This window comes from Sitophilus oryzae, unplaced genomic scaffold (genome assembly GCF_002938485.1).
Source record: "Sitophilus oryzae breed Bouriz unplaced genomic scaffold, Soryzae_2.0 scaffold_1693_pilon_pilon, whole genome shotgun sequence".
NCBI classification, from domain to species: domain Eukaryota; kingdom Metazoa; phylum Arthropoda; class Insecta; order Coleoptera; family Curculionidae; genus Sitophilus; species Sitophilus oryzae.
This window is the reverse complement of record NW_022146383.1, coordinates 2351989-2640346: the sequence shown is the minus strand read 5'-3', so window position 1 is coordinate 2640346 and position 288358 is coordinate 2351989. Positions and strand designations below refer to the sequence as shown.

The 288358-nt window shown below is 32.3% G+C and overlaps 10 protein-coding genes and 2 long non-coding RNA genes across 18 annotated transcripts in view; 2 read left to right on the top strand and 10 right to left on the bottom strand.

Moving 5' to 3' along the window:
- Positions 1–1633: 1633 nt before the first annotated feature.
- Positions 1634–33595, bottom strand: LOC115881008. The gene is made up of 13 exons (XM_030898358.1): positions 33439–33595; positions 30610–30794; positions 29770–30018; positions 20454–20745; positions 17819–18112; positions 17409–17647; positions 14870–15011; positions 11523–11707; positions 9988–10236; positions 9631–9922; positions 9174–9467; positions 3592–3830; positions 1634–1816 (listed from the first exon to the last, which is right to left on the bottom strand). Exons 1-13 carry the CDS (start codon positions 33470–33472, stop codon positions 1658–1660), a joined length of 2853 nt encoding a protein of 950 aa, XP_030754218.1. The 5' UTR covers positions 33473–33595; the 3' UTR covers positions 1634–1657.
- LOC115881013 lies at positions 7533–8568 on the bottom strand. Its single transcript, XR_004049966.1, has 2 exons — positions 8324–8568; positions 7533–8269 (listed from the first exon to the last, which is right to left on the bottom strand). It is a non-coding gene; the product is annotated as an uncharacterized LOC115881013 (long non-coding RNA).
- A 4055-nt stretch (positions 33596–37650) lies between the features above and the next one.
- Positions 37651–49572, bottom strand: LOC115881078 (sialin-like). Its single transcript, XM_030898440.1, has 7 exons — positions 49407–49572; positions 49112–49296; positions 47728–47976; positions 44962–45253; positions 44365–44658; positions 41090–41328; positions 37651–37852 (listed from the first exon to the last, which is right to left on the bottom strand). Exons 1-7 carry the CDS (start codon positions 49438–49440, stop codon positions 37712–37714), a joined length of 1434 nt encoding a protein of 477 aa, XP_030754300.1. The 5' UTR covers positions 49441–49572; the 3' UTR covers positions 37651–37711.
- Positions 49573–52318: 2746 nt separating this feature from the next.
- Positions 52319–70711, bottom strand: LOC115881040 (putative inorganic phosphate cotransporter). 2 transcript variants are annotated; one of them, XM_030898400.1, is made up of 8 exons: positions 70334–70711; positions 67534–67724; positions 64623–64871; positions 64450–64549; positions 62508–62696; positions 56234–56533; positions 53762–54000; positions 52319–52636 (listed from the first exon to the last, which is right to left on the bottom strand). In XM_030898400.1, the coding sequence occupies exons 1-8, from the start codon at positions 70365–70367 to the stop codon at positions 52436–52438; spliced, it is 1503 nt and encodes a 500-aa protein (XP_030754260.1). In that variant the 5' UTR covers positions 70368–70711; the 3' UTR covers positions 52319–52435. The 2 variants fall into 2 exon arrangements, with proteins under 2 accessions (XP_030754260.1, XP_030754261.1); XM_030898401.1 differs by lacking the exon at positions 70334–70711 and adding an exon at positions 67817–67935.
- Positions 70712–77910: 7199 nt separating this feature from the next.
- On the bottom strand, positions 77911–102998 carry LOC115881091 (putative inorganic phosphate cotransporter). Its single transcript, XM_030898460.1, has 8 exons — positions 102684–102998; positions 92878–93065; positions 88616–88864; positions 88381–88480; positions 81842–82030; positions 81116–81415; positions 80083–80321; positions 77911–78505 (listed from the first exon to the last, which is right to left on the bottom strand). Exons 1-8 carry the CDS (start codon positions 102715–102717, stop codon positions 78314–78316), a joined length of 1491 nt encoding a protein of 496 aa, XP_030754320.1. The 5' UTR covers positions 102718–102998; the 3' UTR covers positions 77911–78313.
- A 14209-nt stretch (positions 102999–117207) lies between these two features.
- Positions 117208–177103, bottom strand: LOC115881090 (sialin-like). 2 transcript variants are annotated; one of them, XM_030898458.1, is made up of 8 exons: positions 176896–177103; positions 130734–130924; positions 121913–122161; positions 121160–121259; positions 119526–119714; positions 119099–119398; positions 118156–118394; positions 117208–118065 (listed from the first exon to the last, which is right to left on the bottom strand). In XM_030898458.1, the coding sequence occupies exons 1-8, from the start codon at positions 177044–177046 to the stop codon at positions 117877–117879; spliced, it is 1608 nt and encodes a 535-aa protein (XP_030754318.1). In that variant the 5' UTR covers positions 177047–177103; the 3' UTR covers positions 117208–117876. The 2 variants fall into 2 exon arrangements, with proteins under 2 accessions (XP_030754318.1, XP_030754319.1); XM_030898459.1 differs by lacking the exon at positions 176896–177103 and adding an exon at positions 144329–144690.
- Positions 174148–198897, top strand: LOC115881092. Of its 3 annotated transcripts, none has more exons than XM_030898462.1 (4): positions 174148–174257; positions 183282–183743; positions 188472–188932; positions 197874–198897. In XM_030898462.1, exons 2-4 carry the CDS (start codon positions 183286–183288, stop codon positions 198290–198292), a joined length of 1338 nt encoding a protein of 445 aa, XP_030754322.1. In that variant the 5' UTR covers positions 174148–174257; positions 183282–183285; the 3' UTR covers positions 198293–198897. The 3 variants fall into 3 exon arrangements, with proteins under 3 accessions (XP_030754322.1, XP_030754324.1, XP_030754321.1); XM_030898464.1 differs by lacking the exon at positions 174148–174257 and adding an exon at positions 178610–178630; XM_030898461.1 differs by lacking the exon at positions 174148–174257 and adding an exon at positions 178706–178832.
- Positions 191561–192316, bottom strand: LOC115881093. The gene is made up of 3 exons (XR_004049988.1): positions 192275–192316; positions 192118–192223; positions 191561–192065 (listed from the first exon to the last, which is right to left on the bottom strand). It is a non-coding gene; the product is annotated as an uncharacterized LOC115881093 (long non-coding RNA).
- A 3688-nt stretch (positions 198898–202585) lies between the features above and the next one.
- On the bottom strand, positions 202586–255206 carry LOC115881037 (coiled-coil domain-containing protein 96-like). Of its 3 annotated transcripts, XM_030898395.1 has the most exons (15): positions 254979–255206; positions 251786–251860; positions 247205–247276; positions 243055–243159; positions 240341–240407; positions 236946–236985; positions 228344–228420; positions 225109–225141; positions 224257–224394; positions 221137–221309; positions 217146–217406; positions 213454–213708; positions 210140–210235; positions 206287–206424; positions 202586–203001 (listed from the first exon to the last, which is right to left on the bottom strand). In XM_030898395.1, the coding sequence occupies exons 1-15, from the start codon at positions 255120–255122 to the stop codon at positions 202651–202653; spliced, it is 2025 nt and encodes a 674-aa protein (XP_030754255.1). In that variant the 5' UTR covers positions 255123–255206; the 3' UTR covers positions 202586–202650. The 3 variants fall into 3 exon arrangements, with proteins under 3 accessions (XP_030754255.1, XP_030754256.1, XP_030754258.1); XM_030898396.1 differs by lacking the exon at positions 247205–247276; XM_030898398.1 differs by lacking the exon at positions 202586–203001 and having other exon boundaries at positions 206327–206463.
- Positions 255207–257310: 2104 nt separating this feature from the next.
- On the top strand, positions 257311–258436 carry LOC115881061 (partner of Y14 and mago). Its single transcript, XM_030898420.1, has 3 exons — positions 257311–257525; positions 257585–257830; positions 257890–258436. Exons 1-3 carry the CDS (start codon positions 257489–257491, stop codon positions 258177–258179), a joined length of 573 nt encoding a protein of 190 aa, XP_030754280.1. The 5' UTR covers positions 257311–257488; the 3' UTR covers positions 258180–258436.
- A 2868-nt stretch (positions 258437–261304) lies between these two features.
- On the bottom strand, positions 261305–270223 carry LOC115881057 (endothelin-converting enzyme homolog). Its single transcript, XM_030898417.1, has 10 exons — positions 270075–270223; positions 269578–270017; positions 267504–267897; positions 267039–267430; positions 266695–266795; positions 266577–266635; positions 266465–266516; positions 265891–265958; positions 264778–265043; positions 261305–262600 (listed from the first exon to the last, which is right to left on the bottom strand). Exons 1-10 carry the CDS (start codon positions 270163–270165, stop codon positions 262448–262450), a joined length of 2016 nt encoding a protein of 671 aa, XP_030754277.1. The 5' UTR covers positions 270166–270223; the 3' UTR covers positions 261305–262447.
- A 9935-nt stretch (positions 270224–280158) lies between these two features.
- Positions 280159–288358, bottom strand: part of LOC115881024 (ATP-dependent RNA helicase DDX42) — an 11572-nt gene continuing 3372 nt past the window's right edge. The window contains exons 9-15 of the mRNA XM_030898377.1: positions 287412–287455; positions 287186–287340; positions 284448–284564; positions 284272–284392; positions 283479–283626; positions 283210–283414; positions 280159–280501 (exon numbers count right to left, since the gene is read on the bottom strand). Coding sequence (XP_030754237.1) covers positions 280430–280501; positions 283210–283414; positions 283479–283626; positions 284272–284392; positions 284448–284564; positions 287186–287340; positions 287412–287455 — 862 coding nt within the window. The 3' untranslated portion in view covers positions 280159–280429. The remainder of the gene's footprint in view (positions 280502–283209; positions 283415–283478; positions 283627–284271; positions 284393–284447; positions 284565–287185; positions 287341–287411; positions 287456–288358) is intronic.

Sequence of the window (288358 nt, the reverse complement as noted above, 5' to 3'; positions counted from 1 at the left end):
TACATAATTATGAAGAAAAACATTTCTTATATACAAAAAATTGATAACTTTGTTTATAGTTTTGACCACAAAGCATTAATTTAACCTAGACATGGTGTGGCATTTAATTTTGGCCATCATCATTTTCAGCTTATTCAGCCATTTCCAATTATGGTGTAGCCTCCCTTTTGTCCCTAACAAGGGGCCGTCCTCTGCCGGAAACACTGCGACCTGTGAGGCCTATTGTGTTTGTTCCCTTTCTATATCTACACCCATTCTCCTATCCCTGTGCCCTGCACTAGCTTATGCAGGTCCCTGATAGGATGGGAGCATAGTTCCTCCGGTTCTAACCTAGTTTTCCCAAATAAAAAGTATCGCTTGCGATCCAGAGCCTGGCAATGACATATTATGTGCTCCGCTCTTTCAGGATCTTTATCGCAGAGTCTGCAGCAAAGACTTCCTTGATACTTCCTTGATTGGTTGAGCTTGTTCAGGTAACACTTGACAGCCATGTGTCCTCTCAAGAGGCCTGTTGTAATCCGCACTTTATTCCTGCGAAGCATTAGCAGTTCTTTTGCGGTTTTAGAGCTAGGCCCTTGGATATTTCCAGTATTGTGTTATTTACTAGAATGTCTTTTCTTTCCATTAATTCATTGTACATTACTTTAGTTTTTGCTAAATTCATTTTGAAACCCATTTTATTACTGCCTGTATATAGTTCATTAATTTGTGCTTGTAATTCTTCAGGTCTATCAGCGAATCTAAGATGTTTAAGATATGTGGGGTACTTGCTGCGCGATAAAATTTGATCGTATTTTCAAACTTCAAAAGAGAGCAGTTCGATACTTATTGGGACTAAACAGTAGAACTCACTGCCAGAATTTCTTTAAAAATTTCAAAATACTGACTCCTCCTTCCTTATTCATTTTTGAATCCGTTTGCTTAATCCGCAAGCACATATTCTCTATTTTTTAGTCTCTATTTTTATTATTCTCTATTTCTCAGGAAAGGCCTTCTCACAACTATCCACTTAGGAATGCGGAGCACGATATTTATCTGCCAACCCCGAGCTCAGAACTAGTTAAGGGCTCAATACTGTATAATGCCAAGAAAATGTACAATCATTTGCCTTCGAATATCAAGTCACTTTCATTCTTTCCCGCATTTCGCAAAGCTCTGAAATCATACTTACTGGAGAGAGGGTACTATATGCGGTAAACGACTTTTTTGTTGATGTTTAATCATGAACAATTTAGAATTTTAATTTTAATATTTTGATCATCTCACACACTGGTTAAAGGTCTAGTATTTAATATTTTATAACTCTTGATTTTATGTTATTATAACATGATTTTATCAATTTACAGTTTTCCTTTTGTAAAATTTTCTAGATACATCTGTGTTCTGCAATGTCCATATATGTTTTATTTGTAATTTTATGACGTAATTTTTTTTTTAATTGATTTGTATTGTATGACATTTTTTGTATTATTTGTTTTGTGCTTTTTTTGTTTTGCTTTGTCGATGAAGCTGTTTTGGCTTTTTGCACAATAAAGCGTTGTTTTCTTTTTTTTTATGTATGTATATGATATTAGTATTTATTGTTAATATTTTGTCTGCAAAGACATTAAATAAAACAACTATATTAGTAGAACTAAAAATATATTTTCTGACTCTTCTATTTCGCCGTTGAAGCTCCAGGCTCTTCGCGGGCCTCCCCTTCCCAGTAGTCCCACTCCTGCCTGTCAGCTTTGGCAAAAAACAAATAGACAAGCGACGTAGCTACGGCTATAACCATCATAATCCAGAATACCACGCGCCATTGCTGCAGCGTTCCCTAAAATAAGAAGGAAAAATATGCTTAGTCTTCGTCCATTATTAAAGGTACGTCCAGACCTGACGAGACGAGTGCGAGACAAGTGTGTACGGGTCTCGCGAGAGCCTTGCGAGACAACCCACGGAGCCTCGTTGTTATCCGTCCTCTGTCGGTTTTGCGACGGCCGATCAAAGAAAGCTCGCGGCACAGTCTGGACGTGTTTTTGGTTGGCTCGTTCGACTGCGAGATATTAGACTATTCAAAATTAAATAATCTCAAATTTTTTAAACGGTACACCGCAATGACTAAAGAATATAAGGACATGAAACGCCCCTCGGGCTGCAGCAGAATTTGTGACCTTTTTTTTCGTTTTGGTGGCAAACCATGAGTCATTATTTGGTCACCAGCGACAATTTTAGCGATTTTTAATAGTTTGTGGGTAGTAAACTTTGTATAAACTTTATTACAATAGTGATTAGTTTCAAGTGTAAAAGCAGCAGCGATAAGAAAGAGCCAGTAGTTACGTTTCATAGGTAAATAAACAGTCCACTCCAACTTTTTAGCGATTTCTTATTGAATTCGATAATTATTCTTCAATTTCAATTAACATCTATATGTACTTGATATGTGCTATACGTCGATACTAGTTTTGTACCTTTTGTTAACATTTTAATACGTTTTTTTCGTAATTAATTAGGATGATACACCATAGGCGTAGTTAAAACAATTATCAAAAAATATAAATATTGCTTCAAACAGCTAGGTTAAGAAAAATATGTGCCACGGCACTGTTTGGTGACAGCGTCACAATTTGCTCTCGGGTGTTATTTGTCCTTGGATTCTTTAGTCATTGGTGCACCGTATGTATTATTATTTTTTTTTTGATAGAATATCAAAAAAGTCAGTCAGTCACTGATAATTTTTTACCGTACCGAGAGAGAGAAATCTAAGCTTTCTTTAAACAAATTGAATTATTACAAAATCTATTAATTTTAGATATACAGGGTGTCCCAGAAATAAGTGCAAATATTTTAAGGGGTGGTAGATCTCGATAAAAGAAACATATTTTCTGTTTATCGTTTTTCAATGAAGTCCAAAATAACAGAGTTATTTTACTTTGAAAATTTCCAAAAAAAAACGATTTTTTGCTAGAATTTTGAGAACCACTGGATCTTTTCTGGATTTTCTTTCTTGTAAATTTAATCTAATACCTATGTTGCCATATTATCAAGAAATTATGTTTTTTAACTAAAAACTAAAAAAAAATTCCGAAAAATTTTTCAAAAAATTTCGAATTTTCAATAAAACCTCAGGCGTGTTTCTGTGGTTGAACTATAATACCAGTTAAAATATTTGCACTTATTTCTGGGACACCCTGTATAATATCAGATGCAAAAAAGTTACCGAATTGTAGATACGTAGAATCTAATAATAAAATAAAAAGTAGATTAATTCATTAAAAAATATATGTTATATCCGCACACTTTTTTGAAGCACCTTGTATATTATATACTCTACAGTAATTTTAAAATGTGCTTCTTAATCTTCCTTATAACTTTTCTATTTAACATTTTGTTCTAAAAACGTATTTTGTAACGAAAGAAATGTAGTACTGTATGCGTTATTATTTGGTCATCTTTTGTTATATTTAATTACAATTTAATATGTGTTTGGGTTTCTTTCACTATGATCCAACTTCCTTGTCTCGTGGCAAGCCTGCCTCAAAAAATGGATAGAAGATGTCTCGCTCTCGTCTCGTCAGGTCTGGACGCACCTTAATGAGAACCTTTTCTTACGTCCGGCGTGAAGTATCCAGTAATCCACGGAGCCAGTACTCCGGCCCAGGCTCCGATACCGTTGATGATGGCCATCAGGATACCACCGTAGTGCCTGCTGAGGTCGTTGACGTTAACTTTAAGGGCTGGCCAGAAGGGACCCATCCAGAACATGCCGAACGTGCAAAGGAAGACGACCCATATGCGGGAACATCCGATGTAGACTGCGGCAACATTGCACATTGCCGGTCCTATAATAGCTAGAAAATAATAACTATATTCTATAGGTACAGGGTGGCTCGAATTCGACGCCCATCATTGGGATTTCGGAAACCGTAAGAAATACGGGATCGGTTAAATGGAGGCAACGTTGCACAATGTGATGTTCAATAAAATGCCGTATTGGATTTTTATTTTTTTTGCATAAAATATTTTGGTGGTGGAATTTTCTGTACGAAACGTCGGCAAATATCAAAGTGACTATATTATAGTGTTTTAAGAGTGATGAAAGGACTTAATTAAATTGAAAAAAAATCAGGTCCGTATTTAAAAAAAATAACTTGATGATGGTCGCCAGAAGCCGAAACGTCAGAGTCAATATTTAATCACACAGAGTTATAGAGCAAAAAAAGTGGCCATGAAAATGTGTTTTTCATTTTAAGTTATCTTAACAAATAAAGCCAGGAAACAATAGAAAACAAAATTGAAAATTCCGTTTTTTTTTCGAATCTATTCGGAAGTATTCGGAATTTTTCAAAATGCAATACGGAATTTTATTGAGCATCAAATTGCGTAACTTTGCCTCTATTTAACCCTTAGACAAGGAAAGAGAGGGGACAGGTAACACGGCAGCTAAAAGCGAGGCCATTTGTCACCAGGCGAAAGTTTCCAATGGCGTAGCATAAGATATTAGCTTGTAACTAGACGATAAAAAATATTTATTAAAACGTTAACTAATATATCGTTTATTTTTGAGTAATGCATATACAATTTTGTATTTTATATATCTCACCTTTATAATATTAGAATATCTAAGCCGATAATGCAAAATTTATTTAACAGTCACATTGAAGTGATCATCAAGACAATTATTTATTTATTAACGTGTGTATAATGTATAATCAAATAAAAAATAATGTTAATATACAGGGTGTTTCAAAACAAATGCGAAAAACTTCAGGGGGTGATTCCTTGTTCAAAATAAAGGGTAGTTTGCTTTATAAACGTTGGGTCAAAAGTCAACCATTAGGGAGATATCGCGGTACAAAGATGGCGGAAAAATAATGTTTTTATTTTTTATCTTGAAAACGAAAAGAGACAGACCACCAGGCTTTACGGAGCACACGCGAAAACACATTTCGGTAATTTTTCACTTTAAAATGAAAGGGTTGAAGTCATTGGCCTCCCTATCATTCTGTTAATAATTTCTGAAAAATTCAGTTACATGCAAAAAATAATTTTGATAGTTTGTTTATTTAGAAATTTTTGTCTCTCGGTGTTTTGATAAAACTCACCGATTTGAAATTAAAAAATAAATGTAAAGTACATGTCAGACAAAAAACATTTTTGATAAAGAATTTAGTGGGTAGCTGTAATTTTTAGGAAAAAAATCTAGGTTTGGCCACTGTCACTTTTTTAGATGTTTCTAATATTGTTTTATTTCGGATATTACCCTACTGCAAAATACGTTATTATCTAGATTATTATTATTATCATTATTATTACTAGATTCTTAAATTCAAAAATACTTTTAGTCCTGACATGTATTGTTTTATATTTTATTTTTTAATTTCAAATCGGTGAGTTTTATAAAAAATACAAGAGATAAAAAGTTTCCAAACAAACCAAACTATCCAAATTACCTGCATGTGTTTGATAAGATTTTTCTTAAATCGTTACCAAGAATGATAGGGGTAGTTTATTTCAACCCCCTTCCACTCATTTTAAAAAAAAAGTGAAAAATTACCAGAAAGTGTGTTTTCATAACAGCAATGCCTTTGGCTAAATTGCATTAGTCTATCTCTTTGTTTTCAAGATAAAAAATAAGAACATTATTTTTCCGCCATCTTTGTATTTTATAGTCTCACCTTTATAATATTAGAATATCTAAGCCGATAATGCAAAATTTATTTAACAGTCACATTGAAGTGATCATCAAGACAATTATTTATTTATTAACGTGTGTATAATGTATAATTAAATAAAAATAATGTTAATATATATGTTTTTAACGTGTATATACATATATACCGTATGATCGAAAAATAACGGCATCCTGTTTGTTTGGAAATGACGATCGATAATGACATTCCCCATACATATAAAATGACATAAAAACTATATAAAATGACGTCGAAAAAAGACTGGGAGGAATGTCATCGACAGTCATTTACAAGTCAACTGGACGCCGTTTTTTTTCGATCATACGGTATAATAATGAATCTAGGCAATCCCCTTCACACTTGCCTACGGATTCAATAAATAATGTAATTTTTAATATTTCTTATGATTCAATCATTTTTGATATTCTTATGATTCAATCATGAGAATATCCGAATTTTCCGCAAAAAAAAACAATTCTAAAACCTTTGTGTTATTTTATTGATTTATTTTTAAATTTTTATTAATTACTCACTGAAACTATTATTATACACCTAAACTAGCAATTTTTTTGAAAGGATATTTAAAAAAATATTGTAACAAGTACCCCACCACAAGTTTGTCCACCCCCAGCAAATCTTGGCAGGCAAATTTAAGTTTTATGGAACAACTATACATATAGATTTTTATATCCAAAATTTTTCATGTTTTTTTTTATAGTTTACAATTATTATCTTACATATTTGATAACAATACTTTATACATTTTTTTACATGTAAAAAAAATAGAAAAATGTTTATTGCAGAAATTGTATTTCTCTGATTATAATTTCCTACGCCACTGGAGAAATCCATGCTGAGTAGCATTATTTATAGTTTCAAATATTAATTATAATACAGGATATTGAAAATACTACTTGAAATTACTAAAAATAGTTTTGTTTGGATGTGGTACAAAACATATTAAAAGCATTTTACATATTTTTACTGCTATAATGAAAAAAATGTACATTTTATGACTACATAGCACAAGTTGTGTATCAACTTTTACCTTTAAAATGTAATTCCAGTAATTTTTTTCTCGCTTCAGCTTTTGCAGCCATACGCCGAACATCTCACCATACTAAACAACACAGTTTATAAATTTAAAACAAAACAGTATTTACAAAAAACTTAAAAATTCGCTTGGGGTCACCTCGAAATCTTGTCACCAAAGAATGGCCGCCGATCAAATTTTGGCCTCAAAATTTTTCACTGGCGAATATGCGTGTTAGCTTTCCCTCTCTTTCCTTGTCTAAGATTTAACCCACGGGGGAGTCACTTGTATGGGAAAACAGGCAACAGTCAAATTTAATCGTGCCAGGACCAACGACAAAGAAAGCAACATCTGCCAGGCATTGGCTTTCTTTGTCACTCACATTGCTTAAATCATGATACCGCGGCCATTTTGCCAACAAAGAAGCTGGCCGGGCTGTCCTGGCAAATGATTTAAAACAATTTTGCTTTTTACAATATTAAATTACCATTTGGATGTATTTAATGCGATTATTCAGTTAACTGGTAAGAAGCTTACTATCTGTTTTGCATTTTCAGTTTTTGATCAGACATTTCATTTTATTTGTGATATGCCCACAAAAAGCTTCCCATGATTCAACATCAGTGTGTTTGCTGCATAATGGATCATTGCTGCTGAATTTTTAGATCATTTGAAGACTACACGGAAAAAACCAGATAATATGTTACATTTACATAGAAATTGATAGCGAGACAATTTTATAGGCAAGTGTTAGCATTATTCGAGGCACCATCAAAGAAAAATAATAATATGCTTAGTCCCAGAGATGTTACAGCTTAGTTATTTTGCCCTACAGGAGAAAAACCAGAGTAGTTCACTCGTAATTGCATTTTCTCGGCTCCAGTTAAAATGAACAAAGCTGGTTTTTCCTGTGGTCTTCATTTGAAATAACGTAAATAAATGTTTATACATATGTATGTGATGATTAAATTGGTGTTAAGGAAATAAAAATGTTTTTCGATATTAATATATACCTATATATGTATATTTATTTTGAAATAAATTACACTTTTAACAGTTTAATGGAGTTTTTAAAGCCAGTTATAATATTTATATTTTAAAAACTTGAAATCATGTGGATGTAATCACGCATTAAACCACAGACTAACTTATATAAGTCAAAAAGTAGATTTTAGTGTTAACTTTATATAACTTGTAAGTAAAATAATAAATAAAACAAATATGAAAAAACCAACAATTCTAATGTATATATTAAAATACAGTACAATAATAGGTATCTGATACCCTCACTTAACGTAGAATAATATTCTACCCAACTCAATACTATGTCCAACATGAGTTTCAAATATATCGGGCCCTAATCGTTCCTGAAAATAATATTTTTTTACATTGTTATACCATATTCTAAACTATTTAATATTTCAGTCACTTAAAAAGTTAATTTGTATTGAATAATTGTCTACCATTAAAGCAAATTTGGACTAGTATTTTTAATGGGCATATTCTGTGTATGGATATAGGTACTTCCTCCAGATTTTGGGTTCAACCAATTTATTCTTAAAACCTGAAACATCTACGTATAAAAAATAGACAGGTTACTAATTATAATAAAATTTACCCTTAGAATTATACTTCTTTAACAAATAATTTCCATTGGTATACTTTTCCATGACAAGTAATCAACTTCCTAACATTTTTTAATTGATGTAATACTTCCTCATGATGCGAAAAGAAAATCTTTTCTTTAGCACACAAAGGACAAACGATATGTTGGCTTACTTTCAGATTAGTTACTTTTCCATAGATATCCTCATGTCAATTCAAAGACGATGAACATGAAAATGATCATCAATGAAACATCACAAACTAAAAACCTAATAAGTTTATATCGAATATAGAAATAAACTTGGTGTTCTTACCTATTGTCGTCCAAATCCACGTTAATAGATAATTAAATTTTTGGATTTTTATCTTTTATTTTTAAATATATCTTTTCCGAACTACTGGTTTTAGTAATTATTAAATTAAACGAACTAAAAAGTCAAAAATAATAAACAATTCTCTTGTCAATTGTCAATTTTCTCCAGGCACCGAACATTATCGATAACGCACGATCTACGACGATTACTCCTTTGATCTGATTGGACGGTTCAATGACGGTTGGTTGCGTATTTTAATGTATCCTCAAATTTTGGCCTCAAAAATTTTTCACTGGCGAATATGCGTGTTAGCTGTCCCCTCTCTTTCCTTGTCTAAGATTTAACCGATTCTGTATCTCTTACGGTTAGGTTAGGTTAATCTCCGTTGCCATTTTTTTTGCATCAGCATTCTCCATGATAACTCCTTGATTAATCTTTTTATTTACTTGTCTTGTCAAAATACATATTCCTAGTTTGGTAGTGTTTACAAAATATTAAACTTATTTTTTATTACCAGTATTTTTTTTTAATTTACCTACATTTACTTACAGATAATGGTCAGCAATTTCCTCATTGTCAGGATACTCATTAAATTCCGATTCGTTATACAGTCAGCAACAAAACCGCTGCCTATAGCCGAAATCCAGCAAAATATAAAGGGCAGCGCGCTGACTATCCCGTTGTTCTTGATGTTCATCTTCAGATAGTCTTTGACAAACTTGGGCAAGTCCGTGTTCATAGCGAACAGTACGTAGTTGTGACCGAATTGTGCAGCCAAAATGGCCCAAATCGGACAACATTTGGCTATTTGAAGCCAAGGCACTTTGAAATTGGTAGCTTTTTCTGAAATTTAATATAATTTTATCAATAAACATCAAACTTTAGGTAAATAAAATAAATAGAAAAAATTTAGAACTTCCATCCAATATGTCATCGATATTCATTTCCAAGCCAACTGGACGCCGTTTTTTTTTCATCATACAAACTATTGAAAATAAAGCCTTACTAGCTAGATTCTCTTGCAAAAATTCCTTTTCCCCGTCACTAATAAACGGATGGGTTTCTGGATACGAAAAACTGGTGAATAGAAACAGGATGTACCAAAGAATGGTCAGCAATCCCCACAAGTAGAACGGACTGGACCAACTTCTGGTATAGTAGATTATAACCCCGGTGAAGATAATACCCACGATGTTGCCCAGGTTTCCTCCTCCGTAAGCTATGCCACCCAACATGGCTCTTTCTTTTTTGGGTGCCCACGAGCTCATGAACGTCGCTATGGTTGGTACTATTGAACCCTATAATATATACATTCTACATTCCTTTAATACGTTTTATATTTAACAAGTATATTAAATTTCACCTGAAATACACCGATCATGAATCGAATAGCCACGCAATACATGAATCCCCAATATTCTCCTCCGGTACTGATGGAAAAGGGTAGAATTAAATTAAATATGGCGGCTAAGAGGAGAGAGGTGCCAGTCACGTGTCGGGCACCGATTTTATCCCCCAGCCAGCCTCCAGGAAGATGCCCCAAGAAATACCCCACGAAGAAAATGTACTTGATCAGGGCTTGATCGTTGGAGTTCCAGTTATACTGTCCATCCTAAAAGAGAAATAACATTTAGAGCAAGAAAGTCATTGTTAAGTGTATTAATAATATTTAAAATTCAGTAAAACTTTTATTACACTCACTTAGTAGAAGAGTTATAATAATCAAGCCACGTTTCAGTAGAATAACGGTGGTTCCTTAATGAGTACATACACATGTGCACATTAATCCCAAAATGTAAAGCCTTTTTTGAAAAAAAATCCATTAATCCTATTTAGAATACACAGAATTATGTAAGACAATAAGAAAGAAGATTGCAGAAAACATCAAAAACTACAATGAAAAATTTGTACAAACCGAACACAATAGAAAAAGCTATAAGAACGCTAAGAAATCCCTCAAGATAGGAAAGAAGCAGCTATAATAATAATAAATAACGATTTATTGTACTAAAAGCCAAAATAGCTTTATCGACAAAGCATTTACAAAACAAACAAAAGCACAAAAAATATACAAATAATAAAAAAAAGGCATATCAATAACATTTTACAATAGGAAAATTGTAAATGGATATAATCATTTAAGTGTTATAAATATTAAATACTAGATTTTTAACCAGTGTGTGAGATGATCAAAATTTTAAAATTCAAAATTGTTCATGATTAAACATAAACAAAAAAGTCGTTTACCCCATATAGGGCTCTCTCCAATAAATATGATTTCAGAGCTTTGCGAAATGAGGGAAAAAATGAAAGCGACTTGATATTCAAAGGCAGATGATTGTACATTTTTTTGGCATTCTACAGTGTTGAGTCTTTAACTAGTTCTGAGCTCGGGGTTGGCAGATAAAGATCCTGCTCCGCATTCCTAAGTGGATGATTGTGAGATGGCCTTTCGGGAATAGCAGATATGTGCTTGCGGATTAAGCAAACGGATTCAAAAATGAATAAAGAAGGGAGAGTCAGTATTTTGAAATTTTTAAAGAAATTCTGGCAGTGAGTTCTACTGTTCAGTCCCAATAAATATCGAACTGCCCTCTTTTGAAGTATGAAAATACGATCAAATTTTGTTGCGCAACGTCTGATGTTCTCAAGTTTATGACGAATTGTTTTTGGAAGAAATGGAATTATTGCAAAAATGATAAAATTAAAATTAGATTTCTTCTTAAGCTTAAGAACAGACAATGCACATGATTGTGATAAAGACGGGCAGACTACCTACAGCAAAAGGTTTAGTATTGATTATGACATTTCAATTGCGCAAAGGTTCCTCTAGTTACAATGTGGAGTCTCTATTTCCAGAACCACCCTTTTTTCTAAAATACAAATACTAATGCTAACCTTGATCGATGGATTTTCTTCTGCTTTCAAATTGGGACAGTCGTCTATAATTTTGGTCGAGTTTTTTATACCAGGTTTGACCATCTCCGTAATGGCTATGTTGATGACCACCCTCAGATTATAAGCGTTCTGCATGGCCAGATGGAGGACCACAGCCAAAACTACTCTCTGGGGGATCACGAAACCTTCAAATTAGAAAAAAAATTATCTACGCATCTTAAAGTTAACAAAATCATTTCAGTATGTCTAAACAAAAAAGTGCATAAAGAAAGTGAAAAATACTTATGGTAATGTGAGTTTTCTAAAAGTTTTGAATACTTACTTCCATATATACAATGAAGAGGTTTGAACGGCATCTTGATGGAGCTTGGCCATAAATTTAGTTGTTATAATATAACTGTATAATTTAAATAATTTCTAATAAATCCTATAAATAAAAGAACCACCCTATTCTATGAAACCATTATAAAAAAACTTGAAGCTGTCATTTTGATTAAAAAATGTACCAGATTTTATCCAAAAAATTTATAAAAATATGACGGTTATATACAGTTTTTATGGAAAAGTTGTTGATAAAAATAAATTGTAAAATTTATGTTTTTCTTGGTTTTAAAGATAAAAAATTATATATAAGCCCATACTAAAATATGTTAATAAAAAGTTGGTAGGCAGTTCTTTTAGTTTCAAAGTAAAGGAATTTTTCCAATTTTTTTTATTTCAAAAACTGCGACTTTGACTGATTTTGATGTTATTACAAATTTTGTTGCAAATATTATTCCTAATCTTAAATTGAAAACCGCGTTTCGCTAGCTACTGTAATTTTGGAGTTACGATTTTTTTAAATTTTTAACCCCCTTCCATACCCCCTTACTAACCCCCCACCCCCACCAAAAACTAATGGCCAGATTCTCGGATGCCACAGTATTTTTGTGCCATATTTGGTTAAAATCGGTACACCCTCTACATAAACTACATTACATGTAGTTTATGTAGAGGGTGTACTTTATGTAACCTATGTAACTTTCAAATATCAAAGGTTTGAGGTGAGGTTATAATAAGTTGAAGCTTTAAAAACGCATAATGTATTTAAGAAAACAGAAGAAATATGGCTTTAAATATAATATTTACATCAAATTATCTCTTTTACACCTCATACAAAGGAAAATGATTCATAATATCAATACATAGTTTATTACGTAGTTTTTATGTACACCCACCGGAAAAGTCTTGGGATATTACAATTTTATCCAGCCATCGTCAGTAATTTTATTATTTGCATTTCTGATACAATAAAATTAAAATAAACAAATAGTTTACAGGACGTATTGGAAATAAAAATGCGAAATTTACCGAATTTTTCAAATTTACCTTGATTTTTATTGAACTCAAAAAAATACACACATTTTTTTTTATTCTAAACTAGGAACAAAAAAAAAAGATAAAACCATTTTTACTTAATAAAGGGTATGGTCTCCTCTACTGTTCATTACAGCCCTACATCGTCTCTCCATGCTCCTGATCAGGTTGTCGATCTCTTCTTGAGGTACAGCCTGCCACGCTGCATTCACGGCCCGAACCAGATACCTACGAGTTTCACGAGGCATACCCATTCTCAAAATTCTTCTTTAGATCGCGTCCCATACGTGCTCGATGGGATTGAGGTCAGGAGATTGTGCCAGCCAGGGTAAGATGTTTAATTGATGAGCATTGATAAACTCACTTACCACTCTGGTTGTATGAGGCCGCGCATTGTCATGCATGAGAATGAAGTTTCCCCCAAAATCATTGGCATATGGTAACACGACAGGCTCAAGAATTAAATCACAATATGTGATTCCTGTTAGAAACCTTTCAAGAAAAACGAGATCGGGTTTTCGGCCTAACTGGACTTCTCCCCAGACCATAACTGTTCCACCTTGATAAGGGTGCACTTCCTGAACATGATCCAACCGAATAAGATTTCCCGGTTCTCTCCATACCGTAAGCCTTTCTCGAATCCGGATGAATTCCAAAGCGTGACTCATCCGTGAAGAGAACACTGGCCCATTGTTCATTCGACCACTGAACATGATCTTGAGCCCACAAATATCGTACCTCTCGATTTCCTCTCGTTAAGGGTTGACCTCTCCAGAGGCGTCTGCTTCTTAAGTTGACCTCTCTTAATCTATTGCGAACAAGGCGTGTCAGGACTAACGGTTACATTATGTGTTTCCTGGAGAATTAAACTAAGCTCTGGTGTTGTAAGAGTCGGTCGGCGTCGATCATTTAATTGTAAAAAATGATCTTGCTGAGGGGTAGTAATGCGATGTCGCCCTGTGTGCCTTTCAGCAACATCACCACTTTCACGGTAGCGTGCACTTAATCGCGATATTACACTTTGCGTTGTATTTAATGCTCTAGCTACGTCGATTTGGCGCGTTCCAGCTTCGAGCATAACCATAGTCGTTAGCATTTCGTCTCCGTTAAGATGTCTACACTCCGTAATGTCGTTTAATACTAAACAGAGTTATTTGAATGAATTCTGGCCAGTTATCATAAAAACATAGCCAGTACATGTTAAATTCGAACAATTGATGCTAGGTGCTTTTTATACATTTGACAAAAAATGCAGAAACACTTCTGCAAATATGCCAAATTTAGAAATAACTAGTGTGACTACTTCGTTTCAATCGAAGTAGAAAGAATCGGCCTACAAATATGTGGTTGTTTATTCAAAACAATTATTTTTAACTTTAATAAAATTATATCCCTAGATTTTTCCGGTGTGTGTAGTTAATGAACGGGAAAAGACGTAGTTTTTGAAGAACACGTAGTTAATCAAGTAAATTACGTCTTAATTAACTACTTCCGTACCCTGAGACAGACAGACAGACAGACACCATGAAAATATTTTGTATTTAGGTCATTTATGACCCAAATAACTATTTTGAGTGAAATTAAAAAAAAAATTTGCCGATCTTAACAGCCTACCATACCTATTGGTATGGTCGGCTAAAAAAAAATATTTGGGGTTTTTAACAAATTACAAGTATAAACAGCCTATGAATTTACAGAATTTTGTAATATAGAGCATATAGAGCATAGATATAGAGATCTATGTGAATAAAATTACTTTTCGGGCTTTAAAATATCCCATCAAAAGTCCAGGGTCTTCTTTATACTACAGAGTATTTCAAAAAACATGTGCCATCTTTCGTGGGGATAAAAAAACATGTGGCATCTTTGAAATAGCAGAGTTAGTAATAGTGCCTTCATATTAACCTCCTTCAAGGAATTAATAGTAATAAAACAAACATAGGATTAATAAAAAGATATATTGGTTAGTTATGAATTAATAACTGAAGATTAATCTTCATCTCCTGGAAATTCTCCTTCCCAGTAGTCCCACTCTTGTCTATCGGCTTTCGCAAAGAATAGATAGGCAGCTGAAGTGAGCACAGCGATGAGCATCATGACCCAGAACACGAAACGCCATTGTTCCAGAGTCCCCTAAAAAATACGATGATATACAGGGTGTAAAAAAGTGTACTAAACTTCAGTGGATGACACTACTCAAAAAAAAATAAAAGAAAAAGTTTGTACATTTCATGTAATTTGAGAGATCATATCTTGTGTACTAGTTAATATTACTGTCTTTTTTAACCAGGATATAGTTTCGTATTTCGTATACAGAGTGGTCCGAACTGTATTCCGGAAACTTCGGCAGCATATTCAGCAGATAGAAATAAGTAAAAAAGTTCGTTTCGGTTTCGGAGATACAGGGTGTAGAAATTTCATTTTTATTTCGATTTTCTCCAAGCATTATCTAAATTAATGTTAATATTTGGATAAAAAATGGTATCTCGGAGTTTTTTGACATGAGAAATTTGAATTTGTAAATATTTAACAAATTTTTCACCTAAATATTTTTTAACTGGTTTGAAGAGTAATAACTTTTTGTCCGTACCTGTATAAGATTACTCAGTAAAAAAATATACATTTACGACGCTTTTTAGGTAAAAAAGGTCTCTTGGTAACAATCGCTACGAGTAATGGTTCTAGAGAAATTATCAACACCTGTCATCGTTGACATAGATTAAATATGTTGACTAAATAGTTATTAGACTGAAATCATAAATTTGAAATATTTTTGTGTCAAAAGTTCAACAGAAACTGTTTTATCATCTTTTCCCAAAGAAAAAATTATGATTAATTTAAAAAAAATAGAAATTTCCCAAATTGATTATTTCAGTCAAATAACTATCTCTCAACGTGTTTATATTTTGTCAATAATGTTGCGGGCCCGTGTGGACTCGACCTAACCTAACTATATGTCCCGCCCTCAGATGACCTTAACATCGCATTAAAGAATAGACACCGTAATGATTCATTCGTTCGAGAACAATCGAGTCCCACTGGAATGGACTAGTACATACGAGAACATTTGAAACCTTCTCTATGCACCTAACGATCTATGAACTATTCTAGAAATCTTCAGCTGTAGGTATAAAAGCCAGCGGCTGGGGCCTACAGAGGGCAGTTATAAATAGACGAGTAGAGTTGACGCGCTAAAATTAAAAAAATAAATTCTCAGTTATAAATCGTTTGTAAATAGTTCTTTAAGTCTTTTATCGTTATTGTTTTTGTTAATTAGTGCTAAATAAATAGTGTTTAAATTAATTGTGACTTTCTATCCATACGGAACCGACGAAAAACGTAACAATAATGACATGTATTGGCTATTTCCATTGTAAATATCTTGAGAACGGGTACTCGTAGCGATTTTTACCAAGAGATATTTTTTACGTAAAAAATTTTCCCTAGGAGATGCAAGACCTTGTCGTTGGTGGGGAAGCTCCTGGTCAGGTGCTGGGAGGAATCCCCCCTAGCACTTGGCTTGGTCTAAGAAGCATCTCACTCATCGTCTTGTCCCTGACTGTAGTGTCGTGGCCAGGGAATTGCACCAAGACATATAACGATACCGGGCGGGGCTACGGACAGCCTCAACCTTGGGGCATCGGGGGGCACCCCATTGTATTTTACTCCTTACTTCTACATGCGGGGCTCTGTAGAAGTGGACCGACTGTCCCTAGCGACTCATGGGAACACTATGAGCTGTGGGGAAACCCCCTAGCAATACTGGGAACAGTAACAATGAAAGTTCCAAGGGGCCAAACCCAAAGAGAACTACAGGAGAGGTGGCTGACACTTGCGTGAGACCATCCTCCGCAAGTGGCATACAAGTTACCACCTCCTCCAAGTGTCGGGAGCCTACCTCCTACCTCTAAACCCAACAGGCGACACAAGCTACCGTTTCGTCTACCCGGCCTGGGTCGTAGCTCCTCGACTGTGAAGGACACGGGTCTCCGTAGGAAGTCCTGGGACTGTATGATGAGTTATAACTCAAGAAAGGGGGACACAATAGATCTCTAAGGTCGCAGAGATTAACCCCCCTCCCACTTATTCTAAATTCTAAAAATTCTACGTAAAAAATGATGGAAATGTTATTTTTTCACTCAGTAGTGTTATACAGGTTCAGACAAAAAGTTGTTAGTCTTCAAAACAGTTAAAACACATGTAGGTGGCACCCCCTACAAATAAGAGTCATATTGACATCAAAATCAAATTTCTTATGTCAAAAAACTCCCAGAAGTCAATTTTCATCCAAATATTGACGTTCCTTCAGAAATTATTTGGAAAAAATCGAAATAAAAATGAAACTTCTACACCCTGTATCTCCAAAACTAAGCATTTTAGGACATACATTTATACGAACTTTTTTACTTATTTCAAGTTTCCGGAATACAGTTCGGACCACCCTGTATATAGTTTCGGTAATAGTTTCGATATCTCTGATAACATGAACGCCAAATTTTACTGATTTCTCTATGTGTGCAATATTATTACGTCTGGCGTAAAGTATCCTGTAATCCAGGGTCCTAGAATTCCAGCCCAGGCACCGATCCCATTGATAATAGCCATCAGGATACCACCGTAATGTCTGCTGAGGTCGTTGACGTTGACTTTTGAAGCCGACCAGAAAGGACCCATCCAGAACATGCCGAACGTGCAGAGAAAAACGACCCATAATCGGGAACACCCTATGTAGACTGCGAGAATGTTGCAAGAGGCTGGTCCCATAATAGCTGTCAAATATACAACAGGATTAAAATTAACACCTATGAGTTTGGCGTTGGAAAATTAATTGGGGTATAAAACTACCCCAATTAAATAACTTGGGGGTATTAAAATACCCCAGTTAAGCAATTTGGGGTACTAAAATACCCCACGCGAGTATTTACTTAAAAAATACTTACAAATAATCGTCAGCCATTTTCTCATCGCCAAAAGGCTCATCAGTTTCTTGTTGACGATGTAATCGGCCAGAAAGCCGCTGGCAATGGCCGAAATCCAGCTGAGCACGAACGGCATGGCGCTTACTATCCCGTTGTTTCTCACGTTCATTTTCAGGTAGTCCTTGATGAACTTGGGCAGATCGGTGTTCATGGCGTACAAAACGTAATCGTGGCCGAATTGCGCTGCCAAAATTGCCCAGATGGGGATACATTTGATTATCTTCACCCAGGGCACTGTGAAGTCTTTAGGCATTTCTAAAACAAAAAACACCTGGTTAAAACAAACAGGTTAATTGTTAGATTTCTTTCTTGCGTGCCTATAAGTGAAGAAAAGCGTTTAACTAGTACTTGTGAACAATTACGTCAAATAAACTGCCGGACATAATTATCGGGACAAGCAAAATTTTAGGGTAAATTTAAAGTTGAATATTTCTTGAAATAAAAAAGATTTTGGGATGCGGTTTGGCCAAGGTTTTAGATGCATCTATTGTGCGTAAGATACTATGTGGTTTTCGAAAATATGAAAATATATTTAGCGAATTCTCATATACCCTGTATACGAATATCCGTTTTATAAGAGTGAAAATTTGGTCAAGAATCTTTTTTACTGTATTGAAATTAGAAAAAAACAATTTCATCGGTTTTTTATTTTTTTTTGTTTTAAGGAAAATACGACGTTTTTTATACGATGGTCCTAATTGGTACAAAAAGCTTTGTACATTCTACATGTGCCAAAAAATTATTGATATAAAGTGTATCTGAAAGCAGATAACTAACACAAGTTAAAAAAAAACTTCAACATCAGAATAATATTTTTATTTATAAAATAAGTAGATAAATTATAATAAAATTTAAGTTTATTTAATATTAAATATATTTTTTGAACACCCTGTATACATCGGTCCAAATTTCTGTACAGATAGTTTAAGATACACGCTATATCAATATATTGCGGGCCTATGCAAAATGTACAATGCCTTTTGTACCATTTAGGACCAAATATATGACTATAAATGCATATTTTTCGAAAAAAAAATCGTATTTTCCTTAAAACAAAAAATTAAAAAAAAACACCAAATTGTTTTTTTCTAATTTCAATACAGATTTGTCGTACATAGTTAAAATTTCGATTTTTCAAAAATTGTAAATTTTCGGTAAAAAAGATTCTTTACCAAATTTGTACACTATTATAAAACACCCTGTATACGAGAATTCGCTAAATATATTTTCGAAAATCACATAGCATCTTAATCACAATAGATGCGTCTAAAAACCTGGTCCAAACCGCCTCCCAAAATCGGAGAGAGAAAAGAAAATCATTTATTGTTTACAATCCCGCAATTTTGTGGATCCGCGGGATTGATTGCTTTAATCCCGCGGGTTTGCGGGATTGAGATTTTGGTGGGGTAAATTGTGTGCAATTAACTTATTTTGATTCAAAAATACGTAGTATTTTTTGAATCGGAAATATTGGAAATCCCGGTATATTTTGTCGGTCTGCTGTGTAAAAAAAAATCTACAATTTCGTTTCTCAAAAACTATGCGATGTGGCTTTTTTTGCATGAGACAATAGTAAACCTTTAGTAGGACCATTTTAAGAAAAAAAATCAGTCGTCGGTGGAGTTGTATGGAAAATATTTATATAGTAATCGCAAAACATTTTCCGATGCACGTCATCAATCAATATCGTCGATATCGACATTGACACTAAAGTCTATAAACCTGACTAAATGAAATTTTGGCAAAAATGTTTAAATTTGTTGTATAATTTAAGATACCGAACAGCTCTTCATTTTACTTTATAGAGCAAATGATTGTAACAGATATTTTATTTAGATTAAAGCAGCAAAAAAATAACAAAATTATCCCATCACCTACTACTTAACTGCAAAATAAACTATAAAAACACTACTAAACTATTTTTGGTAGTCTACACTAACATGTTACACTAAACAGTCTAAACACTATAATTAAACTTAATAAATTAATCTAATTTTACACTATACCTTCAAGGAAAAAAGAAATATGAACATTTTCTAAAACTAGAAGAAACAGAACTTCCATACGTGCAACCAGGATAATAGGAATAGGTCAAGGGGACAAAGAATATAAAATATTTTAAAATGTGCATTCAGAAAGAAAAAATACCTCGAAAATTATCTAAACAAACATTTTTATTTCTTATCAGTGAGAAGCATCGGCCTTGTCGGCCTTGAAGAATTTGTCGGGTATTTACAATGGTCGAATTGTATAATTGCCAGCTTTTATAGCATATCTACTAGACAAAAAGTATCTGGTCGATTAGTAACCAATCGGCACAGTCCGAAAATTATCGATTTTTATTTTCTCTGTTTTTATTGGTAGCTTCAAAATTCAGAGTAACAAAAAATATTTTTCTGTAGGGAAACCGGTCCTGCCATCTAGTAGTCTTAGTCCATAAACGTCTTAGGTTGATCTACTTTAAAAATATATATACAAGGATATTAGGTAAATAGAGTTCATAATGAACTTATTTGGATTTTTCAGAAATTCAGTAAGAAATAAACGTTGAAATAAACGTATTATTTTCATTATTTTTATATGAATGATATCTTACTAGAGAGGTTCTCCTTCAAATACGCCAGTTCCTTTTCAGTAATAAAGGGATGAGTCTCTGGATACGAGAATGCGGTGAAAAGGAACAGGAAGTACCACATTATAGCCATCAGTCCCCATACGTAAAAGGCGTTAGCCCAACTGTTCGTATAGTAGATTATGACACCGGTAAATACGATTCCCATAATGTTGCCCAGGTTGCCGCCACCATAGGCCACACCACCCAGCATGGCTCTCTCTTTCCTGGGTGCCCACGAGCTCATGAACGTCGCTATAGTTGGTACTATACAACCCTATAAATGTAACGCATTTTAAAGTAGAGTCTGAGCAACACAAGATTTATTTGCTCTGCCATATCTTAATTGAGTCATATACTCTGTAATTCTAGTTTGTCCAACACATTTACACTATCGGACAAAAGTAGAGCAACACCTCGAGAAATATTTGTAAATCGCGATTTTTTAATTATACATGCATGATAATGTATACAAATACAATAAATTTAAAAACTACGAAGTAGGCTATGAGTATCCATGACAGCAAGAATTTTTATTAACAAAACAAATGAATTTATTTTGACATTTAGTTATAAATGCTTAATAGTAACGCGTCAAAAGTAGAGCAACCTTCAAACAATTCATTCCAAAGAAGGGTTTTAGCAAAAGTAAAGGCCAAAATAATTGTGCGAAGTTTATTTTATGTTTTTTAAACATTTCTATGCTGGATTAGTCATGCCAAGAGGAATTCCAATTTCAAAAGACTTGAAACAAAGAGTTGTGAATGCATTCATGGAAGGTAAAAAACCAGCCGACACACAGTGCTTCGTCCCATGGACAAAAATAAAAATATAAGTTAAAATTTACTAATATCTGAATATATAATTTTATACTTATAGCAATGTTCAACCATCCTGTATATTATTTCTCATAAACAGCGTTTTTGTTAGCAAATATTTTCACTAAAAATAAATTTTGCGATCATTATCTCATCAGTGAAAAGAATAACATTCATAGTAGTTCTGTATATTATGGAGTTAAACCGGTACGTACTTAGTTGAAAGCCACTATGTATATTGTTAAACAAGGTATGTACTTTAAATTTATTTCTAAACAAGTTCGTGATTGTTTAGTTTTTATTTATTTTTTAAGATGATTCTTAAATGGGTATAAAAATTTTACGTTTGCGAACTTCAAAAAGGCATTTAAAAAAAACATATCGTATTTATTGAATATTTTTGTTGCCATATTCATACACTTTTAATTTTTGTATAGTTCACCTGCGTCTGCTTGCGACGAACTTTATTTTATAATACTTTTCAGATGGAGTAAAATTGATAAGCAATGCCGATCTGGCTAATACTTGGCTTGATCATAAGGATAAGAACTCAAAATTATTTGTATTTCAAAAAATATGTTCTTATTAGATATTGATGAATCTTCCAGTCAAATGAGACACCACTTGTGCCTGAAAAAGTCCACTATGTTGGAGCGAAACGTCGAATAAAAAAAGTGTCCATCTTTCAGTTTATTATAAAATCTCATACCCAAGAAAAGGAAAAAATAATATATGGATATGGTCTATTAAAGAGATAACTATTAACATCCGAACCCCTCATACCGACAAAATGAACAGAAACAACGCGAAAAAGTAACATATTAGAAAATGATGTACAGAAATATCTTATATGTGAGGATACTTCATCTACCTGTGATTTGGATACTATAAATTTGGAAGATTCTGTCAGCAGTGATTCTCCTGAATCAGAGTAGTTACGATCTATGCATTTTGTTGTCCTAAAGTAAATTTATAGTATCTTATTTTTTTTTTTTAATTAAATATAACATTAATGTTTCTTTTTCATTAAAGAAAAACATTTTTATCTTATATTAGGCTTATATTGTAGGAATCATGTTCTAATGTTATTTCAATTCTTTTTTATCACAGGAATTTATTTAATACTTACACCGTTTTCATACTATAACTTTTATTTGCTTAGATGGAACACAGCTCCAAACATTATTATTATTTATAAGATTTTTTTTTCATAAACGTGGGACTAAGAACATCATCATTTAGTACAATGAGAGTACTCATCATTTGTGTCAAATAAACCTAGTTTGAATAAATTGCTTACAACAAAAGAGAAGTTTTGGATTTTTGTCCTCTAGAGCCATATGTTCGAAGCACTGTGCGACATTTCAAAACAGTTTGTGTTACCCCGGTACAGTGTATCTAAAATAATTTCATCGTATAATGACAGGGGACACTTAGAAAAATTGCCAAAATCGGGAGGGCCAAATAAAACAACAGTAATGACCGACAGACGCATCAAAAGAATTGCTCAAAATCCTTGGAAGTCTACACCTAGAATTATTGCCGAAATTCTAAAAATAACGGTTAGTATGCGAACAGTACAAAGAAGATTTGTAGATGCAAAGTTATTTAGTAGACGTCCAGCTAAAAGCCGTTAGTTTCGGAAAGAAATAGAGCAGCAAGGTTGGCATTCGCACGTCGGCATTTAAACTGGACAGTCAATGACTGGAAAAAAGTTGGAGAAGCAGTCATTTTAGATATGTTGTTTTTCAACCTGTTACGAGCATAACAGGGCGGCGGTCGAGATAATCGGTGTGGGAAAGGAACGCTGCTGCATCGGTCGATTGTCGATGGAGGTTCGAAACAGGTTGGGGAATAACGCCATCAGTTGTTTTAGATACATTCTCTTTCAACCTGTTACGAGCATAACGGACGGAGGTCGGGATATTATGGCACTGTATGTTTCAGTACTTACTTATTAAGTTTCAATATTTAGGTAAATTACAGTTGAGGGTTGGAACCTTTGGTGTTACACAGCAAAATAAAAACACTAAATCACCACAATACACCAAAACACTTTACTTTTACACTAGACGCGCGTTTCGCTAACCATGTTAGCATCATCAGCAGATGATTATAAACTCAAACTTACTTACTTAAGACTACAGTTTATAATCATCTGCTGATGATGCTAACATGGTTAGCGAAACGCGCGTCCAGTGTAAAAGTAAAGTGTTTTGGTGTATTGTGGTGATTTAGTGTTTTTATTTTGCAATATTTAGGTATTTATTTATTCTGAAAAATTTTCAGAATAATATTTTAAGATTTTTTAAAAATGTATACAGAGTGTTTTGAAAAATCTGGTCATTGATTAATCACGATCCTGCTTAAAGCCCTTGACGTAAAAAGCTGATTTTTGGAAAACGGATTGACTTTAGTGTGTAGAGGTTCGATAAGAAGGGATTTTTCGAAACTCGAATTCTAAGGGCGTGAAACTACTCGGAAATATTAGAATATTTTTTATTTAAAAACCGGTGAGTTTTTCGGAAAAACTCTTAAAACACGTATATTTTATTATGTTGTTTTACATATTTTAAGATTTTTTAAAAATATATACAGGGTGTTTTATAAAATATGACCATTGAGTAATCACTATTCTGCTTAAACTGCTGGACGTTTAAAGCTGATTTTTTGCAAACGGATTGACTGTGGGGTTGAGGTTCGATAAGGAGGGGTTTCTCGAATCTCAAATTCCAACAGGGTGAAAACGCCCCTCAAATATTACAATATTTGTTATTTAAAAACGGTTAGTCTTTCGGGAAAACGCCGGACACGCATAATTTATTTTGTTTTTTTACATATTTTGAAATTTTTTAAAAACATACAGGGTGTTCCAAAAAGTTGAGTAATTGATTAACCACGATTCTGCTTAAACTGCTCGACGTTAGAAAGCTTATTTTTGGCAAATGTGAGAAAATTTTATCCAGTTTGTATGTTAATGGAAATTCTTGTTTTGCTTTATCATCACCATTAGAAATTATTAATTCGACGCGAACGAAGTCGCTGGTACACGCTAGTTTAAGTGTAAAATTAATTCGAACTCTAGTGTGTAGTTGGTTTACTTATGAAGAATATACTCCACATTTTCTTATATGGCTATTTTTTGACCGCAAATGGTAAAATCATAACTAAGAGCTTCTCGCCCGTCGAGTGAGATGCACCCTGTACACTGCTACGCAATTCAGGATCTACGCGGATCGAGGGGCAGGGCGTAGGTAAATCGCAATGTGTAGGTATAGACGAGTGGCGGAATTTTGGCTTTTTTTATATCGCAATTTGTAAACAGCGCTTATTTGGAGCGGTTTTTACCACCGTTTTTAGAGAGGTATTTTAGATAACAATCGATATTTAGAAATGTTTTGACAAAATACTACCTTTGGAAATACTACCACCGAGCACGTCATTTTTGCAACTTGCAACTGCGTTAATACGCCTGGCGATGACCGTCTCATACTCTTTCAGATATTTAGCAGTAAAATAAAGAAACCTGTTATTTTTAGCTGTTATTTTAAGCTGTTTTTTATAAATAACTATAACAGTTTCAACTGTTATCTAAAAATAACAGTTTTGCCCATCACTAAATGGGATAGACCCTATATACTTTATTAATGACACGATGTTGGACCGATTTGTTTATAGGAATATCATGCAGAAAGTTACGCTTCCTTATGCAGAATGGGAAATGCCACTCCGTTTTATTTTCACAACAGGACAACGATCCAAAACACTCTCCACAAGTTGTTCAACAGTGGTTTAGGGAAAATGATGTTCGAGTTTTGCAATGGCCAGAACAATCCCCAGACCTAAACCCTATTGAAAATCTCTCGGAAGAAGTAGAACGTCGTATTCGTACCCAAATGTTTCCAAATAAACAATCCTTGATAGATGAAATTAATGAAGTTTGGATAAATCTTTGATGAAACATGAATAAAAATGAACTCTGTTGCTCTACTTTTGTCCAATAGTGTATATAACAAAAATATAGCAAAATAAAACACTAATATTGCACCTATAATTGCATCAAGACGTATACCTTCGGTCAAAATATACTACCCCTAAAATATTTATATTTACTTAAGACTATAGAAGGCTAAGTATATACAGGGTGGCGCACCTCATTCGCCTCAGTTGATTATACGAAAACGGAAAGATGTAGAAACAAAATATTTAATGGATATATTATGTGGGAAGGCAATGTGCATAATTTAAAATTATTTTGAAATGTACAGGGTATATACCTATTTTTTCTTATGGAACACCCGGTATTTTATTTCATATTTAAATCCTTGGACACGAAATAAATAAATATGTTTACAAGCTTTGGTTTTTGAGATATTTAAAGATATTTAAATATGCATGCTATAATAAAAAAATTTGTCAACACTCTGTACATTGCTTTTCAGAATTAATGCTTGTGCGGACTTTTAAGTCAAAGAAATAAACTTTACTGAAAAATCTGATTGCTTCGTTTAATACAGGGGTATCAAAAATTGCTGGTCTATTTTAAATATTTATTTTACATAAAACTTCTCGTTATTTCAAATACGCAATATAACCTAAAACCATAGTATAAGGAAACTAGTAGTTTTACTCATTGTCAAATCCTTTGTTCTTTTTCTGCCACTTTATATGACCTTGTTCTCGCCTCCGTAGCCGACGACGTAGCTGTATAGTCGTGGTCTATTAACTAGGCAAAGTATAGACGTGGCACTCGCCATAGTTTCACAGATATGTATTTAGGAAAATATGAGTTCACAATAAAATAAAATAAAAAAAATGATCATCGAGTAAAAACTTCCTTGAAAACAGAATATTTTCACATCTCGTGTAGGTAACAATTCTTCTGTATCTGAAAATCTTCTGATGGGAAGAAATGCGGAAAAAATATATAATGACATATTTTTATATTATTATCTATTTCAGAGATTTTCTACGACTTTTTTATATTTAAAGCAAGTTTAATTTTCTATAGATAACTGGATTCGGCATAAAATTATGCTATAGTACACTGTCTTTATTTAAAGCACACTGCGGTGTTGCCAATCTATTTCTTATTTACTAAAAAACTTTGGTTAAAAACATTATATACGAAAAGTGGTAAAAAACTAGAGTGAATATAACTTTATTAATACTTTGCTATGTTTTCTTAAACATGAAGGATATCGGAATAAATTCGTGTAGAAAAATTTACTTTATCGTATACAGGATATTGTTTATGGCGTCACCAAAATCGTAACATTTAAAAAATGTTGTATCACACTTTTTTTAAATGCAACACCTTGTATATTATTTTTCTTTCAGATGTAGAATTAAAAGGTGAACATTTTTTGACAAGACAAGATAGACAAAGATCATATTAGGTGGCTTTGAAAAAAATTTACTGTTGAAAGAGCCATATGTAATATAATACTGCGAATATCTGCGACAGCGGTAAAAATTTAGAAACACTTTAAATTAATAAAAAAATGTTCAATTTTTAATTCTGTATCTGACAGAAAAATAATATACAGAATGTCGCATTTAAAAGTTGAGATATACCATTTTAAATATTGCGATTTTGGTGACGCCATAAAAAATACCCAATATAGAATAATGTATATAGAATGATGTAAAAATAAAAAAAAATCAAACTAACTTTACCATAACTTTTTTTGTGACACCCTGTATATAACAAAATATTTTAGGATACACCCCTTTATAAACCTTGAAACATATGAATAAAACTTTTTTCACACCTTCGACAACGACGACGATATTGAACTTCCTCGCACTAATGGGCCACCCTGTATATTTACGGTGGTTTAAAGCTAGGTGTGGCACTTTTCTTCCCTCAAATATAAACTCAATATTTTGTCTATAATATTTTGAATATTGTTATATTACGACCACTTATAATAAAAAATAAATAAAAAAATATAAAAAAATACAGTTCACTAAATTTATAAGAGATTATGCTATTATAAAATTCTTTCAATTAAAAAATATGAATAATTTGCGGAGACTTTAGATGTACAAAATATTTACTGTAAAATTGTTTCAAAAACCAATTTATATAAATTATCTCGTAAATTATTATTGGAATGAAAATTTTATGGAAAATCCCCTGACCAAAAAATATTTTCATGCGCATATTTGAGACAACCTGTATATCTAAAAAACTATTTTTAAATTTGCACACATGCTAAAAAAAATAATAACATTTAACTAATTACATAATATCTCAGCTTCTAAAATAAACAAATATAATTAAATGTTAATTGATAATTACTATCAGCTTGCCGATTTACATCCGATGGAAATCTAAAAAGACTCAAAGAACAATTTTTTGAATTATTTCCACAATTAATAGCAGCGCACAGTAAGGCACTCATTTTTTGTCAATCCGTCCCTGTGCTCGGACGCAGCCCTAGAACCTCTCAGCTCGACGGACCGAATTCAACTGAAACCACAAAACACATACACAAGAAGTGCGAGCGCCTTGCTAAATATTGGAAAGTGAAATTGACGTTTAAATTTGACACTGTTGACAACTCTACTGCTACTAGCGCCCCCAATTTCGCTTGTAGGAACTACGGACTAAATTGTCACGCATGGCGGGAAGTTTAAAAAAATAAAAATTTTTATTTCTTCATTTATTTTTTAATTATACATACACAAAAACACAAAAAATACACCATTTTTTAAAAATATGTTTAATATCAATATCAAATATACAACAGAAATTAATTTCACCACAATAAATTAATAAAATTAAAAGAATAATGTTACAAGTAGATCAAGAGACAAAATTAATTATAACAAAACTGAAAAAAATGGCGTCATAGATGGCTTAGAAATAAAAGATATATCATAATTTTGAAAGTAAAATTATATGGGAAATGTCTTCGATCATCATTTTTAAGCCAACTGGACGATTATTTCAAACATACAAGCTGAGTTCGTTCATAGTGCTCTGAGAAATCTAGATAAACAAAGAATAATAAATTAAAAGTATTCCAGGGGAAAAGAGAGGAAAAACCTGTATCGTCTCTGATATCTGTCAGGGTATTGTTGAAAGTGTCATCTTTTTGCTCGAAGTTTTCAGGTCGATCAAAAAGATGACATTTACAACAATACTTTGCTGTAACTTTCACAAATATCAGAGAGAGTACATACAGGTATTGCCTCTCTTTTCCTCTGGGATGCTTTATATCTGTTGTTCTTTGTTTATCTATATTTCTCAGAGCATAATGCCGAACACGACTACAGTATATAATAATTTCAATATCCGAAGTGGAAAGAAAAAAGATCACCTTTCTGTTTTGTACTATGGTCCCTTTCTTCCGATGGCTCATCTCGTTGATATTTAGGAAGGATAAATAGGAAGGAAAATATAAAATTCAATTTGATTTGATGATCCTTTTCTGTCACCTAAAATCAGGAGAACGACAATGAGCATGTTAAGATGAAAAAAAAATTATCAACACTTACCTACACGTTAGTCCGAGGAGTTTTATTAAAAACCTATATATTTGCCTAAATAATTTATGTATTAAATTTGCAAAGCAAAATGCAGCGTGTAAACAAAAGAAATAAAATGGCGACAAGTCAACGTCAACGACCCGACAAGGAGAAAAGTGGTATTCGAATAACAAATTATGGGTCACCAAAAATTGTTTTTGTCTCCTTTCAACGCACACTTTAGAAAGAAAAAGAGATGAACTGGAATACTGAAAGAACGTCAAGGCTTTATCTGTCACTCTTGTCAATAATTTATCGGTAAGGAAGATTTCTAGAAAATCGCTTGTAGTCAAGTTTTCAACCATTGCCAGTTCTCCCATAAGAAGTGTCATCCACCTGACTGAAACGCTTTGCAACCTGCCAGCTTGCAAAAACTGGCAGAAAATATTTGCGAGAGTGCAACTACTCTTTTCCTTAAACTATGCTAAAACCCTGTATTTTTTAAAATAAATCGAAGCAGATTCAAATGCTCTTTCGAACTATATTAGGGTTTCTTATGCCTATCTAGCTCAGATCTTAAATAAAGAGTAATTTTTCGATAAAATGGCAAACAAGAGCGCTAGTGTCATCATGGCAAATTTCTAGTGGCAGTTAGTAGCTATTATCAAAATCGAAATTAGTTTATGGACTTTATTTAAATTTATACCAATTTATTATACGCTTTTATCTTTAAATATGTCAAAAACCAAAGATAAATAATATAATATTTTCTTGCCTTTAGCTGTGTATTTTTTCTAATTTCGAAAAATCGAAAGTAGAGAAAAAAAATAAAAAGTAAAAAGAAAATTGTTTTGCTTGTCGTAAAGGGGGGAACCAAGCTCCACTCCCACAACCGGTTTTTGGGCCTACCCTTCATCAGGTGGGCTGCCCAGGGAGTTTAATTGGTATCAAATATAGGTGCTTAGACGATACTCGGTATAGTTATAAATTATAAATAACTCCACCTGAAAAAATCCCATGAGAGAGCGTATTATCACGCAGAAAATGAAGCCCCAGTATTCGCCACCTTTAGTAATTGATAAGGGCAGTATTAAGTTCAAAATGGCGGATACAAGTACGCCAGTGCCCAAGACGTGTCTGGCACCGATCTTGTCTGCCAGCCAACCTCCAGGAAGGTGGCCTACGAAGTACCCCACGAAGAAAATGTACTTGATGAGGGCCTGGTCGTTTGTATCCCAGTTGTACTGTCCTTCCTGCAAAAACACAGAAAAATCTGTTAAATATCTGTTACAAACGATTAAAAAACGAATTAAAAGAAATAAATTTCATTGTATTAATGATACGGTTCATTAATACAATGAAATTATTTCATTGTATTAATGATATCTGTTCATTGTACCAATGAATGTGTTCTTCAAATTAATGAACACTGTTCATTGATTTAATGAACTTAAAGTTCATAGAGTTAATGAATTACTTTTCATTGTGCCAATGAAATCGTTCATCTGCTCAAAATTAATGATTTAATTCATTATATTAATGAACTTTTTCATTGTATTGATGTCGACTTTTGGTTCAGTGAATATGAATAAGTTTGTAAAAATAACTGTTTTTCCCAGGTTTTCTTTTTTTGTAAATTTAATTTACTCCTTATATTGCCATATTATCAAGATATCATGTTTTCTCCATAAGAATTAAAAAAAATCAAAAATATTTCCGAAAAATACCAGATTTTCAATTTTTTTGGGGTCGAAATATACCACACCTAAAAATATTTGTCCTTATTTAAGACTCATCCTGTGTATTACATAGATCCTTAGAATGTATTATTAACCCTTTCTAACCTTGACTTCCAGAACTTCCTCAGCTTTCAAATTGGGACAATCATCTCTGGCAGTTGTCGCGTTTTTGATTATCGGTTTCACCATTTCAGTGATGGCGATATTTATCACCACTCTCACGTTGTAGGCATTTTGCAAAGCGAAATGCAGGATCAGAGAGAGGATCACTCGTTGAGGAATTGTATACTCTGTAGAATAAACATATTATTAGTCTTATTTATTATACCGGGTGTTGCATCGTCGAACGGTACATAGGAAATCCCATGTAAATTTTAATGGGGTCAATTATTGGCTTCCCTAATTATTTTAGAGAATAATTCTATTTAGGTTTATTCAAGAGCACTGAAACCCACATTCAAAAGAATAACTTAATAGATATTTTTGATTAGCTCGTTTACGAGTTATCGCCGATTTCTTTTTAAATATTTCTCCTTTCTTATGGCCCTGTATTTACATATGTGCACCAGTCAAGGTAAAAGATAACTGTCAAATGAAGTTGTCATTTCAGAAATTTACCTATTTAGTGCTTTATTATTATTGAAAACTCATTCCTACATCGGAAATCTTAAAGATGTATTTATAAATACAAATTAATATGAATAAGTAAAATAAAGTAAAATAAAGTAATCAATTACAAGGTTAATTATAGTATTATTACAATATTCAATAACTTATTAATTTAGGTACTATTAAATTGTTAGAACTGAAATTCTATTGCATTCGGCAGAAATAGCATTTTTTAACTCGGCTAGATTTGGGTATTTTTTATCCTTGTATATCCTGTTTTTTAAATGGCCCCAGAGAAAGAAATCATTTTCGTCCACATCTCGTAGCTCTTGGTGCTTTTCATATTTGAAGGAATAGTATTTATGTCGTTTCAAAATTCGAAACGCTGTAGTGTGATCTATTCCTATTTCATCCTCAAGTTTCCTTGTGCTGATCTTTCCATCGTTCTCTTCCACGCGCAATAAAACTTCCAAGTCGGTATCATTTCTTGCATCTTCTCTTTGTTCCTGCCTTGCTTCACATCTGCAGTTATTTATTAGGGTACCTTTGGTCTCAAATCTCTGGTTATTTCTTGCGATTGTAGATTTTCCAGGTATCGGTCTATTTGGATACAGAGCAGCAAACATGTCCGACACCTTTTGATAACTATTTCCTTGATAATACCCTTGTTTATTAATACCATTTAATCATCAATACTTTTTCTTCGGTAGTGTAGTCATGGGAAATATTTTCGATGTAGGTATGAGTTTTTAACAATAATAATAAAGCACTAAATAGATAAATTTCTGAAATGACAACTTCATTTGACAGTTATCTTTTACCTTGACTGGTGCTCATAAGTAAATACAGGCCCATAAGAAAGGAGAAATATTTAAAAAGAAATCGGCGATAACTCGTAAACGGGCTAATCAAAAATATCTAAAGTTATTCTTTTGAATGTGGGGTTTATAAATTATATTATCTTAATTTTATAAATTATAATTATTACCAATCTTCAATAAACCTTCTTAAATAAATTTAAGCGTTTACATTATTAGGCATTTGCATAAAAGTGTGTATTTTGTGTGGTATTCCACAAAATTTTCAGGCTATTACGGAAACAGAAAATGTACAGATTCTTCTTCTTCTTCCTGTGCCTTGTGCTTAGCCGCACGTTGGCGATTCTCTGTACTCTTCATACAATGTGTAGAGTGCCGTTTTCGGCTCCTCGAAATATGGTGGCTGCGTCGCTGATGTTACGCCAATCCCGTATGTTTCTTAGTTTAATGTTCTTTTCTTCCTGGGCCTCGCCGTCCCTCTATTTTTCCTTGTAGAATTAGCTCAGGAATGTAATATTTGTCTCCTCTAAGGATATGGCCTAGGTATGAAACTTTTATTTCTTTGACTATATTAAGCATTTATCGTTCATAGTCTGCAGTTCTTAAAACTTCTTCCTTGGTGGCATGTGCGGACGATGACACACGAGCCTCCGGAGAGTGCACATTTCGAAAGGAAGCCTAGATGCGGTTCAGGGTTCTAGCCTTGAGAGACCACGTTTCTGCGGCGTATAGTAGGATGGGCCATATGTAGCATTTTACTACCCGTAGTCTAAGTGCTAGCGGGAGACTGCGTGCTAATAGGAAGTTTTTAAGTTTAAAAAATGTTGATTTTGCATAATTCGTTCTAAGTTTAACTTCCTCATTGCAGTCCCATCGTTCATTGATCATGACATCTAGATATCTAAATCGTGGTACTCGCTCTATAATATTTCCATCCACCGTCAATGCGGTGTTGATTATAGGCTGGCGTCCTATTACCATAAGTTTGGTCTTGGTAGCGTTGATTTTAAGACCGAAACGATTTCCCATGTCCTCCATCTTATTTATTATTTGCTGGAAATCCTCTAAAGTTGGTGCTAGGATTGCTGTATCATCTGCATATCTTATATTGTTAATTGGAACTTCGTTAATCTTAATTCCTCCACTTTCTTCTTCCAGGGCTATTTGAAATGTCTTTTCGACGTACACAATGAAGGTGTCTGTGGATAAGTTTTTGTTAACTCTTATCTCCGCGATTTGGGTCCAATATAGTTCCTGTATGATTTTAATGTCTTTGGCGTCTATTCCTATCTCGAGCAGTCTACCAGACTTAATGTACAGATTACCGAAATAAATTGAAAATAACATTTATATTAAAACAGCATTATGTGTCACTTTTTCAAACATATCTTTCAAGCTTTTCAATTTAATAGCTGTTAGCAAGAAGTTTCACTTTTTTTTTAATGCGCAATAATGATAAAAATAATTATTTATACAATATTGAAATAATTAAAGTAAAGGTACTTACTTCCATATATGCAGTACAGAGGTTTGAACGGCATTTTGATATTCCTTCGATGTCTCCATACAGTTAGATATTATTATTTCATTTTTAAAAAAGAAATTAATTTTAAAATAAAACAAAAATAATATTAAGTCATTGTGTGAAAAGTCACGATAAATATGTCATTTTAATTAAACCACCGATGCCACTTTTATTTAGCATACCTGGTGATTTCTAAATAACCATACAATACAGGGTGTCAAATAAATAGTGTAGGTATCCACCTCGGTGCGTGATTTTACAGATAACAATAAAACAAAAATTCCTATGAACTTATTCTAAAGATGCCGTGCAGATTCCTGCGTAGGCCTTTAATCTTTTTCTTCCTCATCAGATGGTTCTACTAATTGCAGCGACTTGTAGTGCTTGGAAGTCCTGTATGCCTGTCCAATGACGAATATTTCTCAGACAGGATAGCTTCCTTCGGCCTATTCCCCTTTTGCCCCCCTCTATTTTACCATGGAGAATCAGACGGTGAAAGTGATAGCGTTCTCCACGTAGTATGTGTCCCAAATAGGCTATTTTCCTCTTCTTGATGATTTCGAAGAGTTCACGTAGTTCTAGACCAGCTCTTCTGAGAATGGCTTCATTCTCCACACGGTCGACCCAGGGCACTCTTAGTATTCGTCGTAGGGTCCACATTTCGAAGGCTTCAATTCGGTTTATTGTTGCTACCTTCAGTGTCCATGCTTCCAGACCATATAACAAAACAGATCAGACATATCACTTCACCATTCTGTATCTAATGCCGAAGTTCAAGTTCCTATCTGTGAGAAACCTTCGAAGTTTCGGAAAAGTAGATCTTGCTTGTTCGATCCTGTATCTGATCTTCTGATCTCGATCCCACGTTTCGTTAACCATGTAATAATATTTAAATTGTTTGGCCTGCTTGATGACCTCTCAATTTAAGTAAATTCTGGTGTTCGGAATGTTGTTTCTGCTAACAGCCATAAATTTAGTTTTTCTAGTATTTATGTTTAAACTCAGACTTTGGCTTTCATTGTTAACCTTATTTAGAAGGATTTGGAGATCATTTGCATTGTCTGCCAATATCACTGTGTCATCTTCATATCGGATATTATTAATTGGAATGCCGTTTATTTTCAAACCAATGGGACTGTCGGAGATTTACTCAGTGAATGATCTTTCCACATATAAATTAAACAACATTGGAAACAGAATACACCCTTGCCTTCCCCCATTTTTTATTTCAAAATCTTCTGATACTCTTGCGCTATGTATACTGATGAGCCCAGAATGAGTCTCATATCTTTTCCATCATGTCCCAAGTCTCTGAGGTATGATATAAGAAGGTTATGTTTAACATTATCGAACGCCTTTTCATAGTCTATAAAGCACATGAAGACATTTTTTCTCTGATCTTGACACTATGGCCAAGGATATTTTTAAAAACATTGGTACACTTTTTTTCTTGAAATTTGGTATTCTTACAGACATTGTAACGAAAATATTTTCGTTACATTTTTCCTTTTATATCGTTTATCCGTTTTTTTTTATATATTATCGATTTTTTGCGGAACCTCGATAGTGGTACACATCACTAGCGATGGTTGTTAGTTTAAATTGTTTAAATATTTTATATATTTTCTGGTTGCCTATGGGTTACCGATAATAATTTGTTTATTTTTAATGAAAACGAAGGTTTATTATTAATATTTTGTTTAGTGTTAAATAATTAATATGCAATTGTTACACACATTTTTTTGAAGGTATGTAGGAAATTTTATCGTATTTATTATTTTTACTATTAATTATAAATTTTTATATTGACATTTGGTACTTAACGCATGTCTAAATGAATGGGAGAATTCTATAAAGGGACTTTTTTGTTTTGCCGAAAATCGCTCTCTCTCATCTCGATCTTCTTTGCTTAAATACCTAGTTTTTTTTTCCAGACACCGGCACGAGATACGACTTGGAAATTATTTATTAGTTTTATTTTTTTAAAACATTTCTTACTATCTAATAAGATTTAATTATTTGATTTAATTATTTAATTAGCTTGTAACTTTAATTTCCTTTTTCTATTTTATCTTTTTATCTCACAGTTCATTTTTTTATCATTTCTTTATCTTCTTAGTAGCACGTGTATGGTAGTTTTGTAAAATTTTTTCTAATACCTTTAACTTTTATTTAGTACTAATTATTTTTATCTTTCTTATTTATGTACTGAGACGCAAGCTGTTGAACAGGAACCCGCAGAGGTGTTCGATTTAGCAATCTCAGGGGCCATGAATAGAATCAATCACTGCAGGAGTACTCTCAGAGACGAACCAGGAGGGACTCTGGTAAGTAAGGATTTTTATAATATTTTTATTATACGACTTATGTCACCTTTAACGAATCCTTGCTTGCCAGAAGGCAACTCTTGTTTTATCTGGACCCTGTAGTGGTGGTGTCTATTGGCAGGCCATTCGACAGATAGATTTTTGTTTTTTGTTGTTTTTGGGTCACTCTAGGGAACGTATCTTTACCTCGTATCTGCCAAATTTACCTTACCTTATCTTTATCTTATTTGGCGGATGCATTATCTTTGTTCCTGGAGTGACATCTCTTTTCTTTTAGTTTTTTATCTGTCGAATTGCCGCATTTATCGTTTTTCGTATCTTATCTCTATCTTTCTATTTACCTTTATCTTTCTATCTAGTTTTTCAATTTATCTTTTAATATCGCATTTTAGTATTAATTTTTGTTCTAATTTAAATTTTCATATATTTCTAGTTTTTTAATCTTACATATTTTTTTATTCTTTTTACACGTGTCTACAAATTAAATCAAATAATTTACTGTAACAATATATTTTTTTTTCAAGTCGTACCGAAGTGATTGTGGCGGTCTGGAATTTTCTAGAGAGAGAATGCAAAATATTTTTCTTTTATATTTTTTTTATAATTCTATATTTATATTCTTTATATTCTTTAAATAATTTGGACAATCTTTTCAATTATAACTAATTTAAACTGTCATTGCCTATCTTCTTTTTTAAATTTTAATTATAATTTTTACTATAATAATTAGTAGTTGGATTTAGATATTGATTATTGTTTATTTGAATCACCAATATGTTGTTTAATCATAAGTTATTTTTATTGTACCTTCATTGGCAACCAACAGACAGTTCAATTGGTAATTTAGAACACCACCACAAAACTGGGTACTTATCAATTGTGTTGAGTAGAATACTGCTGTTTGTTATCTTCTAGTAAGATACGAGAATTGACCCTCCCCATAAGTAGCTCACGCACTGAGACTGGTGGAGTCTCACAAGCTCTCCAACGTTAGTCGGACAATCACGCTACCCACCAGCGGACGAGTGCAGCGAAGAGGGTGAGGCCTTTCTCCCAACCAACCGAAGCAGAAACACTTAAGTATTCCAGTTGCATATCTAATCTCATATAATCGAGACTGTCACAGCCAATTACATTGATTGTTTATAATTGTTAATTAAATATAAGTCATTAATGAAATTTTCTATTGTCTTATTTAATTCCAAAGCATACTTCCACAAACCAGTAACTTTTAGAATTTTGTGGGTTATAACATTTTAATTCCCAAGCGAATGACGATAGTGTAAAATTCCGTAACAGCCCTGAAAGGGTATTTTCCATTAGAGTAGAGAGTACTCCTGGTGGTACTTCTTTTATCTTTATAAATACAGTAATTTCAACAAATGACATAAATGATCAGTATATGTATACATACATTATTTAAAGTTGCAAATATATAGCCCGTCTAGAAAGTATCCGGAAAAAAAAGCAAGATTGCAATTATCGATATATATTTTTATACTATTTGTGCCATTTATTATCCTCTGTATTGTCTCATATACTACACTTTTTCTGAGTTCAGTCAATTGCACTAATTTTTTAACGTTTCGAACACTTTTTCTATACAAATATTCCACCATTCTCTTTTTTTTACTTGCGACATTATTTCTCAAATCTTAAGCCGGTTTATAATCAACGATATTTGACAGATGGTGTTGCCATGCGATTTTGGTCATAGCCTACTATCGGCACAACCTACGTGATGGATTACTGTTGTCTGTATTACAGAAAAAAAAAATAGATCAAAATTAGAAAAAATATAAAATTCCGGATACTTTCTAGACGAACTATACTTTTAAATCTCACACAATTAATAATACGTACAATAGAAAATAAATAGTATATTTCTTTATCTTATTTATTGACAATATATTGTCATACTAGATATTTTAGTCCTCTTCACGCGTTTCACCTTCCCAATAATCCCAATCTTGCCTTTCTGCTTGCGCGAAAAACAAGTAAATGCATGACGTGCACAAAGCAATCAGCATCATAATCCAAAACACGAACCTCCATTGCTGTAACGTTCCCTAAAAAACAAATTAAAAGAAATTACGAACAATTTTAGTTTCAAAAAAATATACTGTGTGACGTAGAAATCACGACACCTAGTATATGCTCAGCTATATTTATAACGCTTTGTCGGTTGATTGCCTGCATAAAGTGTAGTAAACATAGATTTAGTAAGAACAGATATCACATTGTGCATTTTAACCCGATCAAACAACCGGAGGTTGACTACGTACTGTAAAAACCAACTGAGATAGAGAAGGCGACATTGCCACATCTCAAATTTGCGCCTATCTACTTAGTTTGATTTGCAGAAAAGGTGACTTTAAAACCTTCACCGGATATTAATAAATCTCAATTTCTTAATTAAATTAATAGTTTATCTTTAAAGAAGCATGCGTAATAATATGTTATTAACCAGAGGATCTATGCGTTACTATTAAAGGACATGTTTGCTGTTTAATATGCTGAAACGTCTAGAACTATTGGCAACGTCGCTGCTAGTCTTCCAGAATGAAATGAGCCGTCCGTCCCACCACCCCCCGCGACGGCCCTTGGTCCGTTATAGCGTACTACGTTTAGCTTACGGTGTGTTTGAAGTCGGAATCAAGGCTGATGTGAACTTTTCAGTGATTTTCAGTAGTTTTTGTTTTTGTTTAACGTACTTTTGAATCTGCGAATTTTCAGGTAGGACAGTGTCATGGTAGGAGAGTGTCAAATATGTGGAAAAATAAGCTCAAATTACCCGAATTTGTCTTTTCACAGGTAGGTATTGTTTCCGCCGTAATCGTACATAGGCGTCCTACAAGGGAGCCTCTCAAAATTAAAATAATTTCTAATTATATTTGTTGAAATTTGATCTATTAAAACAAGAACGTAGTAGCCGGTAATTGAAATCTCAATTACTACCTAACTGTTGTAGATCATAACAAATTTGAATATAAACGTTGCATTTGAAACTTTATTATAGAAAGTGACATTTTTTTAAATTGCGTCATATTTTGGTCATTATATACGATATTCTAAAGGAATTTTGCTCAACAAATAAACAAAGGTGTTTACCCGACCTTTTTACATTTTATTGCTTAATTATATCTTGTATCTGCCCCTTCGGTCTTGTTTAGACAAGTTTTTACCACCGTACAATACAAATACCTCTTCCTTGAGTTATTTGTACGGTGTGTTTACCTTTTTTTAGAATGGGACGAACTATAAATAATTCTTAGGCTACTAGTTTTATACATACCTATATAGAGAGTGACCCAGGCCTTCAAAAAAGCTTTTTACCTATTACGTTCTTGGTTTGTGATTTTTATTTGAATCTTTACATAAGATCGGGGCCATTGTAACGCACATTTTCAAAATATTTTTGTCAACATACATGGTGATTCAATACATATGCTTAATACAGTTCATGAAGATTGGGACGTTTAACTAAAATTTGATTGTCTGATTAAGCTACCTAAGTAATGGATTTGTAAATAAACGTAATATTCATTATTATGCGACAGAAATCCCATACTGTAGCACACAGATTTGATACTTTTAATGATAAATGCCCTTTATTGAGAGACTAAAAGGATTAAAATAAATATTGATTTTAGGTATAGGAAGTTATTAATAATACAAGATTAATCAACTATTACACAGTACTTCACAGGAAGCTATCGATTGCGAACCAACTAAATCGTTACTAATTACTAATTTTGAAAAGTTCTTTTTAAGATCATAAAAGGTAAAACTAAAACCTAAACTATGATTTGAGATTAAACGGGAAATTCTAATCATATTCGAATAATGTTGCCTATTCTAAACAAGAAAAATTTACTTATAAGTTTTATAACATCTCTAATTAAATTTGGACGAAAAGAATATTTCTGTTTGCTGTAGGTAATTTTGTCAGAGATTAAACGGGAAGTTCTAAGTTATCTTCTTCTCTCAGGGAAAATACGTAAATAAAAATGACTTTTTAAGTCAAAAGGACAAGTTATTCCAAAAACGGACTGTCCTTTTCAAAAAAGGACAGGTGGCAACCCTAGGTATTTCTGGAATGGAAATTTAATGGCAAATCTACAACTTTAGTTTGAAAATATGTTCCGGCACCTATGATTACAAAAATGTCTAAAACGTGCTTTACCATTGCCTCCATATTCTAAAAAAAATTGAAAGAAAAGTCACTAACCACAAACCTAATATAGAACTGTTTCGGAAGCCTGAGTCACCCTGTAAGTATTCAAAAGTAACTGAGTGTTTATATAGAAGTAACCGAAAGTTTATATTGAATATCGACGTTGGGGCGATTTTCGAAAACTATCTACTAACGTTTCAACATAAGTATATGTGGGATATTAATTATATTATTATATTAGACCTTATAACAAAAAAAAAGTGTTAATGTAGTATATTAGTATGGAGTAAAAATTTTACTAATTACTTTACTTTTTACTTTACTAATTAAATTCGTTCCAAAAAACGATACGCCACTGGCCATTAGAACAATCCAAATGCGCCTAGTTGCCGGGGTCGGAAATTTTAGACTTCTCTGTCTCTTCTGTCCTTGTTTGACACATTGGAATGTTTGATACACTACCAACGAGTATTTATGAATGAGATGTTCGGTCTATCTTTATAATGTCTTTGGTAGTAAACGATAACATTTTTATACCAGTCTGTTTACAAATTACTTTATTTAATGCGAGCCGGATTCGCACGCGAAAGGTTCCGTACCATTCATTATCTATACAACATTAGATACTATATTATTATAAACTTTTTTTCGGATTTAGCTGAAATTTTGAATGCGCGTATAAGTAATTTAAAAAAAATGAAGAAACACATTACTAAAAATTGTATTAATCAATAATAAATATGTAAAAATATGTAAAAATTAAAAAAACAACGATTAAAAATAAGTCGCCTTGACTAGGATTCGAACCTGCCTTACTACGGCTCCAACGTCATAACAGCGTAAAGTCCTAACGCTTTAACCACGCGGCCATCGAGGACTTGAAAGATTCCATGTAAAATTCTTACTTAAAAGCTAATGTTTAGTGAAAGTACTTTTTTATTTATAAACATTTATTTAATTCTGTTTTTAGTATTTGTTCTTATAGCGACAACATAGATACATTATCTGTAAAAATTTCAACTGTCTAGCTATAACGGTTCATAAGATAAAGCTTTGTGATGGACGGACGGACAGCGAAGTCTTAGTAACCTAACCCTAAAAATGACCATTTTAACAGTATATTTCTTACATCTGTGGTAAAGTATCCGGTGATCCAAGAGCCGATGAATCCAGCCCAGACACCCATCCCATTGATGATGGCCATCAAGATGCCACCGTAATGTCTGGTGAGGTCATTAACGTTCACCTTGGAAGCTGACCAGAAAGGACCCTTGAAGAACATCCCTACGGTGCAGAGTATGATCACTCCAATACGGGAACACCCCACATACGTTGACAGGACGTTGCAGAATGCCGGTACAATGATAGCTAGAAGAAGGTACACCGAATGAGTTTTTAAGAGTCTACTATGCTGTACTTTCGGGTCGCTCTCAGGGGTCGGGTAAAGCGGGTGTGTCGCTGAAGAAAATATATATTATATTTCAGAAATATAAATAAATAAATAAATAAATAAATGCCTTTATTGTCAAAATTTTTTTTAATTTGTAGACAAAGGTAAACTAACAAACAAAGTAAAAAAACAAGGTACACAAACAAACAAACAAAAGATAATACAAAACATTATACAAATAATATTGTCAGTCTTATTGTTAAAATAAACATTTATAAATGTTTATAATGTCAAAGAACAAAAAAAAATGTAAAAAATCTGCCTAAAGCTTAACCCGATCCTGTCGTGTTAAGTCACACCTAAAATTCCAAACAGACCGGCTTTGATTAAGGCTTGATTAAGGTTTGCAACTATGGTTTGCACAATGTACCGTTTGTGTCGGGAAAGGGATCATGGTTTCACCGTTGTCGATTTTCGAAAGAAATCAGTACATGTATATTATTTCGTATATTTTTTATTTTATTGATTTTATGGCCAGCACTGTTCATTAAAATGTTGTATCCTATGTTATAGGGCTTGTTTCTCTCAACAACTGCCTGTCCCACAATGTACCGTTTGTGTCGGAGAGGGTATCATAGTTTCATAGTTGTCGATTTTCGAAAGAAATCAGTACATGTATATTATTTCGTATATTTTTCATTTTATTGATTTTGTGGAAAGCACTGTTCAAAGCAAAGTGGAGTCGACGTTCGAAACAAGAGAAGTGCTTTTAGGGGCATTCCTCGACATAGAAGGGGCGTTTGATAACACCTCATTTCAGTCACTGACGAGAGCTACAAAGAACCTCGGATTAGAGGAGACTGGCTGCAGGTGGATAGACTGCATGCTCAAAAGTCGAGTGGCATATACCACCCTACTAAATGAGACTGTTGCAGTCCGGGTGGCGGGAGGATGCCCGCAGGGTGGAGTTCTCTCCCCTCTGCTGTGGAATCTCGTTATGGACGGACTGCTTGATAGTATCAACTGGGCTGGTTTGGGATACGCAGACGATTTGGTCGTGTTAGTCAGAGGCAAGTTTAACACAACAGTAAGGGAGCAAATGCAAAGGGCCCTGAAGATTGTGGAATCATGGGTGACACGGGAGGGACTAAATATCAGTCCTACAAAGACCGTAATAATCCCCTTCACCAAACGAAGAATTTTGGAGGGACAAGGACTTCTAAGACTCTGCGGTGATGAGATTCCTCTCTCGGGGGAGGTCAAGTATCTAGGAATCATGCTGGATACCAAACTGACTTGTAACCGACATTTGGAAAATGTCACAAGGAGGGCGGTGACTACACTAGCGGTAGTCAGACCACTTCATGGAAAAATCTGGGGCCTCAGACCACAGATGGTGCACTGGCTGTACACTGGAATGGTGAGGCCTTCAGTAACATATGCATCCTTGGTATGGTGGCCTAAGGTAATGCAACAAACAACAATGCTCAGTCTTAGTAAGGTGCAAAGACTTGCTTGTCTGAGCATAAAGGGGCAATGAAATCAACGCGCACTGCATCAATGGAGGCGCTTCTGGACCTTCCGCCTCTTCACATAGTGATCCAGGCGGAGGCAAGAATGGGACTCTATCGACAACAAAGTGTCTTGTCCCCGGGAAATAGGACAGAAACAGGACACTTAAAGATGGGAGATTCTATCGGAGGATCTCTACTCCAAATGAGATCGGACCAAATGACCCCTCTTTATCACTACCACAAACCATTCGAGGTGAACAAAATGGATCGAGGAATGTGGACAGATATAACATTTCTTCAGGATGGACTAACCTGGTATACAGACGGGTCAAAGACCGCTGAAGGAACAGGAGCTGGAGTATTTGGGGAAAGACCAAGGGCAAGCTTATCCTTTTCCTTGGGTAAACACTCAACCGTATTCCAGACAGAAATCTTCGCCATTCTACAATGTGCAAGAGAAAACAATAGAAGAGCTTATTTAGGTAAGCTCATCAATATATGCTCAGACAGTCAGGCGGCACTTGGGGCGCTTGTGAACCCAAAGGTATCGTCAAAACTCGTCTGGGAATGCCTGGGTGAACTGGGAGCTCTGGCACGAAGGAACAGAATTAAATTATTCTGGGTGCCGCATGCCGGACCACAGCGGCATCCAAGGCAACGAAAAAGCCGATGAGCTAGCTAGACAGGGATCATCGGCATCCAGAGCCAGTACTGGGAATACTTGGTCCAGAGCCAGTACTGGGAATATCCAAATGTAGTGCACTAAAACTCTGGATCAAGGAAAAGCACAATGTCCACTGGAGAAACAGACAGGAGCACAGGCACAGCAAGGCTTTTATCTAAGGACCTAGCTCTAAAACCGCAAAAGATCTGCTAATGCTTAGCAGGAATAAAGTGCGGACTACAACAGGCCTTTTGACAGGACACATGGCTGTCAAGTGTTACCTGAACAAGCTCAACCTGTATCAAGGAAGTCTTTGCTGCAGACTTTGCGATAAAGATCCTGAAACAGCGGAGCACATAATATGTCATTGCGAGGCTCTGGATCGCAAGCGACACTCTTTATTTGGGAAAGCTAGGCTAGAATCGGAGGAACTATGGTCCCATCCTATCAAGGTCCTGCATAAGTTAGTGCAGGGCACAGGGATAGGAGAATGGGTGCAGATATAGAAGGGGGACAAACACAATAGGCCTCACAGGTCGCAGTATTTCCGGCAGAGGACGGCCCCTTGTTATGGAAAAAAAATCACAAAACTTCAATCTATTTCCGAATTTTAACGGAATTTTAAATTATGTCTTTATTTTCGAGAAAATTTAGTCCAAACATAAGGACTATTTTGTTGATGATTGACCGTTCAATGCAACCAAATTAATAAAAAAAAATTAAAAAAAAATAAAAAAAATAATAAACTTGTTGCACTGTATCTTTTTGTATGGTTCTGAATTTTGAAATTTTACAGAAGGTTTCAGTCTCTTCAGAATTATTAATAAAAAACTCACCAATAATAGTCATCATTTTCCTCATTGCCAGCAAACTCATCAGTTCCCTGTTGGTTATACTATCCACGAAGAATCCACAACCGATAGCCGATATCCAGCAGAACACGAAAGGCATAGCGCTGGCTATACCATTACTTCTTATGTTCATTTTCAAGTAATCCTTGACGAATTTTGGCATATCGGTGTTCATGGCGTAAAGGACGTAGTCATGGCCAAACTGGGCAGCCATGAATGCCAACACCGGGCATGATCTTAGTATATCCAACCAAGGTACTTTAAAACTACCTCCCTTTTCTGAAATTAGACAGTTTAAGGAGTTACATACGAATAATTATACTGTGACATAAACATTGCAACAATCAGTTGTAGTTAAGGTTCAGAACCGGGAATTTCCCGAAGTTCCGAAAAACAGCGCCGGTTCCGAAGACCCTAGTTGTAGAACCCAGGGTCGCTCAACAAAGTTGAAGAGGTAAGATTTTGGCCAGCTGTATTTGTATTTTGATGCATGGAAGACGTGTATCTGTGATATCCATTTCATGAAACGGACAATTACACTAAGTGGGTGTAATTAAAAATCACTAATAATTAAAGTCTTACTTGGAATATTCTTCTGCAAATATTCTTTCTCCTTGTCGGTAATAAACGGATGCGTGCTTGGATACGAGAAGGCCGTGAGCAAAAACAAAACGTACCACAATATGGTCAGTATGCCCCACACGTAAAACGGACTGGACCAACTATTCGTATGGTAAATTATTACGCCGGTGAATAACATGCCCACTATATTACCCAGGTTCATTCCGCTGTAAGCCACGCCGCCCAACATGGCCATTTCCGATTTGGGTGCCCAGGAACTTAAAAACGTCGATATGTTCGGCATTATAGTACCCTGTAAACGATACAAAGCCTAGTACCTCATTCAGAACCTCTAAATTAGAGGAGGGTGTAGAGGTTCGATAAGAAGGGATTTTTCGAAATTCCAGTTCTAAGAGGGTGAAACCACCCCTCAAATATTACAATATTTTTTAGGATGTACTTAAACAGCCGTTAAACGGTAGCCTACTAAAATGCCGTTAATAGATATTGTGACGTCGTTCATGTCGGCGGAAAGTAATGCCTTGCCATAAGTATATTGCAAGAGCACCTGTGGCTCCGTGGCTGAGGCTATCGGTTCGTGAGCGAATGGTCCGGGGTTCAAATCTCACGCTGACCAACACTTTTTTATATTTTTTTTTTGCTTATAGCGTGATCTTATTGCATTGGTTTCACTCTTTTTGGTTGGATTGGTTTAGTTATTTGGCGGGTTGGTTAGCGTGGTTATTTGGAGGATGTTAATTCATTGGTTATTTGGTTATTTGGTGGGGTTGGTTGGTTTTTACTAATTTATATTTGTTTTTTAATTTTTTTTATCAGTGTCGAGGTTAGTTGTGTTGGTTAAGTTGGTTATTTGGTGGGGTGGATAGCTTTGGTTAGCCCTTATATAATTCCTATATTTCATAAAGCCGTCAAGTGCGTCACATCAACGACGTCATACCTATTAACGGCATTTTAGTAAGCTACCGTTTAACGGCAGTTTAAGTACAGCCTATTTTTTATTTAAAAAACGGTCAAGTTTCCGAAAAAACGCTTAAACGCGTATATTTTATTTTATTTTTTTACATATTTTAAGATTTTTAAAAATGTATATCATTGTCATTGATTAATCACGATCCTGCTTAAAGCGCTTGACGTAAAAAGCTGATTTTTGGAAAACATTGACTTTAGGGTGTAGAGCAGGGTTTCTTAAACTTTTTGCAGTCACGGACCACTTTCGCAATTTGTACAATTCCACGGACCCCTATCAGAAAAAATAAAGAAAAATAAAAAAGCCTTATTATTTACATAAAAAGAAAACGTTTATTGGTAAATTTATTACACGTACACTAGTAAATTAGTGAGAAGGATGTTTAGCCTCAATGACAACGTTAAATTGTGTGGTTATCTTCGACAAGGCAAGGCGCATATCATCTCCGACGTTCAATCGGTTGCGACTATTTTTTTATTATTGAGACCATTACAGTTGAGGTTGAGTTGTTTTTTTGTTTTTGTTATTGAGACCACATTGAGACCAGAACCGAGAACTCTGCCCCGCAAAGGTACGTAGTAGCAAATGGTATCAGAACGGTTAGGTATAGCTCGCTTGACAAGAAGAGGGTAAGCTTGACATAAAGAACACCAAAACTCGCCAAGATCTTTTGCATAAAGTTCAGCTTTCAAAACTTCTTTTGATCTCATGTCAATTAAGTCATCTTTACGGAGATCTTCATCCAGAGTTTACAATTCTTTTCCATTGCATTCTATTGTGTGCTGCTTTCTCCCACTGATTTTGCATGCTTATCGCTTTTAAGTTTTCGTGGAAAATATCCTTGGACCTGTTGAGATGTCCACCTGGTTTCCCCTTACCGTCTACCAGCTCACCGTAAAGAAGAGATTTTGGTATGCGGTTTTCTTGACTTCTGCATACGTGAACAGCCCGTTAAGCGGGACTTTGTAATCATGACTTCAATACTCTCGCAGTTAGCTTTTTCAAGGACCGATACGTTTGTGACATGATGAAACCCTTTGATTCTTAGGAGTTGTCTAAGATGTCTCTGTTGCAACTTGTTTAATGCGTTCGTGTGTCGGCGGTATGGAATTATTATTGCTCGGTACACTGCGAGTTTCGTTTTTGTGCTCAAGTCATGATTGTAGAAAACCCTGTCTTTTAATTTCTAGAACGCTCTTGAGGCGCTGCTAATCCTGTGCGGAATATCAGAGTTGATATTGACCTTTCTGAAATCAAACTGCCGAGGTAATTGAATTCCGCTACATATTCGAATAGTTTTTCTCCGATTTTTATAGCATTGTTGTGATCTTCCGGGGGAGTGCACATGATTTTAGTTCAATCAATGTTCAGCTTAAGGCTCACAGCCTCGTATATGCCCGGGTATTTGTGTTCAGCATTTCTTGTAATTGCTGTAACGTTTTTGCAACTAGAGCGCAGTCATCAGCGTATTGAAGTTCTGTGATGCATTTTATACGTCTCTTTTTTGTCCTGAGTCTTTTTATGTTGAACAGACCACCATCGTATTTGTATCCTGATGACAATCAAAGGCCAAAATTACATTACTGGCAAATTTTTAAATATAATTAATGGCAAAAGTCAAAAGTTTGTTTGCTTTTTCGAGTAATTGAAAACTAATTTTGACGCTCTGAATACATTTAAATTAGATAAATTTAAACAAAAACAAACTAATTGAAACCGCTAATTCGTTCCACTAATTTCGAGGTTCTGAAGGAAGATTTATATAAATTTTTTATTTGTGTCCCAATATATGTTTTTACCTGGAATAATCCCATGAAAAAGCGTATAACCACGCAGTAAATGAAGCCCCAGTATTCGCCACCTTTAGTAATGATGGTAGGCAGTACCAATGTCAATAATGCCGATAAAAGAATACCGGTACCCATTACATGCCTGGCACCAATCCTGTCTGCTAGCCATCCTCCAGGAAAATGCCCTACGAAGTAGCCAATGAAGAAAATGTACTTTATCATAGCTTGGTCTTTGGAGTCCCAATTATACTGTCCCTCCTAAAACCAAAAATAGACAGCTAAAGCACGAAATAAAAGTTATACCATAGAATAATTTTGGATTTACAATAATTAAATCGTATTCCATATACTTATGGTTACTTTTCTCTATTCTCTCTGTTACAATGTAAGTAAGTAAATAATGTAATGTAAGAGAAAAAATTCAGATTTTACATTTTACTAAAATATTATCTAAATAAGCGCCTTTCTACAACAACGCCACTGACTCCCAATGGGTAAATTGAGAGTTGCCTACCGGTCGAAAGTCGTTTCAAGACTTAAATGGATTATTTAAGTCAAATTTCTTGCAAATTTGGCACTGGCGAACCATATTTTATAGTTCTTGAACAGAAAATGTCAATAAAATAAACACTTAAGGACTACAAGCTAAGAAAATGCGTTAATACAGCCGGGGACATAGCGGCAACAAAGCTTTACCGCACACGTGCGACGCGTACTACAAGGTAATAAATGAATGAATAGGCTCCCTCGCCTCTAATCGGTGTTGTCATATTGTAAAGAACTTATCCTTTTTAAACAGTATCCGACTTATATTTTAGTAGTATAAGGACTATTTAATACATCTATGGAATATTAAAACCTACTTTATTAATCTGTAGTATTAATATCTCAATATATGTGTGTAAGAAGAAAAAAAATATTGATAATATTAAAGACGTGACAACATAGGCTGGATGAGGAAGGCTCGGTCGACTGTACCCAGAATTAAACATGTATACAAAAAAGATTGTTTGACCGCGTTGAGATGTAAATAGTGTAGTCTATATTTTATTTTAAGTCTATGATACCTTACCTTGTTGGCGTTACGAGCCGCGGCATTGGAGTTTAATACGTGCAAAACATAGCGGGAACGAAGGACAAAATGAAATTTTGACCGGCAGTAGTGAAAATGAGTAAAACAAAACGTTTTCAAGGGAAAATTGGACAAATTGAAGATTTTTGGGAGTAGTTTTGAATATCTTAGGATGAAAAAAGTGATTTACAAAAAGTATAATTTAAATAGGTTTTCTCTAATTTTCTTCTGATTTTTTTTTGGGGGTGGGGGGGACCCCCATTGACCATTTGACCTTATGGTTATTAAGCTGCCACTGAAATTTATAAGTATTCTTTTAACCTTTATATCCAGACCTTCCTCTTGTATCATACCAGGACAGTCCTGAGTAACTTGAGTAGAATTTTCGATGATCGGTTTCACCATTTCTGTGAGCGCTATGTTGATGACCACCCTCAAGTTATAGGCGTTGTGCATGGCAAGATGGAGTATTATGGCTAAAACTACCCTCTGAGGTATCACAAAACCTAAAAGAAAATAAAATAATCTACCCAGTGTTGGTCAAATATAAGAAACAACTTTTAATTAATAAATTTAATAACTTTGTTATCAATTTTTAAGAAATTATTGTACTTACTTCCATACATGCAGGAAAGAGGCTTGCAAGGCATCTTGCTGTTTTATATCCATGGATTCAGATAGAGAGATTGTACATATTTTATGTAAGGATCAAATTTAAAATACAGAATTTCATTACAGAAGAGTTTAAAAATTATTAATCGAAGTCATAGCCAAAGTGTCATTAATTTTTTAAATTTGGTTATTTTTTTAATAAAATAATGTCACTGTCAAGATTTCTATTTTTAAGTTAGGTTTACAGGTTTACACAAATAATAGAAATAGACAAATTTCTATTATTTATAGGTCGAATTTTTTAAAATCAACTGAAATGAACCAATCCTATAACATACAGTTGAGGGTTGGAACCTTTGGTGTTACACAGCAAAATAAAAACACTAAGTCACGACAATACACTAAAACACTTTTACTTTTACACTGGACGCGCGTTTCGCTAACCATGTTAGCATCATCAGCAGATGATTATAAACTAAAGTACAATCTACAAGTTGAGCGTTTATATACTCGCAAGTATCCAATCCCTCATTACCAGAATTGTATGCTTTGCCAAAAATTCATAAGCCGGACAAGTCTATGCGCCCAATTGTTTCGGCTGTAGGTTCTCCGACTTATAATTTGACAAAATGGTTATCAGGGGAGTTCGAAAATTTACCTGATCATGAACCTTCTTTCTCAGTTAAAAATAATATTGAATTCATTAACAAAATTAAAGATATAACATTGCATGAAGGTGAAATTTTGGTCTCCTTTGATGTATCTTCGTTGTTCCCAAGTGTTCCAATCCCACATATTTTAGGCTACTTGAAGGAATTACTGAACGCAAATGGTCTCGACAACAAAACTGTGATTGAATATATTGAGCTTACATCGTTATGTATGAAACCAAATTGTTTTCAATTTAATAACAACTTTTATGAACAGCGGGAAGGTACAGCAATGGGTAATCCATTGTCTTCATTTTTGGCTAATTTATTCATGAGCAGGTTTGAAGTGGAGGCTAAGAATCAGTTTAAGTATTTTCCAAGAGTATAGTTTAGGTATGTGGATGATATTTTTGCTGTTTTTGACACACATTCAGACACCATAGATAATTTTATTTCTAAGTGAAATAATCGTTTTCCTTCCATTAAATTTACGCATGAAGTTGAGTACAACGACAGATTGCCATTTTTAGATGTATTAGTTACTAGAAATGCTAATAATTGCCTGGGATTTGATATATATAGGAAAAATACGACCACACGCAGATATATTCCTAATAAATCACATCATAGTGTTGAACATAAAATGGCTAGTTTAAATTTCTTAGTTCATAGATTACTTAGTTTCCCACTTTCCAACGAAAGATATGGAATAGACAGAGATTACATTAGGAATGTAGCTGAGTGTAATGGATATTCTCCTTCACTAGTTGATAAATTAATTAGAAAACGTAGGTATAGGTTAATGATTTCTGAAAATTCGACTTTTCAAGTGGAGAAAGATGCGTCTAAATATTTTTCGATACCGTTTGATAGAGAGTTATCCCGTGGTCTAAAAGGATTTTTTAAGAATGTCAATTATAAACTTGTGTATAGTGCTAATAATAAATTACAACAATTATTAGGTAATCCAAAGGATAAAACACCTCCACTGGAAAGGTCGGGTATTTATGAAATTTCTTGTAAAGATTGTAATCAGAAATATGTTGGGCAAACTAGAAGATCAATATTAACTAGATTTAAAGAACATCTAGCTCAGATAAGATATGGTAGACCGGATACATCTTGCGTTGCCGAACATATTGTTGATAAAGAACATTGTATAGATCTTAATAATTTAAAATTAATTAAACAAGTCTCAAATTACAGGCAATTAGATGCATATGAAAGCATCAGAATTAATAAATGTAAAGATAGTATGAACAGAGACAACGGTCCAATTTCTTCAAGTTCTTTGTTCCTACTACTCTAGTGGCGGAAATCTAACTGTTACGCTCAGTAGGTTCTGACTCGGTTGGCTAGATTTTGCCACGCCCCCTCGGTGCCCACTGGGCGAGTATACAAACGCTCAACTTGTAGATTGTACTTTAGTTTATAATCATCTGCTGATGATGCTAACATGGTTAGCGAAACGCGCGTCCAGTGTAAAAGTAAAAGTGTTTTGGTGTATTGTGGTGATTTAGCGTTTTTATTTTGCAATCCTATAACTATTGTAGGATACTGTAATAGGACTGTAATTCATAAAAGTAATAAAACTGAAGGTTTATAATAGATATTTACGATACAAGCTATGGATACAAGTGAGTTAACAGCAAAAATCAATTACCTGAATACCTTTGTTCAAATAACACTATGCATGGCAATGTCAATATGACAGTAAATAATATTGATGTCACTAGTTTAAAAAATGAGTGATTCAGAAAGTATTCTCTCTGACATTGAAGAAGAGGCATTCAGAGCCATTTCTGGATTGCTTCCAGCATGATCGAAACCGAAGTATGAATATACATACTCAAGTATGAAAAAAAAGTACACAACTATGGAAATGAAAAGGTACTCATAACATATTTTTCCAATTTATCCGCTACTTATAAGCCTTCGTCTCTTTGGGCTTTCTATTCAATGATACGTACTATGGTATCTATTAAAATGAATATATATGCTTCATCAGGCATTTAATGAAAGATTGTTGAAACTGTATCATTAACATTTATAATAAATAAGGTTTCATGTTTTTATAATTATTATCAATAGAACAGTTTATTTGTATTTAGTAGGTATTTAGTGCAAAATAAATGTTTTACAAAATATTTTTTTCTCTTTGGTAGTCATCTAAAAAAGGAGTGCGGTAATGAAAATGCGTGAGTTAAGAAGCTTTTAACTCACTCAAAATGCGTGAGTTAAGAGCTTCTTAACTCACTGATGTAGATAAATATATTTATTTCTTAAATAAAATCAACATGATTTTTTAAAGTTTAACAAAAGTCGCCTTAACAATATATTTTAGTTATTCTTAAATATATAAAGTACATGTTTAAAAAAGCAGTCATCTATTCTCGTTCTTTTCCTTAGTATCTTCTGAATGCCTTATTGACTCCAGATTGATAGTTTTTGTTTTCCCATCAAAATTGCTCGAGTCGTTCCACCATTGCTCTTCTCCACTTCCATAGAACATATAAACTATGCTGCTGGTGATGAAAATAACGAAAGATATCCAGAAAACTATTCTCCATTCTGTGATTGTATGCTGCCACAAGAAAAAACCAAATATTAACTTGTTGTCTTCGGTTATTAGCAAATAACAATAAATTTAAATTGTAATATATATATATATATATATATATATATATATATATATATATATATATATATATATATATATATATATATATATATATATATATATATATATATATAGATATATACAGGGTGTCCCACTTAAGATGGATACAAGCCAGTATCTTGGTTGTTTGTTGAGCGATCTTTTTCATTTTTGGCAGGAGGCTGTATGGCTATAAGACGTAAATTTTCTTCCTTACCTAAGATACTTAAGTTCAAATTTTGATAAATATTGATATAGGGTGCGTTATTAAAATAAGACATTTTTATTTTTATTATTATTTTTTTAAGTACTTACGACGCCACTGGATGAACAACAGGTTTATTATCAATAACCAGTTATAAACAATTATCAATTAATAATCGATTTAAGTTTTCAGATAGCTTCGATAATAATTAAGATATTATATATATTATTGAGGAATATTTTAAAAAAATCCAAATAGTTAGATATTTAAAACAATCACTATTAACTTTGAAAAGTATGCTCTAAACAAAGATTCATAAACCAATAACGAACTAAAAGTCAACATCTTCGACCAAACCACCATAAAAAAAACGATTATTAATTGATAATTGGTTATAATTGGTTATTGATACCAAACCAGTTGTTTATCCAGTGGCGTCGTAAGTACTTAAAAAAATAATAATAAAAATAAAAATATCTTATTTTAATGACACACCCTGTATCAATATTTATCAAAATTAGAACTTAAGTATCTTAGGTAAGGAGGATTCAATATAATTTATCAGATTTGAAATAAATACTGTCCTAAAAGTAGTTTACTCTTGACTCGAAAAATATTAAACCCCATTAAAACGTACGTCTATGAGGTATCGCATTTCTTACCCTGGGCAAAATGTACGTCTTATAGCCATACAGCCTCCTGCCAAAAATGAAAAAGACCGCTCAACAAACAATCAAGATATTGGCTTGTATCCATCTTAAGTGGGACACCCTGTATCAATGGGCATTGGTTTTTAAAATATGCATCGGTTTTTAAAATTCCCTGTATAATATACAGGGTAGTACCTCTTCTGTCAGTGCTCCTGTCAAATATGGCGTTATTATACCAGCTCCTGCCCCAATCCCATTGGTAATAGCCATAATAATGCCGGCAAAATTCGGGCTCAAGTCCAAAGCGTTGACTTTCATGCCACAGTAGAAGGTGCCCATGAAACCCATGGCTACGGTAAACATCCATACTGCCAGGGTAGTGTTGCATCCAGCGTAGGAAGCGGCCATAATGAATATGGCTGGACCAACAGCAGCTAGGGAAAAACAATATGCTTTTAATAGTTAAAAAATAGAACAATAATTTTGACACATCCTGTGCAATAATTTCGTTTGTAAATTTTCCTAAAATATAATTTTGCGGTAAGAACCATGTCTCCTGAGCATTTTATTTTTTGGATCATGACAATACATGCTTTGGTTAATTTTTTAATGCGAAATGATCTGATCACGATCAATTTGCAATTTTTTCAATTATCATTACTTTGGTGTAATTTTTTAATATGGCGAGATGGTTTTGGTTATTGTCGTAACGTCATATTACGTCGCATCGGATATTCTATACTAAATTAAAAAAAAAAAAAAACATTAAGACTAACGATACAGTCCTGGTTTTAATAAAGATTAATAACGATAACAGAACTAACGATATTAAAAGAAACATCTGAAATAGTGAAGTATACAAACAGAAAAAATTTTGTAAAAAATACCCTAATACCACAGATTATAAACTTTGTTTTTTCTTTATTGTTTTTCGTGGTTCCAATTTTCGGAATCGGGCACTAGTTAGGCTTACGCCCACTTATGGCCTCTAAAATTGTGCACAGCGCCTGACCGGCACAGTTATTAGAGAGATATCGGAAAACCAAATAGCGTCATGCAGTTACGCGTACCTTATCATGGTTACGATATGCGCGAGTCAATTTTTAACAACAACCCCCGCTAATAACATTACCGCCTGACGTAATTTGCGGATCAATTACACCAAGCGCTATTTCTAAATAACGTTTAAAAATTGCTTAAATGGGCATGTGCGGGTATTTTACCACCGGGGCCGGCCGGCGAGATCTTTTATTTTAGGTTATGTTTGAATTGTTTTGAATTATTACTTTAGTTTTATTAGGTAATTTGATATTTAAATAGCTGGGATTAGTTTTAATTAAATAAATACGGCCCAAAATATGGATTCCACCTCTTCCAATATTAAAGAACCTATAAAGAGGCTTAGGTTTACAGCAGATGACGACTTAGCCCTTCTAAGAGAATTTGTTGCTTGTTGCCCTAAACCCACTGGCAGACGTTGAATAATAAAGCACTGGAAATTAGCACTTTAGCCCTTTAGTTTTAAAATACCTAGTAAACAAAACAATTTCAAAGTTTTAAATTCAAAGTTAGGTTAAGTTTAAATAGCGGACGCGACGCGAACAGAGTTTTTTCCGATCCGGTAACTATAAATGAAGAGAGTTAATACCACCTCACGTAAAGGAAATAACACCTGACCTTATTAACGTCCACGCACGCTATTCGGTTTAGCGATATCTCTCTATTACGCTGTTTTTTGTTATTTTACGCGAGTTTATTTTTGCGCACAGGAAATTTTACTCGTTTGCACATCGTCATAAAAAACAATTTTCGTACAACGAATTAGGGATAAGATATTTATCTGTATACATATAGTATACCTAATCTGTGCTAATACTGTGTATTGTCTCCCCTGGCTGCTATAACTGCCTGTTTACATACGTTCATACTGTCATTGAGACTGCATATATCATATTGCGTTATGCTCTCCCATTCTTCTTTAAGGACCAAGCGAATTTCATTTAACGAAGCTGGCACCGCTTCGTGGCCTCTACTCCTCCTGCCAAGCATTTCTTAAACGTCGAACACGATGGGCAGTTTATAGTAGTATATACTTCATAATAATCACCTATTGAAAAAAAACTTCAAAAATAAATTATAATTGAAAAAATTGCAAATTATTCGTGGCAAGTTCATTTCGCTCTTAAAAATTAACCAAGGCATGTATTGACATGATCCAAAAAACGAAATGCTCAGGAGACATGGTTCTGACCGTAAAATTATATTTTAGGAAAATTTATACACGAAATTATTGCACAGGGTGTGTCAAAGTTATGGTAAAAAAACTCCTTGATTAACCCTGTATAATATGCCAATTACTAAAGTTTATTAAAAAACTGAGTTTACCGAACTAAAGTTGATATAATTATATACAGTTTGCTAAAAAAATCATGAAAATACGGATAAAAATAACAAAAATATAACACTTTTTGTGTAAAAATATAACACATTTTAACAAAAATATAACACAAATTTTACCAAAAATGTCTCTATTGTGTTTTTTTGCATTTGAGTGTATTAATAAAAGCCTTGAGCACTTTTTTAATACAGTTTTATTTGAGGCATTTTCCACATTTCATAAAGAATATTTTAAGCAACTTAATGCAAATGAAACTTTAAATGTCTTACCAAAACAAGTAAAGAATCGTCTAGCTCCAGTTACAGTCATGTAACCCTTCAAAATCAACCAATCACATATCCAACCTCCTGCCATGGATACCACCCACATGGCAGCGTAGGGAACAGAGTTCCAAATGCCGTTATCGGCAACGTTAAATCTTAGGACTTCTTTCATGTACTTGGGCAAGTCGGAGACCATGGTGTAGAAGCCCCAATCGTGGCCTATTTGGGCTGCTATCAAGGCCCATAAGGGTACAGAAGTGGCGAGAGCTTTCCATGGGATGGGTAGACGGTCCGAAGATATTGAACCTATAAAATATTAGGAAAAAATTGTAATATTAATACAAAAACTATTTTAATCTACGACAATGTCATTATGACACATTTAACATTGTCATTTGGATGTCATTATGGCTTTCATAATAGCACGCAAATTTTAAAATAAGAAACAAGCAAAAAAGGTACCTAAATACGTTTATTTATTGTAAACATTAATTATAATATCAGTACAATTGGTTAAATTAATTCCAGACGATGACAGGTGAGTTGAATTTTTAGATAGTAAATTTATTTCCTGAGTGCTTGAACTTGTTGAAGACCCATCATTGCCAGAAATGTTACCCAAAATATTACATGACACTTTTTTCTTATTTTCTTTGGAATTTTCTGTATAGCTGTCTGCCACTGTGTTAGAGCGCCAACCACCATGTCCTTTAACAGTTAATAAATCACTCCTGAATCTGCAAGTAACGACGCAGACGATCTACGGAAACAATGTCCAGTGTATTGTTGTGGATTTGGAAGACTTAGGAACAATGCTATTTTATACGGCATTTTCCCTAAAGTATTAATGCCAACGAGTTGCTTGATACATTTTCCATTTCTGTACCTCACAAAAAATCGAGTATGCTCTGTGTTGCTTGGCCGCATAGCTATATATCTTCGAACCATTTCCACCATATTTATTCCTTCAACATTCCCTTTCGTTATAAAAAAAATCTCATGATATCTTTGTTTTCGTAAATTGAATAATGACATGAATGCATTGTCCTTCATCTTTAACATTTTGCAGCTGCAGATTTGTCAACTCGATACGCCGGCAGGCTCCCGTAAGTCCCACTATCAATGAAACTTTTGTCAGGAAATAAGTTTTATCATCGGCTTCCAACAAAAAACGAGTTATGTCTTCTTTTCTTAAAATTCTCGATTTTTTTGACCGAAATCCTTCCAATTTTCTTTTTAGAAATACAATTAGATGGACGTACTTACTAATATCTGTATTTTTCTTCACTGATATAACTGAACGTAGCATGGAATAATATATCCAAAGTGATGAAGCCTTCCTATGTTTTGAAAGATGTTCAAAATATGCCAGGAGAACCTTTTCGTTACTACTGTTCTTGATTCCTTTCCCTTTACACCAATCTTCAAGTTTTACATAGGCTTGCTCGTAAGTTTGTCTTGATTTTTCGGGAAGTGGGGAATCGACAACGTTTTGCGCAATGCCTGCAATATCCGAAGGGACACTTTCAGAATCAGAATCACCCATATTAATATTATTTTTTGCTTTTTGCTAACACTGAACGTTTAACACAAAATTGAACATCAATAATTGAGTTGTCAAAGTCAAAATAGAAACAATCAACAAGCACGGTTACCACGGCGTCGACTAATATGGGCACCTGATAATTTTGAATTTTAATTTTTATGAGGATATCTCTGATATTTTAAATTAAATCAAATCTCTTTGGATCGTCCCTCGTGTCGCGTCGTAGATTAAATTTTGAATGATACACGTTCGATACGAACTTTTTAATGAAATTTGTGTAACGTTACACGCGTTTCATTATGATGTTCGTATCGAACTTGTATCATTAATAACTATAAGAATAAATGCACTTACCATGAAAGTATCAAAATTAATAAATATTTAGGGTGGTCATAACTGCATTCCGTAAACTTCGGAATCATATTCTGCAAATAAAAATAAGTAAAAAAGTTTGTATAAATGTGTGTTCTAAAATGCTTAGTTTCGGAAATACAGGGTGTAAAAGTTTCATTTTTATTTCGAGTTTTTCTAAATAATTTAAAGTTTTTTTTTAATTTAAAATAAGTAACGTCAATATTTGGATGAAAATTGGTGTCTGGGAATTTTGTGACATGAGAAATTTGATTTTGATGTCAATATGACTTCAATTTGTAGGGGGCGCCACCTACATGTGTTTTAACTGTTTTGAAGAGTAATAACTTTTCGTTAGTACCTGTATAAAACTACTGAGTGAAGAAATATTCATTTTCGTGATTTTTTATGTAAAAAATGTCTTTTGGTAAAAATTGCTACAAGCAACCGTTCTCAAGCTATTTAGAATGGAAATAGTCAATACATGTCATTATTGACAAAAAAGACTAAAATGATAAATATATGAACTTTTTTATGAATTAATAAATTAAAAACTTAATAAAACAGTTTTTGTTATAGCTTTGGCACAAAAATATTTCAAATTTATGATTTCAGTCTAGTAACTAAACTGCCCGACAAATTAAATACCACAGCGATTTTTTTACTCATTTTCAACGAGTTGTAACTTTGAAAAAAATGGACCGATTTTATTGATTTTTTTAGCATATTAAAGATCGTTTTTCGTAGATTAATCTGATTTTTCTAAATTTTGTATGAGATTTAGTTTTCTATGATATACAGGGTGTGAAAAAAGGAATGTAATTTTTGTAATTTTTGTGTTGCTGCCATTTTGCCAAAAAAAATTAACTAAAATTATAAGTTCTGGGTATAGCTAAGACTAATATCTCGGGACGTATTTGGAATTTTTACGATAACTCATCTGGAATAAAAAATAATCAATTTTTACTCTAACTTGTATTTTTTCTACCTTTCTTAAGAGATATGCTAACAAAACTGAAATTAACTTTAAAATTGTAGGATATTCGTTACCTTTACAATGTGAAATTAAAAAAAAAAACTGATTTAACTAACGCAGTTTAATACAGGATCCCTTAAAAATACGACCAGCGAAAAAGTAAAATTATTTTTTTAATATTCAGAACTTAACAGCCCATAAGGTTAAAAAAATAATTTTACTTTTTTGCTGGTCGTATTTTTAAGAGATCCTGTATTAAACTGCGTTAGATAAATCATTTTCTTTTAATTTCACATTGTAAAAGTAACGAATATCCTACAATTTTAAAGTTAATTTCAGTTTTGTTAGCATATCTCTTAAGAAACATAGAAAAAAATTAGACTAAAAATTGATTATCTTTTATTCCAGATGAGTTATCGTAAAAATTCCAAATACGTCCCGAGATATTAGTCTTAGCTATACCCAAAAACTATAATTCCAGTTAATTTTTTTTTTGGAAAAATGGCAGCAACACAAAAATTACAAAAATTACATTCCTTTTTTCACACCCTGTATATCATAGAAAACTAAATCTCATACAAAATTTAGAAAAATCAGATCAATCTACGAAAACCGATCTTTAATATACTAAAAAAAATCAACAAAATCGGTCCATTTTTTTCAAAGTTACAACTCGTTGAAAATGAGTAAAAAAATCGCTGTGGTGATTAATTTGACGGGCAGTTTATTTAGTCAAAATGTTTAATTTGTGTCAATAATGACAGTTATTGAAAATTTCAGCTCCAAATATCTCGAGAACCATTACTCGTAACGATTTTTACCAAGAGACCTTCTTTACGTAAAAAACGTCGTAAATGTATATTTCTTTACTCAGTAGTTCTATACAGGTACGGACGAAAAGTTATTACTCTTCAAACGAGTTAAAAGTATATAGGTGGCGCCCTCTACAAGCAGGAAGCATATTGACATCTAAATCAAATTTCTCAAGTCAAAAAACTCGCAGACAATAATTTTTATCGAAATATTGACGTTACTTCAGAAATTATTTGGAAAAAGTCGAAATAAAAATGAAACTTCTACACCCTGTATCTCTGAAACTAAGCATTTTTAAAGATACATTTATACGAACTTTTTTACTTATTTTTATATGCAGATTATGCTGCCGAAGTTTCCGGAATACAGTTCGGATCACCCTGTATAATAAAGGTAAAGACAATATAAATAGAGATAATGGCCCAATTATTTACATATATTTACATATTCTCCAAAAAAAATCTTCTTAATGAATTAGTGATGGGCAAAACTGTTATTTTTAGATAACAGTTGAAACTTATCGTTATTTATAAAAAACAGCTTAAAATAACAGCTTAAAAATAACAGGTTTCTTTATTTTACTGCTAAATATCTGAAAGAGTATGAGACGGTCACCGCCAGGCGTATTAACGCAGTTGCAAGTTGCAACAATGACGTGCTCGGTGGTAGTATTTCCAGGGTGTCAAAACATTTCTAAATATCGATTGTTATTTAAAATACCTCTCTAAAAACGGTGGTTGTTTACAAATAAGCGCTGTTTACAAATTGCGATATAAAAAAAGCCAAAATTCCGCCACTCGTCTATACCTACACATTGCGATCTACCTACGCCCTGCCCCTCGATCCGCGTAGATCCTGAATTGCGTAGCAGTGTACAGGGTGCATCTCACTCGACGGGCGAGAAGCTCTTAGTTATGATTTTACCATTTGCGGTCAAAAAATAGCAATATAAGAAAATGTGTAGTACCTATAATTCTTCATAAGTAAACCAACTACACACTAGAGTTCGAATTAATTTTACACTTAAACTAGCGTGTACCCGCGACTTCGTTCGCGTCGAATTAATAATTTCTAATGGTGATGATAAAGCAAAACAAGAATTTCCATTAACATACAAACTGGATAAAATTTTCTCACATTTGCCAAAAATAAGCTTTCTAACGTCGAGCAGTTTAAGCAGAATCGTGGTTAATCAATTACTCAACTTTTGGAACACCCTGTATGATTTTTTAAAAATTTCAAAATATGTAAAAAAACAAAATAAATTATGCGTGTCCAGGCGTTTTCTCGAAAGACTAACCGTTTTTAAATAACAAATATTGTAATATTTGAGGGGCGTTTTCACCCTGTTGGAATTTGAGATTCGAGAAACCCCTCCTTATCGAACCTCAACCCCACAGTCAATCCGTTTGCAAAAAATCAGCTTTAAACGTCCAGCAGTTTAAGCAGAATAGTGATTACTCAATGGTCATATTTTATGAAACACCCTGTATATATTTTTAAAAAATCTTAAAATATGTAAAACAACATAATAAAATATACGTGTTTTAAGAGTTTTTCCGAAAAACTCACCGGTTTTAAATAAAAAATATTCTAATATTTCAGAGTAGTTTCACCCCCTTAGAATTCGAGTTTCGAAAAATCCCTTCTTATCGAACCTCTACACACTAAAGTCAATCCGTTTTCCAAAAATCAGCTTTTTACGTCAAGGGCTTTAAGCAGGATCGTGATTAATCAATGACCATATTTTTCAAAACACCCTGTATGCATTTTAAAAAAATCTTAAAACATTATTCTGAAAATTTTTTAGAATATATAAATACCTAAATATTGAAACTTAATAAGTAAGTACTGAAACATACAGCGCCATAATATCTCGACCTCCGTCCGTTATGCTCGTAACAGTTTGAAACAGAATGTATCTAAAACAACTGATGCATTATTCCCCAACCTGTTTCGAACCTCCATCGACAATCGACCGATGCAACAGCTTTCCTTTCCCACACCGATTATCTCGACCGCCGCCCTGTTATGCTCGTAACAGGTTGAAAAACAACATATCTAAAATGACTGCTTCTCCAACCCGTTGCGAGCCTCCATCGACAATCGACCGATGCAGCAGCGTTCCTTTCCCACTCCTGTTATCTCCACCGCCAGGCGTTATGCCCGCAACTGTTTCAAAAAACCTGCTTCTTTTATATCCTATTATTTTTAAGCTGTTGTAAATACGACCATCGACGGTATCGACCGAAGCAGCTACGTTCGCCGTAGCGCTTTCCCCACTCCGTTGTCCGTTGTCTCGCCGCCTGTATAGATGGTTGACGAAATAACATGTTTTCCATCCATACTAGTTGTTTTTTGGAATTGCTTCGAGCAGCATAGAATTTTGTGGTGATGCAGAGCGCCGACTTCGTTTTTCGTTTCACGAGCGGCCGATCTCTACGTGTCGTTATTTTATATCTGTTATTTTTTAGAAGTAGTAACGGTTGCGTTATGTTATTTATAAATAATTGTTATAAAATAACAGATAGTTAAATAACAACCCATCACTATAATGAATGCGATTTGAAGTGATTAAACTAAACATTCTTTACCTAATTCTTTTTCTAAAAATATTTTCTCCTTGTCGCTGATGAAAGGATGGTCTTCCGGGGCCGAGTAGCAAAGTACTTGGAAAAACAAGAACCACAGAATCCCGAGTCCCCCAAAAAGGTAAAATACTGATGCCCATTCTTGCGTGGCTTTGATCAATTGACCGCTGATCAGATTGCAGACAATGGTACCTAAAAACAAATAAAAATAACACGTAATAGTACTTATTTAATTGGATTGTGATGCTAGACGCATGAATACACAAATTCTGTATTATAAAAATTGGTTCCAAGTTAAATCATTTTTTTAATTGAAATGAATAATATTTAGATGCAAACATAGAGATGAATTACTATTTTTTGTGTATTTTGGTTGAGTACTAGAAGTAATAATATTCTGATGATTTAACACAAATATCTAATATTTGATAGTCAATATAGAAAGTAAATGACCCTAAATTCATTGTTATCTACAAAAAAAACGAGGAAATTCTTAGATAAGTCCATTATAATGTTTGCAATTGTGTCTACCTTTATATTTAGTACACATCGTATTGTTAGCAATGATTGAATTGCTTGAAATAGTTAGTGATACCAATGTTGCCAGAAATTTTCGAGGGAATTTCTTCAATGGAGCTTTAAAAAACTTTCTTATTCCTTCAACTTCACAAAAAAATCCAGATTTCGTGAATCCAGATCACCAAATTTCGTGTATTTTAGATGAATATGTATCTATTAATGTTTTTACAGTTGAGGGTTGGAACCTTTGGTGTTACACAGCAAAATAAAAACACTAAATCACCACAACACACCAAAACACTTTTACTTTTACACTGGACGCGCGTTTTGCTAACCATGTTAGCATCATCAGCAGATAATTATAAACTATATGCTCAGTGGGCACCGAGTGGGCGTGGCAAAATCTAGCCAACCGAGTCAGAGCCCACCGAGCGTAACAGTTAGATTTCCGCCACTAGAGTAGTAGAAACAAAGAACTTGAAGGAATTGGACCGTTGTCTCTGTTCATACTATCTTTACATTTATTAATTCTGATGCTTTCATATGCATCTAATTGCCTGTAATTTGAGACTTGTTTAATTAATTTTAAATTATTAAGATCTATACAATGTTCTTTATCAACAATATGTTCGGCAACGCAAGATTTATCCAGTCTACCATATCTTATCTGAGCTAAATGTTCTTTAAATCTAGTTAATATTGATCTTCTAGTTTGCCCAACATATTTCTGATTACAATCTTTACAAGAAATTTCATAAATACCCGACCTTTCCAGTGGAGGTGTTTTATCCTTTGGTTTACCTAATAATTGTTGTAATTTATTATTAGCACTATACACAAGTTTATAATTGACATTCTTAAAAATTCCTTTTAGACCACGGGATAACTCTCCATCAAACGGTATCGAAAAATATTTAGACGTATCTTTCTCCACTTGAAAAGTCGAATTTTCAGAAATCATTAACCTATACCTACGTTTTCTAATTAATTTATGAACTAGTGAAGGAGAATATCCATTACACTCAGCTACATTCCTAATGGAAAGGGGGAAACTAAGTAATCTATGAACTAAGAAATTTAAACTAGCCATTTTATGTTCAACACTATGATGTGATTCATTAGGAATATATCTGCGTGTGGTCGTATTTTTCCTATAGATATCAAATTCCAGGCAATTATTAGTATTTCTAATAACTAATACATCTAGAAATGGTAATCTGTCGTTGTTCTCAATTTCATGCGTAAATTTAATGGAAGGAAAACGATTATTTAACTTAGAAATAAAATTATCTATGGTGTCTGAATGTGTGTCAAAAACAGCAAAAATATCATCCACATACCTAAACCATACTTTGAAAAAGTTTCGAAGACTTTTTGACAGCAATATTGCTTTCCACAAATAAGACACTCTGTGTATTTAACCTACCTATTTGACCTCCAGCGTAGACCAGCGACCCAATCTTTGACCTCTCCCCCAAAGGTACCCATTGTGCCAGCATGGTATTCAAGGCAGGGTAAGTCGTACCCTACACACAAACACAAACCAACTGCTAAGTTTTTCTTTAAAAACGATGTCATTTTTAATTATCTAAAACTTACTTCGCCCAAGCCTTCGACTACCCTCAAGGCCACCACCCATTTCCAGTCCCCTTTGGTGATGTGGATCACCCATGGAGTGATGACTGTGAAGATTCCAGTGGAGAGTATGCCCAGTCCCAGGGTGTATTTACCGCCGAACTTGCTGGCTATTATACCACCCGGAAGGTGGGTGATCAGATATCCCCAGTAGAAGGAGCTAAGGATGATTCCTTGGGTTTTTTCGTCCCAATCATATAAAAGATCTGGGTTCTGAAAGTATTTGTGTCTTAGTAAAATTACGCTTGGTTAAGACATTAAGCAAAATATAAAGGAATATCGACAATGAACCAACAAGAATGGTCATCATTGTCTTTGAGGCATATTTCTGGTATTGATATAGTATACCGCATGAGCGAAAAAAAAAAAAACGGCGTCCAGTTGGCTGGGAAATGACTGTCAATAAAATTTCCCATATAATCTATACAGGCTAATACATATATTATAAATTCCTTAAGTGACTGACTCACTGATTAATCACGATCCTGCTCAAACCACTCAACGTAAGAAGCTCAATTTTGGCATACAGGTTGACTCTAGGGTGTAGAGGTTCGATAAGAAGGGATTTTTCGAAATTCCAGTTCCAAGGGGGTGAAAGCACCCCTCAAATATTACAATAATTTTTAATTAAAAAACGGTCAAGTTTCCGAAAAAACGCTTTTTTTTATATTTTTTAAGATTTTTAAAAAATGTATACAGGTTGTTTCGAAAAATCTGGTCATTGAGTAATCACGATCCTGCTTAAAGCGTTTGACGTAAAAAGCTGATTTTTGGAAAACGGATTGACTTTAAGGTGTAGAGGTTCGATAAGAAGGGATTTTTCGAAACTCGAATTCTAAGGGGGTGAAACCACCCCTCAAATATTAGAATATTTTTTATTTAAAAACCGGTGAGTTTTTCTGAAAAACTCTTAGACGCGTATATTTTATTTTGTTGTTTTACATATTTTTAGATTTTTTAAAAATTTATACAGGGTGTTTCATAAAATATGACCACTGAGTAATCACGATTCTGCTTAAACTGCTTGACGTTTAAAGCTGATTTTTAGCAAACGGATTGACTGTGGGTTGTAGAGGTTCGATAAGAAGGGGTTCTCGAATCTCAAATACCAAGAGGGTGAAAACGCCCCTCAAATATTACAATATTTGTTATTGAAAAAACGGTTAGTCTTTCGGGAAAACGCTTGGACACGCATAATTTATTTTGTTTTTTTACATATTTTGAAATTTTTTGAAAAATTATACAGGATGTTCCAAAACGTTGGGTAATTGATTAACCACGATTCTGCTTAAACTGCTTGATGTAAAAATATGTTAATAAAAATTCTTGCTTTGCTTTATCATCACCATTACAAATGATTAATTCCACGCGAACGAAGTCGCGGGTACACGCTAGTTTTCACATAAAATACCATCGATCTTCATTTCATCGCTGACGCCGTTTTTTTTTCGATCATACAACTAAACTTTTTTTTGGTATAGACAAAAAATACATCCATGTAATTCAATTGATAGAAAAAAATCTAAAATAATTCCTAAATGAGGTATGTATAAAAGATAAACTCGAAATCCAGAGACCTAAATAAGGAAAAGATACTTTTTTGGATTGTAATATGCTTATGGATCAAAATATAAATTAAATTTATTGCGATTATTTTGCAATCAACAAAAATTACAACTAATAATAAATCATAAATAACTAAACGCCTGAAGAGAGAAAACCAAGAATTGCATAAAATTTTATATTTCGTATTAATACCTAACTGAAACAGGTTACGAAATTAGATGATTTCTTTAAGAAGAAAATTTTCCGCTGTTTACATTATATACTGCTTCTTACCGGTATTCTTCAAGTTCTTTTTCTTCAAAAAATGTCTGGTAAAATTATAAAAATATCTTCGTAAGGTATTTAGCATACAAACAAACCCGATGATATAGCAATTTATTTGTCTAGCCTCTACCGCGAAGGACTTTTTTATTTAAAGAAAGGTAAGTTAACCTTATGATTGGCAAGAGTTTTGTTTAATAAATGCAGACACGTTAACAATAATTCCTGTTAAGCACCGCCTATACAGAACATTTTACCTGACTGTCTTACCTGTTCAGTGTTCAGTAAAAAAGTAAAATTTTCTTTTAAAAAAAGTTTTTTCTTTTAAACTGCACTAAACGCAATGATAAGATCATAGTTTCATAGTTCTACAATTTCCTGTCTCACAATGTACCGTTTGTGTCGGGGAAGAGATCATAGTTTCATAGTTGTCGATTTTCGAAAGAAATCACTACATGTATATTATTTCGTATATTTTTCATTTTATTGATTTTATGGAAATCACTGTTCATTAAAATGTTGTATCCTATATTATAGGGCTTGTTTCTCTCTATAAATTCCTGTCTCACAATGTACCGTTTGTGTCGGGGAAGGGATCATTGATAATTGATAAAACTGCATGTAAAACTTTCAGTGTGTACTCGAACTAAAGAAAACAATAACTATAATAATAACTATTTTCAGCTCCAGTTCTAAAATATTATTCTTAAATTGGGTTTATTCAGGGTTTATTCATTTTTTTATCTATAATTTAGTATCTTATCTAAAATTGCATATGTTATTGCAATTTTTTGTTTTGACAATGATTTTTTTTTAAATCGTTCAAAGATAAAAAACTACTTGTTTTTATTTAATTATCTGAATTTCTGTAATCTAATTCAATTATTGATTATTTTCTAATTATTATTTAGATATAAAAAATAAATATTACCTGATGCTTCTTAAATAAGCGCAACTTGCTTGCAAATGCTTACTTGATCTCAAGTTCAAGATTTTCACTATATGTATATGTTGTTAAAGAAACTTTAAACTAAAATGGTTTTCTTACCGTAACAACGTTGGTATCTGAAGAATTACTAACTCCAACATTACAGTAATCTTCGTATGTGTTGTTGGACGAATGGGTGCTATTGGTCATCTCAGTGATTGCAATGGATAGTGTCACTCTCATTGCGTAGGCATTTACAATGGCTAGGAACCCCATCAGACCCAAGACATACCTCTGAGGAATGAGAAAACCTAGAAACAAATTGTTAGAAGAAAAGTATTTAGAAGTTTTTCTTATCAGGCTATAGAAAAAGAAAAACAAATTATCAAGGCAAAAAACTAACAAAAAATGTTGCAAAACTCATTGACATCTGTTTTAGCTCAACGGTTCTTCACATAAAACAAATTTTCTTTTAATAGCCTTATAGTTTAGTGGCTTTACTAAGAACCAGTAGTAAACCCCTTATGGAAAAATACAGTATATTAATAAAAAAGGTAAACAGTTTGATTTAATTAAAGAACAATTAAAAATCTATTTTCTTATCATATTTCCACGCAACAGGTAATCTTTGTAGCGTTTGTTTTTATTTGATCAAGATATATCTAATTGGTTTTTAACCAGTGACACACATACTCACCCTAGATAGATATTAACAGTAAAAAAATTATTTATCTGGTTAAATCATGAAAACTCCAGTGATTTGACGTAGTTCCGAATATTTTCTATAAAATTTAATACCTTTTTTTGATTTCAGTTTTTATATATATTTTTTTAAAATATAGTTAATAATTATTTTTTTATAAAATATCGTTAATAATTATTTTTTTAAATATAATATTTAAATAATACGTAGTTCTTCTATGTCCACGGGCTGTTCGAACTCCCTGTATATTTTGTAGATCCGCTTTGGAGAAAAAATATCTCATTTTTTTTAAAAACTATACCGGGTGCGTCTCGAAAGGGGCTCACTCCTATAATTTTTTTTATTTTTTCAGATAAAAAAACGAGATTTAGTATGTTAGTATATGACATAAATTAGGATTGATTGACGTATTCAATTGTTTTCGGTCACTTCCTGTTTCACCGGAAATGACTACAACTGTTGATTTTTAAATGGCACTCTCGTTTTTTTTTACTTTATTCGATAGAAAATGACACTCTGAATAAAATGACGTATCATATGTCAACTTTTGACATTTTTGCTATAAAAAAAAGTTTCAATCTAGAGTGCCATGACTGTGTTAAAAACACTAATTTTTAATCAAGGAGCTTTGCAAAATTAGATTTGATCGTCTACTGTTTTTCGTATCTTGTCCTGGCCTGTTAAAAGATGCCCAAATCGTATTTTTAATCATATCTCAATTTTTTTTTAAATAGAATAAGGGTGGCTCATTAGCACAATGACGTATCATATGTCAACTTTTGACATTTTTGCTTTAAAAAAAGTTTCAATCTAGAGTGCCATGACTGTATTAAAAACACTAATTTTTAATCAAGGAGCTTTGCAAAATTAGATTTGATCGTCTACTGTTTTTCGTATCTTGTCCTGGCCGGTTAAAAGATGCCCAAATCGTATTTTTAATCATATCTCAATTTTTTTTAAATAGAATAAGGGTGGCTCATTAGCACATTAGGAAAAAGCATTTATTTATGAATAATTATTTATTAATTTTTATTTAGGAATATGTCCCAGGATGGAGCGACGAGATGGAACAGCTCTATCAGGAATTTCAGAACAACGGAGACTCTGAGATAGCAGACGAGCTCCTTAATCGTCTTGATATAGAACGCTGTAAAAAATGGGAAGAAACGACAGGTAGAATGGATTTCAAAAAATCTAGCAGGAGGCTTGGAGCCTTCTGAGGAAACTGGGTAGCTCTAGGTGTTACTTTTTATCACACTGTCTAATGCCCATACAAAATTCAGTTTTTTAGTATTTGGAGCAATTATTATTAATCAACGCAAACAGTCAGTTAATGTAGTTTGAAAACTGGAATCATATTAATTGGTCCTCTTTAACAAATATTTAAACAGTTTTTTTTATTTTTTAATGAAATAAACAAATTATATCAACAATATTAGTATCTGTACTCTTTAAAAATTTGGTACATTTTTAAAAATAATCTAAAATGTCAATAGTCCCTGGGTATATTGATAAATTAGTTCTAAATTACTAAAATGCATTTTCTACGGAAACTTAAAGAGATAGGTAAAAAATGGTATAATATAATTTGATAGACAATTAAACTGTGCATCTGATTCTCGTAAAATATACAGGGTGTTCCATTTAAATTAAACAAGTTATTGCCGTTTGAAGCTAATAATTATTTAAAATAAATTTTTAGACACTCTGTATAAGGTAGTATTATTTTTATTATTGCAACACAATAACTGATCAGTAAATAAACTTCAGTAAATATTTAGTATTAAAAACTTTGATACCCTTGGAGAAATGAAGACATTAAAATTTTTACTGCAATTTCACAAAATTGAAAATATTTCAAAATTGGAGTTTAAGTATAATAAACCTTAATCAAATTTACCTTTATTTTAATCGTAGAAACTAAAAAATGTAATAATATACAGGGTGTTCCATTTAAAAAAATACAACTTTGATATTTTTTACTTATTTGGGACACTCTGTATCTTGTAAAATTATTTTTAAATTGTACCTCTAATAGTCCTTCATCGAACCCAAAACTTACAATTTGTAAAAATCTCATCGTTTAGCTACAATACTCCGTGTCGTATGTGGTAAACCACCCTGTATACTTATATTTTTTCAGTGCAGGTAAAACGACAGTTTTGTTGTAAAACTGAATTATCAAAAGATAGGAGCTTTAAGAAAGTAGGTACTTACATTCGGATACTGTCAATCTCCATCCTGTGAGCATTCTAATTATCACCAATATCCTTTGATCACACTCACAATACCACCGAAATTCAAAAAAATAAACCAAAACAACCGCTATCAAAAAATAATTACTTTTTTTCAAAAATATACAGCTCAAGACATAAACGTTTATAAATCTGTATAAACCATTAAGTTTTTGAACAAATATAGTCTAAAAAAAGAGCCGTTTTGGTACCGTTTAAGTTTGTTTAAAGATTTTTTTTCAAGAGAAATGAGCGCTGAAAAGTACGTAAAGTTGAAATTCCATTCGGTGCGAGATTATCTGAACTAGTAGTACCGAAGACAAACCGATACCGATTGATTACTTAAGTGGTGGTACTCGTATGACCGAGATTCCTTTCTACCAAGCGTTATCGGAGTAAGTAATTTATTATCAGGTACGCCATTTAGCTCACTTAGTCTAGTGAAAACAATCAAAGGATTAAGATTTAGAGTCATTTTTTTGAGTGAGATTGATGAAGAATTCTCTAAACAATATAAACATTGTTAAAACAAAATTGATTGTTCCTTATCGAATCAAGAAAACCTTAAAAACGATTTATTTTAGGTATAGGTACATGTATAGTCAAAAAGTAACAAATTGAACAACATTTTTACTAGTGAAATCAAAAAAGTAGGTTTCCATTTGAAAAAAAAATTGATTTATGATAATATTTTAATGGCTCAATTCCGGTACAGCTATGGCCAATATTATATGTCATTCGAACAATTTAATTTTTAAAATAGATAGCCAGGGCAGTCGTTAGACTGTTGGCCGCCTGGAGCAAGCTCGAAAAAATGCGTCCATTTTTCTGTTGATAACTCTTAAATTATTAATTTGAAAAAAATTATACTAAAACAATTAAATTCTACGTAAAAAGGTGCTTTGGAAATGTTTTCATAGAAATACAAAATTTTCCATAGCAAAAAAGTTACAGCGATTTGTTAAAAACGCACATTTTTGAAAAACACCTGGAGAGCCTCATGGATTGTATCCAGGACAACAAAGAAAAAATCGATTTTAAACTTTTCCTGTGGATCTAAAATTGGCTCATCCACTGATTCATACAAAAACTGTCTAGTTATGTTTCTGGTACGAGCTCTAATGTCATTAGTAAAAACTGCTTCAATTTCGAGCTCTTCTGCCAGTTCTGCAGCATCCACTAATATTTCTCTAAAATGGTCGTCAGTCCTTATTTTGACAAAATAGTCGTCAATAGCTTTTAGAGCTTTTGTGGACTCAATGATGTCGAGTTTCTCATTCTGAAGCAGTTTACTAGTTGCATTTATACTGTGGAAATTTCGTACCGAAAATTACCATTTTTCCAAAATGTAGTACTGACGCATGACGTACCGAATTTGGTCAAGGTGTACCGAATTCAGTACAATTGTACCGAAACGGCCGCCCTCAAATTTGGTTTGGTTTGGTTTGTAACGGTTAATGGTATAGAGTGTTTAATATCAAAATTCATAAAATTTTACAGAAAATTAAGTAAGAAAATTATTGTCAACATCCGGTATTTTCGGAAGTGCCGCCTTATTGAAAATATTTTTAATCGATAGATCTTATTATGAAACAATGACAAAGAGTAGATAAGATAAGGGACGATAGTGAACAAAGAAGTCGAATTTCGCGAGAGAGACGCAGATATATTAAAAATTAAAGGTCCCATCAAGTCCCATTTTGTCTGTTGCCAAGTATATTTCTTTGAAAAATAAACAAGATTTTCTGAAAATAAATTAATAATATAAGAAGGATATATAAGTAACGTATGTTAATACGGAAATGTAAATTTTTAGTTTAGGTTGGTTTAGGTTCTTTTTTCGCAATGTACTGATAATATCAAAGAAACAGAATGACTAAGTTGATCGATTTCAAAGATAAACAGATAAAATCTGAAAATCTGACAACGGCGTATTTTATTTATTCTAACCTATGATTTTAGGACGCTATATAATCAGCTGTGCTAATGAGGCTTAAATATAAACAAATCTGATTAGTTGTTTTCTTGTATTTTTACCTTTTTAAAGTGTGTTTTCAGAGTTTTTCGAAATATTATCGTTTTGATAGTTTTTAAGGTTTCGTTTTAGTATCGTTCTTGTTGCGTACTAATTTGTAATTATTGTTAAATATGAATACTGAACAGGACACGAGTAGCAGGAAAAGACGAGATGGTGGCAATGTGTGTGCTTATAAAGACTGCAAAAATAGGTCTTATTCTTCGACAAACATAATATTTCACTCTTTTCCAAAGGATCATAGAAAGTATTTTTATAGAAATATACTATATAATTATGTTATTAAACTAAATGTAATCCATAGACCGAAAACCTGGCTAGAAGCTTGTAATATATTTTTACAAAAAAAATTGAGCAACTCTATTTTTTGTACATAAACTCCACATTGTGATATTACACTTGTTCAAAAGTCCATATGTAAAAAAAATACACGTAAATAAAACATTTTTTACAAATTGACTTGGTCACTTTATCTTGTTTACCAACGATATACAAAATATTGTTTTTATTATCTTTATTCCCCGACAAATATGTTTCTAATTATAATTTATTTTATATAATATTTAGAAAAGTCATTTTTTTTTCGTTTCTATCTATTTCTTTACCCATACAGTAACTATTTGTAAGCTATAAAGGCAAGTTTTAATAATAGTCTATTTCAAATTTCCCGCGAAAAAATTACGAAAATTTAAAGGGACAAGCGAGACGAGGTCACTCTCCCCACCACTCAAACATGAAAGGTACCGCGCGAACTGTCGTCTCTTGTCTTATCTACTCTTTGACAATGATATGCTGGTCACTCTGTATTTTAGGATTGTTTATACTTAACAACGTCTAAAAATTCATTTATTGCCAGAACTAGGTTTTGTCATCAATTGCAATACCTAGAAATCAAAAGAAATTTTAAAAATCAACAAAAAATAATTACAAAATCACTCCTAAACTCATCAAAAATCTTAAGTACCTACTTAATTTATCTTGTTCTACAATCTCAATGATGGATTTAGAAAGAATTTTAGAAAACGAAATCGAAAACAATTACATATCTACTGAAACTTGGATGCCTTAGATAAAATAAAAAGCTACATTTGAAATAGTAAAGTACTTTTGCTTAATAATGTTTGAAGTGTTTATTAGATGTTTTTTAGAAAGGTGTTTAGTTCTTTTTAACCTCTAACTGTTGATATGGAGTCTAAGAGACTCTGCTGCCATTTTGACACATGATTACTCTCGAGGAGCACCTTCCTGATTTTTACCATAACAAATAAATAAATAAATGCCTTTATTGTCAAAAAAATTTTCAGTTTGTAGACAAAGGTAAACTAACAAACAAAGTAAAAAAACAAGGTACACAAACAAACAAACAAAAGATAATACAAAACATTATACAAATAATATTGTCAGTCTTATTGTTTAAAATAAACATTTATAAATGTTTACAATGTCAAAGAACAAAAAAATTAAAATAATATTCAAAAATATTTAGTTAGTTTATAGTAAAATATCAATGACCTCTAAATAAATTTATTTCGATGTCATTAGTAGATATAGCAATAGCAAACATTAGACCAGTGTTTACAAGATCAAATTCGATTTTCAAAATATAATTCATTTACGGCGTAGAAAGCCTTGTCCAGTAAATAAGAGTTCAATGCTTTGCGAAATGAAAAAAATGATGTTATGGATTTGATTTCAAATGGCAGGTGATTGTGCATTTTTTTCGAGTTGTATAATATTGAACTTTTAACTAACTCTGAGCGTGGGGTAGGTAGATAAAGATCTTGCTCCGCGTTCCTGAGTGGATAAGTGTGAGATGGCCTTTCTGAAGCTGATATATGTTTACGTATTAGGCAAACGGATTCAAATATAAATAAGGAAGAAAGAGTCAATATTTTTAATTCTTTAAAAAAGTCCCGGCAATGAGTTCTGCTGTTTAGTCCCAGTGAATATCGAACAGCTCTCTTCTGGAGCTTGAAAATGCGGTCAAATTGAGTCGCACAACACGTACCCCAGAATGGAAGGGCATACATGAGGTGCGACTCAAAAAGTGCATAATAAACAGCTCTAGCCACTGACAAGTTAAGCTCCTTAGAAACAGACCTTAATGCAAAACAGGCAGAGCTCAATATTTTCGACAAAGCTTCGATATGTATGTCCCATTTCAGAGAATTGTCCACAACAAGCCCTAAGAATTTTACAGATTTTACGACGTTAATGGTGATGTTGTTAAGTACAAAAGGCTACAACGAGTTTTTATACGACAAAGCTTTAGTTTTAGAAATGTTGAGACTCAGGAGGTTCGAATCGCACCAAGATTTAATGGTGATTAAGTCATTTGATATAATCCTATGAAGTGCCGTGATGTCCTTGTTGCTCCAAGTGCAGCTAGTGTCGTCCGCAAAAAGACATATTTTGCCACTGATGTTTATGTTAGCCATGTCGTTAATAAAAAGAAGAAACAAAATAGGGCCTAGTACTGAGCCTTGTGGTACTCCACATTCTATTGGCTTGCTAGAAGATAACGTGGTATCCACCCTCACAAGTCGACTTCTTTTGCTCAGTGCTGAACCCATAGTGCTGCAGTTTATTAATTAGGATCTTATGATTTACACAATCAAACGCCTTAGAAAAATCACAGAAAATTGTTGCTGTAGAATGATGGTTGTTTAGGCTGGAGTAAACTTTATTAAGGAGGGAAAACATAGCGTCATTTGTGGACTTGTTGCTTAGAAATCCAAATTGATATTCAGTAAGTATTTTGTACTTAAACAGAAAAGATACCAGCCTTCTTTTAACCAACCTTTCTATGATCTTAGATAGAGTTGGAAGGAGTGCAATTGGGCGATAGTTAGAAGCTTCATCTTTGTCTCCTCCTTTATGCAGAGGAATGATTACAGCCGTCTTAAGACATTTTGGAAAAATACCATTTTGGAACGACATGTTTATTAAAGTTGTTAGGTGGTTCAGAGTGCTTTCTGGCAGATTCGAAAACATTTTTAAAGTTAGCCCGTCGGTCCCAGAAGAGGATTTATTTTTGATGGTATTAATTGTACTGCGAAGCTTTTCTAAAACTACGGGCGAAAAAAAGGAACTGTGTAAGTTTACATTATCATTAGAGAGATAAGAAAGTGGATCATGAGAAGGACATATGGTATTAGTTAAGTTTTTCGCTACATTTACAAAGTAATCGTTAAGGTTCTCAGGTGAGGTAGAGATATTGCTAGACGAAGAAGCTTTGTTTCTCAATTCATTCACAATAGACCATGTTTCTTTAGCAACATTACCAGAATTGACTATTTTCCTATTATAATAAAGGTCCCTAGCGGCTCTTATAGTCTTATGATAAATTTTTCTGTATAGTTTTACGTAATTGTGGAAGAAGACACTATCTGAGAATTTTTTTAAGTGAGGTAATGAACGCATGTTTTTAGAAGATATACATAGACCTTTAGTGGTCCAAGGTTTATTATGCTGACGTAGCTGTATAGGCGTCGTCTGTAACTAGACAAAGTATAGTCGTGGCACTCGCCATAGTTTCACAGAGATGTATTTAGGAAAATATTAATTCACAATAAAATAAAATAAAAAAATTGACCATCGAGTAAAAATTTGCTTGAAAACAAAATACTTTCTCATTTCATGTAAGTAACAATTTTTCTGTATCTGAAAATCTTCTGATGGGAAGAAATGCGGAAAAAATATATAATGACATATTTTTATGTTATTATCTATTTCAAAGATTTTCTACAACTTTTAATTTAAAACAAGTTTAATTTTAACATTAATGGTTTTGTTTTGTAGTAATATATTGGTTAGGTGATTTTCATTGGATAACTAATACATACATTGAACAACACATTGTACTAAATAATAAAATAACATATTTAAACTTCAATAATTGCTAATAAATACTAGACACAGACATTTCAAAGGAGAAAAGAAGCAAGAACAATGAGAAATAAATGGAAAATAAATAAAAAGAATAATTTTTTAATTATTGTTACCGAGTCCCGAAGGTACCGAAAGAACCGGGAATTAATAATTTCGAGTCCAGGTTCTTTGATATCTCAAAAGAACCGGGAATTTTCGGTTCTGAACCCTAGTTATCATATTATCAAGAAATTATGTTTTTTAACTAAAAACTAAAAAAATTCCAGATTAAAAAAAAATGCGCAGAAAAATCCCCATACTTCTGGGGCCAAAATATACTATCCTTAAAAATATTTGTACTTCTTTAAGACTCACCCTGTATAGGGCGATTCACGGTTATGGTACGTTGTAGCGTTTCCGAACAATGAGAAATAAATGGAAAATAAATAAAAAGAATAATTTTTTAATTATTGTTACCGAGTCCCGAAGGTACCGAAAGAACCGGGAATTAATAATTTCGAGTCCAGGTTCTTTGATATCTCAAAAGAACCGCGAATTTTCGGTTCTGAACCCTAGTTATCATATTATCAAGAAATTATGTTTTTTAACTAAAAACTAAAAAAATTCCAGATTAAAAAAAAAATGCGCAGAAAAATCCCCATACTTCTGGGGCCAAAATATACTATCCTTAAAAATATTTGTACTTATTAAAGACTCACCCTGTATAGGGCGATTCACGGTTTCCGGAACCGGAGCTGTTTTTCGGAACCGGTAATTTCGGTACCATGCCTCTAAGGAACCGGGATTTTCAGTTTTTTCCGTACTAGCAATTTTTTGTTCAATGATGGTGCAGTTCGTTAAACAGCAAAGCACGGCAGGGATGTTCGTCAAAAGTAAAATCGATAAAAAATTGAGGTTTAAATGAAAATAATATCAAATTATTAAGTAGTAATCAGTCATGAGAAAATTGTCCTGAACATAAACATGATCACAAATGGCTCTCAAAAAAAAACTCAAAGCATAATTTTTTGAATTATTACTACAACCAATAGCAACACACTGTAAGGCACTCATTTTTTGTCAATCCGTCCCTGTGCTGGGACACAACGCTCGTACCTCGCAGGTCGACGGACGGAACTCAACTAAAACGCTCTGCAATCTGCCGATATTCGACAGATTGTAAAAACTGGCAGAAAATATTTGGGAGAGTGCAACTACTCTTTTCCTTTTACTATGTTTTTACTATACTCTATCTAAAATATAAAATGTAAAAAAATGCTGCAACGCAGTTCTTCCACTACAAAAAGCTGTGAAATCTTATGTAAAGTAATAAAAGAAGAGGTAATATATTTAAGAAAAAATGTCATTTATTTGGATGATTCTAATTTTAAATAACTTTCAAGGTTCTTTATTCTTCTTCTAATGATATACTATTTATTTAACAGTATAGATTTTTACATTAATTCTTTTTTAAATTAACTATGAAGGTTCTTTTTGGTTTTTATTTATTTTTGTTTCGCGCCAAAAAAAATGCCAATATGCAGATTTATCCAATTGTTAATAACAATATACCCATGCATAGCGTTACAAGTTACAACAAATTCGAAAGATTGTGTGTAAAGAACCTTGACTCTCCATTTAACCAAAGAAAACACTTACTAATCTTACGCAAAAACTGTTTATTTTATTGATTATATCACAGCAATATATAATATACAGATTGTTTCGATTTTTAACTAATTTTTTTCAATAAAAAAAACATATAGTATAATCGAATGAAAACGACGTAATAGTAGGCGTAGAATAATAACTGTACCTATATTATTGCACCGAAATAAAAAGCCACACATACATCTTTAGTAAACCACAAACTAAAATATTATTTTGCACCTACTATGACACCATTTTTATTGAATCCAACGGTATATTTTCTTCAAGATTCCTCTGTACATTCCTCTTTATAAATAAAGGAACAAGATAGATTTAATAAAAAATCTGTGAGTACTATTTACTATTGTCACATCTCCACATAGGTCAAGTCAATAACATAAAATTAATTTAAAATTTCTGGTCTTCGTAGCGTGTTCCATTCTCTATTTTCTGTTCCTTTCCGTCTTTCTTGTTTTTATTATATTCTGGATCGTTCCATTTCTGAACATTTCCAGTGCCGAATATTAGGTAGATCAGATTGGTGACTGCAAAAACTCCAAAAGTTATCCAGAAAACCAGTCTCCATTGTTTTAAGGTGTGCTAAAATTATTATTTAATATTACTTAATAAGACAAACTTTTAAAACATGAATATTTTGTTTTCTTAACAATAAATATAAATGGCAAATAGTGATGAGGAAACGCTAATCCAAGACCAAAACTTCCTTGTTCTTTATCTTGGAGTTGCAGTCTAATAATAAGTAGGTAGTCTTGGTCTTGATCTTGCTGCAAGACTCTTACAAGTCTTATGCTAGAATTTAAAAAAAAATAATGCAAATAAAACTTTAAAGAAAAAAACAATATTTGCCTGATGAAAATTTTTATTTTTCAATATACAGGGTGATTATTAAATAAGGGCAAATATTTTCAGGGCTGGTAGATCACGATAAAAGAAACATATTTTCTCTTTACTGTTTTTCAAATAAGTCCAAAATAACCGAATTATTTTACTTTGAAAATTTCCAAAAAAAAATATTTTTTGCTTAAATTTTGAGAACCACTGGATCTTTTCTGGGGTTTCTTTCTTGTGAATTTAATCTACTAGCTTTCTATATTTCTAGCATTTTATAGCACTAAACGCGATCAACTCAGTAACCATCAATTCGGGTGAAAGAATGCCTAGAGAAGCTCAACAAATTAGACAAAGAAACTAAAGTCCTCCTACTCTGGGTCCAGACTGGTGTGACCACTGGGTGTGACTACTTTGCTCACCAAGGGATAGAAGGGAATGAAAAAGCAAATGATCTAACTAGAAAAGGAGCGAACACTCCACGTTTTCCAAGCGGGAACCAACTGAAGAATCTTGAAGACTCCATTCGTAACCTGGAACGGTCTAAGACACTCGAAAAAGTTCCTCAGAACTTACGACCGAGAAAAATCAAGGGTTTTCCTTGATTTAAGTAAAAACAATCTTCGGATTGTCACGGGGTTTCTAACAGGACACTGTCTCCTCAACGAACACCACATAGTAGGCTGAAGCTGAGAAACAACGACGAATGCCGATTCTGTGGGGAAAATGGGGAAACACCAGAATAACTTATCACTGAGTGCGCCGAGACGTTCGTGCCATAAATTTTGGTACGGCTGATGTCGAAATTTCGGTACGGCTGATGGAGAGCTGGCCTCTGTGGAGCCGTCTCAAATACTGGCTTTTGTTAAAGGCCTGGGACTGTATGATGAGTTATAACTCGTTATAACTCAAGAAAGGGGAACACACAATAGATCTGTAAGGTCGCGGTGATTAACTCCCCTCCTAAACATTCTACATTCTGCATAGCTTATTCTTGACAGCTACCATAAATAACATATGCTTAGCGATAGTTTCTGAGATTTTTTCGACGGTAAGTAAAAGAAAATTCCGTTTTTTAATCATTATATATAAAAAAATATGAGATGTAAATAAAAAACGTAGAAAAGTAAGACTGCAAGAGTCTTCTATACTGGGTCTTGCGCTGTCTTGCACTTCTTGGTCTTAATTTTGCAGATCTAACACTTGGCCTTGCTCTTGCTTTTTATGCAAGACCAAAGCTAAGAATACAAGACCAAGACCAGTCTAGCTCATAACTAATAGCAATGTTTCTAGAGGTTTCTAAGAAATAACAGTATGATTATTCTTACGTCTTCTGTTAATGCTCCTGCCAAATAAGGCGTCACAATACCACTTGTAGCTCCCAAACCGTTTATTATAGCCATCAGAGTCCCTGCAAAATTGGGACTTAAATCTAAGGCATTCACTTTCATTCCGCAGTAGTAGCAACCCATGAAACCCATAGCGATGGTAAACATCCATACTGCCAGCATTCTGTCACAACCTACGTATGATGCTACTAAGATAAAGACAGCGGGACCCATGGATGCTGAAAACAAAGTAAAAAGCTTTAAAAAATATAAAACTACTTTCTCTATAGATCTATTGTGGTCATCTCCTATAGATCGCGAAGTTACATTGTCCAGTCGTATCCATTAGAAAAAGTTTAATAACTTGGACATTGAACAATTTTTTGTGGCAATTTTTGTAGCATTTGGAGCACAGCAGAATTATTCTTATGCATAGCAGTTTATGATTGCCCTTGTTGGGTCATTTTATCTGCCTTATTGATTCATTTATTCTTTTAGACAATGTTTTACTTACTTTAAAGATGAAACAATAAGTTTCGTGAATAACTACGTTTTCTTTTAAAGCAAAAAATAAAAAAAAAACATATCTTGGTTAAAAAAACTGTAAAAATAGTAATATTATCTTCAATATCAGGTAAAGAAGGTATTTTAATTGATAAATTTAAGTAAAATAATTAAGAAACAACGGCAAATGTAGATTCTGTGGGGAAAATGGGGAAACATCAGAACATCTCATCAGTGAGTGCGCCTAGACGACAACCATTCGTGCCAGAAGCTTTGGTATGACTGATATTGGAGATGGAGAGCTAACCTCTGTGAAACAAGCTCAGATACTGGCTTTTCTCAAAGCCCTGAGACTTATAACTCAAGAAAGGGGGACACAATAGATTTATAAGGTTGCTGTTATTAACTTCATCGCTTCCATACAATCTACAATTTCATAAAATTAATGTAGGTGCATACATTTAAATGCAAACTGAATATAACTGCACAATCTATAGAAAATAACGAAAAATAAATAAAAAGCTCTTACCTATGCTAGTGAAGAATTTCCTAGAGAACGTCAAACTCATAATATTCTTCCTCACAAGCAAATCACAAAGCCATCCAGAACCAAGTGAAGTGAACCACATCACAATGTACGGAACTGAAGACCACATTCCATTTTGAGACACGTTAAATTTGAGGACGTCTTTCATGTATTTGGGCAGGTCAGTGACCATGGTGAAGAATCCCCAATCGTGGCCAACTTGAGTGATCACCAATGCCCATACTGGGACCGATGTGAAGATATCTTTCCATGGTATTGGTGGTTTTTCTGTAGAAACGCTTGCTGCAAAAATGTTAATTGTGTAGAACCTTAAAATCCTTTTTCGAAAAGAGAAACACCTCTATGAGGTTTTCTCGTGAAAAAAGATTTTGAAAATTTAGAATTTTTTGGGATTTTTGTTAACTGTTAGTTAAAAAACATATCTTGACAATTACCCGGCAACATAAATATTAAATTAAATTTACAAGAAAGAAAACCCAGAAAAGATCAAGTAGTTCTCAAAATTTATCCAAAAAATAATATTTTTTTTATTTTCGAAGTAAAACAACTCGGTTATTTTGGACTTATTAAAAATGGCGAAGAGAAAAATGTGTTTCTTTTGTGGAGATCTACCAATATTTGCAATTATTTTTAAATTAAAATAGTTTGGGCTGTTATGATCAAATGGCAATATCTATATTAAATAATCAAAATTTACCCTTTCTGTACCTAATTCTTTTTGTAAGTACTCCCTCTCGTTGTCGCTCATGTAGGGATGACTCTCCGGATCAGAATAACACAAGAATACCCAAAAAATGAACCAAACGACACCAAGGCCTCCAAAAAAGTAAAATACTGAAGCCCAATCTTCGGTGTAGCGTATCAGTTCACCGCTGATCAAATTACTTAAAATTGTTCCTGAAACCAAAGATAAAATTATATTACAAATAAAAATATTGCAATTCATATTTTCACTTAAGTTCTATTTTTTTCCCAACCAATATAGTCCATAGGTATTTCTGGGAAGTATTCTAAAGGGCATTTAATTATTTGGTAACAATTAAACTAACTAATGCCCTAGAGAAGCTGAACAAATTAATCAAAGACCAGTGCAAACCAACTTAAAGCAGAACTCTGGAAGAATCTGGAAGACTCCATCCGTAACCTGGAATGGGAATCGTCCAATAGTTTAAGACACTCGAAAGAATACAGATTCTGTGGGGAAAATGGGGAAACATCAAAACACCTCATTACTGAGTGCGCCGAGACGACAACCATTCTTGCGATAAAGTTTCGTACGACTGATATCGAAGATGGAGAACTACTCTCTCTAAAACCCATTCAAATATTGGCGTTTATCAAAGTCCTGAGACTGTACGGTGGTGTCTTATAACACAAGAAAGAGGGACACAATAGATCTTTAATGTCGCGTAATGTCGGGAAACATCAAAACACATCATTACTGAGTGCGCCGAGACGACAACCATTCTTGCGATAAAGTTTCGTACGACTGATATCGAAGATGGAGAACTAACCTCTCTAAAACCCATTCAAATATTGGCGTTTATCAAAGCCCTGAGACTGTATGGTGGTGTCTTATAACACAAGAAAGAGGGACACAATAGATCTGTAATGTCGCAATGATTACCCCCCCCGCTCCATACAGTCTACAATCTACAACCAGTGAAGTAGACATAAAATTTTATATACATACATACTAGTTTATTACTTAAAAATTGTATATTGGTGCGTTTAGACCAGAGATATGGAAGTGGGAGAATGAGCTTCGACGAGTGCGCATCCAAATTTTTGTCGACGGCAAGATGGCAGACATCTTCCAGGTCTCGCTGTCACTTCCCCTCTTTAATTGACATCTGTTTGTTTTGTTTTTTTTTTCGTTTGTGTTGTTATCTAGTTAAAATTTATTATTATCTCAATTATTCTAAACACTAATTCAAAAAGGATTGTTGTATATTCATAGTCATTCTAAGAAAGCTAATACGCCGGGAATAATGATTAGTTTTCATGTGTAAGTTTATACAACATAATTGTGTTTACAGATGATTCAAAACTGTTTATTTTTAGTTTTCCTAAAGGCGATTTGTAAAAATCGTGATTGTAATTGGGAATGGTCAAAAATAAGTGTATGATGTGGCCATTTAAAGAGGATGTTTTTATTACGTGTGGAGGAAGAAGATACTTGGAATCAGTGTTCGTGCTTCTGTAAAACAGTGCACTCTTATAGTGTCCATGAAAGCACAAGTTCAAGTGTACCAGAAATATATCAAATAAGATTGGTCCTTACTTGACAAGAAGATTATTTGGAGGAAAAGAAAACATAAGATAGGGTATTTTAATCGAACAGCGAAAATTTAACACTTTTATTGTAAAGTTTGTTGTAGGTAGTTGTAGTTTTGTGCTAAATATTTCTAACATTAGCAGCAGCCGTGTTCAGAGTGTCAAGAGGAGGAGAATTCAGTTAATTAGATTTATGCACAGTTACAGGTATGAAGGTTTTTTCAAACATAGTATCGAGTTCTATAGTCAACATTTTTAGTATTCCTACAACTGTAAAAACAAGGAACATTGGACTGAAAAAATGGCAAGATTTATATAGGAAGAAAGGGTATTATGCCAATAAGAAAATTAAATCTGTAGGCAGAAGTTCTTATTTAAAAACTGTTATGGGGCATATATTAATTTGTATCAGTGCCACAAATCACTAAGAAAAATCATATAATATTCATAATTGTTAACGAGATGATATTTAAAAAGTGTTAAAAATGAGACTATTAGTCATGAAGCTTACAATGTTACTTTGTTTCAATATTACACTTTTATTCTTGTAAAATCTATAATGAAGTTCAAAAGCATTTTGCAATGGCCTTAAATTGTGAGCCAGGATTTATAGCAAAGGTATTTGATGCAATGAAACTTAATCAGTACCTTCCAGTATGTATTTTAGTAAGGGGATTGTCAAACCCATGATTTTAAATAGATAAAATACAGGCCAAAGTTGACAATATTACAGTTGAGAAGAAACTATTTTATCTTAAAAAATTTTTCTTAAAATTCTGAGATCATATAATCTAATTTTCTTAATAATAAATTAGGTATATGTATGTTGTACATACAGAATTTTGTTATGGACAAATAAGGATCAACAAGCTTCTTTTGTGCAAAAAATAAATGATTTTTTCTAGTATTAAGACAAAGCATAATGTGTTTTACAAACTTACCGGTAACAGTTTTTTTTTATAATAAAATATTTAGGAATTATTTGGGTTGTTTATCAATATATTAATGACTTGAATTTTGACAAATTGAATTTGTATCAAAATAATTTTACGAAATATAAAATTGATGTTCTATTACAAGATTGAGTTTTTATTGTCGACAAAAACCAGGATAATTACTAATAATAATACCCTTAATAAAATCAATGATGTTTATGTATTATGAAAATATTTGTTAGAGGACATGTTATGTAACAGTTTTTGTAACACAATTTGAAGGGACGAATAAAAAAAATAAAACAAAAACATATTTTTTCTAGGTTTATATTAAAAATACTAGGTAGGTAATCATCAAAAATAATTATGAACAAAAAGTTGTTTAGAACAATTTTTACCAAATTTGCAAAAATTTTAAATTGAAACGCGTAATTCAGTACAAGTAAACATGAAATATTGTAAATACTTATTTAATATCATTTCGAGTGTTTAACGACGAAAAGGTCATCTGTCCGTAGCGTCTTTTGTCAGAATATTCGTATATTTAGTGTATTATATACCAATATTGTACGCAGTTTTGAAACTGATAATTAAATAAATCATATTAATGTTAACTAACCATAATAAATGATAGAATTTCACTAAATTTAAATTGCCCCCCGTATGGTTGAAAACAGCAAATTGATATTTGATTACTTATAGATTACCACCTATATACAAAATGACAGGAAGACCTGGAATATGGCGTCCAACTTGATTAGACTTTCTGCGCATGTTGACGCTCATTCTCTATCCCTTCTATTTCTCTGGTTTAGACTTGAGCACGCACGCACTGATCCTCCGCGAATGCTCAAGTGTAAACGGCTGTGCGCGCACGCTCACTCTGAATCTCTCTGTACGCCAGCAACCGCGAACGTGAGCCGTCTGGTGTCGGTTTTTGGTCCGTGCTCAAAGGGATTTTATGTGTGCACGAACAATCAGTTTGCACCGGCAATTTGTTTTGTCTGCGTTCGTGCGTGCGTGTGTGATTTTTTTTTGTTTTATTTATTAAAATTATGGAGTGGATCAAGAAATCTTCGTTATTATTAATTGAAGAATATGAAAAGTTGCCTATATTATGGGATGTTAAACATTCTTTGTAGTATTAAAAAATTAAAAAAACGCATGGTAAGATCTTGTAAATAAAATTAATATTGAATATGTCGATATTAATGAAATTGCTATTCTAAAATTTGTATCTTTTGTTCGTAATTTTTGGTGTTATTAAATTTTGTAAATATTCAAAGTCGGGTCTGGTCATTCTTGTAAAGTTTTTGAACTGATCATAGCCCTCCTCAGACACGAAGTTGTTGCAGTAAATTATATCGATTTCTAAAAATTTGGGTTTGCCACCAGCGACGATGTTTCCGATTTTTCTCCTTTTTACTAATTAAGCTGTGCATAACAATGACTGCAGCCTCGACTATTTCTTGGTCGTCCATTATTTTCGCTAACACAACTCTGCTGTGCGCGCACAAATGGATCACTTCATTCGTCGAAAAAAGTTTTTAATTTGAACGGAGCCGAGAGCGCGAACGAATGGCGTGCGCGCACGCTCAGCTCGTGCGTGCTCAAGTATAAACGCACCATAATATATTGCACCATAGACTTAAAATAAAATATAGACTACACTATTTACATCTCAACGCGGTCAAACAATCTTTTTTATACATATGTTTACTTCTGGGTACAGTCGACCGAGCCTTCCTCATCCAGCCTATGTTGTCACGTCTTTAATATTATCAATATTTTTTTTTCTTGTTATACACATATATTGAGATATTAATACTACAGTTTAATAAAGTAGGTTTTAATATTCCATAGATGTATTAAATAGTCCTTATACTACTAAATTATAAGTCGGATACTGTTTAAAAAGGATAAGTTCTTTACAATATGACAACACCGATTAGAGGCGAGGGAGCCTATTCATTCATTTATTACCTTGTAGTACGTGTCGCACGTGTGCGGTAAAGCTTTGTTGCCGCTATCTCCCCGGCTGTATTAACGCATTTTCTTAGCTTGTAGTGCTTAAGTGTTTATTTTATTGACTTTTTCTGTTCAAGAACTATAAAATATGGTTCGCCAGTGCCAAATTTGCAAGAAATTTGACTTAAATAATCCATTTAAGTCTTGAAACGACTTTTGACCGGTAGGCAACTCTCAATTTACCCATTGGGAGTCAGTGGCGTTGTTGTAGAAAGGCGCTTATTTAGATAATATTTTAGTAAAATGTAAAATCTGAATTTTTTCTCTTATATTACATTATTTACTTACTTACATTGTAACAAAATCATAATTATAACCCTGTTAATAATTAATAATGTTTTTATTAAAAATATATTCCGGTTTATTCTAAAATTATCTTCAGAATCTAAAATAACATACAAGAATTTTAATATGATATTACATTATGAGACAATATTTTTTAATATACCGGGTCGTCTCAAAAGTGGTTCACCGCTATAACTTTTTTATTTTTTCAGATAAAAAAACAGATTTGTATGTTAGTAGGTATATGACATAAATTAGGATTTATTGACGTATTCAATTGTTTTTGGTCTCTTTCTGTTTCACCGAAATGATTACATCTTTTGATTTTTAAAGGCACCCTCGGTATATTTCTACTTTATTCGATAGAAAATGATAATAGAATTCTGAATAGAATGACATATCATATGTCAACTTTTGACATTGTCGCTTAAAAACAAATCGTATTATAAATTTCAATCCAGGGTGCCATGGTGTTGTTAAAAACACTAAGTTTTAATCAAGGAGCCTTGGAAAAATAGTTTTGATCGTCTAATGGGTTTCGTGTCTTGTCTAGGCCGATTAAAAGATGTACAAATCATATTTTTAATCATACATATGTCAATTTTTTCAAATGGAACAAGGGTGACTCGTTAGCATATTTGGAAAAAGCATTTTTTTATGAATATATTGATACCACACACTTGGTATTTCGAGTCAAATTGTCGTTATGAACCACGTGTTACAATTACAATTAAACCATATGCGAAAGTGTCAAAAGTTGACATATGATATGTCATTCTATTCAGAGTGTCATTTTCTATCAAATAAAGTAGAAATATACCGAGGGTGCCGTTTAAAAATTAAAAGTTATAGTCATTTCCGGTGAAACAGGAAGTGACCAAAAACAATTGAATGCGTCAATCAATCCTAATTTATGTCATATACTAACATACTAAATCTTGTTTTTTTATTTGAAAATATAACAAAATTATGGGGATGAGCCACTTTTGGGACGCACCCGGTATAATAAAGACAGTACCGAGTTAAATAAATGTAGTTTTCATTTTATCCACTTCCTATCACCTTCTTTGCTTTAATGGAACAGATTTATGTTTTCTCTAATTTACATAATAAGACATCACTTAACCAGAAAAAAAATTACAACAATCATATTTTTTTTCTCCCCCTGTCGCCGATTCTATTATATCTGTGGAATAGATCCTGTTTTGATTAATATTAGCGGTTGCAATTGTTTGACTAAAATTAATAATTTATTATTAATTTCAAAAATTACGTAATTTCGATTATAAAATTTCTTCTATAACATGTATTTTATTATTTTTATCCTTTTTGGACTCTAAGACGTTTTTTCTAAACTTTTATTTAAAAAACCTGTCCTAAATCTTAATAAAATATAAAAAAGTTTAAATACGATATATTTTTAATTTAATTATAGCTTCATTAAAATAAAAAAAAAATTACCCGGCTATGATACGGAGAGTTCAGATATACTTGAGAAACGAAAGACAGTGTTGTGTTTCTCGGCAGAGTCGTCAGGGAACGACCGTTACGACAGAGACAACCTATCTATCGCTCGTGTCGCACTCGTTATAACCCAAAACAATAACACAACAATAACAAGACATTGTCTGACCGCATGTTCCACCTATTTATGAATGAGATGTTCAGTCTATATTTTATTTTAAGTCTATGTATTGCACAAATATATGATTTTGTACCTACCAAACTGACTGCCCGCGTATACTAGGCTTCCTATTGTTGCTCTTTCCCTGAGTGGTACCCATTTTGCTAACAGAGCTGTCAAAGCTGGATATGTAGTGCCCTAATTATAGCAAAACATTATTGCGAATTTTATTTATTGATTGCATCAGACAAACAATAAAATATAAAAAAATATTTATATATGAAATAATTGGCTTTTCATTAAACCTATGTAATTCTATGATGTTCTAAATACCTCTCCAAATCCTTCTATCACCCTTAAAGCTACCAATGCTTTCCAATTTCCACCAGTGGCAACAATAACAAAAGGTGTAATAAGGGTAAATATAGCTGTAGATAATATTCCTAGTCCCAAGGAATACTTTCCACCAAACTTTTCCGCCAGGATTCCTCCAGGAAGATGCGTTATGACATATCCCCAATAAAAGGAACTTAGGATCAGTCCCTGTGTTTTTTCATCCCATTCATACAGCGTAGTTTGGTCCTAGAGAAAATTGAAAATAAACAAATAGAAAATATAAATTTATTGGCAACACCTACAACTCTCAAAAAAAAATATATGTTTGATAGAAAATACAAGCGATACCAATTAAATTTTTAGTTACGTAATCAAGGGCGCGATTTTTAAATTCATATTTGCCAACCATGGACATATTCTGTGTTGGGCTGACTAACTGGAATTTAAATTTCCCGCTGGGGATTCAGGTGGTAATTCTGCCGTAAAAAATGCCAAGTTGCCATATATATTTATTTATTTCCGGACATTGTCATTCGTTTTGGCACTTTAATTTTGTTTTATGAGTTTTTGGTTTAAATGGTTGGTGTTGTGATAATTTAAGCTTTTTTTTTAAAATGTTCACTAGCAGACCTTGCAGTCGAACATTGTTCTTTTTAGAACCTCTTTTAGTGCAAAGCGTACAATATAGTTTAATAGTCAATGCAAAAATTCATCGCAATCTTATTAGAATATTTTGAACGGAAATGCGGTAGTAATGTCCCTTAAGTGCTATTAAGGAGGTGAGTTTTGTTGATATAAATAATAACTGTTTATGTATTTACTAGTTGAAGCCTGGCGCATCCGCCACGATATCAGGAAAAAAAATACTTATTTTTTGTTTAATTAAATGAAAAACAAAAAATCCGACGACGACAGTTTTTAGAAGAGTCAATTAGCTATCTTTTAGTAAAAAAAGAAACTTTCTAGAGCAAGTCGTTACTTCAGTAGAGACGACACAGATAAACATTAGCATTTTATATATGTAGATAATTAATTTATTTTTGTTTCCTAAGATATTTTGATTAAAAGAAAATACCTAAAAGTGGGCAACGCTGAGCCGGTCAAGCTTCATCACGTGTCTAAAAGTTTAATTGGTGTGAACTATATACCGGGTGCGTCTCAAAAGTGGCTCACCCCCTATAGCTTTTTTATTTTTTCAGATAAAAGAAAAACGAGATTTGGTATGTTAGTATATGACATAAATTAGGATTGATTGACGTATTCAATTGTTTTCGGTCATTTCCTGTTTCACCGGAAATGACTATAACTTAAATGACTGACACCCTAATTTATGTCATATACTAACATACCAAATATCGTTGTTCTATCTGAAAAAATAAAAAAGTTATAGAGGTGAGCCACTTTTGAGACGCACCCGGTATAAAGTGCATAATTATGTTCAATTTCACCCATACTCATATCGTTTAACTTGATATACAGGGTGTCCCACTTAAGATGGATACAAGCCAATATCTTGGTTGTTTGTTGAGCGATCTTTTTCATTTTTGGTAGGAGGCTGTATGGCTATAAGACGTACATTTTGCTCAGGGTAAGAAATGGGATACCTCATAGACGTACGTTTTAATGGGGTTTGATATTTTTCGAGTCAAGAGTAAACTACCCTTAGGACAGTATTTATTTCAAATCTGATAAATTATATTGAATCCTCCTTACCTAAGATACTTAAGTTCTAATTTTGATAAATATTGATACAGGGTGTGTCATTAATATAAGACATTTTTATTTTTATTATTGTTTTCTTAAGTACTTACGACGCCACTGGATAAACAACTGGATTATTACCAATAACCAATTATATCCAATTGGATAAATATGATTCTTGTTGACTTTTAGTTCGTTATAGTTTTATAAATCTTTGTTTAGAGCATATATTTTTCAAAGTTAATAGTGATTGTTTTAAATAACTATTTGAATTTTTTAAAATATTCCTCAGTAAAACGAATAAAAATCATATTTCAGATTCCATTGAAAACTGGGTTTCTATTTGTATTAGCAAACTTAAAAAACAATTTTTTAAAGTAAACAAAATAAATTAAAAATATTTAGTTTTTTTGTACCGTATCTTAATTATTATGGAAGCTATCTGAAAACTTAAATCGATTATTAATTGATAATTGGTTATTGATAATAAACCAGTTGTCTATCCAGTGGCGTCATAAGTACTTAAAAAATAATAAAAATAAAAATGTCTTATTTTAATGACACACTCTGTATCAATATTTATCAAAATTAGAACTTAAGTATCTTAGGTAAGGGGGACTCAATATAATTTATCAGATTTGAAATAAATACTGTCCTGAGGGTAGTTTACCCGTGATTCGAAAAATATCAAACCCTACTAAAACGTACGTCTATGAGGTATCGCATTTCTTACCCAGGGCAAAATGTACGTCTTATAGCCATACAGCCTCCTGCCAAAAATGAAAAAGATCGCTCAACAAACGACGAAGATATTGGCTTGTATCCATCTTATTCCTTTGCATAAAGGAGGTGATAAAGAGCAAGCTTCCAACTATCGTCCAATTGCACTCCTTCCCACGTTATCGAAGATCATGGAGAGACTGGTTAAAAAGAGGCTTGTATCATTTCTTCTAAAATACAAAATACTCACCCCCTTTCAGTTTGGGTTCTTGAGTAACAAATGTACAAATGACGCTATGTTTTCGCTGTTTAATAATGTATACTCCAGTCTGAACAACCGTCTCGTTACAGCAACAATTTTCTGTGATTTCTCGAAAGCTTTCGATTGTGTTAATCATAACATCCTAACTAACAAATTGCAATACTATGGTATCAGGGGAACGCCTCTTGAATGTTTTAAGTCCTACCTTAACAACAGAAACCAGCGTGTGAGGGTTGATAAGACTGTGTCTTCTTGCAAGCCAATAGAATGCGGAGTACCTCAGGGCTCAGTGCTAGGTCCTATTTTGTTTCTGTTGTTTATCAACGATATTGCTAGTCTGGACATCAGTGGTAAAATCTGTCTCTTCGCGGATGATACTTGTTTCACATGGAGCAGCCCGGACACCACGGCACTTCATAGAACCATTTCCAGTGACTTAATCAACATAAAAACATGGTGCGATTCTAATTATCTGTGTCTCAACGTCTCTAAAACTAAAGTCTTATCATATAAAAGTACGTTGCTACCTTTTCAACTTGATAATACCACCATTGACGTCGTTGATTCTGTGAAATTTTTAGGCCTTGTTGTGGACAACTATTTAAAATGGGATTTGCAATCGATGCTTTAGCTAAAAAATTAAGTTCTGCCTGTTTCGCACTTAGATCAGTTGCTAATGTGCTTAATTTGTCAACATCTAGGACAGTCTATTATGCCCTTTATGAGTCGCATCTCCGATACGCACTTCCATTCTGGGGTGCGTGTTGTGCGACTCAATTTGAGCGTATCTTCAAATTACAAAAGAGAGCTGTGCGATATTCACTGAGGCTAACCAGTTGTGCTCACTGCCGGGACTTGTTTAGAAGATATAAAATATTAACTCTTCCTTCCCTATTCATACTCGAATCCGTCTGCCTAGTTCGCAAGCACGTATCGAGTATTTCTCTAGAGCCAGTTCATGGCTATCCAATTAGGAACGCAGAGCATAACATGTATCTGCCAACCCCTCACTCTGAGTTAGTAAAGAGTTCCCAATTGTACAATGCAAAAAAAAATGCACTATCATCTGCCATCTGAAATTAATTCCATTTCATCCTTTCCTGCATTTCGCAGAGCCTTGAGATCATACTTACTGGAGAAAGCCTTTTACGCGGTTAACGATTTTTTTATTAATATCTAGGGTTCTAAATTTAACACACATTCACTAAATTTAAGAAATGATTTTGTTTTCTATCCATTTAAATTTAGTATTGACATTATATACAGTTGTTTATTTACATGATGTTTATATTTTATTTATATTTAATTAAATAAATTTTTGACAATGTACAATTTCTATAATTGTATAAAGTATTGTTTTAGTTTTGTATGTTTGCTGTTAGTTTTATATGTTTTTTTATTGTTAAGTGAAGTTTTGTATGTTTTTTATATTCTTTTTTTTTAAGCTTTGTCAACAAAATTGTAAAATTTTTTTATGACAATAAAGCAATTTCTTTCTTTCTTTCTTAAGTGGGACACCCTGTATATGTATATTTCTTAGTATTTTTTACAACGAGGACATAGTAATGATACTAACTTTAATGGCGCTGTTATTTCTGCTGTTCTCCTCTGGGATGCACGCGTCTGGATCGTAGTACTCTGCGGTTTTTATCGGTACGACCATTTCGGTGATAGCCAAGGACAGCGACACTCTCATCGTGTAAGCGTTGACAATAGCGAAAAACCCCATGATACCCAGAACGTACCTTTGAGGTATTATGAAACCTGAAACAAAAATAAAGACATATACAACTTAACAAGCATAGCTAGAGACGTGAGAAATAAAAAATAAGAGACGCCCCTCGATGCGCAGTGAACACACACATTTGCTTTAATCAGATTTGTCGTAGCGTAACTGCATCAGGGCCAGTCAACTGAGATATACGACCTTGAACGATCTTTTTTTGGGGTAGTAATTTCCTGGGGCGCTAGATGGCGTATTTTTATTTTAATTTTTCTAGTTGCCTAACAATTGCGTACAAAATTGTTTTTATAGTTGCCTAAATAGGCCTATTAATTATGTTCTGTCATTGTTCTGTATGTCAAATCAGTTTTCCGTTTCCGGCTTCCTCCTTCTTCTTCAGTTGTGTTTTGCAATTGAACGGAGATGTGCGTTTCGCTGTTTGCTGGTTGTTTGGCTGTGTTTTTTGCAATCTTCATTTTAAAATCGTGATTTTGTATTTTTGAATTTTTTTGAACTTTGTTTTGTGTTTGATTTTTAAGATCTCTATTAAAGGTAAGGTTTAAGTTAAAGGTTTTTGATTTATCTAACAATTTTATTTAATAATCCGAGAAAGCGAGGTGAGGTAACCTAACCAAGTCCAAATGTTCGTGAATTTTATTTTTTAACAATGTAATATTTACAACGCCATATATTTTTACAAAAAAAATTGATCAACTCCATATTTTTGTACATAAACTTCACAATATGATATTACACAATTGTTCAAGTCCATATGTAAAAAATACACATAAATAAAACATTGTTTCTAATGGACGTCACTTTCTCTTGTATTCCAACGATATTTGTTATGTGTTCTTAAATCTGGTACTATAATAAATATTATACTTTTAATCTGTTGTTTTATTTGTTTGTAAAATGTTTCATGGTATAATTTTTGTGTAAATTAAAATAAATTATTTATTGTAGGTTTTTATGCACATAAAATGATATAAGCAAACCATTTAACACTTTACAATAGTTTAACCTGGTTTAACCTTTATATATAAATCCTTGTTTTTTACCATTTGACTTGTTTGTCAACCAATCAGATGACTACACATTATTTTGTAGAAATCTGATTGGCTCTAACTGGCGAACAAGTCAATACGTCTTGCTTAAAAATAAATTGCATCTATTTAAATTTGCCGCCACATTTGTTACTTTCCTGGGTGGCTAGATGGCGCCACTTCAACATACAGATTACAGATTTCTTTACAAATTTGAAACCGTTTTGAAACTAAAAAATGCATGGGAGTTAGCGTTCTTCTTTAGTGTGTTCTGTGAACTACATCTCTGCCGAATGCGTTCTCTCTCTATCGTGTGCGCGACCGGTGCTATCCCCAAGTCTCTTCCTATATTTGTCAAACTGTATGTTACTGCTTTAAACATTTTTTGCATATTTGGTTCGGTAAAAGGGTTATTCAATAATATCGTTCAATTTTATTTACTTGCATACACCTGGAAAAATAAAATATTTATACACATGATTATTCACAAAAAATATTAATCAGTTTAGACTATATTCAGTAAGTAAGTTCAATTACGCAAGAATTAGCAAGGATTGTCAGAATCATATCTTGGTTCAGAGCCAGTATACTAGGATTACCCAAACGATATTTTTATTTTATTTTTTACCTAATATGATTTTTTTTATATTTTTGGATATATTGGCTTACTACACGACTAACTAATATAAAAATAAAAATCTAACTGCAACTAGGCTGTTATTATAATTTTATTTCATAATGAGTGGAAATCAACAAAAAACAAATTTCATTTTAAACAGAAAATATTGAAAACAATTTTAATTATTTCTTATAACTAATAGCACAGAATATCTAGCTACGCAACAGAAAAATACTCGAAATGAAAGAGCTAAAATTGCACAAATAGAATACTAGATGGCGCGACAATGTCATAATCAGAATATAATTAGAAATTTTGAACTTTCGGTTTCTTTGAACTTTCTGAACTTTCGGTTTCAAACCAAACCAAATACCGGTGATACCGAAAAAAACGGCGTCTAGTTGGCTGGAAAAGGACGATCGATGACATTTCCCATATAAATTTATATATAAAATGACAGTGATATTCATTTCATAGCCATTGCTAACGCCGTTTTTTCCTGATTATACGATATGAACTTGGTATGAACACAATCGAACGTCAGGAAGTGGTATCATAATAGTAGAACAATACTTATTATATTGTCGCCGAATTACAATGAAAATTCAGGATTCAATTATACAATCAAACGTCAGGAAGTGATTGTAATTTGGCTCATAAGATTTAATTCCAACTAACATGGCAACTTGAAAAAAACAGCTCTGATCTATTTTAATATGTTTAAATGATGTAGAAAAATTGAAGGTAGGCTTTATCAGGAAGTATTACGATATGAATTACACAATGGCAACACTGCACAAAATTCTTTTAAATTTTGTTTGTAGAAAACTGTTTTCTTTTAAATTTATTGCCCTCTATTATGTAGTAGCGAAACTATCGCATCAAAATATCTGATTTGGAGACAGGCTTTAAAAGCCTGTCTCCTTTTGCTACCTACAATTTTATACATGTAACGAGGCTTCTGTTGCGTAGCTAGATATTCTGTGCTAATAGTCTGTATTGCCTCCTTGAGCCTCAATGCAAGCTGTGAGGCGACGTGGCATGCTCTCAATTAAGTTGTCCAGAAGATGTTGAGGAATGGCTTCCCATGTTTCGCGCGCAGCAATTTTCAATTCATTTAAGGTACAGTGGGGATCATTGCTTTTGGCAGTATGGCGTTTAAGCATGTCCCAAGCATGCTCGATCACATTCATATCTGGAGACATCGGTGGCCACCACAGTTTTCTTATACCCTCTTCCTTACAAAATTCGCGAACCGCTAAAGTGCGATGGGGAGGAGCATTATCGTCCATGTAAACAAATTCATCCCCCACTGCACTTTTGGGACTATGCTGTGGACTGTCTCTTAATAGCAGAAACCAAAATAAAAGTTATATATTTATGGTTCAAAATAACAAGACTTTTAAACATTAAGTGCTTAGAGTTTTTTTTGGAAGATCGGGTGACCCTGCTTCAATTTGACACACCCTGTATTTTCTTTATAATGCTGATAAATGCAAATAGTTAAGAAGTATTGACAAAGAAAATTCCATCTTTTCGAATAATGCTTAGGAACGTACCCAGTTAACCTGTATATCAAATATTTGCTCTTCTTTGATATATGATTATGCAAATTTATTAATATAACAAATGAGCTTTAAACAAAGAAAAATAATATACTATTGTAGTGGTTTGACAAAAACATTTTTGGTATCTCTTGTCATAATATTTACTAAAAATAATACACCATTTTAGTTCTGTATCTCATTTTAAATGTACAGTATGTCCCTGTATTGTTTTTACAGGAGGAAAAACTTTTCTTCCTCGTCTTGTAAAGACAATCTGGGGACATACTGTATAAATTAGCCCTCTAGACATATAAAAATATTTACATTTTTGTATAATATAATTAATTAGACAATCTATATATTTAACACTAGATATTTTTTTAAAATAAAAATGTCAGTATTCTGTATCATTAAATATGTATGTGTGTTTTTTTTTACCATTGGATCTTTTTATTGCGTACCTATATTGCTTTTATATTTTGGTTTTGTAGTTTCAATTTTAATGAATTCATTTATGAACTTGTATAATAGTGGTACTTTTTTTGTATAATATGTACTAAACTCAGTTTCTGAGTATAATTTATGTATGCCTATAATATATGAAATATGATTTATTTTGATTTGTTTTCTAACATTTATGAATAATCAAAAATATCATCCTTTATTTAACATGAGATTCATTCATACAGAGTGGTTATTTATAAGAGGACTAAGAGGGCTAGGGCAAATCTGTGTAGCATCTTTAGTTTTATAAAAAAGTAGCGATGTAGCTTCCAGAGCAACGAGCCGCTACTGGATAATAATTAATGTTCAGGGCAATCAAACTAACATGACTTTTCTAATATTTCAAAAAACTAATCCTTATTCCAGCTAAGCAAATTTTTCAATTCGATTTCAAGATTTTTATTGTTTTATTACATTTTTATACCATGTCCTTGTTTGAAGATGGATTTACTAAGCTTAATATGTATTTCATTTTATTGAAGTTTTGTCTATTGTGAAAAAGCGGGCGAAGGACCATAATATAAAACAATTTATTATTTTAGTGATAGTTGCTTTTAACGAGCTGCGAGATTTTTACAGATTATTTTTTAGAACTTTTTTAATACTAAAATCCTACTTTACATAATAAAAATCTTTTAAAAGTACCCTGTATTTTTCCAAGAGTTCTTTTGGATTTAGTAATATAAATAAATGTGAGAAACATTTTTTTAAATATTTTTCCACATTTAATTTTGTGTATTCTTTCTGCAGTTATTATTCTTGTTATTTAAAAGCGATCAACTCTGTAACAATCAAACAAACAAACAAACAATGCTTTATTGTAAAAAAAGTTAAAACATCTTCATCGACAAAGCACTCACAAACAACAAAATCACAAAAAAATACAAACAACAAAAAATACACAATACAAATAATATAATTAAAAAAAATTTAAGTCTTTAAAATTACAAAAAGAATATACATGGACAATTTTAGAACAGTACGCAGTAAATAGATATAATTTTAGAGTTATAAAATATTAAATACTTGACCTTTGACTAGTGTGTGAGATGATCAAAATTTTAAAATTCAAAATTGTTCATAATTAAACATCAACAAAAGAGTCGTTAACCCATATAGGGCTCTCTCCAGTAGGTACGATTTTAGAGCTTTGCGAAATGCGGAAAGAATGAAAGCGACTTGATATTCAAAGGCAGATGATTGTACATTTTTTGGCATTGTACAGTATTGAACCTTTAACTAGTTCTGAGCTCGGGGTTGGCAGATAAAGATCGTGCTCTGCATTCCTAAGTAGATAGTTATGAGATGGCCTTTCGGGAATAGCAGATATGTGCTTGCGGATTAAGCAAACGGATTCAAAAATGAATAAAGAAGGAAGAGTCAGTATTTTCAAATTTTTAAAGAAATTCTGGCAGTGAGTTCCACTGTTCAGTCCCAATAAATATCGAACTGCTCTCATTTGAAGTCTGAAAACACGATCAAATTTTGTTGCGCAGCAAGTACCCCAGAATGGAAGGGCATAACGAAGATGTGACAAAAAGGGCATAATAGGCTATTCTAGAGGTTGAGAAGTTAAGTTCCTTACAAACTGATCTTAGCGCAAAACAGGCAGCGCTTAGTTTCCTTGATAGAGCTTCGATGTGAAAGTCCCATTTTAACGAGTTGTCTACAACAAGTCCTAAGAATCTCACGACGTCAATAGTGGTGTTATTAAGTACAAAAGGTTGTATAGTACTTTTATATGACAAAACTTTAGTTTTTGATAGGTTGAGGCATAGGAGATTAGAATCACACCAAGACTTAATGGTGCGTAAGTCACTGGATATAGTATCATATAGTGCCGCAACATCTGGGCTAAAAGTGAAACTAGTATCGTCCGCAAAGAGGCAGATTTTACCGCTAATGTCTAGATTTGCAATGTCGTTGATAAACACCAGAAACAAAATAGGGCCAATTACTGAACCCTGAGGGACACCACATTCTATATGCTTACAAGAAGACATAGACGTATCAATCCTCACAAGTTGCCTTCTGTTGCCAAGATATGACTTAAGCCATTCGAGCGGCACTCAATCAGTTCAAAATTGATCAAAGAATGCTTAGAGAAGCTGAACAAATTAGGCAAAGAAGATAAAGTCCTTCCTACTCTGGGTGTCAGCTCACCAAGGGATAGAAGCCAACATAAAAGAAAATGATCTAGCTAGAAAAGGGGCAACACGCTACTACCTGGGCCAGAGCCGTTCTGCTCCCATTTGGAAACCAACTTAAAGCGGAACTCAAGACCCTGGAAGACCCCATTCGTAACCTGGAATGAGAATCCTCTAACGGTCTAAGACACTCGAAGAAATTTCTCAGAAATTAAGACCGAGAATAATCAAAGATTTTCCTTGATTTAAGTAAGAACAATCTTTGTATTGTCACGGGGTTTTTAACAGGACTCTCCTCAATGAACACCTCAGTCGATTGAAGGTAAAAACAACGGCAAATGCAGATTCTGTGGTGAAAATGGGGAAACACCTCATCACTCCGTGCGCCGAGACGACAACCATTAATACTATTAACTTTGGTATGACTGATATCGGAGATGGAAAACTAACCTCTGTAAAAACGTCTCAAATAATGGCTTTTGTCAAAGTCCGGAGACAGTATGATGAGTTATAAGCCAAGAAAGGTGGACACAATAGATCTGTAAGGTCGCGATGATTAGCTACACCCCCCCTTTCAAATATTCTATATTCTACATCCTTGTTATTTTAAGGTTTACCTAGTTTTCAGATTAACTGGTACCAGTAAACTTGCAAGAGAAGGGTCATCGAAATCATATTTTGGTCTAGAGCCAGTACTAGGAATACCGAAACGTACATACATACTGCCATTACTCGCTGAGAGATTTTGTAACCACGACTTCAATACTCTCGCAGTTAGCTTTTTCAAGGACCGATACGTTTGAGACATGATGGAACCACCGGATTCTTAAGAGTTGTCTAAGGTGTCTCTGTTGCAACTTGTTTAAAGCGTTCATGTGTCGGCGGTATGGCATCCAGGTTTCGCTCCCATATAACATGGTCAGGATTATAATTGCTCGGTACACTGCAAGTTTCGTTTTTGTACTCAAGTCATGATTGTAGAAAACCCTGTCTTTTAATTTCCAGAATACTCTTGAGGCGCTGCTAATCCTGTGCTGAATTTCAGAGTCTATTTTGGCCTTTTCCGAAATCAAACTGCCGAGGTAATTAAATTCCGCTACATATTCCAGTAGCTCTTCTCCGATTTTTATAGCATTGTTATGATCTTGCGGGGGAGTGCATATGATTTTGGTTTTGTCGATGTTTAGCTTAAGATCCAAAGCCTCGTATGCCCAGGTATATGTGTTCAACATTTCTTGTAATTGTTGTAACGTGTTTGCAACTAGAGCGCAGTCATCAGCGTATTGAAGTTCTGTGATGAATTTTGTACGTGCTTTTGCCCTGAGTCTTTTTATATTGAACAGACCGCCATCATATCTGTATCTAATGCCCAACCTTCTCTCCTGCAGTTTGCTGTCCACTATAATGGAGAGCGCTGCCATGAACATGTTGAATAGGAGAGGCGCTAAGACGCATCCCTGCCTCCTTCAAAAACTCCTGTATTTGTCAGGAAGGGATCGCTCAGTGATCCATGATATGACACTCTTGACTGGTTGTTGTTATGGAGGCTTTTACATACTGTAAGAAATTTGTTGGGTACTCCGAACTTTTTCATAATTGCCCAAAGTGCATCTCTGTTCACAGAGTCGAAGGCTTTTGTTAGATCGATGAATGCAACATAAAGTTTAGACTGCTGCTCTTTTACTTTTTCCTGTAGTTGGCGGAGGGAAAATATGGAATCGACAGGTGCCACGGTTGGTGCGAAAACTCGTTTGCGATTCTGGAAGGATTTTTTCTATATGTGGGTGCAGGCGATTTGACATCATTTTTGCATACCCAAACGTATAACCTGTAATGCAGTAAAATTTTGGAACAGCGAATAGCAGACTGTTGGCGAGGTTCAGGCATAGCAAGTCCTTTATGAAAGGAACTAATTCCAAAACTATAAAGAAACTACTAATGATCAACAGGAATAAAGTGCGGATTGCAAGAAGCCTCTTGACAGGGCATATGGTTCTCAAGTGCTACCTGAACAAGCTCAGTCTGTATCAAGGTAGTTTTTGCTGAATACTCTGCGATAAAGATCTTGAAACAGCACAGCATATAATAACACTGCGAGACTTTGGATCGCAAGAGACATTTTCTATTTTGGAAAGCCATTACTAGAAACGGAGAAACTATGCTCGAATCTTTCAAGAATCGGCACAAGCTGGTGCAGGGCCCAGTGATAGGAGAATAGGTACAGACATAGAAAAGGTACAATCGCAATGGCAGTGCTTCCTCAGCATTAGCTTATTATTATTATCTTACAGCTTCTAACATGTTGCTCCAGTTTGCAACTCTTGTTTAGTTCGTTCACTTTGAATAAAATAAAAATTATGAGCAATGTACCACTTATCACTTTGGATGATTCCTCGAAATTGGTTTTTATTTTATTAAAAATGTCAAATGTAAACGAGCCTTAAGGTAATAAAGTGATTATAGAGGTGTTAATAATTGAATATATAAACCATTGACATGTATTAAGTATTATTTAAATTTTAAAACAAATATGCCATCGCTAATTCAAAAGAATTTGTAAAATTTTTTTGAAAAATAATTATGCTATGCATATTAGATAATTTTAGATTTTTTTTTTGTTTTAACAGCATTGTTTAGTGAATATACCATACCATAGACATTATGTAGTAATAATAGACATTTTATTTTTAGATGCTTTTTTGTTCTACATACAGGGTGACAATTTGAAAACGAACAGTATTTAATATTACCTCTACCGATGATAGTATGAAAATTTGGCGAAATACGTCAATTATCAAGGGGGGCAATTTTTGAGGCATTTGTTGTCGTGTTACTTTCAACCCTTTGACCCCCAGGGAACCTACCCTTAAAATTTTAAATGGCAACCCCTATTTCTTTTACCATTTTTGTGTTCCTTATAAAAATCTCAAAAAAATAATGCAGTTTATGTAGAATTCTATAAGAAACACAAAAATGCTAAAAGAAATAGGGGTTGCTATTTAGAATTTTAAGTGTAGCTGCCCTGGGGGTCAAGGGGTTGAAAGTAACACGACAACAAATGCCTCAAAAATTGACCCCCTTGATATGTAAATTCACGTATTTCGCCAAATTTTCATCGGTAGAGGGAATATTAAATACTGTTCGTTTTCAAATTGTCACCCTGTATGTGATGTTCGACAAGTTAAATAAAGCCATTTGTCAGGGTACTCCAATATATTATTATACTCGTAATATACCGGATGTAGATAAATAAGTGCACAAATCAGGAGGTGATTTCTTTTTTTAAACAAAGTATTTTTCTATACATATTTTTGATTTTATATAAAAAAAAAACTATATTTGGATATTATACAGGGTGAGTGTTAAAAAAGTGCAAATATTTTCAGGGGTGGTACATTTCGACCCCAGAAATACGATTATGAGTTTTTTTCGCGAAAAAAAAAATTGAAAATTTGCATTTTTTTGAAAAAAAAATTTGATTTTTTTTTGGTTTTTAGTTAAAAACATAACTTGTTCATAATATGGCAATATAGGTAGTAGATTAAATTTACAAGAAAGAAAATCTAGAAAAGATCCAGTCGTTCTCAAAATTTAAAAAAAATTTTTTTTTTTTTTGGAAATTTTCAACGTAAAATAACTCGGTTATTTTGGATTTATTTGAAAATCAGTAAAGAGAAAATATGTTTCTTTTATCGAGATCTACCAGCCCTGAAAATATTTGCACTTTTTTAAGACTCACCCTGTATAAATATTATACCCCTATGTTTGAAAAGAAATATAAAGAACTTTTACTCACATCGTGATATTTGTAGTCTCCAGCCTTGCAACATTTTTCCAGTAAAATTTGAATATTTCTAGCAGAGGTAAAGAACTAAATAATGAAGAAAATAATCTTGACTATCTTGAATAAAAACACCGTTTTGCACAATTTAGAAAAATAAATCAGTAAGTCATCTTCATTCTTCTTTTTTCTTTCAAAAATCACTTTTCCTTCACAAGACGTTGATTATCTTACTCATTACCCACACGATGTTATCTGAATCAAAATCTTAAAGACACTGATCAAAGCTTCATAGTAAGCGACATGACAATAGTAAAAATGTACATAAAACCCGGAATTTACAATACTATTATTATTTAAAACTTTTATACAGTGGAAATTGTTTTTTTGTGCCAACAGTTACAACGCGCTTTTTCGCATTATTGACAATTCAATTTGTTTTTTTCTATTGCTTCTTGATGGAGTTCTTTGGTTTGTGTTATTATTTTATGTGATTTATTGCTAGAATTCTATTAACCAAACTTAAAAAATTCACCATAAAAAACTCTTCGTTCCGTGAGTGTTTTATTTAAATGACTGGTACAAGTACAAAAGATCTGTAGATTGTTTCTATTCCTATGCAGCAGGATTATTACTTAATATACAGGGTGCTTTCGAAGTTGAGTAATTTAGTTTAACAAATATACCGGGTGAGTCTCAAAAGTGGTTCACCCCTATACCTTTTTTTATTTTTTCGGATAAAAAACAAGATTTGGTATGTTAGTATATGACATAAATTAGGATTGATTGACGTATTCAATTGTTTTTGGTCACTTCCTGTTTCACCGGAAATGACTACAACTTTTGATTTTTAAATGGCACCCTCGGTATTTTTTTATTTTATTCGATAGAACATGACATTCTGAATAGAATGACATATCATATGTCAACTTTTGATATTCTCGCTTAAAACAAAATTAAATTTTAAAATTCAATCTAGAGTGCCATGGTTATGTTAAAAATACTAATTCTTAATCAAGGAGCCTTGGAAAAATAGATTTGATTGTCTAATGTTTTTAGTGTCTTGTCCTGGCACCTGCCCTTGAAGCGACACCAGGGGCCCGGGGCGCCGCACAGTGATGCAGAAGTTCCCAAAAGCGGCAGAAAATCAAAATATCAAAAGTATTTTTTCTTAATTATAATTTCACTCGTATAGTTCCTAATAGACCATATTTTCAGAATCGTGAAGATTTTTGAATGAAAACGGGCCCGTTATTAATCCCTGATAAGAAATGTTCGAGCTTATAAAATTATTAGGTGAAGCTAAAATATTTTGATTAAATTTTGATTAAACAAAATTAGTGCGTTTAACGTTGGTGATAAATTAGTTAAAAACTGATGGTACTCTGAGAAAGTACAATGTTTTCAACTATTTTTCCTCATGGTAATTCTAGTTTTAACTTCCCTGTGGTACCATAAAAAATCAATAAAGACCTTGATGTAATTAAGAACTGCTTAATCTAAAATCACATTTTATGTAAGCTAATACAAAATGCTCCAAATTGCTCCAAAAAAATATAACGTAGGTTACAATTATTAGCCTTTTTTCTTCATAACTACGAAGTTTCATGACCAACATTAGCCCACAAATACCCTTTAGGTTGCCTACCTCTCCAGAAAACCATGGTTTAGTTAATAAATTACGTATGACAGTAATATTACTGGGTGTTTCTTAGGTGCTGTAAAATATTTTTGTTGGTTATTTTTAATTAGTTTTAGAAAGAAAACTGTAATACATTTTCTCTTATTCAATTTAATTTTCGATATACAAAGTATTCAAATTTGAAAATACTTTTTATTGTGTAATTTTAACTAACTTTTCCCTGTTAAGCCTAAGTTTTTATTCGTTTTGTGCTTATATGACATTAAATTTAATATTATTAGAAATCTTATTAATTTTGAATAATTATTGTTAATATAAACTAAAAAGACGTGTCAATGTGTCTATCATGCGTCAATATTCATTCAACAACTTTTATCAAGAATGTCATGCACCTTCTAGATACTAATTTTCTCGGATATAGTAAGAGATCACCAAGACTTCTCCTGTCAAGTAAAATAGAACAGCATCCTGAGGCTCCAAAACTTATTATAGGTTAAATTATTCTATTTTTTTTATCCATTTGCTAAATCCATCTTAAATATATTATCCATCTTATCTAGAAGCTTTAGGATAATTTTTAGTTTCTTTTTCTTGCGTATTAAATTCTTGTAACTAAGTTCTAATTATCATCTAAGTATAATATTTTTACCACAGGTAATTACAGATATTTCTAAATTATAGAACATTTAAAAATATCACGAAAATTAAATGGTTGTAAGTGAACAACTGGTTACATCTAATGCGAAAAGAGCGCTCAGTCTTTTAGATGTTTTGGTGTTACCCTTAATCAAGAGTGTTACTTTCATTAATATCAGCTACATAAAATATACAAATGTATTTACTTTCTTTTTTTTTTCTTTTTTTTCTCATGGAAATGAATGTCATGGAAATGAATGCCAATCAAATGATTTTTTAAACTTTACAAAGAATAGAGTATTAAATTAATATGCTATTGAAGACAAAATAATATAATTAAATTTTTTACAACCCATTTTTTTTTTACAGCCAATTTAAGTACACACTGTATACATAATTCAATTTTCTGAATTCCAAACATCACTTATACACTTAGAAAACCACATTTAATACAAATAATTTTAAAAAATGTAGCAGTAAGTTGGGAAATGATTTTTTGCCACTTTTCGCGTTTTCGGCATCACTGTGCGCCGCATGTATGTTAGTAGTTTCTGCAAATACCATACCTACAAGTAAAATTTCGGCACATGGGCGGAAAAATGTCCGAAACCAGTAGTAAAATCTCTAATCAGCATGCCAACATCATACAATAAAATAGTAAAATTTAGATAGAAGACGCTACCTAGAGCGTGCGGCAGGCACTTCGCTCATCAGCGAATTTTCAACAAGAAAAGTAAAAAGAGTTTTCGATGAAAACGCTGATGACGAAATTGGTACATTAACCGAAGAACAACAACTCACAATTCAAATTTTTAAATCATTGGATAATAAATGGGCAATTTTCCTGGAGGTTTAATGTTATGAAAGGTGTTGTCGGAGATTTTTATTTTCTTTCTGGAAAGTCACTGGCATCATTACCACTAGAAGAAATAAATAAAAAAACAGCTGCAGATTTAGCAATTAAATATGCTAACGACTTGGATGCAATAGAGCTGTATCTTGAACTGGAAAATTTCAAGAATCACGCGAGCTTGTTGCTTCCAAACTTGGAAGCCACAAGTCAAATTTTAAGCGCAATTTCGTGCAATATTTTGTAGTAAACTGGTATTTTCGTGATCTTTGCAGGGGGGGGGGGGCGTCTACACATTTTTTGAATTGTGGGGGCGCTAAATTTTGTCTTTACCCACGACGTATTTTACTCTAGATCCGCCACTAGGGACAGCAACTGGAGGCATACAAGGTTTTACAATTTCTGAATCTACAAAAAAATAATTTTCATTTAATGTTAATGTTAATTTAAATAAATAATTGAATTAGAAATTTACGATGCATGGTATACATATGTGAGTAATGTCTGTATAGGTAGTAACTTTTATATTTATTTTTTTAGACAACTGTTTCAGTAGCAAAATACCCAATTTTTTTTTAAGATAGATAAAAAAATATTACCAATCCTTTAATTTTTTTAATTCGTATGCAAATAATATAATCCAAGAATCTTCAACCACAATCTGTAAAATCCAGAATTGACGTAATATACTAAGTAATATTTCGTTCGATTCGAGAGGAGTGGAAAATTGAAGATCGTTAGAAAATTAATTAAAAAATATGGGACTAAGAAACCTTATCAAGCGTAAAGCCTTGACAAATACAGAAAACTATTTCGGTTAATAACTTCCTAGATACCAGAGAAAAAACACACGTTAACAGTTCTTAGAACGCATGATACAATTTAAATTTTTCAAAAATCTGTTTATTAGAGTATTATAATATTTATAATTTCAGTCGTTACTTGGTGGAAATCCGTAATAATTATTGACTTATAAAAAAATAAACGTGTTTATTTTTACTTTCACCCTTATAACTTTTCATTTTTTCAGATAAAAAAAAACAAGATTTGGTATGTTAGTATATGACATAAATTAGGATCGATTGACGTATTCAAATAGTTTCGGAAATTACCGGAAATGACTAGAATTTTTAATTTTTGAATGGTACCCTGGGTATTGTTTTACTTTATTTGATAGAACATGACATTCTGATTAGAATGACATATCATATGTCAACTTTTGATAAAAAAAAATAAAAAGTTATAGGGGTTTAGGTTAGAGCACTTTTGAGAAACACCTGGTAATCTGATATTATTTTAATTATATTATCACTATAAATATTTTGTAACAAATAATTTTTATAATTTCAACAGCAATTAGATTATTTTGTATTGCCACAAAAATAAAACAAAAGTTATTTAAAAAATATATACCTATATTTTTCAAGCAAAAATGTAACAATCATTTACAAAAAATAAGTTGAATAAAGTTATATAAATATTATTAAATTATATACAAAAAAAAATATTGCAATTTGCAAAAATTGCACTTATTAATATATAAAAAAATGTAAAATTTTTGATTATAAATGGTTTTAAAAAGCTCTAAAAGGAACTCTTTTTTTGAATTCGTAAAGTCCTCTTAAAATGTCACCTATGTGGCCCATATACTCCTGTCTGCTCCTGCTTTTCTGGAATATTTCTTTTTCAACATCTGTTGCGCTTCCCAAATGTGTCAGTTCCATCTGGATCATAGCTGTTTCTCTGAAAAAAGGAACAAAAACCATGAAACCTAAATTTTTGAAGGAAATAATGCTTAAAAAACCTAAACTAACTAGTAATAATTCCTAACAAAACAAAAACAAAAATAGCATCAGTATAAAAGTAAGTTTAAAACAGAAAATAAAACAAATATAGCAATATTAATAATTAAAGATATACAGGGTTGTTCACCACATACGACACGGAGTATGGTAGCTAAACGATTAGATTTTTACAAATTGTAAGTTTTGAGTTCGTTGAAGGACTATTAGAGCTACAATTTAAAAATATTTTTACAAGATACAGAGTGTCCCAAATAAATAAAAAATTTCAAAGTTGTATTTTTTTAAATGGAACACCCTGTATATTATTGCATTTTTAGTTTGTACGATTAAAATAAAGGTAAATTTGATTAAGGTTTATTACACTTAAACCTTACCGTTTTTGAAATATTTTCAATTTTGTGAAATTGCAGTCTAAATTTTAAGGCTTCATTTCTCCGAGGGTATCAAAGTTTTTAATACTAAATATTTACTGAAGTTTATTTATTGATCAGTTATTGTGTTGCAATAATAAAAATTATACTACCTTATACAGAGTGTCTAAAAATTTATTTTCAATAATTACTAGCTTTAAACGGCAATAACTTGTTTAATTTAAATAGAACACCCTGTATATTTTATGAGAATCAAATGCACAATTTAATTGTCTATCAAATTGTATTATACCACTTTTTACCTATCCCTTCAAGTTTTCGTAGAAAATGCATTTTCTTATAATTTAGACCTCATTTATCAACATACCCATGGAATATTGACATTTTATTAGACTGGTTTTAAAACAACAAATGTACAAAATGTACAGGCTAGTAATATTATCGCTTTTAGTAAAACGATAATATTACTAGCCAATTTGTATGCAAAAAGAAAACTATTTAAATCTTTATAAAAGAATATACCATTAATTAAATATACCACCAGTATTTTCGACCTAATACTAATTAATTGCATACTAATTGTGTTCGTTAATAAATTATTCTAAATAAATATGGATTTGAATCAGAAATCAATATAATAATAAGTTATGAAAATGAACGTTTCTGTTGTTATAAATAAGCATTTGTCAAAAAATGAAATATAATTTTTAACGTGTTAGTTTTTTTTACCACACTGTCTAATACACATACATAACTCAGTTTTTTAGTATTTGGAGCAATTATTATTAATCAACGCAAACAGTCAATTAATGTAGTTTGAATACTTGAATCATATTAATTGGTCCTCTTTAACAAATATTTAAACAATTTTTATATTGTTTATTCAAATAAACGAACTATATCGACAATATTAGTATCTGTACTAAAAATTTGGTACCTCTTTAAAAATAATCTAAAATGTCAGTATTTCATGGGTATATTGATAAATGAGTTCTAAATTACAAGAAAATGCATTTTTTACGGAAACTTGAAGAGATAGGTAAAAAATGGTATAATGCAATTTTATAGACAATTAAATTGTGCATCCGATTCTCATAAAATATACAGGGTGTTCCATTTAAATTAAACAAGTTATTGCCGTTTATAGCTAATAAATATTTAAAATTAATATTTAAACACTCTGTATAAGGCAGTAAGTAGTATCGTTTAGCTACAATATTCCGTGTCGTATGTGGTGAACAACCCCGTATAAAAAGGAAAACTCATTCCTCCAGAATACCTAGTAATTTTATTATAAAAATGTATTTATTACTGATTTGCTTATTCCAATATTTAAAGAATGCGGTACAAATTAATGCCAAAAAATTATTATTTAGAATTAAATTTAAAAAAAATAAAAATAAAAGTAAAATTAAAAAAATTCGAAACAAAAAATTAATAAAAATTAAAATAAATTAAATGATAGAACTTACATAGTGTCAACTATTTTCCTTCTCTTGTCATCGCACATCCATGGTTCAAACTCCCTAGTGTAACCTCCCATATTGTTTTAGGAAAAATGAAAACTAACAAAATATTAACAGCAAATCAACAGGAACAACTTCCAGATGTTAACACTTTGGGAAAAGACTTTAAGATAAACTGTTGTACCCGAAATTTTTCTATTTATAGGGGATGAATAAATATTGGAAAGCCCTAATTTCATTTTTATTAAATGGGGGTAGTACAGATGATCAGAGATCTACCTGGATGGATAAATATCTCCCAGTTTTTCGCCTATTGTATTCAGGATAAAAAATAAAGGCTAAATTACTTTATTGGGGGTTAATTCTAAATATTGAATTATATTTAACACTATTATAAATAGTATGTTTAATGTTTTATATAAATTTAGAGCAGTTAGGTTTATTGGTATATTTAGAACCAATTTTCAATATGAATAAGATGAGTTTATTTACACACTTATGTGTGGTTGGTTTTTAGAATAATTTAATTTAAATAAACATCTAAATTTCACATATAATTAATAAAATTTAAGAAGACCATTCTTAATTGTACAGGGTGTCCCACTAGGAATAGCTCTCGGCTGTATCTCGGAAAGTATTAGCCGTTGGAAATTATTTTCAAGTTTGTAAAACGGCCGCTAGAGGGGCAACTGCTATGGAAAATAAGAAAATAGGATTTTTACATAATTTTGCCTAGATAATGGGTACTATAAATAATAGCTTCATAATCTTCAGTAAATTTTGGATTTTTTTTGTTAGAACCATTTTCCCCTATCTGCTAAAATAAAGTGGTGGTGGAATCTGTCTTTATTTAAATGTTAATAACTAGCGATGGGAACTATCGAATGAATTAGACTATCGAATGGTTAATAAATGAATGATTTCAACTATCGAATGGTTTTATTCGAATAAAATCATTCATTCATTTGTATACTAAAGCATATGTGACAACCTCGCCGTGCGACTAAATGGTTATCGTTGAGCCCTTGTTGAGCCACGACTATCGAATGCTTTTGATAAATGAAATTTAGTATTCGTTTGATTTTTGTATGCGTCAGTGCATTATTAGTTCTTCCAAATTTTTATAACTTCGCCGTATAAATACTGTGCTATTTTTGCGTTTATTAAAATAGTTAAAATACTAAAATAGTAGTTATTTTTTAATTTTATTTATTGACGATGGTGTGCATGTGCAGGTGGTCATAATTTTTCCGAAAATTTGTGTGGTTTTCCGTAATCCGATCTTTCAATTATTTAATTTTATATGGTATATGGTCTATTTTTTAATGGGAAATTTTGAGAAGTAGCAATTTTTAAGAGAGATGAGATGAACTTACAATTAATTTTAAAAATACATATTTGTATTTTAGATGTTTTAATAATATGAATTAGTTGGAACTTAATAATCATATTTAAGTAATGTGGTTAAGTAAATGGTTATCGAACTCAAACTATGGGGTGAGAAAATTAAAATGAAAGTTTTACACGTGCCAATTTAAAAAAAAAGTTAACAATGTTTGTATTTTGTTTATGCTAATTCTCTTACATGTAGTTTTTTGCGAAGAAATATTTCATTTATTTTTTAAAGTAAATGCCAGTAAAAGTAAATATAATTTTTAAATAGTAATATAAAGCACCTAATATAAATAATTTTGATTTTTAATTTTTTATTTATATTTTCGTTCCATTACACTGCATGCTTAGAAAATTAATAAATGTTTATATTTCATGATTTTAAAATTTGTTGTTAATATAACAAATTAGTTCTGTAATTATTATTATTTAATAAACCAACGTTGCCAAAAAATTTAGAGACTATATTATTTTTAAATAGTATCTAATATAAATAATTTTGACATCTAATTTGTTGTTTATATTTTGCTACTACTTAAAAAAAATATTTATATTAAATGGTTTTAAATTTTGTTGTTAATAGGTATAACAAATTATTACTGTTATTATTATTTATTAAACCAGTCTTTGCTTAAAAACATTAAAAATAATTTTCCTACATCCAAAACAACAAGTATTATTGCAGTGTAACAACAGAATATTAATAAAAAAATGCAGAATATATAGACATGCCTACTATCCCTAACTAACTAAAGCCAAACAATAATATTCTTTGATAATATCAACTAATACCAAAATATGACAACAGCGCCCTTCATAATGTATTTTCTGTGTAAATACTAGCACCTTAATAAAAAAAATAATGTGTCCTTATCTATATCTGACTCCGCAAAAAATCAAAGATGCCGGCTTCTTTCATAGCATTGCCACCGACCGCTGTCGGGTTTCTCGGAAAGAAACCTACGTCGCGTCGCCGGGCGACAACTAAAATTCAGTTAATATTTTATTATAATCGATCCTGACGAATAAATGAATTTCATAAATGAATGGTTTTTGCTGCCGAATTACTAAAATACAATATTTCAAGGCAGATGACGGATCTATTCGATAATTTTTATTCGAATAGTTTTCAACGAATGTTTTCTTACTAACTATCGAATTATTCGAATGAATTGCAACTATCGAATGTTTCGATAGTATTCATTCGATAGTTCCCACTACTATTAATAACTCCGGACTGGGGATGATCAGAATCCAATAAACAAGGCTTCGTTTAAAAGAGCGTTTCTTACTCTATATTATACCAGAAAAATAATAATAATAAGGTTTTGAACGTAAACGCTAGGGGGCGCTTTCTTGCAATTTAACAAACATAGCGCGTTTTTTTCAAAAAAATTAAATACGATAGTATATTTATGTAGCTGATTGTAAAGAGTAGTGAAAGCTTAAAAATTCAGCGAAAACTGCATCTTGATATCTTCTTTCAAACCGAAGATATTAGCTAAATTATAATAACTACCAAAAAATAAGCCCTTAATTACCTTAATTTTACCACACGGTATCAGTAGCCCTTTTAATTATGCCCATTCTAATAAAAAAATAAGATAGAAACAGTTAGTTTATTTTAAAATCGATGATATACCAAAATACCATAATACCAGATGTATTAATAACAGTGAACAAGAAACGATGATTCAGTGAAGTCATGGTAGGCTTTGGAAAAAAATTGCTTTTGACGTAATAGTATAAACGTCAAATTGTTATTAGATCAACATTTTGATAGTCTTAGCCAAGGATACTATAGAGATAAGGATAGTTCGATTCCTATCTTCCTGCACTATCAGTTTTTTTACGTCATCTACTGACCGAGTTGAAGTTGGCGCTAAAGATTTTAGACAGTGACAGTTATTTTTTCATTTGACGGACGAGCGCACAGTGCGTTGGAAGATAAATTTAGCGGTACTAAAGCGTTTGGTTAGAAATAAGCCAAAAAATGTGTACTGATAAGAATAAATAGTAGACATTCCAATTGATACAAAAATGCATGAATATTCTTTGTATTTCGATACATTTTTATCAACCAAATTTGGTCGTTTTCTGCTCAGCAGGGCAGAGATCATACGAAAACAAAATATTTACTAGTGCTTATACATTTTATTAGAAAGCCAAATTATGTTGAAGATTGCCAAAGGTATGTACTTTTCTACTGTACGTATATTATTTGTTAAAATCCTTCGTGCCTTTGTTCTGCAGATATCAAACTTTCATTTTTTTTCAAATATCGATATATTGAATGATGTAGATCTTTTGAGTTACCAATAGTTACCAACACAGGTAGTCACAGTCACAGGGAGTTCAAGCTTAACAGGTGAATGCCCAAAAAGATTAATTTCAATCAGATAGAATAAAAACAAAACAACTCCATCAAAAGGCACTGAGTTTAAAAAATTGTCTTAGATACTTACTATTTATGAATTTACAATTGCCGAGTGTTAAAATTAAAATTAAAATATCTGTCTTATTTATTATTTTCAAAATAAAATATATTTATTTTTTTAAATAAATTATAGAGGGTTTCACAAGATTACAAATTAATTAAAAAAAAACTGCTAAAGAGTTTTTTGATATCATAATTTTATGTATTTGGCAATAGTTTACAATACGGTTTTTGTGTGTCATGTACGAATAATATCATAGTTTTATTATCTTGTATTTATTTATTAATAAATTAAGTTGTTAATAAATAAATAAATTTAACCATATAGTTGCTATATATTAGACCATTTGCTACGTTCTTAGATTTTAAGTCCCAAATATTGCTCTTGAAATTTTGTCCCGCTAGAATAACCATCCGCCGCACTGTGGAGCGCTGGTCAGCGCGTGACGTAGCATTCCACGGCGACTCCGACAGCGGCGATTTGACGCGATCGAACAGTCCTTTAGAATATATACAGTCCTTGAGGGTGCAGTCAAATTCATCTGTCAAAAATTTCAGCCAATAGAATTACTGGAAATCGATTCAAGGTCGTTACGCCGTTACCCCGATACGCCGTTTTTAGGATAGTGTGGCTGCACCCTGAGTCTTAGCAGCGTTTTTTATCTTTTAATTGCTTTTTCAAAATGCCTTTATTATTTGAAGTTGTTGGTTCGAAACATCGCACAGTGGGTCGAGGTATACGGAAATATGGACATTTGCTTTTGTTTTAGGACTATTAGTCTGATTTCGATAATTTTCAATTTTTTTGACCATTAAATATTTCATTTTAGTCTCATCCCAGATTTTTCTAAGAATTCAAGATGGCAGCTTATACAAGGTGGTCCAAACCGTATTCCGGTACTTCGACAGCATATTCTGCAGATAAAAATAAGTAAAAAAGTTCTTATAAATGTATGCCCTTAAATGCTTAGTTTCGGAGATACAGGGTGTAGAAGTTTCATTTTTATTTCGATTTTTTCTAAATAATTTCTGAAGTAACGCCAATATTTGAATGAAAATTGGTGCCTGGGAGTTTTTTGACATAAAAAATTTGATTTTGATGTCAATACGACGCCTATTTGTAGGGGACATAAGTAATAACTTTTCGTCCGTACCTGTATAAAACGACTGAGTAAAAAATTATATATTTCCGTGACTTTTTACATAAAAAATGTCTCTTGGCAAAAATCGCTACGGACAACCGTTCTGGAGATATTTAGAACGGTAATAGTCAATATATTATGTCATTACTGACAAAAAATAAGCACGTCGAGTAGATATGGCGCCGAAGTTTCCGGAATACAGTTCGGACCACCCTGTATATTATACTAAATACAGTATTTTCTAATTGCATGGCGATTTTTACCGACTTACTTGTGATATATTTTCTATACTATTAATTTTGACCATTAACTAACAAAACTTCAATAGTCATATTTATTTTTTAGTAGAAAAATTGCCTGACATTAGCTATCACTTAACAAATATACAGAGGGTTGTACACCCTATACAACACGAAGTATTGTAGCCAAATGATTAGATTTGTGGAAATTATAGGTGATGGAATTGTTGAAGGACTACTAAAGCTACACTTTAAAATTATTTGCAAAAACTACATGTCCCAAATAAATCAAATATAACAAAGTTGTATTTTTTTAAATGGTATACCCTGTATATTATTACATTTTTAGTCTGTACGATTAAAATAATGAGAAATTCGATTAAGGTTTACTGCACTTTAATCTATCCGTTTTTGAAATATTTACGATTTTGTGAAAAAGCAGTAAGAATAATTCTAATGCTTTATTTCTCTACGCATATTTATGTTTTTAAAACCACAAATATTGTACTAAAATACCCTGTATAGGATACAAGACCAAGGCCAAGGAAGCTTTGGTTAGCACACTATCTGAGACAAAATAGAATCAAACCATCTGATGCTATTTTATTTGTCAGTAAATTCTTTCTTTTGCTGTCATACATTTTTTTTGCGATAATAATAAAATTTAAATTTATTGAATTAATAGAGATTTAAGAAGTAAAATCTATACTAATATACAGGATGTCTCAGAAATAAGTGCAAATATTTTAAGGGGTGGTAAATCTCGATAAAAGAAACATATTTTCTCTTTATCGTTTTTCAAATAAGTCCGAATTAACGGAGCTATTTTACTTTGAAAATTTCCAAAAAAATGATTTCTTGCTAAAATTTTGAGAGCCACTGTATCTTTTTTGGATTTTCTTTCTTGTAAATTTAATCTAATACCTATGTTGCCATATTATCAAGAAATTATGTTTTTTAACTAAAAACTAAAAAAAAAATCCAAAAATTTTTTTAAAAAATTTCAAATTTTCAAAATTTTTTTTCGCGAAAAAAACTTCATAGGCGTGTTTCTGTGGTTGAATTATACTACCAGTTAAAATATTTGCACTTATTTCTGGTTTGGTTGTATTTCTGGGACACCCTGTATAAAATCCTTAAGTGACTGACATACTGATAATCACGATCCTGCTCAAACCACTGAACGTAAGAAGCTCAATTTTGGCATACAGGATGATACCTAGGGTGTAGGGGTTCGATAAGAAGGGATTTTTCGAAATTTCAGTTCTAAGAGGGTGAAACCACCCCTCAAATATTACAATATTTTTTATTTAAAAAACGGTCAAGTTTCCGAAAAAACGCTTAAATACGTATATTTTATTTTGTTTTTTTACATATTTTAAGATTTCTTAAAAATGTATACAGGGTGGTTCGAAAAATCTGGTCATTGATTAATCACGATCCTGCTTAAAGCGCTTGACGTAAAAAGCTGATTTTTGGAAAACAGATTGAATTTAGGGTGTAGAGGTTCGATAAGAAGGGATTTTTCGAAACTGGAATTCTAAGGGGGTGAAACTATCCTTCAAATATTAAAACATTTTTTTTTAAGTTTTTCGGAAAAACTCTTAAACACGTATATTTTATTTTGTTGTTATACATATTTTTAGATCTTTTATAAATTTATACAGGGTGTTTCATGAAATATGACCATTGAGTAATCACGATTCTGCTTAAACTGCTTGACGTTTAAAGCTGATTTTTGGCAAACGGATTGACTGTGGGGTGTAGAGGTTCGATGAGGAGGGGTTTCTCGAATCTCAAATTCCAATAGGGTGAAAACGCCCCTCAAATATTACAATATTTGTTATTTAAAAAACGGTTAGTCTGTCGGGAAAACGCTTGGACAAGCATAATTTATTTGGGTTTTTTACATATTTTGAAATTTTTTAAAAAATCATACAGGGTGTTCCAAAAAGTTGGGTAATTTCTTAACCACGATTCTGCTTAAACTGCTTGACGTAAAAAGTTTATTTTTGGCAAACGGATTTTTCGAAAGTCAAATTCCAACGAGATGAAACGAGATATAATAATATCGCCATATTGTTTTTTCTCATATTGACATAAATGTGAGAAAATTTTATCCAGTTTGTATGTTAATGGAAATTCTTGCTTTGCTTTATCATCACCATTACACATGATTAATTCGACGCGAACGAACTAGTCTATGCAGAATAAGACTTTGACGTTTAATATTTTACCAAAAATTTTATTCATCAAAATGTTTTGCAGAAATTTCACAACTGTCTAAAATTTTAGAAGAATATGCTCGAATTTAGCAACTTTGTTTATTATAAAATTTCCACAAAATTTTGATATTTGCATATGAATATTGTCATCATAATGACAACGATATAAATATATTCCATTTGTGATTCAAATTGATGTAATATTTACAATAGTATTTCTACTTTATTGTACTATTGTGTTTGCGAGCTTGCGATAAAAACGATTTTTCTTAAGTTATTTTTCGCTTTTCTATAGGTTGTATTTCCATAAAATCTATTATAAAAACAACACACGTTTTATAAAATAGATTTATTTAAACAAATTACAAAATCACTTAGTACAAACAGTGTATAAATTTAATTGTTTTACTTAAAACAGCAAAAATTTTATTTAATACAATAAATAAATAATACAATAATCTAACAAATCAATAACATTATTAATTTAACAAAAAATTGTAGCAAGAAATTTCACTACAAAATTATATTTATAGTTTTAAATTAAAAAAAAAATCCTGAAATATCTATAATATTCTTCTTCTTCTCTAGATGGTTTTCGTCCACACGCAGAGTTTTACTGGATACGTTTTGACTGAACAGGGAAGACTGACAGGTAAAATGTTACGTGTAGACAAAGCGTGCTGGTATAGTTTTTCTCGTATAAATTTTCTCGCCATACAAGAACACGATTTTTCAAAGCTGTCAAAATTTGTATTTTGTTAAATTTGGTAAAAGATAGGTGTACCTTTAGACTATTCGAAATGGGTACCTGATACATTTTACTTAATTATAATAATTTAATATCATTTAATATATATGTGATATGTCAAAGACAGTTAAGATAGATTTTTATTTCGTGTTTGTTTATCATGAGAAAAAATAAGATTTCTTTCAGAAATCTCAGTCAAATAATACCATTTTGTGTCTCAGTCTCAGTGTTATAAAATTTGTTCCTTTACATATCTTAACATTTAGTTTTCATTGCTAGGTTTTCTGGGTTCTTTATATGGGCAGATTCCAATGGTTTCTCATTTAGTTCTGTAGCATTCCAATTTTGAACTTCTCCACTTCCGAAGATCATGAAAACGAAGTTTGTGACAAGAAAAACACCAAAAGCTATCCAGAATACCAACTGCCATTCAGCTGCAGTGTGCTAAAAAATTATATAATAAAATTAATAAATTAAAAATTAAAGTAATATTTTGATGTCAATTTTTCTTTTAATTTCAGAGAAAAAACTTACATTTTCTGTCAAGGCTCCGACCAAATAAGGTACTATAATCCCAGTGAGCCCTCCAATTCCGTTTACTATAGCCATAATAGTACCAGCATAGTTTGGACTTAGATCCAAAGCATTTACTTTCATGCCACAGTAGAATGTACCCATGAATCCCATTGCAAGCGTGAACATGCCCACTGCCATCATCCTATCACACCCTGCATAGGCTGCAGCCATTATGAAGATCGCTGGACCCATAGATGCTGAAAAGAATAAAGAATATTGAAAACATCTATTGTTAATTTATCTCATTTTGTTTCCTAGTCCACTACTATAATTTTTAGACCTTATAATCCTAGGCGACAGCCTAATATGATTTATTTTCTTAATATCTCCGGTTAGAGACTAGATAGAAAGTTGATGCGCTGATATTTTGGAAATGTTTTATCTATTTTGTTATCTATTTAATTTTTTTATAGAAAAGCGCAATATCTGTTATGATGTCAAACAGCGCCCTCTAGTTACCACGAAAAAATATATGGAAACAAAATTTATACTGGATATCATTAAGGAAGAAAAGCTCTTTTAAACGAGCCCCAGTTTGTTTAAATCGGCTAACCTAAATCAGAGTTATCCTTATTTTAATAAAAGCAAGTTTAACCTTCCCCCACCACTTTATTTTATGAGATAGAGCAAAATACTCTATTAAAAAAATTACAAATTTCTCGATGATTGCAATAGTATTATTTAAAATACCTGTCCACCTGCATATTTTTGAGAAAAACCCTGCTTTCTGATTGGCTATCAGAGAAGGCTAGCTGACATTTTTCAAACTTGAAAATAATTTCCAGCGATTTCTTTTGGTCGATTTACTTATTAGAATTTTTTCCCCAAAGTTGTTTTTTAGATACAGCCAGCGTCCATTCTTAGTTGGCCACCTGGTACAAGGGTAATCTGTGTTCTTTACCTAAAGTAGTGAAAAACTTCCTGGCAAACGAGATCCTCATGTGCTCCTTGTGTATCAACCAATCGCATAGCCATCCAGAACTCATGGACACCACCCACATCAAAATATATGGTACTGACGACCAGAGACCGTTCTCCTTTACGTTGAAATGAAGAACATCTTTCATGTATTTCGGAAGATCGGTTACCATGGTGAAGAAGCCCCAGTCGTGCCCAATCTGGGCAATCACCAGTGCCCAAATGGGTGCAGAAGTCAAAATTGATCTCCATGGGATCACTTTTTCTCTACTGGATATGTTACCTGGAAAAAATATATTACAGAAATATAGAAAAATACAGTTTTTTATTCTTTAAAGTTTCCAAAATACCAAGACCAAGAGAGTCTTTTGAATTTGTTCTTCACTAAAAGTAATATTTTATTTCCTTACTTATGTGCTCAGCTAAGTACATTTTCTCTTTGTCACTGATGAAGGGATGAGATTCTGGTTTGGGATAACAGAGAACGGTCCACAAAATGAACCAAATTATACCCATAGCTCCAAAGAAGTAGAACACAATAGCCCAGTCGTCTGTAGCTGAAATAAGGGCTCCACTAACAGAATTTCCAACTACTGTACCTAAAATGACAAACAGAAAATTAAGAAAAAAACAATATAGGTGTCTATAAATAATGTCATATTATACAGTATGTCCCCGGATTGTCTTTACAAAATGAAAAACCTTTTTATTATTGACATTTTGAGAAAAATGTTTGCTTGTTCTAAAATGGTTAATCCCGTTTAAACTTTTCCGTTTTATACTTTTTTAACACCAGCAAAAAATTTATCGTTAATCTAAATTAATAACAACCATTTATCAAAGAATGAAATCGAAATTATATTGCTATAGAAATGCCGTATGATTTTTAGGATTTCTAGGAAAAAAATCAACTATATATTTATACTCTTTTTTAATTTTCTCTAAAACGGTATTGAAATTTGGCAATTTACAAATGGGATTAACCATTTTAGAACAAGCAAAATGCTTTATGAAGAATGCATTTTCCTAAATTTTAATAATAAAATAGTTTTTTTTTCCATAGCAACTGTTAAAATTGCCTTATATCTGTCAAAAATAGTATATAAAATAGTACTTTAACCATGGTACAAAGAAAACAAGGTATGATCGATAGCGGCTCCAATTTCGTTAAGTTTGCGCATACCACCTGTGACGTCATAAGCCATACAAAAAAAATATTCATATTGTCCAATTGCCACTAATAAAAAAAGACATAAAATAGGGAAGAATTAGGACATAACCCCAAAAGTTATGTCAAATTATCGAACTTGACATTTGAAAAATTATTTTCACATTTATTATGTCATCTGTTTGGTTTGGTTTGACGACCAATGGTGCCGTTTATCACCTGTGACGTAGTGACCAACCTGCGCAATATCATACCTTGTATTCTTTGTATCATGTACTTTAACCACAAGGGTACATTAAATGATACTTTAACAGCGAGGATAGGTTAAAAACTTTATTTCTTCTTGCACGTTTTTTAATTGGTTCCATTTTTGAAAATATTTGTATTCCTTTTCATAAGTTATTCGGGATTTAAATGGAGGTAGTTTGGATATGGCGTTTGTCGCCTCAGCCTGAATATCTGTTGGTAATTTACTTATTTCCTTTTGAGCCATTTCTGGATCCAATTCAATCAGCAATCGACACGAAAGAGAATTAAAAAATATTGACTCAAAACTGACAACTAAAGAGACAGCTTTATTTGTTTGTCAAATTACATAGAAACCAACGCCAACCCAGCACAATATTTTTTCTACTCGTAATAAATCCCTTGAAATAATAATTTCTGAATATTTTTTAAAACGTAACTCGCTATGAAAAAAAATATTGTTTTATACACGACGATAAAATTGCATTGTCTCCCCAATTTAATTCTTTATTTATTAATCTTTTCATTCGACGGCGACGATAAAATACCATTTTATCGTCTTGTTTTAGATACTTTATATGTAGGTATACTAAAATATCATAACTAACATTATATTTATTAAAAACTTACCAATTTGGCTTCCTGCATATACCAGAGTACCAATTTTAGATCGTTCTTTTAAGGGTACCCAATTTGCTAGTAATGTGGTTAAGGCTGGAAAAGTTGTACCCTAAAAACATAACCACCTTTGAAAATTGTATAAAAAAAATTAGAATTTCTTTTGGTAATTTTATGAAGCTTCTAGAAATGAAGTAATTGTTTCACTTCTTCGTATTTTTCCTTTACAGATACTTAATTTTATTTGCATAATTTCAATATTTTGTTGATATTTCGAGCAAAATCTTTGCAAATACAGATTGTCTCAATAATCCGTGTACACAGAACAACTACGTATTTTTGGAATCAAAATATGTTAGTTGGGCACAATTTTTCTCTATACAAAAATGCATCGTTTGTTTGTTAGAGGGCGTCAATCAAAAATAAACTTGAACCTCGAACGTTAATTAATTTACGTTAGCTAATAAAAAAATGTCTTCCTCTAGGAGATGCGAAACCTTGTCGTCAGGTGCTAGGGAGGAATCCCCTCTGGCACTTTAGCTAGGTCTAAGAAGCATCTCACTTTATTGTCTCTGTCTCCTGTCTGTATAGTGTCGTGACCAGGGACTTGCACCCAGACGTATAACGATGCCAGATGGGACTACCTATTAACTTATTTTGACTTAAAAATACGTAGTAGTTCTATGTCCAGATATTTTTAATTTTATTTCCCATTTGGGTTTCCTTTTAAACTCATAAGAAACATCAAAATTACAAATTACTTACTTCTCCCAATCCTTCCAGGAGCCTGACTATAACCACCCATATCCAGTTGCCATCGGTGGCATAGATCACAAAAGGGGTGATAAATGTGAACACTGCCGTGCACAGCATCCCCAATCCCAAGGAGTACTTTCCTCCGAACCTTTCGGCTATCATACCGCCTGGAATATGCGTTATTACGTACCCCCAATAGAAGGAACTTAGAATGAGACCTTGCTGTCTGCTGGTCCAGGGGTATAAATTGGAAGATCTCTACAAAAGAAGTAGTGTTTTTTAAGTTTTAGTAGAAACATTTCGAAAATATTGCAAAAATTATTAAATTGTGAAAAAAAATGAAATTTCAAGTTATTTTTATCAACATTTATAGTGACCGTATAAATATTAGATATCTTTATTTCTATAATCAAATCACTAAAATAAGTGACTTGATGTTACGTAAGTGTGTTGCAAGACTTTTTGAAGTTAAACTTCTTTACGCACGTTGGGAGTGAAAATACAAGGCCGTGACACACGCATATTCATTGAAGGACACTGTCATATTTATTTCAAACCAATATAAGCAACGAGAATATTCGTATAATTTAATAAAATTACTGTAAATCACTATAAATAATGAATTGTTTCTAACTGAACTGTAATTTCGGTATTATTAATCCGGTAAATGAGGGAGATAAACAATTGTGATTGATTCAAATTTTATTTTATGATGAAACTTTTGTTAACAACATTCTGAGAATTCGAATAATGAATTGAATAATGACACGACAAGTGACATCTGCCTAAAAAAGACAGCGATTTAGAGTGACAATTTGGTTATGTAAAGAGTGACAATTTGGTTTTGCAAAAGAAATACTGGTTGCAATTAACATTATTTTAAAAATAAATCCCCAACATGAATAATGAACAAAACATTTAAACAAAAACAGACCACACAAAACAAATTGTTGGTTAGTAGCAGTTAGTAGTAAGCACTAAGGGCTGGCAAAGGTTAGTCTTGGGTCGAGATTTTCGTATGTAAGAAGAGTACAATGGGCGTTTATAATGTACTGAACAAAGAGAGGACAGTAAACACGTTGCCAAACGTATGAAATATACCGAGAAACTGTGAACATCGCTAAGAGACGGGAAGGGGATATAGCAGATTTGTCGCAGTTGACCGGTCGACCCAATCAATACCTCTGTCAGTACTTAAAGTTCTAGGGAGAGGTGTACGTCATGCGTTCAGCTTCACAATTTAATTACGTCTGGTGATACTTAATTTGTTTATTTATTAACGAGTCGTTGTAATTTTCCCTATAGCTTGAGTTTTTTTAAGTGCAAGCTAGAAACACTTGCATTTTTGGTAAAAATAAGTGGAATTGAGTGAGTGTTCGATAGTGGTCGCGCTATTAAAAGTCTGAATTCAAAAATCGATATCACGAAATAATAGATTGTAGTTTTTCAAGAACTTTGTTAATATTTCTGCTGTGTTTTCTTTGTAGACAGTGTGTGAAAATCTTTATCAATAAAAAAATTACACAATTGCTGAAAATTGCTATGCTCTAAAAGTAAATGGATGGATTGTTTACAATTTTTGAATGGAAAAACCTTATCGAATTTTTCTTATGTAAACATATTGTAAAATATCCGATCTTGAAAATAAAAAAAAAGTTTCAATATCTAAAGTGGTTCTTGAGTTATGGCCTGTTATGTGTTAAAAAGTTGAGTTCTTAAATTATCGCGATTACTGACGTTTTCCCGTTATAAAAAAATAATACCCTACCGATATCCTTATAATTCCATTTCAGATGCTCAGAAACATGTCTAATGACTTTATCTAGTTATCTCTTGGAAAAAACATCTTAAAAATAAGCGGTTTGCGATCGTGATTTTACTTTACTTGATAGGGAAAGGCGTATCGGCAACGCCGCAACAGCACACGCATTTTTTTCGCATTTCTCTCACTCCGACTTAATAAGATCCCTATGCGATTTACTTCCACACATGTAAATGCCGACCCAAAAGTAACAGTTGCCAGCACGGTATATTGGAGGTGTTAAACCAACATGTTGTGCCGTACGCGCCATATATAGGGCGAGGTTTTTTGTTGATGTAAGATAATGCCAGGCCTCACATTGCTCGAGTTGTAAGAAACTACCTAGAGGAAGTCGAAATCGATACTATGGCATGGCCAGCTCGAAGCCCGGACTTAAATCCTATAGAGAATCTTTGGGACACTCTTGGGAGGAGATTACAGGAGGAACGCAACTTGAATACTTCGAAAGACGTACGGCAAAGTTTTATTCGCATATGGGAAGAACTGGACCAAAATAACATAAGATCTCTAATTTTAAGTATGGGCCGTCGTTGTCAAGCAGTAATTCGTGTCAGAGGCGGAAATACTAACTACTGATACCTCAGTTTAAATTGTTTCATTGAATTTCGTTTCGTTGTTTTTTGTTAATAATTTGGAATAAAATTATGTTATCCTATTAAATTATGTTTCTAATGTAATAAGAAAGATAATGGAGTAAATAAAAAAACAAAATGTAAAAAGAGATAAAGCTAAAATGTGAGTTCTGGTTTTTTGTCTGGCTGCTAGTTTGGCAAACTTTCAATTATTGAATTCAAAAAAGGTGCTAAATTCTTGATGGCGGTGTTTTTATAGGACATCGTAGCACCTTTTACGTTTTGTTTTCCTTGAGCAGCACGAATCGCGAATGTGTGCCATTGCTAATTGTTCAATTAATTAACAGCGACAATAATTGAATTGGGATTTTTTACAAATGAGCGTAATGTAATTCATACTTGTAACAATTGGCGAGTGTTTCATGAGACAATATGTGGTGCGTAACAAAAGTAAAAAAAAAACCCTATAACATTTTTTATTTTTCCAGATAAAAAAATGATATTTGGTATGTTGGTATATGACATAAATTAGAATTGATTGACGTATTCAAATGGTTTCGTTCACTTCCTGTTTCACCGGAAATAAATACAATTTTTGATTTTTAAATTACACTCTCGGTATTTTTTTACTTTCTTCGATAGAAAATGAGACTCTGGATTAATGACATATCATATTTCTACTGTTGACATTTCGCGTATGGTTTATTTGAAATAATAACTTGCGGTTTATAACGAAAATTTGACTCCAAACACCAAGTGTGTGGTACCAAATTTTTTGTAAAAAATGCTATTTCCAAATATGTTAATGAGCCACCCTTGTTCCATTAGAAAAAATTGAGATATGATTAAAAAACGATTTAGATACCTTTTAAACAGCCAGGATCAACCCACGAAAATCATTAGACGATCAAATCTATTTTTCCAAGGCTCCTTGATTAAAAAGTAGTGTTTTTAACACAGTCATGACACTATAGATTGAAATTTAAATTACGATTTTCTTTTAAACGCCAAAAGTTTTTCATATGATATGTCATTCTATTCAGAGTGTCATTTTCAATGGAATAAAGTAAAAATATACCGAGGGTGCCCTTTAAAAATCAAAAGCTGGAGTCATTTCCGGTGAAACAGGTGAAACAGGACAATTGAATACGTCAATCAATCCTAATTTATGTCATGTACTAACATACCAAATCTCGTTTTTTTATACAAAAAAAATAAAAAAAATATAGAGGGGAACCACTTTTGAAATGCTCCCGGTATAAGATGTATTGTTTAAGATGTATTGTTTATAACCACCCACCATTTTTTGGATATTTAACTTATTGAATCTACATTATACAGGGTGTCCCAGAAATAAGTGCAAGTATTTTAACTGGTAGTATAGTTTAACCCTAGAAACACGCCTATGAGGTTTTTTTTGCGCAAAAAAAAAATTGGAAATTCGAAATTTTTTGGAATTTTTTTTAGTTTTTAGTTAAAAAAAACATAAATTCTAGATAATATGGCAACATAGATAGTATTAAATTTACAAGAAAGAAAATCCAGAAAAGATCCAGTGGTTCTCAAAATTTTAGCAAAAAATTACTTTTTTTGGAAATTTTCACAGTAGAATAACTGAAATAACTCCGTTATTTTTTACTTATTTGAAAAACGATAAAGAGAAAATATGTTTCTTTTGTTAAAGATCTACCACCCCTTAAAGTACTTGCACTTATTTCTGGGACACCCGGTATATCTATCATCTGTATTGTTAAAAATGTATGAATGTTGAAAAAGTGAATTAGTGAATAGACTAATTATTCATTTTATTATTAACTGTTTTTTATAATTTTTTATAATAGAAAAAGGAAATAATTCTATAATTTTCTTTAAAAATTTGATTTTTCTTTTAATATTAATTATTAGGTGTGTCTTTAAACCCAAATTGGTGTATTTATATAATTTTTTACCACACACGAGTATAATCATTTCAATTACTTTGAAGCGTATTTTTTAGTATTTCTCATAACAACACACATAATTTTAAATCATTTCCTTATATTTTGTATTAGGTTAGTTCCTAGGTGTGTCAGTTTTATGTGCATTGCCATTATTATTTACATTTTTCTACATATGTACATGTAATCACTCCAATCAGGTGCTGCACAGATTATTTTTTAGCGTTTACTATAATAACAGTTAGTTAATTTAATTGTTTTTCTTACATTTAGTGTTATGTATAATTTTAAGTTATTTTTTTAAATCAAAGTAATTAAAAAATTTAAAATGCACTAATTGTTTATTGCCTTGACTAGCTAACGCTGATACAGAATCTCCCCACGAGAGATGGCACATGTTTTTTGAAACACCCTGTACTGGGTGGCGCCTCTCATACGCCGCGGAAGCTCCAAGGAGAACTGTAGCTTATATCAAAATTAAATTTTGGCAACATATGTAGGTTAACTGAAAGCATTTTATAAAAATATATTGAATTCTACAGGGTGTCCCCCAAAAAAGTTACACATCAAAGTTGTGTTTTTTCTAATGGAACACCTTATACAGGGTATCCCAGAAATGAGTGCAGATATTTTAAGGGGTGGTAGACCTGGTCAAAATAAACATATTTTCTCTTTACCATTTTTAAAATAAATTGAAAATAACCGAGTTATTTAACTTTGAAAATTTAAAAAAATAATCGCAAGATTTTGAGAACCGCCGGCAGATATCGCCAACTACATCCAATTACCCGGATCAAGCCCGGATTTCAGTTAATTCGACGCACTGTGTTGCCATAGGGACAAAAAAGTATATGTTAAAAGTAAGTCATAAAATCACAACACCTGAGGAGTTTGCAGAGATGCATTACATTTTTAAGATTGTGATATTATTACATAAAATAAATTAAAAGTTAAATGTTTAATAATGTGTTAAAAAAGTTAAAAGAAGTTAAATTAAAAACTTATCCAACATTAAAAAAGATACTTATGACAGATCGATGTAACTGTGACTGAGTTCTCTTTTTCGATATACACTTAACTAAAATACACTTCACTGTGCTGCTTTACTTGTACATGCTATTATAATAACTACTAAAATAACAGTCCCCATTTTTAACACATTATTTTCATATAGGCCTCATCACAATTTGAACCACTGATTTACAAAACACCTTGAAAAGCACACATTACTTCGAATACCTTTCTGAATGAATAAATGTTGAGAATTATTGTCTCTTACTGCCACTTTCCGAACTACTTTCAATATAAGAAAATACATGTTTCACTCAACAATTTTAAATACGTATTTTGTTTTTTCGCTATTTTTTCTATGTATTTCAACAATTCCATCGACAGCCCAAAAGTCGCGTCGGCCAAGAGAGCCGCGCATCATTGGTAACTGCTCCTTTGTCGCGCCGCCGTGTCGAGCTTGCGTCATGCGAGGTTGCCGTAGTTTCAACAATTTCAAATTCAAGACACTCGAAGCAATCAAATTCTTATTAAATTTTACAAATAAAACAGAAAAACATGAAAGGAAACAAACAAAACACAAATTAATTGGTTATTGATAAGGTCACAAAAAAGAAATTTCTAAAATTTTTATCGTAATTCAGAATTCAATACATCGAAAACAGCCCGACGAATAATCAATTCATTTTTGTTTTGTTTATTTCCTTTCATGTTTCTCTGTTTTATTTTTAAAATTTAATACGAATTTGATTGCCTCGAATGTCTTGAATTTGAAATTGTTGTAACTACGGCAACGTTGCTTAACATCGTCGTCTGACGCAAGCCCGCCACGACGGCGCGGCGACCGGCGACTCAAAGGGCCAGTTCACACGCGGCAGTTCTTGGCTGACGGTAAGGCTGTCGATGGAATTGTCGAAATACATCGAAAAAATAGCGAAAAAACAAAATACGTTGTCAATAATTGTTGAGTGAAACATGTATTTTCTTAGACTGAAAGCAGTTCGTAAAATGGCGATAAGAGACAATAATTCTCAACATTTATTCATTCAGTAAGGTATTCAAACTAATGTGCGCTTTTCAAGGTGTTTTGTAAAACAGTGGTTCAAATAAAACAGAGAAACATGAAAGAAAACAAACAAAACAAAAATGAATCGATTATTTGTTGGGCTGTTTTCTAAATTTCTTGAATTGAATTCTAAATTACGATAAACATTTTAGGAATTTCTTTTTGTGACCTGATTGTGAATAATATGAATCATTTTATTAAATTTATTCCAAAATAAAGTTATTTTGCAGCATAACAAAGATTTTCGTAAACGTCATAAACGTAATGTTTGGTTTGGTTTGGTTTGATTTTCGGTGGTTTTTGTTAAGTTTTCATTGAAAGGGTAAGTACTAAAAATAATTAATGTGTTTTTTTTCCTATAATTATTAATAATGAGCACTGATAAAATATTAAATTTAACATTCCTATTTTTTTCAGTAGAAATTTGTCTATGAATTTATAAATGTAGAACTATGTTCCGCCGAACTATGTAGAATGTGGATAACATAGGTGGTTGCAACACTGCAAGGTTTAGATACACCGTAGGGAAATCTTAGGTGAATAAACAAGTGGCACTAAAAAGTTTTTTCAAATTTCCCGGAAAATGTCAAGAAAAATTTTAAATTTTCAACATTTTTTTTCGCAAAAAAACCTCATAGGCGTGTTTCTGGGGTTGAACTATACTACCAGTTAAAATATTTGCACTTATTTCTGGGACACCCTGTATATTAAATGATTTTTGGATTCTAGGAAAAAAATAAAGGTGAGTTTTATTAAAGAAGCATATACCTAAAATCTAAGGATTTTGACATATTTCACATTTTGTGAAAATGAAGAGAATAGGGAGCTACCTAAATTTTAGTTGACCTTGTATAGCCTGATCTTTAATTATTACAGTAACCATTGTAGGTTAAACCAAATTGAAATTTGACACGAAAAGTTATACAGGGTGAGACAAAATTAATATGGAACATTAGTCACTTTTAAAAGCAAGTTACTCCTTTATTTTAAATGGAACACCCAGTATATTATTCCGGTGTTCAATGGGGAATTTATATATCTTCAAAATATTATTAAGGTTTGGTTTGGTTTTGGTTGGTCTACCCCTCAGACAAAGATTTTTTTTCTTTTTTGCGTCAGTAGATCTTTATTATTTGAAAAAATCTAGGGGTGGGGGGTGGCTGTGATATACCTTTTTTTAATTTAACAAAAATTAAAGAATGTAGAGTAAAATGCTCAACGGTAATAAGAAAATAAGCGTTTAAAACATATTTTAATTATTACAGAATTAAAACTAGATATAAACCTATAATTATGTGACAAAAATTAGCTAGATGAAATCAAAGGCTCAAAATGCTTCCTTTCCTATTAGCTGCATAAAATGATTATCTTCAAAAGGATCTTTTCATTTTAAAAGGCATAATATTATATTGGAGTTCTACCTCGAAAAGCAGCTACAATAATTATTTCTCTCACGTTGTCGACAATAGTTAGTCGAGTTTTGTAAACACTGTCTTTAACATATCCCCATAACAAATCCAAACTAGATAAAATCAGGAGCAGTATTCTGTTAATTGGCGAATGCACAATGCCATTCACCGACTAATAGAATCATATCAATTCTCCCTGACATGACGTAGGATAAGTTTGCAATTTCGGTAAATTTCTGAGACATTTTTTTTAACTGACACAAAATGAAAACTAGTTCTTAAAGTTGGACTATTTAGACAGCTATGTTGAAGTAACGTCAGACCATATTACAGCCACCTAGATTTTATCAAATAATAAAAATCTACTCAGATCAAATCACGTAAATGAAAATATCTAGGAAAATCTTGGTTTGAAGGGTGGGCAACCTTAATAGTATTTTGAAGAGACATGAATTCTCCATTGAGTATCGCAATAATATACTGGGTGTTCCATTTAAAATAAACGAGTAACATTCTTTTAAAGGTGACCGATGTTCAATATTAATTTTGTCTCACCCTGTATAACTTTTTGGATCAAGTTTTAATTTGATTTAAAGTATAATAGTTAATTTAATTACATGTTAGGCTATACCGGGTAATTTCTAATTTAGGTAGCTTTTATTGTAATTTAAAAATTGTTCTTTATTCTTAGTAAATGTTAAAACGTCAAAAACGTTACATTTTAGTCATATATATAGTTCTCTTATAAAACTCACCTTTATTTTTCTCTCAGAATCCGAAAATCAAATAATATATAGGGTGTTCCATTACAAAAAACAAAACATTGATATGTAACTTTTTTTGGGGACACCCTGTAGAACTCTCTATATTTTTAAAAAGTGCTCCGAATTAACCTACATATGCTCACAAAATTTCATTTCAATACAAACTGTCGTTCTCCTTGAAGCCTCCTCGGCGTATGAGAGGCGCCACCCTGTATATTAGTTAATTTGGTTTTTACTATACTTATAGCTTACTATATCATGAGCATTGGTTTCATTCAGCTCCCAGTCAATTATACACGAATGTGTATCCAAAGTCTGGTTATGTTGGGTAGGCAGTACCATTTCTGTTATGGCTACGGAGAGTACCACCCTCATGGTATATGCATTTACTACAGCTAGGAACCCCATTATGCCCAGTATATATCTTTGAGGTATTATAAATACTGAAAAAAAAAACAGAAAATTAATATTTGGGTCAACTTTCGTTTAGCTGAAATCAGTTATTAGAAAAAAAAATTGTCTTTAAAAAGCTACTGTGCACCACGGAAAACACAAATTTTCCTGCGGAAATGCGTAATTTCCAAATTTCTCACTTTAGAATAACTGAAATCTGCTATAAAAAAATACATTATGCGTTTTATTTTATTAATATTTTTCTGAACATACATGGTTGTTCGACGACAGGGATACGACACGGAGTATTGTAGCTAAACGATGAGATTTTTACAAATTGTAAGTTTGGGGTTCGTTGAAGGACTATTAGAGCTACAATTTAAAAATATTTTTACAAGATACAGAGTGTCCCAAATAAATAAAAAATATCAAAGTTGTATTTTTTAAATGGAACACCATGTATATTATTACATTTTTAGTTTCTACAATTAAAATAAAGGTAAATTTGATTAAGGTTTATTATACTTAAACCTTACCGTTTTTGAAATATTTTCAATTTTGTGAAATTGCAGTAAAATTTATAAAGCTTCATTTCTCCAAGGGTATCAATGTTCTTAATACTAAATATTTAATGAAGTTTATTTATTGATCAGTTATTGGGTTGCAATAATAAAAATAATACTACCTTACACAGAGTGTCTAAAAATTTATTTTAAATAATTATTAGCTTTAAACGGCAATAACTTCTTTAATTTAAATGAAATGCCCTGTATATTTTAGAAGAATCAGATGCACAATTAAATTGTCTATCAAATTGTATTATACCATTTTTTACCTATCCCTTCAAGTTTTCGTAGAAAATGCATTTTCTTATAATTTAGACCTCATTTATCAATATATCCATGGAATATTGACATTTTAGATTGTTTTAAAGCAACAAATGTACAAAATGTACAGACTAGTAATATTATCGTTTTTAGCAAAACGATAATATTACTAGCCCATTTGTATGCAAAAGAAAACTATTTAAATCTTTTTAAAGAGTATACCATTGATTAAATATAACACCATTATTTCCGCCCATATACTAATTAATTACATACTTAATTGTGTTCGTTAATAAATTATTATAAATAAATGTGGATTTGAGTCAGAAATCAATATAATAATAAGTTATCAAATTAGTCTCTGTTGTTATAAATAAGCATTTATTAAAAATGAAATATCTTTTTAAGGTGTTACTTTTTATCACACTGTCTAATGCCCATACAAAATTCAGTTTTTAGTATTTGGAGCAATTATTATTAATCAACGCAAACAGTCAGTTAATGTAGTTTGAATACTGGAATCATATTAATTGATCCTCTTTAACAAATATTTAAACAGTTTTTTTTATTTTTAATGAAATAAACGAATTATATCGACAATATTAGTATCTGTACTCTTTAAAAATTTGGTACATCTTTAAAAATAATCTAAAATGTCAATAGTCCATGGGTATATTGATAAATAAGTTCCAAATTACAAGAAAATGCATTTTCTTTTCTGAAACTTAAAGAGATAGGTAAAAAATGGTATAATATAATTTGATAGACAGTTAAATTGTGCATCTGATTCTCGTAAAATATACAGGGTGTTCTATTTAAATTAAACAAGTTATTGCCGTTTGAAGCTAATAATTATTTAAAATAAATTTTTACACACTCTGTATAAGGTAGTATTATTTTTATTATTGCAACACAATAACTGATCAGTAAATAAACTTCAGTAAATATTTAGTATTAAAACTTTGATACCCTTGGAGAAATGAAACTTAAAATTTTACTGCAATTTCACAAATTTGAAAATATTTCAAAAACGGTAAGGTTTAAGTATAATAAACCTTAATCAAATTTACTTTTATTTTAATCGTAGAAACTAAAAATGTAATAATATACAGGGTGTTCCATTTAAAAAAATACAACTTTGATATTTTTTACTTATTTGGGACACTCTGTATCTTGTAAAATTATTTTTAAATTGTACCTCTAATAGTCCTTCATGGAACCCAAAACTTACAATTTGTAAAAATCTCATCGTTTAGCTACAATACTCCGTGTCGTATGTGGTGAACAACCCTGTATAAACACAAAAAAATTCTTGCGGAAATAAGCTGTTTTCATTTTCTAAGGAAATTTATTAGACTTCAGAAAAGCTGATATCAGTTATATAAAAAATACATATATTTTTGCCTATTAGAAGCATTCACGAATTGAGGAAAATAAAAATTTTCCTGTGGAAATAAACTGTATCCTTCTTCTGAGGAAATTTAATAGACTTTAGAATAGCTGAAATCAGTTATATAAAAAATAAATATATTTTTGCCTTTTAGAAGCGTTTACAAACTCAGGAAAATAAAAAATTTCCTGCGGAAATGCTTGATTTTCATTTTCCATTTTTGTAAGCATAAATACATAAAAAATTATCTTTTTATCACTTTTGAACCAAAAAAAAATAATTTAAAAGTGTCTAAAATGCTAACCAATCTAATAATAAATCTAATAATATATTTGCAAAATCACAGTTAATTATTAAAATATAAAAACCACAGCTTAACACCCTCCACAAAGAAAAGCTAACCAAAACAACCCAAATGCTAACCAATCTAATATTTTTGCAAAATCACAGTTAATTATTAAAATATAAAAGAAAACTGCAAGATCCAATGATTTTTTTGTTTTGAATCAGCCCTATTTACGTAAAGCTTTAATAAAAAACAAGAAGAAGTAACATTCCGAGGTACTTATAGGGTTTACAAGAACCTATATTATTTATTCTACAAGAATTCTTATTTCTCCGAAAGATGTTTGCCCCACCCAGCACCCCTATTCGCTCCCGGGTCCCGGAAGCTTCTAAACTGAAACATGTATGAAAAACAAAGTGCACAAAATGTCTGACACATTTCCGCAGGAATTTTTTTGTATTTCTTTGCTCGTAAAGGCTCGTAAAAAACAAATATAAGCTCATTTTTCATGTAACTGATTTCGGCTATTCTAAAGTCAAAGCATTTTTTTATGTAAAATAAAAATAAAAAATTTCCGCAGACACTTATTTGTCTTTTGATGTTTAAAAAAATGTCTAAAACACACCCCGAAGACTAGTTTTATTGTAACAGATTTCGGCTATACTAAAGTCCGAAAAATGAAAATGACGCATATTCGCAGGAAAATTTTTGTATATTTGTACTCCTAACGCCTTCTGAACGCATATATAAAGTCATTTTTTATATAACAGATTTCAGCTAAACGAAAGTTGAGCCTTTGATAGGTACATATTTTTTTTTAAGCATAAAAAAAAGATGCATAATATACAAATATGTAGATATGTTAAATAATGCACTCTATAGGTTCAAAGAAATATATTTAAAATTAAGATAAGACACTGATTGACTTCTGGTATCCTTGAAGCAAAATCACAATTAATTTATTAAGTAATATAATAACTGAAATCGAAACCAACTATTTACGGTAAATATAAGAAATAATAATTACAGGTACCGCACATGTGTGGTACTTGAGTTCAGTACAGTAATTAAAATATTTATGTAGAGATATGCAGGTAGTAATAGTAATTAGATTGCGTTAAAAAAATAAATTCACAGATACATCCATTTTTGTTTAGGAGAGGTGTGATTAAAATAAAGTTGGTAAAGAAAAATATTAATATGATTAATATTTTAATCTACCCATATTTTCATTTGGGTTTTGTTATTGTAAAAGGTGTCTCATATACAAGAGTGCACACTACAGACAGAAAAGACATTCTAATAAATAATACAACTGGAAATAGTAGAAGAATATATTATGAGACAACTAGTATACAGTTCAGGATATACAGGGTGACAATTTGAAAACGAACAGTATTTAATATTGCCTCTACCGATGATAGTATGAAAATTTGGCGAAACACGTCAATTTACATATGAAGGGGGACATTTTTGAGGCATTTGCTGTCGTGTTACTTTCAACCCCTTGACCCCCAGGGCACCTACCCCTAAAATTTTAAATAGCAACCCCTATTTCTTTTACCATTTTTGTGTTTCTTATAGAATTCTACATAAACTGCATTATTTTTTTAAGAATTTTATAAGGAACACAAAAATGGGGGTGGCCATTTAAAATTTTAGGGGTAGGTGCCTTGGGGGTCAAAGGGTTGAAAGTAACATGACAACAAATGCCTCAAAAGTTGTCCCCCTTGATATGTAAATTGACGTATTTCGCCAAATTTTCATACTATCATCGGTAGAGATAATATTAAATACTGTTCGTTTTCAAATTGTCACCCTGTATACTACCAGGAATCGACAGAAGAATTTAATTAACATGGAGTAATTATGGAAGAAATCATACTCAAATCTAAAATTCCACTTTATCTAAAGAAGAAAACAGTCAATCCCTTTTCCAAAAATCAGCTTTTTTCGTCAAGCGCTTTAAGCTGGATCGTGATTAATCAACGACCAGATTTTTCGAACCATCCTGTATACATTTTAAAAGAATCTTAAAATATAAAAAAAATAAATATACGTGTTTAAACGTTTTTTCGGAAACTTGACCGTTTTTTAAATAAAAAAAATATTGTAATATTTGAGGGGTGGTTTCACCCTCTTGGAACTGGAATTTCGAAAAATCCCTTCTTATCGAACCTCTACACCCTAGAATCAACCTGTATGCCAAAATTAAGCTTTTTACGTTGAGTGGTTTGTACAGGATCGTGATTAATCAGTGAGTGGATTTTATATCTACATATATACATATAAAATGCTAATGTTTATCTGTGTCGTCTCTACTGAAGTAACGACTTGCTCTAGAAAGTTGCTTTTTTTACAAAAAGATAGCTAATTGGCTCTTCTAAAAACTGTCGTCGCCGGATTTTTTGTTTTTCATTTAATTATAAAAAAATAAAAAGTATTTTTTTTCCTGATGTGGTGGATGCGCCAGGCTTCAACTAGTATTAGTATAAATATGTATTTCCTGTTCAAAAAATGGGATTTGTCGCAAAGGAAATTTCGGTTTTGACTGTAACAAATCCCTGTGGCGACCACATTGTTATTCGAGTAGTTTAAATACGCACAAGGACAACTTTTGTAACTCGAATTTGCAAAATTAACCATATATAGACCGTACAAATCGATTTTAGGCATACAGGAAATCGTAAAGATATTTCCAAATGTTTATCTTGTCCTAAAAATTGTTTTTTTTAATTATTTACTTACACAACAAACGCAACCTTTGGTATACATTATTAAATTTTACAGTGACTATACAGGGTGTCCCAGAAATAAGTGCAAGTATTTTATCTGGTAGTATAGTTCGACGCCAGAAAAACGCCTATAGTAAGTAAATATATTACAGCAATTACAAAAAATGTTGAGCACATATACATGGGCATACGAGGCTTTGGAGCTAAACATCGATAAAATTAAATTCATGTGCACTCCCCCGGAAGATCACAACAATGCTATAAAAATCGGAGAAGAACTATTGGAATATGTAGCGGAATTCAATTACCTCGGCAGTTTGATTTCGGAAAAGGCCAATATCAACTCTGAAATTCAGCACAGGATTAGCAGCGCCTTAAAAGCATTCTAGAAATTATAAGACAGGGTTTTCTACAATCATGACTTGAGCACAAAAACTAAACTTGCAGTGTACCGAACAATAATAATTCCCACCATGTTATATGGAAGCGAAACCTGGGTGCCATACCGCCGGCACATGAACGTATTAAACAAGTTGCAACAGAGACATCTCAGACAACTCTTAAAAATCAAATGGTTTCATCATGTCCCAAACGTATCGGTTCTTGAAAAAGCTAACTGCGAGACTATTGAAGTCATGATTACAAAGTCCCGCTTAAGATGGGCTGGTCACGTATGCAAAATGCAAGAAAACCGCATACCAAAATCTCTGCTTTACGGTGAGCTTGTAGGCGGTAAGAGGAGGCCGGGTGGACAACTCAAAAGGTACAAGGATATTTTCCACGAAAACTAAAAGGGGATTAACAAGCAGAATGAGTGGGAAGAAGCACCTCACAATAGAACGGAATGGAGAAGAATTGTAAACTCAGTTAAGAGCGACAACCAAAAAGTAAAGAGGCAACAAAGCAATGAGATTTTTGAATGTCTGGAGTGCGGTAGACAGATAACATCACGTATCGGGCTTTTCAGTCACAGAAGAGCTCATGAAAGAAAACGCCTTGCATGACCAATACTCGTTAGCGAGTAATGGCAGTATGTACATATGTACAGTCGGTGTGTCAACAATGGGCGTCGAACAAGTTGAGATTCTGGTAATTGCTTGGTATTTGCCACTGATTATCGATTGCTGCCGGCGCGGCGGCTCTCAAAATGTTGTCATTATTTTTTTAAGTTTTCGCTAAAAAGTTAAATAACTCGGTTACTATCAATGTATTTTAAAAATGGTAAAGAGAAAATACATGTTTCTTTTGGCGAGACCTACCACCCCTTAAACATGCACTTATTTAAATAAAGAATTTGGAGACAAAGGTAAAGTAAACAAACAAAAGAGAATACAAAACAAGTATACAAATTACATCGTCAGTCTTATTGTTTAAAATAAACATTTATAAATGTTTACAATGCCAATGAATAAAAAAATGAAAATAAGATTCAAAAATATTTAGTAAGTTATAGTAAATATAGTAATAGCAAATATTAGACCAGTGTTCAAGATCAAATTCGATTATCAAAATATAAGATTTACGGCGTAGAAAGCTTTATCTAGTAAATAAGATTTCAATGCTTTACGAAATGAAGAAAATGATGTTATGGATTTGATTTCAAATGACAGGTGATGTGCATTTTTTTCGAGTTGTATAATATTGAACTTTTAACTAACTCTGAGCGTAGGGGTAGGTAGATAAAGATCTTGCTCCGCGTTCCTGATTGGATAAGTGTGAGATGGCCTTTCTTGAGAAGCTGATACATGCTTACGTATTAGGCAAACGGATTCAAATATAAATAAGGAAGGAAGAGTTAATATTTTTAATTTTTTAAAAAAGTCCTGGCAATGAGTTCTGCTGTTTAGTCTCAGTGAATATCGAACAGCTCTCTTTTGAAGCTTGAAAATACGGTCAAATTGAGTCGCACAACACGTACCCCAGAATGGAAGGGCATACCTGAGGTGCGACTCAAAAAGTTTTCGACAAAGCGTCGATATGGATGTCCCATTTCAGAGAATTGTCTACAACAATCCCTAAGAATTTGACAGATTTTACGATGTCAATGGTGGTGTTGTTAAGTACAAAAGGCTGCAGCGAGTTTTTATACGACAAAGCTTTCGTTTTAGAAATGTTGAAACTCAGGAGGTTCGAATCGTACTAAGATTAATTTAATGGTGATTAAGTCATTTAATATAATCCTATGAAGTGCCGTTACGTCCTTGTTGCTCCAAGTGAAGCTAGTGTCGTTCGCAAAAAGACATATTTTACTACTGATGTTTATTTTAGCAATGTCGTTAATAAAAAGAAGAAACAAAATAGGGCCTAGTACTGAGCCTTGAGGTACACCACATTCTATTGGCTTGCTAGAAGACAACGTGGTATCCACCCTCACAAGTTGACTTCTGTTGCTTAGATATGACTTAAACCATTCGAGAGAGAGATTTCTGGGTCACCCGGCCATCGACTCGCAAACTCTAACGACGCTTAACTTCAGTTATCTATGGGAAACAGGTGTATCGACGTAGCTGGGCCGTTGCCCATGACAATGAAGTAAAAACTACTTTAGTCACAAAGTCGTTTGATTTATTATCAGAACTACGTGAACGGAATATTCAACTATCTGTTATGTGTTTTAATTTATATTCAGGTGGATTAGTTTATTTCATTTCCTATAAACAATGTCGTCAATATCCGATGTCGGTGTTTATATAATTCGTTTTGTTTTTCTACTTATACAGGGTGGACAAGTTTGTGAAAACTTATTCAAAGTAAAAAGTAAAGTAAAGATTTCAGTTAACGTCTCCTTTTTGCTGCCGGGGCTAATCTGGACGGGACCTACTTTGTTTACGCGGAATCCGAACCGCGGTCCTCGGCCATATCATGGACAATGGGCAGCCGACTTGACAAGTGGCTAAATCAACTCTTACGAAATATCCGATCTCACCCGGCCTCGAACCGGCGTGAATGAGCAGTGTGTGTCAATAGATTTTACACTTTTGACTTTTTTGGACAACAGCACGATACAGAGTTTCGAACCGGTCACCCGTCCATCCACTAGTATCGCTTTACGTCGCTTAACTTCGGTGTTCTAATGGGAACCGCTGTTGCCGAAACTTATTCAGATTTTACATCTTTGAAATTTTTTACTTGAATTTTTATTGAGATTTGTCTGGTTAATTCAGATTTATTAAAATTAAGATTGTGTTATTTAAGAGAAAATTAATCAATGAATATTGATTTAGGGTAAGAAAAATGCTTAACAAAGTTGTTTGATTAAAATCATGAAAAAATAAACATTTTGTTTGATTCAACATGTATACCGGGTGCGTCTCAAAAGTGGCTCACCCCTATTTCACTAGTCACTAGTTTTAAGTAATAAACAACTGTGTTTTCTTTCTCTGTCCATGCCTGGCGCCCAATATTTATAATTCCGAGTTATTATTGTTAATTAGATCTTTCCAGTGAAATACCTTATCCACGACTGCTCTACCAACGAAAAGCTGCCGTTCGCAGTGGTAATGTTTATAAAAAACGCTACAGCATGTCAAAAGTTGACAAATGATATGTCATTCTATTCAGAATGTAATTTTATATGGAACAAAGTAAAAAAATACCGAGAGTGTTATTTCAAAATCAAAAGTTGTAGTAATTTCCGGTGACACAGGGAGTGACCAAAAACAATTGAATACGTCAATCATACCAAGTTTTGTTTTTTTATCTAAAAAAACAAAAAAGTTATAGAGGTCATGTATATAAAACAATTTAAAGAGCATTTTTATTTAAATGCTTTTTAAAATTAATGTTAAAAATAATTGAAAAAAGTAACGTTTGGGCACTACCCTACACCCTGTATATCCATTATATTTTATTTTTATGATGTTACAGTGTTTAATTTATAGTTTAGAAAACAAAGCATAATTAAGTTAAACAGAAAAACCATAATTACTATAGTAAATCTGTCTCAGCGTATTAATTAATTTTAGATAAATCCTTATTGATAGAGAAAAAATACGTAATTTTGTTATACATTAAAAAAAAACACATATATATTTAAAATAAGAAAAAACACATAGCTGTTGGTGATTATTGTATGTATTAATGACTGTGGCAATGAATATACAGGGTATTTATAAATAAGTGTGAAAAAATTAAGGATGTAATCACTGTTAAATAAAAAAAATAATAATTTTGTTTCATATAAAAATTTTAAAGAGAAAGTAACTGAAGAACCAAGAAATGAAGAAAATCAACTTTAATGACACTTTATTTCCTATACAATGTTGCTATCTCAAATTTTTATATAATGACAACCTATATTTCATTATGCTTTTTTTTATTTTGATGATTGAAAAATATATTAAAATACAATTTAGTTAATTATATATAATTTAACACACTTTTCAATTTAATTAATAATTAGATTTTAGTATGATACGTAGTTTTATAAGCATGTTTATAATTTTTTTGTGAAAAAAATCAAAACTGGTTTCTGATTTTGTAATAAAAATTTACTGTTCTTTTTAATTGCTATATTTAATCTCGTAAATACATTTAATTTATAAAATAAAATACAATCAAATTCTAGAACTGATTGCTTTTTAAATATTAAAAGATTTTGTAGTAAAAAAATTACTATATGCTTTATAAATGCAATATACAGTATGTCTTCGGATTGTCTTTATATGAGGACAAACTTTTTTATTATTGACATGTTGAGAAAAATGCATTCTTCGTAAACATTTTTGCTTGTTCTAAAATGGTTAATCCAATTTTCCACACCGTTTTAGAGAAAATAAAAAAAAAACATAAAAATATGGTTGATATATATAATTTCGATTTCATTCTTTGATAAATTATTACCACAGACCACAGATTATAAGCTTTGATTAACGTTGTGCTGTTGCTAAAGTATCACATTTTCCGCGATAACTATTATCACTCTTTCCGTAGTATTGCACTAAATAAATGTGCTTCTTTATCATTTTAAGACAGCAAAAAATATGACTAATTAAAATTCTATCAACATAAATCTATCAAAGAATAAAAACGAAATTATAATACCATAGAAACGCGTTTTGAGTTTTAGGAACTATATTTTCATGCTTTTTTAATTTTCTCTAAAACGGTATGGACATTTGGAAAAGTATAAAGGACAATAAGCAACATTTTTTTTTATCAAGAATGCATTTTTCTCAAAATGTCAATAATAAAAAAGTTGTTCCTCCTGTAAAGAAAATCCGGGGACATACTGTATAAAAGTTTCTAAATATTTAATTTATTAAATAAATACAGGACGAGTCTTATATAAGAATAACATTCTCAGAGCTGCTAGATCTCAAGAAAAGAAACATATTTTTTCTTTACCGTTTTTCAAATAAGTCCAAAATAACAGAGTTATTTTACTTGGAAAAACTCAAAAAAAATTGCCTCAATTTTGAGAATCACTGGATCTTTTCTGGATTTTCTTTCTCGTAACTTTAATTTACTACCTATGTTGTTTCCATATTATGAAGAAATTATGTATTAAACTATAAACTAAAAAAAATTCCAAAAAAAATTCAAAAACATTTTTTAGCGAAAAAAAACTCATAATCGTGTTTCTGAGGTCAAAATATACTACCTCTAAAAATATTTACACTTATTTAAGACTCACCCTGTATAATAAAATTCCAGAAGTGATTGCTATTTTTATAAATAAAATTAATTTTTCTTATACAATTTTTCGATTTGGCATTTCTACAAGGATAATTAAATTAGAGAAAAGTTGAGAAGTCTTAACAACGCTATATATTTCAAAATCTAAAAAAGTCACTTACTTTCGGAGATATTTGAGAAAAAAACGAATTTTTCCTGATTTTTTTTCTCACTCTATTTGTCTGTTATGTGCATTATTAAATGAGACAACCGTGTAAAAGTCAAACTACAATCACAATATATTATATCTCTATCTCAATTTACACAAACATGTTTGCTAGGTAAAAGGTGTATAATCAGTTATCTCTATTACTGAGTTTTTAACCAATTTAATGTGCAATTTCATTTTCGAATTTAATTTTCCTATTTTTTAAATGCCTAGGCGTTAAAATGACTTTTTTATATTATCAATCACGTCCGAAAAAGTAATACTTTTGTGACGTTTGAAAAAAAAATGTTTACACATCAAAAATAGTTATTTATGTTACTAGTGTCTAGTGTATTATCTATACTAACATATAAAATCCTTAAGTAACTGACATACTGATTAATCATGATACTGCTCAAACCACTCAACGTAAGAAGCTCAATTTTGGCATACAGGTTGATTCTAGGGTGTAGAGGTTCGATAAGAAGGGATTTTTCGTAATTCCAGTTCCAAGAGGGTGAAACCACCCATCAAATATTACAATATTTTTTATTTAAAAAACGGGCAAGTTTCCGAAAAAATGCTTAAAAACGTATATTTTATTTTGTTTTTTTACATATTTTAAGATTTTTTAAAAATGTATACAGGGTGTTTCGAAAAATCTGGACATTGATTAATAGCGATCCTGCTTAAAGCGCTTGACGTAAAAAGCTGATTTTTGGAAAACAGATTGACTTTAGGGTGTAGAGGTTCGATAAGAAGGGATTTTTCGAAACTCGAATTCTAAGGGGGTGAAACTATCCCTCAAATATTAAAATATTTTTTATTTAAAAACCGGTGAGTTTTTCGGAAAAACTCTTAAACACGTGTATTTTATTTTGTTGTTTTACATATTTTAAGATTTTTTATAAATTTATACAGGGTATTTCATAAAATGTGATCATTGAATAATCACGATTCTGCTTAAACTGCTTGACGTTTAAAGCTGCTTTTTGCCAAACGGATTGACTGTGGGGTGTAGAGCTTCGATAAGGAGGGGTTTCTCGAATCTCAAATTCCAAGAGGGTGAAAACGCCCCACAAATATTACAATATTTGTTATTTAAAAAACGGTTAGTCTTTCGGGAAAACGCTTGGACAAGCATAATTTATTTGGTTTTTTTACGTATTTTGAAATTTTTTAAAAAATCATACAGGGTGTTCCAAAAAGTTGGGTAATTGATTAACCACGATTCTGCTTAAACTGCTTGACGTAAAAAGCTTATTTTTGGCAAACGGATTTTTCGAAAGTCAAATTCCAACGAGATGAAACTACCCCTCAAATATTACCAAGTACCAAAAACCAAGCGAGATACGCAAAAATGCAACAGAGCAAAATTGAAGGTCTTTTTTTTGCAAACTTTTTACGTTCTTTCAATTTTTCTGTAGATCTCTTTATTTCGTAGATATTACGTTTTTTAGTTTGACTTGCGTGTATGGACCACCTTCTATGAGCCCTTAAAACCCAAAAATCTCGTAAAAATGAAGAGTTCGGGACTGTTCAACTTGGTTCAACTATAGAGGTTATACAAAATGATAGTTTTTTTATGATTCTAGTCATATATTTTGTTGTTAATTTTTTTCCGAAAAAATGAGGTGACCATTTTATTTTTATCATAACTCCGCGAGGTTTTGAGTTACGAACTTTTTTAAAAAAGCATTTAAAAGGTCTTTTCGAGCACTTTAACAACGGTCACGTTCATTTTCTTCGAAAAATGTATTCTTTCGCCATTATTTTACAGTAAAAGTGTTGCAATTTAGTTTTCGAAAAATAAAAAATCACCTTTACAGAGTGATAACTCGGATATTATTACACCTACGATAATCAGCAAAAAATAAATCGATTCATTATTCCAAAAGCTTCATTTTTGCCTTATATGAGTTTTGCGATAAAACGCAAGGTTTTCGAGTTATTTATAAAAAAATGGAAAAAAATATTCAGCTTTTAGATGAAAAATCAACATTTTCAACCCTAAATAACTCGGAAAATAATAATTTTCTGAAAAAATTTTATAGAATATTTTATGCTTAGAATTTATCCCTATTTTGATTTTTGCAATTAAAATGGGTGATTTATTTTTCACCCCCGAGAAGGGGTGACACTCACCCCCAGGGTGAAAGCACACATCGCTACTATGTAACTTTTGTTTCTTACATATATCTCTACTCACTGTTAAAATTTCACATCAATCGGTGCGGGTGTCAAGAATTCGGAGGTAATACCCTATTTTTATCCTATTAATTAATTTAAAATAATGCACTTAAATGCATTTTATGCGTTCTACATCTCAAAAAAATTTGTATTTTTTTCCATAATTTTATATAAAACTAGGTATAAAATATTTTCTACTTACGTTTTGACACAGCCAATCTCCATCCTTCCAACATTGTATCACAACAAATTGAATTAAAATATTAATACAATTAATCACAAACTTTTACAAACTCGAATTCACCAAATATTTTCTTTTCACCACTTAAGAATTTTCTTTTCAGCCGGAATATTTTTCGCCGCACAATTTTTTGATTTTTTTCTGATGCAGTCAGCTTGATATCAGCTTGGTATCCAATAATTTTTATTTTGCAAACTTATTTTCTCGTCTTAATGTAAGTTTATCTTGATTTTTTTTCTTAATTGTGTCGAAGAATGAATCGTGGTTGTTTGATACCAAGCTGTTCAAGCGACAACAGTGAAATGACTTGATCCAAGTCTGTTTTATTGGCTTATATCGCTTAACTAAGGTCAATGCTTTGATTTTCTCCGCGGTAAAACTTTTGCGCTATTTTCTAGTTTATTTGTTGATTTAATTAGTTGTGGAAAATTCAGTTTAAATTAACTATTTTTCTTAAATTAAATCCATATTCTTTTAATCTACAGGGTGGTCCGAATAACATTCGAGAAACTTTGGTAGCATATTCTCGAGATAAAAATTCGCAAAAAAGTTCGAATAATTGTACGTCCTAAATTGCTTCGTTTCCCAGATACAGGGTGTAAAACTTTCATTTTTATTCGTGTAAAACTTCGATTTTTACCAAATAATTTTTGAAGCAACAGTCAATATGTGGATGAAAATTGGTGTCTGGGTATTTTTTGACATGATAAATTCGGATTTTGATGTCATTATGACTTACTCCTTGTAGAGCATTTGAAATGAAATAACTTTTCGCCTGTACCTGTATAAAACTACTGAAAAGTGCCAGGGCTAATCTGGACGGGGCCTACTTTGTTTACGCGGAATCCGAACCGCGGTCCTCGGCCATATCATGGTCAGTGGCCTACCGACTTGGGAATTGTCCAAATTAACTCTTACTCACGAGATATCCGATCTCATCCGGCCTCGAACCGGCGTGAATGAGCAGTGTGTATCAATAGATTTTACACTTTTCCCTTGGACAACAGCACGATACAGAGTTTCGAACCGGTCACCCGTCCATCCACCAGTATCGCCTTACGTCGCTTAACTTCGGTGTTCTAATGGGAACCGGTGTTTGAACGTAGCTAGGCGGTTTGCCCTAAAACTACTGAGTAAAAAAATACACATTTTTTCACATGTGGTCATTGATAAAAAATAATCATGTTGACTAGATAGTTATTTTATTGAAATTTGGGAACTTGTTTTTTTTTAATTAGTCATACATTTTTCTATAAAAAATTATGATAAGACAGTATCTGTTGAACCTTTGACACAAAACATTTCTAAATATATTATTTTTTATAATAACTAACTATACAGGTTGTTAACTGGACAGTTACTTATAGGGGAACAGAATGGCAACACTGCCTATTGAGAACGCATGTACTTATAGGATTTTCTGCCGACTCGTCCCGTCGGCGCACAGTGTAACGAAAACTAAAATAGTGGGACATTGGCATTTTTCTTCAGTTATCACCATTCTTGCTGACATTTTTTGGCAGAAATTAAATAATACGACTAGGAATTTTTGCTACAGGGCGAAAAGAGTAAAAAAGGCGTAATGGAAGGTCAAAAAAATACGAATTTTTATAAAAGGACTTTACAGATTTTATGGACCAAAAACGTTATCAAATTACTGTCGAACAATCATTCAAGAGAACGACACAAGTGGCAAATATCTTTTAACAGTATTAAATAATATGATAATATGCGAAAAAAACGTACTCAGCTTCAACAAAGGAAACCATAATACACACCTCACAAAAAATTTTGCAACACTTATATTTTTCGTAGTATTTATTCTTGAAACGCTTCAAACATTTTTATGTGAAAAACTTAAATCTAAGGTCTGCCTGAGTTATGATATACTTTCCATTCCTTAACAAGTTGCTATTAATGCAAATAACTTTTGAGATTATTGTTAACCAAGAGAATTAAAGAATACTTTGCAGTTTTCCAAATTAATAAGTGATGCGATAATTTATGTGGGGTGTATATTATTCCAAAATAACATAATATGTAAGGCACTTACATAAAACATGCTTAAAAATCATTCTCAATTTCTTCTCCATCCATATACAAGAGTTCTTTCGCTTCCGGAAACAAGTCTACTTTTTTATTTTTAGAGTGGTTTCGTTGCAGATGTGAAAGTAGAGGATCTGAATATATCAATAAGTTGTGCAATATATCTTCAATTGGTTCCTTAGGACCACTCTTCCTGGAAAATTTTGGCGGAACGATCGAAATTATTTGTTTCTTGATTCAGATGCTTCTTCGGACATTTTGCCGATGGGTATAAATTGCAAACGTTCACAGATATCTGCACCATGAATCAAAAGCATATGAATGCTTAAAGGCATATAATACCAACAAGGGAATTAGAATTTAGAATTAGAATGAGTGGGAGGGGGGTTAATCACTTCGACCTTACAGATCCATTGTGTCCCCCTTTCTTGAATCATAACTCATCATACAGTCCCAGGGCTTTGACAAAAGCCAGTATCTGGGACGGTTTTATAGAGGGTAGTTCTCCATCTCCAATATCAGTCGTACCACCAAAAAATCCACCACAAATTCATGGCACGAATGGTTGTCGTCTCGGCGCACTCAGTGATGAGGTGTACTGGTGTTTCCCCATCTTCCCCACAGAATCTGCATTCGCCGTTTCTTCTTAGTTTCAATCTACTGAGGTGTTCATTGAGGAGACAGTGTCCTGTTAAAAACCCCGTGACAATCCGAAGATTGTTCTTACTCAGACCCAGGAAGATCCCTGTGATTTTTCTTGATCATAAGCCCTCAGAAACTTCTTCGAGTGTCTTAGACCATTGCAAGATTTCCATTCCAGGTTGCGGATGGAATCTTCCAAGTTCTTGAGTTCCGCCTTGAGTTGGTTACCACTTGGAAAGCAGAACGGTTCTGGTCCAGTTAGTGGAGTGTTCGCTCCTTTCCTAGCTAGATTATTTGCTTTTTCATTGCCTTCTATCCCTTGGTGAGCAGGCACCCAGTGTAGGAGGACTTTGTTTTCTTTGCCTAATTTATTCAGCTTCTCTATGCATTCTTTGACCAATGTCGAATTGATTGATACTGAGTTGATCGCCTTTAACGCTGCTTGACTATCAGATAAGATGGCTATTTCTTGTTTTCGATAGTTCCTATCTAAGATAAGTTGTACGCATCTCTCGATAGCGTAGATTTCTGCCTGTAGGATACTAGGGTAAGTGCCCATTGGTTCGGAGTAATTAGCTCTCGGCCCAAACACTCCGATCCCTGTTCCCGTATTGGTTTTGGAAGCATCTGTATACCAAGTTATGGTATGGTCTTTTAACTGCTGGGCAAGCGTTTCGCTCTTCCAATCCTTCTTATTGCTCAATACTACATTGACATGGTTGTCAAAGTTGTACGTTCTTGGCATATCGTCCACTGGGAGTTGCAGGAGTGGTATTTCCTTTTTGAGGGTGTTCCAAGCCCCTGATCTGACAATTTTCCCAGTACTAATTCCGTTAGTGACCATTCTAATCATTGTCGCATTGGCATATCTACCAATGACAATGTGCAGTGGTGTTAGATCTAGAATGGCCTCCATTCCTGCTGTTGGACAGGTTCTCATGGCTCCTGTGATGCAAACACATGCTAGTCTCTGGACTTTGCATAGGTTTAGCCTTGCCGTCCGTTGCTCTAGTTTTGTGTACCAGGCAACTGCTCCATAAGTAATCATGGGTCTTACTATCATGGTATACATCCAGCGCAAAATGTTAGGGGAGCAGCCCCATCTATTTCCGGCCAGTCTTCTGCATATCATGAGAGCCTTTATGGCTTTGCTGGTAGTGTTCTTAATATGCCTGTTCCACAGGAGTTTACTGTCCAGGGTTATTCCCAGGTATTTAACTTCCTGTACCAACAAGGGAAACAAATAGTTCTGCTGTCTCTTTCATGTACTGCCTTACTGAACTTGTATTAGGCTTTTCATCAGACGACACTACTTGTAAAATTACCGCAAAGCGATATATCAAATTATTATCAATACCAGTAATTTTTGAAGATATATCGTGATTTGCGAAAAATGATCTAGCGGTATTCCCGTCATTTGTTGTTCCTTGGCCTTGCTTAACAATATCCACCTTTAGTCCTAACTCATCCATGAAAGCAACTTGAATCTTTTTCTTTTTTTCATCATTTTTTAATTTGTTTTCTCCTTTAGCCGTCCATTTTTCGAAGTCGGAATTGTATGAGACATGTAATTCCATACACCGAATCCACATATGAAGTGTTGATAATCCATAATTGTATACGTCTTCTCTGGCTGGTTTAATCCAAATCGCTGCAAGATTATTCATATTTGACGGTTTCGTTAAACAGATAGGGCAGGTGGATGAAGATGGTGTATCGGAGTTGAGGCGCTTTAGGTCGAAAATGTCGGTTGAATGATCGTCACCCGACTGACCGCACCAACAATGATCCAGCATTGAGGGTGGAGTGTTAAATACATCGAAGAAAATTTTGCCGGTTTGAAAAAATATTCTCTTGAGTAATTTTTCTCCAATGTTGAGATATTCTAAATTGTTGTAAACTGTCCCCCACCCCAATGTAAGGATGGTTCCTCGCCCCTAAAATAGCATTCAGTATGTTCATAGCAAGCGAATAGCTTTTTCAATAAAGGAATTATAGCACAAAAAATTACGGATAAAAACTACGGTCGAATCAATGGAAAACGTAATTATTGCCGAAGAAATTTATTTTTTTCTTCCAGGTTCGAATCTAGGTGGATGAAATTTATATGTAACAGTATACTAGAAGGTTCACTCTATGATATTTTGTAGATATAACCTTGCGCGAATGTAAGCGTTTTTTTGAAAGTCATAATAAACATGTAGAAACTAGACTTGAAAAAAATTGGGACATTTTTTTCAGGTTTGTTGTTGGTAAAAGACCTCTCTTTACGGAAAAAATTGTTGGAATTGAACAACACAAGGAAACTTTTGAAAATAATAAATTTCATTGTATGAAATTTTTGTACAGATTTGGTAAATTAAGGAAACCATAACTTTAACCCGCCATAACTGCCCGACTAAGAGGTCAACTCAAGAAATATTTCACATGGTGGAGCTTTGGGATGTCATTTATCCATCTATATAAAAAACTTGATGAATTAATTTTTTTGTTTTTTGGGCATTTCCCGATTTCGTTACACTGTGCGGCGTCCCTTCGTATATCGACGAGCTGGCCGTGGTTGCCATATTTCAACCATAAAGCTCTTGCCGCGAGTAATAAACAAATTAACAATCTGTATAGTAAATATATTTAATTTTTGTTAGTGATGACATGTATTGATTATTTGAATTCCAAATATCTTGAGAACCATTGCTCGTAGCGATTTTTACCAAGAGACCTTTTTTAACGTAAAAAACGTCGTAAATGTATATTTTTTTATTCAGTAGTTTTATACAGGTAGGGACGAAAAACTATTACTCTTCAAAACAGTTAAAAAATATGTAGATGGCGCCCCCTATAAGTATGGGTGATATTCACGTCAAAATCAAATCCCCAATGTCAAAAAACTGGGTGAGGCACCAATTTTTATCCAAATATCGACGTTCGTTTGGAGGATGAATATTACTGTTCATGTTGGTTACAAATAAACGATCAAAACAGAGGTCTATGTAATTCATATTCTATGGTTTTTATGGTATCGATACTAATAATTTTACAAAAGAAATTAAAAAAGAAATCATTTAGGTAATTATATTAGAATAATACTTTTTAAGATATGCAAATTTGATTGTAATGACTTGACATTAAAACAAAGATTCATTTCACGGAAAGTTACAATCAAAAATCAACCAAAAAAAAAACTGACAGAAAATAAGTTTTGTCTCGCCAAATGATAGATACCTTTCAAATGCAAAATGCAAATTGGGCTTTAATGATAAAAAAAATAAAAGTGAAGTTAGCCACACACCTTCAGTTTTTCCTAAAGGACTGTGCAGAGTGTGCAGTCCAAGCCTTGAGATATGCCTCAACGTGTATGTTGAAATCACTGAGGCTGCTACTAAATTGTACAGTGTGTCCCATTTTTGTGCGTTTTAAGCGATTTCTCGTTTATTAGTAGATATATAAAGATGCGGTTTTCACATCACTATGCTATTTTTTATGAAACTAAAGTTGTTAACACAGATTTGTACTAGTCTTCTTAGTTCACGACATACAGGGCGAATTTTAAAATGATTTTTTGATCCCCTTCGTATCTTGGTTATCTATAACTTATCGAAAAGGTGAAAACTGTGTCCCGTAGAGTTTTTCAAGTAGAATCCACTGGTATAATTAGTCTTTCGCTGAGAGCTGTCATTTTTGAAATATAACACAAGTTTATGTTTTTCTGAAATGGGTTACGAAGTATATTATTTTTAATTTTATTTTCCTGGTTATGAGCTTTCTAAAAATATAGAGAAGTTCCTACTACTACTGCCATTACTCGCTGACGAGTATTTGACACGCATCAGAAGATCGTTAAGCAAGGCGTTTTATTTCATGAGCTTTTCTGTGGCTGAAAAGCCCGATACGTGATGTTATCTTTCTTTCGTACTCCGGACATTCAAAAATCTCATTGCTTTGTTGTCTCTTTACTTCTTGGTTGTCGCTCTTAACTGAGTTTACAATTTTTCTCCAGTGCGTTTTATTGTGCGCTGCTTTTTTCCACTGATTCTGCATGGGTTGTCCACCCGGTTTCATTCCATTGGTTCCATTCTGCATACGTGACCAGCCCATCATAAGCGGGATTTTGTAATTATAATAATATTATATTTTTAAGGACCGATACGTTGCGATAGGTTCCTACAGACAATATAAAACTCAAAGACTCTATGTGTGTAACTACCTTTAACTCTCATGAATCAAAAATTAAAATCTTCTACCTTTTTGAAATATGCAAATTTGACATTAATAGTTTAAAAAAATAAAAGATTAATTTTCCAGGAAGCCAAAATCAAAAACCGTATAGAGAAAAAAGTGAGTTTTTTCTGCATTGTTGCCGAACGAAGACATGGGTTGTTACACGCCTCGCACTGGAATGGTTGGCTGAGTTGGAATGAAAACAATTACATTACTTTGCATTTATTTATCTCCTCGGTAGATTCTTTGGTTATGCTAATACGTCTGTGTTTAGAGGAATGTGTAGTCGAACGGAATTTTTTCTTGGTACGTGAAATTAGCCTGGTAATTGTTATGATGTACATATAAATTCAATTTAGAAAAAATATTATCTGCATAATATATTTTCGAATAAAAAAAATGCATTAGATTTTCCATATTTTCCTATGTAACTAGTTTCTTTCATATGTTCAAATCATCCTCATCTCTTCAATGATAGAGTAAGAACTACAAAATTCACCCAGCTCTTTTTACATTAACATATTGTTATTTTAAATATACAGGGTGAGTCCTAAATAAGTGCAAATATTTTTAGAGGTAGTATATTTCGACCCCAGAAACACATGACTTTTTTTTGCGAAAAGAAGAATTTTTAGTAAAGAAACATAATATCTTCATAATAAGACAACATAGGTACTAGATTAAATTTACAAGAAAGAAAACTCAAAAAAGATCAATTGGTTCTTAAAATTTAAGAAAAAAAAATTTTTTTAATTATCTTCTAGTAAAATATCTTGGTTATTTTGGACTTATTTAAAAAACGGTACAGTGTAAATATGTTTTCTTTATCGATATCTACCAGCCGTGAAAATATTTGCACTTATTTAAAACAGAACTAGAAAGATCAACAGAATAAGAAAAAAAAACTAGAAAAAGGCCATGAAGCGTCCAAAATTATCCAACATCAGACCAATACGTACCTAACCCAACCAAATACATACATTTTACTCTTATTGCGAATTTTCCATTTTTCTCTTATTGCGAAGATCCTGAAAGTACGCCAATGAGGTTTTTAAATCTGGAAAACCTGGATTATATATCCCCGTATGTGTATTATTATAAGTCCCTGGAGAAATCTAACTGTAAATAAACTGTTTACTTACATTTTACTTGTATGTGTTGGCAGGAGCGCCGTCTTTTATAAAACCCTTATGTATTTTTTTTGCATCATTACCCATTACAATCGTGTAAGGACAGGCAGTAAAACAGACCGATACTATACATAAAAAAAAATTGAAAATAAACTCGAAGATAAACACAATAAAGACATACAAAATCGTATAGCACATTTTATATACTGCATGATCTAAAAAATGGCGTCAGCGATGGCTATGAAATGAAGATCGCTGTCATTTTATATGTAAATTTATATGGGAAATGTCATGGATCGTCATTTCCCAGCCAACTGGACGCCATTTTTTTTTTCGATCATACGGTACTTAGCCAGCTAAATTGAATGACAATAAGTCGTGGACATTGACACGGCAGCTTATTTCGCGTTTATTTTATTATTATTACAGTTATTACCGATTCTTAACGGTCCTAGAACTCTGATACGCACGCGTAAGAGAAAATATGCGTTTTTTATCTACACATGCGATATAGAAATTAGAAAAAAATATAGGACGATTCAGAATCAGTAATAAGAATAATTCGAAGTAAGCTAGTATTGATAGGGTTGATGGATTTCGTTTGGAACGCAAAAAATGTATAAAGTAATTTAAAATTCGCTTCGAATTTAGAATAATTATTATTATATAAATAAACTATCTAAACACCTTTAGAGCTCCCACAGACGCTCAGTTATTCAACACAGGCGGACTGTGCAACTGTGCAGGCCAGTTTGCGCAATTTAACCTTAAGAAACATAAAATATTAGTAAGTAAGTAAAAAATGGCCTTCCAAAATAGAGTTCTGTCTTGTATTTTGATCGCTTCTACAATTAAGAAAAAGCAGAAAGCAAGGGTTTTAGTTAATAGAAGCAAATAGATTAAAGATTGATATCAATTTGCTGGTTGATTTAAAAGTTGAAATACAGGATTGGTTTAACTACTTAAGAATGAACGAGAAAACTTACTTAGAACTATTTAAATTGATTTCTTCGAAAAGCTACCACAGTATAATGCGCATCATGCATGTACCAAAGATTGTCTACAGTATTTGAGCGACGTCTTGCCTTGCGGTAGATATGACAAGTGTCGCTTAAAGTTACAAAACTGATTAGGTTTGATGCATATGCTCGTGGGTGCTAGGGCACCCGAGCACCCACGTAGTCGGGGCCTCTGTGTGTTGGATCAAAACAAAATAATATGTATAGCTAGTTTATTTTTAATAAATATCTGCTTTCCATTTAATTGCGCGCCACTGCTCTATAGTAAAATATGAATTTAAAGGAAATACTTTTTAATTAAAACACGATAAAAAATACTGGGTGTTTTAAAGTGTCTAATAAAGCAAATGACGTATAAAACAAGATTAAATATACGTAGAACGGCAAGATTATAGCTACTAGTTGGAAATGCAGATCTTCCCAAGTCGATTTCGCGTAATTCAGTTTGTACTTGTACGCAACCGCATTATTTCAGGATAAAATGTTTGCTTCTGTTTAATAATCTTCGTTCAAAGAACTGGGAAGTTCCTGTTTACTATTATATAACAGGATTATTTAGTATTAATGAATAAATAAATAATGCAGCATCTATAAAGAAAATCCATAAATGTTACTATAGTATGGATTTAATTATTGAGGGTTTTTCTCAAAACACATCGATTAAAAGTTTTTTATGATTTAATTTAGATACCTGTGTATTCACAATTAAGGATATATCGATGTAATACTTTATTCAGTTTAATGGCTTCTTTAAATATTTTCAAACTTGTGTCAAAACTGTTCTTTTTCTAATAAAATTTCTCTAGTTGTTGTTTCTAATAATCAAGTAATATATATATATTACTTGATATATTATAATAATTATTAATAACAAAAATATTAAATACACTAATAAAAGACCTATTTTTGGCAATATGTAAAAAATTTGCGCCGGGAGGCACGTATAGCCGCGCCGCGGCTAACGTCATATTCAAGGCTTGACTCTTTTGACAGTTCTGCCGAAGTGGTCCAGAATTAGTAGTCGTAAACAAACCAATTGTTTTCATTAGTTTCGCAACAAATCTGTGTTTTTACGCGTTTCTATGCTAATCAAATTATACTAAATAATTTTGGGTGAATAGTGAACTATCTAGATCCGATTCATAACACCGTACCCGCGAAAAAGGACATCGTGTCCGGGCTAGGAAAAAGTTGGGGAATTTATATAAAAACATAATTAATAGCGTTAGTGTTAGTGTATAGTGTTAAACCAACGTAAGTGACGTGTATTTTTATGTAAAACAGTTTTCGTTTCTTTATTTTTACTTTGTGAAATAAAAAATTCCGCAACATTGTTCTGTGCCTGTGCCTTGTAGCAGCAATTATAATAAGTCCTCAAGATCTGTCTACATTCTCTTTCCCAACAATATTAACTGTAACTAGGTCACGTCCAAAACCTACAGAACATGCTGTACCTACAATTTTTCCAAATCAACCCACTTATGGACCCTCTGTGCATGTTCCCATAAAGAGAAAACGTCCCGATGAAAGAAAACAAGATTTGGAAATTCAGGATGAAATAAATATTGAAAACTATCATTATTATTATGAAATATTATATTATTATTATGAAATGGCAATATATTTTAAAGAAATTAAATGAATTTGTATTTTATTTCAGTATTTTATATAAAAAAAAGATATCTTTATCTTTTTATTTACGATTTATGGAGATGGTTATTTGATGAACATCGAACTACAACTAACTTAATTTTAATAGTTAATTCTATCTGATATCCACATTTTTTTAAATATGTTAGGCAAATTTTTACAATTATTTTTAATTAAACTTTAAAATGTATTCTGCCGTTATCATATACAATACATACAATACAGACACACTTGTCGATAAACGTATAGTTTTGAAATTTTTTAATATTTGGAAACTTTTTATCACAGGTATATTATTACTAGTTGCTAAATACTCGCTAACGCAATTTTAGGACACGCTTTTTATTAACTAGATTTTATTTTGTTCCATCTTATGCTGTGGTTTATTTCATATTAATATTCGTGCTTTAGATCTAAATTTTAATGATATTCAATTACTTTAACGCGATAAAAAGTTAATGTTATTTTTTAATACCTTTCTGTATAATATTTTTCATATTTATATCTGGCAAAACTATCAATAAATACTATTATTTATGCAAAAACTATATGCAGTACCATATGGCACAATACAAAAGCCCGACTAGTGCGGTGACGTCACAAAACGATGTCTCTGGCCTGTATGTCATGCTGGTTATGGCCGCCCATACTAAAATATGTTAACAAAAAGTTGGTAGGCAGTTCTTTTAGTTTCAAAGTAAAGGCATTTCTTAGTAAGTATTATCTTCTAGTAAAGAATTACTTTACTTATTATCTTAGTTTCAAAGTAAAGGCATTATTTCCCCTATCCGCCACCTGATGTCGCGTCCGATGGGAGTTTGGAGTTCTCCACACGGATTTTCTCAAAAACGGACTACGGAAACACGGAATATCTCAAAAACTGCGACTTTGACTGATTTTGATGTCATTACAAATTTTGTTGCAAATATTATTCCTAATCTTAAATTGAAAACCGCGTTTCGCTAGCTACTGTAATTTTGGAGTTACGATTTTTTAAAAAAAAATTTAACCCCCTCCCATACCTCCTTACCAACCCCCCACCCCCATCAAAAATTAATGGCCAGATTCTCGGGTGCCACATAATTTTTGTACCAAATTTGGTTAAAATCGGTTTAGCGGTTTTTGAGTTATCGTGTTACAGACGGACAGAGGAACAGACGGACAGACACCATGAAAATATTTTGTATTTAGGTCATTTATGGCCCAAATAACTCATTTTGAGTGAAATTAAAAACCTTTTTTTTTGCCTATCTTAATCACCTATCATACCTGTTGGTATGATCGACTAATAAAAGTGATAAAGCAGAAATTATACATTTGTATAATTAGATAATTCTATGTGAATTCCAAAACTGACTAGTTTATTATATTTCATATCAATTCAACTTTTAGTTACGAAACCGAGGGCGCGATTTTTAAATTCATTGTTGCCAACCATGGACATATTCGGCGCCGGGCTGACTAACTGGAACTTAAATTTTGCGCTGGAGATTCAGATGGTAGCTCTGCTGTAAAAAATGTCAAGTTGTCACATTTATTTATTTCCTGACGTTGCCATTCGTTTTGACATTTTAGTTTTATATTACGAGTTTTTGGTTCAAATAAATAGTTATTACAGTTGAGGGTTGGAACCTTTGGTGTTACACAGCAAAACAAAATTACACTAAATCACCACAATACACCAAAACACTTATACTTTTACACTGGACGCGCGTTTCGCTAACCGTGTTAGCATCATCAGCAGATGATTATAAACTAAAGTACAATCTACAAGTTGAGCGTTTATATACTCGCCCAGTAGGTACCGAGTGGGCGTGGTAAAATCTAGCCAATCGAGTCAGAGCCAACTGAGCGTAACAGTTAATTTCCGCTACTAGAGTAGTAGGAACAAAGAACTTGAAGGAATTGGACCGTTGACTCTTTTCATACTATCTTTACATTTATTAATTCTGATGCTTTCATATGCATCTAATTGCCTGTAATTTGAGACTTGTTTAATTAATTTTAAATTATTAAGATCTCTACAATGTTCTTTATCAACAATATGTTCGGCAACGCAAGATTTATCCGGTCTACCATATCTTATCTGAGCTAAATGTTCTTTAAATCCAGTTAATATTGATCTTCGAGTTTGCCCAACATATTTCTGATTACAATCTTTACAAGAAATTTCATAAATACCCGACCTTTCCAGTGGAGGTGTTTTATCCTTTGGATTACCTAATAATTGTTGTAATTTATTATTAGCACTATACACAAGTTTATAATTGACATTCTTAAAAATTCCTTTTAGACCACGGGATAACTCTCTATCAAACGGTATTGAAAAATATTTAGACGTATCTTTCTCCACTTGAAAAGTCGAATTTTCAGAAATCATTAACCTATACCTACGTTTTCTAATTAATTTATCAACTAGTGAAGGAGAATATCCATTACATTCAGCTACATTTCTAATGTAATCTCTTTCTATTTCATATCTTTCGTTGGAAAGTGGGAAACTAAGTAATCTATGAACTAAGAAATTTAAACTAGCCATTTTATGTTCAACACTATGATGTGATTCATTAGGAATATATCTGCGTGTGGTGGTATTTTTCCTATAGATATCAAATTCCAGGCAATTATTAGTATTTCTAATAACTAATACATCTAGAAATGGTAATCTGTCTTTGTTCTCAATTTCATGCGTAAATTTAATGGAAGGAAAACTATTATTTAACTTAGAAATAAAATTATCTATGGTGTCTGAATGTGTGTCAAAAACAGCAAAAATATCATCCACATACCTAAACCATACTCTTAGAAAATACTCAAACTGATTCTTAGCCTCCACTTCAAACCTGCTCATGAATAAATTAGCCAAAAATGGAGACAATGGATTACCCATTGGTGTACCTTCCCGCTGTTCAAAAAAGTTGTTATTAAATTGAAAACAATTTTGTTTCATACATAACGATGTAAGCTCAATATATTCAATCACAGTTTTGTTGTCGAGACCATTTGCGTTCAGTAATTCCTTCAAGTAGCCTAAAGTATGTGGGATTGGAACACTTGGGAACAACGAAGATACATCAAAGGAGACCAAAATTTCACCTTCATGCAATGTTATATCTTTAATTTTGTTAATGAATTCAATATTATTTTTAACTGAGAAAGAAGGTTCATGATTAGGTTAATTTTCGAACTCCCTTGATAACCATTTTGCCAAATTATAAGTCGGAGAACCTACAGCCGAAACAATTGGGCGCATAGACTTGTCCGGTTTATGAATTTTTGGCAAAGTATACAATTTTGGTAATGATGGATTGGATACTTGCAATTTCCTCTTTAAAGAAAGATCAATAAGGGTGTTACATTCTTTTAGAGTTTTTTAACGTCTGCTACCATCTTAGACAAAGGATTTTTTTTCAAATTTATGTAGGGACTATTATCGATTAAGTTGTTAACCTTATCGTAATACTCTTTTTTATCTAATATAACAACCTTATTTCCCTTATCAGCTTTTAGGTAGAAACAATCTTTGTTACGCAAACCCTTGACAATATTGTGCTCCTTGTTAGATTTTAATGATTTACTTGAAACGATATTGTAAATACTTTAGAAGCCTCGGGCAAGTGCTGAATAGCAGTTTCAACACCAACGACGATTTCTTAGAAAGCGCTACCAGAGTTGGGCAATGCAAACTTTAAACCTTTGTTTAATAAACTGAGCTCTTGTTTATCAAAAGTCTGCGAAGAAAGATTCTCTACTATGTTTATGTCTCTTTGGAAAACATGTTTGTTTTTAGAGCTTATTAATTTTTTAAACTTATTATTCAAAATAGACATTTTCTTAACAAATTTTGAATTGATAACCACAAACATATTTCTCTGAAAGAGACACCAACATTCATACTCTACATTAGTTAGCTTATAAGTAAGTTTTTTATAAAGTCCATAGGCTTCAATTTCAAGCATACTTCGTTTACTATACAGAAATTTGATTTCTAAATCAAGCCATTTTTGTTTTGCAATTTTCTCTACCTTATCACTAACGTTACTTTTTGGAATATCAACATTAATAAAACTAGGATAAACTGAATTGGCTTTGCATGATTTAAGAAACCAAATATCTGCTCCTGATAACGTAATCTTAGTACTAAACTTACGATAAAGATTCAGTTCCGTTGACCGTGAAGCCATCGAAGATTACAGTTGAGGGTTGGAACCTTTGGTGTTACACAGCAAAACAAAATTACATTAAATCACCACAATACACCAAAACACTTTTACTTTTACACTAATTAGCTTAATAGCCGTAAAAAACTCATTGCAACTTTATTAGAATATTTTGAACGGGAAACCGGTAGTAATGGCCCTTTATATCCCTTAAGTGCTGTTCAGAAAGTGAGTTTTGTTGATGTAAATAATAACTGTTTATATATTTATAATTAATTTATTTTTATTTCCTAAAATATTTTGATTAAAAGAAAATATATAAAATTGGGCAACGCGGTGCGGGTCAAGCTTAATCACGTGACTAAACGTTTATTTGGTATGATCTAAACCTTAACATTATATAAAATATAATATAAATTAAAAATTTGTTTTCTCCATTGGGTAGTGAAAGTATATTATGTTTTTTTAAAAATAGAATATTAAATTTAGATAAATACACAGAGTGTTTTAAATATTCAGTCACTTCCGTGCATGTGTCAGAAACGTGACCATTATCAACCAATATAAACAAAGTAAAATTATTTAAAGAAGAAAAATTCTTCGGTTAATTAACAAAGTGAATAAATTTAAGCTAATGACACTGTAAATAGGTTTATACTGTAGCGCTAAATTCTGCCTAATTAGATGCTAAAAAAATATTAAATTGTTTTGACGAGATGTAAACGTGTGTCTTCATTAATTGTTTAAATATCTGTATTATTAGAGTAAACTAATGGAATGGAATGTCTCTATGACATAAAGGTGGGTATACACATGCGTGCCGAGCGATTCGCGGTTCGCGGACCGTTTGTGAACCTATAATTCGCAAGTGTGTACGTTGTTTTGAGCAACGAATGAACAGCTCGCAAACCGTTCGCGGCGATCCGCCTCCTGTCGGTTTTTTTGACGAACACAAAGGGATTCGTGGCTCTCGCTGGACGGGCTCGTGCAGTGGCGGATACAGAGGGGGGCCCATGGAGCCCATAAGATCTGTATATTGTGTAAAATATTAGGCTTTTAGGTTAAAAATGGCGCCCTAAAAAGCATATTCTACATTGCTTTTTATTTTGGCCCCCCTAAAATAAATTCCTGTATCCACCCATAGGCTCGTGTGTTGTTCGTTGTTTGTATCGAACCTCCAGACAATCCAGACGCATGCGCACTGTTTTCAATTTTTAGTTTTTGTTTACCGGTTGGAAGAGGTATAGAGGTTTATTTAAATATGTTTCAAAAAAATCATTTTAGATTTAATTGATATATAGAAAAAAAGCTTTATTATGGGATCAAAAACATAAAGAACATTATAAAAAAATTAAAGGAGGACGCTTGGAGGGAAATAGGTGTCGAACTGAAAAAAAATGCAGACCAATGTAAGAAGAAAATGATTTCTTTATTAGCATACTGGTACGTTTTTTGTACAGGTTAGTGTGCCACCAACCTTGCTGCTTCCTTTCTTGCCTAAACTAGCCATCATTAAAAATGCACCACTCATCACCAACAGAGCATAATTCTCTTCTCGCGAAGACATAATTAAACGCGTACTCGCACCGGCTGCGCGGCGTCGCGTCGCATCGCAAAAATGACTGCATGTTTTCCGTTGGTTTGCGGCGTTCGCGCTTTTCCCTTGGATCGTTGAAGTTTCGTACAAAAACAATTTGCTAACGAGCAGTTCACGAGCGGTTGGCGAACCGCTCGACTCGCATGTGTATACCCATTAATAATCATAAGATTCACATTGATATTTTCAAATAGTTTTGTCTTTTAGCTGCCATTATCAACTTTTTTTTAATACGAATTTTAAGAACTACCAAGGCCCCAAAACCATATGATGTATTTGTTTTATGCATTTATTCTAAAAATCCATATTAATTATATTTTCTCGTAAGAATTCATGTGTCAGAGAGAAACAGAGAATTAATTTTTGGTAAGATCTTACCAGGAAATCATTAAAATTATTTTTTTTAATAAGTTCGATATACCTAAAGATATTAAAAAGTAAAAGTGTATAAAATTATTTTTTATGCAGTAGAACGTTATAATAAGTGAATTAGACTTTTAAAAAGTCTTATTTAACATTAAAATTGATTTTAAAAAGTCAATATTCTTAGTCATAAGGCATAACATTACTTATAATGTACGAGAGATCTATACTACTTCAGTTAGAGTATGTGATGAGTAACATTCTGTAGTTATAAATTTTTAATTTTTTATCTTTCATTTATGTTTATATTTGTGTGCATACAAAGTATGTTAAACTTTTATTTATCTGAGTTTTTGAAAAAATGAGTAATTTCGCCACTAAAGCAGATTTTTTTTTTGTAAAATTTCATTGCGTCAAGTCATAGAGCTACCTTGTATGTAATTATACAGGGTGTCCCAGAAATAAGTGGAAGTATTTTAATTGGTAGTATAGTTCCCCCCCCCCCCAGAAACATGCCTATGATGTTTTTTCGCAAAAATTTTTTTTGAAAATTCGACATTTTTTGAAAAAATTTTTGGCATATTTTTTCGTTTTTAGTTAAAAAACATAATGTCTTGATAATATGGCAACATAGGTATTAGATTCAGATTCTTTTTCAGTCAGATTCAGAAAAGATACAGTGGTTCTCAAAATTTTAACAAAAAATATATTTTTTTTTGAATATTTTCAAAGTAAAATAACTGGACCTATTTGAAACACTATTTTTGGGACACCCTATATAAACGTTTAAAATATTAAATTTCGGAAGTAATACTATAAACGGACATTTTTATTAATCACAATATCAGTTAATTCTTACGCTAAAGAAAGTGTGCAAAATGCAATTTTATGGGTAAGTAGCTGGCTCTCTTATGATTCAAGTACTTGCAAAATAAAATTCCTCTACCGTAATGACCAACTTGTGTAATAACTTATTGATTATGTAAAGAGTTTTTAAAACATTGCCACATAACCGTAACAAGATTTTTCTTTTAATCTCGATATAAAATAAACGGTATGCCAAAATATTCGCTAATTTTTCTACGTGTTGGTAAAAAATCGTTGCAATATGCTCGGTTACTACACAAAAGTCTCAACTTATGTTTTGTATAGTTCATTTCAAAGTTAGGTTAATTTAGTTTTTGTTAAACAGTTTTTTCAAAGTATAATATATAATTTTATCACACTGTACAAATTTATTTTATTTTTACATTTTGTAAAAATGTATGTAACATTTTGAAAATAAAACAATGGCGTCGCTATATAGAGGAACAATAGCAATGGTTTATTTATTGCTACATCGTGCTTCATAAAAATATGTATTATACACTTTTAATTGATCATTAAGACATATGTATACGCATATGATACTGTCCTGAACTATTAAATTGAATCGTCACTTTTTCATCATAATGACGAAAAATCAATATTACTTCTTTCAACAATAAAAATGCTACACTTTTTGTTCTAGAAGATGGTGTTATCAACTTTTCAAGCCGCTATATTCCGTCTTTGAGCTGTCATCATCACCTTTCTTTATTCAAATACGGCCACGCATTTGCGCTTCTAATGCCGGGTCCAAACCAAGGCGACAAAAAGTAAACACGATTTTGAGACAAAAACAAGACAAACTTGTCACAAGAAATAGAGACTTCTGAGAAGACAAATTGTCCACGCCGCAATGACAAAAGTATAACAAAGTCAAAAGTTTAGTTGTTGCGAATGAATTTTATTAACCATGTGTAATTTCACTGGTGTTCTACTGTTGGGAGCACACGCCATCCACGCTGCACCAACGATTTGTTCCAAAATATATGAACAAAACATAGACACTTTGCTCTTTACCGACTCGAGACGGGGCATTGAAAAGTCTCGGAATTTTGAAACAAAATAAAAATGAGACAAAAATGTCGCAAAATTTTGTCGTAAAACATGAATGTTTCTGTTTTGTCACTGTTTTGTCTGTTTGGTTTGGACCCGGCATAAGGTTTCAAAATCAATGATCTTGTTTCAGTGTTTGATACATTTATAATAAAACATAATAGATTAATTTATTCCTATTGCAGCTAAAAAGAAAGACATCACATTACAAGGCAAGTAATTCCAAATACACTAAAAAAACTTTGCAGCATTCCAATGAGAACGCAAAAATAACTTTCCTGGAGATGTTCTGAAGCAGTCTTCAAAATACAACTGAAATTATAACGAGACATTGCCAATTTATTGTACACATTCATAAAATGAAACTTAGTATTTAGTATCACGCTACTAGGCAGGAGAAACACGGAAACCGGAACTTGTGCTATCCGCCTGTCTTAATAACCATCAATAGAGAGTTCATTCTGGGTAAAGTCTGACATATTGTGGCCAATTTAATGATGACTTCTTTTTAAATGAAGTTTTATAAAAGAGATTCAATGGGATCATATTGTGTTGCGTCTTCTCTTTGCCAATAAAACCAAATGGGACATTAAATAATTTTATTTCCATTTACAACTATTTTTCAGGGAAATACCTTGAAATTATTACACAAACAAAAAGCGCAATAAATCGTGTAAAACCATAAAACAATATTGACCACACTAGTTTATATTGTCAACAAATTGGCGCGTTCTATTGTTTCCGGTAGAGCAAACCACGACAAGCTCCATTAGTTCATTACAAAATAACTTAATTGTTCATTTTGTTTACTTATTTCTTTTTTTTTTGGAAACTGTAATACCATATATTATTTACCGTAGTATGAATTTGAAGGATGTTTGTTTTTTGAATTCTCTAATACCTAAACGCAAATAAAAAATAAATATACTAGAAGATCTCCATGCAATCCAGCTAGCAATTTTATCCCGTTTGGTCGTACGGTACTACTTAATGGAACGAAATAAAAAACCGAAAATAATAAAGAAGTCGTTTAACATTTGCAAAACGTCTATAATATTCCTTTTAGTTTCCAAAACGAATTGCTAGTTCATTTGACGCATTCTAAATCATGTATGATATATGAATAAGCTCAAGAGAATAAAAAAGCTAGACATATCTTTTTAAAGATCCCACTTGCAAATAAAGTGGAAAAAGTACCTACTGCAAAATTGGTTATTTTAAATTATAAAAAAATTCTGAAAGAAAACATCTGCAAAGGTGCTAAAGAAGCTTTAGGAACACGTACTGTATCACACAATAGAAGACCGAACATTAAACCTTGGTTTACATTAGAAGTCAAGAACATTACATTAATAAGGGAAAAAGGACTTACAATACAAGAAATCTCCAACACCGGAGAACCGAAATATCTATACCGAAATAAGGAACAGGACTAATAATAGAGTACGAGAAATTAAAGAAGAATATTGGCAGCGATTTAGTAGCGAAATGGAGGCGGATATGTACGAAGCACAAAAACGTATTTGGAAGATGTTGAGGGGTTTGAAACGAGAAACAAATGAAACAATACAACTAAGAACAATTGCAGAAGATACGTGGGAAAAATATTTCAGAGACTTATACGCAGAAACAGATGAACCAATGGAAGCACAAGAGACAAGCCAAAGAGATAATATAGAAGATCATGTGCAAATCACTTACAAGCAAGTAGAAGAGACAATAAGGAAACTTAAAAATAGAAAATCTCCTAATCAAGATAAAATACCAAACGAGCTAATAAAAAACGCAGGCACGGCTATCATAGAGGAATACACAAAACTGTTTAACATTATATTACAACATAAGAAAATACCAGAAGAATGGAAACAAACTATAACAATACCCATTTTTAAAAAGGGAGATAAAACAGACCCAGCAAACTATAGAGGAATAACATTATTGAGCACCTCGCTAAAACTTCTGACTAAGATCATTGCGGACAAAATCTCCTCAATAGTGCCAATAAGCGAGGAACAACAAGGATTCCGAAGAAACCGATAAACTACCGATGCACTATTCATACTCAGGCAACTAGTTGAAAAATCCTTAGAATATAACTCTCCAGCCTATCTATGTTTTATAGATTTAATAAAGGCCTTTGATAGAGTCCAACTAAAAGACATCATCACCATCTTGGAAAGCAGTAATGTCTCGAAAGAACTCACAGAACTTATCAAGGATTTAAACACAAACACAACAACCCAAATAAGAACAAGCTTTACCTTAACGCAGCATCTTCGAACTACAACTGGTATTCGCCAAGGCGACAATCTCAGGGGGATTGTGTAAGCTCCGTAGCAAGAAATTTCCTGTCTAGCCTATGCTATTTGTATACGATTGATGAGTCACTAGACAAGAGAAGTGTTTACAGAATCGGGCCTCAGAAAAACTTAACATGCAAATTTCCACAAATAAGACCAAATGCATGACCATTACAAAGGAGCCTGTACGGTGCAAATTGGTAATAAAAAACAAAACTATTGATCAGATAATGTCATTCGAATACCTCGGATGCAAAATTACAAGCTCAGGATTCCTGGAAGAAGAAGTAAGGAAACAAGCCAATAAAGCTGCCGCAATATCAGGACATCTTAAATATCCCATATGGAAAAACAAACATTTGAGTACAGAATGCAAGTCAAGAATATACAAAACCTGCATACGACCAGTGATGACATATGGTGCGGAAACCAGAGCTGAAACATCAGTAACAAAGAGAATCCTACGAACTACTGAAATGAAGACCTTAAGAATGATAACCGGATACACATTGAGGGACAGACAGAGAAATGTAGGCATAAGAGAAAAGTGCCAAACAAACGACGTTGTCAGATGGATAAGGCAGAGGAGAAGAGAATGGAACCAGCATGTCAATAGAATGGGCCCCGACAGAATGGCCATAATAATTCGCAACAACGTACCCCATGGCAGAAGACCTACTGGACGACCACCTAAACGTTGGCAAGACAGTTGGCAGTCAACCTCGCAAGAGTTGCTTCGACGAGGAGGAAACGGGAACTAAACAGGCGATACACCTTCTAAAAGAAGAAGATGAAGAAATTAATTGGAATTTTCAATTGCTACATTTGTATATTTTTGAATCTAAAATGTATTTAAACGGTTTGTTACTAATCAGACTCAACTATTAATAAATTATCTATATATTGTAGAAAAAAAAAATACATAAATTATAATTAATTTTGTTATAAAATATCAATAACGTTATTCAATAATAACCAATTATACGAAGGAACAAATTAAGTTTCGGACAAATAACAACAATAATTTAATAGCTCTATCTAAATTAATTTGGTATTAATCGATTGTTAAAAAAATTTTATCGGTTGCGTAAAAAATAATAATTCAAAGGCATCGGATAATTTTTAATAGTTTAGTTGTTGAATTTTATATAAAATGTTATATCACTGCTTAATAATTTTGACTAATTATTGTACGAAGCTATAAACAATGAATGAAATAATTGGCATTACTGTGTTAGAGGATTTTATGTTGAGTAGTAAAAATTTTAGCAAATTATATTAAGAGTCCCAAAAAGTAGCAAAAGCGTTCGGCATTTAACTTTTTATGTAAAACTGGCCAGGTATTTTTACACAAATGAAGAAGGAAATTAAAGATAAAGGATTATACTATATCCGTATTGTAGCATATTTTTAGTAACCATCTTAATTTGGAAGATTTTGATGGTCAAACATCAACAAAATATTCCGTATGTTTGGACTAAATTTTCTCGGAAATAAAGACATAATTTAAAATTCCGTTACTATACGGAAATAGATTGAACTTTTGTGATTACAATGATATTTAATTTATAAGGTTTTGCAACAAATTGCTCGCTATTTTATGGCAAATGTTGAAGCTCTGCAAATCTTAATCAAGCCTTAATCAAAGCACGTGTGTTTGGAATTTTGGGTGTGGCTTAGCACGACAAGATCAGGCTAAGTCTTAGGCAGATTTCTGAAATATAGCATATATTTCTTTCGGCCACACACCTGCTTTGCCTTACCCCTGAGAGCGACCCAAACAGTACAGCGCACAGTGCTTCGAACATATGGCTCTAGAGGACAAAAATGCAAAACTTCTCTTTTATTGTAGGGAATTTATTCAAACTAGGTTTATCTGAATACAAATGATGAGTACTCTCATTGTACTAAATGATGATGTTCTTAGTCCCACGTTTATGAAAAAAAATCTTATACATAATAAAAATGTTGGAGCTGTGTTCCATCTAAGGAAATAATAATTTATAGCATGAAACCGGTGTAAGTATTAAATACATCCCTGTGGTAAAAAAGAACTGCAATAACATTAGAACATGATTCCTACAATATAAGCCTAATATAAGATAAAAATGTTTTTCTTTAATGAAAAAGAAACATTAATGCTGTATTTAATTAAAAAAAAAATAAAATACTATAAATTTACTTTAGAACAACAAAATGCATAGATCGTAACTACTTTGATTCAGAAGAATCACGGCTGACAGAATCTTCCAAATTTATAGTATCCAAATCACAGGTAGATGAAATATCCTCACATATAAGATATTTCTGTACATCATTTTCTAATATGTTACTTTTTCGCGTTGTTACTGTACATTTTGTCGGTATGAGGGGTTCGGATGTTAATAGTTACCTCTTTAATAGACCATATCCATATATTATTTTTTCCTTTTCTTGGGTATGAGGTTTTATAATAAATTGAAAGATGGACACTTTTTTTATGCGACGTTTCGCTCCAACATAGTGGACTTTTTTCAGGCACAAGTGGTGTCTCATTTGACTGGAAGGTTCATCAATATCTAATAAGAACATATTTTTTGAAATACAAATAATTTTGAGTTCTTGTCCTTATGATCAAGCCAAGTATTAGCCAGATCGGCATTGCTTATCAATTTTACTCCATCTGAAAAGTATTATAAAATAAAGTTCGTCGCAAGCAGACGCAGGTGAACTATACAAAAATTAAAAGTGTATGAATATGGCAACAAAAATATTCAATAAATACGATATGTTTTGATATGTTTTTTTTTAATGCCTTTTTGAAGTTTGAAAACGTAAAATTTTTATACCCATTTAAGAATAATCTTAAAAAATAAATAAAAACTAAACAATCACGAACTTGTTTAGAAATAAATTTAAAGTACATACCTTGTTTAACAATATCCATAGTGGCTTTCAATTAAGTACGTACCCGTTTAACTCCATAATATACAGAACTACTATGAATGGTATTCTTTTCACTGATGAGATAATGATCGCAAAATTTATTTTTAGTGAAAATATTTGCCAACAAAAACGCTGTTTATGAAAAATAATATACAGGATGGTTGAACATTGCTATAAGTATAAAATTATATATTCAGATATTAGTAAATTTTAAATTATTTTTTGATTTTTGTCCATGGGACGAAGCACTGTGCAGCGTAATAGATTCTTAATTTATTGACGTCAATTTTTTCGGCTTTTCTTTACCTTCTTGAAAATTAAGGTTTGGCTTTGTGACACACAGTTTATAATATTATATTAAAATGACAGTTATAGTTAGATTATAATAAAAAAATGTACTGTAATTTCACTGGTTTAATCACATTATTGGATAATTTTTTTCGGTTGAATTAAATCTAATATCATTTTAAGTTGTATTTATGTTATTCTAATTATTCAAATAATGGGCATCAATTAGCTTTTCCTGATCAGTTGATTCTCGATATGAAAAAGTTTAATTGTTATGCTCGACTAGTTGAGGCATTGGATTGGGTCAAGGGTAAGCAGAGTATCGTCTATTTTTTCCGTCAGAGGTCTTCTACACAATTTCAGGCGAAGTGTTATTGAATTACCATTTTTTTCCTTAATGAAAAATACGATAGACGGTGCATTTTAATTGAGATTTACTCCAACGGAATTCCAAAGAGTTTAAATCAATGACTAAAGAATATATAAGTATACCAACACAACCGAGACCAAATTGTTTTTAGTAGATAGACACCAAAGCTAGCTATCTCACAAAACTGCAATTTTAATTATTGTTTCACAATTTTTTTAAACTTTCAGTAAACGTGAAAGCTATTTGCACTTTTATTTCTTTTCACTGAACAATGAATATAAACTGAAGTAAAGGTAAAGGTAAAGATTTCAGTTAACATCTCCTTTTTGCTGCCAGGACAGGGACGCTATTCTGTACAATCTTTGGTATCGACAAAGAGTAGATAAGACAAGAGACGACAGTTCGCGCGGTACCTTTCATGTTTGAGTGGTGGGGAGAGTGACCTCGTCTCGCTTGTCCTTTTAAATTTTCGTAATTTTTTCGCGGGAAATTTGAAATAGACTATTATTAAAATTTACCTGTATAGCTTATAAATAGTTATACTGTATGGGTAAAAAAATAAATAGAAACGAAAAAAAAAAAGAGTTTTCTAAATATTATATAAAATAAATTATAATTAGAAACATATTTGTCGGGGAATAAAGACAATAAAAGCACTATTTTGTATATCGTTGGTAAACAAGATAAAGTGACCAAGTCGATTTGTAAGAAATGTTTTATTTAATTATTTACGTGTATTTTTTTTACTTATGGACTTATGTACAAAAAAAGTAGAGTTGCTCAATTTTTTTTGTAAAATTATATTACAAGCTGCTAACCATGTCTTCGATCTTTGGACTACATTTAGTTTAATAACATAATTATATAGTATATTTCTATAAAAATACTTTTCAGGATCCTTTGGAAAAGAGTGCAATCTCTATAAGCACACACATTAAAATACATTTTGCAGTCTTTATAAGCACACACATTACCACCATCCCGTCTTTTCCTGCTACTCGTGTCCTGTTCAGTATTCATATTTAACAATAATTACAAATTAGTACGCAACAAAAACGATACTAAAATTAAACCTTAAAAACTATAATATATCGAAAAACTCTGAAAACACACTTTAAAAAGGCAAAAATGCAAAAAAAGAACTAATAAGATTTGTTTATGTTTAAGCCTGATTAGCACAGCTGATTAGCGTCCTAAAATCATAGGTTAGAATAAATAAAATTCGCCGTTGTCAGATTTTCAGATTTTATCTGTTTATCTTTGAAATCGATCAACTTAGTCATTTTGTTTCTTTGATATTATCAGTACATTGCGAAAAAAGAACCTAAACCAACCTAAACTAAAAATTTACATTTCCGTATTAACATACGTTACTTATTCCTTCTTATATTATTAATTTATTTTCAGAAAATCTTGTTTATTTTTCAAAGAAATATACTTGGCAACAGACAAAATGGGACTTGATGGGACCTTTAAATTTTAATATATCTACGTCTCTCTCGCGAAATTCGACTTCTTTGTTCACTGTCGTCTCTTGTCTTATCTACTCTTTGGTATCGGTAAGTTACCGACAGTTATCGGTACGTATACGGCCAATGGGCGTCGTGTTAATTGTTGTTGTCATAGTTTTAGCTGTCATTAATAGGATTATAATCTGCCATAGGACCGATCGATAACTATGACAACCAACAATAATTAACACATTTTTACTATATACAAATACGTACCGAGAGCTGTCGTAACTTACCTATACCGACCATTGTACAGAATAGCGCCCCAGGGCTAATCTGGACGGGGCCTACTTTGTTTACGCGGAATCCGAACCGCGGTCCTCGGCCATATCATGGTCAGTGGCCTACCGACTTTAGGAAGTGTCTAAATTAACTCATACTCACGAGATATCCGATCTCATCCGGCCTCGAACCGGCGTTAATGAGCAGTGTGTATCAATAGATTTTACACTTTTCCCTTGGACAATAGCACGATACTATAGCTTTGTTCGGGTTCTTGTCATTACCGATTCTGAACCGTCCTAGAACTCTACAGCGCATGCGCAAATGAAGTAATTTCTTGATATTTCCTTCTGCGCATGCGTATCACAGTTCTAGGACGGTTCAGAATCGGTAATAAGAAAAACCCGAAAAAATATATTTTTTTTTTTAATTTTATTTTTTTGCGTTTAGTTTTCCAGGTTTTCATGAAATATTGACAGTATTGGCTTCCAAAACTAATTCTTTTAATGTAGTTTCTCTAGGATCCCATTGTTTTCTGTATAAATGTCCACTGACCTACCATCTACTACATTTTAGTCGTTTTTGATACATCAAAATATTTCGCAACTTCTTTGTTAATTGTATAAACATACTTCTCGAAAAATTGGTTGTAATGTTGTAGACATTCTCTGTTTACGAGATCAACGAAAAATTTCTAGACCAACTAAATTCTATTTAAATAGAAAATGAAACGTATGAACCCAAGCACCGTTTTCTCTCTTTCAGAACACCTCACTAACTGGACCAGAACCGTTCTGCTTCCCAAGTGGAAACCAACTCAAAACGAAACTCAAGAACCTGGAAGACACCATCCGTAACCTGGAATAGAAAACATCCAACAGTCTAAGGCACTCGAAGAAATTTTTCAAAACTTACGACCGAGAACAATCAAAGATTTTCCTTGATTTAAGTAAAGACAATCTTCGGATTGTCACGGGGTTTTAACAGGAAAATCCTCAATGAACACCTTAGAAACTAAGAAACAATTCAGAGTTCGAAGACTCAGACGAGAATTCTAAGAAACAGAAGATTCTGTAGGGAAAATGAGAAAACACCAGAACACTTTAACACTGAGTGCGCCGAGAGGACAACCACTCGTGCAATTAACTTTGGTACGACTGATACCGGAGATGGAGAACTAACATCTGTAAAACTGGCTTTTGTCAAAGCCCTGAGACTGTATGATTAGTTATAGCTCAAGAAAAGAGGACACAGTAGAACTCTAAGGTCGCGGTAATGAACCTCTCTCTTATACATTCTACATTCTTCTACAAGACTGACTGATGAGAATCCGGTGATTAACGGTGAAAAAAATTGTTTTGAAATTATACAAGCTAAAAAATAGTATAACCATTAACACGTGTCTGATATAACAAGACAATACAGTAAGATAGCATGAAAATGTTGCACGAATATTGCAAATACCATTCAAACAATAAAATCGCTAATTGAAAATCTTAACATTTTATTAATTTTGAAATTCCCAACGCGACAAAAACAGTCCCATTAAATTCATCGGCGTTGCATTTGTTTCCTATTAAAAACAAATAGACATCAACAAAAAAAATGGAATATAAAGAATGTTTTTGTTCGGAAGAAATCAAGTGAATATTTGAAATAATTGGGTTTTTCTGATAAATTAACTGTACTATGAAATATTCTCATTACAGATTATTTCCAAGGCCGTAGTATATTGTTGAAGGTTTTAAAGTAGATAAATTATTATATTGTTTTTTTTTAAATAGCATTAATTCGTCTCAAATTAGTCTAGTATTCAGAGAAATAAAAAAAGTACTAAATGATCTTTTTGACAGCAATTTTGTAATCGTATATAGTCTGTCCAACGGGAAGATCCTTGACAGTGATAGATGTGTCTGTCATTTTAATTTCAAAGTAGTTTATTTTATTTTACAAAGAAATAAGTTGGTACAACTGGAACGCATAGCCAGGATATCTTCTTCTTCTTCTTGTTTCACGATGACCACGCATAGCAGGAAATATTTAAAATTTGATTGACAAGATGACAAGTGATTACTTCAAAATATTGTGAAAAAAAAACTGTATAAAACTGAAAAAATGTAATCGAGTTATTTTATTTAAAAAAAAACGGTATGTGTTAACCTACCAAACCCTAACCATACCAAAAAAGTATAAAAAAGAACTATTTTTTACTTTCAAGCTTTATGAAACTACCCGCATTTATGATTATATTTATCAATATAACTTATGTTCAAATACAAATTTGTAATATTCCAGGAATAAATAAAACAACATAGGTAAATAAAACAAACTATTTTATTAATAATAACACCTACCAAATTTTATACCTTAAAGGTTGATTAATTAACTTTAATCTTAATTTTTTTAAACCAGTACCTTTTGACATTATTTTTCTGCAGTACTAAAATCCATTATTTACCTATCGTGTGATGTCGATATTTTACAGCTACTCCAGTTTTTAGTATGTGTTTAGTTTGATCCTTCTACCATATACGAGATGGCACTTATCTACGACGAGATGGTATACAAACTTTATCGATGGCAACTTCATTGGTGTATAAGACTTTCTGCCTGGGCAGGGAGTATTAACCATAAACTGTGCTCTGGGTCTACAGTTAATTTTCACTCGATTTTTCCTCCACTTGACTTCAAAAGACACAAAACACACGTAATAATACGAATCCAAATGCATCATCTTCCAAAACGCAGGGTATTTAACAAAAGTTGACACAAAATTATAACCTATAATTTGGCAAGACTTTGACAAGCGTCAAAAATGACAAAAATTAAAAGGCGAGTTCATACGCATCGGCGTCCGTTCATCGTTCATCGTTCCGTCAAATCAATAAAAATGAAATACGATCTGTCATTTTTTAAATAAACCAATAAAACTGATTAAAAACAACAAGACACGACGCATGACGGATTTATATTTAAACCCATCCATAGATAACTTAAAAATTATTAGAAACTTTTTTTAGTAAAATAAATAGATTGGTATGGGACGTCATCTGCTTTTCTTCTGTCATCGTCTGTCGAAATCTTACCTGAGAAAAAAAACAGAGTATAGTCTAAGAGCTGGGTGCAAAAACATGCAAGAGTTTTTTGAAGGCTCATACTTTCAAAATCGATTGAATTTTATTGTTAAAAAGCAAAGATACAGTGAGCCGTTCCTGTTCCGGGACACCTGGCGCTGAAAAGCGCTGAAAGATGAAATTTTAACTAACACCTCCAAACTGTTTTCTGAAGGCTGAAAATTTGTAGATAACATTCGAATGCGATGTAAAACAAAAATATTACAGTCAGACAGAGAAGAATGAGGACACAAAGTGTCAGCGCCACCTCAAACGCGCTGTCAAAAAAATTTTGTCACTCAAAGTGATTTCTGAAGGCTGAAATTTTGCAAGGTAATAGTGAAAACAATATATTCATTAATAAAAACAGTCAGACTCGACGATAATAGAAGAACGTCATTCAGCAGCTGATGAAAGTGAGAATATTTATAATTTATTCAGTAAATTCACTAGATTGTACGTTGTAGGTCGTATGGGAGGAAGGGCTTTTCATATAATGTTATTTTAACAGAACATCAACGGTTTATACTAGACAAAAGTATCTGCTAACAACTGAGGGTTGTTTTTGAATAGCTGTATTTAGATATTTTAATTTTTTTTCTGTTTTTATTTGCTTCTGCTTCTGACAACGGCAGAAAATATAAAGTACGTTTTCTCCCAAGAAACATTTTTTGTTTTATAAGTGTGTTAGGAAACTTCCCAACACGTTATTGGTAACCATTATATAACACTTATATGCCCTAAACGGTCCATTTTATTCCTGTGGTAATCCTCAACACTCAAGGTGTGCAACTAAAGTCCTGAAAACTTTCTCAACACCTTTATATATCCTATCGAGTTACCGCTATAAAACTGAAAAAGGGTATATAATAGTTATATAGTGGTGTTGAGAAGATTCCCAGAGATTACCTCCATAGAAATATCGCGCATGCGCGTTTTTTGAAAATAAACTTGTTTCTTTCTGACTAACTACTTTAATATTTGCCTCTTTTTTTAACATAAAAAGCAGATATGATCTTATTGCTCCAAATTGTCCTACGCAGATAATCCAGACCAGACACAAGAGACAAAATAATGCCATCCTTGTCATAGCCTACAAAAGCGTTTGTGTTATGCAAATGACTTTATAGAAATTACTGGCTTAATAAAATCTATGGTGCCTAGCCAGAGTACAAAATACATATGCGATATTAAATTTACTGTGTGAAAATCAATTTTACCTCCAAAAAACACATGCGCCCCCAAAAGCAGAATTATTTAATAGATTTTTTTATAAACAAAAAAAAATATGGTAAAATTTTTGTAATGAAAGTCAAATTTATTAAAATAAATAATAGAACATACGACTTTTTAATACATAGAAATAACTGGCCACTGGCCAAAAAATAGTTTTGTACCAGTTTTCAACGTTATCTTAGAAATACTCATTGTAGCCAAAAATGAAGACATCAATAATAATGGCGTCCATTATATTTAAAGTGCTATATATTACTTTAGGGTCTATAACATACTCATCAACCATTATATAAATTTGGTTACTTAAGGTTGCGTAAATGAGTTTGGGTTATTTAAAACACCAATTTTAGTGTTTTATACAACTAAAGGTGATACAAATCATCATTATAAATGCCGGGGTGTTTATGGCTACTTTTAGTCACCCAGAAAACCTTTATGTAAACCGTGGTGTCGACTGTAGCGACTCCCTGCGAACGAAGTTTGACATTATAGCAATTTGACAGAAAATGTGCAGAAAACAAAACATAACCTCATAAAATTAAAATATTACTGTTTTGGTTCAATTTGATCTATATTTAAAGTGGTAGGTGTTTGCAAAAGAGTCCTAGGTTCCTTTGGTACTCTGGTAGAACAGTTATGAATGAATTGACTATAGAAAAAAGTTCTTTAAGTGCAGAATGTGTAATGTTAAAGTGCAAAGCTCATTCTCTTATGTTAGAGAATGCCTTAACCAGGCATCTTCCTGTTCCTGATCGTTTTGGCAACTTTCTGTTGGAAATATCTCAGGTTGATCCTGATCTCTGCTTGTGGATGGTAAATTTGCATGTTGGCTTTCAGTATTGGTAGATGTAGTTTGAATGAGGTTTGGATTATTGCTATATTTTTAAATTCTGAAGAACCTTTCTTTTGAACGTAGATGTATTTTTGTGTTTTGTCCAGTTTATTTTTTTATTATTCATAATAATACCGAATTGCTTTGCTTGCTAATATATTATTTGTTTTGATTATATTAAAAATTTGAGGTTATGTCATTAGGTTTGATATTCGGTAACTACAGGTTGCAAGGTGCAAAAAAACGATTTGAGGGAACAATTATATAACTTGTCGTATTATTGGTTACATAATGGTTCTTAATAATACCTTTAATTATATAGTGTATATCTTGCGTACTTTTATAACACCTTATTTTTAAACATTTTTCAAAATGTTCTGGTAATCGGTTTCTAAGGCATTGTTTATGCATTGTTTAATGACAAAGTTTTGTCAGGTTCAAACGTCGCCGTATTTCCTCCAAAGTTTTTTGAAAAAATGAGTGATAATGACGAGTCTTTGGATTTTCAACAAGCTGCTGAAACTGCGCTATCCACGTTAGTACCCGAGAAGTCGCAAAACGTATACGAGACCACCTACGACAACTTTGAACACTGGGTCAAAGAAAAACATGTTGAGAATTTCACGGAAAAGGTATTGCTATAGCCTATTTCCTGAAGTTATCCACTACCTTAAAGCCGTCAACTCTGTTTAAGATTTATAATAAATAAATATTTTCATTGTTTCTAACGTTTCATTTTTCACTTTTAGGCACTAGTGCCTAACCAATGTCACTTTTAGATACTAGCTCTTATACTAGTGTCACTCTGATACTAGTGCCTGTAAAATCAACAGGGATGCCAATATTTGGATAGTTCAAAATTTGCATAGGGTTTCCTATGTCTTCAACGACGCGACGATGCACGACCCGGTAGATAAATCATAATCATTATTCAACATAAGTAACCAAAATTTAAGAACTACTTAAACAAATATTTAAGAACTTACATGAACTTTTATTTCTACACTTCACATCATCACTACTCGTCCTTTTTGACAGTAATTTTGTAGTCTCAAAAGCTTCATCTTGATCAAGAAAGGCACTAGATCTCCTAATCTCATTGGTACGAATTATTTGGTACATGTTATAACTGAACATTATCGCACAACCGATCACTGCATACCGTTACAGACAGCGATGTTTTTTGGACTATCCAATAAATGATTAATTTATGTGATATCTAATTAAATAACTTATAGTACTTATCTCAATTACCAGTTAAGTTGTTGATGTTATTATCGAGCATCTTTTGTTTTTAATTATCGTGTGGAATTGATTGGAAAATTTTCACAATGTATTGAACCAATATAAATAAGATTTATTAATATTTATTTTGTATATGAAATCAGTTAATTGCTCAGAGGTTCCCAAACTTTTAAAAGGCACAAGCTTAAACAAAGTTTTAATTATTTTTATGATGTATATAATTTTCGATTTATAACAAAGAATGAAAACTTGGTGTAGTTGTGCGTGTTTTTTAATGCAATTTTTGCCGCCACTGTTATCGTTTTTCGAATCCATCGTTCCATGACCAAACTGAAACAGTATGTGTGGGTTCCTTGCCCGTGCTTCCTACCCGCGCGGTTTTATCCGTACGGTTAAATCCGAGCAAAATAACCGAAGTGTATGGGGTCCTTTAGCGGCAACGTTTTATATGGACACAAACCAGTGTTGCCAGAACTGTATAGTTGCCGCATTTACACTACTCAAAACAATTATCGCATATTTGAATAAAAATAATTGTTACATATTTCTAAATGAAGCATGCATTTTTCTGCCATTCTCTTGTGAGTTTTTTTAGAATAATTAGGGTACGCACTGACATGTAATTTTTAGTCGGCCGACTATTTAGTTGCAAAAGTGAAAACAATACATTCTTGTAGCCGATCGGCCCAATATTTGATTACACTGCGTAGCCTTAGGGTATGCGTTGACAGGCAATTTTTAATCGGCCGACTATTTAGTTGCATATTTGTAACCAATATATCCTTATGAAGCCGCGCTTACATGCAATCAAATAATCGGCCGATCGACTTCATAAGTATGTATTGTTTTTACTTTTGCAACAAAATAGTCGGCCGACTAAAAATTACAGGTTAGTGCGTAAGCTTATTGTATCGTATTTCCCTTATAATTTTTTTTAGAAAATATGTGATAATTGTTTTGAGCAGTGTATTTATTTATTTTCTGACAGTGTCATTCGTTTTAACACTTTAGTTTTGTATTATGAGTTTTTGGTTTAAATATATAGTATTGTGATAAGTACTTTAAGCTTAAAAATGTTTACTAGCCAGACCTGTAGTCAAAGAAATCGTACGATAAGTTGTTGCGTGTGGACCACGCTTTATTCTGGCCGAAACATTTCCATAGTACACCCGATATTTTTTACCCCTCTCCCCCCAAATAAAAATACTTGAAGCCAGGATTTCGATTCGCACAGCACCGCGGCAGGCTTTGAAATCCGCCGACAATCGCAACTGTATTAAACAAAGAGCCCTCTATACCGCACCGTAGCGTGTTAGACGCAGATCGATATATGCCCAACCGTTTCCACGTGGCTCTATCCAAATCACGTCACAGCGGCGCAAGAAAGAGAGGGGATGCAGAATTAGTAGAGTAAGCACACTGAGCAGTCGTTCTACTTAAGCTGGGCCGGAGCAAGTGCGCAGGCGCCAAGCAAGGGTGAGTATCGATTTTATTTGAGTAGGGTGGTTGAGCACCCCGTAGTTCAGCGCCTATTCGAACTTAGAGAATAGCGCGGGCGACTCATACTTTCGGCTTTTAGCCCCGGTTAAATTTTCCGGCTTTTCCTGTACGCGTTCGATAGCTAGATATAAATTTTCCGTATCTAGAAGTTACTGAGTGCTACAGTGACTTAAGTCAGGTACGTCTAGTCTACATTATTATTTGTATCATCGGATGTGATTATTTTCATAAAAAATAAACTTTGTATTTATCTATTTTTGAAAAATTAACTTAAGACACTTTACTTAAAATTGACAGCTAATCTCAGTCGTTTTCTGGCAATTTTTTTAATGTTCTTCTGTAATATTACGCAATAAGAGTTAAGCCAAGTTAGGTTTATAAGGGGAGGTTAAAAAGTTGTTTTCTAAATACTACGAGGGGAAGTAATGAAGTTTTATTATGCACTTTGTAGAATAACTCATCGAAAGTTGAGTTAAAACCTTTAAATAAAACGATTAAGGAGGGTATAACACTATCCATGTATTCCTGCATTATCTTTGACTTTTCATTTGACATATCAGGGTTTCAGAAGTGAACTGGATCAAGTCCTAGAAGATAATTATGGAGAAAATGATAGTTAAAGTTTTTTAATGTTACTTAATTAAAATAAAACAAGCTGGAGAAGAAAAAACTTGACGCAATGCTTTATTATATTTTAAATTGTATAATCGCAAACTAAAGTAACTCAAAATACAACTGTGGTCATTTTTAAGAATATTTGTTTATACTTTCTTGGACTTGAACCATTTTATCTCTAAAAATATTTGATATTTTAGATATAAATAGGTTCATCGGTACATTACTCTTCGTCATTAAGGGATTTTTTGACTTTACATTGCCTATTAATATTGTTTTCTTCGATTTTTATAAAATTATGGTACATAGGCGGGATAAAGGGAAGAAGATCTTTCATGGGTTGCCTTTTATAGTGTGTTACGTTACGTCTATATGAAATGATAAGATTTTCCTAAGAATAGGTATTAATCTATTGATCTATTTTAATTCTGACCACTCCGTATTTGAATTTGATTTGAAATTTTGCGGATTTCTTGTATTTTTCTGAGTTTATTTTATGTTATTATACATATATTCTACAACTGGTTCTGTTTAGAGGTAGTAAATCTGGAAAGCTATTGTGGCAGAACTTAAATTACTAGTGTCGTTATTGCGATTTCCAAAAAAGACTGTAAAATAGTTGTGCAGCGTGCAGCAGATTTCCATAGTCATTCTTGTGCAAGTTAAGTTAGGTTTACAAGGGGACGTTGAAAAGTTGTTTTCTAAATACTACGAGGGCAATTTACCAAGTATTATTGTGAACTTACTAAAATAATAATCCGTAGCTCAAAAATACCGTATGATTGAAAAAGAACGGCGTCAAAGACTGCTGTGGAATGATAATCGATGATAATTTTGGCTAAGTCAATCTCTAGGCGTTTTTTACTAAAAATTGACATACAACTTGTCAAAAAATAGATAGAATAAAAAAGGAAAGAACGTTTCCAGACACACAAATCTATTTCCAAAAAATATTTCTTCTCAAAAATAAATTTCAACCCTCTTAAGGTCAACTTGCAGTAAGAGCGCCATTAAAAAATAGAGAAGAGTATAGGCCAAGTAAATAACGTTTAGGGCTTGACCTCGCTAAAATTACCATCGATTGTCATTTCTCAGCCGTCTTTGACGCCGTTTTTTTTTTCGATCGTATTATCGTATCTACTAACCCAACACTTCCATATGCTTTGAATCTTACTCTTTAATAGACATGAGTAAAAAATTGCAAACTGCGATTCAACAGCAGCGATTTTAAATTCGCAATCGCAACCTGCGATTGGCTCTCATAGAAAACTGCGATTGCGATTGCGATTTCTTCTATTTGCTAGTTTCAATTTAGGTAACCAGTATTACAATAGCTGCGATTTGCGATTTTGCTTGTGATTTTTTTTGTGAACGAATTGTGATTTTGTAAACTGTGGCCGTGATTTCTATCTGCGAGTTTGAATTTTTACGAGTTGGGATTTGCTATATTGTTGCGAATGTTGTTGATGTGGTAAAAAAGTATTTTATAGTAAACTGGCAATTGAATTTTGTCTTGGATATTATTTATTTATAGAGAAGGTATTATTTTTCTAGGGTCACGATCATAATATACAGGGTGTTTCTCAACAGTGGTTCCCTATAACTTTTTTATTTTTTCTGATAAAAAAACGAGATTTGGTATGTTAGTATATGACATAAATTAGCATTGATTGACGTATTCAATTATTTTCGGTCACTTCCTGTTTCACTGGAAATTACTACAACTTTTGATTTTTAAATGGCACCCTCGGTATTTTTTTTCTTTATTCGATAGAAAATGACACTCTCAATAGAATTTATTTTTATTTCTCTTTCTTAAACCTTTAGAATTATATCCATTTATATATTTTTTTTCCTTTCTTGGGTATGAGGTTTTTTTTATTAATTGAAAATGTAAACTTTTTTTTTATTATGCGACGTTTCGCCTCATCATGGTGGGCTTTCTCAGGCACTTTATTCTTGAAGCCGCAGCCGCCTTGCTACCACCAGTCTATATAGAAGAATGTAAGTTATGAGGCGAAACGTCGCATAATAAAAAAAAAGTTTCCATTTTCAATTAATAAAAAAAAACCTCATACCCAAGAAAGGGGAAAAAAATATATATGTCTCAATAGAATGGCATATGGCAACTTTTGACATTTCGCTAAAAAAAATGTATTTTAAATTTCAATCTAGAATGTCATGGTTGTGTTAAAAACACTAATTTTTAATCAAGATGCCTTGGAAAAATAGATTCGATCGTCTATTATTGTTTTTCGCGTCTTGTCCTGGCCAGTTAATAGATGCCCAAATCGTATTTTTAATCATATCTCAATTTTTTCAACGAGGGTGGCTCATTGGCATATTTAGAAAAAAAAACACATTTTACGAATAGTTTGGTTGGGTAAATATTAAAATCACAATCGCAGTTTTGCTCATTTCCTACTCCTTAATCTTTTATTTGTTAATACCAAATTTTCACACCCAAAAATCAACGTCGGTATGAATTCTGTCTTGTGTACCATCATCTTTATTTTTCTTAAAATTTCTTTCGGAATTTCGAGATATTATTTACTAAAACGAATACAGGGTGGCCCATCGAAAACGTTCCGCAAGGCATAACGACCAGGGTAATTTTTTTTTCAGAAAATTCAAAAACACGTCAATTTTGTTTGTGAGGAGGACAACTTTTGCCCCAAAAATTATTGCAAAATCTTTAACCCTAACCGGGGGTGTCATCCCCCGATTTTTTTTCAAATGGAAAGGGGGGTCAAGGGGTACCGCAATGAAAAGGGCTTTCTATTCTCTATACTCTCCTGCTTCCTTTTTGAAGATCGGTCCAGTCGTTGGGAAAATATGAAGGATTGAAATTTGATTTGAGTAAATGATAAGTATAAATTCTTTCGACCAATTTGCTGTTTTTTCTTATTATTTCTAGATGTTTGCAATCGGGTTGCGCAGATATTCAATGAATGCCATCCTGACAAACACCTTTATGGCAAAATTGTTCGCGAGTTGGTAGCAAAATTTCGCGAAACTGGTTCCGTTATGAATAAAAAGAGGCAGAGGGAAAATCCTGTAGTAAATGAAGCTATGGAAGTATTCGTATTGGGCCAAGTTGCCATGGACATTATTCTGAGTAGAAGAAACTTAGCCAATGAGACCGGCGAGAATCGTACAAGTTTCCAAAGGATATTAAAAAAACACAAGTTCCACCCGTACAAAATTCAGTTGGTACAAGAACTCAACGAAGACGATTTTGATCGTTGCTTGCAATTTTGTGAAACTATGAGTGAACGAGTGGCGAATGATAATAATTTCCTATTTAATGTGTGTTTTTCCGATGAGTGTACTTTCTCTTTGAACGGTGTAGTTAATCGGCACAACTGTCGGTACTGGGCTAGGGACAATCCCCAGGGTTTTTCACGAGGTGCACACACAAAACCCTCAGAAATTGAACGTGTCGGCTGGTATTTTTGGAAATTCTATTGTAGGTCAGTTTAACGATATTGAGAAGAACTTCAACGTACAAGTCACAGAACAGCTACCTAGCAACTACCGCACCTGATCGTTCAACGTTGTGGCAAGTGAAAAAATGCGTAATCATATAGAAATAATAAGAAAAAACAGCAAATTGGTCTTAATTATCATTTACTCTGATAAATGCTTAAATTAACTTTTCAAATTTCAATCCTTCATATTTTCTCAATGACTCGACCGATTTTCAAAAACGAAGCGGTGAAATATAGAGAATAGAAAGATCTTTTCATTGCGGTGCCACTTGACCCCCCTTTCCATTTGAAAAAAGATGGTGGATGACACCCCCGCTTAGAGGGTTGAATATTTTGAAAAAATAAATACCCTGGCCGTTATGCCTTGCGGAACGTTTTCGAAGGGCCACCCTGTATAATTAAGGTACAAACACGGTACTAGTATGTCAGTTTAATAGGTATACGTCACAAATCTTTAAATTCAAGACAAAACTACCAAAAAACCACTTAAAAAATCACTAAATTCGAATACATTTTTCCAGAACGATGGATTTCCGAAACGCACCCAAGAAACGAACAACGAATTTCCGTGAAGACGAGACCAAGCTTTTGATTCAGCTCTGGGGAAGTCCCTCAGTCCAAAACAAGCTCTATCTGACTCACAGAAAAGCCCCCGTGATGAGACTCATCGCTGCCAACATGCAGAAGCACGGCTTCTACAGAACTCCCGACGAAATCAAGACAAGAATTCGAAATTTGAAGTGTTTGTATCACAGGATCAAAAAATCGATGACTACAGGCGCTGGAATAGGTACAGTGGACCCCGACTGGCCTCATTATAAATCTATGGATGAGATATTGAGCAGGAAAAATGCCCTGAGGCAGAGTTTGGTGTACAATCCCAATTTGCTCAGCGAGGTGAACAGTGAGACCACTGTGAAGCAAGAGGTTGAGGATATCGATTTTGACGATGATATCGGGTCTTATACCTCTAATAGTAATGGGTAAGTATTTTTTTAGGAATATTTAGAAGTGTTTTTTATTTGAATTGGCCAGTTATTTCAAATAATTAGAATAATTTAATATCGAGAATAGTTTTAAAATATCTGTCGATACAACGGTCGGGTTTTTGTTTAAATCTTGCAATTTTGACTCATTTTACAGGAGATGACAGTTGATAAAAGCAGATAAAACTGTGATTTTTCGGTACCTCTATGTTTAATTATTTCTCTAGGATATACAGGGTGGTCCGAATTGTACTCTGGAAACTCCGGCAGTATATACTATAGATAAAAATATGTAAAAATGTTCGTATAAATATATGTCCCAAAATGCTTCGTTTCGGAGATACAGGGTGTCATTTTTATTTCGATTTTTTTTTCAAATAATTTCAGAAATATCGTCGATATTTGGATGAAAATTGGTGTCTAGGAGTTTTTTGACTTGAGAAATTTGATTTCAATGTCAATATGATACCTCCTTGTTTTTAACTGGTTTAAAGAGTAATAACTTTTTGTCCTTACCTGTATAAAACAACTGAGTGGAAAAATATACATTTCCGCCGTTTTTTTTTACGCAAAAAAGATCTCTTGGTAAAAATCGCTACGAGTAATATGGTTCTCGAAATATTTGGAATTGAAATAATCCATATCTGTCATCACTGACATAAATTAAACATGTTGACTAAATAGTTATTAGACTGAAATCATAAATTTGAAATGTTTTTGTGCCAATAATTTAACAGACACTATTCCCTAGTACAATTCTGACCACCCTGTATACAGGTTCCTGCAACAGTGCGTCAGGCATCTGTAGCTCATATAATATGAGCTTCAGAATTTTGATTAAGTACAAACTTAAAGTACTATAATAAACTAGTATCTATTTCAGGAAAATATTTTAACTTCGACAAGGTTGCCCAAAGAAGTGTTGGTCGGGATGACTTTTTTTTAAATGTAAACATCTTGTACGAGCCCTAACAACAAGACATGTTGGGACAAGGTCTTGTTTGCAATAAAAAATAGTAATTTGTTAAAACGGCTCAATTTATTTTGTTTATTGTTCTAAATTCAAACATTACAATATGATCTAGACAATTTTACTATATTTTTATAATTTTGCAAATAAATCACTTTTGATAATAGCTTATTTTGCCAAAATCAAGCCAAATTTGCTGACAACTATATATTGGGACAGCACAACAAGAAATCTGTTTAATACGGAGTTACATCACCTTTCGCCTTAACAACTGCCTGAACTCTTAATGGCATTGTATTTACCAAAGATTGGCACATTTGAGGAGAAAAATTATCCCAAATTTCCTGCAGTTTTGCCCGCAAATCAAAAATTGTTCGTTGAGGGTGGTTTCTTAAATATTGCTTCATTTTATGCCACACAGTTTCTATCACATTGAGGTCCGGACTACTTGCAGGATGGGATAGAACTTTTATATTATTATTACCGAACCAATTTTTAGTTGATTTTGCTGAATGGCACGATGCTCCATATTGTTGGAAAATATAGTCTTCGTTTGGAAACAATACTTGAGCACTAGGCAAAAGTGAGGTCTCAAGTATATGTTGATATCTTTGGGCGTTAACAGTGCCATCTATAAAATTTAATTTGCCCAAACCTCTTGCTGACATGCAACCCCAAACCATTATCCCCTTAGGAAATTTAACAACCCTCTTTAAGCAATCTTTATGAAAGGCTTCTGCTTTACTTTGTATTATTCGTTTTCGATGATCTCCAACGCAAACATAAAATTTAGACTCATCGCTAAATATGACCTTATTCCAATCATTTTGTGTCCACGATAATTTAGATTTTGCCCAATTGTAGCGATTTTTCTTTTGAATTTCTGTCAGTAGCGGTTTTTCTTTGGCCTAATTAAGAATTTGTATCTATAATCCTCAGGTAATTGATTATCCACACAAAATAAAGTTTACCTTGTAAAACCCCAGACCGCATTTGTGGATATATTTTCGGCAACATTCTCTTGATATATTTAAACCAGTTACAGTATTCCATTTAACTGTTACTTCGCGAAGAGTACTTCTTCTCGCAGACTTGCAATTTTTTACTAAATTTCGTAAATCTCTTTGAGATTCAACTTTTAGCCTTCACGAACTTTTACCTCTAACGTCTACATTGGCAGATTCACCGTATTTTTTTATTATATTAAAGACAGTGGTTTTTGGAATACTTAAATCATCAGAAAGTTTTCGAATTGTTTTTCCCGTACTGTATTGACGAATGATAATTTCGCGTAGTTTTTGATTTGTAGCTTTTCCACGGACCATTACTTTGAATTAAATAATTAACAAAATTGAAAATTAAAAAAATTAAAATTACTTACAGTAAACCTCAATACTTACAGTATCGAGTCACTTGCAAGCTGTCAATGCTGAAGTAAACAGTTTGCGACATTTGTGACGTTTTAGCAAAGCCGCCTATGATGATATTAATTATTTAAAAATACTTGTCCCAACATTTAGTTGTCAGCAAATTTGTCCTTTTATGAACAAAATCCTCTACTGTAAATATGGATTGATTTACAAATTCATAAGAATATTGTCAAGTTGTTTAGGATATATGGCTATGTTTATATTTAAAAAATTAAACATATATTTTTCAGTCATTTTGAAAAACCAGAGCAATAATTCCAAAATATTATCTTATCCCAACATATAGTTGTTAGGGCTGATATATTATTGCATTTTTAGCTCCCTTTCTGATCATTTTACATAATCTTAGGATATTACTAAATATTTTTGGATAGTTTCAGAGATAATAATAAGTAAATAAAAAATATATTTTTGAGCTTTTTTGAAAAAAAAATATTAAAAATACAAGAAATGTCATGAAATCAAAACTACACAGATACTTACTCTAGCAGGTCTGTACTTACTTTGATGTAAATATCGTAATCTTAAATCATAGAGGGTGTTTTAAAATACTAAGCCAAACTTTCTAAATTATAAAATATTTTTTCTTTGTTTTTTTTTTAAATGGAACACTGTGAACTTTTTTTTGTTAGATGGAGAATTAAAAAATTGACAATTTTTTTATTCAAAGTACTTAAAAACTCTTAACGGTTTCGCAGATATTTATGGGTGCTGTGTGTGTATATCAATCAAAAGTTGTAGTCATTTCCGGTGAAACAGGAAGTGACCGAAAACAACTGAATACGCCAAATCAATCCTAATTTATATCATATACTAACATATCAAATTTCGTTTATTTATCTGGAAAAATAAAAAAAGTTATAGGGGCGAGCCACTCGTTCATTAAAAAATCATGCTTTTATTGAAAATTAATTTTAAAAAAATCGCAAAATATTGATATATAATAATAAATAATCTTTATTTCAAAAGTATGTTAAATAACATAAAAAGAAACAAAGTCAAAGAAACAAAAATAACTTAATTCAGTTCTATGATTAATTTACATTCATTTACATAAATATATAAATATTGAAAATTTACATCTATACTAATATATATACATATAAAATCCTTAAGTGACTGACATACTGATTAATCACGATCCTGCTCAAACCACTTAACGTAAGAAGCTCAATTTTGCATACAGGTTGATAAGAAATGATTTTTCGAAATTCCAGTTCCAAGAAGGTGAAACCACCCCTCAAATATTCCAATATTTTTTATTTAAAAAACGGTCAAGTTTCCGAAAAGACGCTTAAACACGTATATTTTATTTTGTTTTTTACATATTTTAAGATTTTTTAAAAATGTATACAGGATGTTTCGAAAAATCTGGTCATTGATTAATCACGATCCTGCTTAAAGCGCTTCACGTAAAAAGCTGATTTTTGGAAAACAGATTGACTTTAGGGTGTACAGGTTCGATAAGAAGGGATTTTTCGAAACTAGAATTCTAAGGGGGTGAAACTATCCCTTAAATATTAAAATATTTTTTATTTAAAAACCGGTGAGTTTTTCGGAAAAACTCTTAAACACTTATATTTTATTTTATTGTTTTACATATTTTAAGATTTTTATAAACTTATATAGGGTGTTTTATAAAATATTACCATCGAGTAATCACGATTCTGCTTAAACTGCTTGACGTTTAAAGCTGATTTTCGGCAAACGGATTGACTGTGGGGTGTAGAGGTTCGATAAGGAGGGGTTTCTCGAATCTCAAATTCCAAGAGGGTGAAAACGCCCCTCAAATATTACAATATTTGTTGTATAAAAAACGGTTAGTCTTTCGGGAAAACGCTTGGACAAGCATAATTTATTTGGTTTTTTTACATATTTTGATTTTTTTTAAAAAATCATACAGGGTGTTCCAAAAAGTTGGGTTCTAAAAATTCTTGCTTTGCTTTATCATCACCATTACAAATGATTAATTCGACGCGAACGAAGTCGCTGGTACACGCTAGTAAATATATAAATATTGATATATTAGAGTATTTTTAATAATAAACTTGTAAAAGTTTTACAAAGAAATGTAATTTTGCGAAACAGTTTATTAGTATTAAATGATTATTGCTGAACGATATTATTTTCACATTTTCACAATGAGTTTTGCGCCATAACCCAGACAGCTATTTTACAAACGAGTTGTAAAACTAAAGAACGGATGGTAAATTTACTACAATAATCTGTGGCAAGAAATTAATAACCCTCAATATTGTTATGAAATTTACAAATTATTTTTTTTCAGTGTAGTACATGATGGCTTATGTCTCTTTTTATTTTTAGATCTGATGATGAGTTCGAAGAAAACCCAGCTTTCCCGGCAACGATCACCCCAACCATCATCGAAGGAGAAATCGATGAAAAGCACATAATTCCTATCAAAATAGCCCCCAAACCGTCATCCCCAATCAAAAGCCCACCGCCTCCGCCAACCCCTTTCCACAGAATTCAAATCTCCCCAAACCTACTCGCCAAAACACCTAAAATGCCACAAACTACCGTTTCGTCCACTTCTACCATCGTCCCCACTACTAATTCCAAGGTTCAGAATGCACCACCTTCCGCTATTCCAGCTGGATCAACAGTTAACAAGTCTAATAACCAGCCTATTCCTTTTCCTTTATTGATATTGAACGGTGTGCCTAATGGGGTGCAAGCGTCACAAAATGGTGGAAGCGGGGGTACCTTGGGACAGAAGAATTGTGCAGTGGGTCCTCCTGTAAATTTGAATGGTCTGAACTCAGGTAAAGTTAAAAATAATGTCATATTTAATTGTTTTCTATATTTTTTTTGCCTTTCCATTGAAGTATTTTATATAAACTGCCCGTCAAATTAAATACCAAAGCGATTTTTTTACTCATTTTCAACGAGTTGCAACTTTGAAAAAAATGGACCAATTTTGTTGATTTTTTTAGCCTATTAAAGATCGGTTATCGTAAATTGATCTGATTTTTCTCAATTTTGTGTGAGATTTAGTTTTCTATGATATACAGGGTGTGAAAAAAAGGAATGTAATTTTTGTAATTTTTGTGTTGCTGCCATTTTGCTAAAAAACAAAATTTAACTAGAATTATAAGTTCTGGGTATAGGCTACTAATATCTCGGGACGTATTTGGAATTTTTACGATAACCTCATCTGGAATAAAAGATAATCAATTTTACTCTAACTTGTATTTTTCTACCTTTCTTAAGAGATATGCTAACAAAACTGAAATTAACTTTAACATTGTAGGATATTCGTTACTTTTACAATGTGAAATTAAAAAAAAAAACTACTAAGTTGCAGCTAAACTACAGATTTTTAGACACAAAAAGAGTTTTTACAAAAATATCAAATACGTGTCGAGCTTTTATATTAACCTTATAAGCTGTTGTTCAGAATATTAAAAAAATAGTTTTACTTTTTCGCTGGTCGTATTTTTAAGAGATCCTGTATTAAACTGCGGTAGTTAAATCATTTTTTTTTAATTTCACATTAGTAACGAATATCCTACAATTTTAAAGTTAATTTCAGTTTTGTTAGCTAATCTCTTGAGAAAGGTAGAAAAAATACAAGTTAGAGTAAAAATTGATTATCTTTTATTCCCGATGAGTTATCGTAAAAATTCCAAATACGTCCCGAAATATTAGTCTTAGCTATACCCAGAACTGATAATTCTAGTTAAATTTTGTTTTTTAGTAAAATGGCAGCAACACAAAATTATAAAAATTACATTCCTTTTTTCCACACCCTGTATATCATAGAAAACTAAATCTCATACAAGATTTAGAAAAATCAGATCAATCTACGAAAATCGATCTTTAATATGCTAAAAAAATCAATAAAATTGGTCCATTTTTTTCAAAGTTACAATTCGTTGAATATGAGTAAAAAAATCGCTGTGGTATTTAATTTGACGGGCAGTTTACTTACAGGGTGGTCCGAATTGTATTTGAGAAACTTCGGCAGCATATTCTGCAGATAAAAATAAGTAAAAAAGTTCATATAAATGTATGTCTTAAAATGCTTCTTTTCGGAGATACAGGGTGTAGAAGTTTCATTTTTATTTCGATTTTTTCATTGGTGTCTGGAAGTTTTTTGACATGGGAAATTTGATTTCGATGTCAATGTGACTCTTACTAAAGTCCCTAGATATATAAAGTACCGCAATTGGTTTGTTCAATGTTATTGGCGCCAAAATGGCGGATTTTTTGGGTATTTCTGGAAAAACTGTAGTGGTAGGACTGTTTAAATGTCACATTTGTCTGAATTTGTCATGTCAAATGTTGAGAAGCTGTCAATTTCAGGATAAAAATATTTATCCACATATTTTAAAATAATTATAAAACCACTAAAATGCTACAAATTTATTAGTTAATAATGTATAGGCGTCGATATCTTTAGTGAAGAAATATGTATTACAAGAAAAGGCCGCCATTTGATGTGTTTTCTAACATCGTCGATATTCAATACAGGTTAGGTAGTGGATTGAATTTATTTATGCTCCAGTGAATATTTTTAACAATCTTATTTGTAGTATAACCTATTGGTACATAAAACTTCATTGTAGAACAAGACAAGATCACAATAGATCTGGGAAGGTCGCAGTGGGTCAGGCCCAGATCCACCTCTAGAAATCTAATATAGAACAAGACAAAGACCTTACTTGCAAACTACCATACATATCTTTTAAAAAGGATGCTAAGTGTAGTGTAAGTGAAATCTTTACGTAATCATTCCCTAAAATGTTTAGTGTAGTTTAGTTTTCAACATTTTGCAGTAAGAAGTTTAGATAAATCTACAATATATTATCATCAGACCAAAGGCAGGATAATTACTTAATAGAATAAGTTATGTTATGATACATATACAGATTTGTATGACATCGCTTCAGGTGGTTTTACCAGTCAGGACTAACAGGGATATTAACCAAAACAATGAAAAAAAGCTCAAATAAATTTGATCCTAATAACAAGAATGTTGTTTATGCATATGCTAACTATATAGTTATTTTCATGGACTTAAATAGATTAGTTTTTATGTATTTATTGATAGTAATTAATATTTTTTGGTTCATATTGTAATTACTAATAGAAAGTAAACAATATAATGTAAGCATGTAAAGTTATATTTAAAAATTTGGTCTTATACTGTCAGTTATAAATAAAAGTGTGTGATTTAAATTTGATTTTTATACATGACATAAAATTGTTAAGATTCATTTGAAGTTTTACATATTGTCGAGGTAAAATTATGCCTACTTAATTTATGTATAACAATAATTACAGTTATTTCAATGTTAAATTTATAGCAGTATAACTTTTTTATTATAATGATACTTAAACATCATGACACTTGTTGTTTTAAAAATATAACATTAAATTGCAGAGTAAAATATATTTTAATTGTATTATGTGGTATTAACTTGCTTTTATTCAACTAATAATAAATTTGTTGTATAAAAACCACTCCATAACAAACCTTAATTATACAGCATACATAAAGAGCTCTTATGCGTTTCAAGCTTCTTTCTAAGTTATTTTTAAATTAAATGCACAATTACATACCTAAAATACCGAAACTACCTGAAGTAATACTAATTGAAACAATCTTTCTATCAATATATTAATATATTTCAAAAATAGCAGGTATGTATCATATCAATTTAATTATTACATTTATTTGTTTCAACCATGGTTCAAAATTTTCTCGTATAAAAGCCGGCTGTCAAATATAAGTTTGTAGCTTATTCATAGTTCCAAAGGCTTTCGTTAAATCATGCTTATTTGTCAAAACTAACTACAGCATAACTGGTATAATAGGGAAAGTTTACTTATGGTATAGGTATCCCATTCTCATCAACAAAGTTTTTCCAATTGTTTCGACTGAATTAAGTACTAAAATTCTAAATGTTATTCCACCTTTATTTCCTCTTACCTATTAACTTACTTCTGTTGGCGTACTTTGCGCTAAAAGGTAACAAAATAAATGCTAATACAAATGAAAAACACTTGTACGGAAACCATTCGTTTATAACCTCTTAACATATATAAGCCTAAAAAATTAAATTTATGAAATTGAATATTAATATACCACCTGATATTACGTTAAAATGAAGGTAAACTGTAGATAATAAACGTAATTCTATTACAATTAATAAATATTTTATTTTACGGCTTGCTTGTCATCAGTGAGCCGGCCATTTTGGCGCCGGACCGACCAGCTGCTTAAAAAGCCGAAACAGCGAAATGTTGGCCTCCTTTTTAAATTTGCCGCTAGTTTTGGCGCCAATATGGCGGTAATTGCGGTACTTTATATATCTAGGGACTTTAACTCTTACTTGTAGGGGACGCCACCTACATATGTTTTAGCTGTTTTGAAGAGTAATAACTTTTCGTCCGTACCTGTGTAAAGCTACTGAGTATACAAATTTAAATTATTGTCGTTTTTTAAGTAGTCATTCTACTCGGACTGTCATTTTCTATGAAATGAAGTAAAAAAATACCTCATTAAAAAATCAAAAGTTGTAGTCATTTTTGGTGAAACAGGAAGTGACCGTAAACTATTGAATATGTCAATAAATCCACCCCTAATTTGTGTCATATACTAACATACCAAAACTCCTTTTTTTTGAAAAAATAAAAAGTTCTAGGGGTAAGCCACTTTTGAAAAACACCCGGTAGACTTAAGTTACAACATGTTTAGAATTTCTGCGTATGTCTATACTCACCCTATCTCTATATCTATGGTTTTACCGAAAGATATAAAATTGAGCCTAAACATCAATCATCAAGATTTAGTCATAGACAACAAATAAAAAGAGACTGGCAAATTAAATGGCAAAAAGAGGGACAGCGTTCCCGTAGCGCAACACAGAACGCAAAATTTCGTTCTATTTATGTTGATCTGCGCATTGCGTCTATTGGGCCCACTATTTCATTCTAATATAACAAGAGAGAAAGAAGCAACCATATAAAACGTAATTTCTAAATAGAAATTAGATCAATCGCCTTTCGTTTGCGTCATCATTACAACCAAGATGACAACATCATGACAATTCGTCATGTTTGTTAATTTTTCTTTTGGTGATTTACCTTTTTTTTCTAAACTCTCCATTTTATTGACTTATGAATATGGATAGTTACTTTATACTTTGTTCCATATAGGTATTTATATTTTGTTACTTATAATTTTAGGTTATACTATTTGTTTCTTGTTCTTGTTGTTTATTTGCTGCAGGAGCTAGTATCATCTATTTTTTATATGTATTGGTGCCCCCTTTCTCTGATAGATATGTTAAAGACACCCGGTAAAATAAAGGTAAGTAGTTATATGGTGGGTTCATACAGCCAAATAAAATAAAATAAGAATAAAATAAAATAAGAAATAAGGAATTCTTATTTGTGTGCGTTCATACAGTCAAATAAAATAAAATAAGAAATATATATTTGCTCATGCGCAGTACGATGAGGCTGGATAAAAGTTAACTTTTACGATTGTTTATAGTAATTTACTATTTATAGTATATTTATTTATTCGTTGCCTACTATATTATACATTTTACTTATGTGAAATTATAAATAAATTAAATCCAAACTGAAAATATTTGTAGGTTAGAATTAAGCGTGCGTAGTTGTTACATAAAATAAAACAGAAGTTAAAAGATAAAGACTTCTTATTTTATTTGTTATTTTATTTGGCTGTATGAACGCATGTACGGTATCCCATATAACCAACTTTCTTATTTTATTTTATTTTATTCTTATTTTATTTTATTTGGCTGTATGAACCCACCAATATTTATCATCTTATTAAGAAAAAAGTAGAAGTAGTAGTGTCAAAAATATTTCGAACCTCTCTTAACATAACAAATTATTACAATTAATTTTTTTAATTTTTTGGTTGGATAGTTTATAGCTGGTTTATAGTAACCAGAAACTTTATTAATATACCTATTTTACTTTTGTTTTAGGATTAAAACTGGATTTGAAAATGGTTCAGGATCATGATTTTCGTAAAATCTTCTTTGCTTGGATATTCACTTTCTTATTACAATTAGGCAGTTTTTTCGAAAATGAGATTTTTAATGCCCTTTAAAAAAATTGGCCGATCGTTTCCTGCAACAGTCAGTTCTTCTGCATTTAAAATTGGTAGGTGGGTGGAATAAACACTGTTATTTTTTGTTATTCTATTATAAAAAAGTTTATTATTTTATGTATAAATAAATATGTTTATAAAACAGTACAATTTTTGCTTTTTTATAATTTCCTTATATAGTAGTATTCTTTCGTATTGAAAGAAACCGTATTTTTAAACTGATTTATTCCCTTGACGTGGTATAGGGAATAAATCAGTTTAAGTGAAAATTTTCAGTTTCAGAATGAAAGAATACTACTAATAATGGCTAATTTAAATTTCCCGCCGGCCAGAATGTGCGATAATGTCTTACGATACGTTTTATACCTATCTCTTTCTTTTTCATATAAAGCACACATAATAAAGAAAGATAGCAATAAAGACGTACGTCCTGCCATGGTCCTGCTAATTGATTTCAAAATTGTTATTCTGAGTTGCGCTACGGGAATGCGGTCCCACTCTTTACCATGGGATTTGTCAGTCTCTTTTTATTTGTTTGTCTATGGATTTAGTCCAGTAAATGAAGGTTGAAACCACGGCTTAATCCGTCGACCGGGACTTTTCAGACGGATTGTGTACCTATTGGAAAATAGTTTTAGTGAAAAAAAAATTCGAATATCTCTCAATTTTCTAAGTCTTAATAACGCTCCGAAGATAGATTTCATAAACATATCATTGATTGATAGGACAAATCGTTGAATAACTCGGCTAAAATTTAATATTTTTTGATGATTCGAAGTTCCTTTAAAAGATAGAATCAACAGCTATCAAATTTTGGAACTTGTTTCAATTTTGTTATATTTTATGTTAATAAAAAAACCGGGCAAACATTCTTTAGCCCAAAAATGTTCAGATTTTTACAAACTTATTCATATTTTCACTAAAAATAACTTATTTTTCAAGATTTTGTTTTAACAGTTGTTCTTAGAGTCTCTATAAGCAACTCACAAAGTCTGAAATATTTGTTTAATCACATTTTAATAAAAAACAACTATTCGTGAGGACTTTTTCCGCTTTTTTAAGATTTCTGGAAAGTGTCGTAAACAAAAGAAAATTGCATAATTACGAATAGTCGAATTGGTTTCTTTTTTCGAACAACTGTGCGAAAAAAAGTGACATGATCATTTTTAAGCTAGGACCCAATCTTCCATTTGATCATGAAAATCATCTACATGCCAAATTTCGGTCAATATTGGCGGAAAACCCGTTCTTTAGGCAAGGCCTATTTTTCATCTGGTCGGGCCCTAAGGCCCAAGCAAAAATTCGGGCCCCTCTTTTCCAATAAAATTCAAAAATTCTCTTGTTAGTTTGGGTTAAAGAAATAAAACAATTATTTTTATTTTTATTTTTTTAATAATTTTAAAAAATAAATAAACATTATTATATTCAACAAAATAAATAATAAAAAAAACAACAATTAATTCTAATTTTAAAAAATGCATTAATTATATCAATCTAAAGCTTATTTGATTTAATTCTATTTTCCTTATCAGAGGTAACTGTTTTTTTCTCTGCTATGTAAATTTACATTTGAAATTATGAATATTTTACAACCTTTAACGGGCCCCCCAGACCACCGGGCCCAAGGCCCGGGCTTATGGACCTTATGATAAAATAGGCCCTGTCTTTAGGGCAGTTTTTAAGCGTTCTCCCGGGACTTTACAAAAAAAGTGTCAGGATCTTTCTTGTAGACATTTGCGAAAACTATAGAGTTAGACGAAAACTGATTTTCGGACATTTGAGACCAATTTTTGGTCCAAAGCTGGTCGAGCACGGTGTTAAATATTTTCCCCTAAAACTACTCTCTAAAAGGTACACAATCTGCCTAAAATGTAGAATGCTTAGGAGGGGCGTTAATTTCCGCGACCTTACAGATCTCTATTGTGTGTTCCCCTTTCTTGAGTTATAACGAGTTATAACTCATCGCACAGTCTCAGGGCTTTAACAAAAGCCAGTATCTGAGACGGCTCCCCAAAGGCCAGCTCTTTGGTACGGCTGATGTCGAGGATGGAGATTTATGGCATGAACGGTCGTCGTCTCGGCGCACTCAGTGATAAGGTGTTCTGGTGTTTCCCGATTTTTCCCACAGAATCTGCATTTGCCGTTGTTTCTCAGCTTTAGCCTACTGAGGTGTTCGTTGAGGAGACAGTGTCATCCGAAGATTGTTTTTACTTAAATCAAGGAAAACCTTTGATTTTTCTCGGTCGTAAGTTCTGAGGAACTTTTTCGAGTGTCTTGGACCGTTGGAGGACACCCATTCCAAGTTACGGATGGAAACTTCCAGATTCTTCAGTTGCGCTTTCAGTTGGTTCCCGTTTGGAAAATAGAACGGTTCTGGTCCAGTTAGTGGAGTGTTCGCTCCTTTCCTAGCTAGATCATTTGCTTTTTCATTGCCTTCTATCCCTTGGTGAGCAGAGTAGGCACCCAGAGTAGAAGGACTTTATTTTATTTGCCTAATTTTTTGAGCTTCTCTAGGCATTCTTTGACCAACTTCGAATTGATGGTTACTGAGTTGATCGCGATAAGTGCTGACTATCGGATAGGATGGCAATTTCCTGTTTTCGATAGTTCCTATCTAAGATAAATTATACGCATCCTTCGATAGCGTAAATTTCTGCCTGAAGGATACTGGGGTAGGTGCCAATTGGTTCGGAATATTTAGTTTTCGGCCCAAAAATTCCTATCCCTGTCCCTGCTTTGGTTTTGGAAGCATCAGTATACCACGTTATGGTATTGTCTTTTATATGCTGAGTAAGCGTTTCTTTCTTCCAATGCTTTTTATTACTCAATACTACAGTGAGGTGTTTCTTAAAGTTGTAAATTCTTGGTATGTCATCCACTGACAGTTGGAGAAGTAGAATTTTCTTTTTGAGGGTGTTCCAAGCCCCTGACCTGAAAATTCTTCCAGTACTGTTTTAGTCAATGACCATTCACACAGTGGTGTTAGGTCTAGAATGACCTCCATTGCTGCTGTTGGACATGTTCTCATGGCACCTGTGATGCAGATACATGCCAGTCTCTGTACTTTGCACACGTTTTGCCTTGCTGTACGTTGCTCTAGTTTTGTACACCAAGCAACTGCTCCATAAGTAATCATGGGTCTTACTATCATGGTATACATCCAGCACAAAATGTTTTACCTATTTCCCGCCAGTCTTCTGCATATCATGAGAGCCTTTGTGGCTTTGCTAGTAATGTTCTTAATATGGCTGTTCCAAAGAAGTTTACTATCCAGGGTTATTCCCAGATATTTCACTTCCTGTGATGGCAGTATTTCCTTTCCATCTAGACGGATTCTTTCAAGTTTTTTAAACTTCGCTTTCTGGTGTATGGCACTACCGCGGTTTTATCTGAGTTAATACTCAGCCCGATTAGTAACGAGTAACGTAACGATTAGTAACGAGTAATCAAAAGTAACTAAAATCAAATATCACTATATATCAATTAGAATTTCTGCACATGTTTATGCTCAATCTTCCTACCTTGACATCTATGGTTTTACCGGAAGATATATAATTTTACCTAAAAATCAATTAATGTAATATCAATATTTTATTCTCCTATTCCAGATATATCAAAAATCCTGAAGGACATGCTAGAAGTCCAAAAAGAAAATCTAGAAGTAGAGAAAGAACGCCTCCAATTAGAAAAACAAAAACTAGCCTACGAAAGAACAGTCGGATCACAATTCTTAACCATGGCACCCGTTTTCAACGAGATCTTCAAGAAATTCAAACACCTGAACAAATCCGACGAAAATGCCCACCCTTCTGAGCAAGAAGACGTGAAAACCTTCAAACACCACCCCAAATTCGACAAAGATTCTGACATTTGTCGTGTGTCAAAAAGGCGCAGGGTTGACAGTTCGGTTGAAGGCGGTGTCGTGGCTGACAGTACCAGAAAAAGTACTCAGGAGACCGAGTCAAGTCACAGTGACACTGATGCTGACAGCGGTATAGTAGTAAACGAAAACGCCGAGGCTATATAAGTTTCTCACTAACTCTGATAAGATTTAAATAATTTCAGTACCTACCATACGATCGAAAAAAAAAACAACGTCAAAGAAGGCTAGTAAATGACAGTCGATGATAATTTTGGCGAGGTCAAGCCCTAGAGGGCGTGTTGTAGAAGGCAGTTGTCCTTGAGAAGTTTATAATTTATTTTTATGTTGAGTAAAAATGTTTTTTTTTTTAATTTTATGTCAAAACTGTCATTTACTAGCCTTCTTTGACGTTGTTTTTTTTTTCGATCGTACGGTATAATTTCAATCAGTTGAAGTTATAGAGCTTTAACTTTAAAATTGACGTTTTGTGTCCTTTTTTTATCCTTTTTCTCGTCAACCAAAATAAATATACAACTTTTATAATTTTCTTTGATTAAAAATGTCGTCATAGGATGCATAGAAATACTATTTTATTTTTACTATATTTTTTACAAAAATATACTTCTTTATTGCTACTTTAAGTAGGGATAATATATTTTTATCGTTAGCAGGGGCTTTATTTTTCAAAAAATACATACAGGTTGGCGCATCTCATTCGCCTCAGTTCATCATATACGAAAACGGAAAGATATTGAAGCAAAATATTTTATGGGTATATGTGGGAAGGCAATGTGCACATTTTAAAATTATTTTGAAATATACAGGGTGTTTCAGAACTAAGATCCACACCAAAGTTATATTTTTCTTATGAAACACCCGGTATTTAATTTTTTGATTCTTGGGCCCAAAAAAGGTATTTATTATAAGGGTTAAATGTGTTTAAAATCTTTGGTTTTTGAGTGGATTATCAACACCCTGTATATTACTTTTCAGAATTAATTCATGTGCTGAATTTAAAGGTAGAGGAATAAACTATACTGAAAAATTTTATTGCTTCCATAAATTTATACAGGGGTACCAAAAAATGCTGATCTATTTTAAAGGTTTATTTTACATAAAAACTTTGTTATTTCAAATGCAACACTCTGTATTTTTTTAATATGTAGAAGCAGATTTAAATGCCCTTTCAAACTATATTCGGGTTTCCATACCTATCTAGCTCAGATTTAAAATAAAAGGCGATTTTTTAATAAAATGGCAATCAAGATGGCTGGTGTCGCCAACCAAGTGTTATATTTGAAATAACGAAGTTTTTATGTAAAGTAAATATTTAAAATAGGCCAGCAATTTTTGATACCCCTGTATAAATTAAACGAAGCAATCAAATTTTTCAGTAAAGTTCATTTCTCTGACTGAAAAGTCAGCACAAGAATTAATTCTGAAAAAAAATGTACAGGGTGTTGACAATTTTTTTATTATAGCATGCATATTTAAATATCTTTAAATATCTCAAAAACCAAAGCTTGTAAACATATTTAATCCTTATAATAAATGCTTTATTTTGTGTCCACAGATCCAAATATGAAATAAAATACCGGGTGTTCCATAAGAAAAAATAAAACTTTGGTGTGAATCTTAGTTCTGACATACCCTGTATATTTCAAAATAATTGTAAATTATGCACATTGCCTTCCCACATATACCCATAAAACATTTTGTTTCTACATTCTATCCGTTTTCGTATAATCAACCGAGGCGAATGAGGTGTGTCACCCTGTATGTATTTAGTATTTATATTTCTTTATATATAAGAAAAAAAGTATTCCGTTATTATTTTGAAGGATCTCATATTTATTTTCTATTATTTTAAGTTTTGTATACAAATACTCAAGTACAATTGCACCAAATATAAATGTTTAAGTTATTGTTTATTTTTTATTGATCTGTGATTGATTTTTCGAATGTATGTGTTTAATGTTATTTATTTATTTATTATTTATTATAAACGCTCATTTTTGCATTTTAAGCTACTTAATATAGTTTTAAAAACATGCATAGCATGTGGACAATAGTTGAGAAGACGTCAGTGTCTTGCATAAATATTATTTTTATTTAGTATCTGTATTTGCCATTTATTTATTAAGTATTTATTACATTCCGTTTGTTGTGATTTTTTGTACCTTAATGTTTTTTACTTGTTTAGTTATGTTTTCTTATTACTTTTTGTACTTTATTATCTTTAGTTTTGAATAAAAAAGTGCTACAGATATTGTATTTCTTTATTTTTACCTGATAATGAACGTTTTAATATTTTTGTTCAAATGTTAATTTGGTAATAAAGAACATTGGGATAAAAATACAAAAAATATAAAGAGTTTTAAATTGTCAAAATTAAAATTGTTAAAATTTTAGGGGTAGGTGCCTTGGGGGTCAAGGGGTTGAATGTAACACGACATCAAATGCCTCAAAAATTGTCTCCCTTGATATGTAAATTGACGTGTTTCGCCCAATTTTCATAATATCATCGGTAGAGGAATATTGAATACCATGATACAAAGAAAACAAGGTATGATATTGCGCAGGTTGGTCACTACGTCACAGGTGATAAACGGCACTATTGGTCGGCAAGCTCCGCCCGCCAATTTCAAATTGTCAAACAGATGGCACATAATAAATGTGTCATGACTTTTCAAATGTCAAGCTCGATGATTTGACATAACTTTTGGGGTTATGTCCTAATTCTTCCTTATTTTATGTCTTTTTTTATTAGTGGTTACTTTGAATAAGAAGACTAAGGAAGGAGCATATCAAAAATCTTAGGTAGGTACACCGCGATGGGCCTCAAATATGGCCGACTTAAATTCCGGTTTATCAATGCCCTTTAATTTTATAGTAAAAAATTGTAAATACCTACGATGTAGGATTCGTCACGCTTATGGATTTCATGCCAATAAGACTATCAGTCTGTACACTGGCTAATCTAGAGTAAACTTTTACATGTAGATGAATAATTGTGGCTTGATCCTGCTTTGCTTGAAATGGTAATAACGATGATATTTAACTTTCAATAATAAGTAATTTATTTTGCAGTATATCCCTTATATTCATCCTGGCCTGGCGCAGTCCCTGTCTGTTAGTTGCTGGACACGCCACAGTACATGTCTTTCCTTTGTGATTCCTGATCCTTCACTACCTTGACATAAAAGCCTAATTTTATGGGGCCCTAGAAGAGGACCCTAGAAGAGAACCATCCCACATTAAAGTGCAGTAAGGAGCAGAAGTTTCCCTCAATGCGCCCAAAGTCTCTTCAATTCCAGGCGTCTGCGTCCGTGAGGACGTTCTCTGTTTAACTGAAGAATAAAGAAATCAGAAAGAAACAATAATCAAAGAATAATAGATTCTGACTGGCGTCGAAAGGCGCGTGGTCATCGTGAAACAAGAAGAAGAAGAAAGAAGACTAAGGAAGGAGCATATCAAAAAATCTTAGTTACACCCGATGGGCCTCAAATATGGCCGACTTAAATTCCGGTTTATCAGTGCCGTTCTAATTTTATTTAAAAAATGTAAAACTATGATGTAGGGTAGACGTGGAGTAGACTCAATAATATGTTGTTTTATTTGACGTTGTGAATAAATGTTGGTAGTTATTAAAATTGTTACAAAAATATATAATTCTAATAAAAATAGATAAGTTATATTAATTATTTATTAACACAAACATCCGATAAGCTACTGAAGCAGGTAAATCTGGTAAATCAAACTGACGTCAATTATCTAAATTCTTTGACATCTAATCTTTGACAAGTAGTAAATAAAAGCAAAAATGCAAGAAAAAATATATAATTAGTTTATTTAAGTGAATTTCATAAATGATCGGTTTACTAGTAAGTGACTATATAATATACATACGTGTATATTATATAGTCACTTACTAGCGAAAAGTTGTTCCATTATTTCACTCGATTTTTGCCGAGATCTACCGCACGCTACACAACCAACTATTTTAGAGTCTTTTTCGATAAATCGCGATAGTGTCACTGTTAATTTAAGTTCTGCCACAATTTCCATCTAGATTTACTACCTTTATACAACTATCAATAGTAGAATAAATAATAAATAACATAAAATGAGCTCCGTAAAGACTGACAAATCCATAAAATTTCAAATCAAATTCAAATGTGTCAAATGAATTGTCAAACAGAACTGTCAAGGATCCCCACCCTAGAGTGCTTTTTCCGTCCACCATGCATACAGACACAGTGGTTATATGCATATTTTTTTTGTATGGCATTGTCACAGGTGGTATGCGCAAACTGAACGAAATTGGAACCGCTATCGATCATACCTTGTTTTCTTTGTATCATGATTGAATACTGTTCGTTTTCAAATTGTTACCCTGTATGTTTAAATAATTACTCTCCCATAGAAACTATAGAAACATTTTTTTTATAAGGTTTATTAATATCTTTGATATCTACACCAAAACATACATTATATCTGTATTTAATACCAAGTCACATTTCCTAGCCTATTTTTCTTCTCACTAAATTATGTTTCCCCATACTTTTCCTACTCCTGTCAAACGTTATTCGCGGCTTGATAGTTGTCAAAGCTGTAAACTCCGAACTGTCAATGACAGGCATCATCAAGGACGGTCTTCCCTTGTAGAAAGTCGCCTCGCCCATATCGATGCTCTCTCTCTTTTTCGCTACGCCGGAGATGGGTTTTGTGGGAAGCTTTATTGAGTGAGTTTTCCTTCTCGTGTGAGTTTTCCTCACTTCCATCAAATCTTCCATCTTCTTTCTGACGTTCTTCGCTTGATTCGACCGTTTTCTGTGTTCATCTTTCAGAGTTCTTAGGTGTTCAGTTTCTTTCTGAAATTAATTTAAAAAAAATTGTAGAGAAATAAAAAAAATTGCGTGTGCACTATGTGCGCATACTTGTAGTGAAATTTCTTACTAACAGCTATTAAATTGAAAAATTTGAAGAATATATGTTTTTTATAAATGCTTTTTATAAACTTTAAAAAAATGGTGTTAATATAAACCGTATACTATTCTAGCTTTATAATTTTATAATGTTTAATCTACGACAATGTCATTATGACACATTTAATATTGTCATTTGGATGTCATTATGACTTTCATAATAGCACTAAACACGCAAATTTTAAAATAAGGAACAAGCAAAAGAAGGTACCTAAATACGTTTATTTATTGTAAACATTAATTATAATATCAGTACAATTATTGGTTAAATTAATTCCAGACGATGACGGGTGAGTTGAATTTTTAGAAAGTAAATTTATTTCCTGAGTGCTTGAACTTGTTGAAGCCCCATCATTGCCAGAAATGTTACCCAAAATATTACATGACACTTTTTTCTTATTTTCTTTGGAATTTTCTATATATATCTATATATATCTGCCACTGTGTTAGAGCGCTAACCACCATGTCTTTTAACAGTTAATAAATCCACTCCTGAATCTGCAAGCAACGACGCAGACGATCTACGGAAACAATGTCCAGTGTATTGTTGTGGATTTGGAAGACTTAGGAACAATGCTATTTTATACGGCATTTTCCCTAAAGTATTAATGCCAACGGGTTGCTTAATTAGTAGCGAAATGGAGGCGGATATGTACGGAGCACAAAAACGTATTTGGAAGATGTTGAGGGGTTTGAAACGAGAAACAAATGAAACAATACAACTAAGAACAATTGCAGAAGATACGTGGGAAAAATATTTCAGAGACTTATACGCAGAAACAGGTGAACCAATGGAAGCACAAGAGACAAGCCAAAGAGATAATACAGAAGATCATGCGCAAATCACTTACAAGCAAGTAGAAGAGACAATAAGGAAACTTAAAAATAGAAAATCTCCTAATCAAGATAAAATACCAAACGAGCTAATAAAAAACGCAGGCACGGCTATCATAGAGGAATACACACAAAACTGTTTAACATTATATTACAACATAAGAAAATACCAGAAGAATGGAAACAAAGTATAACAATACCCATTTTTAAAAAAGGAGATAAAACAGACCCAACTTAGAGGAACTTAACAAACTATAGAGGAATAACATTACCGAGCACCTCGCTAAAACTTCTAAGATCATTGCGGACAAAATCTCCTCAATAGTGCCAATAAGCGAGGAACAACAAGGATTCCGAAGAAACAGATCAACTACCGATGCATTATTCATACTCAGGCAACTAGTTGAAAAATCCTTAGAATATAACTCTCCAGCCTATCTGTGTTTTATAGATTTAACAAAGGCCTTTTATAGAGTCCAACTAAAAGACATCATCACCACCTTGGAAAGCAGTAATGTCTCGAAAGAACTCACAGAACTTATCAAGGACTTAAACACAAACACAACAACCCAAATAAGAACAAACTTTACCTTAACGCAGCACCTTCGAACTACAACTGGTATTCGCCAAGGCGACAGTCTTAGCTCTCTGTTATTCAACATAATCATGGATCAAGTAATAAAAACCGTCAAGAATACTGGATTAGGATATCGAATGGGAATGCATAAAGTAAACATATTATGCTATGCCGATGACGCAGTACTTATTGCAGAGTCAGAGGACGACCTCCAAAGAATGCTACAAGCTTTTAACAGACAGGCAGAAAAACTTAACATGCAAATTTCCACAAATAAGACCAAATGCATGACCATTACAAAGGAGCCTCTACGGTGCAAATTGGTAATAAAAAACAAAACTATTGATCAGATAATGTCATTCGAATACCTCGGATGCAAAATTACAAGCTCAGGATTCCTGGAAGAAGAAGTAAGGAAACAAGCCAATAAAGCTGCCGCAATATCAGGACATCTTAAATATCCCATATGGAAAAACAAACATTTGAGTACAGAATGTAAGTCAAGAATATACAAAACCTGCATACGACCAGTGATGACATATGGTGCGGAAACCAGAGCTGAAACATCAGTAACAAAGAGAATCCTACGAACTACTGAAATGAAGACCTTAAGAATGATAACTGGATACACATTGAGGGACAGACAGAGAAATGTAGACATAAGAGAAAAGTGCCAAACAAACGACGTTGTCAGATGGATAAGGCAGAGAAGAAGAGAATGGAACCAGCATGTCAATAGAATGGGCCCCGACAGAATGGCCATAATAATTCGCAACAACGTACCCCATGGCAGAAGACCTACTGGACGACCACCTAAACGTTGGCAAGACAGTTGGCAGGCAACCTCGCAAGAGTTGCTTAGACGAGGAGGAAACCGGAACTACACAGGCGATACGCCTTCTAAAAGAAGAAGAAGAAGAAGGGTTGCTTAATACATTTGCCATTTCTGTACCCCACAAAAAATCGAGTATACTCTGTGTTGCTTGGCCGCACATGAATGCATTGTCCTTCATCTTTAACATTTTGCAGCTGCAGATTTGTCAACTCGATACGCCGGCAGGCTCCCCCAAGTCCCACTATCAATGAAACTTTTGTCAGGAAATAAGTTTTATCATCGGCTTCCAACAAAAAACGAGCTATGTCTTCTTTTCTTAAAATTCTCGATTTTTTTGACCGAAATCCTTCCGATTTTCTTTTTAGAAATGCAATTAAATGGACGTACTTACTAATATCTGTATTTTTCTTCACCGATATAACTGAACGTAGCTTGGAATAATAAACCCAAATTGATGAAGCCTTCCTATGTTTTGAAAGATGTTCAAAATATGCCAGGAGAACCTTTTCGTTACTACTATTCTTGATTCCTTTCCCTTTACACCAATCTTCAAGTTTTACATAGGCTTGCTCGTACGTTTGTCTTGATTTTTCGGGAAGTAGGGAATCGACGTTTTGAGCAATGCCTTCAATAACCGAAGGGACACTTTCAGAATCAGAATCACCCATATTAATATTATTATTTTTTGCTTTCTGATAAAACTGAACGTTTAACACAAAATTGAACATCAATAACTGAGTTGTCAAAGTCAAAATGGAAACAATCAACAAGCACGGTTACCACGGCGTCGACTAATAACTTGGGCCCTATAGACAACAATGGGCCCAACTACAAAAAGAGTATCTAATGTGAGGGAGGCTACACCATAATCGGAAATGGTTGAATAAGTTGAAAACGATGATGCTGATGAAGATGATGTACCTACCTCGATATCTTTAAATGCTTGTTCCATGTCTTTCAGTAAGGTCGGTTGAGTCAGCAGTCCAGATTCTTCCCTCATCTTGTTGATGCGATGTCGATAATAATCTCTTTTTTGTTTCAACTCGTTCAGTTGATATCTTATCTAAAACCACCCATTTGCTGACTTAAACTCATCAAAATGCTAAATATGATTTTTAAAAATTAAAAAAAAATGTGTGTGCACTATGTTCGCATATTTTGAAGTGAAACTAAAAAGTAATAAATAACTTTATTCAATTTCATAAGATTTGGTGCCCATAACACTTTAGTGCAACAGAGATTAAGCATTTTTTGAGAAAATAAGGGCTTCAGGAGTGTTTTAGAGTAGTATTGTTTCAGAAAAAATGCGGATTTTGACGATTTAAAGGGGAAAAATACCCATTTTTCCTAACCTCAAACAAGGGCTTTTATCTTAAAATCAATGAATATTTAAAAAACAAATATAAATTTGTAGAAACCAACCAACCCCAGCAAATAACCAACTAACTAATGAATGCCAACTGTGCCTAATGACAAAACTTCATTGTTTACGCGTCGAGAAATAGTATATATATTTAAAAAACAACCTGAAGAATCCGCAAATTTTATTTCAGAAATTGCATTAAATAATCCACACTACTTAACGAATAAGCTACTAGACAGCGTTCAATTTTTGTTGCACTAAAGTGATAGCTAACCAAGATTTGTATTAAAATGACCATTCGGCTGCCTCTATCCACGTGCCAAGTTTGGTTCCAATCGACCCATAATTAAGAAAAAGCCTGATGATTTCGTCTATTTAGAGGCATCGCATCGGTTCGAAACGTCGAGGAACTCGTCCTGTAGCCCGTCCCCAATTATGCCTAAATCGACCCACATTTTTCTTCAACATCAAATCCTTAATCCCACCCTGATGAAGACGTAAACGAAACGTCGTACCCCTAAGAATATATAAACAAGGGTCGTACCCAACTTTGTAGGGTGGGATCGTGTGCACCGTCGATCACGTAGCCATTTTGACATTTCTTACGTCAAAACTAACTGTCACATTGAGACGTATCGTACACGGTCAAGTTGGTTGGAGGGGAGCTAATCACCGCGACCTTATAGATCTATTATGTGTTCCCCTTTCTTGAGTTATAACGAGTTATAACTCATCATACAGTCTCAGAGCTTTAACAAAAGCCAGTATCTGAGACGGCTCCACAGAGGCCAGCTCTCCATCCTCGACATCAGACGTACCAAAGTTCATGGCACGAATGGTTGTCGTTCTGGCACAAATTAACTACAACAGATGCGAAAGAAAGCGACTGCATCGGAAACCGCTCGGCAAACCCGACACGCCTATTGAGTGGTGTAAATACACCAGTCGTTTAGTCCGGAAACCTATGCTGTGTCGTATTCGCTTGCTGGAATGACATAGTGCGTGGTTATATGTTTCTTTTTAAAAACGCGTGTTGGATTTTTGTTGAACTTTTGAAATGTTATTTTTAAGTTTTGGTAATTTGTATATCTTATTTAAAATGGGATGCAAATGTGTTTATTTATAAGGAAAAAAATATATATTATTTATAGTATAAAAAATTAATTTATTTAACAAAATTTAATTAAAAATGTGACAGAATAGTTACCTTTCTATTGGTTCTATCGGACTTTTTTCGACTATATAAATCTTTATTTCTAAACTTTAATACATCAAATATTTTCAATCTAATAAATAATTTAATGATGTAAATAAGAAAATTTCTCACATGGGTGGTCAAATTTTATAGTTTTCATTATATCAAACAGCCTCTGAGAAATGTTTTCAACTCAAAATGCCTTTAATTATGTTTGACTATTTGTCTAAAATTTGCAAAAGAATCCGAATCTCTGGATAACTCGAAATTATTTACCCATTTAAAAGCCTTTAATCATGAAAGTGGAAAAATTTGTTCATTTTATATACAGGCTGGAAAAATTATTTATATTAAATTTTGATGAGTTTTGAACTGAAGAAAACATTCAGAGGCTGTTTGATATAATGAAAACTATAGAATTTGACCACCCATGTGAGAAATTTCCTCTTATTTACATCATTAAATTATTTATTAGATTGAAAATATTTTATGCATTAAAGTTTACAAAAAAAAAAAGATTTATATAGTCGAAAAAAGTCCGATAGAACCAATAGAAATGTAACTATTTTGTCACATCTTTAATTAAATTTTGTTAAATAAATTAATTTTTTATACTATAAATATCTTTTTTTTTTCCTAATCTCCTACGAGCTGATATAATATGACGAGCAATCTATTAAATTACTGTGAGATTATACAGAAAAGTCCACAGACTTCGAGACATAGGAAAATCAAGTCCATTTAGCGTGTATCCAAATTTTGACAAGTTTTCAAAAATGACAGTTTTGTTTAGACTGACGTTTAATTTCACCTGACTTCTCGGTGAATGATTTCTTTTTATGGGGGTACATAAAATCTAAAATTTACGGCCATGAAGAAATTCAAAACTTGGAGCAGTTAAGGCAGAAAATATTTAATGCCTTTGACACTGTCACCCCTGATATGTTATCCAATGTGAGGAGGGAATTTTATGATCGTTTGGTTTAATGCAGGAGGGAGGCACTTTTGAACAATTTTTGTAATTTTTTAAATTTCATTATCCTGTTTTTTACCGTTTACCCATTACCTACCTTGACGAACATGGAAAAACGAAGGTCCTTTTCAGGACCACAAATATTTTGATTGAGAAAATTGGTAACTTTTTGGATTAAAAAAACAAAAGTTGTTAATATAATACCAATTTAAAAGTGTTTTTTAGTAATACACACTATTTAAAATTTATTATTATTATAATGTATATTATTAATACTATTGTTCATTCGAAATGGCATTAAGGCCCAATTGCAACAATGATTTAAATTGTTCTTAAAGATAAGTAGAGCTTAGAATGAGCTGTATTTATATTTACTTTAATATTCACCTTAAATGAGGGAATTTGACTGATACAATTTTTGAATTTGAATTGTTTTCAATGATACTAACAATTTTAGTTCAATTTTTAATAAAATTTATTTAATATTAATAGAAATCCAAGAGATTTGAAACCTCTTTTAGCGATTTATATCATTCTCAAATGAATTACAGGTGCCCTTATTTTCTATGAAAATCACACAGCTCTTTTCATAGTCGCTGCATTGCTATAGCTATAAAAAACTAAGTTTTAATGTGTGAAAATTGCGACACACGCTAAATGGACTTGATTTTTCGTATGTCTCGAAGTCTGTGGACCTTTTTGTATGCCTCGATAACATATTGGTGCAGATTATTTTCACCCAAACAAATAATAACCCAAACTATACATTGATGCGGATTGTCTATGAACTCTTTCTGAAGGTCACAGAAACCTGAACGCGTAATTAGGTGTTCTTTCGCATCTGTTATAGGTAATTTGTGGTTCTGGTGTTTTCCCATTTTACCCACAAAATCTGCATTCGTCGTTGTTTCTCAGCTTCAGCCTACTGAGGTGTTCGTTGAGGAGACAGTGTCCTGTTAGAAACCCCGTGACAATCCGAAGATTGTTTTTATTTAAATCAAGGAAAACCTTTGATTTTTCTCGGTCGTAAGTTCTGAGGAACTTCTAATTTCATTTCCTTTAAAACGGACGATTTTTTCTAAGACTGTTATCACCACTTTTCCTCTCGCGTGACGCGTCGCGGCCTTGAATTTTTATTCCCAGCGCTCGTAAAAAAGTTTCACTTCAAAAATAAACAAAAATGTTTAGAAATATGTTTTCAATGAGAAGTAGTGGCTTTTATTCTGTATGAAATATACAATAATTACCCCTTGATAATCAGCCTCTATCATATCATTCTCATATATCAGATCTTCCAGATCGTTATCAAATTCCGCTATTTTCTCTCTTAAATGCGCCAAGACCTAAAAAAGTGTTCGTTTTTATACAGGGTATCCCAGAAATAAGCGCAAGTATTTTAGAGGATGGTAGATCTCCATAAAAGAAACATATTTTCTCTTTATCGTTTTTCAAATAAGTCCAAAATAACAGAGTTATTTTACTTTGAAAATTTCCAAAAAAATGATTTTTTGCTAAAATTTTGAGAACCACTGGATCTTTCCTGGATTTTATTTCTTGTAAATTTAATCTAATACCTATGTTGTCACATTATCTAGAAATTATGTTTTTTTAACTAAATACTAAAAAAAATTCTAAATTTTTTTTCCAAAAATTTCGAATTTTCAATTTTATTTTTTCGCGAAAAAAACCTCATAGGCGTGCTTGTGGGGTTGAACTATACTACCAGTTAAAATACTTGCACTTATTTCCGGGACACCCTGTATATACCGAGTGTTCCGAACTGTATTCCGGAAACTTTGCCAGCATATTCTGCAGATAAAAATAAGTAAAAAAGTTCGTATAAATGTATGTCCTAAAATGCTTAATTTCGGAGATACAGGGTGTAGAAGTTTCATTTTTATTTCGATTTGTTCCAAATAATTTCTGAAGTGACGTCAATATTTGAATGAAAATTGGTATCTGGTAGTTTTTCGACATAAGAAATTTGATTTTGATGTCAATATGACTCCTACTTGTAGAGGGCGCCACCTACATATTTTTTAACTGGTTTGAAGAGTAATAACTTTTCGTTTGTACCTGTATAAAATTTCTGAGTAAAAAAATATACATTTACGACATTTCTTACGTAAAAAAGGTCTCTTGGTAAAAATCGCTACGAGCAACCGTTCTCAAGATATTTAGAATGAGAATAGTCAATACATGTCATTATTGACAAAAAATAGACATGTTGAGTACTGTTTGACCAGCGGATCTGAAGCTACGGAAGGAATGCGAGAAAAAAAAATCGATATTGCCACGTTTATCTATAAAATTGCAAAATTGCCAGACATGAACTATAAATTTAATATATTTTTATTATATATAATGTGTTTAGCATATATTCTGACATATATTATTAAGGAATTTTAACGTAGTTCATATTGTTCGATATGTTTTATTTAATAACTTATTTCTTTCATTCTGTATAATCTGCTTATTATGAAAGTTGAAGATTTTTCAACGATATCATTGGCAAACCGGCATCGCCGCGCATGGCCGCCTATTCATCGAACATGATTGGCCAGAGTACGTACAGGATTTGTTACCACGCGGTTGCCATGGCTTTTACGCCTTTCCTATTCGCTTGCTTTATCCCCAACTTCACGGTCTCTTCTGAAAAGAGTAGGAATATTGAATACTATTGAAATATCCAGTGGCGGTGTCATTTTTTTGATCATTATTACTTTATTTCATTATTTTATACCGGTTATCCTAAACTTTATTCCTATATTTTTAGTATATTTGATAGTTAAGTTGTGTTTTATTGTTTTGTTATCTTGTTATAATGTTTTTCGTTCGTAGTTTTTAATTATTAATATCAAGTTTGATCGTATATTTGTGTTTTAAAACGAATAAATTTGTTAAGGGTAAGACGCTACATAGTCAGACAAGAGAAATAATAGCTAATTTATATAGGTAAGTTAATAATAACGTGGATGAAATCTCATTTGGTGTATTTCCTTGTGTTCATAATAGGGTTTGCGATGAAGAAGCTACAGAGAGTTCGCTTGAGTTGCCGCTTAAACGTAAACTTGAGCGGATATTTCTTTATACCGGAGTTAGCGTATCGGCTATAAAAAAATTCACACAGAAGATAAAAAAAAGGCTAAAACTAACCCCGATAAAATGATATCCAGCTCTGGAAAGAAACGACCAAGTGAGACTGCTGTCGAAAAGCTCGACGACTTTTTCGAAGTGGTCAGGAATTTGATAAATAAATTTTATCTCGAATTCAAACTCGTCCCCACAATTAGAAAGCTTTTGCAAAAATTGCAGGAAGAATCGAATTTTCCTTTTGCAGGGAAATGCTTAGGGGGTTATTAAAATCAAATGAATTTTTTTGGCGTAAATATCAAAATAACAGATAATTATTAATGGAGCGGCCCATTATATTGCAGAGAGAGATTGCATTGCAAAAATATATACGCGAAATTCGAAAATATAGCCAAGTATTATCTATTTGGATGAAACATATGGGTAGACAATGACCTAACCTTTAAAAACTGCTGGCGGAGCGATACCATATCTGGTGTAATAGGCAATATTGGATCTACTAGTGAGTAAAATTATGTTTTGTTTGCGCTTCCAAAGTTAACTATTTTCAAGATTTTTTTGCTGGAAATAGTTATATCTAGAATTATGTATTATAGAAAAAAATATAGTTAGTACAGATATATAAATAAATATACCTCAAGACTCAGTCTTGATCATCTGCTGATGGCACACATGGTTAGCGAAACGTGCGTCCAGTGTAAAATTAAAAGTGTTTTGGTGGATTGTACTGATTTAGTGTTTTATTTTGCTGTGTAACACCAAAGGGTCCAACCCTCAGCTGTAATTATTTCTTCTATTATATTAACAACACAATAATAAAATGATTCAAAATACTTAAGGGAGCTTTAATAAAAGCTTTTAGTGTTTATCTGCTAACTCAACAGTAACGATTCAAACAGCATAAAGTTTTTTGAAAAAAATTATTAATCTGAGTATTATATTTATGATACACATTATTTTCATATAACACCGTACGCCCATGCCTATTTTATGAATGAAATTGGGCGTGTTTTGTTTACAACTGCATTCCCCTGCCGATACCCCGTAGCTACAGATCCGTTAGTCACACTATAGATAGTTATTTGACTGAAATGATAAATTTGGATTTTTTTTTTCATTAATCATAAATTTTTCTTCGAAAAAATGATGATAAAACAGTTTCTGTTGAACTTTTGGCACAAAAACATTTCAAATTTATGATCTCTTCAAACCAGTTAAAAATATGTAAGTGGCGCCCTCTACTAGTAGGAGTCATATTGACTTCAGAAATTATTTGGAAAAAATCAAAATAAAAATGAAACTTCTACACCCTGTACCTCCGAAACTAAGCATTTTAGGACATACATTTGTACGATTTTTTTTTACTTATTTTTGCAGATGCAGATGCAGAATATGCTGCCGAAGTTTCCAGAATACAGTTCGGACCATCTTGTATACAATCTCCAATAAATTTATGAATGGTGTCTACCTGAGTGATATTGACAGTCTTTACTCTCAGCCTGGTCAATTCTTCGTCCTTTTCTTCAATCTTATCCGCGTAGCTCCTGTTATCGACCTTCATCTGATCGTAATCGCCCAAAAACAGGCCGGGAGCGACCTCTTCCAGAGCCTTTATTTCGTCCATCTTTTCCTGGATCATCACCTTAAGTTTGATGTAGGTCAGTCGCATCGAGCTCACCTGCTGCATGTTTTTGTTTTGTCTGGATACCAAGCGTTCCACGTGCTGGGAACGTTTAAATGATTTGAATTGTTTAAATGACAAAATCAAGACAGGGTTGCCACAGAGGTTGCCATTTTAGCAGAGTTCGGCATTGCACTCTGAGAAATCTAGATAAACAAAGAACAATAAATATAAAGTATTCCAGGGGAAAAGAGAGGAAAAACCTGTATCGTCTCTGATATCTGTCAGGGTATTGTTGAAAGTGTCATCTTTTTGTTCGAAGTTTTCAGGTCGATCAAAAAGATGACATTTACAACAATACACTGCCGTAACTTTGACAAATATCAGAGAGAGTACAGGTTTTTCCTCTCTTTTCATATGGTATGCTTTATATCGGTTGTTCTTTGTTTATCTAGATTTCTCAGAGCATAATGCCGGATACGACTTTTGATCCAAAAGTCCCCCGTCGCCATGCAAAGCCCTAATGTCCCGATTTTTATTTGTTGAATAGCTACATTTTTATTAACCAATAAAATTTTAAAATTTATTATTAAAAATACATGTTTATTAATTTCTGCAATTTAAAAACAGTTCTTTTCCACGAATTAAACCTTAATTAATTAAATCTTTGAAATTTTAGAATTAAAAGAAGTAGATATTGATAAATATTCTGTTTAATGAATATTCGATAATAAAAACTTGCGTAAAGGAAATTTGCCAAAAAGGATATAAAAATTATAGATAAAAAAATAAAGTATTTTTAAAACCTTTGAATAAGAAGACTAAGGAAGGAGCATATCAAAAATCTTAGGTACACCGCGATGGGTCTCAAATATGGCCGACTTAAATTCCGGTTTATCAGTGTCGTTCTAATTTTATTTAAAAAATGTAAAACTATGATGTAGGGTAGACGTGGGGTAGACTCAATAATTTGTTGTTTTATTTTACGTTGTGAATAAATGTTGGTAGTTATTAAAATTGTTATAAAAATATATAATTCTAATAAAAATAGATAAGTTATAATAAGTATTTATTAACACAAACATCCGATACGCTACTGAAGCAGGTAAGTCAAATTAACGTATCTAAATTCTTTGACATCTAATGTTTGACAAGTAGTAAATAAAAAGCTAAAATGCAAGAAAAATATATAATTTAGTTAATTTAAGTGAATTTCATAAATGATCGGTTTACTACACGTATGTATATTATATAGTAACTTACTAGCGAAAAGTTGTTCCATTATTTCACTCAATTTTTGCCGAGATCTACCGCACGCTACACAACCAACTATTTTAGAGTCTTTTTCGATAAATCGCGATAGTGTCACTGTTAATTTAAGTTCTGTCACAATTTCCATCTAGATTTACTACCTTTATACAACTATCAGTAGTAGAATAAATAATAAATAACATAAAATAAGCTCCGTAAAGACTGACAAATCCACAAAATTTTAAATCAAATTCAAATGTGTCAAATGAATCGTCAAACAGAACTGTCAAGGATCCCCACCCTAGAGTGCTTTTATGGTGCTTTTTTCCGCCCACCATGCATGAATACATGGATAGCATTATGCTCCCTCCTTAGTCTTCTTATTCAAAGTTTAAAACTAGAGTAAATTATATGCCTTCATTATTTAAGGTTGTTATTTAATATATTTTCACGTATGGATGTTGAAGTAGATAGATGAATGATAGAAACATATGTTCAGTTAAGCTCAATACAACGGAACTTCAAATCTCAATTAATTTTAATATATCGCATATAAGAATTTTTGGGTTTTATTAAAAATGACAAGGCTCTTTTTATTAAAAATGACAAGACAAATTTTTTGACAACGCATTACAAAATGTTATTTAATTTTAATATCATGACTGGATTATTTTGGTCAGATATACGTAATAATAATTAATGGACTGGATCAGTGGATCTTTTCTAGGCTAACGATATTTCAAGTCACTTTAACCTACCCCAACTTCTTTTATTAATAAATCTAACCCGACCGCTATAAAAAATGATTTCCTAAATTATCCAATGACCATAATGCATGACAGCCTTTGAAGAAATCTGATGTGTTAAAAATGCAATATATTATGCAATCAAGTTGCTAAAACAGGAAAATTATGTCCTATGTTTAAACTTCCCGCTTAGTTATTCGTTCACATTCGAGTCTTGTCGGAATCGGAAGTCGGGCGTTTTCGATCGTAGTGCGCATGTGCGCACTCAGTGTATTTCCATCTTTTATTAATCAACGTAAAAAATAAAAACAACAATACATTGCGAGTGTGCACCTACTCCGATCCATTTTTCGATTGTGTTGTGTTGTGTTATGTGAGTGGGTGTCATGGTGGCCGTAGGTTTATGGCCGTAGGTTGTTCGACTTCCAGCTTGTTTTCTTTTGTCGTTGCCTTTGTTGCTCGTTGTTTCAAGGTAAGTTAAAGTTTAATAATATAATGTGGCGCAAAGATACTTCTAGCAAATATTACAAAAGGGCAAATGTTCAAATTAAGCGGTTTGAAAGAGCTCTTCAAGAGGCTCCATACCCTAATCAAAATAGACAGCCTGCTTCATTTAATCAGGCATCTTTCCTTCAATCTTGTAATGATCAACATAGCACATCAGATGTTTCAGTTCTTGTTTTACAGTCTGAAGATTCTCTGCCACATCTTATCAATAGCGAAACTGAAACAGATAACCCTCGAGATAACTTATGTTGTGTATCTCAAAGTGGGGAATCATCAGATGAATTATATGGCACTGCCACATCTAATATGACTATTTCACCTAGCACAGTCACAACCTGTAATGATTGAGAATCGACCAATTTTTTCAAAACAGAGGCAAGAATTAGATATTTGATTACTTAGTTTTCTTTTTGTATTTTTAGTTAGAAGCAGTTGGAGAATAAAAAAAAATGAAATATCTATCAACATCCAATAAAAGACAGAGTGCGCTAAGGGTGTAGTTGCCGGACCGAAACCAGACTCACGGGTGTATCAAGACATAAGGGATGACCCTGTACCTGAGTTATACATAGTACGTACATTGTATGTCCATAGTACGTACATTGTACGTACTTTCGATCATTTTACATCCAGTTTTGGTCCGGAACAAAACATAAAATGTACGTACCTGGAATGTACGTACATGCGACGTACATAGTACGTACTTTACCACATCCCAGGGACGTACCGGGGTCGTACAAAGCGTTAGAAAATGTACGTCCCTAGTACGTACATAGTACATACCTGTACGTACTTGTACGTACCAGGGACCTGACGTTTGTCCCAACATTACGTACCAGGTACGTACCGTGGCTGTATGGGTACAGGGGAATCGCAAAAGGCCCAAGGCCTCCGACTGAGGGATCAAACAGGATCCCAAACCACAGCAACCTAACCTACCCTACATTACACGATTTTTTTTATATCAGTGATTAAATCACTGTTTCTGATATATCACTCATCACTATTGACAAGTCTCAAATATCTTCTGCTTACTTTGTCGGGTATAGTATGGCCAGTTTTCGTATTGATCAATCCATAGCCGACTTCCGCCTCCCTCTGTTGCATTTTCTTGAACGTTTCGTTGAGCTCGGCGGTTTTGACGTTCCTGTCCTTCCTTATTTGGCGAATCTCGTCGTAAACCCTTGCTTTTTCTTCGCCAATCAAGCTAAGCAGTTCTCCGTAGGCCTCCAACTTTTTGAAGTACTTTTTTACAGTGTCGTAGGATACATCGGTTTCTCTTACCACATAGTCCATCTAAAAAAAATCAAATAATGTATTGTTGCGGAAGTATTGTTGTGTGGACTCGGCCTAACCTAACTAATATATCCCGCCCCCATATGATGAGGAGTACATACATAGACTTAAAATAAAATATAGACTACACTATTTACATCTCAACGCGGTCAAACAATCTTTTTTGTACACATGTTTACTTCTGGATACGGTCGACCGAGCCTTTCTCATCCAGCCTATGTTGTCACGTCTTTAATATTATCAATATTTTTTTTCTTGTTATACACATATATTGAGATATTAATACTATATTTTAATAAAGTAGGTTTTAATATTGCATAGATGTATTAAATAGTCCTTATACTACTAAATTATAAGTCGGATACTGTTTAAAAAGGATAAGTTCTTTACAATATGACAACACCGATTAGAGGCGAGGGAGCCTATTCATTCATTTATTACCTTGTAGTACGCGTCGCACGTGTGCGGTAAAGCTTTGTTGCCGCTATCTCCCCGGCTGTATTAACGCATTTTCTTAGCTTGTAGTGCTTAAGTGTTTATTTTATTGACTTTTTCTGTTCAAGAACTATAAAATATGGTTCGCCAGTGCCAAATTTGCAAGAAATTTGACTTAAATAATCCATTTAAGTCTTGAAACGACTTTCGACCGGTAGGCAACTCTCAATTTACTCATTAGGAGCCAGTGGCGTTGTTGTAGAAAGGCGCTTATTTAGATAATATCTTAGTAAAATGTAAAATCTGAATTTTTTCTCTTACATTACATTATTTACTTGTAACAAAATCATAATTATAACCCTGTTAATAATTAATAATGTTTTTATTAAAAATATATTACGGTTTATTCTAAAATTATCTTCTAAAATAACATACAAGAATTTTAAAATGATATTACATTATGAAACAATATTTTTTAATATACCGGGTCGTCTCAAAAGTGGCTCACCAACTTTTTTATTTTTTCAGATAAAAAAAAACAGATTTGTATCTTATTAGGTATATGACATAAATTAGGATTTATTGACGTATTCAATTGTTTTTAGTCTCTTCCTGTTTCACCGAAATGATTACATCTTTTGATTTTTAAAGGCACCCTCGGTATATTGCTACTTTATTCGATAAAAAACGACACTCTGAATAGAATGACATATCATATGTCAACTTTTGACATTGTTGCTTAAAAACAAATCGCATTTTAAATTTCAATCCATGGTGCCATGGTGTTGTTAAAAACACTAAGTTTTAATCAAGGAGCCTTGGAAAAATAGTTTTGATCGTCGTAATAGGTTTCGTATCTTGTCTAGGCCGGTTAAAAGATGTACAAATCGTATTTTTAATCATACATATGTCAATTTTTTCAAATGGAACAAGGGTGAGTCATTAGCATATTTGGAAAAAGCATTTTTTATGAATATATTGATACCACACACTTGGTATTTCGAGTAAAATTGTCGTTATGAACCGCTTGTTACAATTACAATTAAACCATATGCAAAAATGTCAAAAGTTGACATATGATATGATATTCTATTCAGAGTGTCATTTTCTATCGAATAAAGTAGAAATACCTATATCGAGGGTGCCGTTTAAAAATTAAAAGTTATAGTCATTTCCGGTGAAAGAGGAAGTGACCAAAAACAATTGAATGCGTCAATCAATCATAATTAATGTCATATACTAACATACTAAATCTTGTTTTTTTTTTATTTGAAAATATAAAAAATTATGGGGATGAGCCACTTTTGGGACGCACCCGGTATAAAAGAACAGTACCTAGTTAAATAAATGTAGTCAACTAACAATAAATGTAATCACCTAACCAGAAAAAATTACAACAATCATATATTTTTTTTCTCCCTGTCGCCGATTCTATTATATCTGTGGAATAGATCCAGTTTTTGATTAATATTAGGGTTGTGAATGTTTGACTAAAATCAATAATTTATTATTAATTTCAAAAATTACGTAATTTCGATTATATAATTTCTTCTATAACGTGTATTTTATTATTTTTATCCTTTTTGGATTCTAAGACGTTTTTTTCTAAACTTTTATTTAAAAAAACCTGTCCTAAATCTTAATAAAATATAAAAAAAGTTTAAATACGATATATTTTTAATTTAATTATAGCTTCATTAAAATAAAAAAAAATTACCCGGCTATGATACGGAGAGTTCAGGTGTACTTGAGAAAAGAAAGACAGTGTTGTGTTTTTCGGCAGAGTCGTCAGGGAACGACCGACCTATCTATCGCTCGTGTCGCACTCGTTATAACCTAAAACAATAACACGACAATAACAAGACATTGTCTGACCGCATGTTCCAGCTATTTATGAATGAGATGCTCAGTCTATATTTTATTTTAAGTCTATGACTACATACGAGACCATTCTAAACCTTCTCTATGCACCTAATGATCTAACGGACTATTCGAGAACTGTTTAGTTGTGGGTATATAAGCCGACGCCTGGGGCCTGAGGAGGACAGATACAAAAAGACGCGTAAAGTTGCCGCGCTAAATTCAAAATAAATTCCTTCTAGATAAATAGTTATAAATAGTTTGTAAATAGTTCTTTAAGTCTTTTATCGTTATTGTTTTGTTACTTAGTGAAAAATAAATTGTGTTTAAATAAATTAGACTTTCTATCTACAAGGAACCGACGAAAAACGTAACAGTATCTACAAGACACAATATTTTTCACTTTCTCTCCACTCTCCACGAGTGATTTAAGCCCTTATAGGATACAAACCTCGGAATTCATTTACTGTGAACGAATTTTTATAAAACTTTTTGCATTGTTAATAAGATATATTACAAAGTTTACCCATTTAAATTCGTTGCTTTCACTATAATATTTAATTAAACACACATATACAAATGCATACATACAAAATGGCTCCTTGTTCCGAAAAAGCCCTGTATCAGGATTTCTATTTGAGATTTTCACTCCAAACCTTTTAAAAAATATGTCTTTAATGGTAGCTCATATTTCAAAAATCTTTTTACAGATATACCTACAGTGTGAGTCAAATATAGTTTTACAAGTAAATTTTAGTTTTTCAAATGAAATGCCTTATATTTGTTTAGTTCAGTGAATTTGCTATAAAATTCCGGTTCCAAAAATACCTTAATACCATAGAGTATACTGAGTGGTTTTTGAATTATGACCACATCCATGAGGACGTCAATCTAGACGTTCAGGAATCTTCGTATGAGAACTTCTAATCGAGACGATCGACTTACTGTAAGTTTATCGCTAAAAAACCGCCGTTTGCCAGCTTTTCAAATTTATAACGAATTGCACCTAAGGAACGTACATATTAACTAACGGACTATAAGAAGAAAACTAAATGAAGCAAATCTTATGTCAAGAAAGCCTGCTTCGGGACCAGAACTTACTAGATCTGTTGACTAGGACAAAAAAGCAAAGGCATGGTCTTAATGTAAAAATTAAGAAAAAAATTTGTGTCTTCTTCAAAAGCGAATAACTCCAACACAAATAAAGCTAATGAGATGAACCGAAAAGCCAAACTATCGAGAAAGGATCTATCTAGATGATAAAATGGTTCCTAAATTTCTTGCTGTTTTAACATATTACACAGGGTGTTTCAAACATTCACCAACATATCAACATTTTGTTTTCCCTTGTATACTGTGATTACAAGTAAACCTACCTTATAAATGACAGTCACATTGTCGCTTGTAAATGTTTACAAGTAAGAAAGGATCTTACCTTCTTTCGTTTGTAATGCATGGCCAGTTTTTTGTGAAACAAATTATTTTTCATTCTCTGCATGGGCAGCTCTTCGACAAATTTCTCGTACTTCTCATAAAATGGCGCCCTGTCCATTTGAGGTTCCTCCTCCTCCTCAAAAACTGATACTTCCTCTTCCTCTGGAGCTTCCTCTACACAAACAAACCAAAAAAGTTGTATTGATATTCCAATATATACAGTATGTTTTTCAAAAGTGACTAATCTCTTTAACTTTTTCATTATTTCTGATAAAAAACGATATTTAGTATGTGACATAAATCAGGAATTGATTGACGTATTCAGTTAGTTTCGGTCACTTCCTGTTCTACCGGAAATAACTACAACTTTTGAATTTTGAATAGCTCTTTTGGTATTTTTTACTTTATTTGATAGAAAATGATATTCTGAATAAAGTGATAAATTGAGTAGTAAAGTGATAAAGTGATATATATATATATATATATATATATATATACAGGGTATATATATATATATATATATATATATATATATATATATATATATATATATATATATATATATATATATATATATATATATATATATATATATACAAGTGGCCCAGGGTGGCCCGAAACCGTTCCGCATGGTATAACGGCCAGGGTAATTTTTTTTCAGAAAATTCAAAAACACGTCAATTTTGTTTGTGAGGGTGACAACTTTTGCCCCAAAAATGATTGCAAAATCTTCAACCCTATAAGCGGGGGTGTCATCCCCCAATTTTTTTCAAATGGGAAGGGGGGTCAAGTGGTGCAATGAAAAGGGCTTTCTATTCTCTATACTTTCCCGCTTCGTTTTTGAAAATCGGTCCAGTCATTGAGAAAATATGAAGGATTGAAATTTGAAAAGTTTATTTAAACATTTATCAGAGTAAATGATAAGGATAAATTCCTTCCACCAATTTGCTGTTTTTTCTTATTATTTCTATGTTTACGATGTTTACGCATTTTTTCACTTGCCACAAAGTTGAACGATCAGGTGCGGTAGTTGCTAGATAGCTGTTCTGTGACTTATGCGTTAATTAATGTGTGTTTTTCAGATGAGTGTCAGACAACTGTCGGTACTGGGCTGAGGACAACCCCAGGGTTTTTCACGAGGTGCACACACAAAACCCTCAGAAATTGAACGTGTAAAATACCAGCTTTTTGAAAATTCTATTGTAAGTCCTTTTTTTCTCCCTGGAAATATAACAGGTGATATGTACTTAGATTTACTGGAAAATACCATCGACCCAGCCCTAACTAACATCATAGAGGACAATCCTGGACACGTTGAAGTGGAACTAATGTTACAGTTGAGGGTTGGAACCTTTGGTGTTAAACTGATTTCAGTTTATAATCATCTGCTCATGATGCTAACATGGTTAGCGAAACGCGCGTCCAGTGTAAAAGTAAAAGTGTTTTGGTGTATTGTGGTGATTTAGTGTTTTTATTTTGCTGGAACTAATGTTTCAACAAGACGGCGCACCACCATATTACTCTCAAAATGTGCGTAATTATTTAAACAATATCTTTCCTGGTCGGTGGATAGGACGAAGGGGTGAAATTGAGTGGCCTCCCCGGTCACCCGACTTGACTTCCTTAGACTATTTTTTAAAGGGGACACATAAAAAGTAAAGTGTATAGCACTCCACAAGCCTCATTAAAAGACCTGCCAAGACGAATTACTGATGTTTGTCGCGTAGTGACCCCGCAAGTTCTTCAGCATGTTCGAGAACGGTTTGAAAATAATTTGTATTAATGTATGGCGGTTGACGGGCAACATTTTCAGCATTTGTTTCATTAATAAGATAAGTTTTTTAATTAATTCAATTTACGCGGGGTTTTTTGCAAAAAGTACTTTTCAAATTTCAATCCTTAATATTTTTACGAAGTACCAGAATACCGTAATACCAAATGTATTAATATCTAATAAGTAAGATATTAATAATAGTGAACAAGAAACGATGATTCAGTGAAATCATGGTAGGCTTTGGAAAAAAGTTGCTTTTCGCGTAATAGTATAAACGTAAAATTGTTATTAGATCAACATTTTGATAGTCTTATCAGCGCTTTTTTTTATCTTTTAATTGCTTTTTCAAAATGCCTTTATTATTTGAAATAGTTGAAGTTGTTGGCATTTTGAAAAAGCAATTAAAAGATAAAAAAAACGCTGATAAGACTATCAAAATGTTGATCTAATAACAATTTGACGTTTATACTATTACGCGAAAAGCAACTTTTTTCCAAAGCCTACCATGATTTCACTGAATCATCGTTTCTTGTTCACTATTATTAATATCTTAATTATTAGATATTAATACATCTGATATTATGGTATTCTGGTATATCGTCAATTTTAAAATAAACTAACTATTTCTATCTTATTTTTAGGTTAGAATGGGCATAATCAAGAGGGCTACTAATCCGTGTTGTAAAATTAAGGTAATTAAGGGCTTATTTTTTGGTATTTATTATAATTTTGCTAATATCTTCGGTTTGAAAGAAGATATGAAGATGCGGTTTTCGCTGACTTTTTAAGCTTTTACTACTCTTTACTATCGGCTAAAATTACATATACTATTGCATTTAATTTTTTTGAAAAAACGCGCAATGTTTGTTAAATTGTAAGACAACGCCCCCTAGCGTCGACGTTCAAAAGCTTATTATTATTGTTTATATGGTACAATATAGAGTAAGAAACGCTCTTTTAAACGAGCTCTCGCTTGTTGGATTCCGATCATCCAGTCCAGAGTTATTAATATTCAAATAAAAGCAGATCTAACCTTCCCCCACCACTTTATTTTGGTAGATAGGAGAAAATGGCTCTAACAAAAAATATTCAAAACATACTGAAGATTATGAAGCTGTTACTTATAGCACACCTTATCTAGGCAAAATTGTGTAAAAACTCCATTTTCTTACTTTTTGTTACAGTTGCGCCCCCTAGCGGTCGTTCTACAAACTTGAAATTAATTTCCAGCAATTTCCCATAGCCCCTTTAGTTATAAATATTTTTTCCGTAAGCCCTACGGCTAATACTTTCCGAGATACAGCCGAGAGCTATTCTTAGTGGGACACCCTGTATATTATGTCCTACCTTCTAAAACTATATCAGGTCCGTTGGTCAGCACCTCAAAACTGGCAAACAAGTCTTCCAACGATTCCAATTTGATTCGGGATTCAAAATTGTACGAGGCGGCGCTTTTCTTTGATTTTCTTCTGTGGTTTTTTTCGTCTGAAATCGAAGCATTGCAAACAAATTATTATTATTATTAATTTATAAAATACATTAATTAAAGTGTCTGTCCAACGAGTTCCGACAGGCCAAGAAAATGACCTAAAAACACAATACACCTGTGAACAGGGTTGGGTAACGACGGCGTCGTCTTATTTTTGTTGGTTTTTAGAGGTTGTTGGTGGTCGTATTATGATCAGAGTTCGGAAGTAGTTAATTAAGACGTAATTTAACTGATTAACTACGTGTAGTTTTTCTTCAAAAACTACGTCTTTTCCCGTTCATTAACTACATGAAAACTACGTTAATAAACTATGTATTGATATTATGAATAATTTCCCTTTGTATGAGGTGTAATAGAGATAATATGATGTAAATATTATATTTTAAGCCATATTTCTTCTGTTTTCTTAAATACATTATGTGTTTTCAAAGCTTCAACTTATTATAACCTCACCTCAAACGTTTGATATTTGAAAGTAACATACATAGGTTACATAAACTGCACCCTCTACATAAATTTCATTAACTACATGTAATGTAGTTTATGTAGTTTTTAAAAGTAACATGTAGTTTTCCGAACCCTGATTATGATGTGCAACCAAAGTTATTTTAATTTCCCTATACCTATGTGTCTCTAACTAATTTTCTGCGTCTGGACATTTAAAAAATGTCGAAAATTAGTTGGTGTAGAAAATATGAACTATAGATTACCTTCAGGAATAATTGCAATGGACCCCATCAACCCTGAAATTAACGACATATTGAAAGAACTTTGTGAGGGCACTATGTGCGCATATTGCAAGTGAAACTTCTTACTAAAAGACATGATGTTTGCAACAGTGCAGTTTGAAATGTTAAAAAAGTAATAAATTAAAAAACTATTTTTTACGCGTAAAAAATAGTTTTTTAAGTGTAACAAATAGTTTAATACGCGTAAAAAATAGTTTTTTACGTATAATTAATAGCACAGATTATACAGATTATAATCTTTGTTTTTTCTTTATTGTTTTTCGTGGTTCCAATTTTCGGAATCGGGCACTAGATAGGTGACTAGTTTGCGCACATAGCACGCCCACTTATGGCCTCTAAAATTGTACACAGCGCATGACCGGCACAGTTATTAGAGAGATATCGGAAAATCGAATAGCATCATCCAGTATTTACGCGTACCTTATCATGGTTACGATATGCGCGAGTCAACGCAACACCCGCTAATAACGTTACCGCCTGACGTAATTTGTGGATCAATTACACCAAGCGCTCTTTCTAAATAACCTCTGATAACGTTTAAAAATTGCTTAAATGGGCATGTGCGGGTATTTGACAAACGGAGCCGGCCGGCGAGATCTTTTATTTTAGGTTATGTTTGAATTGTTTTGAATTATTGCTTTAGTTTTATTAGGTAATTTGATATTTAAGTAGCTGGGATTAGTTTTAATTAAATAAATATGGCCCAAAATATGGATTCCACCTCTTCCAATACTAAAGAACTTATAAAGAATCTTAGGTTTACAGCAGATGGCGACTTAGCCCTTCTAAGAGAATTTGTAGCTTTTGTTGCCCTAAACCCATTGGTAGACGTTGAACAATAAAGCATTGGAAATAAACAAAACAATTTCAAAGTTTTAAATTCAAAGTTAGGTTAAGTTTAAATAGCGGACGCGACGCGATCAGAATTCTTTCCGATCCGATAACTATAAATGAAGAGACTTAATACCACTTCACGTAAAGGAAATAACACCTGGCCTTATTAACGTCCATGCACGCTATTCGGTTTAGCGATAGCTCTCTATTACGCTGTTTATTGTTATTTTACGCGAGTTTATTTTTGCGCACAGGAAATTTGACTCGTTTGCACATCGTCATAAAAAACAATTTTCGTACCACGAATTAGGGACAAGATTTTTATCTGTATACTTATACGATACCTATAATCTGTGCTAATAGTTTAATGCCCACTTGCACCGTTTGTATAAACTTTGTTTAAAGGCTAAACAGTGATTAACTATAATAAAATATGTATATTATACAGATTATAATCATTGGCTAAACAGTGATTAACTATAATAAAATATGTATAGTTAATCACTGTTTAGCCTTGAAACAAAGTTTATACAAACGGTGCAAGTGGGCATAAGTAACAAGTAATAATTTGTTTTACTTTCACAAAATTTGTATTGAAATATCAATGTTTTTAATAAGCACGTGAACTGTTCACCAATACACGTCGCGTCACTACGTCGTTACCACTTTTCGTTACGACTAGCTCGTATGTCGCGGCCTTGAATTTTTACTCTCAGCGCGTAAAGAAGTTTCACAGAAAAATATCAAAAAATTACGAAAGCGTAGAGCTGCCATCGCAACATTGAAATATAATTTTAGCAAAATTTACACTTTTTCTGTAAATTTACAGATTAGCTCGCTTGTAACTAGTGAGTAACGAACAGCTCGATGCCGAGACGTCGCGTCGTCCTGCTGGGTAGTAAATTTCGCATGCAAAAAGTGTAAATTTACAGAAAAAGTGTAAATTTACATAAAAAGTGTAAATTTACAGAAAATCTGTAAATTTATAGGAAAAGTGTAAATTTACAGAAAATCTGAAAATTTACAGAAAATCTGAAAATTTACAAAAAAAGTGTAAATTTACAGAAAATCTGTAAATTTATAGAAAAAGTGTAAATTTACAGAAAATCTGAAAATTTACAGAAAATCTGAAAATTTACAGAAAAAGTGTAAATTTACAGAAATAGTGTAAATTTACAGAAAAACTGAAAATTTACAAAAAAAGTGTAAATTTACAGAAAATCTGTAAATTTATAGAAAAAGTGTAAATTTACAGAAAATCTGAAAATTTACAGAAAATCTGAAAATTTACAGAAAAAGTGTAAATTTACAGAAAAAGTGTAAATTTACAGAAAATCTGAAAATTTACAGAAAAAGTATAAATTTACAGAAAAAGTGTAAATTCACAGAAAATCTGAAAATTTACAGAAAAAGTGTAAATATACAAAAAAAATTGTAAATTTACAGAAAAAGTGTAAATTTACAGAAAGGGTGTAAATTTACAGAAAAAGTGTAAATTTACAGAAAAAGTGTAAATTTACAGAAAAAGTGTAAATTTACAGAAAAAGTGTAAATTTACAGAAAAAGTGTAAATTTACAGAAAATCTGTAAATTTACAGAAAAAGTGCAAATTTACAGAAAAAGTGTAAATTTACAGAAAATCTGAAAATTTACAGAAAAAGTATAAATTTACAGAAAAAGTGTAAATTTACAGAAAAAGTGTAAATTTACAGAAAAAGTGTAAATTTACAGAAAATCTGTAAATTTACAGAAAAAGTGTAAATTTACAGAAAATCTGAAAATTTACAGAAAAAGTGTAAATTTACATAAAAAGTGTAAATTTACAGAAAATCTGTAAATTTATAGAAAAAGTGTAAATTTACAGAAAATCTGAAAATTTACAGAAAATCTGAAAATTTACAGAAAAAGTGTAAATTTACAGAAAAAGTGTAAATTTACAGAAAATCTGAAAATTTACAGAAAAAGTGTAAATTTACAGAAAAAGTGTAAATTTACAGAAAATCTGAAAATTTACAGAAAAAGTGTAAATATACAAAAAAGTGTAAATTTACAGAAAAAGTGTAAATTTACAGAAAGGGTGTAAATTTACAGAAAAAGTGTAAATTTACAGAAAAAGTGTAAATTTACAGAAAAAGTGTAAATTTACAGAAAATCGGTAAATTTACAGAAAAAGTGTAAATTTACAGAAAAAGTGTAAATTTACAGAAAAAGTGTAAATTTACAGAAAATCTGTAAATTTACAGAAAAAGTGTAAATTTTGCTAAAATTATATTTCAATGTTGCGATGGCAGCTCTACGCTTTCGTAAAAAATAGTTTCCATAGAACAATAATAAAGTAATGGACAAGTTAAACTTCACTTACCGTCTGAATCGATTGATCTAGTTGATTTTTCTGCTTCTACCCGTAGTATTGATACTCTTTTATCTACGAAGTCTGGTCTAAAAATATAAAACATGTATACCGGGTGCGTCTCCAAAAGTGGCTCACCCCTATAACTTTTTTATTTTCTTTTTCATTCAAAGAAACGAGATTTGGTATGTTAGTATATGACATAAATTAGGATTGATTGACGTTTTCAATTGTTTTCGGTCACTTCCTGTTTCAACGGAAATGACTAAAACTTTTGATTTTTAAATGGCACTCTCGGTATTTTTTTATTTTATTCGATAGAAAATGGCATTCTGAATAGAATGACATATCATATACGTCAACTTTTGATATTCTTGCTCAATAAAAAAAGTATTCTAAAATTCAATCTAGAATGCCACATGGATAATATGTTAAAAACAGTAATTCTTAATCAAGGAGCCTTGGAAAGGAGCCTTCTCATGTTTTTAGTATCTTGTTTTGGCCAGTTAGAAAATGCTCAAATCTTATTTTTAATCATATCTCAATTTTTTCTAATGGAACGAGCATGACTCATAATCATATTTGGAAAAAGCATTTTTTTACGAATAATTTGATACCACACACTTGGTACTTCCAGTCAAATTTTCGTTACGAACCGCAAGTTATAATTTCAAATAAACTATATGCGAAAATATCAAATGTTGACATAATATGATACGTCATTCAATCCAGATTGTTATTTTCGATCGAATAAAGTAAAAAAATACCGAGGGGACCATTTAAAAATCAAAAGTTGTAGTCATTTCCGGTGAAACAGGGAGTAACCGAAAACAATTGAATACGTCAATCAATTCTAATTTATGTCATATACTAGCATACCAAATCTCATGTTTTTAACTGAAAAAATAAAAAAGTTATAGGCCTGAGCCACTTTTGGGACGCAACCGGTATAATATATTAAAAAAAGAGTTTCAGTCCCTTAGCTCATATAGGGCCCGAGTTAACGACGCTCCGAGATCGTTACTACTTTTCCTCTCGCGTCTCGTGTGTCACGGCTTTGAATTTTTTCTCCCATCGCGCTTAAAGAAGTTCCACTTCACAAGCAAGACTTTCTCGAATCGTGCAGCAAGAACAAGATCAATACTAAAGCTTAATCTAGTACCGAATCTAGCAATCCTAGTACCGAAATCACTCCAATGAAAGCAGGCTTCCTAAGTTGGTCAACGGTTGATTGCACCCTTTTTTTTCACCGGTGAATGCCTGGCAGCGGTATTTTAAAAGCTCAGTAGTTTTAGGAATTACTTTAGTTTACATTTGATAACGATCTAGCCGAAACTGTGTTAATAAAAATACATAAAGACGAAATTCCTTTATTTTTAAAACCCTCAACTGGCGGGCGTGGTGAATTTATGTAACGCTTATGGCGTTCTGGGGTCCGACGGACCCCAATTTTTTTTTCAGTTTAAAGTGCATGATGATATTTTATAAAAAGCTTGTTATTTTTACACTGTTTACAATACCGGGTGTTGCATAGTCGGACGGGACATAGAAAATCCCATGTAAATTTTAATGGGGTCAATTATTGGCTTCCCCAGGAACAAAGAGAAGATGCAAGAAATGATACCGACTTGGAAGTTTTATTGTGCGTGGAAGAGAACGATGGAAAGATCAGCTCAAGGAAACTTGAGGATGAAATAGGAATAGATCACACTACAGCGTTTCGAATTTTGAAACGACATAAATACTATTCCTTCAAATATGAAAAGCACCAAGAGCTACGAGATGGGGACGAAATAGGGCGGCAGGCGTTTTGTTTTGATATGATGGAAAGAGCAAACACGGATAGGGAATTTTTAAAAAACATATGTTTCACTGACGAATGCATGTTTACCTTAAATAATGAACCCAATTTTCATAATTATCGATAATGGAAAAAAGAAAACCAACACAGGTTTGTCGAACCAAGGACGCAATATCCACAGAAAGTAAATGTTTGGGCAGGGATATTCGGACACAATATTATCGGGCCATTATTTCTTACGCGAAATTTAAATGCAGAATATTATTTGGAACTACTCGAAAATCATATTTTATCTGCTTTACATGATGTAGCTAGGAAAAATCAGGAAGTTTGGTACCAAATGGATGGCTGCCGAGTTAGACGAGTTAAAAAATGCTATTTCTGCCGAATGCAATAGAATTTCAGTTTACCAACTAGCGAATGTAAGAAGAGAATTTTATGATCGCCTGGATTATTGTCAAGCAGTCCATGGAGGAATATTTGAACATCTTCTTAAATCCTAAAGTTCTAACAATTTAATAGTACCTAAATTAATAAGTTATTGAATATTGTAGATAATAATACTATATATAATTAACCTTGTAATTGATTACTTTATTTTACTTTAATTCATATTAATTTGTATTTATAAATACATCTTTAAGATTTTCGATGTAGGAATGAGTTATCAATAATAATAAAGCACTAAATAGGTAAATTTCAGAAATGACAACTTCATTTGACAGTTATCTTTTACCTTGACTGGTGCTCATAAGTAAATACAGGGCCATAAGAAAGGAGAAATATTTAAAAAGAAATCGGCGATAACTCGTAAACGGGCTAATCAAAAATATCTAAAGTTATTCTTTTGAATGTGGGTTTTAGTGCTCTTCAATAAACCTAAATAAGAATTATTCTCTAAAATAATTAGGGAAGGCAATAATTGACCCCATTAAAATTTACATGGGATTTCCTATGTCCCGCTCGACGATGCAACATCCGGTATATTCAAACTTGTGAACAAACTATTTCATTAATTTTCAACAAATTAATTAGAACGGACTCAAAAATAAAGTAAAACGCATTTTTTAGGAATTTTTGACAACAGAAATATAACTTGACCCATAGAAATTAAAAACATATATATTTTATGATTTTACCCTATTATTAATAGTACAAACAACTGAAATGTGAATCTAAAGTAATAAACATAAATTATTTTCAACAAAACTGCAAACTTTGAATGTACAGGGTGGATCAAATTCGACGCTTTTAAATGGAAACACCCTTTTCTAGAGGAGATAGACAAAAACTAATATCGGTGTCTGGAGCTTAATTTTTGTCAAAAACATGATGGTGAAAACCGCATACCGATATCTGTTACCGTTTCGGAGTTACGGGGTGTTTTTCAAAAATATGCATTTTTAACAAATCGCTGTAATTTTTTTGCTATGGAAAATTTTGTTTTTTTACGAAAACATTTCCAAAGCACCTTTTTACGTAGAATTTAATGGTTTAAGTATAATTTTTTTAAAATTAATAATTTAAGAATTATCAACAGAAAATTTGATTTTTTATATGAGACACCCTCTATATTTTTTTAATTTATTGAAAAGAATTTAAAATTAGCTTTCCAAAATATAACACACTTGATATTTTGCTTAATTCCTCTTCGAGATATAGAGTATATAAAAATTCGCCCTCTTTAAATAAGTAGGCTTTGAACGGCACAGGCTGTAATGCAAAAAAATTCTAGCTGTGAGCATCAATTAAAACGAAAATAATATCTGCTATGAGAGATGCAGAATTTTATAACAATTTAAAATATATTTAACCAACACACATTTGAACTATATCTAATAACAATAAAAATAAATAGCAAACCAAGACATGAGATTTTGCTACAGGTGTTCGACATATCGACCGTCTTCTGTTATGGACAGACGGGTCAGTTTTTGAACATTTCTCGCGGAATTCATTAACTCGGTGGGGTGAAAGATACCCCTCATAACTGCTAAGTATTTTTAATTCTTGTCTAGATTATATGGAAGAATAAGGAACCTTCATTCTTCCGCAAATATATGCATAGGATTAGATCCATGGGCACTATGTTAGGCGGTCTCGACGGCCAACGGCTGGGATCTTGGTTAGCTATTCAATTATTCTTGAAATTGGCTGCAAAAATTTGCTGATAACTTCAGCGTTCAGAGGCGGTGCGTCGTCTTGCTGGAAATATGTTTTCGAGTTCCATTAAGGGCAAATCATCAATAAGGGGTCCAAAGCCTACTAGTTAAAAGTGGCGAACTTTTAAAAATTTTGTATTTTGAAGGGGATTATAACAAAATATCAAGTGTGCTATATTTTTGGAAAGGTAATTTTAAATTCTTTTCAGTTAATTAAAATATATAGGGTGTCCCAAATAAAAATCAATTTTTCTGTTGATAACTCCTAAATTATTAATTTTAAAAAATTATACTTAAACCATTAAATTCTACGTAAAAAGGTGCTTTGGAAATGTTTTCATAGAAATACAAAATTTTTCATAGCAAAAAAGTTACAGCGATTTGTTAAAAATGCACATTTTTGAAAAACACCCCGTAACTCCGAAACGGCAACAGATATCGATGTGCGGTTTTCACCATCATGTTTTTGATGAAAATTGAGCTCCAGACACTAGCGATGGGAACTATCGAATGAATTAAACTATCGAATGGTTACTGAATGAATGATTTCAACTATCGAATGGTTTTATTCGAATAAAATCATTCATTCATTTGTATACTAAAGCATATGTGACAACCTCGCCGTGCGACTAAATGGTTATCGTTGAGCCACGACTATCGAATGCTTTTGATAAATGAAATTTAGTATTCGTTTGATTTTTGTGTGCGTCAGTGCATTATTAGTTCTTCCAAATTTTTATAATTTCACCTTATAAATACTGTGCTATAAAATATTTAAAATACTAAAATAGTAGTTTTTTTAATTGACGATTGTGTGCGTGTGCAGGTGCCAAAATTTTTCCGAAAATTTGTGTGATTTTCCGTAGCCCGATCTTTCACTTATTTTATTTTATATGGTATATCTATATGGTCTATTTTTAATGGGAAATTTTGAGAAGTAGCAATTTTTAAGAGAGATGAGATGAACTTAGAATTAATTTTAAAAATACATATTTGTATTTTAGATGTTTTAATAATATGAAATAGTTGAACTTAATAATCATATTTAAGTAATGTGGTTAAGTAAATGGGGTTATCGAACTCAAACTATGGGGTGAGAAAATTAAATTTTTGCTACTACGTAAAATAATGTTTATATTAAATTATTTTAAATTTTGTTGTTAATAGGTATAACAAATTATTACTGTTATTATTATTTTTATTAAACCAGTCTTTGCTTAAAACATTAAAAATAATTTTCCACATCCAAAATAACAAGTATTATTGCAGTGTAACAACAGAATATTAATAAAAAAAATGCAAAATATATAGACATACTATCCCTAACTAACTAAAGACAAACAATAATATTCTTTGCTAATATCAACTAATACCAATATATGGCAACAGCGCCCTTCATAATGTATTTTCTGTGTAAATACTAGCACCTCAATAAAAAAAATAATGTGTCCTTATCTTTATGACTCCGCAAAAAATCAAAGATGCCGGCTTCTTTCATAGCATTGCCACCGACCGCTGTCGGGTTTCTCGGAAAGAAACCTACGTCGCCGGGCGACAACTAAAATCCAGTTAATATTTTATTATAATCGATCCTGACGAATAAATGAATTTCATAAATGAATGAATTTTATAAATGAATGGTTTTTGCCTCCGAATTACTAGAATACAATAAGGCAGATGACGCATCTATTCGATAAGTTTTATTCGAATAGTTTTAAACGAATGTTTTTTACTAGCTATCGAATTATTCGAATGAATTGCAACTATCGAATGTTTTGATAGTATTCATTCCATAGTTCCCACTACTACCAGACACCGATATTAGTTTTCGTCTATCTCCTATAGAAAAGGGTGTTTCCATTTAAAAGCGTCGAATTTGACGCACCCTGTACATAATTTTTTCAAATACAGTTCATGCTAACATAGGATCTGCATTTGCCGCACATGGATCGTGCATATTTGATTCATGAAATTTTTGTTTTTTGTCATTTTTTCATTGACATATGGTTGCCATATACCACATCTCTTTCTTTTCTGGTATTGATTATTCAATTTTTTTTCTTCTATAAGTAAGAGATTCAGAATCGGAGTTATGGTTGCTCTTCGGAGAAAAATCAATGTCTCGATGGTCTTCATCTTAATTAAGCCTCTTTAAGTTCATCAAACCACTCAATTAATGCTTCCTCAAAATTAGCGTCCCAGTGAGGCACACTTGTTAGACCACCCGCCATCCTAATAATGTAACATTCTTGGCGTGGTGGTGCCACACAGACCCTAATGAAACTTTAGCCCCTGCTGGTAGGAACAATACTTGATAAAATCATGTAACAGTCTGTTCCTCGTCAGTTCCTCGCAACGATCTCTGTGTGCTAGCTCATAAAATATCGCAAATAGCTATTATTTTTGCATCATGTTTACTATAATTTTATTGTTAAATATTATTTTATTTAAATTTTACCATTATGCAACCCGATATACACCGCGCTATAGAGCCACAGAATATTGTTACTGGATGCCGCCCAGCATTAGAATTTTTGTCGACCTCTTTTTATCTTTGGTCATCACTTGTCACTTGTCACTGTTAGATCAAATCAGATGTTTTTGGATTTATTTATCCTTTGTTTTGGTTATTGAAATTTTATAATTATCAGATAAAATTTCGTAGTTAAATTGGTTATTTTTGATGTGGATCGCAGTATGCAATTCGTTCATTTAATTGTGGGAATTTGTGAGTTTAGTTCGTTCATTGACCGGATATCGAAGATGGCTGTGAAAATAATCTAGAACATCATTTTTTATTTATGCCTTTTTGTGAGTTGGACTAGTCACGATATATAGTTCTCTATCTATATCCTGGAGGGAGATTTCCGGTTGAAATCTGATTTTGTGAAGGAAATCGAATCCTTGCATGACTTCTTGTGTACTCCCCGGCTGAAGAGTGTCGTCGTGAAGAACTGGCTGCCGTTTCATGAAGCATTCCCTGTGGGTGAATAGCAGGTCTTCCTAGAGAAGGATTAAGGCTTCCGAAACACATTTGGTTAGAGACGTGGTTGGATTTTGTTGATTTGTATGGACCACCGACCAATTTCCGTAAGGGATTAAATAGCCAAATTTTCCGACCGATATTCCGATTCCACGTGCCCAAGAAGTCCCCGATAGTTCCAAGAGCAAGAAGACCGATCCAGACCGTAGCACAGAACAGTCCAGAATTCCATCCGTTCCTGTTGCCCGTGTGTAGAGTTACCCGTTGAACATCATAAACCCTCGTTGAGGGTTTTTTTTATGTTCACCTCTTGAAGTCCTACACCTGGCCGGCATCCGTACGTCTGCTGAAATCCGTGGGCTCCAGTGACAGTACACCGAGCTGCTGTGCACCGCCGCAGCCACCCTGTAGCTATACACCGTAGCTCAGCCGGAGGAACTTCCGAGTTGTTTCAAGATTGTACATTGATTAGAGTAAGACTGTTTAGATTTAGATTTGCTTTATGTAAACCACCCTGTTTGTATCTAGTATTAAGTTAGATAAGGGGGTTTGACGTCATAGGTTTAGTTATTTCTCATTTGATTTAAATTCTATCTTCTTTTCGTACATTTCAATTTGCTTTTCTTAACACATTTAATTTCTCTTACATTTCATTTATTACTTTATATATATTAACTGTTTCATAGTTTAATAAATTGCTTAAATGTTTTTAGTAGTATTATTTACAGTCTAGTCTCATAGTTAAGTTAGAGTCACTTAAGTACAAATAGTTATAGAATATTTGAAGTTCATGATAGTTGCACTCAACAGTTCGAGGTTAGTGTTGAAGTCTACTTAATAGTTACATCTTTATTGCCGAGTTCATAGAGTATAATCTCGTGGCGCCCTTTTATTAATATCTTTGAACCCCGACCACCCGGCTGTTAAAATTAAAAAGCTAGTGGCCTCTATGCAACTCATTCAGGTTAAGTAAACTTTGTGTTTTATTGAACTTCGAATTAGAAAGGGCGTGGCAATCAAGTGCATCTTTACAGTTGCATATTGGTACTAGGGTTCGGAAGTAGTTAATTAAGACGTAATTTACCTGATTAACTACGTGTAGTTTTTCTTCAAAAACTACGTCTTTTCCCGGTTATTAACTACATAAAAACTACGTTAATAAACTATGTATTGATATTATGAATAATTTTGCTTTGTATGAGGGGCCTAAATAATATGATGTGTGAATATTATATTCAAAGCCATATTTCTTCTGTTTTCTTAAATACATTGTATTTTCTAAAGCTTCAACTTATTATAACCTCACCTCAAAGCTTTGATATTTGAAAGTTACATACATAGGTTACATAAACTACACCCTCTACATAAACTACATTAACTACATGTAATGTAGTTTATGTAGTTTTTAAAAGTAACATGTAGTTTTCCGAACCCTGATTGGTACCCTAACTTAAAGGTAAATGGCGCGGCGAGGCCTAATTCTTAAACGTAAATATTTTACAGAGGTTTAAATACAGAGGGTTAATGCTGAATCATTGTCCACGACATTTACAGAAACTAAAGCTCACATTCACTGATATGCTGACACTGCGTCAGTAACAGTTCCAACAACTAATTTGAAAAAAAAACTTTAACTAGAGAGTGAATGTAACCAATACGAATACTAACTTTTTGTCCACTTGATTTGAAGCTCTAGGAACTTCAGATTCTAAAAATTTTAGAAAAAAATCAATTCAAACTTGATCTAAATCGTACTTAGCATGTAAAATATCGTGTGTTGCATCGATGACCTGGACATAGGAAATCCCACGTAAATTTTAAAAATTTTAAATAAGTTTTTCTCATTTTATTTTACAGAAAAAGTTACTTGAAACTTTTTAAAGATGAAGAAAAAAAAAAAAGAATTTTTTTTTCTTTCTTTCGGAAAGAGAAAACTTTCCGAAACGTTAAGCATTTTTTTCTTTGTTAGGCAAATTTTTATTACTGTAAACACAACTTCTGACAAGCAGCGTCCGTTTAGGTTTAACGCAGAAGTGTTTACAAAAAATAACTATTTTATTTTGTAGATTTTTCTTGCAGTGCAGTGGCGAAAAACCCATAAGGATTTTTTTTTTGGATAAACATAAAACAATTATTAACAAAATTAAGTACTTGTTAATAATTAAAAAATGGATAAAATTTGCTGTCAAACCAATATTTATTGGTTTTCGGAAAATTATGCCTCTTCAAATTCGCCAAGCACTGGTACGATGTTTTTCGAATGAACAATTTGCTTCATATTAAGGAGTTCTTTAAAAAGTTTCCGATACATTTTTTTTGTAAAATAAAATGGGAAAAACTTGTTCATCATTTTTAAAATTTACATGGGATTTTCTATGTCCAGACCGGCGATGCAACAGACTGTACAGGGTGTCCCATTTTGGTTGAAGTCATACGGCATCTCTGTTATTAGTAAAGATAGAAGGGTGCGGTTTGCACAAACCTGTCCCACTTTTTTGTCAAACGGAAGATGCCGTAAACAAAATTTTCATAGCCTCCTTCGTTTCTGAGCTACAGGGTCTTTTTGAAAAATTTGCAATTTGGGACACCCTCTGTATCTCTGTTATTATTAAAGCTATCGAGAAGGTGAAAACTGTTTATTGTAGAACTTTTTACGTAGAATACAGTGGCGTGGTCTGTTATTCTACGAAAAGAATATTTTTAAAGATATGAACTAAAGTTAGCTACTAATAAATTCTTTATACAAACACCGGAAAAGTCTAGAGATATTACAATTTTATCCAGCCATCATCAGTAATTTTATTATTTGCATTTCTGATATAATAAAATTGAAATAAACAAATAGTTTACAGGACGTATTGGAAATAAAAATGCGAAATTTACCGAATTTTTCAAATTTACCTTGATTTTTATTGGACTCAAAAAAATACACACATTTTTTTTTATTCTAAACTGTGAATTAAAAAAAAAGAAAAAACCATTTTTACTTAATAAAGGGTATAGCGTCCTCTACTGTTCATTACAGCTCTACATCGTCTCTCCATGCTCCTGATCACGTTGTCGATCTCTTCTTGAGGTACAGCCTGCCACGCTGCATTCACGGCCCGAACAAGATCCCTACGAGTTTCACGAGGCATACCCATTCTCAAAATTCTTCTTTGGACCGCGTCCCATACGTGCTCGATGGGGTTGAGGTCAGGAGATTGTGCCGGCCAGGGTAAGATGTTTAATTGATGAGCATTGATAAACTCACTTCCCGCTCTGGCCGTATGAGGCCGTGCATTGTCATGCATGAGAATGAAGTTTCTCCCAAAATCATTGGCATGTGGTAACACGACAGGCTCAAGAATTAAAGCACGATATGTGATTCCTGTTAGAAACCTTTCAAGAAAAACGAGATCGGTTTTTCGGCCTAACTGGACTCCTCCCCAGACCATAACTGTTCCATCTTGATAAGGGTGCACTTCCTGAACATGATCCAACCGAATAAAATGTCCCGGTTCTCTCCATACCCTAAGCCTTCTCGAATCCGGATGAATTCCAAAGCGTGACTCATCCGTGAAGAGAACATTGGCCCATTGTTCATTCGACCACTGAACATGATCTTGAGCCCACAAATATCGTACTTCTCGATTTCCTCTCGTTAAGGGTTGAGCTCTCCAGGGGCGTCTGCTTCTTAAGTTGACCTCTCTTAATCTATTGCGAACAGTGTCAGGACTAACGGTTAAATTATGTGTTTCCTGGAGAATTAAACTAAGCTCTGGTGCTGTAAGAGTCGGTCGGCGTCGAGCATTTAATTGTAAAAAATGATCTTGCTGAGGGTGCCGAGGGGTAGTAATGCGATGTCGCCCTGTGTGCCTTTCAGCAACATCACCACTTTCACGGTAGCGTCCACTTAATCGCGATATTACACTTTGCGTTGTATTTAATGCTCTAGATACGTCGATTTGGCGCATTCCAGCTTCGATTTCATGGCCCTTAGCATTTCGTCTCTTTTAAGATGTCTTCGCTCCATAATGTCGTTTAATACTAAACAGAGTTATTTGAATGAATTCTGGCCAGTTATCATAAAAACATAGCCAGTACAGGTTAAATTCGAACAATTGATGCTAGGTGCTTTTTATACATTTGACAAAAAATGCACAAACACTTCTGCAAATATCCCAAATTTAGAAATAACTAGTGTAACTACTTCGTTTCAATCGAAGTAGAAAGAATCGGCCTACGAATATGTGGTTGTTTATTCAAAACATTTATTATTAACTTTAATAAAATGATATGCCTAGATTTTTCCGGTGTGTGTATATTAGAAAACTTAACCCTCTACCGCTATTTGTAGATCTTGGAAGCTGTCTGAATTTTAGATATTTCATTAGCTAATTTACGTGAAATATACTTTCAGCAAGATGAGGCTCCCCCTCACAACTTCGAAAATATTAGAATTTTGTTAAATTATTATTTCCCAAATCAATGAATTGGAACCAAGGAACCCATATGATAGCCTCCCCGATTCCCGGATTTGTCCGTTCTCAATTTCTGATTTTAGAATTTTTGAAATACGAAATATATCGTGGTAACTAGAACAATTTTTTTTATTTATCACGGCCTACTAATAAGAAAATGATATATTTTAAACATTGCAGTAAATAGTGAAAATAAATATAGAGTGATATGTATTTTTGAGAAGCCCATAGCAAGACGGATCATATAATTTATAAATATACAGGGTGTTCCATTTGAAAAAACATAACTTTAGTTCATATTTTCAAAAATACTACTCTACGCCACTGTATTCTACGTAAAAAGTTCTACAAGAATCAGTTTTCATCTTCTCGATATCATCCACAATAACGGAGATACGGGGGCTGTCCCAAATTGCAAAATTTTCGAAAAGACCCTGTAGCTCAGAAACGAAGGGTGCTATGAAAATTTTGTTTGCATCATCTTCCGTTTGACAAAAAAGTTGGATAGTTTTACTAATAACTGAGATATGGGACACCCCGTACAAAATACATTAAAATTAAATTTAGATCAATAGGGGCACTCTCGTTGCTTTATTTTACCTGAAAATTTTACAACTGATGTTTGAGTTCTCTCATCCTCTTCTATGTCATCCGTCATTCCAGTTATCTAATAAGAGTAAATAAAATTAAAAAAAAGAAATTAGAAATACTTTATAGTTTATAGTGTTATAAGCAGAGATGGTAGTTCAGTAATATTATGGCTCAAATTGCGATATATCCGACAAAATTCATAAAGTTTTCAAAATTGGTGGAAATAATCAGGACATCATATGTATTAATAAACTGAAAAGTTCCCACCCCTAAATAGTGTGCCTCATCCCCCAGGACATCGTTTCTACCCCCATTTTGAGTTTTTTTAGATAATTTCGGCAACGGTGCAATTTTCGACAAAAATACCTATATAGAAAATTGTTCTTCATAAGATTCTCTATCAAAAAAATAATTACACTTTTTTTCTAAAGTTAATAATAAAGTGGAAAATAGGGCGCAAATATAAGGGTTGGTTATGACTAAAAATAATTATAGAGTGTTATATATATATTTTCGAGAAGCCCGCTGAATTAGGAAATTTAATAATATACAGGGGGTTCTAACTAAAAAAAACAGAACTATAGTTAATACCTAAAAAACATTTTTTTTTCAAAAAAGTCTGTCTACGCCACTGCATTCTACACAGAAAAGTGCCTTTAGAATGTATAATTCATTTTTGCGTAGTTGCTGAAATAAACAAACTATCGAACATCTTCAAAAAGTACAAAATTTGATAATCCCCCTGTAGCTTCGAAACCGATCAAGATAGCCACGATCCGTTTGCGGCATTGTAATTTTTTTCAAAAAAAGAATCCGAGATTGCAGTATCAAAATTTGAATATTTCTCACGGTTTCCTAGATACCCTATAGAAACAACCAAAATGGTCCACCGTACAGGGTGAGTCAACGATAAAGTAAAGTCCATTATCTCATTTGTTTCGAGGTTTACAAAAAAAATATTAAATATAAAAGTTATAGAGATAGTTAAGATACACATTTTAAAATTATTATACAGTATACAGGGTGCTTCAAAAAAGTGTGGCGAATATAACATATGTTTTTTTTTAAATGCAACACCCTATTTTTTATTTTATTTTTAGATTCTGCGTAAAATTCCATAACTTTTTTATATTATAATGTTATATACCTAAAATTAATAGTTTTTGTTATATTTAAATTTGTTTAAACAAATGTTAGATTGCAGTGGGTTAAAAAATTGTCAATGATGGCATTGATTCTGAAGTTGGACAACTAAAATTTGGTAGGAGAATTTTATAGAGATATAGAAAAAACCTATGTAAAGGTATTTTAGTTAGATAATACAGAGTGTTCAAAATATATTTAGGAATTTCAACTATTTAAAATTAAGGAATTTCAATTTTTTTAAATGGTACACCCTATATATTATAATTTTTTCTGATAGATTTTGCCAAACTCTTCAACTTTTATTAAGAATGTCATATACCTATTTTTATTAGTTTGCGATTTATTCCAATTTTTTCTATTTTTACCCATATTTTTAATACAATTGGGCTATAACATCATAGTTGCCATGACAAAAAGTAATAATTATCACAATTTCATGTCTGTTAAGCAAGTTAAGAACAAAATTTGAATCTTAGTTTAATTTGTTGTAATAAGTATTTGTATTTTACTAAGAGTGAGTCCCAGGTGGGACCCTCCACTGAGGCCGCGAGGGCCTATTGTGGCTCAGTTTCTACAAACTCTTTAATAGAAAAAGAGCATTAAAGTTCGCCCTCAAGACCCAGCCTTTTAACATAGGCCGTTATGTCCGAGGGTGATATGTCTTCTAGGTCTGATAAGTCTAGCGTGGGTTTGCCAAACACCTCAAACCTGGTCCTGCCCCCAGCGGGGCAGGTACACATAACGTGCTTCATTGTTTCGTCATCTTCCAAACAGAGTCGGCATTCGGCGTCTTCCACCAGTCCCATCTTCTGTAGGTGTGATCTCAGCCGGCAGTGGCCCGTGTAATAAGTATAATTGGTAGAAATAATACTTACAGATTTTCTTGAAATGAATTAGTCAATGTGATTGATATACACAGACAAGCTTAGAAAACCACATTTTTTGGTTCAGTACTATATATTATATAGTACTTTGCTAACTACTATAAGGATAGATGTATATTATCTAGAAAACATCTTCAGTAAATAGTTTAAATTCATAAATATATTTTGAACACTCTGTATCATTTAACTAAAATATATTTACATATTATCTTTTTTTTTTTCATCTCTATAAAACTCTCCTACCAAATTTTGGTACTCCAACTTCAGAAACAATGGCACCGCCTGACAATTTTTTACCACACTCCAATTTAACATTTGTTTCAATAAATTGAAATATTAAAAAAACTATTAATTTTAGGTATATAACATTATATATAAAAAAGTTATGGAATTTTACGCAGAATCTAAAAATATAATAAAAAATAGGGTGTTGCATTTAAAAAAACATATGTTATAGCCGCCACACTTTTTTGAAACACCTTGTATACTCTATAATAATTTTAAAATGTGTATCTTAACCATCCCTATAACTTTTATATTAAACATTTTTTTGTAAACCTTGAAACAAATGAAATAATGGACTTTACTCTATCGTTGACTCACCCTGTACAACAGTATAATTGATTTTTTAAAGCACACATAGTAATCTATTTTATAAAGTTTACTAGATGAAAACAATAATTATTACTTTACCTTAGAAAGGGTTTCATTGGGATCATCTTGGTTTTCGAAAAAATCCGCATCGACTTTTAATATTGACTTTGTGTTTAATATTGCCCGCTCTTCGTCCACATCCATCTATTAGAAATACATATTTTGATATCAATTAAACTTTTAGTTACGTAATCGAGGGCGCGATTTTTAAATTCATTGTTGCCAACCATGGACATATTCGGCGCCGGGCTGACTAACTGGAATTTAAAATTCGCGCTGGAGGTTCAGGTGGTAGCTCTGCTGTAAAAAATGTCAAGTTGCCGCATTTATTTATTTATTTCCTGACATTGCCATTCGTTTTGACACTTTAGTTTTGTATTACGAGTTTTTGGCTTAAATAATTAGTGTTGTCTTAATATTATGTCTTATCCCATATAACATACAATATCCGCAGGATATTCATAGAATGCCGGAATGTCCCATTATAAGATCATCTTATAAAGACATCTATAGGATATCCTCCAGACATCCTGAAATCCTGTTGATGTCTCAGAATAGAACCCAAGCAGCATTTGGACGTCGGGACAACGTTGTGTCACGCGACCAAACGTCGGGGCGCAACGTCGGCACAACCTCGTGCCAACCCTAGTCTGCACTAGTTTGGAGAATAATTTTTGGGTCGAAACGACGTTGGATACCGACGTTGGCTAGAAGCCTAATTTAGTACAAACTGCAACGTTGTTTAAAATCCTAATTCACAGAAATACAAAACTAATATGGCGTCTAAGTCGCGTTTTATCCTAAATTGGGATAATTATAGTAAAAATATTATTTTTATGATTTAGTTAGACATATGTCAGATGGCAGTGAAGGAAAACAAAACAAAAGTATTTAAGTGTGGAGGATGTTTGAAGATCATAATTATTGAAACACTTTAACTCGTTACCCAAGGCAAAAAAGTTAAACGCAAACAACTTTATTGATAAATGTATTGTTTCTACTTTGAAAAATACTAATGGGCCTTAAAATTAAAGAAGTTTTAAAAATTTTCTTGAATTTTTTAGTAAAAGAGAATAATTTATTCGCAGTCGAAAAAAATTTTTCGCGTGTTTTTTTTTAGGGTCAAATATTTCAAGTTAATGTATTCAAAAAGCAGGAATTGCTATTTTAGGAACGAAACATTTTCTTATTTAACAACATGGCGGCTTTCACTTTGTTGTTTTGGAGATTAAGATGGAGTAGTTCGAGTAGTCGCATACTGGACTAATAAAGTCGCAGTTCGGCCTTAACAGGTAGTATACTAGTCGCAAGATTGCCTAATTTAGTCATCCTAGAGTCTAGCTTGTGCCGCCCTCTATAATATAAATAAACGAGGGAGTGGATATACATCGGTAATATATGTCGATGTATATTTAAATTTAGTTTTATATGTACCTTTCTTATGTCCCATTTTAATTAAGTTTTTTTTATAAAAACAAAAACAGCACTGAACTGTCTGACTGAACAGAACAATAAAGTGAAAATTTAAGATTTAAGGTTATGGTTCAATACAGTTGCAAAAAGGTAGTGACTCGACGTCCTACCAACGTAAGAATAAGGAAATCTAATTAACGTTGGAATTAGTAAAACAGACGACGTTTGCATAACGTTGGAATAGGTCCTGAAACTGACGTCGGTAAACTCTATATTGTTCAACGTTGTAACTACGTTGTCCGAATCACCTAAAGATCACTTAAGCAAAAAAGGTTACAAGACAACGTTTATTCGACGTCGCAGAAGCTTCTACTTTGCTGTAGTACTAGTCCAACGTCGGCACAACGTTATAAAAACGTTTAAATTTATTTTAATACCCAAGGTAGGGAGCTAACTATTTTTTGTATCTAATCCAACGTTGTGTTTAGTAAACATGTGGTCGCAAGTCGTGAAAATGCTACTTGGGAATATCCTATGGATAACTCTGTCGTATATCTAATGTACATCCAGCTGAGATATCCAAACATGTTCATGATAATAAAGTATCCTAACAATATCGTCTAGATATTTAGGAAAAATAAATAATGTACTACTTTTTATATTACATAAAATGCAATAAACCATACAGATAGATATATATTACGTCAAGGCAACAAAATATCCTGTTGGTATCTTCTGGATAATCTGGATATTTATAAGCTTGGCCACTCCCAGTAATACAGAGAATTTAAAAGGCCCGCGCAAAAAATTTCCCACAATCCATCTCGACAGTTGTTTGTTTTTGCATCGTGTATTATTCAGTTCTTTGATACCTCAATATAACAGCCTCGATGTATTGGATACCCCAATAACAGAACAGGAAATAATGGCATCCATAAAACAGCTTAAAAACATCAAATCAGCTGGCTGTGACGCGATCCCGGCGGAAATCTAGAAGTGTGCAAGTAAAGAACTATTGGTCATCTTAAGGCTCCCTTCGATGTCATATGGGAAAGCGGAGAGGCACCTCAGGACTTTTGCAACGCGAATATAGTGAATATATTTAAGAACAAAGGAAGTGCATCAGACTGCGGAAATTACCGGGGAATTTCACTATTGGCTATCGGAGGAAAAGTTCTTGCAAAAACTATGTCAAATCGCCTTCACCCACATATAGAAAAAATCCTTCCAGAATCGCAAACGGGTTTTCGCACCAACCGTGGCACCGTCGATTCCATATTTTCCATCCCCCAACTACAGGAAAAAGTAAAAGAGCAGCAGTCTAAACTTTATGTTGCATATTCATCGATCTAACAAAAGCCTTCGACCCTGTGAACAGAGATGCCCTTTGGGCAATTATGAAAAAGTTCGGAGTACCCAACAAATTTCTTACAGTGTGTAAAAGAGTGTCACATCACTGAGCAATCCCTTCCTGACTAATACAGGAGTTAGGCAGGGATTAGCGCCTCTCCTATTCAACATATATTCATGGCAGGGCTCTCCATTATAGTGGACAGCAAACTGCAGGAGAGAGGATTGGGTATTAGATACAGATATAACGGCGGTCTGTTCAACATAAAAAGACTGAGAGCAAAAACACGTACAAAATTCATCACAGAACTTCAATACGCTGATGACTGCGCTCTTGCAAACACGTTACAACATTTACAAGAAATGTTGAACACATATACCTGGGCATACGAGGCTTTGGGCCTTAAGCTAAACATCGACAAAACCAAAATCATGTGCACTCCCCCGGAAGATCATAAAATGCTGTAAAAATCGGAGAGGAACTGGAATATGAGATATTGGAATATGTAGCGGAATTTAATTACCTCGGCAGTTTGATTTCGGAAAAGGCAAATATCGACTCTGAAATTCAGCGCCGGATTAGCAGCGCCTCAAGAGCATTCTGGAAATTAAAAGACAGCGTTTTCTACAAACATGACTTGAGTACAAAAACGAAACTGGCAGTGTACCGAACAATTATAATCCCCACCATGTTATACGGGAGCGAAATCTGGGTGCCGTACCGCCGACACATGAAGGCATTAAACAAGTTGCAACAGAGACACCTTAGACAACTCTTAAGAATCCGGTGGTTCCATCATGTCTCAAACGTATCGGTCCTTGAAAAAGCTAACTGCGAGAGTATTGAAGTCATGGTTACAAAATCCCGCTTAAGATGGGCTGGTCACGTATGCAGAATGCAAGAAAACCGCATATCAAAACCTCTGCTTTACAGTGAGCTTGTAGACGGTAAGAGGACGCCGGGTGGACAACTCAAAAGGTACAAGGATATTTTCCATGAAAACTTAAAGGGGATTAACATGCAGAATCATTGGGAAGAAGCAGTTCACAATAGAACTCAATGGAGAAGAATTGTAAACTCAGTTAACAGCGACAACCAAAAAGTAAAGAGGCAACAAAGCAATGAGATTTTTGATTGTCCGGAGTGCGGTAGGCAAATAACATCACGTATCACGTTCACGTATTTTCAGTCACAGAAAAGCTCATAAAAGAAAACGCCTTGCGTGACCATCTTTTGATGCGTGTCGAATACTCGTCAGCGAGTAATGGCAGTATATTTTTTTTTGTTTTCTAAAATATTTTGATTAAAAGGAAACATGTAAAACTGGGCATCGCTGGGCCGGTCAAGCTTAATCACGTGACTAAAAGTTTATTTGGTATGAACTGTATAATAAAAAATATAAAATGAAAAAAAATCTATAGTTACGATTGCTGAGACAGATCTTTCGAGCATTTCTTGCGCTGAAGATTTAGCAGCATTTTCTTCCCGTTCTTCTGTCTGTAAGATAAAAAAAAATATATTAAATATTATACATGTCACATATAAAAATGGACACGACAGAGATCTAGTATATCAGAAAAGACACAAAGTTGATTGAATTAGAGAAAAAATTTTTTCTACACCGAACAAAAAAACTCTAGGTACATTATTATTCCATTTAGAAACCTGTAAATTTTGTGGAAAATATAATTTAAGTCACACTGTATATCTATCTTTATCTACTTATCTATATCTACTTATGAAATAGGAAAACCAGATATAGACATTTCTTGTAATACTGGATCATCCTGAATTGTAAAAAATGTCTATATCTATATGGCGGATTCATCTATCCAAAAAAATCGTTATGGGTTTAAAAAAAAAATAAAATACACAAACAGGGTATACCTTTTAGACCTATAGTCATTAGTATAAATTCTCCATGCCATCCGTTAGCAAAATTTTTACTAGACATATTAAATCCGATTACAAATAACACCGATTCATACATTAAAAACACACCACACTTTATAGAAAAAATTTCAAAAATTAATATAACACCTAACAGTTTAATGGTTAGTTTTGACGTTGTTAGTCTTTTCACTAATGTGCCGGTAGATAAATCACTTAAAATAGTTAGGGATAGATTAGAACAAGATACACATTTAATAGATAGAACAAAATTAAACATAGATAGTATTTTGGAATTGTTGACACTTTGTGTTAAAACTACTTATTTCCAATTAAATAATGAATTTTTTTCAACAAGATTTCGGTATGGCAATGGGATCACCTCTCTCTCCTTTGTTAAGTAATATTTTTATGGAAGATTTTGAAAATAATACAATAAATAGTTTTTCAAAAAGCCTGTAATATGGCTGCGTTATGTTGATGATATTTTTGCAATATGGCAACATAACGTTTCTGAAATAGAGATTTTTTGGAATATATAAATTCTCTCTCGCGAACCTACCATAAAATTTACTTTAGAAGTAGAGAGAGGTAATCGTTTGCCATTTCTTGATGTTTTAGTGTCAAAATTTCAAAATAAACTAATTTTAGATGTTTACAGAAAACCCACAAACACAGATAGATACTTAAATTTCACATCTAATCACAGTATAAGTGTAAAAAAGTGTTATGAAAAGTTTATATGATAGGACAAAAATAATATGTACGACAACATTTCACTAAACAAAGATATAAACCACATAAAAAATACATTAATAAAAAACGACTATCCACCATATTTTATTGACAAAATATTAAACGAAATACAAACCCCAAATCATAGACACAAAGATAACAATACACAATATATACAATTTACAATTCCATACATACGAGGCGTTTCGGAAAAAATAAGGAGGATAGGAAAACAATATAACATACAAACATCTTTCAAAACATAAAATACACTTAGATCAATTTTATCACATACTAAACCAATGAATACAGAACAACAAACAAAAAATGTAATATACCAAATACCCTGTGAATGCGATAAATTTTACATTGGTGAAACATCTAGACCTTTAAATGTTAGAATTAAAGAACATAAAGATTATTTAAGAAAGGCAGATTTTCACAAGTCTAAGATTTGTCAGCATTCATGGGACACAGGGCACAGAATAAATTTTAATAACGCCAAAATTATAATGAAAGAAGCGATAGCCTCCAAAAGAAAAATAAAAGAGGCTTTTTTAATTCAATCTAATAAAAATAAATTTATTGCTCATGCATCTGTAGATGTTAGTAATGTATGGCAATCGTTTCTTTGATTTTAAAGAACATTACATAAATAAACATAACATACGTGAAATTTAAAAATAATCGTACAGAAAGTTTGGGCTTTTTGGTTTTACCTTATTAAGTAATTATCAGGTAGTAATTATTAATTTTGAAGTTTAACTTAATATACCTAATGTCATTTTAACAGAACGTCAACGATTTCTTGTAGACGTATCTCTTTTAAAAAGTAAAGTGTTCTCGAATAGTTCAATTTAAATAGTTTTTTTCTTGATTCTTTATATTTTTTTGCTTCCGACGACGGAAAGAGAAAATTTTCCGAAACGTTAAGCATTTTTTTCTTTGTTAGGCAAATTTTTATTACTGTAAACACAACTTCTGACAAGCAGCGTCCGTTTAGGTTTAACGCAGAAGTGTTTACAAAAAAATAACTACAGTGCAATCGCGATAGTATGAACACGCAGTCATATGAACCACTCCGTAATATGAACACAATAATTTTTTCATTGACTACTCTAGAGTATGAACAGCCTGAAATCTCGGTAATATGAACAACTTGTTAGATCTTGGTTTTTTCCTATTTTGTGTCTGTTAGAGAGGTTCAAATTCATTGTTATTTATGTAACAGAGGTGAACGCAGCTAGTTACCTAAACAGAGTCTATAAAGTGTTTAATAACTCTTTAACTGTAATAATTTAAAATGGTTAAAGTGAAAGGCAAATCAAAATGTCTCTCTCTTCATGAGAAAGCGAAACTTTTAGAAGATGTTGATAAAGGGTTAGGCGTGACGCTTTTGGCAAAAAAGTACGGTATTGCCAAATCAACTGTGTGTTTGATTAAAAACAAAAAAAGAAGAATTGTCGAAAGAGTTGCAAGTTGTGCGTCTAAATTAACAAAAGAATGCACATTAAAAAAGGAGAACTTCCGGAAATGGAAAAACTGCTTTATAAATGGTTCCTTGCACAACGCGAGAGAAATATGCCAGTTTCTGGAGAGATGATAAGGCAAAAAGTTTTGAGTTTAAGTTCCAGTTTAAAAGTTAGCAGCTTTAAAGCAAGTGATGGGTGGTTGCAACGGTTTAAAGAACGGTATGGGGTAAGATTTTTAAAAATAACCGGAGAAAAACTGTCAAGTCAGCCAGAACTTATTAATCCATTTAAAAAAAAACTAAAAATGGTGATTGAAAAATATGAATTAAATGAGCACCAGTTGTACAATGCTGATGAAACTGGGTTGTATTGGCAATTGTTACCTGATAAAACATATGTATCACTAACCGAAAAAACTGCACCTGGACTCAAATAGCCAAACGAAGAGTTACATTTTGGGATGCGCCAATGCCTCAGGGTCGCATAAAATAAAACCATTACTTATCGGAACTGCAAAAAATCCGAGATGTTTCAAAAACTTTCATAATCCCTTGGTGTACCGGCACACTAAGAACGCCTGGATGACTGGTGAACTTTTTAAAAACTGTTTTTTTCAGCAATTTGTTCCAGAGGTAAGCATAAAAAATATCCTCCTCTAATTTCTAACTTTATTGTACTAACGGTTTTTTAGGTTAAAAGTTTTCTGAGATCTCAAAATCTACCAGAAAAGGCGGTACTTCTTTTGGATAACGCTCCGTCTCATCCACCTGCAGCAGATTTAAAATCTAGTGATGGTATGATCTTTGTAATGTTCATGCCTCCGAACGTTACACCACTTCAGCCAATGGATCAGAATGTGCTTAGGCTTACCAAGCTTTTCTAGAGGAACAGTCTTCTTAGTTCCATTATTACTGCAAATGACACTGTAGGTGAAGCCCTTAAGAAAACTACGTTAAGGGATGCAGTGATCCATTTAATGGCCGCATGGGAAAAACTAAACCCAGACATGATCTCAAAATGTTGGCGAAACATTCTTGACTTTACGGATACATTAGATGAGGACGACTTGCCTCTATCATGCATAAGACAACAGCTAATTGAAGAACGAGCTGCCGATCCAATAAGAGACACAATAGCACTTTTAGGCGCTATAGGGCCTGTAAGTTTTGCATTTGTACATTTTTGTTTAAAAACCGGTTTTATCTAAAGTAAGCGCTAGGTCATTAACTATAGTATAAATTAATACATATTATGTAGTAATTTTTAAACGTTTTAACAGGCGGAATACACGGCTGTAGACGTTGAAGAATGGAACAAGGATTCAGTGATAGAAGAAGCGAGCCTGGAAGAAGCTGAAAATATGGATTCAAATGAGAGTGACATTGAAATCGAGGAACAGCCAATAATTACAATTAAACATAGCGATGCAGTCCAGGCCCTTAGAGTATCATTAGAATGGGCTAAACAAAATTCAATAAATTTATCGGATATTACAACTCTAAAAAACATTCTTGAAAAGGCAGTTTTAGCTAACATTTCGGCCAAACAAACTCAGTCAAAAATAAGTTCATATTTTAGAACTAATAATTAGTTTCATGTAATGTATATAGATATTAAGCACTTGATTTTGATGTACGATTAAACGATTTTTAAAATATTAATCCGTATTTTACTAATTAGTTTAGTTTAAATAATAACAAAAAATTTTAGGTTGTTCATACTAACGTACCGTTAGTATGAACAACCTAAAATTTTTTGTGTTCATATTATCGCGATTGCACTGTATTTTATTTTGTAGATTTTTCTTGCAGTGCAGTGGCGAAAAACCCATAAGGATTTTTTTTGGATGGATCATCCTGTATAGTGTATATTTTTTATATTATATTACAGACTTTTATTTAAAACGTACTTCTAAATAACCTGACCGGGTATCACCAGCAGTGTCTTCCGTTAATTCAGCATCACTTTTCCTCATTTTTTCTTTCTAAAATATATATTTATTTTTATTTTTATTGCAAATTAATGTGACTTGTTACATTTGTATACAGGGTGGCGCACCTCATTCGCCTAGGTTGATTATACGAAAACGGAATAGATGTAGAAACAAAATATTTTATGGGTATATGTGGGAAGGCAATGTGCATAATTTAAAGTTATTTTGAAATGTACAGGGTGGATCAAATTCGACGCTTTTAAATGGAAACACCCTTTTCTATAGCAGATAGAGGAAAACTAATATCGGTGTCTGGAGCTCAATTTTCATCAAACACATGATGGTGAAAACCGCACATCAATATCTGTTACCGTTTAGGAGTTACGGGGTGTTTTTCAAAAATGTGCATTTTTAACAAATCGCTGTAACTTTTTTGCTATGGAAAATTTTGCATTTCTATGAAAACATTTCCAAATCACCTTTTTACATAGAATCTAATGGTATAAGTATATTTTTTTTAAAATTAATAATTTAAGAGATATCAACAGAAAAATTTATTTTTTATTTGGGACACCCTCTATATTTTTAATTAACCGAAAAGAATTTGGTTTCGAAGAGAAGTTTCGTTTAGCCGAAATCTGTTAAAAAAGAAAAAACAATTTTTTTGTCATTTAGGTACCTCAGGCAGTATATTACTGAAAAAATTTTGCCGCGGAAACGCGTCACCATTTTTTGAATGCGGTTTAAAAGTAACGAAATGACATACATGAAAAATTAATGTTATTTCATATTTTAGACATCTTTGTAAATACTAATACGAAATGAAATTCCGCGGAAATGCGCTGTTGCCATTTTTTTGAATATGGTTCACAAGTAACGAAATGAGATATATAAAAAACTAATATTATTTTATATTGTAGACTTATTTTTAAGCACCGATACAAAAATGAAAATCCGCGGAAATGCCTTGTTTCACCACTATGCAGTGATCTTCTTCCCGACCTTTGACACAGATCAATGAATATTATCTATTCTTATCAACTTAATATCGCTATGGTCAACAAATGCGAAAATTTAAAAACAATTGTCAATAAAGCATAAAAACGACAACTAAACCAAACCAACTAAAACCAAACCGAAAGTATGCAAAATAGTTGAGAATACTATGGAAAACTTAATATTGAAGATTTTCCATTACACCGCCCTTATGATAGATTTCCGCGGAAATAGTTATATAGAAAAGTTATAGCAAATTATTAATCAAACAAAAATATGTAGTTTTTATCTTCCTATCACATTTCGGCACTTCTAAACCCGGAAAAATCAATGAAAATTATTGTGATAAAAATATATTTTCGAATAAAAATTAGATCACATCGTTATATTAAATGTTTTTATGTCATTCTATAATGAAAAAACTATTAAAAAACCGTAAAGTTTTAAATTTTAGTTAATAATAGAAAAATTAAAAATTCGAGTTTACTCAAAAACAAAGAATTTCCGCGGCAAAAATCAAATTATGTAGTGCTAGTTTTCTTGTATAGAATCATCATATAAACCGATATTCTATGTAACTGATTTCGGCTAAACGAAACTTGAGCCAAGAATTTAAAATTACCTTTCCAAAAATATAGCACACTTGATATTTTGTTATAATCCCCTTCGAAATACAGAATTTTTAAAAGTTCGCTACTTTTAACTAGTAGGCTTTTGACCCCTTATTGTTGATATGCCCTTAATGGAACTCGAAACCATACTTTTCCAGCAAGAAGAGGCACCGCCTCAGAACGCTGAAGTTATCAGCAAAATTTTGCAGCCAATTTCAAAAATAATTGAATAGCTAACCAAGATCCCAGTCGTTGGCCGTCGAGGCCGCCTGACTTAGTGCCTATGGATCTATTTGCGGAAGAATAAAGGTTCCTTATTCAACAAGACATTCAGACAAGAATTAGAAATACTTAGCAGTTATGAGAGGGTATCTTTCACTCCCACTGAGTTAATGAATTCCGCGAGAAATGTTCAAAAACTGCCCCGTCTGTCCATAACAGAAGACGGTTGATATGTCGAACACCTGTAGCAAAATCTCATGTCTTGGTTTGCTATTTATTTTTATTGTTATTAGATATAGTTTAAATGTGTTGATGTTGGTTAAATATATTTTAAATTGTTACATAATTCTGCATCTCTAATAGCAAATATTATTTTCGTTTTAATTGATGCTCACAGCTAGAATTTTTTTGCATTACAGCCGGTGTCGTTCAAAGCCTACTTATTTAAAGGCGGCGAATTTTTATATACTCATAACTCGAAGAGGAATCGAGCAAAATATCAAGTGTGTTATATTTTTGGAAAGGTAATTTTAAATTCTTTTCAATAAATTAAAAATATACAAGGTGTCCCATATAAAAAATCAAATTTTCTGTTGATAATTCTTAAATTATTAAATTTAAAAAAATTATACTTAAACCATTAAATTCTACGTAAAAAGTTGCTTTGGAAATGTTTTCATTAAAATACAACATTTTTCATAGCAAAAAAGTTACAGTGATTTGTTAAAAATGCTTATTTTTGAATAACACCCCGTAACTCCGAAACGGTAACAGGTATCGATATGCGGTTTTCACCATCATGTTTTTGACAAAAATTGAGCTCCAGACACCGACACCGTGTTTCCATTTAAAAGCGTCGAATTTGACCCACACTGTACAGGGTGCTGACAAACTTTTATATTAGAGCATGCAAATTTAAATATATTTAAATATCTCAAAAACCAAAGCATTTAAACATATTAGACCCTAATAATAAATGCCTTATTTTATACGCAAGAATCCAAAAATGAAATAAAATACCGGGTGTTCCATAAGAAAAAATATAACTTTGGTATGGATCTTAGTTCTGACACACCCTGTACATGTGAAAATAATTTTAAATTATGCACATTGCCTCTCTGTATATACCCATAAAAATTTTGTTTCTATATCTTTCCGTTTTCGTATTATCAACCGAGGCGAATGAGGCACGCCACCCTGTATATATTTTCGGTGTTTATTTTGCAAAAAAAAATTCTAATCATTAAATTATATGAGGCGTCAAGTTGCAACTTTTTTTCAGTAGGGGTTATGGCTCTACGCCATGGTCTACGCCACTATTATAAATCCAAATTAAATACCTTTTTCGTTTCATCAAAGTTTCCCATGAGCATATCCATATGCATGTCTTTATGCAATAGAGATTTTTCTTCTTTTTCATTTTCTTGTTCTGTTTCTACATTTTTCGTCGATTCTTCTTCGGTATTTTCAATGTTTTCACTCATTTAAGAAATTATATAAATATAAAAAAGTGTACAAAAAAAATAAATATGTTATTATACAAGACTATAATGTCAAAGTGACAATATCGCGAAACACCAGTAAATACATTTTTTACTCAAAATTATATACAGGGTGCTCCAACTCATATTTAAACTTATTTTAAAATCATATTAATAGTGTGCCCCTAAAATCTACATAAACATAGTCCCAAACTGCAGCAAAAGTCGCCTATTCCTATATAAAATTCTACAAATTACGTTACTGCAGCAAAATCCGTCTTATTCACTTATATTTGCTTTATATTGTCATAATTTTTTCATAGGTTTTTACACAAGTATAATATTACCACAGAATATCTAGCTACGCAACAGAAAAATACTCGAAATGAAAGAGCTAAAATTGCACAAATAGAATACTAGATGGCGCGACAATATCATAATCAGAATATAATTATAAATTTGATTATGATATTGCTCGTCGACGGCCTTATAGCTCGGCTAAATATGCACAGTTGCCAGATTCAAAAAGACTTGAATTGGCATCCCATTCTTTTTATTGTGTATAATGCAGTATGTGTTTCTTTCTATTCTTCTTTTCTTGTCAGATACACTTATATCAATTATTCCTTTGGCTATTAAAATAGGTTTAAGTATATTATTACAAAACATATACATTTTTAATATACACTACCTTATAATGTTAACTAAGAAAATACCTTTAATTACCTTTAAAATTAATAATATACAGGGCGATTGATAGTGATATTTATTAATGCTGGAGCGTTATAGTAATGCAATATAAGTTTAATAATAATGGAAATAATTTATTAAAATGCAGTACAAAAAATGTTAACTGACTAAAAAATACTATAATAACAAATTTCTTCCGTTTGCCACGTTATTTATATAGACCTAAGTAGATTTTAAAAAGTGACACAGGTACAATTAATAATATATTAGTTCGGCATAAAAGTTGCTGTCACGACATCGAACAATAAATTAAAATTCGTAAAATAAATTAAAATTATTATTTAAACAAATCTTTATAAAGAAACGCAAGTATACCAAATTTGGGCCCAATCGAACTCCAGGAAATGATATCATAATAGTGTACTATATTATGGCACCACTCGATATACTTTAAGGTACCATAATATTGCAATGTCACCGAAGATCCGTAGTACACCAAGTTTAAGCCCTATTGCCGCCATGTACCTAATATTGCTATGTCATCAAATATGGTACTATAGAAGGTACCACTTTATATGCTCCATGATACCACGATATTACAATGTCACTGAAGATATAGTATACCAAGTTTAAGCCCAATCGAACGCCATGTATCGTAGTATAGTACTATATTATGGTATCACTTGATATGCTTCTGAAAAAACGGCGTCCAGTTGGCTGGAAAAGGACGATCGATGACATTTCCCATATAAATTTATATATAAAATGACAGTGATATTCATTTCATAGCTATCGCTAACGCCGTTTTTTCCCCTGATTATACAATATGAACTTGGTATGAACACAATCGAACGTCAGGAAGTGGTATAATAGTAGAACAATACTTATTATATTGTCGCCGAATTACAATGAAAATTCAGGATTCAATTATACAATCAAACGTCAGGAAGTGATTGTAATTTAGCTCATAAGTTTTAATTCCAACTAACATGGCAAACTGAAAAAAACAGCTCTGATCTATTTTAATATGTTTAAATGATGTAGCAAATTTGAAGGTAGGCTTTATCAGGAAGTATTACGATATGAATTACACAATGGCAACACTGCACAAAATTCTTTTAAATTTTGTTTCTAGAAAACTGTTTTCTTTTAAATTTATTGCCCTCTATTATTAAGTAGCGAAACTACCACATCAAAATATCTGATTTGGAGACAGACTTTTAAAGCCTGTCTCCTTTTGCTACCTACAATTTTATACATGTAACGAGGCTTCTGTTGCGTAGCTAGATATTCTGTGCTTATATAAATCAGATCACCCTGTATACATTTTTTTTTGACAAAATGATAAATATTGATATCTGTAACGAATAAGTACAAGTTAAATACGGTAGATGTCGATAAAAACATGAATTTAATTTTTAATATACAGTTTACTATAGCAGTTTATTCGCTACATTTTCAGCTTTCGAAAACCAGATGTCGCCGTACATAACAACAAAAAATGACAGCTTTTGTCATTAAATGACAAGCTAACCAATAAATTCAAAAACATATTTTTATGGGAAAATTAAAAAAAATAAGAGGAATTTGTTAATTCAAAACGCTGGAGACCGGGTATTATGATAAGAACAATTTAATAACCTGTAGCCTGCAGTTCCCTGTAATATTTATAATTTATTATGTCTACTTACGCTGCTAACATTGTTACTGAAAATGGTATGTAATCATAGTTATTTTATTAACGATTTTCGATTAAAAACCTGCATTATTTCAAGGAGAACAATTTATTCCGGCATCTCAGCGACCCGATGGAACATGGAGAAAAGCTCGAAGAGTTAAAGAAGGATACGTTCCTCAGGAAGAAGTTCCTCTTTATGAAAGTAAAGGTAAACAGTTCATGGCTAAAAAACAAGAACCGATAGTATTGTCGACTGGGAAGACTGCTCAGAGACCTATACCGGGTCTGTTTATTATACAGGATGATAAGGAAAAGAAAGGAAACAAGAAAAAACCCAAAAACAGTTAGTATAGATTTTTTAAATGTGTTGTTGTAAAAGTAAACATGTATATTTCTTTGTAGAAATAGAGGAGATCAACAAAATACTTGAAAGCACCAAAATATCAGAGAAAACCTCAGAAAAACCCAAAAAAGAAAAGCCTGAGAAAGGAAAACAGGTGCAATCTCCTGAAAGTACCGATCCAGCGAAAAAACTGAAGAATTTGAAAAAACGTTTGCGAGAAGTGGAAGCCTTGGAAGAAAAAATAAAAAGTGGGGCTCTCAGCAAACCGGAACCAGAACAACTGGCTAAAATAAACAGGAAAAACGATTTATTAGTTCAGATAAGGGAACTGGAGAAACAAGTGCAATGAGGTACATACATACTGTAAATATATCATTTGCGTTCGATGTAGATATATGATAGTAATTCTTATGGTAGTAATTGTTTCCTTCGAACATACAAGCAATTTTGAGAGCTAGGTACTATGTAAAATAAGATATTGTTTATAATAATTAAATTTTTTGAGATCTACACAATAGTAATACAACAAAAGGAGTGGAAAATCAGCAAATTTGAAATATTTATGATTTTTTACATCATGTGAACGAGTGTTACACATGGTTTTTTAAAAAAATATATTTTATTTATACTTACCTATCAAATTGACTGATTATTTTTTAAATATATGGACTTTCTAAAATTCAGAGAAGTATATAAACAAAGATATGTTCTATCTTATGAATTACATTGGTTTCTAGCGTAGTCAAATGCAAATATCACGATATTTTTAATATATGAAATGAACAAAATTCTTACAGCTTTAGTGTATATTAATAAATATTTTCTTGCCTTTAGCTGTGTATTTTTTCTAATTTCGGTGGTGAGAACCAGCCCCTGGGCAGCCCACCTGATGAAGGGTAGGCCCAGAAACCAGTTGTGGGAGTGGAGCTTGGTTCCCCCCTTTACGACAAGCAAAACAATTTTCTTTTTCCTTTTTGTTTTTGTCATAGACTTAAAATAAAATATAGACTGAGCATCTCATTCATAAATAGCTGGAACATGCGGTCAGACACTGTCTTGTTATTGTTGTGTTATTGTTTTAGGTTATAACGAGTGCGACACGAGCGATAGATAGATTGTCTCTGTCGTAACGGTCGTTCCCTGACGACTCTGCCGAGAAACACAACACTTCTTTCGTTTCTCAAGTACACCTGAACTCTCCGTATCATAGCCGGGTATTTTTTTTATTTTAATGAAGCTATAATAATTAAATTAAAAATATATCGTATTTAAACTTTTTTATATTTTATTGAGATTTAGGACAGGTTTTTTAAATAAAAGTTTAGAAAAAACAATTTAGAGTCCAAAAAGGATAAAAATAATAAAATACACGTTATAGAAGAAATTTTATAATCGAAATTAGGTAATTTTTGAAATTAATAATAAATTATTAATTTTAGTCAAACATTTACAACCCCTAATATTAATCAAAACAGGATCTATTCCACAGATATAATAGAATCGGCGACAGGGAGAGAAAAAAAAATATGATTGTTGTAATTTTTTTTCTGGTTAAGTGATGTCTTATTATGTAAATTAGAGAAAACATAAATCTGTTCCATTAAAGCAAGGAAGGTGATAGGAAGTGGATAAAATAAAAACTACATTTATTTAACTCGGTACTGTCTTTATTATACCGGGTGCGTCTCAAAAGTGGCTCATCCCCCATAATTTTTTTATATTTTCAAATAAAAAAACAAGATTTAGTATGTTAGTATATGAAATAAATTTGGATTGATTGACGCATTCAATTGTTTTTGGTCACTTCCTGTTTCACCGGAAATGACTATAACTTTTAATTTTTAAACGGCACCCTCGGTATATTTCTACTTTATTCGATAGAAAATGACACTCTGAATAGAATGACATATCATATGTCAACTTTTGACATTTTCGCATATGGTTTAATTGTAATTGTAACACGCGGTTCATAACGACAATTTGACTCGAAATACCAAGTGTGTGGTATCAATATATTCATAAAAAATGCTTTTTCCAAATATGCTAATGAGTCACCCTTGTTCCATTTGAAAAAATTGACATATGTATGATTAAAAATACGATTTGTACATCTTTTAACCGGCCTAGACAAGACACGAAACCTATTAGACAATCAAAACTATATTTCCAAGGCTCCTTGATTAAAACTTAGTGGATTGAAAAAAACTGGATTGAAATTTAAAACAGGATATGTTTTTAAGCGACAATGTCAAAAGTTGACATATGATACGTCATTCTATTCAGAGTGTCATTTTTTATCGAATAAAGTAGCAATATACCGAGGGTGCCTTTAAAAATCAAAAGATGTAATAATTTCGGTGAAACAGGAAGAGACCAAAAACAATTGCATACGTCAATAAATCCTAATTTATGTCATATACCTACTAACATACAAATCTGTTTTTTATCTGAAAAATAAAAAAGTTATAGGGTTGAGCCACTTTTGAGACACCCGGTATATTAAAAAATATTGTTTCATAATGTAATATCATTTTAAAATTCTTGTATGTTATTTTAGATTCTGAAGATAATTTTAGAATAAACCGGAATATATTTTTAATAAAAACATTATTTATTATTAACAGGGTTATAATTATGATTTTGTTACAATGTAAGTAAGTAAATAATGTAATGTAAGAGAAAAAAATCAGATTTTACATTTTACTAAAATATTATCTAAATAAGCGCCTTTCTACAACAACGCCACTGACTCCCAATGGGTAAATTGAGAGTTGCCTACCGGTCAAAAGTCGTTTCAAGACTTAAATGGATTATTAAAGTCAAATTTCTTGCAAATTTGGCACTGGCGAACCATATTTTATAGTTTTTGAACAGAAAAAGTCAATAAAATAAACAATTAAGGACTACAAGCTAAGAAAATGCGTTAATACAGCCGCGGAGATAGCGGCAACAAAGCTTTACCGCACACGTGCGACACGTACTACAAGGTAATAAATGAATGAATAGGCTCCCTCGCCTCTAATCGGTGTTGTCATATTGTAAAGAACTTATCCTTATTAAACAGTATCCGACTTATAATTTAGTAGTATAAGGACTATTTAATACATCTATGGAATATTAAAACCTACTTTATTAAACTGTAGTATTAATATCTCAATATATGTGTATAACAAGAAAAAAAATATTGATAATATTAAAGACGTGACAACATAGGCTGGATGAGGAAGGCTCGGTCGACTGTACCCAGAAGTAAACATCTGTACAAAAAAGGTTGTTTGTCCGCGTTGAGATGTAAATAGTGTAGTCTATATTTTATTTTAAGTCTATGGTTTTTGTTCTCTAGTTTCGATTTTTCGAAATTAGAAAAAATACACAACTAAAGGCAAGAAAATATTTATATTTTTAATTCTATGTTTACTTATTTCTCTAGTAGGAGTTTTTTTTAAATATATGAAATATCTTTAAAAAAAACATTATTACTTATTTAGGTCATTTACTATATAACTACTGATATTTTTTTGGTAAAAATGAAACTGACTTATTCTTCTATCTAAAATATATTTTGGATGTATTATTTTACATTAATAATGTCTATCTAGTCACTGCCATGTAACAACCTTATCTGAAACCACAAAAAATGGTTGAAACCATATTTTCATGGATGTATAGAACCTTAGATTTAGTACTTTTTATGTAAAAAAATCCATATCCCTTTGTTGTTTTACTATACAATATTATTTCAAAAAATACATAAGAATATATGGGGTGATTCAATTTTTTTGAATCAAAACTTGAAACAGTTGATAAAAAATTATTTTAAAAAGAAAATTTCACGTCAGTATAGGTACAGGGCGTTGAGTTTTCCGAATAACAAAATAAAAATTATCAGAACTGTAAAATTTTGACACAAGTTGAGATTTTTGTTGTTTGATAAACAAATTATATTAAACTTTGACATTTCTGATAGATTTTTAACACTAAAACTTTCCAAAATGTTCTCTAAATGTATTTAAACGAATAATATAGTATACAAGAAAGAAATACTCCTTTTTTGAGACAAAGGTTTGAAGCTTTTTTTTAACTAAAAACAATATTTTTAACTCCAGCCACAACAAATTGGAACGCCTTGTATATTTTGTACATATATACAGGGTGAGCCTTTGGGGATTTAAATAAAGTATAATTAAATAGTATGGTGTCAAAAATATGTTTAAAATTCAGCACAATCGTTCACCCTGTATATAGTGTCTCTTAGGTGGCATTTTCTTTTTTTACAATTTTAAACTCTTTAGACTGAACACTTTTTAAATCTATTTATTTCACTTTGTGTAGATAAATGTCAATATTATTATGACAGAAATTTTCTCAAATTGTTTATACTGAAAATTACTCATTTGAATCAAATATAAAATAATAGCTCTCTTGAAGAAAAATATCATTCTCAAAGAAAAACAATTTAAAGTAAATACAAACATTGTATTTTCTTTTGAAACATTTTATCAATTAATTATAACAATTTTTTGTTATTAATTTAAACATTTTTAGGATTAGATCCATTTCATATTAAAGCGACTCTGTAATAAATAGTGATTTTAAATATGCAGTTTTTTTGTTGTTTCACCACAGATTACAAAATGATTTTGTTAAAAAATTACAGTTAAATAGTTTAACAAATTGTTTGTTGTTGTATAGGGCTTGGTTTACTCTTATATAAGGTGAAGAATGCTCGTCGTTGGTTAAGTCTTTTTTGTTGGAAATTTCACACCACATCTAAAAACGACAAAATCTAAACATGAAAAGTACGAATAAAAGAAAATAGAAATAAATCAAATTAAAGTATATACAGGGTTGTTCACCACATACGACACGGAGTATATTGTGGCTAAACGATTAGATTTTTACAAATTGTAAGATTTGTGTTCGTTGAACGACTATTAGAGCTACAATTTAAAAATAATTTTACAAGATACAGAGTGTCCCAAATAAGAAAAAAATATCATAGTTATATTTTTTTTAATGGAACACCCTGTATATTATTCTATTTTTAGATTCTACGATCGAAGTAAAGGTAAATTTGATTAAGGTTTATCACACTTAAACCTTACCGTTTTTGAAATATTTTCAATTTTGTGAAATTACAGTAAAAAATTTAAGGCTTTATTTCTCCAAGAGTATCAAAGTTTTTAATACTAAATATTTACTGAAGATTACCTACTGATTAGATATTGTGTTGCAATAATAAAAATTTTACTACCTTATACAGAGTGTCCAAAAATTTATATTAAATAATTACTAGCTTTAAAGGGTAGTAACTTATTTAATTTAAATAGAACACCCTGTATATTTAACGTGAATCAGATGTACAATTTAATTGTCTACCAAATTGTATTATACTATTTTTTACCTATCTCTTTAAGTTTTCGTAGAAAATGCATTTTCTTATAATTTAGACCTTATTTATCACTATACCCATGGAATATTGACATTTTAGATTTTTTTAAAGCACCATATATATGTACAAAATGTACAGGTGGTAAAAATAAATACTGCAAGCCCATTTGTTTGCAAAAAGAAAATTATTTTAATCTTTGTAAAAGAGTATACCAATATTATTACTAATTATTAATATCCCTGTTTCTCGGCAGAGTCGTCAGGGAACGACCGTTACGACAGAGACAACCTATCTATCGCTCGTGTCGCACTCGTTATAACCTAAAACAATAACACAACAATAACAAGATATTGTCTGACCGCATGTTCCAGCTATTTATGAATGAGATGCTCAGTCTATATTTTATTTTAAGTCTATGGTTGTTATAAATAAGCATTCGTCAAAAAATGAAATAAAACTTATAAGATACTTTTTACAACACTGTCTAATACACATACAAAATTAAGTTTTTTTTAAATTATTAAGTATTTGGAGCAATTATTAATAATCAACCTAAACAGTCAATTAATAGTTTGAATACTGGGATCGTATTAATTGGTCCTCTTTAACAAAAAAATATTTAATTTTTTTTATCTTTTATGAAATAACTATATCGACAATATTAGTATCTGTACTCTTTGAAAATGTGTTACATCTTTAAAAATAATCTAAAATGTCAATATTCCATGGGTATAGTGATAAATGAGGTCAAAATTATAAGAAAATACATTTTCTACGAAAACTTGAAGAGAGAGGTAAGAAATGGTATAATACAATTTGATAGACAATTAAATTGTGCATCTGATTCTCGTAAAATATACAGGGTGTTCCATTTAAATTAAACAAGTTATTGCCGTTTAAATCTAGTAATTATTTAATATATATTTTTAGACACTCTGTATAAGGTAGTATTTTGTTTATTATTGCAACACAATATCTGACCAATAAATAAAGTTCAGTAAATATTTAGTATTAAAAACTTCGATACCCTTGGAGAAATGAAGCCTTAAAATTTTTACTGCAATTTCATAAAATTGAAAATATTTTAAAAACGGTTTAAGTGTGATAAACCTTAATCAAAATTACCTTTATTTCAATCGTAGAATCTAAAAATAGAATAATATACGGGGTGTTCCATTTAAAAAAATACAACTATAATATTTTTTACTTATTTGGGATACTCTGTAGCTCTAATAGTCCTTCAACGAACCCAAAACTTACAATTTGTAAAAATCTGATCGTTTAGCTACGATACTCCGTGTCGGATGTGGTGAACAACCCTGTATAATAAACAAAAAAAAATTGAAACAATGAACGTCAATCGCCTCATAGAAATAAGTTTTAAGAGAGATGTAGGATAAGAAAATAAGTTATGAGAACTAGCATTGGTTTGTAGTTAGTGACAAAAACATATATTTATTGAAGTATATGGCCCTATTTAAGAAAAATATAATAAACATTATAAAAAGGAGGGTATAATAAATATTAAGAGAATATATAACAAACATCTCTATACCTGGCTGTAACTCAAGAAAAACATACTGTTGTAATTTCTCCCCCAAAATACTTCTTCAAGATCTACATTTTTATCAGACTTTTTATAGGCTTCAAAACTCAGTTCCAAACCAACATTATCAGCAATAGTTTCATCAGTTATTAAAGAATTTGAAATTTGTTTATTGCTGTTGGTATTTTCGTAGCATTTTGCTTTCAAATTGTAGATGAAAATATCTTGGTTTCTCCACCATTTCGTTACTGTTCCTTCGGAGTTAGTTTGTCTACCTTTAAAATAATAGTTTATACCGGGTGCGTCTCAAAAGTGGCTCACCCCTATAACTTTTTTATTTTTTCAGTTAAAAAAACGAGATTTGGTATGTTAGTATATGACATAAATTAGGATTGATTGACGTATTCAATTGTTTTCGGTCGCTTCCTGTTTCACCGGAAATGACTACAACTTTTGATTTTTAAATGGCACCTTCTGATTTTTTTTACTTTATTCGATAGAAAATAACACTCTGAATAGAATGACATAACATATGTCAACTCTTGACATTTTCGCGGTTCGTAACTAAAATTTGACTCGGAATACCAAGTGTGTGGTATCAAATTATTCATAAAAAACTGCTGTTTCCAAATATGCTAATGAGCCACCCTCGTTCCATTTGAAAAAATTGAGATATGATCAAAAATTCAATTTGAGCATTTTCTAACTGGGCAGGACAAAACATTAAAAACTTTAGACGATCAAATATATTTTCAAAGACTCCTTGATTAAGAATTAGTGTTTCTAATATAGCCATGGCACCCTCTGAATGTCAAAAATTGACATATGATATGTCATTCTATTCAAAATGTCATTTTCTATCGAGTAAAGTAAAAAAATACCGAGGGTGCCATTTAAAAATCAAAAGTTGTAGTCATTTCCGGTGAAACAGGAAGTTAGCAAAAACAATTGAATACGTCAATCAATCCTAATGTATGTCGTATACTAACATACCAAATCTCGTTTCTTTATCTGAAAAAACAAAAAAGTTATCACCCCTATAAAGGGTGATAACTTTTGAGACACACCCGGTATAGTATATGTATATTTGAAGTTCGTGAATAAAATGATTAGTGTATTTACCTGTGGTGTCTAAAGAATGAGCAAATTCGTGACCAATGAGGCTGCCAATGGCTCCATAATTAAAAATCCTAAAGAGTAACATATTTCATATACAGGGTGTCCGACTATTCCGTGGACTTAGAGCTAGTACGTATTGTTGGAATCAAAATAAAAGTTCATTGAACACAATTGAAGAGTGAAAATACGAAAGGGGGTAAGTGCCAAAATTATTTTAGCACTAGTGACTATAATTTTATTATATGGACACATAGACATTTTTTTCTCAACTATGCGAGGTGGCGTTTTTTTACAAGAGACAAAAAATGTAGTAAAGGCTAGGACTTTTTTACCAAAAAAAAATCAGTCGTTAAAAATGCGTAATAGTACTATGTCGATGGAATTTTAGGACACCCTGTATATTGATTAATATTTAGTTAATTTTTTTTTGGTCCAAAAATCTTTTTTTTTTTGTGGAACACACTGCATTAACCATAATGTGAAATTTGTCATAATATAAAATAATGAAATGAATTTTGTAAAAAAATAAGGAATCAAAGATGTTTTGTAATATCCAAAATTATGAAAAAAATCTTACTTTGGAGTATGATAATCATAGAAAGGCTTTTGTAAGATTCCTAGGGGTAAAACTGAAAAAAATAATAACTTTGGTTATACAAAATTTAATTTACTTAAAACCAGATACTTACATATTGAGTTCTGTAAGACACTGTAATATGCGTTTACATCAAACACATTTGATGGCCATCTGTAATAAGTTTAAAATTAATTAAATAATGTTTTCACTCGATTTTTTATTAGTCTTACACTGGATCTGCTACTGCGGTTTTAAAAAGCTCAAAATTTCGTCTGGATTTTTCTCTTTTTACCATTAAAATGTTTAGTAAATGATTAGTCGATATGTTTACCTTAGGATAAAATAAAGTAAAATAATAAAAATGATTTTTTAAAAAAATTATATCATTAACAGGGTGTAAATGAAATAAGGCCCAATAAAAAAAATCTATTTATTTTTGGCACTTATTTTAGAGACACCCTGTATAATAGTCTGTCCAGCGGACGAGTGATAGTTGTTATTTGTCAATTTAATTGATTTTTCATTTCATCAGTCATTTTTTGGACAGACGGTAGGTATCTGGTACTTATCTTACATCAGAATAATATTCTTCTATTATGGAAACATTTTTTATCCACTTCGGATATCCAACATTGCATTTAATGTTACCAATCTTCTTCATAGCCAACAGTTTTGTTTTTTGACTCATCCAATCATTCTTCGCCAAAACCTCAATAAATTTATCTTTAATATTCTTCACCATATCTTGAATATCTTCCAATATCTTCTCATCGAAGTATAAACGAACATATTTAGGCAACAAGGCATAACTGAAGTATTCCAGTACTTTGCTGGTACACTCTGTATTTCTTGGAATATCTTTTTTGACGTTTAAGACGTTCCTGTCTATTATAAAGTTGAGGTTCTTTAGGTATCTGTTTGTGTCTCTTGAGAGCTCTTTTATTATGGACCATAATAAATAGTTTTCTAAAAAAAATATCTTTATTAGACATTTTGAGACTTTTAAGGCAATCTGTCACAAGGAGACACATAGACTTACCAATAGTTTCAGTATTATAAGTCTTGAACAGAAAAAATACTGATTTAAAGTACTCAAAGTTCCTTACTACCATCACATCATTTGATCTAATTTTTCTGGTAGTATCTATAAATAAATTCTCATTGATTGCATTGATAAAATCAAAATCAAACATGTTTGAAAAATGTTCTGTACTATTTCTTTCAGTATTAGATTTGGTGGACATCAGTTTAGCTAATTCTATCTCAAATTCCACAATTTTTACTGCACTAAATTTTGGGTAATTCGATTTGTTGATATTTAAAACATGCCTGGTACTCTTTGATATCCATTTAACGTATGATGATATTTCTTCTTGATATATATTTGGGTTTAGAAGTATACTTGAAGGAAATATGAGGTTTCCAGGTTCTATCTAAAAAATAATAATTTTGTTCTCGTATTAGTTGTAAAAATATACGTAAAAATAGATATATATGTAAAAATATACAACTCTGGTGGTATGGAAGGGTTGGGAATAAAGGGTATAAGCACAGAATATCTAGCTACGCAATATTTGATATATACTTGCGTATTTTTGATGACATTGCATTATTATGGTACCATGAAGCATATCAACTGGTACCATAATATAGTACTATATTACGTACATGGCGTTCGATTGGGCTTAAACTTGGGATACTACGTATTTTCGGTGACATTGTAATATGATGGTACTATGATGCATATAAAGTGGTACCTTAATATAGTACCATATTACGATACCATTTCCTGGCGTTCGATTGGGCTCAAACTTGGTATACTACGTATCTTCGGTTACATTGTAATATGATTGAACTATGATGTATATAAAGTGGTACCTTAATATAGTACCATATTACGATACCATTTCATGGCCGTTCGATTGTTCTTAAATTTGGTATACTACGGATCTTCGGTGACATTGCAATATTATGGTACTTTAAAGTATATCGAGTGGTACCATAATATAGTACACTATTATGATATAATTTCCTGGAGTTCGATTGGGCCCAAATTTGGTACACTTGCGTTTCTTTATAAAGATTTGTTTAATTAATAATTTTAATTTATTTTACGAATTTTAATTTATTGTTCGATGTCGTGACAGCAACTTTTATGCCGAACTAATAAATTATTAATTGTACCTGTGTCACTTTTTAAAATCTACCTAGGTCTATATAAATAACGTGGCAAACGGAAGAAATTTGTTTTTATAGTATTTTTTAGTCAGTTAACATTTTTGTACTGCATTTTAATAAATTATTTCCATTATTATTAAACTTATATTTCATTACTAACGTTCCAGCATTAATAAATATCACTATCAATCGCCCTGTATATTATTAATTTTAAAAGTAATTAAAGGTATTTTCTTAGTTAACATTATAAGGTATAGTGTATATTAAAAATGCATATGTTTTGTAATAATATACTTAAAACTATTTTAATAGCCAAAGGAATAATTAATATAAGTGTATCTGACAAGAAAAGAAGAATAGAAAGAAACACATACTGCATTATACACACAAAGAATGGGATGCCAATTCAAGTCTTTTGAATCTGGCAACTGTGCATATTTAGCCGAGCTATAAGGCCGTCGACGAGCCGTCGATCCAAAACCGAAAGTTCAAAATTTCTAATTATATTCTGATTATGATATTGTCGCGCCATCTAGTATTCTATTTGTGCAATTTTAGCTCTTTCATTTCGAGTATTTTTCTGTTGCGTAGCTAGATATTCTGTGGTATAAGGTTGGGAATTAAAGTCTAATGAAGTTTAAACTATTTAAGTATAGCTGATTTATCTTAATAAACATTCTTGGTTAGGTTTTTAAAATTTGGATTAGTTGAATTTTGATATTTTTCATATTTTTTTTGTATGTTGACAAGAATGTTTGTAAAAATAAATTCAAATCGTCAACTCAATAGAAAAAAAAAAAGTTAGGAAAATAACAGAAATATATCAAACTTACTTAAAATTAGTTAATTAAGTACTGCAAAAAAATACAAGCTCAAAAATAATAAGTATTAGAATGGTTGAATAAGCTATAATATAATTTTAAAAATTTACTTACATACAAAATGTAATTTTTCGTATCCTTATAATCTATATTAACAGAAAACTTGAAAATAGGATAAACATCCAAATTTCTAGTAATTCTCATAATTTGTTCCATAACTTTATAATTAAACGATTTCATTTCATCGTATCTTCTCAAATCATTAATATAAATGTTCAGAATTGTTCTTAAATTCTCCAAGTATACACTTTGATTTTCCTCAAAATTAACGCAAGATTGGTAGAATCTCTGTGATTTCCCTAAAGAATAATTCTCTTTGGTGTGAGTTTTTTCCAAAATTTGACGAATTTTTTTATTTAATTCATAAGAAGCTTCAGTAAAATGGTTCCAGCTTGGTTCAAAGGGTGGTTTAGTGGTTTCTTTGAACCATTTTGAACAAGAATATTCGTAGAAATTATTGCACGGATTTATTGTTTTGTTCTTTAACATCATATCTAAAAAAATGGAGATTCTAAGTAATTTTCTATACTAGATTTATTTTATTTTCTTACCTTTATTGGTCCAGTCCTTTCTAACAAAAAACGGTACACTACCAAACACACTAAATACAATATTTACAAAAACTATCACTTGGAACATCATTTTAGATATAGTCCTAACTGGAATTCTACATAAATACAAATAATTTGCACTAGAGTATATTAACCCCTGTGATGATTAAAAACTATCCAGATAACTCTTTGGTGTGTAGGTGGGTTTCCAGATGTGTACAGGGATGTTCAAAAAATGAAACAATTAAAAAAATTTTGTTTGTGTTATTTTTATTATGTTTATTTAAAAAAAAATTATCTCGATATACTGAAAATTTCAGGTGTTTTGTTTAAATAAATCTTCAGCAAAAGATATACATATACAGGGTGGTCCGAACTGTATTCCGGAAACTTCGGCAGCATATTCTGCAGATAAAAATAAGTAAAAAAGTTCGTATAAATGTATGTCCTAAAATGCTTAGTTTCGGAGATACAGGGTGTAGAAATTTCATTTTTATTTCGATTTTTTCCAAATAATTTGAGGTAACGTCAATATTTGGATGAAAATTGGTGTCTGGGAGTTTTTTAATATGAGAAATTTGATTTTGATGTCAATATGACTCCCACCTGTAGGGGGCGCCACCTACATATTTTTTAACTGGTTTAAAGAGTAATAACTTTTCGTCCGTACCTGTATAAAACTACTGAGTAAAAAAAATTAGAAACAAACTACACACACCGGAAAAATCTAGGGATATCATTTTATTAAAGTTAAAAATAAATGTTTTTAATAAACAACCACATATTTGTAGGCCGATTCTTTCTACTTCGATTGAAACGAAGTAGTCACACTAGTTATTTCTAAATTTGGGATATTTGCAGAAGTGTTTATGCATTTTTTGTCAAATGTATAAAAAGCACCTAGCATCAATTGTTCGAATTTAACCTGTACTGGCTAGGTTTTTATGATAACTGGCCAGAATTCATTCAAATAACTCTGTTTAGTATTAAACGACATTATGGAGCGTAGACATCTTAACAAAGACGAAATGCTAAGGACCATGGGTATGCTTGAAGCTGGAATGCGCCAAATCGACGTAGCTAGAGCATTAAATACAACGCAAAGTGTAATATCGCGATTAAGTGCACGCTACCGTGAAAGTGGTGATGTTGCTGAAAGGCACACAGGGCGACATCGCATTACTACCCCTCAGCAAGATCATTTTTTACAATTAAATGCTCGACGCCGATCGACTCTTACAGCACCAGAGCTTAGTTTAATTCTCCAGGAAACATATGATGTAACCGTTAGTTCTGACACTGTTCGCAATAGATTAAGAGAGGTCAACTTAAGAAGCAGACGCCCCTGGAGAGCTCAAACCTTAACGAGAGGAAATCGAGAGGTACGATATTTGTGGGCTCAAGATCATGTTCAGTGGTCGAATGAACAATGGGCCAATGTTCTCTTCACGGATGAGTCACGCTTTGGAATTCATCCGGATTCTAGAAGGTTTAGGGTATGGAGAGAACCGGGAAATCTTATTCGGTTGGATCATGTTCAGGAAGTGCACCCTTATCAAGGTGGAACAGTTATGGTCTGGGAGGAGTCCAGTTAGGCCGAAAACCGATCTCGTTTTTCTTGAAAGGTTTCTAACAGGAATCACATATCGTGATTTAATTCTTGAGCCTGTCGTGTTACCATATGCCAATGATTTTGGGAGAAACTTCATTCTCATGCATGACAATGCACGGCCTCATACAGCCAGAGTGGTAAGTGAGTTTATCAATGCTCATCAATTAAACCTCTTACCCTGGCCGGCACAATCTCCTGACCTCAACCCCATCGGGCACGTATGGGACGCGGTCCAAAGAAGAATTTTGAGAATGGGTATGCCACGTGAAACCTGTAGGGATCTGGTTCGGGCCGTGAATGCAGCGTGGCAGGCTGTACCTCTCAAGAAGAGATCGACAACCTGATCAGGAGCATTGAGAGACGATGTAGGGCTGTAATGAACAGTAGAGGAGGCCATATCCTTTATTAAGTAAAAATGGTTTTATCTTTTTTTTTAATTCACAGTTTAGAATAAAAAAAAATGTGTGTATTTTTTTGAGTTCAATAAAAATCAAGGTAAATTTGAAAAATTCGGTAAATTTCGCACAAATAAACTATTTGTTTATTTTAATTTTATTATATCAGAAATGTAAATAATAAAATTACTGACGATGGCTGGATAAAATTGTAATATCTCTAGACTTTTCCGGTGCGTGTGTTTCCGGTAAGTGTAGTTAGACTTATTAGACTAGATTGAAATCATAAATTTGAAATGTTTTTGTGCCAAAAGTTCAACAGGAACTGTTTTACCATCATTTTTTGCAGAAACATTTATGATTAATTTAAAAAAATAAAAATTTCCCAAATTTATTATTTCAGTGAAATAACTATCTCTACTCAACGCGTGTTTATTTTTCGTCAATAATGACATGTATTGACTATTTCCATTCTAAATATCTTAAGAACAATTGCTCGTAGCGATCTTTACAAAGAGATATTTTTTACGTAGAAAGTCACAGAGATGTATATTCTTTCGCTCGGTAGTTTTATGCAGGTACGGACAAAAAGTTATTACGCTTCAAAACAGTTAAAACACATATAGGTGGCGCCCTCTACTAGTAGGAGTCATATTGACATCAAAATCAAATGTCTCATGTCAAAAAACTCCGAGACCTCAATTTTCATCCAAATATTGACGTTATTTCAGAAATTATTTAGAAAAAATCGAAATAAAAATGAAACTTCTACACCCTGTATCTCTGAAACTAAGCATCTTAGGACGTACATTTATACAAACTTTTTTACTTATTTTTATCTGCAGAATATGCTGCTGAAGTTTTCGGAATACAGTTCGGACCACCCTGTATATGACGTGATAATTAAAATTCAATCACTCAATCTATCAAAGAATGAAACAAATTTCCTCTAAAATGGTATGGAAATTTTTAAAAGTATAGACGGGATTAACCCATAGACAAACTAACAAAAGCAAGACTTTTCAAAGGATTGAAGAAGTGGAATTATTGTTTTTGCGCTGGCCAGGTGAGTCAGAAATCATCGCGCAGTCGCACTCGTCAAACCTAACCTAAATAAAACGAAAAACGTTTTTGCCTTGAACCATCCTTGAACGAACTGTTGAATTCCTGATTTTGCGTTTTGTTTGGTTATTACTATTATTTTATTAGCGTACAAAACGAAAACAAATAATTTAATACATTTTACATTCATGAAGAACATAATAATTACTGTGATTATACATATTATTGTGATTACATCGCTAACGTAGACAAAACGAAGGTCCTACAAATTGACTGTAAGTTATAAGAATCTTTATCTTTTTTTTAATCTTTTTATGATTTGAATTTTCGTGCTTTATATTTTATAATAGACTCGAAATGTTAATATTTTTGCAAATTCTTGTGAAAATGTGAAGTTTATGTTTTTGTTTTATATTTGAAAAAGTTGTATATTTTTAAGATATTTCTTGTTGTTCCTATTATTAATATTATAATATACATAATTATTTTTTTTGTACCCTTTGAAGAATAATGCTTTTATTTCGTTTACCATAACTGTTGTTTTTTATCATCTTTTTGTTATTTTAATAAGAGGAATACGTTTTTCGTTTATTTAACTTTTGTTTTTATATCTGTTATGTCCAGAAATGATTGTTTATTTTACCGATGGAAATAAATTTATTTGATTTTAATAAACGCTTTTTAATTAAACATCCTTGTCTAAAAGGCTACTACAAAATACACAATCCATAAGTAAACCGTCCTCGTCTAAAAGGCCAGTTGACGCAAGCGCGGTAATAAACTCTTATCAAACTTGTTACCGTTTTGCAGTACAGCGTTGACGCGTCTTGCTTTTGTTAGTTTGTCTATGGATTAACCATTTTAGAATAAGCAAAACATTTTATGAAGAATGCATTTTTCTGAAAATGTTAATAATAAAAAAGTTTTTCCTCTTCTAAAGATAATCCGGGACAATGTAGGGTGTTCAAAATAATTAAAACACAATAATGTCGTTGAATTTTTCATTTATTCTATTTATTTTAAGAAAAAGTCTCAATATAAAGTAAAATTCTATCAATTTTGTTTAACTGTAAGTTCAAACGTTAAAAAGGTCTAAAATTTCATACAGAAATTGTCTATTATTGAATTCTATTTTTTAAAAATGCAATAATTAAATATTTATATTTGACAATTGATATTAAAATTGATTTTAAATATGTATATGTTACAGTAAAACTTGGAAATAAGTGATTGTTAACAATTACTAGTAAAAGCTCACATTCGCTGATTTGCTAAGACTAAGCCAGTAAAAGTTCAAGAGCTATTTTTGAAACCAAATTTTACTAGTGAATGCTAGCATTCCCTGGACGATAGCAGCACAGATTATACAGATTAATAGATATACACTTTGTTTTATCTTTATTGTTTATCGTGGTTCCAATTTTCGGAATCGGGCACTAAAGGCCTCTAAAGTTGTGCACAGTGCCTGACCGGCACAGTTATTAGAGAGATATCGGAAAACCGAATAGCGTCATGCAGTATTTACGCGTACCTTATCATGGTTACGATATGCGCGAGTCAATTTTTAACGCAACACCCGCTAATAACCTTACCGCCTGACGTAATTTGCGGATCAATTACACCAAGCGCTATTTCTAAATAACGTTTAAAAATTGCTTAAATGGGCATGTGCGGGTATTTGACACCCGGGGTCGGCCGGCGAGATCTTTTATTTTAGGTTATGTTTGAATTGTTTTGAATTATTACTTTAGTTTTATTAGGTAATTTGATATTTAAGTAGCTGGGATTAGTTTTAATTAAATAAATATGGCCCAAAATATGGATTCCACCTCTTCCAATATTAAAGAACCTATAAAGAGGCTTACGTTTACAGCAGATGACGACTTAGCCCTTCTAAGAGAATTTATTGCTTGTTGCCCTAAACCCACTGGCAGACGTTGAACAATAAAGCACTGGAAATAAGCACTTTAGCCCTTTACTTTTAAAATACCTAGTAAACAAAACAATTTCAAAGTTTTAAATTCAAAGTTAAGTATAAATAGCGGACGCGACGCGAACAAAATTCTTTCCGATCCGATAACTATAAATGAAGAGAGTTAATACCACCTCGCGTAAAGGAAATAACATCTGGCCTTATTAACGTCCATGCACGCTATTCTGTTTAGCGATATCTCTCTATTACGCTGTTTATTGTTATTTTACGCGAGTTTATTTTTGCCCGCAGGAAATTTGACTCGTTTGCACATCGTCATAAAAAACAATTTTCGTACCACGAATTAGGGACAAGATTTTTATCTGTATACTTATAGGATACCTAATCTGTGATAGCAGTGAGTTTAAAAGATTCAGTTAGCGCAGTTGCCACATGTTGTAAAAGATATGGATAAATAAGGATAAGTTGAATAATAGGCAATATAAGGATAACATTAAATTGGGCTAAACGTTGGCAACGTTGACAGACATCTGGCGTAAATTCGCTTTGCTTTTTGTGGTTATGTATAATTGTCTTGTTATCATTGTAAAATGTGCTGTGCGGTATTTTCCCTATGGAAGAAACTTTCTGTGAAAAAAAATAAGGTAAACCAGGCACTCGCAAAAATGTAACAGTGCTCGTTTTTCATTTCTGTAATATAATGAAGCCATAGCAAAAGTTAAGCGTGCAAGAGAAAAAAATATTAAAGAACCTAGTGACTATGAACTTATTAAAGTTTTGATGCTTGAAGTAGCGAGTTTGAAAAAACGAATAACTCCCGGTTGAAGAAAATTCGGGCATACCTTTATTTTGTCCACGATGAAGAACTTTATTAAAAAAAAACCTTGTACCAATAAGTAATCTTATGAATGTTTTTTTTTAATTCTTTTGTACGCTTTAAAACGTTTACTATCGTTTTTAAACGGTTTTATTTAGCTCGACCCGTACGGTATTTATTTATTTGTTTGTTTATTTGGGTCAAAATTAGAAATTGAAATTTAAGTACCTTCCTGTTGTCAGATTGACCTGAAATTTGGTACACACCTTTAGTTCCGATGACAATACAATATAGTAATATCAATAACATTGTAAATCTAAGATGGCCGCCGGTACAAAATGGCGGATTTCATATTTTTCCACAACCCCCTCAATATGGGTATCAAATGAAAGGGCTACACTAGTAGAATACTGTGATTATGACAAAATTTAAAATCCAAGATGGACGTCGTTACAAAATGGCGTATTAGGTGAGGGCATGAGTAGTCGTGTCCAGAACAGTTGTGTCCAAGATTGTGTGACGTTAGAAGGACAGATAAAAAAAATAGGTGTGTGTGTGTGTGTGTGATTAGATGTACCTACGTAGTTAGCGGTAGCTTTACCACCCAAGTTAAGGTAATAGGTTAAAACGTGCTGAGGACTGTATGACATTAGGGTGGCTAAAAATGTAATGTCGCAAGCGTTTTCCCCTCAAGATTGGGCGCCTCTTGTATATGCCCTTGCCCCTCTACTGAACCTCTGGGAGGGTCGATAAAAACGAAACTGCTACACAACGAAAAAGAAGGCTCGAAAAGGCGAAAGAAAAGTATAGAACGAAACGTGCAAAAGAAAGTGAAAATGAAACATATAGTCGACTACAGAAACGAAGAGAACGGTTAGCAACAGAAACACCTGAGCAACATGATGCCAGGTTAATAGCACAACGTGAGAGACAAAGGCAGCTGGTAGAGTCAGAAACACCTGAGCGTCATGAGTCCAGGCTAGCATCACAACGTGACAGACAGAGAGAGTTGTTAGCGGCAGAAACACCTGAGCGTCATGAGTCTAGGCTGGCATCACAACGAGAGAGACAAAGAGAGTTGTTAGCGTCAGAAACACCTGAGCGTCATGAGTCTAGGCTAGCATCAGAACGCGACAGACAGAGAGAGTTGTTAGCGTCAGAAACACCTGAGCGTCAGATTGTAATAAATTATCAGGTAAAAACCATGTAATAATGATGCACTAAATGAATTAAATAGAATGAGGAATATTCGGTAGGCATTTCCGTTAAATACTAAAAAACTAGAAAAATAAAAATCGGTAAAAAAACGTTTTTAAACGGTTTTATCTTATGTGCACTGAAAACTAGAAAATAATAATAACAATTAGGTATTTTGAACTTCTAGTTCAGAAATATTTTAGTACTAGGCAGAATAGCTTTTAGGCATATTAGACTAAAATAAAAACGTGGGGCCCATTAACTATTGCTCTAATACTTTCTTCTATACTAAGTGTGGATTGCATCGACTTACTATAATCGTAACTAGAGATTTTGACAATCAATAACCAGCCGTGGCGGCTTCACCAGCGAACGCCGAGCTCATGATTTACCAAAGTATAAAGATATGCTTTGCCATAGATAGGATTTCAGAGGGGCCCCACGATTTTATTTTAGTCTAATATGCCTAAAAGTTATTCTGCCTAGTACTAAAATATTTCTGAACTAGTTCAAAATACCTAATTGTTATTATTATTTTCTAGTTTTCAGTGCACATAAGATAAAACCGTTTAACTTAAAAGTTTTTTTTACCGATTTTTTATTAATATTTAGAAGCAGGGTTGGAAAAAATCATGATTTTTTTTAAAAAATCAGATTTTTTAAAATTTAAATCGGATTTTTTTGATTTAAATCAGATTTTTTTGATTTTAATTCAAAACAATATTTAAATCCGATTTCCAAATGACTAGGACTTATTTCCAATTAAAGTCCTATCCTAAAAAAACTCTGAGCGATACCGATGACATTAACAATTCTACGGGGCGTGCCATTTCTCCACATCGGTCACCAATATATTCCGCAAACAGTCGCTCGCTTCAGATCAAAAGGATTTTTTTTCAAACGTCCCAAAAGTATTAATTTTTGTCATTTTAACGGCTATAGGCATAAAAGTAAATCACTGTTACGCCTAAGCACACAAGTACAAAAATATATTATTAAACTGATATTAGGTGTCAAATTCAACGAGTGTACAAATCGTTTCTCGATTACTCTTTGTATTATTTGCAACATTTGAAATTGATTAAAACATTATTTGTAATGTTTTAAAAATATAGTGTTTTATTCGGAGTAAAAATGTAATTTTTGTGCTTCCTTGTAACGTCGGAATAGCTTTACGATGGTTCTTCAAATGTACAGCATCGGCAAAAAAAGTATAATTTCTACTCTTAATAAAACAATACACTATTGTTCGGAAATAGTATTTAAGTCGAGAATGAAATTAGTATGATCTAATGTCAAAGTGTAAAGTACTTACTGCAAATCATCAATGTCGGTAAGAATTTGGAAACATACCAACGTTTCAAAAAAAATATATAAAACAACATATTTTCTGACAAGGATTATATATTTTCGGGAATGAAGATAATAACTAGGTTCTATAGTCTGTAAAACGAATAACTTTGAATTTGGCAGTTCCCGCGGGCTTTTCTAGTGTTAATTTTATTAGGTTAGCAACTTGCGGCCATGCTGACGCAATGCCGTCTCTAATAGAACAGCCTCAGAGCGAGATTTATGACGTCACGCTAGTTAGATACTACGGATTAATGAATATGTTGTAGAATACATGGAAAACATAATTATTCCTCGTATTTTTGGTTTGTATTTTAAAAATGATATAGTTTACATGAAATATACATAATATACAGTTAATAAATACAATATATATACCTATTTATAGTAATAAATATTTTGGCAGATAAATTATGAACCATACAAATGCAGCAAATGTTTTACAATATGGCTGAAATCGTACTCCATAGTCAATGTAGATAGTTTTTGTGTTAAGAATAATAATTTTTTAAAAATATGTGGTCATCTTTTGACAAGTTTGTATTAGTTTATTAATTGCAGTAAACATTATAATATATAAATAAATTTTGTGAATGCAAATAATAATACATCACTATTAATAGATATTGAATGTTTTTTGTTAAATTAGATCGATTTTCAAACCCCAAAATTTAAAATATATTTTACATTTTACCCATTATCTTATGTACCACCTATTCATTATTTGTATATTGTAAAGCATTTGCTGCATTTGTATGGTTCATAGTTTATTTGCCAAAGTATTTATTACTATAAATAGGTATATATTATATTGTATTTATTAACGGTATATTATGTATATTTTATGTAAACTATATTATTTTTAAAATACAAACCAAAAATACGAGGAATAATTATGTTTTCCATGTATTCTACAACATATTTATTAATCCGTAGTATCTAACTAGCGTGACGTCATAAATCTCGCTTCGTGGCTGTTGAGATGGCATTGGTCTAATATTTAGAAATGTCAAAAGCTGATGACATTTTACTTTTGTCAGTTATGACATTTTGTGTTATTTTGCAAGAAGAGGAAGAACTGTCACTTGTTTTATTATTTTCCTTTTCTATTTCACGAAAGTAAAAAGAGTTACCCATCTGATTCGTTCAGGCACTCAATTTAAAGAATATCAGTAACTTTTTTGACAGGGGGATTTTATATTTGCCATGTTGGTAAAAAATAACGGTCAAAATTCAAAGTTATTCATTTTATAGACTATATATATAGAGACTATATTATAGTCTCTATATCACTAGGTAACTAGGTTCTTCTGATATAGAGACTATATTATAGTCTCTATATCAGAAGAACCTAGTTCTGCACTAGTCGGTGAATTATATGTATTCGAAAAGCGAATTTTTGTCACTTATAAATAAATTTTAAAATAAATCCCTGCGTTTAGCGGTTTTATGGATTCACACGAAATTACTTCAAAAATTGGTTCAACATTTAAGTTGATGAATAGATATTTTTATATAGTTTTATAAAATTTATAATTATTTTTCGATTTATTATCTGTTATATTTGTTATAGAAATATTTTTTATAGTTTTCTGGGACAGATTTTTATAACTTTTACAGTTATTTTTTCATTTATTATAAAGTTTCAATAAAATTAATGTTTTGATATAAATCACATGATTAAAATTAAAAAAATCACTTGATTTAAATCATTTTTTTTAGAAATTACTATGAAAAGTCGACAAATCTCTTTAAAATACCACATTCACTGGTCCAATGCGTAATTGTTAGCATTTCCTAGTGACTGTTAACAATCACTGAATTTCCGACTTTCACTGTAACATATAACAAATGTCAGATAACCTGAAGTAATAACTGTTGACTGTGTAAAGTTCTGCATCTAAAACGAACTTAGTTTTAGTTTGTAACATTTGTACATACGCGAGTACCTAATAATTTCATTAAAATTTAAATAAAAACGCTGGTTGTTCATTCCCATCGGCTCTTTTTTTTTCTTTGGCTAGGCGGTGGCGGTGGGGGACTTTCAGAACTAGCAGTGAACTAAGAAAAAAAGGTACAATAAGTACCACACGATCGAAGAAAAAAAAACGGCGTCAGAGTTAGCTTAGAAATGACTGAATTGCTGTCGTTTCAGATGAAAACTTATATGATGTGTCATCGATCGTCGTTTCCAAACAAACTTGACACCGTTTTTATTTCCATCATAGGCTAGAAGTGTGATTAAGCTATAAAAATGTCGCCTGGCTATTTTTGGACCAATCAAGGCACTATACAGGGTGTCCCAGAAATGAGTGCAGATATTTTAAGGGGTGGTAGATCTGGTCAAAATAAACATATTTTCTCTTTACCATTTTTAAAATAAATTGAAAATAACCGAGTTATTTAACTTTGAAAATTTAAAAAAATAATCGCAATATTTTGAGAACCTTTAGCTGTCATATCGCCAACTATCAGTCAATTACCCGGAGCAAGCCCGGATTTCAGTTAATTCGACGCACTGTGTTGCCATAGGGACAAGAAAGTATATGTTAAAAGTAAGTCATAAAATCACAACACCTGAGGAGTTTGCAGAGATGCATTACATTTTGGTGCACCTTACACTTTTAAGATTGTGATATTATTACATAAAATAAATTAAAAGTTAAATGTTTAATAATGTGTTAAAAAATGTGTTAAAAAAAGTTAAATTAAAAAACTTACCCAACATTAAAAAGATACTTATGACAGATCGATGTAACTGCGACAGTTCTCTTTTTCGATATACACTTAACTAAAATACACTTCACTGTACTGCTTTACTTGTACATGCTATTATAATAACTACTAAAATACCAGTCCCCATTTTTAACACATTATTTTCATATAGGCCTCATCACAATTTGAATCACTCATTTACAAAACACCTTGAAAAGCACACATTACTTTGAATACCTTTCTGAATGAATAAATGTTGAGAATTATTGTTTCTTACCGCCACTATTGTCACTTCCGAACTACTTTCAATCTAAGAAAATACATGTTTCACTCAACAATTTTAAATACGTATTTTGTTTTTTTCGCTATTTTTCTATGTATTTCAACAATTCCATCGACAGCCCAATCGTCGCGTCGGCCGTCGGCCAAGAGAGGCGCGCACTGGTAACTGCCTTTGTCGCGCCGCCGTGTCGAGCTTGCGTCATGCGAGGTTGCCGTAGTTTCAACAATTTCAAATTCAAGATACTCGAAGCAATCAAATTTTATTAAATTTTAAAAATAAAACAGAAAAACATGAAAGGAAACAAACAAAACACAAATGAATTGGTTATTGATAAGGTCACAAAAAAGAAATTTCTAAAATGTTTATCGTAATTCAGAATTCAATACATCGAAAACAGCCCGACGAATAATCAATTCATTTTATATTGTTTATTTCCTTTCATGTTTCTCTGTTTTATTTTTAAAATTTCATACGAATTTGATTGCTTCGAATGTCTTGAATTTGAAATTGTTGTAACTACGGCAACGTTGCTTAACATCGTCGTCTGACGCAAGCCCGCCACGACGGCGCGGCGACCGGCGACTCAAAGGACCAGTTCACACGCGGCGGTTCTTGGCTGACGGTTAGGCCAGAGAAGAACGACCGGTTAGGTCGTTAGGTCGATGGAATTGTCGAAATACATCGAAAAAATAGCGAAAAAATAAAATACGTTGTCAAAAATTGTTGAGTGAAACATGTATTTTCTTAGATTGAAAGTAGTTCGTAAAGTGGCGATAAGAGACAATAATTCTCAACATTTATTCATTCAGAAAGGTATTCAAAGTAATGTGTAATGTGTGCTTTTCAAGGTGTTTTGTAAAACAGTGGTTCAAATAAAACAGAGAAACATGAAAGAAAACAAACAAAACAAAAATGAATCGATTATTCGTTGGGCTGTTTTCTAAATTTCTTGAATTGAATTCTAAATTACGATAAACATTTTAGGAATTTCTTTTTGTGACCTGATTGTGAATAATATGAATCATTTTATTAAATTTATTCCAAAATAAAGTTATTTTTCAGCATAACAAAGATTTTCGTAAACGTCATAAACGTAATGTTTTAGTTAATTTTCGGTGGTTTTTGTTAAGTTTTCATTGAAAGGGTAAGTACTAAAAATAATTAATGTGTTTTTTTTCTATAATTATTAATAATGAGCATTGATAAAAGATTAAATTTAACATTCCTAATTTTTTGAGTAGAAATTTGTCTATAAATGTAGAACTATGTTCCGCCGAATTATGTAGAATGTGGATAATATAGGAGGTTGCAACACTGCAAGGTATAGATACACCGTAGGGAAATCTCAGGTGAATAAACAAGTGGCACTAAAAAGTTTTTTCAAATTTCCCGGAAAATGTCAAGAAAAATTTTAAATTTTTAACATTTTTTTTTCGCAAAAAAAACCTCATAGGCGTGTTTCTGGGGTTGAACTATACTACCAGTTAAAATATTTGCACTTATTTCTGGGACACCCTGTATAATAAAGCGTCATCACAGAAAAAAAAATTAAAATGCATTACATTTTTTTTCCTCTAAAACATTGATTAAAAAGACTAACCGACAAGTCTAATAACTATTCTTGTATTAACGCATTAAGCCGTGTCTACACTTAACGGTTTAGCTGTCAGTCTTATCTGTTCAGTCAAAACGTATCAAATAATGTAAATGAATAACGTAAAGTAAATGAAAAAAAATGCACAAAATGAAAAACAAATGCTGATTAACTCACCTGATTCATATATTGAGCTTTGAAGGCCTCTTTCATGGCGGTCAGTCTGTTGGTGGCGGGTCCCTTCGTAGAAGGGGGCGGAGCCGCGGGCGACGTTGACAGATTTCCCGAGGAGCTGGCAACGAAGCCTCGCATCGCCGACGGTTTCGCCTTGAAACCCAGCCCTATGCCGCCCACGTTGGGATTTTCTTTTTTGCTCTTCAACCTGTCAAAAAAAGAAGTAAAAAACTAAAGAAAAAACCTATCTACATAAAAATGGTTTTACTTACTTTTGACTTCTGAACCATGAACTTTGTAACGCTAGATCCATAACCTCTTGCGGTACTTGTTGATGGGCCGCTTCGAGATTCTTTACTATGTGCCCGGCAAATTCCTTGTCTTTGAAGGTTAATAACGTGTAAGCCGTACCCTGCATACCTGTCAAAAAACGCGTTAACCTTAAGAAACACGCATACATTTTTAGGTCAATTTTGAAAAAATTGGCACCTGGAGGTATGTATAGCCGCCCATACTAAAATATATTAATATCTCAAAAACTGCGACTTTGATTTTGATGTTATTACAAATTTTGTTGCAAATATTATTCCTAATCTTAATTTGAAAACCGCGTTTCGTTACTGTAATTTTTGAGTTACGATTTTTTAAAATTTTTAACTCTCTCCCATACCCCCTTACCAACCCTCCACCCCCCCCCTGAATATTATAGAACGCTTACATGGTGGGTATAACAGTCTCATAAAATAATATATTTGTTATCATATAGCATTGTCTTATTAAGTGTTATATCATACTAAAAGAAATTATCGTTTAATGCGTTATAGGATACGTTGTAAAAACCACTAGAATATAGTTTAATATGACAACTTTAATTAAAAAACAGAATGGTCGAAACCAAACGCTTAATAAAATCAAGCAGTCCTTAAGACAACGCTATTTGACTGTTATAAAATAATTCAATCCTTTTAGAATTTCTTTTTGCTACTTGGGTAATCGACCGTTCCTATACATATTAGCGACCCTGTATTTCTTGACGTTAGTTATGTATTTAAGATAAAGACTTACCAGCACGTCCAGTCCTACCAACCCTATGGGTATGCGTATCAATATCCCTAGCTATGTCATAGTTAATAACTGTCCTGATATGAGGAATATCCAAACCCCTAGCAGCCACATCAGTAGCAACCTGAAATCAACCAAAAATTCAACATTTTCCACATATTTCCAATACAAATACATACCATTAAAGGTACTTCTTGCTTCTTGAAAGCTGTAATAACTTTATTTCTTTCAGCTTGCTCCATATCCCCATGCAACAGCAAACAGTCATACTCTTTAACTAACAAGTCTTTGGCCACCTGTCAAAAATATTTAAAATTAATCTAGTATATTATTATTATAGTAGTTCTCAAGTAGTGATGGGTTGTTATTTAACTATCTGTTATTTTATAACAATTATTTAGAAATAACATAACGCAACCGTTACTACTTCTAAAAAATAACAGATATAAAATAACGACACGCAGAGATCGGCCGCTCGTGAAACGAAAAACGAAGTCGGCGCTCTGCACCGCCAAGAAATTCTATGCTGCTCGAAGCAATTCCAAAAAACAACTAGTATGGATGAAAAAAATGTTATTTCGTCAACCATCGATACAGGCGGCGAGACAACGGACAACGGAGTGGGGAATGCGCTACGGCGAACGTAGCTGCTTCGGTCGATCCCGTCGACGGTCGTATTGGGCTTACAACAGCTTAAAATAATAGGATATAAAAAGAAGCAGGTTTTTTTGAAACAGTTGCGGGCATAACGCCTGGCGGTCGAGATAACAGCAGTGGGAAAGGAAGGCTGCTGCATCGGTCGATTGTCGATGGAGGCTCGCAACGGGTTGGAGAAGCAGTCATTTTAGATACGTTGTTTTTCAACCTGTTACGAGAATAACAGGGTGGCGGTCGAGATAATCGGAGTGGGAAAGGAACGCTGCTGCATCGGTCGATTGTCGATGGAAGTTCGAAACAGGTTGGAGAATAACGCATCAGTTGTTTTAAATACATTGCTTTTCAACCTGTTACGAGCATAACGGGCGGAGGTCGAGATATTATGGCGCTGTATGTTTCAGTACGTTATTAAGTTTCAATATTTAGGTATTTATTTATTCTGAAAAATTTTCAGAATAATATCAGTATATATCAATAATTTCAGTTAAGATTTTTTAAAAATGTATACAGGGTGTTTTGAAAAATCTGGTCATTGATTAATCACGATCCTGCTTAAAGCCCTTGACGTAAAAAGCTAATTTTTGGAAAACAGATTGACTTTAGAGTGTAGAGGTTCGATAAGAAGGGATTTTTCGAAACTCGAATTCTAAGGGGGTAAAACCACCCTCAAATATTAGAATATTTTTTATATAAAAACCGGTGAGTTTTTCGGAAAAACTCTTAAACACGTATATTTTATTTCGTTGTTTTACATATTTTAAGATTTTTTAAAAATATATACAGGGTGTTTCATAAAATGTGACCATTGAGTTATCACGATTCTGCGTAAACTGTTTGACGTTTAAAGCTGATTTTTGGCAAACGGATTGACTGTGGGGTTGAGGTTCGATAAGGAGAGGTTTCTCGAATCTTAAATTCCAAGAGGGTGAAAACGCCCCTCAAATATTACAATATTTGTTATTTAAAAAACGGTTAGTCTTTCGGGAAAACGCTTGGACACGCATAATTTATTTTGTTTTTTTACATATTTTGAAATTTTTTAAAAAATAATACAGGATGTTCCAAAAAGTTGAGTAATTGATTAACCACGATTCTGCTTAAACTGCTCGACGTTTAAAGCTTATTTTTGGCAAATGTGAGAAAATTTTATCCAGTTTGTATGTTAATAAAAATTCTTGCTGTGCTTTATCATCACCATTACAAATTATTAATTCGACGCGAACGAAGTAGCGGGTACACGCTAGTTTAAGTATAAAATTAATTCGAATTCTAGTGTGTAGTTGGTTTACTTATGAAGAATATACTACACATTTTCTATATTGCTATTTTTTGACCGCAAATGGTAAAATCATAACTAAGAGCTTCTCGCCCGTCGAGTGAGATGCACCCTGTACACTGCTACGCAATTCAGGATCTACGCCGATCGAGGGGCAAGGCGTAGGTAGATCGGAATGTATACGTATAGACGAGTGGCGGAATTTTGGCTTTTTTATATCGCAATTTGTAAACGGCGCTTATTTGTAAACAACGACCGTTTTTAGAGAGGTATTTTAGATAACAATCGATATTTAGAAATGTTTTGACACCCTGGAAATACTACCACCGAGCACGTCATTGTTGCAACTTGCAACTGCGTTAATACGCCTGGCGGTGACAGCCTCATACTCTTTCAGATATTTAGCAGTAAAATAAAGAAACCTGTTATTTTTAAGCTGTTATTTTAAGCTGTTTTTTATAAATAACTATAACAGTTTCAACTGTTATCTAAAAATAACAGTTTCAACTGTTATCTAAAAATAACAGTTTCGCCCATCTCTAGTTAAATATTTTTTTGTTGAAATAAATAATAATAAGAAGAAGAATAAAAATAAGAAGAAGACACAATAAAATCTGTTGACTACAATTTGTTGCTCTACTTTTGTCGCCCCCATTCTCATCAATTTTTATAATCATTATTATTTACCATTTTTAAACTGATTAAAAGCACACCAAAATTTTGTAAAATATTACTTTTAGTGTAAGGATAGTGTGTTAGTAAACATAGCCGAAAATCACAACCTAATAATTTTTTTTGTTTTTAAAAACATGAATAAAAATAAACTTTGTTGCTCTACTTTTGTCCGATAGTGTATTTATAATTAATTTATTTATGTTTCCTAAAATACTTTGACTAAAAGAAAATATGTAAAAGTGGGCAACACTGTTTCCGGTCAACCTTAATCACGTGACTAAACGTTTATTTGATATGAACTATACTTACTTTTTCAGCATCTAGTTTTTTCGTGACGAATATCAACACTGAACCAGCTGATAACAATTCAACTAGTTTTCCAAACAACCAATCTCTTTTGGCTTCCTGAGTGGGTAAAAGCAAGGCATGTTGGGTGATATCTTCATTGGCTTGACCAGTAGTTCCTATTTAAAAGGTTACGACCAAAAAAAACATGTAAAAATAATTTAAAATTACAAAAAAATAATGTTCATACCTTGAGAAATTTTTATTGGATCGTGAAGCGCATCTTTGGCCAACCTAAATATTTTGAAGAAAAATAATAAACTCATGTGAACGTTCTATTACATACAGGGTATGGAAAAATCAAGGACTGTATATATTCTAAAGGACTGTTCGATCGGGTCAAATCGCCGCGGAATGCTACGTCACGCGCTGACCAGCGCTCCACAGTGCGGCGGATGGTTATTCTAGCGGGACAAAATCTCAAGAGCAATGTTTGGGACTTAAAATCTAAGAACGTAGCAAATGGTCTAATATGTAGCAACTATATGGTTAAATTTATTTACTTATTACACTTAATTTATTAATAAATAAATATAAGATAATAAAACTATATTATTCGTACATGACACACAAAAACCGTATTGTAAACTATTGCCAAATACATAAAATTATGATATCAAACAACTCTTTAGCAGTTTTTTTTAATTAATTTGTAATCTTGTGACACCCTCTATAATTTATTTTAAAAAAATATATTTTATTTTGAAAATAATAAATAAGATAGGTATTTTAATTTTAACACTCGGTAATTGTAAATTCATATATAGTAAGTATCCAAAACAATTTTTTAAACTCAGTGCCTTTTGATGGAGTTGTTTTGTTTTTATACTATCCGATTGAAATGAATCTTTTTGGGCATTCACCTGTTAAGCTTGAACTCCCTGTGACTGTGACTACCTGTGTTGGTAACTATTGGTAACTAAAAAGATCTACATCATTCAATATATCGATATTTGAAAAAAAAGTGCAAGTTTGATATCTGCAGAACAACGGCACGAAGGATTTTAAGAAATAATATACGTACAGTAGAAAAGTACATTCCTTTGGCAATCTTCAACATAATTTGGCTTTCTAATAAAATGTATAAGTACTTGTAAATATTTTGTTTTCGTATGATCTCTGCCTTGCTGAGCAGAA

Bases quoted from the DNA above. Each gene is read 5' to 3' on its own strand.
- LOC115881008 (XM_030898358.1), bottom strand. From the start codon at position 33,472: ATGCCGTTCAAACCTCTGTACTGCATATATGGAA. The intron at 20,746-29,769 runs GTGGAGTTATTT...TTACATTTATAG, and splicing joins CTCTCATGGGATTTTTTCAG to GGTTGTATAGTACCAACTAT. The intron at 18,113-20,453 runs GTAAGATATCAT...TTTTTGTTTTAG, and splicing joins TTTGAAGGAGAACCTCTCTA to AAATGCCTAAAGACTTCACA.
- LOC115881078 (XM_030898440.1), bottom strand. From the start codon at position 49,440: ATGCCTTGCAAGCCTCTTTCCTGCATGTATGGAA. The intron at 47,977-49,111 runs GTTAAAAGAATA...TTTTGGTTTTAG, and splicing joins AGGAAGGTCTGGATATAAAG to GAGGGACAGTATAATTGGGA. The intron at 45,254-47,727 runs GTAAAAACATAT...TATCGTTTACAG, and splicing joins TTTTCATGGGATTATTCCAG to GGTACTATAATGCCGAACAT.
- LOC115881040 (XM_030898400.1), bottom strand. From the start codon at position 70,367: ATGCTCACAGGATGGAGATTGACAGTATCCGAAT. The intron at 62,697-64,449 runs GTAGGTTAAATA...ATTTGTTTTTAG, and splicing joins CTACGCTGGAGGTCAAATAG to GTACCATTGTCTGCAATCTG. The intron at 56,534-62,507 runs GTAAAGAATGTT...AATATTTTATAG, and splicing joins ATTTTTAGAAAAAGAATTAG to GTTCAATATCTTCGGACCGT.
- LOC115881091 (XM_030898460.1), bottom strand. From the start codon at position 102,717: ATGTTGCAAGGCTGGAGACTACAAATATCACGAT. The intron at 82,031-88,380 runs GTAGGTACAAAA...CTTTGGTTTCAG, and splicing joins ATACGCGGGCAGTCAGTTTG to GAACAATTTTAAGTAATTTG. The intron at 78,506-80,082 runs GTAAGAATAATC...TAATAATTTTAG, and splicing joins CAGGAGCATTAACAGAAGAC to CACACCTTAAAACAATGGAG.
- LOC115881090 (XM_030898458.1), bottom strand. From the start codon at position 177,046: ATGTTCAGTTATAACATGTACCAAATAATTCGTACCAATGAGATTAGG. The intron at 121,260-121,912 runs GTAAGTAATTTG...TTATGTTTTTAG, and splicing joins TCCTGGAAGGATTGGGAGAA to GGTACAACTTTTCCAGCCTT. The intron at 118,066-118,155 runs GTAAGTTTTTTC...ATAATTTTTTAG, and splicing joins TCGGAGCCTTGACAGAAAAT to CACACTGCAGCTGAATGGCA.
- LOC115881092 (XM_030898462.1), top strand. From the start codon at position 183,286: ATGGATTTCCGAAACGCACCCAAGAAACGAACAACGAATTTCCGTGAA. The intron at 183,744-188,471 runs GTAAGTATTTTT...TTTTATTTTTAG, and splicing joins TATACCTCTAATAGTAATGG to ATCTGATGATGAGTTCGAAG. The intron at 188,933-197,873 runs GTAAAGTTAAAA...CTCCTATTCCAG, and splicing joins TTTGAATGGTCTGAACTCAG to ATATATCAAAAATCCTGAAG.
- LOC115881037 (XM_030898395.1), bottom strand. From the start codon at position 255,122: ATGAGTGAAAACATTGAAAATACCGAAGAAGAATCGACGAAAAATGTA. The intron at 236,986-240,340 runs GTAAAATAAAGC...TAAAATTTTTAG, and splicing joins ATCAGTTGTAAAATTTTCAG to AATCTGAAGTTCCTAGAGCT. The intron at 228,421-236,945 runs GTTAGTATTCGT...TTATATTTTTAG, and splicing joins TCAAATCAAGTGGACAAAAA to ACCAGACTTCGTAGATAAAA.
- LOC115881061 (XM_030898420.1), top strand. From the start codon at position 257,489: ATGTCTACTTACGCTGCTAACATTGTTACTGAAAATG. The intron at 257,526-257,584 runs GTATGTAATCAT...CATTATTTCAAG, and splicing joins TAACATTGTTACTGAAAATG to GAGAACAATTTATTCCGGCA. The intron at 257,831-257,889 runs GTTAGTATAGAT...ATTTCTTTGTAG, and splicing joins CAAGAAAAAACCCAAAAACA to AAATAGAGGAGATCAACAAA.
- LOC115881057 (XM_030898417.1), bottom strand. From the start codon at position 270,165: ATGATGTTCCAAGTGATAGTTTTTGTAAATATTGTATTTAGTGTGTTT. The intron at 266,796-267,038 runs GTAAGATAAGTA...TTTTATCCTAAG, and splicing joins TAGAAGAATATTATTCTGAT to GTAAACATATCGACTAATCA. The intron at 265,044-265,890 runs GTAAATACACTA...ATTATTTTAAAG, and splicing joins TCATTCTTTAGACACCACAG to GTAGACAAACTAACTCCGAA.